Source organism: Pongo abelii, chromosome 11 (assembly GCF_028885655.2).
Source record: "Pongo abelii isolate AG06213 chromosome 11, NHGRI_mPonAbe1-v2.0_pri, whole genome shotgun sequence".
NCBI lineage: Eukaryota > Metazoa > Chordata > Mammalia > Primates > Hominidae > Pongo > Pongo abelii.
Window position 1 is genome coordinate 28,175,651 of NC_071996.2, and position 249,144 is coordinate 28,424,794.

The following is a 249,144-nucleotide window of genomic DNA, read 5'->3' on the forward strand; positions in this document are numbered from 1 at the left end:
CCTGATGCTGGAGAACACGGGGTTGAACAATTTTTATTTTTTTAAGCAGATAGAGTCTACTGGCAGAAAATAAAAACAGTTTAATGTAAACTGTTTCAGTCTCTTAAATCGTGCCCCTCAACATGTACATAAAGTGTCAGGACTTTTATTCCCTTAAACTTACTTGTGCAGCATCTACTTCTCCCTAGGTACTACACTGAAAACAAATGGATTTCCAAGTATTCATGTGATGCACAAAAAAATCCAAAGCAGAAATGATAATAAACCAAGCTTAGATGAAACTAGCTGTGAGAACTCAAGAGTCCAGTAACAGTCAACTGGGTATCCTTTATTGTGCTACATAAATTAAAGAAAACCCACAAAGCTAAGATCACACAAGTTGCCTCTTAAACATCAAATAAGCTATGAAGAGATCATTATATTTAAACTTGGGTCCAATCTAATGACCTCCAACACTAATTCAAATTTTCCCATATTTACAAAACTTCTAGGATAATTTTATTTTAAAATGTATAAATTAAATTGGTGGTCAGCATGAAATAAAGTGCTACTATTTAAAATTGAAATCAAATTTAGCATTGAAATTTGACCTACTCTAATCTTGCCAACTCATTGAAAGATTGGAAAAGACAGGTGCCAGAGAATCCCAGACTTGGGTTAAAATTTTCTTACCCAGGAAGGCAAATAACTTGAACACTACAATTCAGGAGTAGAAACTAAAAAGCTTCTTTGAATATATGTTAAAATGAGCTCAACCGTGACGATAGTGGGGAAGTACCCAACTGCCGATTTGTGGAGAAAGCATGAACCAGCACCTATTTGGGTCTAAGGGTGTGAGCAGGGCTATCTCCTCCTTGATGGATTCCTGGTAATAACTGTACTTAGCAATGTGGCATTTAAGCTTATCACAAGTAATATTTGCTAAATTCTGGAAACTCCCAGGGTTGAGAGAGTCTGACACCAATCCTTTCAACAGCTGTAGCAAAGTTCATGAAAGAGATCACTTTGTACTTGAGTACTTAACAAAGAGTTAAGTTAGTGATTTTTAAAAAGTTGGAGAGGTGGAAAGAGAAATAAAAATAATGAAGTCCTCACTGAGTCAAGTTTAATGAGTGATAAATAATAAATACTACCTTTTAAAGAAGCTGTTGCACGTATTAATCATACCTACAAAGGTGGTTTGAAATGTAGTTTTTGTTCAGCTGAATTAATATAAACTCTAAAGCATATAAGATACCACTGCTACAATTCAGAGTTGGGCCAAGTTGTCTCAACTGTCCAAGACATTGGGAATAAAAAGGCAAAAAGCATTTATTGGGTCAGGGGCCTCTGCACATACTCACTGTAATGAATCTTAGGCACAGTTTCCTGGCTTCACAAAAGTCACACCCTCACAACAATGTCCTCATTTGACAAAGCCTGGAAACGTTCTCCATGGTAAACACATGCAGCAACACATTTATTACCTTCACACACAAACACCCTTCCACACTCCAGAAGTCTAGAATTCAATTATTTTACACTTACAAACAGTATGTGCAAATTTTCTGAAGTTTCTATTCTAGAGGCAAAGCAAAATGAAAAAGAATGTATATTATATCTGAAATATGCTTCAATAATGATTGCTCTTGTTTATAATGAAAATTAGTTTTTCTTCTAAAATTACATTTTGTACAATGAAGTGTAATACTCTTCCTTTTCTTTTCAATCCCGTGTAGACTTTAAAACAAATAGAGTATCCTTAGAATCAAGCCATAATTCTAATGACATTTGAAAGATACATTCATTTTCTTTACAGCATGAAAGACATACAAATATCATTTTATCTCCTTTAAACAATGAAATTAAAGAAGTTAACAGTTTCAACCTTCTGTCCATAGAAAAATATTTTCTATATCCTTTACACAACAAAGGTAGGAAACTCTACAGTGTTTAACTGAAACTTTTATGAGCTTAACAAGGCTTTCAAACATTTTCATTCTTGCACTGAAAAGTTTAAAAGGTTTCAGGAAGTTAAACCTTTGAACTTTCCCCTAATATGGTAGTCTTTAACAAGCAATATTGCTACTACCTTTTGCTTAGTAAAATTTTTTTAAACTGGTTTACTTATGTATGCACTGAACCAATGCTGATGGATTGCACCCTAGCAGGTATTACTTCTGGTTGCCCATTTAGCTTGGATTACTAAAAATTATAACTTCAGAAATCAATAGCATACTACAGTAGAAAAACATACAAATAAATAGCAGCAAATTTATATGCAAACAGAAATAACTATGTGGTGTCTACTCACAACAAATTCATCAGGACTGTAAAAAAATGTCTAACTTCTGGCAGAAACAGAGATTGCTGTTTGTTTTTTATAACATTGTAAGACACACTGTAGTAATTGCTGAGAATCAATGAAGTCTATATAATGGTTGCAGACATGGTAAGTTGAACAAAAAGCATACAAATTAGGGATTAATTTACTGGGTTCTTAATAAAATTGCTGAAATTATCTATTATCAATTAGCCCTCAAAAATGTTTTAGGATTATGTAATTTCCATTTTATCTACATAATTCTCTAAGAGTTTTATAAAATGGTTGCTACAACTTGTATTGTGATCACACTGAGACACCAATAAATCTCTGCCAACAGATCAGTAAGTCTGATATTTGATAAAATTAATCCAGTAGGTTTTAATAACATAGTTATTTCACTTGGAGGAAGCACCACAAAAAGAATGATTCCAGCAATTGTAATCAGATAGGTGAAGCAAATGGGGGAAGTAAGCAATGTTAATACAAAGTATTAACTGTGGCAGCTTACATAATGCACCAGCTTTCATCAAAGCAGGCTGTTGCATAATTTATCTATGTCCTATTACATTATTGAGATTTTTATTCCAACAAATATTTACTATACTGTATTTACTATAAGTGACTGAAATGCAAATTCATCTGAACTATAAAGTAACTACCACAAAATAAAAGAGCCTGTAAACATATCCCACATTACTGTGGTATAAACAATTTTTATGAATTCAAAATTACTTTGGCAACCTTACCATCAGAGTATTTTAAATGTTCAAAATACAGATATTAAATAGCAGTTATAAACTAATGTTTCCTTCTCTCTTACTGATATTATAAAACAAGTAATGCTTTATTTACTTATCTTACATGTTCACATTATGAACATAAATTATTTCATTATAAATGGACATATATTCTAAATCTTAGTTCTATGTTTTGAGTGCTTTTAAAAAATTAGTCTTCTAACTGCAGTCTATAATGTTTTCATACTGCATGTGTATCAGTCTAAATACTTTACAAAAGCTTATGTTCTGTCAGGCAGGCATGACTAGCAAACTGAGTGGGGGTCCTAATTAGAATCACTTCTTAAGCCTGCTTATTTTCTAACTTAAGTGACATCTTTTAAGGTTGTCATAGTTATTAAGTGAAAACACTGGCTGAGTATGCTTCTCTACTGGAAACAGACAAAAATTCACAAGAATTTATGATATTCACATAGGTTATAATTTATTGAAGTTCCAGTATAATATAGGAATACTAGATAGATAATTAGAAAAATGATCATATAAGACCAGACTGCTAAATCAATAACCATTGCTGGAGCCTGTTTCCTAATGCTGATAAAAATGGGCTAAGTGAAGACTGGATAACATTTTTCAAGTTCCTTTCAGCTCTCAAGCTGCAGTACTTCTAGTGGAGATAGAAGACAGGAGACTTTTCCTTAAATACTCTAGACCTGATCAGACCCTGCCAGCAGATGATAACCCAGAAGTTAAAATAATCATTTTCCTCTGTGGGCATTAGCCTTTGTGAAATATACATATAAATAAACACACAAAAGTATCTCTATGTGTGTGTACACATATTTGAAACCTTCCAGCAATTGTCTTAATGTCTTAACATACCTTTGCACAACTGAAGTCAGATTCCACATAATGTTCCCTTTACTCTTGATTAAAATCATCAACCATTCCCCTATCACCTCTTTCTCCTAGCAGACTGTAGAAAGGAAATCATTTCTTAGGCTGTTTACTCTGCCTCTATTTTGAATGGATGCACTGGTGTAACAAATACTATCAATTTTCTGGTGAATGTAAAGTCTATTCCAAATACCCCTCATCGTATTTACATGGTGCTGACACAAATCAGATGCTCAATAAAACACCTGAAATGAACATGAAAAAACAATCCTAACTCAGAAAGGGAAGGTTTTCACAAACACTTCTTAGCATTTACAAAATCCACTTGATTAACCACTACTGATTTCCACTTGTCAGAATAAAAGTCAGCATTGCTTTCTTAAGGGTGTCAAGGTGGGAGGTAGGGGTGGCTGGAAGAGTGGGAGGGTAGCTTAGATACAAGACACTTGGCATTTTATCACACAATGTTACACTGATATGGACGGAGGCTACAACTACATGGTGTATGAAAGCTAGGATTATTTCTAGAAACCTATTTAGATTGATATACAGGTTAAAAAGTTCTTAGATGTAATGGATAAAGTCTTATCTATTAGCATATTCATTTTAAGAAGTTGTAAAGGATAATTTAAATTTAAATAAGATCCCAATAAATATGGTTTTCAAAAAGGATCTTTTCTGCACATAAAAATAATGACAGTGGGTAGTTCCCAGATGAAAAATTCATATATGAGAAATTTAAATGTAATTCTAAACTTCTAATGATTGGCATTTAAAGACAGGCATTGATGATTTAAAAAGGCAGCAGTACTCATTGCCAAGAAATTATTAAACTCACAAGTATAAACAAGGCCCTAAATTAAAGAACATGCCAACCATGACTTTTGTCTCTTTACATCTATACAATGGTATCTTTTGGTCTACGGTTGTCATATTCTGTCCATACAGATAGAACAGACAAATTTTATTTTTAAATTCAGGTGAAAAACTGCCAAAACACTTATTTAATGTGTAGACCCCGACATAATTTTACTTTCTCAGTTTTTAATTTATCATGTTATATAGCAGCCTACATTATATTTGTCTGTTTATAGAACAGAATGATCAAATAAGATTATAAGTTACTTTTACTATCTTATACTGTTTTGACTGTGAAGTCAGGAAACAGATTAAGAGAATTTCTCTTTGACATAAGTTTATGTTTACTTCTCTCTTTAAATAAACTTAAATATTTTAATATGATAACTTATTTGGTATCTTGGCTATTAATGTTTAGGAGCTTAATTTCCTGAAATTTATTATTATGAGTTTTGAATGTCTGAAATGACATCGTTTAGATTATACCAAAGATTTAAAATGTGTACTTTTCCCCTCATACTAAATGGCTTTCCAAAATATCTGCCATTTGACTCTAAACTTTATCAAGATCTTACAGAAATATTCAGAAACTGCTAGGAAATGAATCTTTTAAAACCGCAATCCACATAAAATAATTGTGTAAAATAACATTTGTATAGGTGAGCAAATTTTCACTTTTATCAAACTGGGCAATGTTAAAGTTCTATCTCTCTGTAGACTTAAAAACAAAAAAACCTGAAGAGGAAAATATGGGAATTCCCACATCCTTAATGGGAATCAGATCCTCCATTAGGCTGGACAGTCAAAAGTCTCCCTATTAACATGCTTATAACTTAATAAGTATATATAAAATGGAATAATTTAATTGTACACAAAAAAAACAAGAAAATTCTCAATTTAGTTACTGAGTTATTACACTTAGAAATAAGTCAATTATGTTTCATTCTTCGTTTGAAGAATCCTGATCAATATATCAATGTGAACAAAGTTTGATATTAACTGAAATGAGTGCTAAAGAATAATATTTTAGTTATGGATATGAATAAATCACAATTATTTGCTCTAACTTTAGCTTAGAATATCAATATGTTTAACATTAATTTGCATGTTAGATGTCTTCCTAAAGTTAGGCATGAAATAAATATGAAATTTGAAGCATAAAGCATCTTTTAAAGTTGAGCTGCTAAACTGTAACCCCTCAGTCCCTCAAGTAAAGGAATGTGCAGATTTTGAACAATTCCATAGCAGCAGTGTGCACTCAGTAGAACACAAATTATCTTTGCTTCTTATAGCAAATCACAAGTACTGAGTAAGAAACGATTTCCTTACCCTTCTTTGACTGTATAACACTCAATACAGCTGTTTTTTAAAATGTGAACTTATTCAAAATGCATAAAAATATACGAATGTACAATATACATATATACCTCCTAGTGGGGTCAAATGAGTGCCTTTTCGTTAGACATACAAGGACGTCTCAAGGCACTTAAGGGGTTAAGACACAATGCATGCATTCCTTTACATCAAGTATGTGAAATCACATGATTTGGAATAAGCCAACCTTATGATAAATATAAGTTACATTATTAAATCCAAGAGAATTTGTAGATTCATATTTATATTTTCTATAAGATGCTGGTAAATGGACAATGTGCAGCATTTCCTGGGAACAGCAAATTCCATCTTTCTTCTTCTGAGCAGCAGGCAGGTCTCTACAGGGGGTGTGCAGGGAAAAATGTGCTGCATCCATAGGCAGTGTATTGGCTAATATTAAGAATGATATTGCTAAAATTTTAAAAATAAAATCTGGTAATCAGTATAGTAAGTACGCAAACCACTGCAAAAGACCAGAGCTGACTCCTGATGTTTACTTCTTTTTGCTTTCATGATACAGGTTATAACAGAGATGATGAGAATTTTGAGCCTTGTTTGTGGCAATTCTACCAAAAGGGGATTGCATGGCACCACCACAAAATTTCATAAATTACCCTGAACATACTCAGTTATTTACTATTTGTTCGGAGCAAAGCATGAAACAGTCTTCAAATACATGAGTTATAGATTTTGAAAGAGTGACATTTTTTAAAACATAAAGTGCAACAGTGCTGAAGTTTTCAAAGTTTTTTTGAGTTCTTCATTTTTTTTTTGTAAAATGCCATTTCCTGCGAGCAGCATTATGGCACAGTGAACATAAGGGAAAGCAGTTTTCCAACACATATCCCAGATCTTTTTGCTTTCTTATTTATTTGATGATGTTGTTAAGGGTTTAACAAAACCTTCTTCATAAACTTTCAAAATAGCTTCACATACAAATCTGTATTGACTCTGAAAAATACAATATAAAAAACAGAACTGATCAGAAAAGTCAGAAAACCGTCCCCTCTCCCCCCAAAAAAGACAAACATCTCACTTGGCTTGCTTACTTAAAAAATGCAAAACAAAACTGCATAAAGATACCATTTTTCACTAACAGTCTAGACTGGTTAAAAAATACAGTTTGGCAATATATTTTGTTGGCAAAGCTCACTTATATGTTGCTGGTAGGGATGTTAAAATACTGCAGTCTCTATAAAGGGGAATTTGGCAGCATATAACAAAATTAACCTAATTTACCTCTTCACCCAGCAATCCCACTTCTAAGAATCTATCCAAAAAATAAACCAGAAAAAGAAACTGAAAACACATATTCACAAACGAGGCTATTCATTGCCTAATTATTTGTAACAGAAAAGGTGGAAATAATTTAATTGCCATTAATAGGGACCAGGTGACTACTGTACATTCTCAAAATGGAATACTAGCTAGTCGGGAAGAAAAGGGATAAACGTCTACAAACTACTAGAGAATGATTCCAGTTTATTTTATTAAGTAAAAAAAGCAAGGTAGGTAAAGTACATATAATATATTATATTACCTTTATAAAAGAAAGGAAAATACAAATATCTATCTCCGTGTATGTTAAGAAAAAAAAGCAATGGAAGAATAAATTATTTTAAAAATAGTTTCTTGGCCGGGCGCGGTGGCTCACGCCTGTAATCCCAGCACTTTGGGAGGCCAAGGCGGGTGGATCACGAGGTCAGGAGATCAAGAACATCCTGGCTAAAACGGTGAAACCCCGTCTCTACTAAAAATACAAAAAAAACTAGCTGGGCGTGGTAGTGGGTGCCTGTAGTCCCAGCTACTCAGGAGGCTGAGGCAGGAGAATGGCGTGAACCTGGGAGGCGGAGCTTGCAGTGAGCCGAGATAGCGCCACTGCACTCCAGCCTGGGCAACAGAGAGAGACTCCGTCTCAAAAAATAAATAAATAAATAAAAATAAAATAAAATGAATAAAAACAGTTTCTTATAAAGGGATGGAGGGAAAAGGGAGCAGGAGAGGGACACAGACTAGACTTCCTTAAATATACCTTCCTTTTTAGATTTATACTTTGGAATAACGTAAATATAGCATATAATTACAAAAATCTTAAAATCCCTAAGAATTGACAATATCATGAAACTAATCAATGTGTGTATCTAGTTGATGACAACCATATAGAGGAGAGCTATTTGAAGGGACATTTTTTTTGAGACGGAGTCTCACTCTGTCACTGAGGCTAGAGTTCAATGGCGCAATCTTGACTTATTGGAACCTCCGCCTCCCGGGTTCAAGAGATTCTCCTGCCTCAGCCTCCAGAGTTGCTGGGATTACAGGCACCTGCCATCATGCCCGGCTAATTTTTGTACTTTCGTAGAGACAGGGTTTCACCATGTTGGCCAGACTGGTCTTCAACTCCTGATCTCAGGTGATCCCCGCCTGCACTGGCCTCCTAAAGTGCTGAGATTACAGGCGTGAGCCACCGCACCCATCCCTGAAGGGACTTTAAAACAGCAATTTGGCTGGCCATGGTGGCTCGTGCCTGTAATACCAGCACTTTCATAGGCCAAGGTGGCAGTATCTCTTGTGGCCAGGAATTCAAGATCAGCATGGGCAACACAGCAAGACCCTGTATCTACAAAAAAAGAAAAAAAAATTAGGTGGGTGCTGTGGTGTGTGCCTGTAGTCCTAAGATACTTGGGAGGTGGAGATGGGAGGAACATTTGAGCCAAGGAGGTTAAGGCTGCGATGAGTGGTGATCACACTACTGCAAACCAGCCTGGCAACAGAGCAAGACTCTGTCTCAAAAATACTGCAGACGAACAAACAAACAAACAAACAAACAAACACCTCAGTAATTTGACTGCATATCTGTGGGAGAATATACTCAAAGGGCAAAAAGAACTGTGAAAAAAAGGAAAACTCTTTTCATTAGCCATACTGTTTATACTGGTAGTGTTGTTATTCTGAAACAGTTGTGTAATGTGGAGTATTTGTGATATTCTAAATCTTTCATTGCTAATATTGTAGAGAACCAGTATTCTTGTTAAAGATGTAAAAGAAGCTAAGTAAAAACACTGTGGTCCTGAGTTTGCATTGGAAGCATAAGTATTAACCTATGATAAATGTATTTTACTGGTTGTGCAATTTATCATTTTGAGAGACAAAAATTAACCCAAGCAAATACAGTCCTTAGTGCCCAGAGGCTGGTGCCTAAAATAGTTTCTCAATAAAAAGAACCGGGCTTCTTGGAGAAACTACTGATTCTAAATCATGGGCACAAGATGTACAAGATGGGCCTGGATATATTTTCTGATAGTAACAAAGCTATCAAAGTTACCAGGGTCTTGACAAAAGGACTCAGAAGCCAAGGTGAACAGGCTCCCACTGGCCAAAAATAGGACAATTTGGATATCATTAAGAAAAATAACTACAGGCTAGGCACAGTGGCTCACTCCTGTAATCCCAGCACTTTGGGAGGTCGAGGTGGGTGGATCACCTAAGGTCAGAAGTTCAAGAACAGCCTGACCAACATGGAGAAACCCCATTTCTACTAAAAACAAAATGAGCCAGGCCTGGTTGCGGGCGCCTGCAATCCCAGCTACTTGGGAGGCCAAGGCAGGAGAATTGCTTGAATCTGGGAGGCGGAGGTTGCAGTGAGCCAAGATTGCGCCACTGCACTCCAGCCTGGGCAACAAGAGCGAAACTCCGTCTCAAAAACAAAACAAAACAACAACAACAAAAAACTACAATGGGTTGAAATACATCAACTATGTTTAAATCCTTGATTTCAAAATAATACCCAAATAAATTTAAGTCATCACCCTTGGAGGAAGCTAGTAAATGATTCATTATATTGAAAGCTTGTAGATAAAGGGAAAGAATCAAATGTTTTTCTTGCCTTTCCTATACATGCTATACCACTTGCTAACCAAATAGTAGATATGAAGTTTCTCTTTAAAGAAGTAGTCCAACTAATAAAGACAGAATGATAGAATTAGAATATCATTATTTTGCAAATCCAATGAATTAATGAATGCAGGGATTGATTACTCAAGGGTGCTAACTTCACAAAAAAAAGACAATCAGACATTATGTGCATTTGAAGAAAGAATATGTGACCTAAGATGCTCAAGCCATACATGTAACCACTTTTAGGAAACACAGAGACCACCTTGAGGATGTAAACTGGCAAAATTCACGCCGTCGGAAATATGTTGCAAACAACCTGATTCGTTTATCAAGTAAATTACCAAAAAAAAAGATAAGAAATGAAGGAGGAAGCTTTCAATTAAAAGAGATTTAAGAGACATATAAACCAATCAAAATGTGTAGACTGTATCTGAATTCTGATTTTAAACAAATTATGAAAACAAAACCAAAAGCCCATGTGTGCTATGATCCAGGAATTCCTCTTCTAGGTATATACCTGAAAGAAATGAAAGCAAGGTCTCAAAGAGATCTTCATACACCCATATTCTTAGCAGCATTATTCACAATAGGCAAAAGGAAAAAGCAACCCTGTCCACTGATAGATAAATGAATAAAGAAAATGTGGTATGTTCACCCTTGGAAAGGAAGGAAATTCTGACTTATGCTACAACTTGGATGAATCTTAAGGTCATTAATCTAAGTGAAATAAGCCAGTCAGAAAAAGACAAATACATGAATTTACTTACGTAAAGTATCTAGAGTAGTCAAACTCACAGAAACAGAAAAGTAGAATGGTGGTTACCAAGGGCTGAGGAGAGGAGAAAATGGGGAGTTTTTTTTTTAATGGATATAGAGTTTTGGTTTTGCAAGAAATTGCAAATTGGTTGCAAAAAAATGTAAGTATACTTAACACTGCTAAACTGTATACTTAAAAATGGTTGAGCTGGTAAATTTTATGTTATGTGTATATTGCCATAATTAAAATCTTTTTAAAAATCTTATTATGTAAGAATATAGATACAGGACCTCAAGAAAATGCTAGCAAATCAAATCAGGCAACATATAAAAAGCATTACATACTATATCCAAGTGAGATTTATCTCAGGAATGCAAGGTCAATTTAACATCTAAAAATCAATGTCATATACCACCTTAATAGAATAAAAGACCGAAAACCACAAGATATCTCAGATGCAGGAAAAGCACTTAACAAAACTGAACACACTTTCAGGATGAAAACACTCAATGAACAAGTAACAAAGGGATCTTCTTCAACTTGATAAAGGGCATTTATAAACAATCCATGGCTAATATGATAATTAGTGAAAATATAAAACTTTCCCTCTAAGATTAGGAAGAAGACAAGTGTTCTGGTCTCATCACTTCTATTCAACATTGTACTGGAGGTTCTATCCAGGATACTTATACAAGAAAGACAAAGAAAAAGGAAAGAGGCATCTAGATTGGAAAGAAGTAATTTATATCTATTTGCAAATGACATGATGACATAATCTTGTCAACAGAAAATCCTAAGAAATTCACTCTCTCACACACAAAACTATTGGTTAATAAAGTAAACAATTCCATTTACAATAGCACCAAAACATACTAAAATACTGAGGAATAAATTTAAATAAGCGCAAGACTTGCATGCTGAAAACTACAATTAAAATTAAAGAATACCTAAATAAACAGAAAGACCATCCTGGGTTCATGCTTTGCAAGATGTAATATCACTATTATGACAATACTTCCCAATTTGATCTAGAGATTCAACCCAATCCCTATGAACATTCTGGTTGCTGGGTTTTTTTTTTTAATTTTTTCAGAAAGAATAAACTTATTCAAAATTCATATGAAAATGCAAGGGACACAGAATAGCTAAATCAAGCTGGAAAATGAAAAAGAGTTATGGATTTACATTTCCTGATTTTAAATTTTACAACAAAGCTACAGTAATGATGACAGTGTAGTACTAGCATAGGAACAGAGATACAGATCAATGGAATAGAATTAGAAGTCTAGAAATAAACCCTTACATTTGTACTCAACTGATTTTTGACAAGAGCCCTGAGACAATTCAATGGGAAAGAACAGTCATTTTAACAAATGGTGCTGGGACAAGTGGGTAACCACATGCAAAAGAGTTAAGTTGGAACCCTACCTCAAATCACACACAGTAATTAGCTCAAAATGGATCAGTCCTAAATGCGAGAGCTAAAACTATAAAACTTGTAGACTCACTTATGGGTTAGGTAATAATTTCTCATCTATGATACCAAAAGCATAAATGATAAAGGAAAAACAGATAAACTAGACTTCACCAAATTCAAAACTTCTGTGCATCAACTACTATAATCAAGAAAACAGAAAGAGGAAATGGAAGCAAATATTTGCAAACCACAGATCTGATCAGAAACTTTTATCCAGAAAATATAAAAAAAACTTACAACTCGACAATAAAATGACGACCAAATTCAAAAACATGCAAAAGATTTGAACAGTTCTCCAAAAAATATATGCAAATAAATAGCTCATTATCACATGTAAAGATGCTTAACATCATTAGTGATATGGTTTAGCTGTGTGTCCTCACCCAAATCTCATGTCAAATAGTAATTCCCAGTGTTGGAGGAGAGGCCTTGCGGGAGGTGACTGAATAGTGGGGGCAGACCTCCCCCTTTCTGTTCTCGTGATAGAGTTCTCTACAAGACATGGTTGTTTGAAAGTATGCAGCACCTCCTGCTTCTTTCTCTCTGTCTCTCTCCTGCTGGCCATGTGAAGACGTGCTTGCTTCCCCTTTGCCTTCCACCATGATTGTTTAAGTTTCCTGAGGCCTCCCAGCCATGCTTCCTGTACAGCCTGGGGAACTGTGAGTCAACTAAGCCTCTTTCCTTTATAAATTACCCAGTCTCAAGTGTTTATTTGTAGCAGTGTGAAAACAGACTAATACAATTAGTTATCAGGGAAATGCACAACAAATTCACAGTGAGATACTACTTCATACCCAGCAGGATGGCTAAAATAAAAAAGACAGACAGTAACATGTGTTGATGATGATGTGAAGAAAACAAAAGCCTCATACACTTCTAGAGGAACTGCAAAATGGTACAGAAATTTTGGAAACAACTGGCTGTTCCTCAAAAGGTTAAACAGAATGAAAACATGACCTGGCAATTCCACTCCTGGGTATGCCCAAGATAAATGAAAACGTATGTTCACATAAAAATTCATGGCAGCATTACTCATAATAACCAAAAAGTGGATACAAACCAAATAAATGTCCATCAACAGATTAACGATGAACACAATGTGGTAAAAATCTATACAATTAAATATTATTGAACAATAAAAAGGAATAAAGTAATAATACATACTGCAGTACAGATAAACCTTTAAATATGCTACTTAAAAGAAGCCAGTTAGAAAAGACCAAACTGTATGATCTCATTCATATAAAAGGTCCAGAATAGGCAACTCTGCGGAGAAAGAAAGTAGACTGGTGATTGCCCAGATTGGAGGTTGGAGGTTGGGGGTTGGGGGAGGTTAGAGAGGTTATGAGGGGAAATGGGAATAATTGTTAATGAGCTTGGGGTTTTTTTGGGCGGGAGGGGGGGGGGTGGGTGGCGGGGAATGAAGATGTTTTAAAAATTGTATAGCCAGGCCTGGTGGCTCATGCCTGTAATCCCAGCACTTTGGGAGGCCAAGGTGGGTGGATCACCTGAGGTCAGGAGTTCAAGACCAGCCTGGCCAACATGGAGAGACCCTGTGTCTACTAAAAATACAAAAATTAGCTGGGTGTGGTTGCGGGTGCCTGTAATCCCAGCTACTCGGGAGGCTGAGGCAGGAGAATTGCTTGAACCCGGAAGGCGGAGGTTGCGGTGAGCTAAGATCATGCCATTGCACTCCAGCCTGGGCAACAGAAGCGAAACTCTGTCTCAAAAAAAATAAAAAATAAAATAAAAATAAAAGTTATATAGTAGTGATAGCTGCAAGCCTCTGTAATACACAAAACCCACTGAATTGTATACTTTAAGCGGCTGAATTTTATGGTATGTGAATTGTAGTTTAATAAAGCTGTTATAAAATTTAAAAAGACGGTTTTTAGTAAACAACTAGAAATTTAAATACTGCCAATTTGATAATATTAACAAATTGATGGCCGGGCGTGGTGGCTCACACCTCTAATCCCAGTACTTGGAAGGCCAAGGCGGGTGGATCACAAAGTCAGGAGATCTAGACCATCCTGGCTAACACGGTGAAACCCCATCTCTACTAAAAATACAAAAAATTAGCAGGGCATGGTGGCGGGTGCCTGTAGTCCCAGCTACTCGGGAGGCTGAGGCAGGAGAATGGCGTGAACCCGGGAGGCAGAGCTTGCAGTGAGCTGAGATCGCGCCACTGCACTCCAGCCTGGGCGACAGAGCAAAGACTCTGTCTCAAAAAAAAAAAAAAAAAAAAAAAAAAATTGATTACATTTCTTGATAATTGTACTGTGGTTTTATTTAAAAGGGAAATCAATCCTTATCTTTTAGAGATACACACTAAAATATTATGAACAAAATGATATGATATCTAGGATTTGCTTCAAATACAGAGAAAGTGAACAGCTATACAGATGAAACAATATGGCAAATGTGGGATCTGAGTATAAACATGATATTCATTATATTGTCTATGTTTGAAACTTTCTGTAATTAAAAACCAGGCTGAGCATGGTGACTCATGCCTGTAATCCCAACACTTTGGGAGGCTGAAGTGGCAGGACAGTTTGAACCCAGGAGTTCAAGACCAGCCTAAGCAACATAGTGAGATCCTCTCTCTACAAAAAATAAAAAAATTAGCCCGATGTGGTGGCTCATGCCAGTAGTCCCAGCTGAGGTGGGAGGATTGCTTAAGCTTGGGAGGCTGAGGCTGCAGTGAGTTATGATCACACCACTGCATACCAGCCTGGGCAACAGAGTGAGACTCTTGTCTCACAAAACAAAAACAAAAAAATTATAGGCACTTACTGGATCACACAGGTCAATTTCCTTCAAGTAACCTATTCCACCAACACTGCTATTATTTCACAATGTCTTAATCAGTGCAAAAGATAATTTTAACACTAAAATTCCATGATTCTTCTTTTGGCTCCTGAAGCATAATTAATAGTGTAGAATACACTAAAAAGTACCTTAATTTCTGTAATTTTTGTTGTTGCAATGTAAGTTCTTTTTTTTTTTTTTTGAGACTGAGTCGCACTCTGTCGCCCAGGCTGGAGTATAGTGGCACAATCTCGGCTCACTGCAAGCTCCGCCTCCCGGGTTCATGCCATTCTCCTGCCTCAGCCTCCTGAGTAGCTGGGACTACAGGCGCCCACCACCATGCCCGGCTAATTTTTTTGTATTTTTAGTAGAGACGGGGTTTCACTGTGTTAGCCAGGATGGTCTCGATCTCCTCACCTCGTGATCCGCCCGCCTCAGCCTCCCAAAATGCTGGGATTACAGGCGTGAGCTACCTACTGCGCCCGGCCGCTGCAATGTAAGTTTTTATGTAAAAAGAAAAACAATTTCACCACAGCTATTTCACAGAAAGCAGGTCTATCAAGATTCTCCAGTTCAGGGATAATATCATTCTCAGCATTCAACTTGACTAAATAATACAAAGCAAGTTCCTCTGTGCCTGTTTAAGCACTCAATATTTAATACGCCAGGCAACTTGCATGTTAGCAAAACTTTTTCTGTAAAAGGCCAGATATTAAATATTTTAGAAATAGCAGGCCACATGGTACCGTTGCAACTTCCAAATTCTGCAGCTATAATATCAAAGCAGGCATAGATAAATGAGCATGGCTGTGTTCCACTAAAATTTTATTTACAAAAACAAGTGGCAGGCCAGATTTGACTAGCGGGCAGTAGTTTGCTTACCCCTGTGCTAGAGGTTATTTGACCATGGCAAGGAATTGAAAAGATAAAAAAGGATAAAAATATGATTTAGGATACGCAGTGGCAACAAAAATCATCATGTTAAGAATATACACTTGTATATGAAGTACAGTACTCACAGGTGTTTGGATCATCATGGCTCGCTGATCTCTCATTGTTCTTACAATATCTAGTGGATAAACTGGCTGATTGCATTCAATGAGACACATGGCTGTTTCCATAGTAATAAGAACCCCAGTTCTTCCGATTCCAGCACTAAAAAAGACAAATATAGGCAAGATCTTACTGATACTATTCTGTTAAACCACTTGTGGCTTTTGTGCATAAAACTGAATTATAACACAGAAGAACAATATCATTTTAATGTTTTATATTATAAAAGTAGTAAGCCAAATACAGAATATTTTGAAAACAGAAAAAAAATGCACTGACTTAATTACTTGTTCTGAATCTTCCATCTACCACGTTAGTTGGAAAAATACTATTTTAAAGCAGTTAAATTTAACTTTTTAAAATCTGAACAAGGAATAGAAGCTTACTGGAGCAACTCCTCTTAAAATGCAAAATGATAGAATGACAATAATAAACCATCGATGAATGCACAAAAGACAACAATATTTTAAACTCAAATATATCTTTTTTTTTTTTTTTTTTTGAGACAGAATCTCACTCACGCCGCCTGGAGTGCAGTGGTGCGATCTCGGCTCACTGCAACTTCTACTTCCTGGGCTCAAGCGATTCTCCTGCCTCAGCCTCTCGAGTAGCTGGGATTACAGACGTGCACCACCACACTTGGCTAATTTTTTTTGTATTTTTAGTAGACACAGGGTTTCACCATGTTTGTCAGGCTGGTCTCGAACTCCTGACCTCAGGTGATCTGCCCGCCTCGGCCTCCCAGAGTGCTGGGATTCCAGGCATGGGCCACCGCTCCCGGTCTGATTTTAAACTAAACTTTACCACTGAGACAGCCAAGAACAACTTTTTAACTTCTAATCTGTGAACACGAATGCAGTAGTTATCAGGGACTTGGGATATAAAATGGTGTTTCACCATTCTTGCTACTGTACCTCTCAAATTTTGGTCTATAATCTGTTTTGATGATTTGAAACTCTACTCTTAAAGTGTGTTGGAAAGTCTAAGTATAAAGAGATACCTCAAGATATCCTCTGAATAAACCACTTAACAAAGGTGGCCGTAACAGGGAGGGAACAACTGTCTCCTAATCTCTGGATCAGTAGCAGTAAAGACTGGAGGGCAGAAGGGGACTTGGGTCTCAAAGAAAGAAAGAGTAACCTGCTGTTTACTTCAAGCTTTTAGAAGTAGCATATCCTTTGGTAGGGTCATTTCAAGAGAGGTAGGAGTACTCAATGAATGTCCTAAGAGGAGCCACAGGCAAGGAAGAAGGAAGAGAATCTAAATATTAGGCTGTAACCTAATGCCTAAGCCATTGTCTGAATGTGTCCCATAAAATTCCTATGTTAAAACTTAATCACCAATGTGATAATATTAGGAGGTGGAACCGGTGAGGCACAGTGGCTCACGCCTGTAATCCCAGCACTTTGTGAGGCCAAAGTAGGTGGATCCCTTGAGCCCAGGAGTTCCAGACCAGCCTGGGCAACATGGCAAAAACCCATCTTTACAAAAAAATACAAAAATTAGCCAGGCTTGGTGGTGCACCTGTACCTCTAGCTACTCTGGGGGCTGAGGCAGGAGGATCACTTGAGCCTGGGAGGCAGAGGTTACAGTGAGCTGTGATCATGCCATTGCGCTCCAGCCTGTGTGACAGCATGAGACTCCGACTGAAAAAAAAAGAAAAGGTGGGACCTTTTGGAGGTGATTAAGTCATGAGGGCTGACGGGATTAGAGCCCTTATATAAAAGGACTTCAGAGAGTGGGTTCACTCCTTCTGTCCTTTCTAGCATGTGGGGAAACAGTATTCATCCCGTCCAGAGAATGACACAACAAAGTGCCATAATGGAAGCAGAGAGTAGTCCTCATTAGACCCTCATGAGAACCTGTGTGTACCCTGATCTTGAACTTCCCAGCCTCCAGAAGTAAAAGAAATGCATTTCTGTTCCTTTTCAATTACCCAGTCTCAAATATTTTGTTACATAGCACAAATGGACTAAGACAGCCCACAGTACTGTATTTCATCAAATCTATTGTAAATTGTTAAGACCAATTTCAGAGGTGTCAAAATATGAAAAGGAGGAGCATCTAAGAATCAGTGCAATCAGTATTATTTTTATATCTTATGATAAAGTTACTGCCAATCATATGTTAGAACATATCCTTTGCCTCCTACCTTCAGAGCATAGCTTTGAGTTCTAATTATTACAGTGATAATAACACCATAAGGACAAAATATGTACTCTCTTTTAAAAATGACATATCTGTTCAGCTATACATTCATAAAAGACGGAAAACAGAATACCTGCAATGGACAACAATGGGTTCTTCTTTCCCAGCCCTCTTGTTTCGTACATGACAAACAAAATCTAGAAAGTCACTCGAATCATCAGGGACTCCATGGTCAGGCCAGGCTATGTACTGGATCTGAGTGAGTGGACGACTTTCATTTTTCTAAGAACAAATGAAAAATTATGCACCTTGACTTATGTATTATTGAAATTGTCCCTATAAACCTCATAAAATTAATCAGGAAAGAAGGGAGGGGGAGATAGAAAACTAAACACAGCTTGCAGCACACTTAGCATTGATCACTAGGTCAGCTGCTCTCTGACCCGCGTCCTCATAGTTGGTTGGTGCCTGTTGCCTCAGAATCCCATAGACCCATTACAAGATTATAGTTCCCCTTAACTGCTCTACAGGTAACAACCTGGGACATTATGAAATGTTAGATTTCCCCTTTGAGACATTCTTTTGGGTCCTGCATACTGATGAAACTACTGACTCAGTTGGTCTAAAGGACCCTGAGATAAGCTAACTCACCAAAGAATGCACCTCCTGATGATTTCATCCACCTTATCCCAACCAATCAATGATCTTAATTTCCCAGCCCCTTGCTCTCCACCATCCCCTTAAAAACCCCATCCCAGATCCCATCTCCTCGGGGAGATGATTTGAGGGTCTCCTCCCATCTCCTTGCTCGGTACCCTGCGATCATTAAACTCTTTATCTGCTGCATCCCTGCTGTCTCAGTGTATTCGTCTGTTATTGCACAGCAGGAATATGAACGTGTTGGTACTATGACAGTATCTTTAAAATATATTCATGTCATTGGAATTTTAGAAGGAAAGCAAAACCAACCACTCCTCTTCTCCACCAAAAGTTATGTATAAACTCATTAGAATGCAAAATTTCAACAAAAAGGAAAGAAACTATTTTATAGAAATAGTTGTATCCATTTAAGTATGGCTAATTACATTACTACTCTTTTTATAACTCAATTTCTATATGTGTAAAGTATTTTAATGGTGATAATCAAGTATATAGGTAGAAACAAATTAAGACCCAGAGAAATGCTTAAAGAAAACTAATGAATTCTTGGGTGAGCAAAAATGGTAAAGTAAAAAACATTTTTTGTGAACAAAGCTGACCTAATCCTCACACAATGCAGATGAAATTATGGAAATCAGAAAAATAAAATCTCAAGATAAATGTATATTAAAAATTGGAGTTAATAAAAACACAAAGTCAAATCAGTGGGATTATTTCTTTTTGGAGAGCCAAGGTTGGTATAATGGAGACAGTAAGAGTAGTGGGTTTAGATACATCTTGGTTCAAATCTTGACTCTGCCAGTTATAGCATCCAATGTTTCAGAAAATAATTTCAACTGAAAAATGAAATAACATCTGTACTTTAAAGGATCAGTCTTATGCTAAAAAGACTCCATGAGGAGACCTGTACATCACCCAATCAGCTACTTGGCACCATATAATCAATAAATGGTTGCTATCGTCATTCAACACTATAATTATAACTATGGTTATTGCCATTTACACTAAAGAGAGCTTCCTGAAAAGTAAAAGTAAAAGGTATTCAAGACTTGAGGTAGTATCTGCTATCATTAATCCATCCAGGTATGTTTTTATTTATGGGAGCAAACTTATTTTCCCAATTATGTTTGGCTCAAACTTTAGAAACTAACTCATGTCTTCGTTCTAATGTACTCAGGGTGTGTAAAGAAAAGCCACTATGGTATATAAAACTGTCATGGATAATCTACAGGTGGAGTATAATAGAGACTATGCTAAAGATAGACATTATTGCTAAAGATAGACATTATTTTATATAAACATACGTAGCCTATCTTTCATTATCTATTTGAGAAAATGAAGAAATATCATATTGGCTTGACCTGTTACATTAGACCATGAGCTACACAGTATATGTCCCCAAACCCTAAATTCATTCTGATGGACTCTAGCCCATAAAATTTTGAAATTTTAAAATTCTTGTAATTTTAGCTTTATTCAATGCCAGATTTCTTTTCTATAAATTAGCACAACTTCTGGCTTCTTCCCTTTTAGTCAGTAAGGCTCTGTCTCTCTGGTTTCCTTTAATCATGCTCTTGGGGTTGGAGGGGAGTTCTCATTTCCAAAGCCTTGACCATTGATGGGATAGTCCTGGGCATTCATAGCTTGGGCTATTTACTCTTCTCTAGCAGTTACTTCCTTCTTTTAGTCCCTTTGAAAACCAAAGGTGGTGGCAGAGGGATAGCTAGCTGCAGGCAGAGAAAGTAGGGTGCACTGTCTCTAGCAGCCTGACAGAACTGGCAGCATGATGCTCTCTACATACATCTTCCAATTGGGATACTGAGCCATCATTTATTAATCAGTTTCATTTGAAGCCAAGGGGACTGACTCAGGCAGAATTAAGAGCTGGCAATTAGAAATCTACACCCCATCTGCTGTCAGAAGGTCCTGGTTACAACCTTTTCCTTCTTAATATGTGGGGGACTGTGAAGTTGCTCTCCTCTACTCTTTTAAAAAAGGAAAATAATTTAATAGCTTTCAATTGTTTTTTCCATTTCCACAGACACACCCAAATACTGTACTGATACTACTTGGAGTAAAAGTTTTTTTTATAATGAAACATATCTAAATAGCTGTGCTGAATAGGCGAAGTAGTAACAGTAGTATTATTTACCAGACTACTTTTTCACTGACCATTCATATTTAGTCATAGAAACTAAGAAAAACATTAATTTTATAATAGAATAGGATAATACTCTTAATAAAATTCCAAAGTACCCCATTAAAGCAGATAAACAATTCAATAATTCTTATAGTATTTCCTAGTAACCAATACTCAAACTAAAAACATTTTCAGCTTTCAGTCTTTACCTTGAACACAACAGTTCTAATGAACAGATATCCCGCCTTCTTACCTCTTGGTTAAATAGTGTCATCTTCCTGAAGATATAGGCAGTGTTTCCTTCTTCAGAGTGGCAGGTAACTTGGTAGCATCCATAAGATGAACTGCCTGTGGGTTCTGGCCAATACTGGTGACATTTAACCTGATATTGATATAAATAAATAATAAATAAATAAAATTATACACACATGGATTCATGTTCTCCAATTTTTAAAAATGTTTTAATTTTTAATAAATTTTAAACATAGAAAAGTTACAAGAAAAATTTAATAAATTTCATCTAGATCTGCTGACTAGTGTTTTTTTTTTGAGATGGAGTTTTGCTCTTGTTGCCCAGGCTAGAGTGCAATAGCACGATCTTGGCTCACTGCAACCTCTGCCTCCTGGGTTCAAGCGATTCTCCTGCCTCAGCCTCCCAAGTAGCTGGGATTACAGGCATGTGTCACCAAGCCTGGCTAATTTTGTATTTTTAGTAGAGACGGGGTTTCACCACATTGGTCAGGCTGGTCTTGAACTCCTGACCTCAGGTGATCCACCTGCCTCTGTCTCCCAAAGTGCTGGGATTACAGGTGTGAGCCACTGCACCCAGCCGACATTTTTTCTTTGTCACTTTTTTCCCTTTTTAATAGTAAGTAATCTGGCTATATTTTGAGACAGCAAAAATCCTCATTAAATCTTAAGATTTTTTAAAACAGCTGTAATGACAAGTAATTCATACACCATACCGTTCACTCGTTTAATGCATACAATAGTTTTCAGTATATTCACAGAACTGTGCAACCATCACCACAATCACTTTTAGAACATTCCCATTACACCCAAAATAAACCCTATACCAATTAGTAGTCATTGTTCATTCTTCCTCATCCGTTCCCCTATTCTTACCCCAGATCTAGACCACCACTGATCTACTTCATGTCCCTACAGAGTTGCCTATCCTGGACATTTCATATAAATGCAGTCATATAATATGTGGTCTTTTTGACCTCTTTCACTATGCTAAGTGTTTTCCAGGTTTACCCATGTTGTAGTATGTATCACTACTTCGTTCCTTTTTATTGCCAAATAATATCCAACCATAAGACTATACCACATTTTATTTGTATATTTGAGTTGTTTCTACATTTTGGCCATTACAAATAATGCTGTTATGAATGCTCATGTACAAATTTTTGTGTGGACAGACCTTTTCAACTCTTTTGGATTTAGGAATGAAAGTACTAAGTTATACCAACTCGACGTTTAACTTTTTGAGGAACTACAAGACTGTTTTCCAAAATGGCTGGATGATTTTACAAACCCACCATAGGAGGGTTCTGTTTTTTCCATATCATCCCTAGAACTTGTTTTTATACGTCCTTTTTATTTTAGCCATCCTCTTGGATATAAAGTCTCATTAAGGTTTTGATCTGCATCTCCCTGATAATGATGTTGAGCACCTTTTCTTGTGCTTCTTAGCCATTTGTATATCTTCTTTGGAGAACTGTCTATTCAGATCCATTGCCCATTTTTAAATTGCATTATTTATTTTACTGTAGAGTTGTAAAGAGTTCTGTAGATATGTTAGACACAAGACCCTTAATAAATGTATATTAATCCCTTTAAATAATAACAATGACAGTAATGGCTAACACTTATGTCACATTTATTTATGTGTTAGTCACAGTTTTATGCACTTAACCATGATGATTTAAAACAAGAAACCACAAGAAAAGAAGATTAAAGGTTACAAAGGCTTAAATAAACATGAATATTTTGACTACATATGTGCAGTATAACTTGAAAAAAGTCCAAGCAATGTGTAAGATTCAACTATGACTTACTCTGCCACGTTCAACTTGTGTGGTCAACATTACAACCATAGAGGAGCCTTGTTCCCACGTCATCTGCCAAAAATCTGTACAAGTGTGTGGTAATGGCCCTTGACAAGCAATGTACTGATTTATAATGCTGGAAGAAGGAATTTCCATCTAAAAAGAAAAGGACATGAAAATAAATGTTTTGCATTACTTTTTACAGTAATCAGGAATATGAAAATCATCCACTAACTGTTATAGTGAATACAACTAATCTCAATAAACTGCTGTCAGTAAAACAAATCTTTATTAACAATTTCTTATTTTATCTGTAGAAGAAATTTCATGGCAATGTTCAACAGTTATATGTATTTATCTTTTAATTAGTGGAAATAAGAATTTAAATATTTTCCAAATATTTTCCTGGGCTTAAGCAATCCTCCTGCTTTGGCCTCCCAAAGTGCTGAGATTACAGGTGTGAGCCACACCCGGCCTATTATGATTTTTAAAAGCAGCTTAACAGAATTTTGTTTCAGAGGCAGAGACTTGGTAAAGAAATAAAAAATACTTATCTGTAAATAGTTTATTGGTAAAATTTGTGAGGAACAAAAATTCTGCCATTGGTTTTAGCTTGAATTTTTACATATAAAATAACTTTAGAGGATACCAGAATAATATTTTAAATTCATAATTTTCAGAAAGAGGTAATTACGATAGTATTTGGGAAAGTTGAGACATCAGTCATTATCCTACTACATTTTGAGATTAAATTTTTTTAAAAAAGGTGATATATGCACATGACAATTCAAAGAATAACAAAGAGTGAATAAAGAAAGTCTCTTCTCCCATTTCAGCTTCTAGTTTGCACCCAGGAAGGTAATCTTTTTCTCTGTTTGTCATATAGCCTTCTCAGGGATATTCTATATACAACATACAAACATATATGCAACTTCCCACTTTTCTGTGTAACTGTTGTTTAAAAATGGTAGTATACTATATATATAATGTTGTTCTGCTTATTTCTCCTTTTTACTTCATCTTCAAGATCATGTTTGATTAGTAAATAAAATTTCATTCTTTTAAATGGCTCTACTGTATAAATATACAAGAAAATAAAATATTTAATGCAGACTTAAGGCCCTCATGTTTTTTATTTTTGTAAACTTGCCCCAACCTGTGCTCATTTGACAGCAAAATCTGACCTGAACTGACCTAAGACTATTTGCACTCTTTATTAGTCTTACTTAGGGAGAATATCTATAGTTTGCTGTTAACTATTCAGATATATTGATTATAGAGCGCTTGTCCCATAGCCTGCCAGCGATGCTACTTATTATAGTATATGGTATATGTACTAAATACCCTTTCAAAATTCCAAAAATTCGGAATCCCAAAGCATACTTTTCTACATCCTCCCACTCACTGCCCCTTTATGTGGAGAATGAGGTCTTCCTATGTTGCCTAGGCAGGTCTCAAACTCCTGGGCTGAAGCTATCCTCCAGCCTATGCCTCTCTTTAGTGCTACTGTGCTACTGCGCCTGGCCCCATAGTATATTTAACCTAAGGTTTCACATAAAGGATGTGGACCTACATGTAGTATTATGAAACTTTTGCTCTTTCAATCTCATAGGTGAAATAGTAATTCCTTGAAGTTTTCATTGCACTTTTCTTTTTGTAAATTGCATGTATTTTTCATTTAACTCTGATATTATTTTTCTAAGTGTTAAAATAGTATTGTGGTTTTGCTACCAAAAAAAAAAAAGGCCTTATCAGAGATATATTCTTAAGTAGCTAATCCTTCATCAAGAATTCTCTATTTGCAAATTTGACTACTTGCTAAAATTTATGCATAACCCTCAAAACAGTTGCAGGGATTTCTTGGTCATCTAGTAGACATACTTAGAGCAGTGAAAAATGTGAGTCATCTGAAGACATGCACATTTATTTCCAGGTGAGATCAAACAAACCAACTCTGACATTTTGTTTTAGCTCTCATACTGTAAACAAGTGGCCTTTTTGCATTCTATGTAGTGCCTTACTTTTCACCTTTTGGGTTTTTTTACTGGTGATTTTGCTGTTTAAAAATGGCCCCCAAGTGTAGTTTTAAAGTGCTGACTAGTGTTTCTAAGTGCAAGAAGGATGTGATATACCTCATGGAGAAAATATGTATGTTAGATAAGCTTCCTTGAGGTATGAGTTATAGTGCTGTTGACTATGAGTTAAATGTTAATGAATCAGCAATATATATTAAATAAAGTGTCTTTAAACAGAAACAACATTATGTATTGATCAGCTAATGAAAATGTTGTGACTTTTGGCCTGGGGGAACCTAACCCTGTATTTTCCCTAGAAGCAATGATTAAATAGTCTCTAATTTAGCATGTACAAAGACTTTCTAGAGCATGACAACATCGAATGGTGAGAATTAACTCAACTTAAATATACAGTGACATATTTGGGCTTAAAAATAATTTGGAGGTTAGTATTTAGCTGAAATAAGATTGGCCACTAGTTGATAGCTCTTGAAACTGGGTAAGAGGTATGGGGGGACTCTTTTATATTATTCTCTCTACTTTTGTATAGATTTAAAAATGACTATTAAAAATGTCATTTGCATAATTTCCTTTTCTATGAATTGTCTTTGCATGTCCTTCATCCATTATTTTCATTGAACTTTTTTTTTTTTTTAGACAGGGTCTTGTTCTGTCACCCAGTGACAGTCATGTGATCATGGCTCACTGCAGCCTCAACCTCTCAGGCTCAAGCGATTCTCCCACCTCAGTCTCCTGAGTAGCTGGGACAACAGGCATGCACCACCATGACTGCTAATTTTTATATTTTTATATTTTTATTTTTATTCGAGAAATGGGGTCTCAATATGTTGCCCAGGCTTACTTTTCTTATTCATTTATGAAGCTCTTTGTATATTAAATAAGCCTTTTCTAGTATTTAAAAAATTCCATTTGTCATTTGATTTTAGTAGTTTTTAAGCATACCAAAAATAACAAATTTTACCTTGTCAAATTCATCTTTAAGCTTAGACATGTATCTAAGCTTAAAAAACCTCCCCTTGAGATTTTAAACAATTTTCACATATTTCCTTCAAGTAATTTCATAATTCCACTTTAAAAATTACATTTTGATATATTTGAAATATATGTTGGCATCAAGAGTGAGTAGAGGTGAAGTATTTATAGAAGAATGATATGATATAAAGATCTGCTTCAAAAGAACCTGGAAAAGGTGAAACCAAGTTTGTCATGAGTTGACAAGTGCTGAAACTGAGTGATGTGTAGATGAAGGTTGATTTTACTGTTTGGTTTAATTTTGTACATTTGAAATTTTCTAATTACAGGGTTAAGAAAAAAATAGTAATTTTTTTTTCCAGGTAAGAAAAAAAAAAATGCCTCTTTACAATGACATATTCTAGACTAGTGGTCCCCAACCCTTCTGGCACCAGGGACTGGTTTCTTGGAAGACAATTTTTCCATCGAGTGGGGTTGGGAGGGTGGGAGGTGGGGATGGTTACAGGATGAAACTGTTCCACCACAGATCATCAGGCATTAGATTTTCATAATGAGCATGCAACCTAGATGATTACCAGTCCATGGCCCAGGGGTTGGGGGCTCCTGTTCTAGACAGTTGACCCAACCACCCATTCACTGGATAGTCTGTTTTATCTCCAATGATTTAAAAGGCCACCTCTACCATCAACAAAATTCTAGTATCTAAGTCTATTTATGAACTGGACTATTCCATTCCACTGCTCTACCTGTATATTAATACACAAGTACCAAAGTATTTTCTTTAATATTACTTCGATAATATTTTTCATAGCTGAAAGTTTTAATATTCTATCCAGGTTAGGATTTTAACAAAAAGAACCTCAAAGTTCATAGTGAATTGTATTTTTCCAAATGGCAAAGGCATAATAAAAATAAACTTACATTTATATAGTTCGCATTGATGTAGTCTTCATTACCTTTTAAAATGACCCGTGTGGCATCATCTAAAAAAATTTAAAAGAAATAATGTTTTAGTAAAGTTATGTTTAAAAGATTAAATTTAACAGAGACAATAAGATACTCACAAGGCGAAATATCTCTGTATCTATTTTTGGAAATATTCTGAGGTAATTTGGCACAGGACATTGTCATTCCAGGTTTTTTCCGATACAGTTGCTAAAAAAAAAAAAAGGGACAGTTCCAACAAAAGCCATAAACAATTTCTCTTTTGTTTACCAGATTTGTTTCTATACTAACAGGAAACAGGTCTTTTTGCCTTTGAATAGGTCATCTATACAATGATATACCATAGTCTAGTAGAGTACTGAACCAGATTTGCAAAGCTGAATTCTTCAGTTTCTAACATAAATTATGTGTCATATTTTGAAAAGTGGTAAAACTACTGAAACCAATTCTGCTTACAGCAGGAGCACCTGAAGTTGTGAGTAGCAAATCTGCAGAAAACATTTAACTTTCATTTAGTTTGGAGGTGTTTACAGTCTATGAACTAAGAACTTTTGAACAAAAACAAACATATCCTAAATGTTTTATAGTTAAACACTTACCTATAACATATATGTCAGAACAACAAATATTAATGATGGTCATTTCTAAAAACACATTAAAAACTATCCAGGGAGCCTGGCATGGCTGTGCATGCCTGTAATTCCAGCTACTTGAGAGGCTGAGGCCGGAGGATTGTTTGGATGTAGAAATTTGAGATCAGCCTAGGCAACATAGTGAGAGGCCGCTTCTCAAAAAAAAAAAAAAAAAAAAAAATTCAGGTTTACTAATTTAAACAAATTAGGTTGATACAGTCTGAATAAAACATTTCAAAATCCACTGGGTGATCGTGGGTCAAAATGCATATTATAAGCACTGAAGAAGCATTCTAGTTCATTGGATATAATGATCTGTCTGGAAGTTTTGGTTTTTCCAGTTTTCAAGATTGCACTAATGAAAAATAAACAAAGATTAAATATGACAAGGTATAAACTGCAAAAATAAAAGTTATTTTCCTTTAGCTCAGGATTTTATTTATTTATTTATTTATTTTTTGAGATGGAGTCTCGCTCTGTCGCCCAGGCTAGAGGGCAGTGGCGCGATCTCTGCTCACTGCAAGCTCTGCCTCCCAGGTTCACGCCATTCTCCTGCCTCAGCCTCCCGAGTAGCTGGGACTACAGGCACCCGCCACCATACCCGGCTAATTTTTTGTATTTTTAGTAGAGATGGGGTTTCACCATGTTGGCCAGGATTGTCTTGATCTCCTGACCTTGTGATCCGCCCACTTCAGCCTCCCAAAGTGCTGGGATTACATGCGTGAGCCACCACACCCGGCCAAGCTCAGGATTTTAAAGTATATAATAGCCTATCTTCATCTGCCACCTTTCAAAAAAATAGCTATTTAACTATAGAAAAAAATTTAGTTTGATGAATCTGTATAAAATTTCCTTATCCCTCTTTTTAAAACATATTCTATTTATATAATCATAGCTAGTATTTTGGGAGCAATTTTTAAAACTTGGCATTTTAGAACTCTTTATGTCAAACATTTCTCAGAATATCATTTTAGTTTAGAAATTATAATGCATAGATTAGGCACTTAAGAAACTATGAAACTAGTTAGAAAATATCAGCAAAATGCTTTTAATATATAATGATATTACTTACATCAAACTGTGTCAGGACTGTTCCAGTGATAAGCCCCTCAGCTAGCTGGATCATTGACTCCCGCAGGGAATGGTCATCCTGATGCACACTATCTAGTGGGGCTTTCTCAGGAATATACTGGAAATCTGGCTCATTTTCTAGCTTTTCTTCCACTACATCATATACAGCTTAAAAAAAAAAAATCAAACAAACCCCAAAATGTGGAAATATTAATGAATTCACATGATAGGAATTTACCAGATACACAGTATAATGTTTTGTTCAAAAAATAATTCATTTGTGAAGAATTACACCAGATCTGAGGCTGGTGTCACTATGGGGGACAGAAAGTAGTTGTGGAGTTGAGGGGCTTTGCTGTACCTTTGGAGGGAAGAAGTGTTCTTGGCTACATTGCTGAAAATGTCTACAACTTGAAGAGACAATAAGAAAGAAGAGCTGCTGAGAAGCAGCTGTGAATACACCCACTCTTAATTTGTAGGGGACCTAGGGCAAGAGTACAAATAGAGACCTATATACCATATGTTTAACTATGAGAAGTTACAAAAAACTTGAACACAGTGCTAAACAAAATATGCTTCATCCTCTTTCTGTGACATACCTACAAAACAACCTGGGAGGCCAGACTTCAAACGAGAATTCTAGGCCAGAATTCATGGTCATGGTAATGTGAGGAGATTCAGACCCTAGATCCTAGGCCTGTATTCCACCGTTACCCACTCTCAGTCCCATTTTTTAACATAGGGGCTTATAAACATACATGTGAAGATCCCAGCCCACATGCAAGATATATCTATACCTCTCCCTCCACAAACTGTAGCCTCTTAGCCACCTTCTAGGCTAGGATACACATACCATATGAACCCACCTTGAGAGAACGGATATGTGGAAAATAACCATGAAGATCTAGAGAGGCTCAGGGTTATCTGGACTCAGAACTGAGGTTTGAAAAAAAGTGGCATAGAAAGGGAATGGAGGTTATAGCTTGGCATGTCCTTTTGGTCCTACAAAATTATGACTCCACTGGGAGAAGAAAGAGAGCCAAAGCAGGGCCTTCTAAAACATGGAGCCAAGGTAGGGGCCTCTTTACCCTTGCCTAAGAGATCTGGTTCCTCCTTGAATATCTATACTTTTTTTAGAAAAATAAATTTCTGAAATGAAGAATGAAAAGACAAAAAGGTATGACAACATTTTGCCTAAGAAGAAATAAGAATTAAAGGGGAAAAGATCAGAAAAACAAAAATATATTCTTGGCAAACACAGTTTTAAATTTTAATTATATGAAACTTTACGAATGGAAAAGATAGACCCACACTGAAAACAGATGCAGGTTCTGCTCCGTATTTTGACTACGAAACAATTTAGAAAGATATTTTGCAAGAAGTAGACCCCGGTGGGTTCCTCTCATACTATAAAGCAAAGGATGAGATCTGGAATTGTAAAAAGGCTGGGTCTTTGCCATCATATGGATTTTTGTTCATATTCTGGCTCTGTACCGTCATGAATCTGTGAGCAGGTAACTGAATGTCTTGGTGTCAAAGTATCTTCAACTCTAGAATGGGGATAATTCATCTATCTCATTGGATGTCTATGAGGATTAAATGAAAATATACAAAAGAGCCTAGGTGCACAGAAAGCTTTTAATAACTATTAGCTAATATTATTGAGTTCTTTAGGATCTATTATCAAGAGAAAAAATAATACAATAAATACAGAAAAAAATGTTATTCCTGGTTTAAAATTTAAGTAGCTGTATGTGACAGAAAACACCTAATGACTCACCTAAGTATCAAGTCTAAATGAACAAGTTCCTTGAAAAGTCAAAATAGAATGTTCTGTTGAAGTCCTTTTAATCTTCCTAGAAAGCCAATTCTAGACCATGAATGGAAAAGAACACAAAGTGGAGAAGATAAAATGAAAACGCCTATTTGTGAACAAGAGGTACAAAGAGGATTTTTTATTTTTTGTTTATAAAAAAGAAATATCCTTGCAAAATTTTGCAGGGTTGGGTGTGATGGTGACAAGTAGAACTCGAATGATATTTCACTTTCCTATGGTACATATTCAAGTGGTAATATGGCATTAACAATAATTATTCTGTGGCTAAAATAATGATTAATAGTAAATTGTACAGAACAAAACCAGAAGAATATGTCTAATCCTGGGATATTAGACATACAAAACTTTTTTCTTAGAGCAGACTGATAAAGTGTTGAGGGAACTCTAAACAATGCCATATGAACACTGGCTGAAGACTCTAGGACTGTTAAACTGGAGAAAGGGGAGGTGGGTTTCTGGTAAAATTAGTTATTGTCAAAAAACTGAAGGAAAGGGGGTTAAACTTATAATGCATAGCACAGAGTGACAGAATTAGGAGCAGGACTGAAGAAAGATGGACTTTTAATTCAATTTATAGTTTGAGCTATCCAAAGATGGAATGACCTGTTTCAGGAGCCACAAAGTGCTCTATCTATATTGGTAGAATGTTCTTGAGGTTATTGTGGAGGAAATTCATGCAATTAGCCAAAGAGCTAGAGCTTATGGCGTTCAAGTTTTCTCCAAACCTGGAATTCTATGACTATGAATTAACAAGTCAGCTGTCCAGATTGGGAGATGACATGATTAGGCAAGTAGACATCATATACTGAAAACAAAGGCAGTATTTTAAAAACACTTTAACTATAGCTTGTTATGGCATTTTCTAAAAGTGGAACAGAGTTCAAATTTACTCATTCATTCAACTAGTATTTATTGAGTACTGGTACTACAACTACTATCATTTAGGGGAAATGGGAGACCATTTTAGCTATGGTAGTCAGGAGGGAAAGCCCTTCTGAAAATGATATCTGAGCAGAGACCTGAATGAAGTATAGGTATAAGTCATAACAAAATCAAAAAGAGTATGTCAGCACAGGGAACAGCAAGGATAAAAACCCTAATAAGTCGATTAGATTGGAAGATCTGAGGAACTGAAAGAAAGCTAGTGTAGAAGAGAGGAAAGTAAGCAAGGCTGAGTGGGAGCAAGGGGTGGGGGGCAAAGAACTTGAATTCTGCTCCACGTGTCAATGAAAGCCACTGTGCTTTGAGCAGGAAACTTAGGTGACTTATGTTTTATGTCAGAAATCTGGCTGCTGTGTTCAGTAATGAACAGTAATAAATTATTATAAATTATCTGGTACTACATAGAGTACTCACCATTAGGTCGAACTAGAAGCATGAGTTCCCCAGAATGTCTCTCACAACTAGCTTTAATAAACAGCACAACCTGATCATGAGTGTGTTCTGCAATGTCCCGACCATTGATCAGTACAACTTGGTCCCCTTCATTCAGTCTAGGGACACAGAGGTCAGCCTGTAATATAATACAGATAAGGTTTCAGATTGGCATGCAACTTTCTGAAAGTAGAGCACAGGAATTTATTTTAACAGACCCAATAGCAGGAGAACTAAACTACATATAGAAAAGTATCTTTCATTTATTCATCTATTTAAAAAATGCAGAAATCTAGCTTTGCCAGAGAGAGCATTTTTGTTCCTTCTTCATTCAACAATTTCTTTCCTGATGACCTATTATGTGCCTAGACATACAAATAAAACTGATGATTTCCAGGTACATACACACAAGTAGCTTTAGCTTTATACTGTCTAGATACATACAAACTTTCAGTTACCATGATTTAATGAAATAACACCAGTCCCCCAACAATACGATTCAAACTTTAGTTACCACAGTGTATTTACCGTGAATAACTGTAAAAAGTACAAACTTTGCTGCTAGCTTCAATACGAAAATCACTACATAAATAACAGACACACATCATAATCAGTGGCCAGTCCACATCAGTTCTTCCAAAGTCTGATGGTCATCTGTTTTCAGTTCAAGTGCAGACAGGAAAGCATGTAGTTGGGCTGCCTCCTAGTCTCCCAGTGATAAACCCATATTAAAATGAATAACCTAAATCTAAAGAGGAAATTGATCACAAAAGATGAAAGCGCAGCGAAGTGAATAATGCTGGAAGTGAAGTTTGAATTGACCATAAATAGAGTCAGAGAAGCAATAGATGACCATGGGAATGTTAACACTGTTGTTGGAGGGACTCTAGATATGCAGCCAAAGGAACTTTTGGAGATATTTCACAACATCAAAAGTTCAGAGGACAAAGTACTGAAAGCGTGTCAAGTAGACAGTATTATGACGATTTGCCGAGGCAAGAAATGAAGCTCATTTGGTATTCTAAGCTGTACCACGGGGAGAAGGCAAGCACCGTTTAAACTACTCATGATGAGTTTTCACAAGAAAATAAAACATTTAAACTCTCAGTGTTTCTAATGTTTTGAATTACAGGACACAAAATCCTATATTAGCTTTACTTTTTTTTTTTTTCATTTCCTTTTACCTTTATAAGAGACAGTAAAGGAAATTCTTAATGTTTTGACAATAAATTTAAAGGTCACGGGAACAACCATAATTTTTCCCATTAATCATCAAGATCCTGCATGATTTCATCTTGCATGGTCATTTTTATAGTCTTGCACTATAGTGCAAAGTGAGAAGACAAACAGCAATTAAGGTAAAAGGACAAAAGAAATAGAAATATGGACATGTTCTGGGAACATAGCAATGAAAATATATGAGAGTGAATTTTGAGGAATGATAGGCCAGGTTGAGAAGGAAATGATGGGGTTGGATCTTACAAAAAAGGGAACTGCTTGTGGTAAAGGCATGAAGAAATAAAAGCACAACTACTGAAATTCTTTATCAACACAAAGTCAATAAAATCCAATAAGGCACTATCATTAGCAGAAAAAACACTGGTCTAGAAGTTGCTCTGCTGCTTCTGAAATGTGTGATCTTAGACATCTGAAGTTCTGAAAAGACGTCTGAAAATGAAAAGTTCTGATTATTTCTTAGAGTTCTTGTGAAGATAAAGATGAGATAATTCAACCCAAAGCTTTAAAATCTGGAATGTTCAAATTTAGAGTTATGCTCATTCTCTCAAGTTGCTTTTTTGTCTACTTATGTAGTGAAGTAGATGACAGACATTCATATACTCCCTCTGTGCACTAGCAGTGTGATGCTTTTGTATACCAATTAGTTCCAAGTTTTTGTAAATGTCTTTGAGATACCTGAAGTATAGTGAATTGGGAGCCAATGGTACTGGGGAAAACGTAGTAACGGGCTATAGCAGACAGAGCTTTCCCTCACATTATTTTGTGCATAGTGTAGTTGGCAGAAAAAAAAGAGGTGGTCTATGTGTTAAAGAGGATAGCTATGAATCTCTTACTGTATCTATTATCACTAAAGGGAACTCTCTTATAGTTAATATGCCTTTTGTCAGATATGTTACAATTTTTAATTTCCATTTCATTCTGATCTGACAAGTCTAAATAAACTGTTTGTGTGTATATATACATACATACAGAGCAAGAACCTGCCTTGCTCAAATATATATGTTTGAGGGTCTTGCTGTGTGTGTGTGTGTGTGTGTGTGTGTGTGTTTCAGACAGGGTCTTGCTATATATTTGAGACAGGGTCTTGCTCTGTTGCTTAGGCTGGAGTGTAGTGGTGTGATCACAGCTCACTACAGCCTTGATCTCCTGGGCTCAAGTGATCCTCCCACTTCAGCCACTGGAGTAGCTGGCATCACAGGCGTGTGCCACCATATCTGGCCAATTTAAAAATTTTTTTTGTAGAAACAAGGTTTCACTATGTTGCCCAGGGTAGTCTTAAACTCCTGAGCTCAAGCAATCCTCCCACCTTAGCCTCCCAAAGTGCTAAGATTATAGGTACAAGCATCACACCTGGCCAATAAACTGTATGTTAAAATGAGTTTTGTTGGAGCAACAGCTTTTGGCTAAGATTATCAAACAGGAAGAGAATCATAACTTTAATTGGGAGTTATTTTATCCATTTCAGAAGATGTCCAATATAAAAAATGACAACAAAATATTTGAACCCCATAAACATGTGCAACTATTATGTATTCATAAAAAAATGGAAACCTTTTCCTTTTCTCCCAACTGCCTAAACTGTGGTTTCCAATTAGAAGGTTGTGGTGATCTCTAAATTAACAAAATAATACAAAAATAATAAATTCCTATGGTTTTAATTTTTTCCCCCAATAGAATGACTATGTTTTAATTTGTTCTAAATTCCAGCCAATATTTATGGAACATAGTTCTACATGGCAGAAGGGAAAAATTACCAACAATATGTACAGATTAAAAAGAGAACTTAAGAGTCTTAGAATTCTGTTTGGAAATGAATATATCTATAGAATATTCTTGGAATCCTTGACTTAATTGAAAACTATCCATATTCATTGCTCAGAAAAATGAATACTTTTTTTATGCGTGTGAGTCATTGACTATTACAACCGTCATGTAAATAATGTGTATTATCTTTTCTAATTATAAGAGCAATATATGCTCATTGTCATGATCCAGACAATTAAAAAAATACAGAATACCTGTAATTCCATTACCCACATTAAACACTGTTAACTTTTTTAGCATGTTTCCAGAATTTTTCTATGTATCTAATATTTTAATAAACTGGTTCAAACATATATGTAAAATTATAACATGTATTTTTCCATAATGCCATCTTATGGATATATTTCCATATTTATATAGTTACATTATCATCTCAATAGACACAAAGCAACATATAATTTGTTTCCCCAACTTTAACGATGAATATTTTGATTATTTTTCATTTTAAACTGTTAGAAACCATACTGTAATTAATATCCTTGTATAAGTATTCTTTGTTCCCTAGTCCACATTTGATTATTTTTCCACTTTAAACTGTTATAAACCATACAGTTAATATCCTTGTGTAAGTACTCTTTGTTCCCTAGTCGAATTATTTCATTAGGAGAAATTCCTAAATGTGAAACTGTCAGGCCAAAAGATATACAACTGCTTTTTTTTAAGTCTTAAATTTTTGTTTTTAGCAAAGTTATAAATCACACCATTAAAAGATTTGACTAGGTCTATAAGGTTGTTAAGAAACTATTTGTGTTCCTCCCTACCACCTCCCCATCTCTAGAGGCAACTTTTTTCAACACTTTAGATATATCCTTCTGTATTTGCCTCTGCATCTCTAACATCTATTGTTATTCTTTTCTGTTTTAGATATTATCTATTAACTTTCTACATGATAGATAATTCATCAATCCTTCATCCCTTCATCTGCAGTCCCAATCATATTCATATTTCCCACCAAATATATATAAAATAAATAATTTTGGATTATCTCTACCATCTTTGTCCCCATCTTTTACATACATATTAATAGTATGTCCCCAGGAGTCATTTTATACATAATATCCCCGGTCTCGTCCCCCAGTCACAACAGACTTTTTTCAAATAAGGAAATATGATCCACGCTGGGTCTATTAAGGGTTTACATCCCAGGAGTTTATAATTTAGACTGACAGGTCACTGTGGGCTACTGAGCTGGTAATATACAAACCTGGAAGTTATTAGCAGTCATATCCTACTACATGGATTGAGGATCACAATAGCAGTAGGTAGTTACACAATTTCTATTTAGTGGAGACTTAGGAGTCACAATCTGATATGTGTGTGTGTGGTAGTGGTGTTACAAAACTCTGCTTGAAGCTGCTACTAAGTACACTGCTTTTACTTAAACTGGAGTGTTTATCTGGAGTGGCTTGAGAGGAAGGCTGATTCAATGTACAAATTCATTCACACTGAGAGCAATCAATCACATAAAAAGAAACAGATGAAAAGCAGAAAAGTCCTGATGATTTTAAAAGTTTCTTGTAGAGGTATGATTGCATTCATGCTCTTTAGTTTTGTGTGACACCTCAATAGCTATCTGATGTATTTATATTTAAATAAACTATTCTGTGTTTATGCTCATGCCAGGGATATTCCATGAGTACCCTGTTATTTTTGCAAAAAACAAGGTCCTTAAAAACCAGAACCAAAACCACATAACATGATATCCTTGATCAATCTCAATTGTGATTTTCAAACCAACTCTGAGGTTGCTGCAAAGCACCAAAAAAAGCATAGCTGGCCTCCTCCTCTCAGGCTGCTGGTTCATACCTTTCCTAGGACAGAGAGATAGTTAAATGATAAAAGGTGCTTGAAGATCATTTAGGTAAGAAAAAGGAAAGTAAACAGAGTAGACAACATAAATGGGAATTTGAAAGCAATACTTGTTATATAAAACAGTAATAAAGATGATGTACCTACAATTAGTTAAGAATTGTCCTATGATGAACAGAAAGTTCATGATTGTGGAAACTGAACAATGAGTAATAGGAGATTCATCATAATGGATATATAAGTTTTCTCTACTTTTGTTTAGAATGTTCATAATAAAAAGTTTTAAAAATTGTCCTTGTAGTATCATTTCCATTTAAAGTAAAATTTTAAAGGAGTGCGTAGGCAAGTATAATGTACTTAAACTACTCTAATAAAAAATAAACAAGCAAACAAAAACCCCCACAAAACTATACCTCTGTCTATATTTTGTTTTTTAAGGGGGTTATTTTGATAGACTCTGTTAATGCTTTAGAAGCAATGAAAGTCATAAATAGCCTCTTTATAAAAACAGGGATTTTAAAAACTTACAGAGAACAAGTAAAAACTAACTTCCCAGCAACTTAAAGAGATTCAGCCAACATTTGACACTTGATAAATAAAAGAAATGATGAAATTCCTTGTTTTATTTAAACTAGCAAGAATTATAAAATAAGTAAATATTCTTGAAAACAGTATTTATTTGAAACATTTAGATAACTCACAGGTGTTCCTGGTGCTACTCGAGACACAATCACAGGCATCTTCTGATCATATCCTCCCTTAAAAAGAGAGTAAGTAAAATGTTAGTCAAATATTACCAAAATAAGAACATCTTAATTTAAAAACTGAGTATAAAATAAATTCCAGGTTACCTTTACATTGAATCCAAACCTCCCATTTTCATCAGGTTTCATTCTGATTAGGACAAGATTATCATGTGGAATACCACCATTAGGCTTAAAAAGACAAAATTAAATAACTTGAATTTTCTTCACTTAAAATCTATTCTTCAGATATATAGGAAACATACTTTTTGTATGCTTATATTATGTATAGTTCGTAAAAAATCATAATTCTAATAAAAATTTTAGTTCAGAAGAGTAAATTCTTTGACTAATAACTTGCAGTTAGCCCAACTAGATATATCCTCTCATGCATTCTTGCCAGCATATGCTAGACTATTAAGTGACAGGAGGAAGAGGGGCCATGTCTGTCTTTATTAATTGCTATATCCGTAGAATCTGGCTCATAGCAAGCCAGGTTCATATGTATGAGTACACAGAGGGTGCTCATAAGTGTTACATGAATTCAAATGATACTTCCTCTGCTTGATATACGTGATTTTAAAAAACAGCTTTATTGAGATATAATTCACGTATCATTCACCTATTTAAAGTGTATATTTCCATAATTTTTACTCTTGTCACAGAGGTGTACAAACATCACTATTATCTAATTTTAGAATATTTTCATCAACTCCAAAAGAAATCTTGTATCCATTAGCAGTCGTTCCCCATTTCCCCACCTGCCATCCTCCAAAGCCTAGTCAACCACAAATCTACTTACTGTCTCTTGATAGATCTGACTGTTTTGGATATTTCACATGTATGAATTCATACAACACATGGCTATTTGTCCTGGGCTTCTTTCATTCAGTATGTTCTTTATTTTTATTTTAATTTTTATTATTATTATACTTTAAGTTTTAGGGTACATGTGTACAACGTGCAGGTTTGTTCAGTATGTTCTATGCCTGCTCTTTGAAGGAAAAAATCTGATTAGTTCTTATCAGAGATGATCTCTTCTAGGAATCTTCCCTTAACCCCACAGCTTATTTAATTATATACTCTGTGTACTCCATGATCACTTCTAATTATAGAACTTATATTGAGTTTCATCATGGCACAATTCAGGACCAAATAATATGATGAAAAAGAGAATGTACTGTAATACAACTTACAACTAAAAAATGCCACAGTACAAAACAAATTTCATTTAGGATTTTAAAAATTCAAATAAAAATAAGAATATCTGAAGAAGCTACTTACAGTGGGTTTTTCAGGAGAAGATGGAATATCAAATGTTTCATTAATATGACTTTCTAGATCTTGTTGCGAATGTGAATAATGAATTTGGTTCCAACTGTTTTTCTTTGATTGTTTGGGTGGTAAAGCTGGAGGCTTCCCATCTCCAGGGGTCTCTTGTGATCTAGACAAGAAAACAAATTTGGAAGTTGTTTCATAACTTTTTTAAAAGTTAGGGTCAAGCAACCCACATATTTACAATGTTTGGTAGGAGGCAGGCTCTAAATACCACATTTATTTGGAAGTGCCACTTTTTAATGAAAATTTTCCTAACTTTGAAGTAATAAATCTAATTTCCTACTTTATCAAATTTATAAGCAGTTATATAATAAAATATATTTTCAAGGTATTCCTGTGAAGATACCTATTAATCTATTATAACAAAGTAAACATCTTTCCAAAAAAATTTTTTTAAGGCTTTCAGAGGAGTCATGGGTAGCCAGGAATAAGGTAGGCAAGAAAATCCAGAACTGATAATTGGGTAGTTCCACAGATAAAATAACTATTCCAGCCTAAACAGCTTAAGAGATTGGCCTAATCTATTTAGAAATAAAATACGATTCATGGAAGTAATGAATTCAATGATGCAGTGAGGACTGGAAATCTGAGTAAGAGTGCTGAGATCATCACCAGAGCCAAAACTGGTTGAGATATTGTCAGAACATATGATTTAAGGTGAGAAAACAAAATCCAATTAACATTAGAGAGCATAAGCCTCAATTTGTGGCAACAGGAATTGATAAAAAGAGCTAGATATGATAAAGGTAACTTCAGGGCAGAAACTCTAGCTTTTAACAAGCATAAAATGTATAAAAACATTACTTGTGAGCATTCCACAAAGGCCAAAAGTGGAAACTTGTGGTTCAACTTGTGTCTTAAGAAGTATGCATCCACAGAAGTTGTGGATTTGGGAGAAGTAAAAGATTAAATAGGTAAGGGGAAAATTGTTCTTGATAAGAACACTGACCACTATTGGCGTTATTATCTGATAAAAGAATTACTGTCTTATTGCCTAAGGACAGGTATAAGAGAGATGATAGCTACTGGGTCAAGCCACATGGCTGCTGATGTGGCACTCAAGCACACATTTTACACCTAGTATCTGCTCTTCTGTTGACTGACGGGACACCTAACATCCAAGCTATAAGGTCTGGAGATAGGGAAAATGTATTAGATGATATTATCATTAAAAAAAAAAGTTCTCCTTCCCCCCACTGACATTAGGCCTGGCCATGTGACTTGCTTTGGCCAATGACATGTGGGTAGAAGTGGAATGTGTAACTTTTGAAAGGAAGCTTTAAGAAACAGTTTATGGGCCAGGTGCAGTGGCTCACGCCTGTAATCCCAGCACTTTGGGAGGCCGGGGTGGGCGGGTCACGAGGTCAGGAGATTGAGACCACCCTGGCTAACATGGTGAAACCCCGTCTCTACTAAAAATACAAAAAAATTAGCCAGGCGTGGTGGCACGGTGGCGGGCGCCTGTAGTCCCAGCTACTCGGGGGGCTGAGGCAGGAGAATGGCGTGAACCCCGGAGGCGGAGCTTGCAGTGAGCCGAGATTGCGCCACTGCACTCCAACCTGGGCAACAGAGCAAGACTCCATCTCAAAAAAAAAAAAAAAAAGAAAAAGAAACAGCTTAGGATTTCATTATGCTTCTTTTTTCCCTTGGCCATGAGACTAGCCATGTCCCTAAACAGGGAATGCTACCAGTCTGGGACCCAGAATGAAGATAAGGTAGAGCACAGCCACAGATGACACATAATGTACATATAATGTAAGAAAGAAAGAACCTTTGTTATGTCACTTTAAGTTAGGCTCATTTGTGATCAAGCATAACAAGATAACTGATACAGAGATTTACTGCCAGAGTGACCCTTGGATACATCTGTTCTCCCTTGTAGAGGAGGTGTAAGCTTACTGAGAGGCTGGCTGCTAGACACCTAGTAAATAAGTGTTGTGAAACTGAAAGTATGATTAGTGCCAAGGAAGTCAGCTAGGATTAATAGTGAATGATGTGATTGTATGGTCCTCCAGAGAAGTTTCTCCTAGGAAAGATTAGAGTCTTTCTGAAATTTTATAACATGGTATAAAATATAACTGCAAAAGAAGCAAGTGAACAGTAATGTCCACTTAGCCTAGATGTCTGCATAGAAACACTTCAGGGCACAAATGCTCTAAATTCTGCCAAATCTACAAAGACTGCATCAGAGCATACAACCCTCTTTTTCAGCGAAAGCTTCATTGAGGTCTGCTTTAATGGCCAGGGCTTCCAGGTCCCAAATGTGGTATTTCTTATGTTACTTTCAACTGCCAAGAATACAAGTTTCTAAGGGCCCATACATTCAAGTATTGCTTGTCTAGGGAAACGTTTCCATGGATTAGAATAGAGATATGTAACTCAACCATGGCCTACTACATAGGATTAGAGCACACAGAGATGGACATCCCTTAGCAGAACTTAAGAGATGCAACATTTTAAAAAGCAGTTGATAAGAGTCTCTAAAACTTTACAAACACCAGAAGTAATTGGACTCGACATATATAACAGCTCTCACCCTTTACTTGGACCTAAGTGTAACCACTTAGGCAATATAATTAGAAACTTTTTCTGCTTTTGCATACAGTTGTCATAACCAGGAAACATTTAAAAGCTAAATTTAAAAGCTGAGAAAAAAACATTCAAAACTAAAAGCCTGTGGGAAAGGGTATAAGGTGGAGAACATATGAAAATGGAGTCAGGGCAACCTTCCTTATTCTTGGTCCAGCTATCAGTTTAAATACAGCGCCAAAATATACAGGAGAAACTCAAGCCTGATCAGCAGTGGCATATCTAAGTGAGCCAAACCTGGTGGGTATGGGCCTAACAGTTTCAATACTCAGTTACATGAGAGGGACAGCACTGATTCTATGGTACATTTTGCTAAAACTGTTGAATCTCTACTTCTGGGGTTACAAAAAACACCTCCAGAGGTGGTTTTTATTGTGCAATTCTGATTAGACATTATTGTCCTAAAAGAGCAGTTATAAATTCATGGATTATGGGCCAATTTTGGCCAACATACATTTGGACCATTCATTGTTTTTATAAAAATAATTGAGTTAAACAATTACATTTTTTAAATTGCATACAAATCTAGATTTTCAAGATGAAAAATCTGGAAGCTCCGGAAAGAATGGGCCTGCAGTACCAGTTGTCAAACACTGTATAAAAGCCAAGTGGCAGCTGCTGTCTTTAGATGCAGCATGAGCTCTATAATCTACACAAATCTCCATCCCGTGCTACTTGCAAGACTCCAGGTATTTGAGAATAACCTCTTTTAACCTCTTTTTAAACATTCAAAACAAGCAGGAAGATACAAATAGGAAAAGAGCCCAAGTATAAATGCTGGGGTTGGGATTTAAGCCAAATTATAAGGAAAAGGTGAGGAGAATGGAGTATAGATTAAGATGAAGACGAAAGGACAGTAAAACTTTGGATTTCAGGACAGGGCTACCTGCCTTCTCACTGTCTTATGTAACTTTCTTATTAAAGTAATTTTTCAGAGAGTGGCAGACAGGCTCTCCATATGCCTGACTGCTGCAGAGGGTTAGGTTAGTCTAGGGAGCTCTTATAATTTAATTATGTACTCTCACAGTAATCCCTGTAACTGTTTCCCTTTTCTATACTTCCAATTTCAATAACCAAACTGTATACATACATAACCAAACTCTACACACACACACACACACACACACACACACACACTAAAGTCTATAAAAGTAATCAAGGATGTCAACACAGACTCCTGAAATTCAAATATTGGGCAAAGTTATCAATCATATTTTTTAAAAGACATACTCCAAGAATATAAATTCAATTTACTTTAATGAATAACTTTCTTCTTCATTTCTGTTGTACAGCTATCACATATATTTATTACTTAAACAGTTATCTAGGAAGATGACTTTCATAGGTAAACCTTGCATTATAATTAGAAATGATACATTAAAAATAATGTCATGAAACAGTCCAATCCTTAAAAACAATACTATTTCTAAGTGCACACACACAAAAATCTGCCAAGTGTAAGAGAATGAAGAGACATAATGCAATATGGAGAATAACCAGGCAGCATAGTGAAACACAGCCCTGTCAGAAATTATAGCTGGTACCCTCAAGGAAGAGACTTTTAATTTTCAAAGAAGGCCAGCATTTACTACTAACAAGCAGTTTAAGCAAGAGTAGGGAAATAGAAACTAAAGAAAGAAGTAGGGATCAGGGTTGTAGCTGGAGACATACAAGTAGAGGGAATCATCTGGCTTTAAGGAAGGGAGCTGGAAAAGATCTGAGTTAGGGAAAGTGAGAAAAAAATGCAATCCTGAAGGGATTATTTTATTACTTCTAAAAAAGAAAAATGAACAACCCTTGAAAATCATGAATTTTTTAAAAAAAACGGTAAAGGCACAATTGTACATAGAAATCTGTCACAGAAGCATAAAATTTATTCCAATAGACTAGAAAACAAAAAGTATATTCTTGTTAGACACTAATACAAATGTTCCAGAAATGATGGCTCTTTTAAAAACTCTTATTTTCCAGCCTGGCCAACATAGCAAGACACCATCTCTACAAAAAATTTAAAAAAAAAAATTAGCTGGGGATGGTGGTGTACACCTGTAGTCCCAGCTACTCAGGATGCTGAAATGGGAAGATCATTCAAGAACAGCAGTTTGAGGCTGTGGTGAGCTATAATTGTGCCACTATGCCCCAGCCTGGGAGACAGAGAGACCCTGTCTCTTAAAGAAAAAAACAAACCTTTATTTTCTAAGATGTAGATCAAGAGATCATGTCTCATTTAACTATAATCACTACTGTTATTCTAGTCTTCAATTACGCATTTAACCCAACTCGTACTCTACTTATATTACATTAGATACAGAAAAAATTCTGATTCAAAATTCAGGCTTCTTAACACTATGGCTACTTTATTCTGATAATGAGTGTTTCAAAGTAAACGTCATTTCAGGTTGATTACTAATTAATGCACAAGGCACTTTAAAAAGCTCATGTAAACTATCAGGGATATGAGTAATATCTAAGAATAGAACTGACAATGTCATGTGATTTTATCAGTAGGAATCTATTCCAGAATAAGCCTCCCAGCGACCTGAGATTCTTGGTTTCAACCAGACTCAAGGTGTCTGCCCTTAGCTCCCAAGTGCAAGTGACAGAGCCTTTAGCTAGAGATGAATGGTAGGTAAGCATACCGCAGCTAGTGTCCAGGGACCTGTAATTAGTCTTGATGCCATGAATACAGCATCTGTTACATTCTCTAAGTCCCCATGGCTTGATATCTCCCTTCTATTCAAACCTTTGATTTTTTTATTTCCTTGTCCTAGAATAGCCTAGTATTTGAAGAGTTCACAATATATGGCTAGACTTGATCAAGACTGGAAGAGGAATTGGGGACAACTGAGTTGTAGATGGACATCATCAGTGCCAGTAGCTGAGAGGGGTGGAGGAAAGGCAAAGCTTTGAAGACCAAGCAAAAGGAACTGAAGAGGTATGGACAAAGCTGTGGGGATTCATTAGGTAAGACTAGAATGGAATAGTCCAGGAAAGAATGGCTCAGGGAAATGGATTTAACACTTGAGGATGGTCAGGCATGGTGGCTCACACCTGTAATCCTCCCAAACAACTTGGGAGGCTGAGGCAGGTGGATCACTTGAGCCCAGGAGTTCAAGACCAGCTTGGGCAACATGATGCAACCCTGTTTCCACAAGAAATACAAAAATTAGCTGGGCATGGTGTCATGCTCCTGCAGTCTCAGCTACTTGGGAGGCTGAGGTGGGAGGATTACTTGAGCCCAGGAGGCCGAGGCTACAGTGAGCGGTGATTATACCACTGCACTCCAGCCTAGGCAACAGAGCAAGACCCTGTCCCTAAATACACGAACAAAAAGCCATTTGTGGATTATGAAGTCTGCCTAGAATATCTTGTGATTAGGGATGTAAGAATAAAGTTGAGAATCTGGAGAATTCCTCACTGTCTTCAACCAGATGCTCATACTTCAAATATCCAGACAAACTGTTGATAATATAATAAAAGTTGTCGGAATATATCCCAAGAGCTTAACTGAAAAAAGCTATATAATTATTATATGCTTATAGCAACTCTTTGAGGTAGATATTATTATCACCCTGTTTTTAACAGTGAGGAAACAGGCTTACGGAGATAAAATAACTCACCAAAGGTCACCTAATTAGAAGTAGTAGAACCACGTTTTAAACCTAGTCTGAATCCAGAGCTTGTGCTCGTAACCACTATGATATATAGTTGCATCTAAAAGAAAGTAACTGCAAAAAGGAGGAAAGTTATTTTAAATCAGAGGTTTCCAAACTTTTTGTAGCAGTGGAATCTTTTCTTAAAAAAAAAAAAGTTTCTCAGAAGCCAATTTATAAAACAGATAAATGCTAATAAGCATCCCCCCACCGTCAGTATCTGAGGCCTCAACAGAACTCCCAAAACTTATCAGAACATATCCAGAATATGACTATTTTAAATCACTTCGTTTTGGTTATAAATGGTAATACTGCTACATTTTAAATTCTAACAGAAATTACTTATATTTTAATGAACAGAAAGCAAGATTAGTAAATATCAGGGCTTATATACATCCATATTTACTTTAATTGATAACATTTCTAACTCAATTGTTTTAATATATTTAAAACCAATAATTTGCCTAAAATGTACTAGAGGAGGGGGCACCAGGGCTCAAAACACATACTGTACACAGTTTACCCACATAAAAAATTTACCCACATTAGCCAGGCGTGGTGGCTCACGCCTGTAATCCCAGAACTTTGGGAGGCCAAGGCAGGTGGATCACAAGGTCAGGAGATCGAGACTATCCTGGCTAACATGGTGAAACCTTGTCTCTACTGAAAATACAAAAAATTAGCCGGGCGTGGTGACGGGCGCCTGTAGTCCCAGCTACTCGGGAGGCTGAGGCAGGAGAATGGCGTGAACCCGGGAAGTGGAGCTTGCAGTGAGCCGAGATTGCGCCACTGCACTCCAGCCTGGGCAACAGAGTGAGACTTTGTCTAAAAAAAAAAAAAAGTTTACCCACATAAAAAAAAAGTACTACTCATGTTAACTTTTGGTTGTTAGGAGAAAGAAGAGATGGCAATATAATTCTAAAAGTGTTCCAAATGCCCAACATTCATATTGGGGCTTTTTACCAAAAATAACTTGCTTATCTTTAACTCTGACTTTTTTTTTTTTGGTTTTGGTTTTTAAAAGATGGTGTCTTGCTGTATTGTCCAGGCTGAGGTGCACTGACTATCCACAGGCGCCATCATGGAGCAATACGTCCTCGAACTCCTGGGCTCTAGTGATCCTTCTGCCTCAGCCTCCTGAGTAAGCTTGGACAACAGGTGCACACCACCACACTTGGCAATCTGACATTTTGGAAACTGTTAAGTGGAGGGTAAATAATGAAAATATTATATTCGAGTGTACTATGCTGGTAGCAGAGCAATATATTGTCACATAGTAGCAAAAGGTTTGTTAGAAATGTCAATCAAGATGTGTGAAAAAATGTGCACAATTTATTTCAGTCCACTGAGCTTTAAATTTTCTTATAAATGCTTCAACAACAGCAGTGAAAAAAGCTTACTTTGCAGTTAATGCAGCTCTCTGTTGCCGCCTTTAGAAATTTGTATCCTAATAAATTTAACCATCCAATTCACATGCTGTGTTGTAGACTGTGGTCTCCTTTACTTTATCCTTAGCCTATAAATGGTAGCTTTATTCTAAACAGTATAAGCAACCTCCTGTACTCACTTAAATAAAGAATTGGTAGGATGATTTTATCTGACAATTACAAAAAGGAATATGTGAAAAACCTTAAAAAAATCTATTTCATTACATGTTGAAATGTTCTGTGCTTAATCCAATACATCATTTAAATTCTTTTCACATGTGGACAACAGAAAAACTAAAATCTATGGATTCCAAGTTGCAAAGTATTTTATTTAAATTGCAAATCAAAAAACATCTATAACATCTTGTTGGGGATACAAAGTTCTCCTGGCTGATTCTGCTACAGAAAGCCTGAGTTTCTGTTCTGTAAATTGGGACAAGTGTTCTTAAGTGTGGCTTTCTTATCTATAAAATGGATATTACATATCTTTCCTATTTCACTGAATTCTCCTGAATAGAACAGTGAGATAGTTTATGTAAAAGTGACTGTAAGCAACTAAGTAAGTTATTATTATTAAGCTTATCTTTTCAGAACTCTCTCATTATTCTTAAGGTTAAAAACTGGTTGAATGTCAAATGCAGTAATATAGATTCAAAATGGAATACAAACACATAAACCTTATAAAATATATGTCCAAGGAGAAGGCTCCAAGCATTTTATATTCTTGTGCACAAGAGAGAAGAAGCAAAAACTCTTCACAGTTCCAAGCTACCCTGAACTTGCTTCTCCACTCAAGTCAGGAAAGTAGAATAAAGGTGTTTTGAGATGGCAAATGTATTAGTCCATTCTCATGCTGCTATGAAGAAATACCTGAGACTGGGTAGTTTATAAACAAAAGAGGTTTAATTGACTCACAGTTACACATGGCTGGGGAGGCCTCAGGAAATTTACAATCATGGTGGAAGGCACCTCTTCACAGGGCAGCAGGAGAGAAAATGAGTGCACACAGGGGAAATGCCAGACACTTATAAAAACCATCAGATCTTGTGAGACTCATTCATTATTACAAGAACAGCATGGAAGAAATGACCCCCATGATTCAACTACCTTTACCTGGTCCTGTCCTTGACACCTGGAGATTACAATTCAAGGTGAGATCTGGGTGAGGACACAGAGCCAAACCATATCAGCAAGTGATTTGGGGGTTTGTGAATCTATAAAATTTACACGTGAGGCTGGGCGCAGTGGCTCACGCCTGTAATCCCAGCACTTTGGGAGGCCGAGGTGGGCGAATCACGAGGTCAGGAGATCGAGACCATCCTGGCTAACACGGTGAAACCCCATCTCTACTAAAAATACAAAAAATTAGCCAGGCACGGTGGCTGGCGCCTGTAGTCCCAGCTACTCGGGAGGCTGAGGCAGGAGAATGGCGTGAACCCGGGAGGCAGAGCTTGCAGTGAGTCAAGATCGCGCCACTGCACTACCGCCTGGGTGAAAGAGCGAGACTCCGTCTCAAAAAAAAAAAAAAAAAAAAAAATTTACATGTGGAAATATTCAATTGTGTTTATATGTCTTTCTTTGGAAAAGGCCCTTTAAAAATAGATAAAGATAATTTTGTTAGGCCTCAAGAATTATAGTGGTTTGGTTTGTAATAATTAGGCTTTTTGATTCCTGCATATGATTCATTTGCATGTCACAAAAGCATGTAATTTTAAAAATCAAATCAATATTTCAATCATGTCCTTAATTACTATACTTTTTAAAGTTTCCAAATTAGAACATATATAATTATTAAAAATCAACCGGAAAGTTTAGAATTATAACTTCTAAAGTAATAAAATATTAAATCTCCCATCAATCCTATTTGTTGCCAACTAATTCCCCACAGGTATCATTGTACAGTGTGTATCTGTCCTATTTCTCCATTTTTAATAATATATACACACAATCAAAATGTTTTACCAAGATATACATCACGCAGGCTGAACTCCTACTTGTTTTGATAGCTCGGCCAGTCTTCCTTGGTTTACCCTACCCAGGGACAAACATGACTCTACACCTGTACTCTCTTCCACCTACCACTCTTGGGCCCACACTTTACCCCGATCACATTCACTATATCTTATACCAATTTCTCCTTCTCAAGAAATAAATCTTCTTACCTATCTACATAGGTAAATTAAAAAATCTTCTTACCTATCTACATATCTTGTAAGTATTTTAATTTTCTCAACACTTTTTACTCATACTTATGGTTCTTTTCCTTTAAAAATATTAAGAAAACTCTGTTTTAACTACCCTCCTCCTTGACCAGAGTGCTACACTATCTGCAGAAATATTTGAATTTATACACTAAAAACTGAAGAACTGTCTAAGTCAACAAACTAACAACACAGTGACTGGGTGGGGGAGGGAGAGGCAACAAGAACTCTCAGGAACAAATGAGCATAATTGCAAATATATAAATTTTGAAAAGTTGCATAATTAAAATCTTGTATCGAATATCCTAATTTCCCAGATTATTTTAAGTAAAGCAATTTGGGGCATTTGAAAATGCAAAGGAAGCAAAATAAAAAAGCTCTTACGGTGATGATTCCAGAACAATGCTATTAGCTTGTGTTGATGACGGAGATCTCTGATTCACAAACACTTCGCTTGGGGAAGTATGAACCATATGGTCTACCAAATGACCAACTGAAGATGGTCGTAACCGGGTTCCTTCCTGCGTGAATGTAGAATTTCGACTAAATAAAGAGGGAGAAAAACTGAATAAAAATATGCTTTAATTCAAAATTTCCAAGTTTACATCAGAAAGTGGGTGTTTTTAAGTCAAGCCATGTTGACTAAGCAATCTCTGAAAAAGACAGTGTGATATAAACAGAGAGAACAGAGAAGGGGAAGTCAGTGATCTGAGTTACAATCAACAATCTGCCAAGGATTCTACCCATAAAGCTACCTACTATCTCTAAGTGCCTTAATGTTTCTAGGTATTAGTCACTATGATTTTGTCTTATTCAGCAATTATAAAATAAAGGGATTAGAATAAATGATTTAGAAATATATTCTAGTCTGAATTATTTTTTAATTGTTATAAATGTTTTTATTTATGGGACTTTCTTTGAATCCTTAGAATAGATACTGAATACTACACTGCCATCCTCTTGACAGTCACACAAAGAAGTGTTATTACAATTTTTAATTACAATATTTCAGTACTTATGTATGTGTCAGACATTTCTCTAAGCATTTCATTTAATCCTCATAACAGTACTATAAGAAAGACATTATTATAAATATAATTTTGTAGATGAGAAAAATGAGACAGAGATTAACTTGCCCAAGTTCAAGCATACAGTGATTCCAGGGCCCAAGCTCCTAACCACCACCTTGTACTATCTCTTCAGAATTGTAGAAAATCTTTTTAGATTATACCTAAAATTGTTTCATTAACCAGAAAACTTAATCAGAGCTACTGCTAATTAGTTACGTGAGTACTTTGGCTTAAATTGCTATTATTTTCTATAACTTGCTATTATTGTTCAGTGTTGCTGGTACAAATGGAGAAATGGCTGGCTTGTGCAAAAAGGGAAGAGAAAAACAAGGTCTGAATTTTCTTCAGATAAGCTAATGAGGCTTTGAATATATGCAATCATTTATAAGAAAAAATGATAAAGCAACCTGAAACTGGCAAGACAGAAATTACTAAGTCCATTTTTTTCTAGGAGTAACTTTAACACGTTAAGTATTAAAGCTCTGTGAACCAAACTGTTTATGTATAAACTGTTCCAATATGGTAGAAGTTTATTCTTCAGCTGATAATAGCCTTCAATGCTGTAGCTGTTAGATTTTTTTTTTTTTTTTTTTTTTGAGACAGGCTCTCACTCTGTGGTCCAGGCTGAAGTGCAGTGGTGTGATCTCAACTCTGCAACCTCTTCCTCCTGGGTTCAAGCAATCCCTGCCCCACCCCCCTGACAGGTGCACGCCACCATGCTCAGCTAATTTTTGTATGTTTTTGTAAAGATGGGGTTTCACTATGTTGACTAGGCTGGTCTCGAGCTCCTGAGCTTAAGGAATCCACACGCTTCAGCCTCCCAAAGTGCTGGGATTACAGGAATGAGCCACTGCACCCAGCCACGTTTAGAATTTTATACAAATTTATTAAACACTAATGTGCGTAAAACATTTATGAAAAAAGACATCTTCAAATATTATATTTCATACCAAAATTCAAGTATTTTATAAGTGAACCTTACGGGTTAACAAAGTATGTTAATATGGTGGCACACAGTTGTTTACCATTATCTTAATTACATACAACATTTGTAATACTATCAAATTAAGATAATCAACATCTTTGGCTAGTGCATTTGGCTAGTTTATGATCTTATAATCATTTACACCAAAACATACAACTTTTGTGAGCAATGTCAGACTGAAGTACATATATGGTAAGTGCTGAATCACACAGTGCTTTTCAGCTCAGGGAGAGCTAAGCTTATGGGGACTGGTGCTGGAAACCCCTTTTCCTAGGCCATAGAATGTGCTGAAGTCATGGTTGAGGTGGGGGTTTAAGAGAATCACAATCACTTGCAAAGCATTTTCAAACAAAATATGCTCCCCTAGAAATTCTGCTGGGAATCCACATGAAAAATGAGTATGTCAACAACAACCATACAAGATTTTAAGTCTAACAGATCTTCATTTATCAGGGACTCTTAACTGCGAAAGTTAACTGTTGAGGAAAGTGAGAGTGGAGGGTCCTTATTCAATGCGCTACTCTCATTCCACAAGTCTATACCATGTTACTTCTGCAATGAGCAGCAGGCGAAGAGAAAATAATGCTCTGGAGCAACAAAAATCATGTTTCACCAAAAGAATTCAATTTTTGCGTATCTTTATCTTCAGGCATAAAAATATACAGCCAATAATTAGAAATTAGCAAAATTCACACCTGATGTTGGTCACAAAATTCACACTTACTGATTAGGAGTTCCTGGTGGAGATCGTGATGGAAGGCTTTGTGTTTCTAACCTGTCATCAGATAATGAATTTCTGCTTACTACTTCCCAATCCATTAATTTCCGTGCCAAGGGCTTACTTGGGGATCTGCAGAAATAAATTAAATAATATGTTAAAAGTTTTATTTTTATACCCCAAACTATGAATCAAATCCTACAATTTGTTTTCATAGATTATGTTCTAGATGAGCAACATAAAGAGTTTACTTGTAAAAAATTAATGCATTTAGAGGCTATTTACCAAATAACTTCCTAAGAATGTACATTGGCTTTATATGAAGAATAAAGGAAAGATAGGCTAGGAAGAGTAAGATAGAGAATAAGAAGGATGAGAAAAACAGAAGAAACAAGAAAAGGAAAGAGAAAAGTAAAAAGGGAAGGGTTTGCTACCAAATGTTTTCTCAGATGTTACTGACAAGACAGATACTACCTACTTCTATTCCAGAGTATCTGGAACACTAGCTTATCTTGGGATGTATTAAATAACTCCTAGCACATTATCTCCTGAATGCTTCTATATCTAAAGCCCAATCCTCTGCCTCAATGCAGACAGAACAAAAATAATTATGCATATTACATTTTATCTACTTAAAAAATTGTTTACATATAGTAGGTTAGTGGATTTTTCCCTTTTTTCCAAAAACATTTTGGAGGGTTAATAATTCTGTCTATTGGTGGGGAGTAAAAGGATATGTTTTGTTACCAATCTATATATTATCAGCTATCCTAATGATAAAGATGAAAACTAAGTGATGTTTTAAAAAAAGATCTTGGCTGGGTGAGGTGGCTCAGTGCTGCAATCCCAGCACTTTGGGAGGCCCAGGTGGGAGGATCACTGGAACTTAGGAATTCAAGACCAGCTTGGGCAACATAAGGAGACTCTGTCTCTACAAAAAATAAATTAGCTGGGTATGATGGCAGGTGCCTGTAGTCCAAGCTACTTGGGAGGCTGAAGTCAGAGGACCACTTGAGTCCAGGAATTTGAGACTGCAGTGAGCTGTGATAGCACCACTGCATTCCAACCTGGGTGACAAGAGTAAAACCCTGTCTCAAAAAAAAAAAAAAACAAAAAAAAAACAAAAAAAGAAACAAAGATCTTCATATTGATTCATTCATTCAGATCAAAAGATACTGATCTATGCAGAGATCATAAACCCTTAGAATTTTAGGAATGTTAACAAATAAAGTATTTTATACGCAAATTCAGATAATAGACAAAATTAGCTGAAAATATACGTTATCTCTTTAAATGCCTGGCTTTATGAAGTGCAGAGTTAATGTGGAAGCGAATAATTTAAGCTACATATATAAAGTATATAATAAATCATCTTGTAAACAGTTTTATATTTCAGTAATTAACTGAAGCATATAAAAACTATATATATTTTCCATTCCAGCACAATTTACAAAAAATGAAACATCCTGTTGTCTTCCTACAAAAATCAGATCACAAAAATTTAGGCAGTAATGCCTATTTGAGTAAAATTTAAAAATGAAGACTATTTTTGGTTATAGTTAATAAGAATCATAGGCCTTTGTTGTGTGACTTTGGATTTATTTTCAGATTTTCCTATATTGATAAAGAATCGCAGGTAGTATTGGACTTGCTTTTTAGCTCATTGGGATATTTTCCTCTCATCATGTACTATGTATGCACTTCTGTATGGCTAAAAAAAAAACCAATTACCAAGGAAGGCACAAAGCAAATGCAATATTAACTCATCTGATTACATTAAAACTTAATAACATTAGAATTCTGATACATAATGATCTCATGAAGTTTGAAGTTTCACTATCTGCTAGAATTTCCTTTCCAATATGTTAAACGTGTAAAAAGAAAGGTTGGACTAACATGCACAATAACACTGACCAAAGAGAACTGAACAAATTGTTATTATGTGTACAGTAGGAAGCATTAAAATAATGATAAGGACTCTGAATTCTAGATGTGGCTTCCTATTAGACAGACCTCTTATGTTTTTATATCTAAATGTATAAATTTATTAGCAATAATATGACCCATAGGTCTCTCCCTACCTCCTGAATTTTATGATTTATGAATATCCAAATTTTCAGGGCAATATTTTAGCCTATTAATTTTACTAAACCACGAAAAATTTAAGTTACTTATGAATCTACACCACACAAGTGTCCTGTCATTTCAGCAATTCATAGCTAAAACTTTTTTAGTTTGGCCTAATGACATTTCCTTAATCAAAAAACTTGTAGGCATTTTCTAAGACATGGAATGTTACTAGTTTTAAAAAAGATACATTGACTCACATTTCATTTTCCATAAGTGAATTCAAAGTAACTTAGGTGTGAACTTTTCCCATTATCACAGGTTTAAATTATAGGATTTTTTGATTTGAAGACAACTCATGACACCGTTTAGTTCAACTCCCTCATATTGCAGTGCAAATTTTATCAGTCACAACAGAATGAAAATAAAGTATATTATCTCATGCATAAAACTTTAATTTTTAAAATAAAGACTAACATTTATGGCTCTATTAATGCTAATTCATAATGTAATAAACTATTATTTCCTCAAATTTTAAACTACGAAATGTAAGCTGTATGAAAGTTCACTAACTGTAATCAGTAGATCAACTACTTTCATTTTCTAAAAGCTGGAAAAAGTCATTTGAAGAAAAAAAATTCCAGCACACTCACCTAGTCTGAAGCGTCAGAACACTTTATTGCTGTTAATGGACTAAACATGGCTGGACACTTTGAACTTAAAACCAAACTTCATGTATTTTATTTTATTAACAGTGTTAACCTCAGGGACCCACCCACTCAAGTTTGCTGTCTATGTTTCCTGTTGAGTGTGGAAATTTCAGAGAAAAAAATACCACACAGCATCAGTGTGTTTGCAATGTGGTAAAGCTTCTTTTCTGTCTAGGGCACCTTATTTTTCTGTTGTATGAGAACATTGTTTTTCTCTTTTCTTAGATATAGTATATGACAATTGCAAAATGTGAAAGCAATTTGAAGAGGTGATAATCAGTATATGTGCTGCTGAGACGAACACGAAGAGGTGATAATCAGAAAAAAGAAAAAACATTTAATGATTTCTAAAAAATTATTATATGAAAAGTTTAAGCAGGAGCCTTTTCTATCTATTCATATTGCCAACTAAAACCCAAAGAAAAAAAAAGAACTCTAGAATTATCTGGTACTTTAATAAAATAACTTAATAATTACTAAAACCATTAGAGAATTTTGGTAGACATGTATCTGTTCATTACAGTTAGATCCTAACATATTAGAAAAACAATCCCAGAAAAGCTTATCTTTCAGAGAAAGAGAGATCACTCAACTGCCCAGTACTATTACAGCCTCATTGTAGCTGATACCTTATTATTTCAGAGGAACCACACAATTCCAGAAAAACAAAAGGAAGAGAGTTATCTGAGGCTTATAATATTGAAATTTTACCTCTACTATTCATGGAATAATGGCTGTTTTATAAAATAACCTATTAAACAACTATACATTTTAATAATGAATATACAAAATGAACAACTAAGATGCAGGTATAACTCTGCTTATTTCTAAAATCTGATATGATCAAAACATTAAAACATTAACACTTATAAAGAAACCATTTATATGTGATATTAACTTAATATATAAATACACCTATGATCTGGTACTCATATTAGGATATGCTACATACAACTAGTGGTCAAATCATATGTTCTATACTTTTTATAAAAGTCAAGCAAGAAAGAAGACACTTGTTAACAAAGGAATAAAAAAGTTTTAAGTATATTGTTACGGTGTTACAACACTAAGAATCAGAAAAATATTTTATGAAATGTTATTAGTTTTTAAAAAAATACATTGACTCATTTTATTTTCCATAAGTGAATTCAAAGTAATTTAGATGTGAAGATTTTCCACTATCACAGGTTTAAATTATAGGATTTTTTGATTTGAAGACAACTCATGACACCATTTGGTCTAACCCCCTCAAATTGCAGTGCAAATTTTCCTATCAGTCACAACAGAATGAAAATAAAGTATATTATCTCATGCATTTGATTTTTAAAATAAAGATTAACTTACCATTTATGGCTCTTCTATTAATGTTAATTCATAATGTAATAAACTATTATTTCCTCATATAGTAGACTACTAAATGTAAGCTGTATGTCACATATTACTGTGACATCCTTACAAAGTCTTAATTTAACAACAACTCCTACTCTGGAGGCAGGGACGTGGCTCAAGTAAAGGGAGGAATCCTAAAAGTTAAGTTTACAGTTTACAATCAAAGAATTTAACTGTTAAAAGATTTATTGCCATTATAAATGACTAGATTTTTGAACAGCAAAGAAAATGTGCATGATATGCTAGATGATAAAAACAAACAACAAATAGTATAAAACAATTTGGAAACAAATATACACACACATATAAAAATGTCTCTGTGAGTATATGCATAGAAAAATCCTGAATAATGAGTATCAAAATTTTTTTAAAAAGTTGTCTTGGGATGATAAATTTTCTTTATGCTCTTTGATACTGTTGGAGTTTTTAAACATAATGAGCTGTCACTTATATTACTAAGGGAAAAAAGGAATTTCCACTTTTGGAAGAAGGAAGAAAAAAACCAAGAACACAAAACTCCCTTTACTCCGGAAACACAAAGAAGGAAGGTCTCTTAGATAAAGACTTAAGAACAAAATTTAAACAAAGTGAAATCAAAAGCAAACTTTCTAGTTCTCTTTATTAAAACTCAAGCCTCTAATAGCAGTAGATGCCAAGCACATAACTAATTAAAAGACTTAGCCTCTCAAAGTAATTTTAACTGAAAACAAACTCTTGTCTCTAACACACCTGTATCCAGTTGGTCATCAGCTTCTGCTAGTTCTGCCCACAAAACGTTCCTTAAATTTGTTCCCTATTTTCCATTCCATTACCAATGTTTTTGTTCAGGCCTTTATTATTTTCACTTGGATTACCGCAATTACCTTATAGTTTCTGGGTACCGAGGCTTTCCTTACTAATCCATTCTCTACCGTTGCTCATACTACTATTTTCTAAAACATAGTTCTTATCATGTCATTTCACTTGTTAAAAAGCAAATTGGCTAGGTCGGGAGTGGTGGCTCATGCCTGTAATGCCAGCACTTTGGGAGGCCAAGGTCGGGGGGGGGAATCACCTGAGGTCAGAAGTTTGAGACCAGCCTGGCTGACATGGTGAAACCCCGTCTCTACTAAAAATACAAAAATATTAGCCAGGTGTGGTGGCATGAGTAATCCCAGCTACTAGGGAGGCTGAGGTAGGAGAATCACCTGAACCCAGAAGGCAGAGGTTGCAGTGAGCTAAGATTGCACCGCTGCACTCCAGCCTGGATGACAGAGTAAGACTCCGTCTCAAAAAAAAAAAAAGCAAATTGGCTATGATAGACCCTAAAGAAATAAAGACAATAAATGGTAAACAAAAATAAAAAATAAAACAACTTATCTCTTAACAATATAATTTAAATAAATATGGAAATGGCTTGATAACATGAAATAAGTCACTATATTTCTCAAAAATGTTTAAAAAGCGGAGCAACCTCGAACAAAATATTATATTAATAACATAATATTTGATCAGCCTATTCAGAACTACAATGCCTGGCACACTATTAATATAAAAAATGAATCAATAAACTAGATAAGCTAGTTTATCATTCCCTCAACATTATTTACTGTTAAAGAATTGTGATAATTCTGTAATCAAAAATTTGAAATATTTAGAAAAACTTTAGAAAAAATATTTAGAAAAACTTTTTAGTAAACTCAATCCATCTTTTTAAAAAAATTCAGACAATGAAACAGATTTGGCTTACCTTGCAAATACCCTGTCTTTATTTGCCTTTTCTTTGCCATACTGAACTGATTGGACTTCAGTTCTCCCACTGAAATATATAAATACGCACAACGATAAAGTCTTAAGAGAACTATAAGATAAAATGACAACACATAACATGATTATAGTGTAATTTCCTAAGAGACAAGACATTTCTAGCAGAGAAAAGGAAGCAGAGAATAAAAAGACTGGACAACATTCCAGTTCTACCTGGATGAATGAAGCTTAGTTACATTTCTCTCATTAATGAAGAAAGATGTGTTCAACTCCCTCCATGTCCAGACACAGAACAGCTCCAGATTTTTGTTCAGAGGAAGGAACTAAGGCAGAAAAATGGTGGGGGTTTGGCACTAGGAGATTTGTTTTCAAGCTGATTTGTCTAGAGGGAAATTGTTGATAGAGAGAAACTGATCTTCTTCTGAGGTACACCAATGTGTTCAGATGAAGTTTGTTAATAAAACTTCTCAGAGCATTTATTTGAGACATTCTCACTACTTAACTGTGAATGAACATAAATTTGTGGTATATCAAATGTAACCATATACAAATATAGATATCTAATGCATATAAAAACAGCCAAATGCCAGTTTTCATAGTTAAGCAAGCAATTTTAAGACCATTTTCCATGGATAAATATCAGTAAATATGAACTGAATGGCACTTCTACGAGATTTTAACGGAAAAATGAGAAACATTACCATGACTTTCAAACTTCAAGTTGAATTTTCCTAAGAAAATATTTCTTCTAAGAGGGAGGTAATAAATTAAAGTTCGTCACTGTTTTGTATTTCCACATTAGAATAATGATGTTAATCCTCTGGATACTTTGGAACAGAGATAAGGATATGTATATGAAGAGACTGGTGGAGAAAGTAATAGATCTGATAGACCCAGTACCATCTGTCAGTCAAAAGACTATTTCAACATTTTTTAAGCATGACAACAGTTCCAGTATTCTCCACCACTGCTTATTATGAAGGGAAAAAAAGTTTATTTAGTGCATACTCATTAGGGACAGGACTGTGTCCAGCTAACATTTTTTATGCTCCCATTCCTACTTCATTTACAAGATGTCTAACCACTTTGATGATTAAAAAGCGCTTTGGATATGTTTTAAAGTTCTTAAGGACTACAATCGCAAAGCTTAACTTTTTAAAACTATAAATACATACAATTATGTATATACAATTTAATGTGCGAGCTGTCACAGGCCCAGTCCTGTCCTGTGCCCTATGTTTTGCAGGGGCTATGATAAACAAATTCCATTTTCTAGATTATTTTGCCTTAGGTTCTGCTTTTAGAAGGTACTGGTAGAAGATCAGAAAGTGGAGAAAGGCAGAGCAGGAAACTGGTAGCTGCTGGCAGCTGCTTTAATAGTCATGGGGATAGGGTATAGTGAGAAAGAGTATCCTGTAGATGGTCCCATCCTTGATTAAAGCAGTACTTCTCTGCAAGATACAGACTGATTTTTCTTCACTGGAAAATTAATGTATCAGTCAGAGTTCAGTCAGGGAAACAGAGCTCTAACAGTGTAGTAGCAGGTGTAGTTTGTGGACTCCAGCCCAGGGATGACCCATGCATCTGAATTTTAAGCATTACCCCTTCTTCCTGTTTGTTTCTCCATAACCATGTTTCCTCCCTTTTATTTTCCCAGCATTTCCAACAACCATGTAACTAATTTCCTCAATTAAATTGCTTTTGTTTGAAATGCCAAAACGGCTTTCTGTTTCCCTGACTGAACTCTGACTGATAAATTAATTTTCCAGTGAAGAAGATTCAAATGGGACACTATTACTCAAAAGGCTGGGGTAACAAGTTAAATTTCATAATAAAGAAACAATTTTTTTTAAATTAACGAGAGAAAGGCTTATATTTCATATTGTCCATAATACAGACATTAGGGATTTAGTATTATCATTACAACAAAATGAAAAACTGTTCCAGTTTCAGAACACTAAACTTTCAGAGTAAGATACTTATCTTTTGAGCAATGAGAAAGTTCTCTCTCTCTCTCTCTATATATATATAGGCTTATTATAAGTTATTCAAGCAATATAGAAAAATACAAAAAGAACAAAAAAATTGTTTTTACCCACAGTCCTATCCATAAAGAAATCATCACCATTATGAGCAGGTAAAAACCATTCTGAAATTCATGTATATAAACATTAAAAAGGCTAGACATACAGACACAATAATTTTATTACAATGTAATTATGGTATATATGCCACTTTTAATGAAAAAAAATTAAACTGGTTTCCAGTGAAATAAAAGATAAACAAGACTGCCATTCATAAAAAAAAAAAAAAAGGAAAAAAGATGAAGAAAACCTTAAGAACTGCTGTGTTAATGTCTAAAATTGTTTCAAACTTTAAGGATTCAAATACTTCCTCCCAGTAGTACCCTGCTTTTTTTTTTTTTTTTTTTTGAGACGGAGTCTCACTCTGTCGCCCAGGCTGGAGTGAAGTGGCTCCATCTCGGCTCACTGAAAGCTCTGCCTCCCGGGTTCACACCATTCTTCTGCCTCAGCTGCCTGAGTAACTGCGACTACAGGTGCCCGCCACTATGCCCGGCTAATTTTTTGTATTTTTAGTAGAGATGGGGTTTCACCGCATTAGCCAGGATGGTCTTGATCTCCTGACCTCGTGATCCGCCTGCCTCGGCCTCCCAAAGTGCTGGGATTACAGGCGTGAGCCACCGCGCCCGGCCTCATTTTTTTTAAAGTTATATTATTTACTCTACTTTGGCAAAGTTTATACCATTTTAATTTTATTCTGCAGTTATAATTCTCACGGTTGTCAAGAATTGTTTCTACATAGAGAGGATTTAATCTTCACTCTCAGGGCTTTTTATATAAAAATAACTTTTTATACCTGATAAAAAGTTATTTTTTTAATCAGGATTATTCTGATTTATCTCCTGGTTTGCTGAATTTTACTACTTAATAAATGTTTTCAGGAAGGTCTTGGAGATGTTATATTCTCTGAGTTTTTGCATATTGGATAATGTCTATATGTTGGCTTTGGACTTGAATGGCAATGTGATCATGTTTAACATTTTTTGGTCACGTTTTTGTCTTTAGGACTTGGTTGACAAAGGATGGCCCACAAGTAACATAAGCCTGAAGATATAAGTTTTATTTGGAATACATACTGTTTGTTGTTGTTTAGAGACAGGGTCTTGCTCTGTCACCCAGGCTGAAGTGCAGTGGCCTGATCATAGTCCTGTAACTTTGAACTCCTGGCCTCAAGTGATCCTCCTCCCTGAGCCTCCTGAGTAGTTAGGACTACAGGTGTGTGCCAAAAGCCCAGCTAGTTTTTAAACTTTTGGTAGAGACAGGGGTCTGCCTATGTTGCCCAGGCTGGACTTGAACTCCTGGCCTCAAACAATCCTCCCACCTTGGTCTCCTAAAACACTGAGATTACAGACCCCCATGCCTGGCCTACATTATTTTAAAATATTTAATTCAAACTGATAAACCACTAGCAGACTAATCAAGGAAAAAAGAAGACACAAGTTACCAAGAATGAGAGAAGCAACATTATTACATATTCTAGAGAGATTAAAAAGAAATGGGGAATATTATAAACTCTGTGCCAATAAATTCAACAACCTAGATGAAATGGATAAATTTGCTGACAGACACAAACTACCATATCTTGCTCAGGAAGAAAGACAAAACCTTAATTGCCTTATCTATTAAAGAATTTGAATGTTCAAAACCTTCCTATAAATAAGACTCCTGCCCCAGATGAATTAATTTGCAAATTCTATGAAACATTTAAAAATGAGATAATATTACTACTATGCAGCCTCTTCCAGAAAATGGAACTTTCTCAACACTTTCATGATTCCAATTTGACCCTAACACAATAAAATCTGAAAATGGTATCGTAAGAAAGAAAACTACAGAGATATATCCCTCATATGCAAAAATCCTAAACAAAATTTAGCAAAGTGAATCAAACAATATATATAAAGGATATCATGGCCAAGTGGGGTTTATCCTAGGAATGTAGGGCTGGCTTAACACTTGAAATGCAATCAAAGTAATTCATCATACTAACATCAGATTTCAAAGTCTGAATATGATCATTTCTTATGTGTCAGTTATACTTCAATAAAGCTGTTAAAATAATTGTTCAACTTTCTAAAATGTACATATCTCATTTAATAGTCCTTAATCTCAGTTTTGTTGAAAAACATGTATAATTTGTCAATACTAGGCCAATCTTCCCCAAGGGCAGTACCAGCCTTCTGAATGGCAGGTGTTGCTCCCTTCCTGGCCGATTTTTTTTTTTTTTTAAATCAGATTGTCCCTGAACTTGCTTTTATTAATATTTATGGTACAAATTTCCTTCTGTTTCAGTGATGATTTCCTCCCGTTTCAGTGATGATTTCCTCCCAAATAGGTTTTTTCAACTGTCTTTTGTATTTGAAGTCACCATATGTAAATTTTATGTTTGCTTTGGTATGGTTTGGGTAACTTCCTTGACTTTTTTTTCTCATCTTGTCTGAGTCTTGCTTGAATTATAGTTGAAGACTGGTTATTGGTCCTACTCATTTCTTTGTACCTAAATTAAATGGTGTGTGTTTATGTCACATTTGCAAGGACAAAGAGGAGAAAAAAGAATTTGAACAGAGGGTAAGAGTAGTCCTTGTATAACTACCCTGGTAACCAATTAGAAATTAAATTCATTGAAAGAATACCTTTAGGGTTTGTACTGTTCTCATTTCACATAAAGCCACGGAGATTTCTTCTGTCCTTGCTGAGATTTATTAACAGTAAGTAAGGCTCTTTGCTTTTTCCTTGACTTTCATTATAGATCTGATACTCTCTCCTTCCATCTATTTACTTTTAAATTTGCAAGTACTGTCATCTTACTTTGCTCAAAATTGCTTTTCGGAAGGCAAAAAAAAAAAAAAAAGGAGTTAAACGTGACAGCAAACCACTTAGGAAATTACTGTGCCTTTTGTTTGGTTAAAAATATTCTAATTCTGTTTAATTGTTACTACTGAACTTTTTAGCCACTTTTACTAATTTTTCTGGGGTTGGAGTAATATATTTCAAGTGACATATCCTGTACTAAGCTTCATACTGTTATTTTTACTGAGATTACAAATTAGGCAATTATAAATGTTTAGGTTTACAATTTAAATCTTTTCTGGGAACATCTAAACATTTTTCTCATGAACATATAACATGAATTAATCTTAATACATAATGGTCAAGGGTTTTTAATTTTATTTTATTTTTATTTTTGAGATGGAGTCTTGCTCTGTCACCCAGGCTGGAGTGCAATGGCGAGATGTCGGCTAATGAAACCTCTGCCTCCTGGGTTCAAGCAATTCTCGTGCCTCAGCCTCCCACGTAGCTGGGATTACAAGCGCCCGCCACCATGGCCAGCTACTTTTTTGTTTTTTGTTTTTGGTAGAGACGGGGTTTCACCATGTTGGCCAGGCTGGTCTTGAACTCCTGACCTCTGGTGATCCGCCTGCCTCGGCCTCCCAAAGTGCTGGGATTACAGGTGTGAGCCATTGCAACTGGCCAAGGGTTTTATTTATCAAAGACGAAAAATCTTATTTTGTGAAGCATAAACAAACAAGAATGAATAACATTTGTTTTACTAAAAGATAATGAATAACTTTCTACATGATTCTTACCGGGTTCCACTTAAAAACTAGCTTGCATGGGCCTTTTAAGAATTCCATAGGTAAAACTAATCAGAGCTTCTTCAGATTTAGTTATTCCCCAAAGATTTGTTGCCTTCAGGAAAAAATAAAAGCTATCAAGAATAAAACAATTTTAGGAAATGGAACCTGGGGTTACTGTTCAATGACTAAATCTGATTTCGCCTTGTGACTGTTTTGAACACTTTACAATAAAGGGTTTGACAACCGAAAAATATGCTAAATTCTAAATTAAAAAACAATAATTATATAGTTTTAGGCATAAGATATCTTGGGTGTCTTAGAACAAAGAAAAGTTTTCAAGCAAATATCTAATAAAGACACAATAGAAATTATGTCATCTGTCTTTATTGTAAATAAGTAAATATAGTTAATTTACTCCAGAAAATAATGACCAGCAAATACAGAAAACAGAACTGGTTTCTCAAGCCTGTAGCATATCACAAGAACCTATAGAACTTTTTAATGATACTGATATAGAGGCTGCAATCCATAGGGATTTTTGACTCAGTTAAGTATGTGTAACAAAGGTTGTATGGTTCCATAAACTACATCTTTATTTTAAAGAAAGGAAAAAAAATCCAACAATAAAGCCTTAACACAGAAGCAATACTTACCAGTACCGGAATTTTGAACCTAATGTAAAATAATGTGCAAAAAAATTCTTTTGAGGTGGAAGTGGTCTGTCCAAACGGAAGAATGTGTGATGTTCTACACATGCTTTCCACAAATTTTTACATGCTCTGTAATTCACCATATTAAATCCCAATAATGTTTCTCTAGATTCATGCTGTAATAAATGACAAAACGCAGAGAATACCAGGAAAATGTCAGGATCTAATGCTCCATTTAATTTACTTTTGACAGATAAATTATTCTAGCCTTGTAAACATGAACTTGTTAATGCTATAGATAGAACCTATAGGATCTTTTATCTAGGATCTTTTTTGCTTATCCAATAAAAAGGCAATGAAGTATACGCAAAAGCCTGCAAAATCTGGACCTAACTCAGTCTTTTTTTTTTTTTTTTTTGAGACACAGTCTCACTCTGTCATCCAGGCTGGAGTGCAGTGGTGCCATCTTGGCTCACTGCAACCTCCACCTCATGGGTTCAAGTGATTCTTGTGCCTCAGCCTCCCGAGCAGCAGGAATTAAAGGCATGCACCACCACACCCAGCTAACTTTTTCTATGTTTAGTAGAGATGGGGTTTCACCGTGGTGGCCAGGCTGGTCTTGAACTCCTGACCTCAAGTGATCTACCTGCCTTGGCCTCACAAAGTGCTGGGATTACATCATGAGCCCCCGTGCTGGCCTTGTTCATTCATATTACAACTTTTAGGAACTTTAACCTTAGATCATAGTGAGAAATGAGTTCAAACTTTTAGTATGTATCTGTTTTCAACATTAGCTATGACTCTGTTTCAAAATATAATTCTAGGCCATAAATTAAATGTTAAAATATATCATCACAACTTTTAACAATATTCCTAATTTAAAATATGTCTAGATTGTAAATAAATAAGAACATTCAGCAGCTCTGAACACTATTACGTAATTCAAATTTTAAAATTAGCACTAAAATAATTTTCCATTTTCTTGAAAACTGGTACAAATTTCTAAATAAATAATTTCATTAAAGTAAACCACATATAGCAACATTCACATCCCATAATTGCACAGCTCTGATTTTCACACAATAAATACAACCATGTAACCTTTACCCAGTTCCAGAAATGGATCACTACTACCACCACAGAAGTATCCTTTGTCTCCCCTTTCTACCAGATTACCTTCCCAAAGTTAATCACTCTTCTGCCTTTATCACCATAGAATAGTCATGCTTGTTTTTGAACTTTATTGTACATACATGGAATCACACATATGTGTCTTTAAGTCTGGCTTTTGTTCAGCATTATGTTTCTGATATAAATTCAAAGTTTACGAAGCAGTAATTCACTAATTTCCACAGTACTCTATTATAATGAATTTAACAGTTAACTTATCTACTTTACTGTTCACAGACATTTGATATTTCTAGTTTGGGGATATAAGAAGAATGCAGCCATGCATATTCCTGTATGTTCTCTGGTGTACACATATGCACATTTCTGTTGCTGGGTCATATGATATACACATATGCTCAGCTTTGGTAGATAATGCCCAACAGTTTTCCAAAATGGGTAGATCAATATATAATCCCTCCCACCAGTAGCATATGTGTCATATATTCACCAACCACTGGTTTATCAATCTCTTTCCCCTTACTATTCTGTTGTGTATGTAGAGGTAGCACATTTTGGTTATAATCTGAACCTCCTTTATAATTATTGAGGTTCAATGTTAATGGCCACGTGGATATCCTCATTTGTGAAGTGTCTGTTCAATTCACTGGCATATATTTCTATCAGGATGCATATACAACCAAGGATTCTGTGTGTATTATATGATATTCTATACTATTTCACTCTCTTAGTGATATCTTTTGATGAACAGAGTTATTAATTTTAACATAGTCCAAATCATCAATCTTTTAAGGGTATGAAGGTTTCCTTCTATGTCCGGTTAAAGAAATCGTTGCCCATCAAAAGTTCATTAAGATATTTCCCGTGACTAATACACAAATAAATGCCCATGTATCAAGTATTAAACTATCATATTAGAAGGGAATATGCTTAAAACATCACTTCTTGATTAGCAGAAAATTAAGTCTTAATTATGGTTAATAGTTGTTTTGTTTGCACTAACATATATAGTTTATATGTTTTACCATATGCCATAAACATTACACAAAATAACAGAAAATGTCTCAGCTACTATAATGCACTAATGCTTCTCACTGTCAGCATCTAAGATGCATACATATTCACCCATTTTGACACTTCGTATACTTTTCAAAAAGTCTATAAGTAATTTCCATATTCTATCAATTATATTTGAAATGTAACAAAACTTTTTCTTGTCCAATTTCTAAACAACACAAAAAAAGTTGTACTGAGAGATAAGTATATTGTATGAAGTTTGGGTATTTAAAAACAAAGAGATGTTTTAGAGAGAAAACATTAACAAGGCCACCTTTTACAGAGTACGCCTGTATACTGTCTTTTTTTTTCTTTTCTTTTTTTTGAGACAGAGTCCCGCTCTGTTGTCCAGGCTGGAGTACAGTGGTGCGATATCGGTTCACTGCAACCTCCACCTCCTAGTTCAAGAGATTCTTGTGCCTTAGCCTCCCAAGCAACAGGAAATACAGGTGCGTGCCACCACAACCAACTATTTTTTTGTATTTTAGTAGAGATGGGGTTTCGCCATGCGGGCCAGGCTGGTCTTGAACTCCAGGCCTAAAGCAATCCACCCACCTCAGCCTCCCACAGCGCTGGGATTACAGGCGTGAGCCACCGCGCCTGGCCTGTATACCATCTTTACTTTCTTTCTCCTATCAGACAGGTTGTAATGTGCCTATGCTGTAACAAAGTCTGAGGAAGGCATATCTCACCCAATAGCATGAAAATCTAATTATCATACTTATGAACCACAAAAGGATCCCTGTATACTGTCTTTAATCAACTGTCAGTTAGCTATTATTGCTGTTATCACTTATTGGTAAATACATTTTTAACTGGTACACTACTTCAGAAAATGAGAGTGAGGATTCAGTGATATGAAAATGACTGCATAGTAAGTTCTCAATAAAGGCTGGATATTATAACTATTATTAATAACACTAGTATTATGATGGGATATTATTATAAGTCAAATTAGAAAAGTTGACTTCTACAGTGCCATCTATGATTACTTAAAGTAAAATATTTGTCCTCTAGCTTCCAGATAACAATATTACATTTTAATCACCTAAATTTTAAAACATGTAAAATAATTTCCATTAGCAGCATTAGTCATAATATCCCCAACCTGGAAATGGCAAAGCTGTCCATTAGCAGCAGAATGAATTAATAATTTGTGGCATAGTCATTCAGAGGACTACCATACATAAATGGAACGAACTAATGTTATATGCAACAACATGGATGAATCTCACAAAAAATATTAAGGGGAAGAAGGCAGACAGTAAAGACAACAACTGTATAATTTCAATTTTTAAAGTTCAAATATAAGCAAACTAATCCATGGTCATACAAATGAGAGTAATGTTTACCTTCCAGGAGGCTTAATGACTGGAAGTGGGCATCAGCTCCAACAGCAACATTTCAAGCATCTGGGGTGCTGGTAAAGTTCTACATATTAGAAGGCAGTACATATACTACATATCTTGGAGGTGCTGATATGGATATGTTCACTTCATCAAGTTGTGTACTTAAAATACGCACATTTTTGGTACTATGTTTTATTTCAATAAAAATTCTCTTGAAAAAAATCCCTCTATATTTTATGAACATAAACGATAAACCATAGTTTATAATCACGTAGTAGATCAACACAACAGAGCTGATTCAAAGACTTTCTTTATTTTTCAAGAGGCAGTGGTGTCCTGCTCTGTTGCCCATGCTGGAGTACAGTGGCACAATCAGCTCATTGCAGCCTTGAACTCTTGGGCTCAACCTATCCACCCACCTCAGCCTTCCAAGTAGCTGAGATAACAGGCAGAAGCCATGACTGTACCCAAAGGCCTTTTTTTTTTTTTTTTTTTGGAGACAGAGCCTCCCTATGTCATCCAGGCTGGAGTGCAATGGTGTGATGATAGCTCATTGCAGCCTTGAATTCCTGGGCTCCAGAGATCCTCCCACCTCAGCCTCCTGAGTAGCTGGGACTAGAGGCACACATCATCACACCTGGCCAATTTTTTTTTCCATTTTTTTTTTTTGTAGAGACAGTGTCTCACTATGTGGCCAAGGCTGGTCTGGAACTCCTGGCATCAAGGGATCCTCCCACCTCAGCCTCTCAACGTGCTGGGATTACAGGATTGAGCCACTGAGGACAGCCCCAAAGACATTTTTATGGTTTCAAATACATTTTACACACATACACAACCATCTTGAAATCTGCACTAATTTGCCAAGACTTCTCAGATTTCTAAGAAATAATGTACATCAAAGGATAAGGTTAGTTTGATTTAATGAAACAGATAAAATCATTTACAAGATGAAATTATTTCCAACACTGTACTTTCCATGACAACTCAATTTGTTATTTTTAATATATAAAGCCATTACCACTCCAACAAAGGGAGGCAATGTGTTATAAGTTCATGAACTTGTAACACTCAGTTCCCCTAAAATAAAATGAACTTATATACAAAAGTAAGTACTATAGATTTAGTAGGGAAAAAGGGATATATGAAATGCTCATTTGCTGCCCTTCATAAATGGACCCTGAGGTTTTCAATGAACATTATGTGTGAGAAATCAGTTTCTAAGCTCGAGAAACAGCAAGAGGAATATCTAGAAGAACTTTAAATTAGAACCACATACACATTGGAAAAACAAGTACATTTTGTTATAATAAGTGAATTCATCACCTCAGCAGGCAGTTATCCACAGTATTAATTGCACTTTCACTTGTACTAATAATAGAAAAGTTCTGTCATGAATGGGTATTTCTTAAAAGGCTTCATTTATATCAATAATTATTAAATCAGTACTCACCAATTCTTTTCTAAGCTGAATAAAAAACTGTTTGCATTTAAAAGAAATTTTTACAATCTTCAACCTGGACAAAAGACAATAAATTATTCAAAGTATTAAATAGTGATAAAAATATTAACAAATTATGAAAAAATGTTTTAAGTGTATATTTAGTAATACCTAAACATTTTATCATATATACATACACATAGTACATAAAGATTTGAAAGTTTGTGGTGCTTCATGGAAAAAATAGTTAGTATTTGTGTTCAACTGAGGAAAATTTTGTATCTACAGAAATACTTAAAAACAGATGTCACAAATTAAAATTTCAGAAACTATCACTAACTTAGTTGTTTACTCTCTAAAACTATAAGCAAGCCTTGGAAAAATGTAAGATTTCATTACTTTATGGAACAACCCTAAAAACACTTTTAATTTTAAAAAGCATTAAATTTTAAAAATTTACCTTTGTACACCACACTTCTTCTTAAACGCAACCCACATAATGCCATAAGCGTTCTCAAAGCCTTATTAGTACAATCAATATGAGCTAAGTCATTTTGTCTCATTCAAACTATATAATAAGTAACACAGTAAACACAGTCTTTGTAAACTTTAAGATATAAGGGTAATAAGGCTAAAGAGATTTGATCTTTCTTACTGAGAAAAATGTCCTTCAGGATCCTGTCTCAATCTTCTAAGTAAATATTTTCATGATAATTCTAAGTCTTAATCTTTATGGCTTATGGCCCTATCTATCCAAGAAGCTCTTAGCATTCTCAAAAAATAAACTTCTCACACTTTAATCACTTGAAGAGGCAAATGCATGAGTCCAAGCATGCATGTTTGGAGTAGGGAAGAAGAGGTATGTTTAGGTTTCTGATTTGAAAACTTTGTATTTTACTTTTGGATACTGAGCTTTCACTCGACAGGGATATAACAACATGGGAAAAATATTCTGTCATAGAGAGAGGGCATTATTTCCAGAAGAAAAAAAAAATTGAGTAACTATTGACTGTATTTATGGAAAAAAAGCCAGGTGCCTCAATTCAAAAAGTCCTATGAAGACATACTGATATTTCAGAAGTTAAACAACAAAAAACACTGTTCATTTCTAAATGATCAAGAGAAAGGAAATCTAGGCCAGTTTCAAATCACCTTAATTTCAAAAATTCCCAGGAAGGTATCAATCAGTGAATAAAAATCTTTTCACTGAATGCTCTGTGTGGCACAATATATATTTTGTATAACTTTTATTTTCTTATAAATGTATTTTGTGTGACTTGTATTTTCCACAAAGTTTTTTCAGAAAAATACCAATGTATAAATTAAAAATCTTTCAAACAGTATCTATTTTATATAGCAGTAATATAGCTATAATCATTTTCTTTTGGCTTCTATATGCCTGGTTTATCTTTTTCAATGTTTCTGTCATTTTGTATAACATTTTAGGTATGTCTCTTGTAAACAGTATAAAGACTGATTTTTTTTTTTAACTGGAACAATCCCTTCCTGTAGTTAATAAATCATTAGACATACTACGCATTTTTCACTTGACATCAGAGGTTTTACAATGACTTTACATTTCAGTTTAAGGTTCGCCTTTGCCATCTTAAAATGTATCCTATTACAGGCATGGTTTTGCTATGTTGCCCAGCCTGGCCTCAAACTCCTAGGCTCAAGTGATCCTCCTGCCTCAGCCTCCTGAGTAGCTGGGACTATAGGTGTGTGCCACTGCATCTGGCTCAGATTGATTTTTAAAAATCCAGTTTGAATAATCCAAAATATATGAAACAATAATAAGTACTTGAAAAAACACTCATTATCATTAGCCAGCAGGGGAATGCAAATAAAAACTACAATGAGATACTACTTTACACTCACTAGAATGGTTATAATAAAAATGCAGATAACAAGTGCTGGTGAGAATCTGGAGAAATTAAACCCACATGCAATGCTGGTGGGAACATAAAATGATGCAGCCATGTTTGAAAACAGTTTAGCAAACCCAGGTATTCCACTCCTAGATATATACACTCAAGAAAAATGAAAACACATGTCCACACAAAAACTTGTACAAATGTTCAGAGCAACATAATTCTTACTAGCTAAAAAGGGGAAAAAATCGGTGAACTGGTTATCAAAACATGGTATAACCATAAAATGGAAAATTATTCAGCAATAAAGGGGAAAGCAAAACTGATACATACTACAATGTGGATGAACCTCAAAAATGAATGAAAAAAATCAATCACAAAAGACCACATAGTACATGATCTCATTCAGTATTAATAGAATATATAGAATAGGCATATCTATAGCGATATATGATAGTGATTAGTGATTGCCTAAGACTTCTGGCAAATAAAAAGCACAGAAAAGAACAGGGAATTACTCCTAATAATTACAAGGTTATCTTTTAGGGGTAATATAAATGATTCAAAATTAGATTATGGTGATGCTGCCCCTGAAACTATACCACAAACCACTAAACTGTATACTTTAATAAGCAAATTTATGGTACGTAGATTATATCAATAGTTATTTAAAAATTCAGTTTGATGTTTTCAATATGAATATTCAACACATTTACAGTTTTGATAATAATTAACATACTTGGATTTATCTCTACCATAATATTTTTTTGCTACTTGTCCAAAGTTTTCTGTTTCTACCGGAATGCCAATTATGTAATCATATAACTATTTTATACTGTTTTACTGATTAACTTTCACATGGTTTTGGAAGGCAGCTAGGCTCACCATTATACCACCAATGCATCTTTTCATTTTCCCTTTTAAGCATTTTATTATGTATAACTGACATGCAAAATGCACATATTTAAAGTACATACTTTGGTAAGTGTGACATACATACGTACTTATCAAACCATCATCACAGTCAAGATAGTGAACATATCTATCACTTCCAAAAGATTCCTTCTGCCACACAGTAATCCTCCTCCAGAACTCCAACACAGCAACCCATCCCACCTATGTAACCACTGACCAACTTTTTGTCCCTACAGATTGAATTTTCTAGAATTTATATAAATGGAAGCATACAGTATGTATTTTTCTTCATCTGTCTTCTGTCACTCCGCTTAATCATTTAGAGATTCATCTGCATTGTGTTTTTCACTAAATCTTTTCTCCACTTTGCTGAGGAGCATTCCATTCTATGGATATACCACAACATGGATGGAAATAGCCATCACTTCATGATGAATATTTAAGTTGTTTCTAGTTTTCGGCTATTACAAATAAAGTCACTTTGAACACATGTGTGCAAGTCTTTGTACGAACATTTGCTTTAATTTCTGGTGGTCAAATACCAGGTAGGAGTGAAACAGCTAGGTCATATGGTAGATATATTTCTAACTTTTTAAGAAACTACAGAATAGTTTTCTAGACTGGTTGGACCACTGTATATATTATAATAATATAGTCATTCTAGTCTCCTTAATGCTTACTACTTGCATGGTACACCTTTTTTATCTCTTTATTTTCAGCCAATCTATATATATATTTTTATCTATAAGGAAAGCCATTATATTTTTTTCTTCCCCATTTGTTTGCCTTTTATTCCTTTTTCCTTTTTCTTTTTTTAAAACACTAGTAAGGACCTGGTGTACAAAGCTGAAGAGAAGTAGTGAGATGAAGCATTTATTTTCCTCATCTTATATAAAAAGCATTGAGACTTTCACCACTTTGTATAATATTAGCAGATTTTTGGTAGATGCCCTTAATCAAAATAGAAAGTGCCTTGTATTTACAGTCAGCTATGTCTTTATTTTTTTTTTTTTATCATGAATGGTCAATTTTGTCAAACTCTTTTTCTGCATCTATTGAAATGCTCAAATCGTTTTTCTATGTTATTATAATAGTATGGTTAATTATACTGACTGACTTTCAGATGTTAAAGCAATCTTATATTCTTAAAATAACCCCCATTTGAACATGATGAATTGTCATTTTTATATATTACTGAATAGAATTTGCTAAACTTTTATTAGGTATTTTTGCATCTATGTTCATGAGTAACTGCAGTTTTCTTTCCTTGTAAGGTCTTAGTCTGGTTTTAACATCAAGGTAATAATCACATAAACCACGTTCCTTCTTTATTGTCTAGAAGAGCTTATGTAAAATTGGCCTTACTTCTACTTTAAATGTTCAACAGAATTCACAACAAGGGGCCTGGAGTTCTAATGTTCAAAAGGTTTCTAATTACAATTTAAACTTCTTTAATAGATACAGATCTATTCAAGTTTCTTTTCTTCTCAGGTCATTTTTTAATTTGTGTCTTTCAAGGAATTTGCACATTTAATCTATGTTGTGAAATTTATTAATGGTATTTGTATTAGTCTATTCTCACACTGCTAATAAAAACATGCCCGAGACTGGGTAATTCATTGGGGAAAGAGGTTTAATTGACTCACAGTTCAGCCTGGCTGGGGAGACCTCAGGAAATTTACACTCATAGCAGAAGGCAAAGGGCAAGCAAGGTACTTTATTCACAAGGCAGCAGGAAGGAGAAGTGCAAGCAGGGGAAATGCCAGATGATTATAAAACCCAGCAGGAAGGAGAACTGCAAGCAGGGGAAATGCCAGATGATTATAAAACCATCAGATCTCATGAGACTCACTCATTGTCATGAGAACACAATGGGGGAAACTGCCCCCATGATTCAACTACCTCCACCTGGTCCCACCCTTGACACATGGGGATTATGGAGATTAAAGTCAAGGTGAGATTAGTGGAGGAGTGGAGAAGGGGGCAGGACACAGAGCCAAACCATATCAATATTCAAACATTCAAATCTGCTCACAACATTATTTTATTATGTTTTTAATGTATGTAGGGTCTGTAATGATATCCCCTTTCACTCTGGATATTGGTACAGCCAAATTTTAGAGATACTGAGGGCTTAGTTCCAGACTACCACAATAAAGCGAATACTGTGATAAAGTGAGTCACACAATTTTTCGGTTTCTCAGTGGATATAAAAGTTATGGTTACACTATACTGTAGTCTATTAAGAGTTCAATATACTATGATGAAAACAATCTGTATAATAAAAAAATCAGAGTAATATATAAAAAATTCTAATGATCATCTGAGCCCTCAGGAGTTGTAATCTTTTTGTTGGTGGAGGGTCTTGCCACATTGTGGCAAGACCACATTGCCAAATACTATTTGATAGCATTTACCTACACTAGAACTTCTTTCAAAACAGTCAATCCTCTTGACCCAGCTGCTGCTTTATCATGAAATAGTCTATATTCTTTGTTGTCATTTAAACAATGCTCACAGCATCTTCACCAATAGTAGATTCCATCTCAAAAAATCACTTTCTTTGCTCATCCATAAGAAGCAAATCCTCATCTATTCAAGTTTTATCATGAGATTGCAGCAATTCATCCCCTACCCCATCTTCAAACTCCACTTCTAATAATAGTTCTCTTGCTATTTCCCCCCCACCTGTAGTTACTTCCTCCACCGAAGTCTTAACCCCCTCAAAGTCATCTATGAGGGTTGGAATCAATTTCTTCAAAATTCCGGTTAACATTGCTACTTTGACCTTCTACCATGAATCATGAATGTTCTCAATGGCATCTAGAATGGTAAATCCTTTCCAAAAGGTTTTCAACTTACTTTTCCCAGATCCATCAGAGAAATCATCCTCAATGGCCACTACAGCCTTACAAAATATGTTTCTTAAAAAAGATTTGAAAGTCAAAATTACTCCTTGATCTATCAGCTACAGAATTCATATTGTGACAGCAAGCATGAACTTCCTTGCCATCTCTAACAGAGCTCATGGGTGGCAAGGTGCATTCATTGTCAATGGGCGGTAATATTCAGAAAGGAATCTTTTTCTAAGCAGTAGGACTTAACAATGGACTTAAAATATTCAGTAAGCTATGCTGTAAACAGATGTGTGGTCATCCAGGCTTTGACGTTCCATTTCTAGAACACAACTAAGGTAGATTTAGGACCCAGCATTTACAGAATGGTAAATGAGCATTGGCTTCAACTTTATTCCGTAACAAGAGAGTCAGTCAGTCCTTTGAAACATTGAAGCCAGGTATTAACTTCATCTATGATGGTATTAACTTCATCTATGATAGTCCTAGATGGCATCTTCTTCCAATAGAAGGCTGTTTCATCTACATTGAAAACCTGTTGTTTAGTGTAGCCATTCATCACTTAGCTAGACAGCTAGATATTCTGTATAACTTGCTGCTTCACTTTGAACTTTTATGGATGGAGACGGCTTCTTTTCTTAAGCCTCATGAACCAATCTGCACTAGCTTCAAACTTTTCTTCTGCAGCTTTCTCACCTCTCTTCTCAGTCTTCACATAATTAAAGTTAGGGCCTTGTTCCGGATTAAGCTTAAGGGAATGCTGTGGCTGGTTTCATGTATCCACACCACTAAGATACTCTCCATATCAACAATAAGGCTGTTTCACTTTTGTATCATTTGGGTGTTCAATGGAGTAGTACTTTCAATTCCTTCAAAAATTTATCCTTTGCATTCACAATTTGGCTAATTGGTGCAAGAGGCCTAGCTGTTGGTCTATCTTGACTTTTGACATGCCTTCCTCACTAAACTTAATCATTTCTAATTTTTGATTGAAAGTGACAGAAGTGCATCTCTTCCTTGCACTTGATCACTTATAGACCACTGAAGGGTTATTAATTGGTCTAATTTCTATACTGTTGTGTCTCAGTGAACAGGGAGTTCCGAGGAGAGGAAGAGAGACAGAAACGGCCAGTCAGTGGGGCAGAAAGAACAAATATTAATACAATATCTATCACTTAAGTTTGCTGTCTTATATGGGTGTGGTTTGTGGCATGCCAAAACAATTATAATACTAAGATCAAAGATCACTGATACCATAACATACATAATAAAAAACTTTGAATTATTGTGAGAACTACCAAAATATGACACAAAGACACAATGTGAGCACATGCTGGCGGAAAAATGGCAACAACAGAGTTGCTTGATGCAGGGTTGCCACAAACCTTCAATTTGACCATTTGCATGTCTTTTTTCTGAGAAATGTCTATTTTAAAAAATGAATTATTAGGCTGGCTTTTGCTGTTCAGTTCCTTGTTATTCTGGATACCAGGCCCTTGTTGGATATACGATTTGAAAATATTTTCTCCAATTCTATAGGTTGTCTCTATACTCTGTCGACTGTTTCCTTTGCTATATAAAAGCGTTTTAGTCTGATAGTCCCATTTGACTATTTTTCTTTTTGTTGCCTGTACTTTTAAAGACCTACCCATAAAATCTTTGCCTAGATCAGTATTCTGAAGCATTTCCTCTATGTTCATTTAGCAGTTTTATAGTTTCAGGTCTTACGTGTAACTCTCTAATCCATTTGGAGCTGATTTTTTATATACTGAGATAAGGGTCTGGTTCCATTCTTCTGCAATAGATATCCAGTTTTCTCAGTACCATTTACGGAAAAGGGTGTCTGTTCCCTACTGTATGTGCTAGGTGCCTTTCTCAAAATTCAGTTGGCTGTAAATACGTGGATTTATTTCTGTGTTCTCTATTCTGTTCTGTTGGGTCTATGTGTCTATTTTAATACCAGTACAATGCGGTTGTGAATACTGTAGCTTCACAGGATAATTTGATGTCTTCCATCTTTGTTCTCTTGACTCAGTGTTGTTTTGGCTATTCAGGATCTTTTAGGGTTCCAAACGATTTTTTTTTTTCTTAATAGAGAAAGGGTCTCATTCTGCCATCCAGGCTGAAGTGCAGTGGTATGATCATAGCTCACTGTAACCTTAAAGTGCTGGGCTCAAGTGATCCTCCCACCTCAGCTTCCGGAGTAGCTAGGACTACAAATACATGCCATTATGCCCAGTTAATTTTTAAAAATATTTTTTATAGAGACGAGGTCTTGCTATGTTGTGTAGGCTGGTATTAAATGCCTGGCCTCAAGCAATCCTCCTGCCTTGGCCTCCAAAAGCGCTAGGATTACAGGTGTGAGCCACTTGGCTCCCCACCCATATGAATTTTGGAATTGCTTTTTCTATGCCTGTGAAGAATGTCATTGATATTTTGACAGATGTTGCATTGAATCTGTAGAATGCTTTGGGTAGTGTGGTCATTTTCACAATATTAATTTTTCTAATTCATGAGTATGAGATGTTTTTTACTTTTTTTCTGTTCTCTTCAATTTTTTTCCCATCAGTGTTTTGTAGTTTTTGTTGTAGAGATCTTTCACCTCCTTGGTTTATTCCTAAGTGTAACATTTGGTAGGTACTGTAAATGAGATTGTGTTCTTGATTTCTTTTCCAGCTATTATTGGTGTATAGAAACGTAACAGATTTTCGTACATTAATTTTGTTCTCTGCAACTTAACAGAATTCACTTAATAGTTCTAACAGACTTTCAGTGGAGTCTTTAGACTTTTCTTTATGATCAGGTTTTCTGCAAAGAGGAACAATTTGACGTCCTGTTTTCTTATATGGATGGCCTTTATTTCATTCTCTTTCCTGACTGCTCTGGCTAGGACTTCTAGTACTATGTTGAATAAGAGTGGCCAGCGTGGGCATCCTTGTCTTCTTTTAGTTCTTAGAAGAAAAGTTTTCAGCTTTGACCTGTTCTGATTGATGTTAGCTGTGGAATTGTCATTTATGGCCTGGATTGTGTCAAGATGTTTCTCCTATACCTAATTTGTTGAGAGTTTTTATCATGAAGGGGTGTTGAATTTTATCAAATGCTTTTTATGTGTCTACTGAGATGACTGCATGGTTTTTGGTTTTCAATCTGTTGATATAATGAAGCATTTCACTTACTGATATTTGTATGTTAAACTATCCTTGCATCCTGGAAATAAACTCCACTTGATCACGTGTAGATACGTGAAAAATGTTTCTTTTTCACGTATTATTGAATTTGCTTTGCTAGTATTCTGTTGAGGAATTTTGCATCTATATTCATTAGGAATACTGGCCGGTAGTTTTTTTCTGTCTTTTCTTTTTTTTTCAGACAGGTCTCACACTGTCGCCCAGGATGAACTCCTGAGCACAAGTGATCCTCCTGCCTCAGTCTCCCGAGTACCCAGGACTACAGGCATGTGCCACCACACCTGGATAATTTTTTCTTGTTGTTAGTTGATTTTTATCACTTCAAAAAATACAAATTTCAATTTGTTGATCCTTTGTATTATTTTTACAGTCTCTACTTGATTTAGTTCTGCTCTGATCTTTACTGCTTTTTCTTTGACTAAATTTGGGGCTTGGTTTGTTCTGGCTTTTCTAGTTCCTTGAGATGCATCATTAAACTGTTTATTTGAGCTCTTTCTACTTTTCTGATGTAAGCATTTATTGCTATAAACAGCCCTCTTCTCATAGGTTCTAGTATGTTATGTTGCTGTTTTTATTTGAATAAATTTTTTTATTTCTGTCTTAATTTCTTCATTGACCCAATAGTCTTTCAGGAGAATGTTGTTTAATTTCCATGTATTTGTATAGTTTCCAAAGTTCCTTGTTATTGATTTCTAGTTTTATTCCATTGTGGTCTGAGAAAATACTGGATATAATTACTATTTAAAAATTTTTTTGAGACTTGTTTTGTAGCCTAACATATGGTCTTTTCTGAAGAGTGTTTCACGTGCTGAGGTGAAGAATGCATATTCTGCAGCTGTTGGATAAAATGTTGCTTAAATGTTTATTAGGTTCCTTTGGTTTACAGTGCAGATTAAGTCCAATGTTTGTTTTCTGTCTAGATGATCTGTCCAGTGGTGAATCTGGTGTGCTGAAGTCCCCAACTACCATTGTATTGGAGTCTGTTTCTCTATCTTTAACAATATTTACTTCATATATCTGGGTGCTTCAGTGTTAGGTACATATTTACAATTGTTATACCCTTTTGCTGAATTGATCCCTTTCTCATTTGATATTGACCTTGTCTCCTTTTATGGCTTTTTACAAAGTATATTTTGTCTAAAATAACTGCTTCTGTACGCTTTTGGTTTCCATTTACATGGGATTTTTCCTTCCCTTTACATTTAGTCTATTGTGCTTTTTACAGGTGAAGTTGAGTTTCTTGTAGGTAGCATAGAATTCGGTCTTGTTTTTTTACATTCATTCAGCCAGTGCCTAAGTTTTAACAGGAATTTAAACCATATACATTCAATGTTGTTAAGTGTTAAGTAAAGATCTATTCTTGTTATTTTGCTAATTGTTTTCTGATTGTTTTGTACATCCTTTATTCCTTTCATCCTCTTATTGTTTCCCTTGATTATTTGGTGTTTTTTTTTTTTTTTTTTTTTTTTTGTAGTAATAACCTTTGACTCCTTTATTTTTCTCATCTACTCTAGATATATCTTATCTGCTCTGTCAGGGAATTTTATACTTTTGTGTGTTTTCATGATAGTTCATAGTATCCTTTCACTTCCAGATGTAGGACTCCCTTAAGCATTTCTTGTGAGATCCATCTAGTGGTGATGAATTCTCTCAGTTTTTTCCTATCTCAGAAAGACTTTATTTCTACTTCATTTCTGAAGGGTAGATTTGCTTGGGTGATGTATCCTCAGTCAGCATTTTTACTGGTTTATCTGCACTTTGAATATACCACCATATTCGCTCCTGGCCTGTAAGGTTTTTGATTAGGAATCTGCCATTGGTCTGATGGGGATTCCCTTATGTGTGACTTGATCCTTTCCTCTTGCTCTTTTTAGACTTCTGTCTTTGATTTTCAACAATTTGACTACGAAGAGCCTTGGAGGAGACCTTTTCGGGTTGAATGTCTGTGGGGTTCTTCGAGCTTCTGGTATCTTAATGTCTCTACTTCTTGCAAGAGGTGGGAAGCTTTCAGCTAGTATTTTCTTAAATAGGTTTTTTTTTTTTTTTTAATGCCTTTGCCCAACTCTTCTGAAATTTTCAAAATTCAAATATTTGGCTGCTTTACAGTGTTCCATTTGTCATTCAGGCTTTTTTAGCCTTTTAAAAAAATTACTAGGTTATTTCCAAAGACCTGTCTTCAAGTTCAGAAATTATTGTTACTGCTTAATCTAGTCTATTGTTGATGCTTTCTATTGTATTTTTTATTTCATTCACTGAACTCAGTTCCAAAATTTGTTGGCTTTTTTTTTAAAAAATATCTTTCAGTTGAATTTCTCATTCAGATTATGAATGGTTTTCTTGATATCTCTGTATTGTCAAGCTGTCTTATATCTCATTGCATTTCTTTAATATCATTATTTTTTCAGGCATTTCATTATTTCTTCTGTCCTTATACTTTGATATCTGCACATCTAGTGTAACAGGTGCTTCTTCCAATTTTATGAATTGGCTGTCATAGGAACAAACTTTTTCTTGTGATGTACCTATAGTGTTGGCTGGATAGGGTGCTTTGGCTTTGGTTCTGGATGGGTGCAGTAGCACAGTCTTCACATTATTTGGCTCTAATCAGTGTCAGAGGTGTCTGTGAGTTCCTCAGTGGCTTAGGGTGTAGAGGTTGTGGTGAAGCTGTATTGGGTGTGGAAATGCCAGGTAGGCTGGTTCATGGGCACCAGCTATGGTGATGGCAGGCTGGGCATGCCAGTCCTTGGGTCTCCAGGTGGTATGCATGGTGTCAGTAGTATCAGTGGGCTATCCCTCGGGGTCCTGAGCTATGCATGTGGGGGACAATAGTGGTAGAGGCAGGGTGGAGGCAGGGTGGATGAGCCAGTCCCTGGGCCCCTGGGAAGTGCCCACAGGTGTCAGTGGCAGGCAAGGTGGGTCCATTATTGAGCCCCTGAAAGGTGTGTGTGTGTGTGTGTCAGCAGGTGTGTGTGTGTGTGTGTCAGCAGCTGCAGGTATGGCCAGCCAATGCCTAGACCCCAACAGTGCCTGGAGGTGGTGGCTGAGGGCGAGGCACATCTATCGTCAGGCCCTTGGATGTCATGTGAGGGCCCTCACAGTTCTAAGTGGGGTAGGTCAGTCTCTAGGTTCGTGAATAACATATACAGGTGCCAGCAGCTGGGATGGTCCTCTGTTCAGGCCCTTGATGTTATCACTGGTGACGGTGTACAGGGCATGTAAATGTCCCTAGAAGGTGTGCTCAGATAGGCCAGTCCTTAGCCCCCCAAAGGCACGTGCAGCTGTACAGTGGTCTTGCTGCTGGAGGATGTGAGTTGCTGTCAATGGTAATGTCCCTGTGCAGGCAACTCTGAGGCTGTGGTGAGCACATGCTTCATCTCCCTTTATGACGGGTACAGCCTCCTTGGCACACTGCACTGCCCATTCCCCAGGGTGAATGACACTGCACGAGATACAGTCTCGAGGACCTAGCTGCATCCTGGGTGCAGTTAGTCTTGCAACTTTGCAGCCCTCTGTGTGGACATGGAGGGTTGTCAGTGGGGAAATGCAGGAGCTACTGGGCCTCACTGCAGGATGTATTCTGACGGGGGCTGAGCTCTCAAAATGGCATTGTGTTGCAACTGCCTGGGTCTTAGGGGGTGTGCAGAGGGAGTGCAAACTCCCTCTCTGAAACAATGCCATGGTGTGGACTTCAGGCAGCTCCCTATGCTAGTCTCACAGCCCATGAGGGCCAAGGGGCTCTCTCATATAAGTAGGACTGCAGTAATCTTTGATGCAAATGTGAACTATTGAGGATCTCTTGCTTACCTTTTCCTTGCAATGGGCAATTCCTCCTGGCTCTCAGGTGATCCTGGCTAGGCTGGCTACTTTGCTTCCCTCTCCTGCTGTGTCTCAGAGGTTCCCTGTCACTTCCTTGTTGAATTCTTCTGTTCTCTTTTAAATGTCCTATTCATTGTGTGTTTATCTACTTGCTGATTTGGTCCTTCTTTGTGAAAGACACAAGTGCTTCCGTGACTCTAGTCAGCCATCTTGAAGTCCCCTCTCTGCTTTCTTTTCTTTCTGTAGATCCAGATTCCTATCTTGTATTATTTTCCTTTTCTGTGAAGAACTTCAACATTTCTCACAAGGCAGGTCTACTGGTAACAAATTCCATCAATTTTTGTTTGTGTGTGTGAAAGTCTTTATTTCTCTTTCACTTCTGAAGGATAACTTTGCTACAGACTTCTAGGTTGGTGGGTTTTTTCTTTCAACACTTTAACCAAAATGTTTCACTCCAGTTTCTTCTCGCTTACATGGTTTCTGAAGAGAAACACAACATATTTTTTACCTTGTTCCTCTGGGTTAAATGTGCTTTTTATGCTTTGGTTTTTAAAAGATTTTCTGATTATCTGCAGCATGACTATGATATGTGTAAGTGTGGATTTTTGGGTTATTTAACCTGCTAGGTGTTCTCTGAACTTTCTGCATCTGTGATTCGGTGGCTGTCATGAATTTTGGAAAACTATCAGCCACTATTTTTTCAGATATTTATTTCTTCTGTTCTTCTCTCTCTTTATTCCCATCACATGTCTTAAATACTGTTCTTTCATTCTTTTTTCCCATCACTTTTCAGTTTTTGAAGTTTCTATTGACATATCTTCAAGCTCACTCATTTTTTTCTCGTGTATAATCTACTGATAAGACCAAAGGCATTCTTCATTTCTGTTACAATGCATTTTATTTCTAGCATTCCTGTTTAATTCTTTCTCATAAGGTTTCTGTCTCTGTGCTTACATTTCCATCTGTTCTTGTACGTTACGGACTTTTTCCATATGCTTTTCCCTTAGTATATTAATTACAGTTATTTTAAATTTCTGGTATAATACTTCCAAAATTTCTTCTATATCTGGGTCTGGTTCTCATCCTTGCTTTGTTTCTTCAAATTGCGTTTACTGCCTTTCGACACGTCTTGTAATTTTTTGCTAAATGCTGGATATGATATACTGGGTAAAAGAAAGAAAGAAATATGCCTTTGGTGTGAAGTTTTATGTAGACCTGGCAAGGCATAAGGCTATGTTTAATGTTTGTGTACAAACTGTAGGTGTCAGAGGTTATAATTTTCTCTATCTTTGTTTTTCACATCCCTGCTGTCTTCGGGTTTCCCTAAGGGACTCCTAAACAATCTGAGCCTTACAGTTATTTTAGTTGTGATTCCCTGTTATTATTTATGAGCCATGCTGATGTGGCAGTAAGGTGTGGGATAGGGAGGAATCATTCCTTCATCCTGTAATTAGGTCTTAGTGGTTTAGTGGTCTGTGCCTCTTGGCTGCGATCTTTGGTGCTTCTCAGGTCAACCCCTCCTTAGGTGAGATAAGAAAGCAGGAGGGGTCTAAATTGGGTATTTCCATTCTCCCACTTTGGTTAAACTCTGATAAAACCCATACTGGTTAGATGCTGGTAAAACAGTTTGCCCTGGGGGCAAATCTCTGCTAAAAAGACTGGAAAGCTCTGATCATCTTTCAAAAATTCCATAAAAGAAAAATTCATAAGTAATAATTTTTAATAAGTAATTTTCAAATAAACTATTCTGGTGTCTTCTGGTAGGTGCTAAGTGGGATAAAGTATAAAGTTTATCTCACAAGTAAAATGACAACATTAAAATAGTTCAACAGCCACTGTCTTTAATATAAATTATTATATTTAGTAATACAGTGGTAAACATAAAAGTATCAATAGATGTTCTTACCATGGAAAGGTATTCATTCGTACCCTGTTCTTATAAATCAGAATTCCTCCTGACATCACTCCAATCATAATTTCATTGTTACTCTGATCCTTCAAAAAAAATGAATAAAAACATGATAAATCTAAATTAATGGGCTTTGTTAGAGATATATTTTAAAAATAGGATTCTTTTTTGAAAACTAAACATGGCATTTTTAAAGGTTGCAAAGAACTGAATACTAATTAGAAACCCAAAGGGTAATTATTACCAAATAAAAATAAAGAACAAATTTTAAACCAAACTGAAATGTCTTATTAAAATTCTTTAATCTAAAGCAAAATGGATCTCAGGATTTCCCGCAATTTATGACTAGAACTGACTCTTTGGAATAGGAACCAAGGATTCAGAAATCAGAGACCTTTTCCTTAGTATTCATTTTACCATTCCTAAAACTATTACAATCCATTTACTAAGTAACTGTGATGCTAACATCACAAACATGAATAAAACATGGAGGAATTCAGAGTTTGGTGAAAAGGAACCCAATAAAGCGATATTTACAACATAATGAGACGTCCTATAACTAATGTAATACATTAGAAACATCATGAGAGTATACAATAGAGAACAATTCTTAGAGAGTTTAGAAGACCCCAGAGAAGAACATTTGAATTGTGCCTTGAAGAATGAGTGAGAGTTTTCAAACTAAATGACCCAATTTGAATAGCTAACCTACACTAATGAGAATGGGTAGAATAAAAATACATTTCTTAGATGCTAATTTATCTTGAAACCATTTTGCTTCTTTATTTAAAAGATTCTACAAGTAACCTAATACAGAAGGCACGCTTTTACCACCTACCATTCATTTAATCAGAAGATAGAACTTACTAATAAAATATAAACTAGATTTTATCATTGTCTTCCTAGAACAAATACTTTATAGTATCAATAACTTCTAATGAAATAAAATCTTATTAATCTGTTAGGTAAGATAATACATAAATGGTCAAATGCAACAGTGTATATTAATTTGCATGGCTGCCTTTGACTAGCAATAATCAACATTATTTTAGTACACTATTATCAGAGTATTAAAAAGCATGTTTTAAAGGACATCAATTAGAAGTCTGGATCAAGATGTGAAGATTGAGCCTAAATGATGCAAGGGTAAATATATACTCCTATTAGCCTATCTGCTCCCAACCTCATAAAACATTAGAGAAGATATACATTAGGGAAGATATACATAAAGCAAAAGAATCTGTAATACTTAAAAACAATCTATAACAAATGAACATATGTTATCAATGGACCAGACATCTTGAGGAATCCTTAAAGATATAAAGTGGTAAGACTAGATTTACTAAGAGGAAAAAAAAAATTCATAAAACCACAGCCCAAACTATGTAGGAAAGAGACTGCTCTATGTGGAGGTAAAAAACAGAAATGAAATTTTCAGGTACAAGTTCAGTTACCATAGATAAAAGAATTAAGAGAGGCCTGCAAATTACTGTCAGGATAATCAGGTAGGGAGCAGCTGTGGTAATTAACTCCAAACAGTCCCATAATCCCACTCCAGCTGGATTCAACTATAGGAAATGAAAGTGTGAAGCCCGTCTAAAACAGCAATTGTGGACAGTAGGTCCAAAAATTTAGAATTAAGGGTAATCCTCAGAAGGAATGAATGGAGAACCCCAAACTGAAAGAGGCAAACTATAGGCACATTGTAGCTGGCTTTGTATTCCTTCCCACCTTAACCATCACGTAAGGCAGGCTACAGTAAAGAGAAATAGCATTCGCAACCAAGTGAACCAGAAATCACAAATACAAAAGGGAGTACATAACCAAAAATCACCAAGTATTTGTGGAAAGCTAATACCATTAGAGAGATATACCAAACTCAATAAACAGAGAAGCCAATCAAGATACAATGTTAGTAGAAAAACAAGTTTAAAAAATAACATATTCAGAAATACGTAGGAACTCAAGTTTTAAATTATAAATATCTAGACTGAAGGGGCAGTTCCCAAGGCATTCCTAGAGTTAGGTAAGATAAAACGAGAGAACAAGTATTATAGCCTTCAGGGACACAAATGTTATTAATTCCAATGTCTAGAAAAAATACACTTTGACCACCTTAATTTAAAATACCTTATTTTGCTTTTCTTCATATCACTTATTAATACTGTATTATAAATCTAATAAACAAATTATTCACTAGAACCCAAGTAACAAGGAGTAGAGCTATTTATTGGATTCTTAGGCATAGAAAAAAGTACCTCGTAGGCATCGAAAAAAGTACCTTGTGCTCTTTTGCAGCATGAATGGCTCCCCATTATTGTCTGTATGAAAATGTCTTAGCTGTTTAGCTTGGGATCCAAGGCCTTTATACAACTATTTCCATTTAATCTCTCTTCCCTAACTGGTAAAAATCTTCTACTCTAGCCAGGCCATTTTTATGATACATTTTGTGTGCCCACAATTCCACGTTAAAAGTGTTCTCATATCTCTGATCTTATCTCCCTGCCAAATCAAGCCAAACCAAACCAAAGTCTAGCTTACATCTCAGTAAAATTTTATTAGCCCACATCTACATGTTTCTCTCATATTTATCTGTTTCTTAAACCACTTATCTGAAAGACCTAATTATTGTAGAGATAAGGGCTGAGATTGTGGGCAACAGTGTCTTTCAAACTACATGTGGAAAAGGACCAGTTAGGTTTTGTTGTTTTTGTTGTTTAAGTTTCCAATCTGTCAGCTACTGATGCTTTTGCAAAACACACTAACATGCTTTATGTAAGACTGCTATAAAAGTAGCTAAATCTTACACTTAATTTCTGCATGTGTCTCTTCATGGACCAACTACAGTTTACAGACTGGCAACAGTCTGTGGATCGTACTTGGAACATCAATGAACAATTACATCATTTCACACTCCTTCAAAGAGCCTACTTATCAAATACGTTATTTGATTTCCGATGGTAATTTTATGCTTACACTTAGCCAGTCATATTACTAGAAAATGTTTAATATAAAATCAGATTATAAAGATTTGTGATGAGCTTTAACTATGTAGTTATCTTTGGAACTATGATTAAATGATAATTAAAGGGGAGAATTTATAATATGCAGTGGCTATATGGTTTGAAAATGTAAATTCATAAAGTTAAAAATTTTCATTGTTCTAGTAATAACTGATATGGTAATTATAAGTACTATCTTTAATTACAGGATAGCATGAAGCAAGTAAATAATTATAGGATATGTGAATTGTAGAATTCTTTGAGCCCTAAGAACCAAAATATTCTGTGTATCTCAATATAGATATAGAAACTAGTAAATTCCCAACTCTGTTCACTTAAAAAGCCTAGAAACAATGACCAACCCAGTAGGAATAAGCATCCTTAGCACTCACACTGAGATTTTTGAAATATCATTTTCCATTAAAAGGGCTTCTTGGAGAAATGGATAATTTCATGTCTGTGGCAAAACATCTTAAAAATACTAGATAGCATAAAAGCTATCAAAGACTAGACCAAGATCATGTCAAAAGGACTTAGGAGGCTGCGTGTGGTGGCTCATGCCTGTAATCCCAGCACTTTGGGAGGCTGAGGCAGGTGGATCACTTGAAGTCAGGAGGTTGAGACCCTGTCTCTATCAAAAACAAACAAACAAACAAAATTAGCTGGGTGTGGTGGTGTGCACCTTCAGTCCAGCTACTTAAGAGGCTGAGGTGGGAGAATCACTTGAACCCAGGAGGCGAAGGTTGCAGTGAGCCGAGACTGCACCACTATACTTCAGCCTGGGTGACAGAGTGAGACCCTGTTTCAAAAAAAAAAAAAAGTCTTACGAGCCAAAAGAAGACCACTCCCCACTGGTGACCAAAGATGGGCTAATTTGAGCTTTAATAAGGAGAATAATTATACTGTATTAAATCTTACCAGTAATATCTAATCCACCACTTCATATTCATTACCTTGAAAACCAGGTAAATAAAAGGAAAAGAATCAAACATTCTTTTCCATGTGTTTTCTATATGAACTATACCACTGGGTAACTGAATAGTAAAAGAAAGAAAACGACCCCTTATAAAATCATTCTAGCAAATAAATAAAAACAAAAATATATCAGGATATCTCCATTTTGCTGCTTCCAATAAATTAATGGATCTAGGCATCCAGCATAAATGGCTGCTAGCACAGAATAAGAGCAAAACCCAGGCATTATGCACCACCTGAAAAAAGAACATAACAGTCATCAATCTTGAATCTGAACATGCTGCTAGATTAAGCTGCCAATCTGCAGGAAATAGAGAGGACAGCAAATTATGTTGAATTACATTATGAATATGTGATCAAGTAAAATCCAGACTGTTAGAAACTACAGGTAAAATAATCCAGTGCTTTACAGGTAAATTCTAAGCACAAGAGAAGAAGCAACAACCTGTAGATTAAAAAGAGAGATCTCAGTTACTGTGAGTCAAATAAAACACACTAAACAACAGCAAGACCAAGCCACAGTTTCTAGCAAGGCACACGTGGGTAATAAAAATTATTAAAAAAAAAAAAATACTATGTAGGAAGGAGCCGTTATTGGGAAAAGGTTTCTGGAGTAACTGGCAACATTCTACCACTTGAACTAGGTGGTAGTTACAAGGATGTTTGCCTTACTGTAATTCAGTAAGATATACATACCTGTCTGTGTTTTATTTTACAACAGTATGTTTAAAAAGAGCAGGAAAAAAATGATATTTACACTGAATATTAATAGATGTTCTAACATTTTCTGCACATACCCTAATTGTTCATTTCACTTTCTCTTGTGGTGTATAGACCGCCATCCCCTCCTTTTTTTTTTTTTTTTTTTTTTTGAGACAGAGCCTGGCTCTGTCACCCAGGCTGGAGTGCAGTGGCGCCATCTCGGCTCACTGGAAGCTCCGCCTCCCGGGTTCACGTCATTCTCCTTCCTCAGCCTCCAGAGTAGCTGGGACTACAGGCGCCCGCCACCACGCCCGGCTAATTTTTTGTATTTTCAGTAGAGAGGGGGTTTCACCGTGTTAGCCAGGATGGTCTCAATCTCCTAACCTCGTGATCTGCCCGCCTCGGCCTCCCAAAGTGCTGGGATTACAGGCGTGAACCACTGCACCTGGCCTTTTTTTTTTTGAGATGGAGTCTCGCTCTTGTCACCCAGGCTGGAGTGCAGTGGCGCAATCTCGGCTCACTGCAACCTCCGCTCCCAGGTTCAAGCAATTCTCCTGCCTCAGCCTCCTGAGTAGCTGGGATTACAGGCGCCCACCACCACCACGCCCAGCTAATTTTTGTACTTTTAGTAGAGACGGGGTTTCGCCATGTTGGCCAGGCTGGTCTCAAACTCCTGACCTCAGGTGATCCACCCACCTCGGCCTCCCAACATCCCCTCCTTTCTTTGGAGACTACTACACTATACACAAACTAATTACCTAGGGTACTTAAATGTTCTGACCTCTCTACTATCACATGTTAACAGTACAATAACCCAAACCCACTCAATGTTATGATGTACATAAGAACAACATTAATTTTACGTGGTGGAGACAGCTGTTAATTTTCTTAATTACTTTTAATTATAAAACAATTTCAAAACAATATACAACAATTTCAAATATCAAATAAGAAGTCAAAGACTCCCCTCATCACCTTCCCTGCCTCCTTCCCTAATTCCCAGAGATAACCGCTATTAACACTTTGGTGTATATTTTCCTCTATCTTTATACAACTTTTTCTAACACATCTATAAATATTTTAAAGAATGGAGTTTCAGTAATGGAAGTGAGCAAAGATTATATTCATATTAATATTTGTCCCCCAAAAGATTGGTACAAATTTATATTTCAACAATGTATTAGAGTGTCCACTTTCCCATACTCAGGCAAAAAATAGTTATTTTTAATCCTTTGAAGTTTTGCTAATCTGATAAAATTGATATCACCTTGTTTTCATTATTAGTGACAAGTGCATAATACTGGTCACCTATATTTCTCCTGTGAAATGTTTATTATATCTGTATGCCATATGTTTCTACTTACAAGTTTAAAAAAAATTATTCCTTTGGGGAACTCTTTATAAAACATGAATATTAAAAAATTTTCTGTAACATATGTTGAAATTATTTTCTTTTATCCTGTAGCAGTATGTTCTTTTCCAATATATCAATTGTTTAAAATTTTCATGTCTATTTTTAATGTAGTTAGGCATAAAGGCTTATACATTCATTAATGATGAAAAAAATGTTTGTATGCTTTATATAGGCCTAATGGAGTATGAGAATGCAAACAAGTTATTCAGTGAAAATGAAAACAATTAGTGACCTATTTATGCTTTCATAAAGATGCTTGATATAGAAAGATGGTTGACTAAAAATAAAATAATGCTATGTCACAATGAGTGAAAGCACACATCAGAATTATGGAAAACCATTATGTGATCTGAGTACAGTAGAGTAACATGGATAAAGTCATATGTATAGCTCCAATTTTGAGAAAAGAGTTCCTTTCTCTGTTCCAAGAGATTACATTTGTAAATTGTTTCATTATTTTAATGGATCTGTCAAAAAGTCTTCAAATACATGCAGGTTAAAAATGAGGTTTTGGAAAGAAGCTATAAATTGGCTCTTAATACAGAAATAGGGATTACATGGTCACATTACTTAACTTTTCCGTGTCTCATGTTCCTCATCTGTAAAGTGGAGATAATAATACTCCTGCCTCACAAGGCTGTTGTAAGGATTAAATGGGATTAACATACATAAAGCCCTAAGAATGATGGCTGGCACGTAGTAAATGCTATATAGGCGTTTCCTGTTATTATTATCTGTGTCCTGTAGAGCAAAAGCCCTCAAAATTACTGTTCTCAGTTTTTTTTTTTTTTTTCATATTCTCTCATCACTCTTTGGCCATCACTGCACCTCCAAACTGCTCTTGAAAAGTCACCAGTGACCTCCACTTTTCTAATCCAGTTCTCTGTCCTCATTTTATTTGACCTAACAGCATCATCTGACAAAGCTGACTGCTCCTGATTTACTTGGCTTCAGAGACACACATTTGTGTCTTTGATAGAAAGAAAGGCTCTCCTTTCTGAATGGCTGCTCCTTCTTGGTCTCCTTTCCTGGTTCTTCTTCATCTCTTCAAATTCTAAACATTGAAGTGTTCCAACTTTGAGGACCTATTCTCTTCAACATCTACGAAATTTACTCCCTCAGTGCTCTCATCTCATGATTTTAACTACTAACTATACGCTAACAATTCCCAAATGTATTATTTCTAGTCCAGACTTTTCCTCTCAACTCCAGGTCCATAAATTGAATTGCCTACCCCTTTTTCATGAGGATTTACTTCTCTTCAAATTTCACATGTCCCAAGATAAATTCTTGACTTATGCTCCTACTAAATGTGCTTCTCCCAGGTCTTCCCCAGTTTAGTAAAAGTTCAGGCCAAAAGCTTTGGAAAAATTACCAAATCCTTTTTCTCTCACACCCATAGCCAGTACACATGAGTAAAAGCTGTCACTTCCATATTCAAAATATATTCAAAATCTGATTACTGTCCACCACCCCAATACTACAAGAACCATTACCTTTCACCTGGATCACTCCAACAGTCTCTTCCCTTAGTATCTTATAGTATACTCTCAAAACAAAAGTCATTGTTATATTTTAAAAATGTAACTTCACAACATGTCTTTTATTGCCTCAAAACTCTCTAATGGTTTTGATTATAATTAAAAGCCAAAGTCCTTAAAATGTTTTATAAAGATTTGGTGGCTCATGTCTGCAGTCCCAGCACTTTGGGAGGCCAAGGCAGGTAGGATTGCTTGAGCTGAGAAGTTTGAGATCAGCCTGAGCAACATAGCAAGACTCCATCTCCACTTAAAAAAAAAAAAAAAAATTCAACCGGCATGGTGACACATGCCTGTGGTCCCAGCTACGTGGAAGGCTGAGGTGGGAGGATCACTTGGGCCCAAGAGACCAAGGCTGCAGTAAGCTGAGATTGCACCAATGCACTCCAGCCTGGAAGACAGAGCAAGACTCTGCCTCAAAAGAGAGAAAGATAGGCAAAAAAAAAAAAAAAAAAAAAGTCTTAGAAGTTCTTGTCTGCTTTGGTCTCATTTCCTAATACTCTCCTCTCCTTGTTCACACTACACAAGCCATACTAAACTCTTAGCTATTATTTGAACTGCTATATACACTATTTCATTGCTCTTTCCTCTGCTTAGAATAATCTCCTCCCAGATGTTTGCATGGCTCTTTCAGATCTGTTTACTTTCTCAGTGAGACCTTCCCTGATCCCTCATTTGTTTGTCTTAATTCCCCTTTCTCAGCTTAACTTTTCTTCATAGCATCTATCAATATCTGACATATGACCTAGTTAATTTTTTAAAAGAACTGAAGTACTATATAGTAAAATGCACATTTCTTAAATGTACAACTCAAAATTTTACACACATACATACACGTACCTATTTACACTCCAACATAACCATCACAAACCAATATATAGAACATTTTGAAAAACCCAGAAAGCTCCCTCATGAGTCTCCCAGTTAATAAACACTCCTCCAGAACTGACTGCTATTCTGACTTCTAGCAATATAGATTGGTATTTTGCTAGTTACTGAACTTCAATGGAGTCAAATAGTACATACTCTGATATACCCATAATTGTTTGTTTATAGTTTTGTTTCTTGTCCCACAGAATGCAAGCTTGGGGGGGGTTCAGTTTTATCTACTTTACTCACTGCTGTATCTACGATATCTATAAATGAGACCATATTACTGCATGCAGCCAGAATCGAAGTCTACGTACCCTACTCAACCCAAACCATAGATAAATCTTCAGGAAAAAGTCCTCTCCTACAAAAGCAAATTCAAATATAAGCAGCAGCAACTATTGCACCAGATGCACAGATACAATGCAAGCACACAGGAAACATGAAATAGCAAGAAAATATGGTATCGCCAAAGGAATATAATAATTCTCCAGCAATAGATCTTAATCAAAAAGAAAATTTCAAAATCCCAGCATGAAATAAAGAATTCAAATTATTGACTTGAAAGCTCAGTGAGACACAAGAGAATTCTGAAAAACAATACAAATAAGTCAGGAAAACTATTCAGGGTATGAATGAGAAATTTACCAAAGAGATATTTTTTTAAAGAACCTAATAAAAATTCTGAAGCTGTTTCATGCCTGTAATCCCACACTTTGGGAGGCCAAGGTGGGTGGATCAACTGAGGTCAGGAGTTTGAGACCAGCCTGTCCAACGTGGTGAAACCCCGTCTCTACTAAAAATACAAAAATTAGCCAGGCATGGTGGCATGCGCCAGTAATCCCAGCTACTGGGGAGGCTGAGGCACGAGAATCACTTGAATCTGGGAGGTGGAGGTTGCAGTGAGCTGAGATCACACCACTGCACTCCAATCTGGGCAACAGAGCAAGACTCCGTCTCAAAAACAAACAAACAAACAAAAAACTGAAACTGTAGAATTCACTGAAAAAAATTCAAAATACATTTGAAAACTCAACAATAGCCTACATCAGTCTGAAGAATGAATCTTGGAACTTGAAGACAAGTCTTTCAGAATAATCCAGTCAAAAAAAAATAAAGAAAAGAGATGAAAAGAGATGAAAAAAGAATGAGCAAAGCCTTCCTGAAATTTGAGGCAAGATAAGGTGACCAAATTTACATGTTATTTGTATCCCCAAGCAGATAATAATGTAAAGAGGTGTTCTCCATGGAACATTATAATCAGACTGTCTAAAGTCAAACTTCAGGAACAAATCCTAAAAATAGCAGAAGTGTCTCATCACCTATAAAGAAAACCCCACCAGTCTAACAGTGAATTTCTCAGCAGAAATTTTATAGGCCAGAAGACAATGGAATGATATATTGAAAGTGCTGAAAGAAAAAACCTGCCACTCAAGAATACTATATCCATCAAAATTATCACTTATAAATGAAAGGAAAATGAAATCATTCACAGACAAATAAATCCTATGGGAATTCTATACCACTAGATCAGTTCTACAAGATATGCTCAAGAGAGTCCTAAACTTGGAAGTGAAATGATGACATTTACCATCATGAAAACACACAAAAGTATAAACTTAATGGGTAAAGAAATATAAAGGAGGAAGAGAAAGGACTCAAACAGTATCACTACAGAAACCCATCAAAACAACAACCTATAAGAGAAAAAGAAACACAGAATACATATAATAACCAGAAAACAATTAACAATATGAAAAAAACAAAACCTCACATACCAATAACTTTGAATGTAAATAGGTCAAATTCTCCTCTTAAAAGATACAAAATGGCTGAATGGACTAAAATACATAATTCAACTATATGTTGCTTAAAAGACACTCACTTTTTCATTAAAAACACATATAGACTGAAAATAAAGGGATGGAAAAAAATACTCCACACAAATGAAAATGAAAAGTTAGGAGTACCCCAACTTTTATCAGATAGAACAGATTTTAATTATTTCAAGAACAGTTAAAAAAAAAAAAAAAAGACAAAGAAGGTCATTATATAATGATAAAGAGATCAACCCAGTAAGAGGACATAACTATTCTAAATATATAGGCACCAAACACTGGAGTACCCAGATTCATAAAACAAATATTACTAGATCTAAAGAGAGACACAGACTGCAATACAATAATAGTAGGGGACTAACACCTCACTCTCAGCATTAGACAGATCTAGAAAAAAATAAAGAAACACTGGACTTAAACTAACATTAGATCAAATGGACCAAACAGACACTTACAGAACATTCTACTGAACAATGCAGAATATGCATTATTTTCATAAGCACATGGAACATCTTCCAAGATAGGCCATATGTTTTTGCCACAAAACAAGTCTCAACAAATTAGTTAAACAACATGCTTCTAAATGACCATTGGGTCCATTAAGAAATTAAGATGGAAATAAAAAAATTCTTTGAAACAAATGAAAATGGAATACAACATAGTAAAACCTGTGGGATACGACAAAGGCACTGATAAGAGGGATGTTTACAGCAATAAATGCCTACACAAAAAAAGGAGAAAGATTACAAGTTAACATAACAACGCATCTCAAAAACCTGGAATAGCAAGAAGAAAACAAACCTAAAATTAGTAGAACAGAAATAACAAAGATCAGAGCAGAAACAAATGAAATAGTGACCATAAAAAATATGATGGATAAATGAAACAAAAAGTTGGTTCTTCAAAAAGATAAACAAAATTAATAAACTGCTAGACTAACCAAGAAGACAGAATATCCAAATAAGTAAAATCAGAAATGAAAAGGAGACATTGCAACTGATACTACAGAAACACAAAAGATCATTGAGACTTTTTTTTTTTTTTTGAGACGGAGTCTTGCTCTGTCACCCAGGCTGGAGTGCAGTGGCACGTCTTGGCTCACTGCAAGCTCCGCCTCCGGGGTTCACACCATTCTCCTACCTCAGCCTCTCGAGTAGCGGGGACTACAAGCGCCCACCACCACGCCCGGCTAATTTTTTTGTATTTTTAGTAGAGACAGGGTTTCACCGCGTTAGCCAGGATGGTCTCAATCTCCTGACCTCGTGATCCACCCGTCTCGGCCTACCAAAGTGCTGGGATTACAGGCATGAGCCACCGCGCCCGGCCCATCAGAGTCTATTACGAACAACTACAAGCTGACAAACTGGGAAACACAGAAGAAATGAATTCCTGGAAACATATAACCTACCAAGACTGAATCAAGAAGAAATAGAAAACCTGAAGAGACCAATAATGTGTAGTGATATTGAAATCAGTAGAGAAAGTCTCCCAACACAGAAATGCCCAGGACCAGATGGATTCAAAGCTGAATGTTACCAAACACACAAAGAAGTAATAACATTCCTGAAACTATTCCAAAAAAAACTGAAGAGGAGGGAATTCTCCTAACTCATTCTATAAGGTCAGCATTAGCATCATACCAAAACCAGACAAAGATGCAAAAACTAGAAAAAAGAAAACTACAGGCCAGTATCCCTGATGAACACAGACACCAACATCTTGAACAAAGTACTAGCAAACCAAATCCAACAGCATGTTAGAAAGATAATACACCACAATCAGATACAATACATTATATCAGGAATGTAAGGATAGTTCAACACACACAAATCAATAAACATGATATATCACAAGAACAGAACGAAGAATAAAAACCATATGCCCATCTCAAAAGACATTGTAAAAGCATTTGAAAAACTTCAACATCCCAACAAATGCACAGAAGGAACATACCTCAAAATAATAAAAGCCATATATGACAAACCCAAAGTCAACATCATACTGAATACAGAAAAGTTGAAATTGTTCCCCCTAAGAACTGGAAAAAGACAAGGATGCCCACTTTCACACTCTTATTCAACATAGTAGTGGAAGTCCTAGCCAGAGCACTCAGGCAAGAGAAAGAAGGAAAAGGTATCCAAATTGGGAAAGAGGAAGTCAAATGGCCTCTTTTTGCTGATGATATGATCTTATATCTAAAAAAACCTAAAGACTCCACCAAAAATGCTTAGATTTCATAAATAAATTCAGTAAAAATCAACACATTAAAAACCAGCAGCACTTCTATACATCAATAATGATCTAGCTGAGAAAGAAATCAAGAAGGCAATCCCATTTACAATAGCTACAAAAAATACCTAGGACTAAATTTAACCAAGAAGGTGAATGATCTCTACAAGGAAAACTACAAAACACTGATGAAAAATTTAAGATGACACAAACAAATAGAAAAAATCCCATGTCTTTGCATCTGAAGAACTAATATTGTTAAAATGACCATATTGCCAAAGCACTCTACAGATCCAGTGCAATCCCTATCAAAATACCAACAATGTTCTTTATAGAATTAGAAAAAACAATCCTAAAATTAATATAGAAACAAAAAAGAGCTCAAATAGTCAAAGCAATCCGGAGCAAAAAGAACAAAGCATCAAATTACCTGATGTCAAAATATATTACTAGGCTACAGTAACCAAAACAGCATGGTACTGATAGAAAAACATACACACAGACCAATAGGACAGACTAGAGAACCCAGAAACAAAGCCAAATATTTACAGCCAACTGATCTTCAACAAAGTCAACAAGAACTTACACTGGGGAAAGGACATTCTCTTCAATAAATGGTTCTGAGAAAATCAGATAGCCACATACAGAGGAAGAAAACTGGACATCTAGCTCTTACCATATACAAAAATCAACTCAAGACAATGAAAGACTTAAGTGTAATACCCAAAACTATAAAAATACTAGAAGAAAGGACAGGATCTTGCTGTCACCCAGGCTGGAGTGAAGTAGCATGATCACAGCTTACAGAAGCCTTAGACTCCTGGGCTCAGCTGATCCTCCTGCCTCAGCCTCCTGAGTAGCTGGGACTACAGGCATGCACCACCATGCCCAGGTCATTTTTTAAATTTGTAGAGATGAGATCTCATTATGTTTCCCAGGCTGGTCTTGAACACCTGGGCTCACACAATCCTCCTGCCTCGCCGTCCCAAAGTGTTGGGATTATAGGCATGACACATTATGCCCGGCCCCTTTTTATTTTTAACCATAGTTTAATTCATATATTTAAATTTCCATCTGTTTTAAACTTTATTATAATAAAAAACAAACTAGTTACACAAATACTGACCAGTACATTACATTTTTAAGAATCATGTTCAAAAGATATAGGCCCTAAATAAGGAAGGAAAATAAAAGGGCATATTTTAAAGAAAGCAGAAAGTTGAACTTAAAATAAAAGTTGAAGGAAAAAAAAAAAGAAAGCTGAAGGTTTCTAAGAGACACGTTTTAAATGGAATTAGACAAAAAGATTTCCAAGTAACACTCAGAATTACAAGATAAAATCATCTGAGGAAAGCAACTCATCTGGTCTTTTAAAGGAAAGATTGACATAAGCTTTGTGAAACATAAGAACTAATGTTCTTCTCCCAGAACATGGTCAGGTAAGGTCCTAAAGGATAAAACCATTACATGAAGTAGAACTTTGAGTACTTCAACAACTATCTGTGTACCTGTGAGTCTCTGAGTATTAAAATGATTGAAAATAATTATCTAAGAAAAATATTGGCTCTGAATTCTCTTTCAGGTTGATATCCTTTTTAGGCTCAACTATTCATTCCCAAGAGAAGATAAATGCTATCACCAACTCAACTGATGATTATAATTCCACTTTTCACTGGGTATAGAATAGCTGTACTCCAAGTACTTTTGATAAAGAACTCAAGAAAAACATGAGGAAACACACAAATACAGGATAAACACTCACAAATATGCTTATGCCAGGAGGTTACCAGTTTTTCAAAGGGAGCAATGTTTGACACAAGGGAAAAGAAGTTACACGGTATAATACAGAAAAAGTCAGTGACTATAAATTCCACTTCAATACGGGGATGGGAGAGAGATAAAAATATGTTAATACGCTCCATGTTGTGCTTTATAAATAAAAACTCATAATAGTGCTATTAAATGATGAAAACAAAGTAAGTGCACTAATACAGGCCTCAGTGATGTGAGAACATTTTTAATGATCATTATTATAAAAGTATACAAAAGCCACTTTTCCTATAGCTTAACAATTACATTTTAAAATAAATATTCTAAAGGTACTATATCTTATGGTCTATAAAAATTATCTTTACATATAAAACACTACCTTGAAGAATCCACATTAACCATCCTTAACATTCAGGAATTGAATCTTAAGTTATTGTGAAAATACTTAAATTCAGAGGAAATTTTCAGTGCAGCTATGTCAGCAGCAATCATAACTTATTCCATTTGTTATCTAATCTTAAAAAATGTTATACTGAGTAACGGAGCCTAACTCAACAACATCGAAGTAAGTTTTCTTCACTTACCCTTGCATAGTGGAATTCAACTCCATAGAGTTCTAAGGTACGTGCTGTGTTTAGGTAATTAAATTCTGCTTCTGCAGGAGATAAGCCTCTATAAAGACATTATTAAGTTAAAAATTAGATCAAGCAATCAATCAATCAATCAATCAAATATGGCTAAATTAGAAAAAGGCTATTTATCTGAAAAAAACTGAGCAGTCTAATTAAATCTACAAAACACCATGCAGGACTACTCCTCTAACTTACCTGGAGGGCACATTTTCAGTAACCCAAATTATTATTTTCCAGAATACTGTCTTATTTTCTAGAAATACAAGAATACAACAAGTTTTTAAAGCTCCTCACTATTTATATGGATGACTATAACAAAACCCCTCACTTTTAGATATAACTTAAAAGCAGTATTTCTCAAAATTTGGTTCATATAAGATATCTGCATTTAAATCACACAGGATATCTCTGAAACTTGCAGATTCTAAGCCAGCCTCCAGGGCAGTGCTTCTCAGAGTGTGGTGCACAGACAGAGGTTGATTCACAGTATGGAACCTGAGTGTTGGAGGCTTGTATAGCAATCTGCCTGGATAATATCTGTTAAATCTAACAGTAAAAAACAAAACAAAAAAACAAACAAATGAGGACTTGTATTTTTTACGTCTTTGTTTTTTCTCCACTTTATTTTTCTAGTAATTAATTTTTATTATATTCTACAAAATATAAGTAACAATAATAACAGCTGGGGGGAAGAAATCATCTTTCATCACAGGCGGTTTAAGAAGACTATCTGTAGAGTCTGATTTAGAAAGGATGAGGTCAAAACTGTTTATATTTAACAAGAATACCAAGTGATTCTTATAAACACAAGTTGAAGAACCATTGCTCTAAATGTAAGGCCTTTAAAAATAGATTTACTCCTATTTCACATATAGTTTTAACAACCTTAGTTATCTGTTACTATCAGACAGATAATATCAGCAGAGCAAAAGCAGCAAATTACAAAAACAAAGATACAAACTTTCTATTCACTAATGCTACTAGAAAAGGGAGCCAACAGCCCACTAACGCATGATCATAACACGACTCCTCAAAAGCAGCAGTACACTTCCAATTTCTATAAAGTTAAATTAAATATATACTCCCTCCAGTTAAAGTGGATACTTCTATTTTTCTTCATTTAAAGATCTGATGAATCATTTACTTAAACCAAATAGAAACATATAATCAATAGAAATATATAATCAATAAGCTTTTCCTCAAGAGTCTTTTCATTATCGGTAAATTTTAAAAATCTGGCTTATCTTCAAACTCTTGATTCTGATATGCTGTATGTATAACTTTCACTATGAATGGAATTTACTTAGACTAAAATAGCCCCCTCACCACATTAGGCAGTCCATTAAAATCTCTTAGTCATTAGTCTATTTTAGATCAGGAATCAGCAAACCTTTTCTTGCAAAGGGCTGGACAGTAAATATTGTAGGCTTTTAGGACATACAGTCTCTGTGGCAACTATTTAGCTTGGCCATTGTGCGAAAACAGCCATAGACAACATATAAATGAATGACGGTATTTGTGTTCCAGTGTTTTATTCACGAACACTGAATTTTATAAAATTTCACATGCCACAAAATGCTATTCTTCTTTTGATTTTCTGTAACCACTTATATAACAATCTTAGCCTGTGGGCCATATAAAAATAGGCAATGGAGGCTGGGCGTGGTGGCTCACGCCTGTAATCCCAGCACTTTGGGAGGCCAAGGCGGGCGGATCATGAGGTCAGGAGATCAAGACCATCCTGGCTAACATGGTGAAAACCTATCTCTACTAAAAATACAAAAAATTAGCCGGGCATGGTGGCGGGCACCTGTAGTCCCAGCTACCGGGAGGCTGAGGCAGGAGAATAGCATGAACCCAGGAGGCGGAGCTTGCAGTGAGCCGAGATCGCACTCCAGCCTGGGCGACAGAGCGAGACTCCGTTTCAGTGGGCCATGGTTTGTTATGCTGTTTTAGACACATGAGTTATTAGTAAAAGAAAGTAAGTTTTCTTAATAATAACAACAGCTAACATTTCTTCAGTGCCTACAATGTGCTATGTATGGTTCTGAGAACCTTATGTATATAAACTCATTTAAGACCTACAATAACTCCAGAGATAGACAGATACTTTCATTATCCCCAGTTTACATAAGGAAACAGAGAAGAAGAGGCATAATGCAGTTTGGCCAAGGTTATAAGACAGTAAGTAATCTTACAGAATTTCAAACCAGGCAGTCTGGCTCTTTAGTTCAGACTCTTAGCCAATATGCAACACTGCCTTAGTTTTTCCCTGAGTATTCTGAATTGTATATTGAAGCACAACTGAATTCTGAACCAATAAACAATATTACTTTCTATTCAAGGCAACAAATCTCTTTTGAAAAAATAATATAGAAAATTATACTCACACAAAAAAATCAAAGTTGAATGAATATTGTTAATGAACGAATATTGATAAGGTTAAGTATCTCTTATCTGAAATGCTTGGGATCCTAAGTGTTTCAGATTTCAGATTTTTTCAAGTTTTGAAATATTTGCATACACTTAATGCAATATCTTTGTACAGAAACCAAGTCTAAACATGAAATTTATGTTTCATATACACTTTATACACATAGCCTGAAGGTAATATTATATAATATTTAAAATAATTCTGTGTATGAAACAAAGTTTTCACCGAATTTTGACTGAAACCCATTACATGAGATCAGGTGCAGAATTTTCCACTGTGATGTAATGTCAGTGCTCAAAAAGTTTCAAATTTTAGAGCTCTCTGAATTTCAAACTCTTGGGTTAAGGATGTTCAACCTGTACTATTTTTAAAGAAATATTTTTAAAAAATTAATTTAGTATTATATAGAGTTCCTGTTCTCCTCTTGGCTCACTACCAAGGAGAATCAAGTCCTTTATACCTAAAAACTGAGAAAGAATTATTAAGCAGACTGATCTCTATATTGTGACTATACTATTTATATTCTAAAATTACTTAAGACTATCACACAATAGCAAATAAATATCTGTTTACACATAGCTTAATGGCTCTTAATAGAAATGAAAATGAGCTTCTTATATTCTATGAAATCATTTTTTAGCACAGATCACCTATATTTCTTTACAATAATATTATTTTAGGTAACAGTAATTGTTCTATATTAAATACAGCCATCATATTAGAATTTCAAACATTTCTCTAGAAAGAATGCCATTAAGAAGTTTATCAAATATAAAACTAAAAAACTCTTACATGTGTTGCTGATGTAATTTTGCAATTTCTTTTTCAAAATCTTGAGGTTGATTAGGAATGAAAGAATAATCTGAGAGGTAGCCCGGCAAGTTCTCTGACTGATCGTAGTCTCCAAGTTCAGCTAATAATGAAAGGAAAACATTCATATTTTAATAAACAAATTTTTAAATTATTATAGTCAAATCAATGATGCCATTAATTCTATTTCTGGATGTAAAATACTTATGTTTCTAATATAACCATTTAAGCAAGCCACAGCAATCCATTTAACATTCTTCTTGGTCTCAATTTCAGAGGAAATTTTTTTCAAAAATCATAGTAATTTCTAACTAACTGGAGATTTCATTACATTTCCACTGCAGTCACTATTTTCTATATAGCAACATGTCTAAAGAACTCCCACATTAAAGCCAATGTACTAGCAACACAAACCACAGTTAGATGCTATTTGACCTAAAAATGGGCTGATACTTACACTGAACAGCAAATGAAGCTAAAAGGGCAGCAGTATTAGAAGGACAGGGTAATCTAATAAAACAAAACAAAAATACATAACCGAAGGTTAAACATAGTAATTTCAAAAGTGCTATAATTTGTTAAACAATCACACTTGAAGTTTCATGTGATTTGATTTTAACTATTAAGAAATAAACTTATCTGATGAAAGGAATTCACACTACATGTAACCTTCTTAAATAATTTGTTTGCAATGACCATGAATTACTTAACACAGATTTTAGAAGTATTTTTAAAGTCCATTACAAAAAATTTTTAAGAAATTTAAAGAGCCCACCTTCCAGTAAGAATGTCTTGTTTAATTTGCAAAAAATACTGGTACCTTAAAAACAAACAAACAAAAAGGATAGCATTTACTAGAATTGTAACAATTTCAATTTTAAGAAACTGTATACTTACATTAACAAATAAAAATATTTAAATATTTGCTTTTATAATTTACATATTAAAACACGTAGTTTAAAAATAAGATTTCATAAGCTTATGAATCTAAATCTTTAAAACTCTTTGATGTATGAAATTTGTATTTCGAATGTCTTGTTTCCACTAGCTTCCATTATAGAAGCCCTCAAGATTTCAAACAGTTACATGACAGAGGGAGAAATACTCTTGAGGGTTGGTATATGCAGAAAGTAGAAGTGGGAAGCATAGAAAACCTGAGTATCACAAACATGGAAGAGCACTGTAAGCAATGCACTAGAGACCAGCAATGATTTTCGCTGGTCTGAGATAGAAAGCCAGCTACAAGGACAGGCCGGCGTTTTGATCATTTTATCATCAGATGGCAGGAAGCTGCCTGTTACAGAAAAGCACCTATACACTTCCATGTGAATTAAGGAAGTCTCTCTTTGATTGGGGCGGGGGAAGAGCTCTTTTGTCTACTGTTGTTAGAATTGTCAAGTATTCAATTTCCTGTGAAACCAACAAAAACTTAAGTTTTCTTTAACAAGCCTGCTGTCATTGCTTACAAGATAGCATTGTCCTTTAGTCTCTGCTAGTGTGTAACCCACTCAAAGATTTGTCATACTTGGGCAAAGTCACCTGTGTTGTATAGGGATGGCAGAAGACCAAACTTTGTGGTTTTAAATGTTTAACCAGGAAATCTTAAGATTTTTTATTTCACTAAACTAAAAAAAGTACATATTCCAAGAGTCAAAAGTCATTAGAAATTCTAGTTTGGCTGATTAAGTCATTGAAGAGCTCCATGAAAATATTCAAATTACCAAAGAGGTTTTCAGAGAGAATCAGATATTCATTACAAAAAAAAAAAAAAATAAGAATACAAACATCCTGGCTTCATATATAACTTCTTGTGAGGCTTAGTGCATAATATTATAAATATAATCTATTTACTCAATCCAAGACAGTATATTTCTATCAGGCCTGTTTTGGTTTAATAATTCAAGGTTATCTGGGAGGCCGAGGCGGGCAGATCACAAGGTCAGGAGATCGAGACCATCCTTCCTGGCTAACATGGTGAAATCCCATCTCTACTAAAAATACAAAAAAAAAAAAAAAAAAAAATTAGCCGGGCGTGATGGCAGGCACCTGTAGTCCCAGCTACTCGGGAGGCCAAGGCAGGAGAATGGCGTGAACCCGGGAGGCGGAGCTTGCAATGAGCTGAGATCGCGCCACTGCACTCCAGCCTGGGCGACAGAGTGAGACTCTATCTCAAAAAAAGAAAAAAAAAAGAAAATTCAAAGTTAAAGGTTCCCGGTGAGAAATAATCTTATAGTCAGGATTTAAAGGTCATGTATATCCTTGACATAATATTGTAAATCTGACATAAATAATGCCTATACTTGCCAAATTTTACTTACATACTCATTTAACCAAGAGGCAAGAACTTAACTGTTAAAAGTAGAAACCAGAATTTAAGTCCTAGGCAAAACTGGCCTGTGATCTTGGGCAAATTAGTTAAAATGTGGCTGAGCCTTAGTTTCTACATTTGTAAAAAGAAAGTAGTATCAACTTGCCTAGTATACGTATCTCAGGAATTGGAAAAATTCAATTCTAATGATGCTAGCACCTGCTAAAAGTAAACGGTGTTTAACCTGGTGGAACCTGTTTGACTCCATTCTTTCCCGCACCCCCCCCCCCCACTATTTCAAAATTAAAGGAATATTTTTCACTAATTAAACTAAACTAATTCACTAATTAAAGGGTTATTTAAAAAATTAATTTAGCATTACACAGAGTTTATTTTCTCCTCTTGGCTCACTACCAAACAGAATCAACTTTCATATAGCTAAAAACTGAGAAAGAATTACTAAGCAGATTCATCTGCATATTGGGAATATACTATTTACATTCTTGAAATCTCAAGGTAAGGAGGTGTAGCAGATTTTCTGTTTCCTGGGGTCTAAACTAGTTCTGAAAACTTAGCAGCTGTGGCAGAAGGTGCACTGTTACTAATCATAACCATCACATTAAGGCTACTCAAGCATTAAAACTTTGTCTAATATGCAGCCTTGGCTACATATTAGAATCATTTGGGAGAACTTGTACATGCCTATGCTCAGGTCCCATCTAAGACCTGTTCAATCAGAATTATCTAGGGATGTGGCCAAGACATCATTATGGTTTAAAGCTCCCCCAAATGATTCTAATTTCTAATCAGAGTAGAAAAATCACTGATATACACTATGGTAGTAAAATTTACAAAAAACTAGACATTTACCCCATTTTACCAAATAATACCCGTTATAAGATTCCATAACATTCCATTATAAAAGGGTCTGAGAACAAATTAATTCCTTGACTACCATCAAACTTGATTTTACTTTCTTCTGCTTCAGGCAGTTATTTCAACTTATTAGTGAAGCATATTTATTTCCTTATTATGTTTTCAATGCAGGCTATAAAAGAATCAACACATTCTACTTCCATTCAGAAATTCAAAGACAGTTTTTCAAGTGAAGTACATTATAAACATAGTTATAACTGACAATATTTTAAGGGCTACAATATTACGCTAACGTGTATACATATAACACAAAGACGGAGTCTCACTCTGTCGCCCAGGCTGGAGTGCAGTGGCATGATCTCGGCTCACTGCCAGCTCGCCTCCCGGGTTCACGCCATTCTCCTGCCTCAGCCTCCCCAGTAGCTGGGACTACAGGCGCCTGCCACCACGCCCAGCTAATTTTTTGTATTTTTAGTAGAGATGGGGTTTCACCGTGTTAGCCAGGATGGTCTTGATCTCCTGACCTCGTGGTAACGCCCGCCTTGGCCTCCCAAAGTGCTGGGATTACAGGCGTGAGCCACAGCACCCAGCCACAACTAGTTTTTCAAGAGGAATTAGCTTGGATTCTACTAATAGTTGCAAGCATTAGGATTACACAATCCTGAGACTACATTACTGAGTTCTCCGATTTGTTAAAAAAAAAAAAAAAAAAAAAAGGAACACCTGCGCACCCACCCCAAAACACACTGAAAAGAAATCTCTAGAATTTCAATCTAATTTTTCTCACTTGGTTTACTACCAAACACTCTGCAAACACCTTAGAACTGGCAGCTGCAGCTAATTAAATATCTTTAATTTATCCTTTTGTTTCTCCAAGACAGTATCCTAAATGATAACCAATACATTAAAATTTAACATCCCATCTATAGGTAATTTTAGGTATGGATTTTTTAATTTGACACCTATCTTTTAGAGTAATTCTGAATGTAGTCACTGGCCTATATTCTTATAACTGAGAATTTTACAGAGAGTATAACATGCTAATTTTTAACTGTCTTTTTAAAATAACTAATTACTAATTACTAATTCTGTCTTTCAGGCAACACACAAAGTTGTCATTCAGGTTAATACCGACAGCTACTACACTGTTGGTATTTCTCCATTTCTACCTTCAATATTTCACCTTACATTCAAGAACATTATCAAAATGTTCATCTAGATCATTCATGTGTATATACTCTGTCAAGTCGAAATGACCACAGAATTAGATAGTAACATAAGCTGAGACTTAAAATGGAGAGTCAAGTGGGCATGTAAAGGCCTCAACATGCTAGTGCACTCTCTGCAACATCCTTTATAAACTCCATTACATTTTTTTGGAACCAAAGATTAAAAACACATAGGGGACAAAAGGTACCTACTGACCCGCAAATAATGGTTATATATTTTATAAATTCTATGTTCTCCCCAATAAAAAAAGATACTAGAATATGCTTTCACATGGGGAAAAAAAACCCAAATTTCTCATCACACAGCATCCTTTGGATACAATTTCAGCAACATCTGATGACCTCAATTAATTATAGCCACACTTAAGCAGTGTTCACAAGTAGAAATTTTTAATATTTATATGGTTCAGGAGGCTGGGGCTGGACTGGGCAGCCCTGAGGTTTTAAATCCCCCTACGCTCTCCCAGCCAACCAAAAAAGGAGGAAAACGTTATCTTGGAATAGCCATAACTTATTCTGTGTACTGACTGGAAAGCTCAGAATTACACCACAGTAATTTCTTTTTGCCTAATTAATTTCAAAATTTCATATTAGAGTTTTGACAATATTTTCAAGAAAAATATATCCATAAACCCACCTTGTATATTCTTCTTGTAACTTGTTGGGGTCACTTACAAAAAATTTGACTCTAAAGTTCAAACTGTAAGGAGATCCTCCTAGAATTAATAAAAGTAGTTCTAATTAATCAGACTATATTAATCCTTTATCTTTATAAAGTAAACTTGCAAAACGCTAAGTAAATATGTATGCTCACTCTTTAGCTGCTTCCTTATTGGTTTGTTTGGATCCAGCCACCTCTGAAAAATAAATAAATAAAACTGATTTCTTTTTTCCTTGAGGAACTACTATATTGATTCTTGCAAATCTGTTCCATGTGGAGATTAATGCTAAAAGCTGCATTTCAGAAAAGGCCTAGGTAGGAAAAAAATCATTACATTACAGACAATATTTTTCATACCAAATGTAATAAAATTATGCTAGAAATTAGTGAATGTGTTAAGATTTTGATTTGACTTTTCCATCAAACTGTACAATGTGCAACAACCTCTATTTCAAAAGTAAAGATAGTTAATAATTGCAACAACCTGAAGTGAATGTGAAGTGATTCACATTAATCTATTTCTTAATAGTCTGGCAAGTTTTCAAAATTCTCTTCACCCTTCTCTCACACACACACACACACACACACACACACACACACACACACACAGGCTCTTGGGCTTTATACTCATTCAGGCAAAATTCTACTACAGAACTTGAAAATCCACTGAGGAGAAATTTTATAACATTTACCTCATCCCTTTAAAAATAAAATATCTCCCATCTGAAAAAAACCCACCAATTTTTTAAGATATAATGTTTAGTTTTGAGAATGACTGATTTTTATGTGTGAGAAATTTTAAGCAGTTTCAATACTTCTGAAGGCCAGTTTAGCTCTATTTCTGGATAATTAGGACTGAATTCAGAAAAATTTCAACTGCTAACATGTTTCAATTAAAAAAAAATCAAAGAACCCAAAATGAGGTACTAGATGTGGTAGTATTTTCCAAGTAAGTTTATGTATCATTATTTATAAACCTAACTTCTACCACCCATAATTAAATCCAGGCAGAACACATAGATTTTTAATAATAAATAAATGGCTGGGAGTAATTAATAATGATTTCCTCTCCACTGTCCATAACATCCAACACATCAAATCCAACTGAGTCTATCTTCAAACTGTATCTAGAATTTATCAATTTATCATCCTTATCTCTCTAGTCTAAGCTCTGCCTATCGCCTCTTAATTGCTCTCCCAGTTGATTTTCTCATCACCATGTCCCTCTTCATGCTCCATAAAGAAGCAAGAATAGTCCTAAAACATAAATTTGAATATGTCACTCATTTGATTAACACTTCTTGATAATTTCTCAGTACCAGATCCAAAGTCCTTACACTACAGCTTGTATGGTCTCTTCTTACCTCTTCCACCTCAGCTTACTAAATTCCAGCCATAATGGCCTCCTTTCTGTTTCTGAAAGATGCCATCCTAAGGCCCTCAATTTCAAGCTTCCCTTTCACAGAATGCCCTCTAGATTTCCTACAGTACTCTTCATTATCCGTAAGTCTCAGCTTAAAGCCTGCCACCTCAGAAAGGCCTTCAACTGACCACCCTACCAAAAGTATGTCGTACAGCCCCCATTTAACAAGTAAGGAACATTATATCCCTTCATTACATTACCTCAATTAAGTTTGTTTCACCTTTTTTTTTTTTTGTCTGACTCCTTCATTAGATTATAATGAAACCAGGGATAAAAGCTGTTTCAGTCAATACTGTAGAGTCAGCACCTAGCACAGCGCTTGACATAATATGAATTAAAAATAGTGTCAAAAGCAGTGGCACACACCTGTAATCCCCTGTCTCAAAATAAGAAAGTAAGCAAAGTACATAAGTAAATAAATAAATAAATAATTTACTGAAGGACTAAACCTGTTGAATAACTCAATAGCTGGGGGTAGGGTTTTCAGCCCTGTTTAATATACTTCTTTCCTCAATCTATCTACCCATTCATCCACCTTCCCATCCATCTATCTATTAATCTAGTGATTTTTGTTCTTCATATCTTCCAGGAAAAGTCATAAATTATATCCACTTTAATGACTGTCTACAATCAAAATTTCATATCAATTAATCTATTGAAAGCCTGTCTTCCTCATTCAGTTCTCCTTCAAAATATTCTGGTAAAAGAAATACAAACACATTTACATACACAGATGTGTCAAGCTGACATAGCTTAGAAGTACAAAGATAAGCACTGAGAAATTTAATTGCTCTCATCAATGATATCAGTGAGATAAGGTTAAGGTTCTTGGTTTAAACCAGGAAGATGGAACAGTGCTATAACAAGCACTACTGAATGGTAAAAATAGCATTCATTTTAAAAATCCATCAAGTTGCGAAACAAACTAGGAAAAAACATAATATATAAAGAAGTTCTACACATCAATAAGAAAAAACTGATACTAATAGAAAAACAGGCAATGAATAAGAATGGAGGTTCACAATCAGGAAATACAAATGGCATTTAAGTATATGACAAGATAGTCAATATTGATCATAATTAGAGAAATACAAAAGTAATCTACATTGGGTTATTATTTTTCAACAGTAATATTGGGCAAAGACTAAAACGTTTGATGACATACATGTGAGAAGAACAGGCACTCTCATACATAGCTTCTGAAAGTATAAATTGTATCATCTCAATGGAGGATAACTTGGCAAAATTTATCAAATTATAAAATGAATATGCCAAGACTCAGCATTATTTTTATTATTTTTAGTGAGATACATTTCACACACCACAAAATTTACCATTTTAACATGTATGTGTCATTATACTTTAGTATATTCCCTATGGTGTGCAACCATCATCACTATCTAATTCCAGAATATTTCCATCACCCTCAAAGGAAATCTTGTACCTACTAGCAGTCAGTCTCAATGTACCCTTCCCTGTTGCCCCTAACAGTCACTAACCTACATTCTGTCTCTACGAATTTACCTGTTTTGAACATTTCATAAGAATGGAATCATACAACAGGTTGCCTTTTGTGTTTGTGTGCTTTCACAGACAAGGTTTTCTTGGTTCATCAATATTGTAGCACGTAACAATAATTCATTCCTTATTATGGCTGATACTGGGTTGTGTCTACTTTTTGACTATTATGAATAATACTGCTATGAACATTTGTGTACACATTTTTGTGTGAACATATGTTTTCAATTCTCTTGGGTATATGCCTAGCAGTAGTATTGTTGGGTCACAGGATAATTGTATATTTAACTTTTTGAGAAACTGCCAAACTTGTTTCCACAATGGCTGTACCTTTTTACAGCTCCAATATCAATGTATAAAGATTTCCATTTCTTCACTTCCTCATCAACACTACCTTTAAAAAATTATAGCCATCCCAATAAGTGTGCTGTGGTATGCCATTCCTTTTTATTGCTGAATATTTCATTGTATAGCTATACCACATTTGGTTTATCTAGTCATCACTTGATGGACATTTGGATTGTTACCATATTTTAGTTATTATGAATAATGTTGCTATGAACATCTGCGTATAAATTTTTGTGTGGACATACATTTTCAAGTCTCTTCAATATATATCTGGGAGTGGAACTGCTTAAAGTAACTGTTTTAATACATCTTGAAGTCACATATTATAAACCCTTAATTTTGTTCTTATATAAATGGGCATTGGAGTTATATCACTACCTATATTTAGTTACAGACTGCATTTTCTGTGCCAAGAACTGCTGTACTAACTGGATTACTGTGCTACATCTGAGAAAAGCTGAACTGTCTGCAATGCAATATATATGAATTTTAAATGTCATAATATTTTATTAGAAACTATAACTATCTAGTTCATAGTGATAGCTAATAAGAGATGGTACTACATCATCAACTCCATTCACGAAGGAGTGTCTACTTAGGGATGGAGCTCTGTTTCTAATCTTTTCAAACCTTTCAAAGCGATTAGACATTGCTAATCGGTTACCTGATGGCTCATGGTTTCTAATCTTTTCAAAGCCAATTTCCCACTCTTTTCCCTGGGAAGAATCTCTTGTTTACTCTATATACTGCTTCATATGACAAAGTTAATTTTTGTATCTGCCAAAACGTAGTAATAAAATTTCTACATTTGAGATCTGCACGGTTTCTACTAAGAAATCCACTGATTATTTTGAGGCGCACTTCTATGTGACAAGTCACTTTTCTCTTTCTCTTGCTGCTTTCAAAACTCTTTCGACCATTTTCATTGTACTTGGAGTTCAGTGAGCTTCTTCTATTTGTACATCTGTATCTTTCTGCAAATTAGGGGAAAGATACATGGCAAGACCATGTCTCTACAAAAACAAAACAAAACAAAACAAAAAAACAGAAAAAATTAGCCAGGTGTGGTAGTGCATGCCTATAGTCCTGGTTACTCGGAAGGCTAGGAGGTTGAGGTTCAGTCTGAGAGGTTGAGGCTGCCGTAAGCCATGATCGCACCACTGCACACTGCACTCCAGTCTGGGTGACAGAGCAAGACCTTGTTTCAATCAATCCATCAAGTAATTTAACTCCAAACTGTTCAGGGTTCCTATTGTAAACAGCCTTGGTCTTAAAGAAAATATAATTTGGACAAATTACAGCCATATATTTATTTCCTTCGTCTGTTTCAGTATCACTTTGGAGATTAAATTCTAGCTTATATTCTTTTCCATAGTATCAAGTTTTAGATGTATATTTTTTTCCCTTAACTCGTTCATTATTTGAAGCCTATTTTCTATAAGGCACTGTGCCAGGTACTAGGGTGATATAAGATCAAAACATGGTTCCTATCCTCAAAAACTGGTAAGTCATGAAGCATATCACCTCAAGAAAGTATCATCACTGCTACAGATAAAAAAGAAAGAGGTAAATTGTACCTGGGGAGTAGTGGTAGTCAGGAAAGGCTTGAGAGGGTGACTTTGAGTCTTAAAAAATGTGAAGGTAAGAGGGGTAGGGTAAAGGATGTGATGGGAGTGAAGGATGTGAGTTAAAGTAAAGGTAAGATATTTCAGGAAGAGAATGTATTTATGCCCAAGATAGCAAAGATCAAGTACTGCATATTTCATCTCTAAAATGTTCCATTTTCTATCCATTTTTAGAAATCTTTAGCTGTAATATCTGCCATTACTCATCTTAATGGCAGCTGTATACATTGTGATATTAACCTTTTGTTTCTCTTATAAATCAATCCTATTTCTTACTAGAAATTAAGTTAGAAACTTGGGAGGAAGAGCATCTCCCAAATAAAGTAATTCTGGAGAGTCACTAGATCCAGTAAAAAACCCAGGGCTTAGTAAAACAGTAGAAATAAAAGGTGTGGAAAACTTGGATTTGATCCCAACTTTACCTTTCACTATGCTAAATAAAATAAATAACAAAAACAATGGCTACATAAAATTAAAACAAAATTTAATTTAATAAAATTAAAACAATGCTGGAGAACTAGTGGGGTTCAATAAATCCTCGTCTGAATATTTTCCCACTACAGCTCCCCTTTCACCTCTCAAGTCTTTCATCATTTTATTATAAAATCAGGTGACTTAACCAAATGGGTGACTATGAATGAGTCAATGAGTATCAGACTCACAAAGGGACTTTCTTCAGATATTTAAGTGAATAGACCAACTAACCATGAATCTCTAGGCATAGGGTGTCAGCAATTTTTTTTATGTTTCTCAAGGGACTTGGAAGCATAGCCAAGTTTAGATGAATGATCGTTTATCCTTTTGTTTTCTATAATAAAATTATTACTAAAGTAACAGTATCAATATAAAACATTCAAGTTTTTTTCTCTCTCTTTCTCACACACACACAGAGAAAAAAAAAAAAAAAAAGTCCTTTATTATGGCTCTTCCAATTCTACTCTTCCATCCAAAGAGGTAGCCTCTGTTCACATATCAGTAAGTATACCTTATAATGCTGTGGTACACCTGCATACAAGCATTTAATAATGATAGATGCTGAACTTAGTGCCAACACCCAATCAGCATAGTGCACTGTAGTCCAGAACTCCTGAGCTCAAGTGGTTCTCCTGCCTCAGCCTCCCCAGTAGCTGGGACTACAGGCAGGCATCACCATGCCCAGCAGATGTCACATACTTTATTCAACTATTCTCTTATGAGGGTTTCAGGTTTTTCCATTACTATTTCCTATTAAAAATAGTGTTGCAAGAGAAATTCTTCCATACAATAATTTTTTAATTTTGATATATGCTGCCATCTGCCTTCCAAAAAGACTTTTTCACTTTACACTCTCACCAACTGTCTTGAGAATGCACATTTCCCCTGAGCCTTTGCCGGAAGCAGGTAGTGTGAATCTGTATTTTTGCTAATCTAGTATGCAAAGAGTGTTATCATTGTAATTGGCATCTCTCTGATTAACCAGTGAAGCTGAATATCTTGTCACATTTATTATTAATAGTTACTCTTCTTCTGTTCATGCTATCTTCCCATTTTTCTATTGGGTTATCTGACTTTTATTTACTATTTGTAGAAGCTCTTCTAGATTTTAATATTATGTTACATACGTTGCAAGTATTTCCCTCCAGTTGGTATTTTGTCCTCAGTGTATACTCTATATGTTATGCAGTGAAATCTATCAACATTTCCTTTACAAATGCATGAACTGTTGTTGCCTAGGATGATCATAACAAATATTATTAAAAATGTTTCCAACTCTTACCCAACATTTTTATACTATTGTTTTACATTTAAATTTACAATGGAATTTATTTTTATATATGGTATCTGTTAGGAATCTAAATACATATTTTCCCATCTTTAACCAATTGTTCCAATACCTATCTTGAATATCATCATTATAATAAATTATGTTCTCATATAGACAAAAATTGATACTTGGGCTGTTTCTTCTACCCCACTGACTTATATCCATACTAAGAACACACTATTTTAAGTACTATGTCATCATATTACATTTTTATACCTGTTAGGACAAGTTGATTATATTTTATATATCTGGCTAAGTTTATCCAGATTCTCTTCCAGAGGAAGTTGAGGATCCTATTGTCAAATCTTCTCCCCAAAAATTCCATTCAGATACTAACCAGCAATACCACTGGTTTTACCAATGAAACTGAAATAGTGCTGAGATCTTTTACAACACTGAGCATTCCTCATTATGAGCATGGTATGTCTCCATTTATTCATAATTTCTATTATATCTTCCTGCAAAGTTCTATATTTTCTTCATATGGCTCTTGACACTCCTGCTTAAGTTCATTCCTAGATGTTTAATGAATCTGGGTTTTTAAAAAAATGTGATTTGCTATTTTTTGGAGTATGTCTCCTAAATGGTATATAAAAAGGTACTGATATTTGTTTGTTGAGCTCTAAGTCTTACCAGTTATAATAGTTTTCCAAATGATTCATTTGAGCTTTCAAGGTGGATAATCATATTGCTAAAGAAAAATGAGTTCTTCCCCCAACAACCATACCCTAACACACAGCTTTATTCCACAGGGAACTGTATCTGCCGCCCTCTGTTCAATTAGAAAAGGGGAAAAGAGGAGGCCAAGTGGCCTCAAACAGTTTCTCAGTTAATCACTTTGATACCCGTACTACATTACCCAGAAATCTCTCCTCTTCAACACCTTTTTGGTAAGTTTTCCTCTGGTTTGACTCTTCCACCAATCCTGTCAACACCGAATGTCAACATTTAATCTTTTAAAAAATCTTGAAAATTTCTTGTCTGCTGATGGCATTCATTTTTATTCTCTGTGTGTTCATGAGTGTACTATTTGACACTGGAAAGCAACCAAAAGTAGGCAGAAAGAGGAGGAAAGTCTACTCTTGAAAAACAGAAAAACTGCAAGGGCTGAGATATATATCAGCAATCTCTGCCTAAGGGCAAGTTCAAATCCTACACAGGCAGAGGACATCCTTACTAACTTGAGGTGTCAGAGGACAGAGTTTAGGAATGGCGGGGGTGGGGGGGTGGGGTGGGGGACAGAAAATTGAGGAGGAGATTCTGAAAAGGAGAACTCAGAAAGAGGATTAGCTCCAAACTCTGGCTGACAGCTGAACTATACATGTATAGTTAGACTCCAGAGTCCCAAGAAAGAGAAGGAGTTTGAACCTTTAAGAAATTAAGTAGAGATACTGCTCCCAAATTGGACACAGAATACAGACTGTGGGTCCAGCCAGGTTAACTGTACCCGTTTGCAATATGCAGTTTAAATTGTGACAAATGTATACAGCCAGGTAACCACCACCATCCAAAATCAAGATATTTCTATCACCCTAAAGTGTTTCCTGTGCTTCTTTGCAATCAGTCCGCCAAATCCTAGGCAACCACTGATCTGCTTTTGGTCACTATGTGTCAGTTTAGCTTGTTCTGTAAGTTAATATAAATGGAACCATATAGTGTTCTACTCTATAGATATACAGCAGTTACTTTTCATCCCTTTGTTTATTGACGAACATTAAAGTTAATTCACATTTGGGCTATTATGAATAAAACTACTGTGAACATTTGTATACAAGGCTTTATGTGACATGTTTTCATTTCTCTTGGATAAATAGCTAAAAGTGGGATTTCTCAGTGGTATATGCCAAGACCAGCTCAGTCGGGGAGACCCTAACCCAGCGGCGCTAGAGGAATTAAAGACACACACACAGAAATATAGAGGTGTGAAGTGGGAAATCAGGGGTCTCACAGCTTTCAGAGCTGAGAGCCTCGAACACAGATTTACCCATGTATTTATTAACAGCAAGCCAGTCATTAGCATTGTTTCTATAGATATTAAATTAACTAAAAGTATCTCTTATGGGAAACGAAGGGATGGGCCGAATTAAAGGAATAGGTTGGGCTAGTTAACTGCAGCAGGAGCATGTCCTTAAGGCACAGATCGCTCATGCTCTTGTTTGTGGCTTAAGAATGCCTTTAAGCGGGTTTCCGCCCTGGGCGGGCCAGGTGTTCCTTGCCCTCATTCCGGTAAACCCACAACCTTCCAGAGTCGGCGTTATGGCCATCATGAACATGTCACAGTGCTGCAGAGGTTTTGTTTATGGCCAGTTTTGGGGCCAGTTTATGGCCAGATTTTGGGGGGGTCCTGTTCCCAGCAGTATATATTAAATCTGTGTTTAATTTTACAAGAAAATTTCGTTTTTCAAAAAGTGGTTGTATCATTTTAAATTACCACAAGCAATTTTATCAGTTGTTCCACATCCTTGTCAACATTTGGTATTGAAATAATTTTTCATTTTAATTATTCTAGTGGATATACTACTTCACTGGATATACTACTAGTGGGTATACTACTTCTAGAGGAAGTACTACTTCATTGTGGTTTTACTTTGCATTTCCTGGATGCATCTTTAAATATTTATTAAATGTCCTTTGTCACAGTAAAAAGGTTCCTTTCTTTTCCAAGTTTTGTTGGGTTTTCATTATGAATGGCTGCTGAATTTTATTCTCTGTAATTTATGCCTCAGTTACATTGATTTAGGGAAAAAACTCAAAAGTATACTTGATGGGAAACAGTATCTTCAGTATTTTCCTCTAAGATCGGGAACAAGACAAGATAGTCTGCGCCTATCACTTCTATTCATCTTTGCCCTGCTGGCCTCGGCCAGTGCAATAATGAATTAAAAAAAAGAGAAAAACAAAAAGGATAAAGACTTGTAAGGAGGAAGTAAAACTGTCCCTATTTACAAAAGACATGATTATTTACACAGAAAATCCTAAGGAATCAATGAAAACAACTACTAATAGTAATGTGTATTAGCAAGGTCTCAAGATACAAGGTTAATACACAATCAGTTAGTTATCTTGGGGTTTATCCCAGAAACACAAAGTTGGTTTAAAAATTGAAAAATCAATGTAATTTACCATATATCTACATGATAATCTATGTACAAAATTCTATAGAATTTACAAAAAGCTACTAGAATTAAGTGAGTTCAGGAAGGGTAGAGAATACAAAATCAATAAACAAACTTAACTGTATTTCTATATGCTAGAAATAAACATTTTGAAATGAAAAAGAAAACCAACAATACTATTTGCATGTTTTTTCTATTTACCAAGTTGCCAAAAGCAGAATTTGAAGTAGTAACCTTGATTTATCCCTTTTCCTCATGAACTCACTGTATCTGAATCAAATCAACCACTCCTGTTGTCTTTATCTCCTAACTGAATTATCTTTAGCACTCATCTTCTTTTCTTCATTCCGCACAGCCAACCACTACTTTCTTAGCAATTTCTTTATTCCAACAATCTCCCAACTGTCTATTAGTTGCTGGCTACACTATAACCACAGGGATATGTGAAAATTCAAGTCTTGTGTGTAGTCATATAAATAAATTCATAGGTAAGTTTGATTTTATCATGGATTAAAAGGCATTTCATGATATCATGTACTGCTCAAACCTCATCTTTTACCCCTTCTCCTTTTATTAAATAAAAGTTTAATACTAAAACTTTTTTCCAGTTCTTCAAATTCAGCATTCCTGTTTCTTCACTCTTGATCTCTGCATATGCTCCTGCTTCTTTCTTAAACACTTCTGTGCACCCCAGGTCTCTTTGCCATTCCCTCTCAAAATACAACAGAGTTAAACGAGACAAGAGCAAAAAATTGCATTTAGCAGGCTATCAAAGAGGTTTACACAACAGGCAAATAAGAGCTTGAATTAAGATATTACAGTGGAAACATATGAACAGATAAGAGAGAAATAGTGAAATATATAAAATAAATTTAAGCATTTTAGCAACCACGTATTCAAACATGGCTTGTTGAAATAACGGTCAGCCTCTATGTGACTTTTCCCATATTTACTCAAACCTAATGAAATAAATAATGTAAGAATTGAGTTATATTAAAAAAATCTTCAAAGGGTAAATAAACTTATCCCAAGTAAAATATGTCATAATTTAGTAGTGTTAATTAACAGCGTACTGGGTTAGAGCAGTGATTTTCATAATATAGTTCCTTGGACTAACAGCATTAGTGATACAAGGAAACTTATTTGAAAGGCAATTTCTTGAGTTCCAAAGTAGACCTTCTGATTCAGAAATCTCTAGGCATAGGTCCCAGAAATCTGTATTTTAAGAAGCCTTCCAGTTGTTTCTCATGCAAGCTCCAGTTTGAAAACCACAGGGTTAGGAGCTATGCAAAGATGAGTAAACCAGTCAAATATCATAATCCAACAAAAACTACCAGAAGAATAAACCTGCAGAAAGATCAGGCCAACAATAATTAATAATCTACCCTCTATCCTACTTAAGAGCAGTATAATTCAATTTAATAGGGAAAGAAACAGTAAATGCACAGGAATAATATAATCTCAAGGCTCTGTTAAATAGCATACTGATAAAGACCACTAAGAAAAAGCCACCTTTAACTACTCATAAAATTAAAGAAATAATGAGTAATGAATTATAACCACAATATTATTTTCCTCATTCATTCAACACACATTTACTGACTATTACTACTACAACAAGATATTATGCTAAAAGCTAAAACTGTGATAAACAGGTCTTAAATTAAAGCAGGAGAAATTGTGAAAAGTCAAAGCTTTAAGTAATTTTCTTTGTTGCACTGGAACTCATTACCAAGGAAGATTCTAAAGGAAAAGACAGTCAGCTATTATTCTGTATTTGTTATTTAATACTTATGAGAAAAAAACAAAATGCTAGGTGCCTTTTAAGTTTATCAATTATAAACTCAATTACATTAATTTCAATGTCTAAGGCAACAGTTCTAATTCTCTAAAACTAATACATAAAAATATGCATAAAAACACATAATATATACATACATGTGCATATGTATATGTAACATACATAAGTTTTAAGATTTAAAAACTATGAGCTAAAGATAGGTGAGAATTAATTCTTGTAGAATCTTATCAAATTCCTTTTGATCACTGATAGTAATTTTATTATATGGTTACTTCCTCTCCTTAATATGTTCATTTACTCTAATATGTAAATCCTATGCATCCATATCATCATCACTTGGGAAGCAACATCATATGGTAGAGAGTACAGGCTTTGAAGTTAGATCTGAGTTCAAGTCCTTTCTCAGCTACTTCACTAATTTGCGTGACATTAAACAAATTAGTTGACTTCTATAAGCATTAGTTTTTCATCTTTAAAATGATTTTAATGACACTTTCATCATAAATGAGGAAAGTATTGTGAGAATAAAATGGAATATTATAAGCAAAACATTTAGTTGATTAACAAATTCACAGTAGATGTTTTATAAATGATAGTCCCCTACTTCTTCCTCTTGAAGCATAGCATCTTTTTCCTTCAGTCCGTTAATTATCCTCAAAGCCTTAATTTCACATTGACAACGAGAATTGGAATGCTACTTATAAGATTTGTGCTCTTGACAACTAGAAATGGGACACTACTTATAAGATCTGTGCTCTAAAGATCCTTCTGTGGACACATTTTGGCATCTCAGAAATTCTTCCAAATATTTAAATAATGAAACTGCAGTGCAGTCGACAAGACTAGCATGGGGAGTTAGGAGATCCAGGTCCTAGTTTCACTAATGCCAGGAAGTAGCTTTGGATTGTGATAATGTCTTATGAAAAACTAGAGTGTGAGGCTAGATAATCTCTAAAGCCTCTTTTGGACCTTTAAAATTCTATGATTCTAACTTTTCTGGAAGAATTACTTTGAATCATAAACAACTGGACTCTTGGAACTTGGAGTGTATCTTATTTGAGAAGGAATACTCAGGATAGAAGGACAAAGAAAAAGTAGGAGACAGCAAAAAGATCAATCTAGCGCCAAATACCTTTTTCCCTACATTCATTCTGGTGTAATTAGCTCTACATCTTTTTGTATATGATATGTCTTTTTGCATACAAATTTATGTGATAGAATTTTTATCTCTTGTGGTATACATGATCTCAATATTAATCCTTCTGGAGCACTTCCTGAAAAGGATGGTTTTCATACTTACGGTAGTGACTACAGTGGTGAGTCACTGGTCTCTTCCTCTTTCGTCATCTTGTCACTTACCCCATCAATCTAATGCCAGCCTATAGCTTGAGGGCCTAACTTATGAGGGTCAGCAAGATCTAAGAATTATCTACTTTTTCTCTTCATGAGGTATACTTAATGAGGTATAACAGTCACCTTTCAGGCATTTGCTTGGCTCACAATTTGCCTTTCTGGTAAGAAAGGAAAAAAACCTTATATCTGAGGAATATGAGCACCTTTAAATGATCAGGACAAGAAAGGCATTTAAAAAGCAACAGCAGTCACATCTCACTCTCCCTTCAGCTACATAGTTACCTCTTGAAGCTACTTGCTATGTGGGCTGTAGACTGAAGCCAAGTAGCCATAAAATGTTATACACCCTATAGTTCAACCATGTATAGCCAATCGCTAACCAATGTTATTTCTGTAAATCAATGAGAATTCCTGAAGAACAACTTTTGCACTTACTCGCTCTCCTGAGTGATCCTCTTTATTCTTTAAAAACTTGAACCTTTCTTATGTTCTCCAGAGCACTCTCCAAGGCAACTTGCAAGTGTATCCTGGGCTGAGGTCCTCAACCTTTGCACTTGAATAAACTCTCTTTAAACTAAATTCTGGCCCTTTTGATTATTTTATGTTCAACCTGGGAAAGGTTGCATTACTGACATTTCTACTCACTTCCATTTTCACATGGGTTTATTTATCAGGAAACAACAGTATAACTCTAGGCCCCTGAAGAAGCTCAAGTGGTCTAGTGAAGGCATCAAAGTATAAGGAAAGTTTATTTTAATTTTAGTTCAGTATAAAAGCATTTATTTTCACTGAGACTAGCCAGCCCTTGGTTTGTTTTTCTTTGTGTCATCCTCATATTTTTCCATGGCTGGTTTGTAATACAAAATCAGTAAATGATGTCAAAAAAATAAGTGGTAGTATTTAACGTTTGATATATAATTCCCACTAGCTATTCATTCAGAGAATGAAGATCCCAACCATGAGAGAGAGGAAGAAAAAAACAAACCAACTTTTCTTATAAACATTATTTGTATTTTCTATAGCCCTTCTATTAATATAGCCTTATAAACAGATTTCTAAAACATTAATCCAGAACCATTTCTTCAGCCTCCTAATTTTTCTAAAAGTATACAAAATATTCCCTTCAAAATGGAGATCCTCTTACACTAATCAAAAGAATATACTTTATTGTAGAAGTCCCTCACTATATAAGCATATAAATTTACAAAGAATTCAATCAGAATTTGTTTGTATACCCTTTATCTCAGTTCAGAGTAAGGTACATCCTTTAGTGCATTTTATAACACTTAATTGTCAAAGTAAACATTTCTATTATTCATCACATGCTATCTTCTATTTCTATGATGTGATCTATCTAATTAAAAGAACCACAATTGCAATTACTGAAGAATAAGTAAAAATGCAAGCAATTTAATGCCAAATAATTGTACAGCTCTGAAATTTAATCTCTATCTTATTTGTGAGGGTCTCTGATGAAATTTGGAAATTTGACATTGAATAAATTAAGAATTTTTATTAGAAATAGCTCTCTATAAATACAATAAAAAACTAATTTTACTTTAGTGCAGACTAATTTATATACATCTGAAGGTATTTTAACCTTTATGCCCAATTTCCTCTCTTTCAGTCAACAGGCATAAATTGGATTTACTTTTTAGTTGTCTGAGACACATAATTAATGAAAGTGACATTACCTGACATAATTATGAAAACCTTAAAGTTAATAACTTCTGAAAGATTAAAACGTCAAGAAAAGAGGAACAAAAGCAAAAGAATTACCTCTATTTAAGTCAAGTAAAAAAAAACTCATCAAATCAGTGAACATTGTAAATCAGAAAGGACTTTCTATACTAAACTGAGAGGAAAAACTAAATAAAAATGAGAGACAAAACTTAAACTTACTGGGTTATCTGTGGAATCATCAGCCAACTGTAAACCAAAATAGTCCTGCTCAGTCAAATCTAGATGCTTGAAGACTATATCCAACAAGACTTGCCCCTGATCATGTTTCTGTAAAAAAAAAAAATGGAATGAAATCAACTTTGATAGGTTACAATCTTCACATTTTTTAACCTGGTTGACTTTTGTCCTCATCTATTAACCCATTTATGCCAGAGGTAGCAAACGTTTTTTGTGTGAAAAATCAGGCCTTGGCAATGACCTTGAGCAGTAGGATATAAATAACTCCCACAAGCTTAGCATGCCAATAATGGAGCACCAGGCATAAATGGGTTAACTTGGTAACTGTTTCCATACCAATGACTTGGTTGAGAAAAAAGACTTCACATGTGACATAGCACTTTTAGAAAACAACCTGACCTTAGGCAAACTGGTTTAAAGAGCATATAATAAATATGAAAATATAAAGAAACATTTGATTGAAAATACTTTCACTTTCAGGCTATCACGATATTTTTGTTAGTTTATATTATTGTCACATTAACTCATGCATATATCTATATCATTTTGTTATGCTTTTATTCTTATATTTAAATTGTGACTGGAAAGTGACATATTTGGCTAAATATTACTTAAAATATAATTTTGTATTAAATAAATAACGTCATAAAAGGGGAAATGAAGATGGTAACAATTATTTATAGCAAATTGATAAAGGATTGCTAATATTTTCATTGCCAAAGTACTCAGAGAACTTTAGAAAACTATCTCATTTTAACCTCATACTAATTCTATCATGTAGGCATTAAAGAGTAAATACAACTTCCCTAAGTTCCAAAGCTGTTAAACTGTGGTACAAAAGGCATGATTAGATAATCCCCCCCAAACGGAAAATATAACTTATGAGTAAAAACAGACAAATGATCAACATGTTCAGTTAAAATAAAAAAAGAAAATGGGAAATTATAATGACATGCCATGGGCAAACAACAACCCCCAAAATAAAATCCAATGATAAAAAATAAAGACAAGAAATACTTATTGCTGCTAACATGGTAGAAAGATATCTGTTGGGAAAGCAATTTGACAAAACAAGCAATAACAATATCAACTACTCCGGCATCTTAACATAAGTAGCAAACAAAATCTAATACTGGAGGAAACTTCTATACCTATCAATAAATTCACTAGAGAAGTTTATTCTCGTTACATTTATATACAACATATATTAGAAAAACATGTGCAATGGTTTGAGTTTGTCCCCTAGAATTCATGTGTTGAAAATTTGGTCCCTGGTATGGTGATTTTGAGAGACGGGACTTTTAAGAGGTGATTAGGTCATTTAGAAGGACTAATGTCGCTTTCCAGGGACAAGGTTAATCCTCAAGGGAGTGAGTGAGTTCTCACTATCACAGTACTAGATTAATTACCACAAATGGGTTGGTATAAAGTGAGGCTGCCCCTGGAGTTCTACCCCTTTTACATGCACCCACTTCCCCTTCTGCTTCTCTGTCATGTTATGACACAGCATGCAACCCTCAGAACAGACCAGATGTGGCCATCTGATCCCGGACCTCCCAGCCAAAATAAACATTTTTTTTTTTTTTTTTTTTGAGATAGAGTTTTGCTCTTGTTGCCCAGGCTAGAGTGCAATGGCACGATCTGATCTTGGCTCACTGCAACCTCCACCTCCCACGTTCAAGCGATTCTCCTGTTTCAGCCTCCTGAGTAGCCAGGATTATAGGTGCATGCCACCATGCCCAGCTAATTTTTGTATTTTTAGTAGAGCCAGGGTTTTATCATATTGGTCAGGCTAGTCTCGAACTCCTGACCTCAGGTGATCTGCCTGCCTCAGCCTCCCAAAGTGCTGGGATTACAGACGTGAGCCACCATGCCTAGCCAATAAACCTCTTCTTAAAACAAATTACCCAGTCTCAGGTATTCTGTTATAGCAACACAAAATGGATATGGTAGAGAACAGCAATATATTTTACCACTAGTTTTTCTTCTCATTGGCTATAGCAGTTTAGAAGCTTCCAGTTACCAGTCAGAATTCAAACTTATGGCTGAAACAGTAAGGACATTTTTTTTTCATATAATGGAAAGTACAGAGGCACAAAGACTCCAGCGCAAGCTAATTTGGCAGATGAGGGACATCAAGACTAGGTTTCTTTCCATCTTTCTCATCTGCATTCCAAGTGGCGGCTATATTCGTGAGCCTTTAGCAAGATGCTCACAGCAATTCCAAGATTCATATCCACAGGTGACAACGTTTAAAAGAACAAGCTTCCTTGTAAAAGTTACCGTACAAAGACTCTTATTGGCCAGAATTGGGTCAAATGGATATCTGAAAAAAACTCATCAATGATGGGAAGTATGTGCTTCAAACAGAGCTTCTCAATGTTGGCCCCCATTTAAATCACCTGCAAATGTTTTATATACTGATACAGTCTACCTCCCTGACCTGTGTCTCATTATGATTATATTTGTCTGGGGAAGAGACCAAGCATTAATCTTTTTAAAGAGCTACTAAGGTGAATCCAATGTACCTTTGGTTGAAGAAACTATTCTTTCTTCCACTAAATGTATGGATTTATTTCTGGACTCTATACCTTGCATTTTCTTTTCACTTCCTATATATCACAGACTGGGTACTGTAGAATTCTGTTACCCAGAAATGCCAATAGGTGCTGATGAAAGAGCCCAAGAAAAGCCTGCTTTCTCTAGGAAAAGGACCAGATAAGGGTACATGGTAGGACAGAAACCTGACAATGCCAAACTCAATGGGAAAAAAACTGAGCCCTTCTCTACTAGTGTCCACGGAAATCAAATAAGAAGCCTAGTTTCATTTGCCACCTGGTTTGAGCAGGCAGCAAGTGAAAAGCCTGAACGTCTACCCACTTCCAAACTGTACCGAGTAGTACTTCATAATATCTCCTCTAGGGTGGTGTTCAGCAGAAGCAGAAAACATATCCTGAACTTTCACTTAGGCTTATTGGTAGCAGGAGGTGTTCGGCTTCCCCTATTGAGTTGGTATTAGGAGAAGCTGAAGAGGAAGCCTGGACTTCCACTGCTATCATCACATAGCTGTAGCAAGTGGTGTCTCCCAAACAGACAGGAGGAAGAAGATTCGGGAGAAAAGGTAGATGGAAAAAGGGATAGTTAAATCTTGAAATGTAATCCTGGATAGGACACTTAACAATGAACTAACTACATGTAAAACTGACCAAAATTTAAAAAGTAAGCCAAGACCCGTATGCTACCAAGGTGACTCCCTACTACAAAGACAATTAAATGTGATCCAAAGTCTCATAACAAAATGTCTCAAATGTCTGAGATACTACCTAAAATCATTTATTATAGCAAGAGCTAGGAAAATCTCAACTAGAATAAGAAAACACAATCAACAGATGTCAACACTGAAATGAATCAGATGTTGGAATTATCTGACAAAGATTTGGAAGCAGTCATCAGAAAAAATGTTTCAATGGAAGCAACCATTATGAATGCTGTTAAAAAGAAATTAGAAAAAAACAAAGATTATTTCAGCAAAGAAATAGACGATATAAAAGAACTAAATGCAAATTATATAACTGAAAAATACAGTAACAAATAAAAACTGATTAGATGGGCTCCACAGAAGAATAAAGAAAGAAAAAAAATAATCAATGAACCTGAAGAAAAAGCAATAGAAATTAGTCAATAAGAACAACACAGAAAAGGGCCAGATGCGGTGGCTCACACCTGTAATCCCAGCACTTTGGGAGGCTGAGGCGGACAGATGACGAGGTCAGGAGATCAAGATCATCCTGGCTAATATGGTGAAACCTTGTCTCTACTAAAAAAATACAAAAAATTAGCCGGGCGTGGTGGCATGCGCCTGTAGTCCCAGCTACCTGGGAGGCTGAGGCAGGAGAATCGCTTGAACCTGGGAGGCGGAGATGGCACCACTGCACTCCAGCCTGGGCAACAGAGCGAGACTCCATCTCAAAAAAAAAAAAAAAAAAGAAAAAGAAAAAGAACAACAGAAAAAACAGACTGAAAAAATAAAAAGATGACAACAACCAGACTGTCAGCAACCTGTGGGACAAGAAAAAATGAGGTAACATTCATTTCACTCCAGTATTTAAGAGATAAGAAAGAGTTTCTAGGATGATAAAATAATAAAACATTTGGGTATTTTGTTTGTAAAATACAATTTTTACAAATTTGGCAAAAACAAAAATGCAGATTCAAGAATCTAAGTGAACCCCAAACAAAATGAATCAAAATAAATCTACCTTATAACACATCATAATCAAAATACTAAAAACTAAACACAAAGTAAACATCTTGAAAGCAACTAAAAAAAAGAGAGAAATTACCAATAGGCAATGACAATTCAAATTACAATGAATTTCTCATCTGCAACCAAGAAGGCCAAAAGGAAATGTGTTAGGCTGTTCTTGCATCACTGTAAATAAATATCTGACACTGGGTAATTTATAAAGAAAAGGAGTTTAATTGGCTCATGGTTCTGCAGCCTGTATACACAGCACAAACATCTGTTCAGCTTCTGTTGAGGGCCTCAGGAAGCTTACAATCATGGCAGAAGGCAAAGTGGAAGCAGGCACATCACATGGCAAGAGCAGGAGTAAAAGAGCCAGGGTGGGAGGTCCCAGAATCAACCAGATCTCAGGTTAACTAACTGAGCAAGAACTCGTGTATCACCAAGGGCATTGTCATAAGCCATTTATGAGGGATCTGCTCCCATGATCTAATTGACTTCTACTGGGCTCTACCTCCAACACTGGGAATCACATTTCAGCATGAGATTTGGAGGGGACAAACATCCAAACCATATCAGGAAATGTACAAAAAAACTTCAAGTGCTAAACAAACAAACAAAACCCAAGCCTGTCAATCCAGAATTCTATGTCAACAGAAAATACTCAATAGGAATGAAGAGTAAATGATAATATTCTCAGAAAATTTTAAGGAAATTATCACCAACAGATCATCTTCCTAAAATAATGCTCTAGGAAATATTACAGGAGTTATTAAGAAATTATTTTAGGCAGTTAGGGTAACGAGTCCTCGGTAAGGTTTTTTTTTTCTTTTAGTAAAAGCAGCTCCTGAAACATTTCTTTTTTATTTTTTTTGAGACGGAGTCTCACTCTGTCACCCAGGCTGGAGTGCAGTGGTGTCATTTCGGCTCACTGCAACCTCGACCTCACTGGTTCAAGCAATTCCCGTCTCAGCCTCCCCAGTAGCTGGGATTACAGGCACACGCGACCAAGCCTGGCTAACTTTTTTTGTATTTTTAGTATAGACGGGGTTTTACCATGTTGGCCAGACTGGTCTGGAACTCCTGACCTCAGGCAATCCGCCCGCCTTGGCCTCCCAAAGTGCTGGGATTACAGGCAAGAGCCACCGTGCCCTGCACTTTTCTTTTCTAATAGAAAAGCAGCTTGAAAAGCAGCTACCTGGGAGGCTGAGAGAGAATTCCCTGAATCTGGGAGGCAGAGGTTGCAGTGAGCCAAGATCACACCACTGAACTCCAGCCAGGGTGACAGAGCGAGATTCCATCTCAAAAAAAAAAAAAAAAAAAAAAAAGAAAGAAAGAAAGAAAAAAGAAAAGAAACTCAGGGAGCTAAAACTCATCTTTTAATCTGGGAATCTGAAGCTCTAAAGGCCTCTGACCAGCTAAAACAAGCCTTGCTTAAGTTAAGGCATCAGCTCTCAGCCTTCCTGTAGGGAAGGCCTTCAATCTGTATCAGAAAGAAAGGGAATGGCTGTAGGAGTTCTAACACAGGCCTGACGACCAGTTCAACAGCCAGTGGGTTACCTAAGCAATGAACTTGATTTGATGGCTAAAGGATGGCCAGCATGTCTCCAAGCCATTGCCTCAGTGGCTCTGCTGGTTCCAGAAGCCTCCAAATTAACCCTGAGAAATGATTTAACTGTTTACACCCCATATAACGTGGTGGGACTACAGTACTCTAGGGGGAGCCTTTGGCTAACAGATAGCCAGCCCCTTAAATATGATGCCCTGCTATTGGAGGGTTCCAACATCCAATTAAAGACCTGTTCTCGCCTAAACACAGCTGCCTTCCTCCCCAAGGAAACGAGGGAACCTGAGCATAACTGTGAACAAGTCAAGTACAGACCTATGCAGCCAGGGAAGACCTCAGGGAAACTCCCCTAGAGAACCAGGACTGGACCCTCTTCACAAATGGGAGCTCTTTTATAGAAAAAGGGATCAGTCAGGCAGGATACCAGTAGTCACTCTAAATGACATCATTGAAAGTGCGTCTTTCCCTCCAGGCACAAGCACTCAATTAGCTGAGCTAACAGCTCTTACAAGAGCAACTGAATTAAACAAAGGAAAGGTAGTTAACATTTACACTGACTCCAAGTATGCTTTCCTGGTTCTCCATGCTCATGCTGTCATTTGAAAGGAAAGGCATTTTCTTATTACCAATGGATCTCCTATAAAATATCACCAGAAAATTAACAGGCTATTACCTCAGTTTTCCTTCCATGAGAAATAGCAGTGATGCATTGTAGGGGACATCAAAAGGGAACAGATGAGGTAGCCAAGGAAATAGATTAGCTGATTAGGCAGCTACATCAGCGGCAAGGAAGCCTCAAGACATCAACACACTTCAAACCCCTCTAATCTGGGAAGGCTCCATAAAAGAAATTAAACCTCAGTGCTCCCCTACAGAAATAGAATGGGCCACTTCTCGAGGATACTTTTCAGCCCTCAGGATGGCTACATTTAGAGGGTGGCAAACTCCACTTGCCAGCCTCCAGCCAAAAGAAAGTCCTTAAAATCTTTCACCAAACTTTTCACTTGGGAAAGGATAAAACTTATCAATGTGCCAGAGATTGTTTTCACGAGAGAACTTACTAAAAACAATCAAGCAAGTTGTTAATGTTTGTGAAGTCTGTCTTAAAAATAATCCCCTGAACAGGCAACTCCTTCCTCCTCAAACCCAAAGAATAGGAAGCTATCCAGAGGAAGACTGGCAGGTAGACTTCACCCATATGCCAAAAACAAAAGGCATTCAACACCTGCTGGTATGGGTAGATAACTTCACTAATTGGGTAGAAGCATTTCCATGCCATACAGAAAAAGCCTCTGAGGTAATAAAAGTGTTAGTTAATGAAATAACTCCCCGTTTTGGTCTATGTAGGTACCTTCAAAGTGACAATGGGCTCTCATTTAAGGCAGCTGTCACACAGGGGTCTCAAAAGCCTTAGGCATAGAATATCATCTCCGCTGTGCTTGGAGACCCAATCCTCAGGAAAAGTAGATAAAACGAACGATATTATCAAGAGACACCTCAGAAAATTATCCCCAGAAACTCACCTTCCTTAGGTCACTCTTCTTTCTATGGCCTTGATACAAATAAGAAACACCCCTTCAAAATTAGGCCTTAGCCCTTTTGAGATGCTGTACAGACGGCCTTGCCTTACCAATGATTTTCTATTAGATCAAGAAACCTCTGAGCTAGTTAAGCATATAACCTCTCTGGCTCACTTCCAACAGGAATTAGCACAATTAGCAAAAGCCCAACCCCAGGAAATAGGGCCACCTCTATTTAACCCAGGCGATTTGGTACTGGTAAAGGCTCTCCCTTCTCTCTCTCCCTCCCTCCCTAAACCCAAGCTGGGAAGGGCCTAACACTGTTCTTCTTTTAACCCCCTAGGCAATAAAAGTTACAGGAATAAAAGTTACTCCTGGATACATCAGACTTGAGTCAAAATCTGAAGAACTGAGGCAGCAACCCCTGACAGCCCAGAAGAATGTCCTGAATATCGATGTGAAGAAATAGGAGATCTTGGCCGGGCGTGGTGGCTCACGCCTGTAATCCCAGCACTTTGGGAGGCTGAGGTGGGCAGATAACGAGGTCAGGAGTATCGAGACCAGCCTGGCCAATATTGTGAAACCCCATCTCTACTAAAAAAATACAACAAAATTAGCTGGGCATGGTGGCATGCACCTGTAGTCCCAGCTACTCAGGAGACTGAGGCAGGGGAATTGCTTGAACCCAGGAGGCAGAGGTTGCAGTGAGCCAAGATCACGCCACTGTACTCCAGCCTGGGTGACAGAGTAAGACTCTGTCTCAAAATAAAAAAAATTAAAAAAATATAAATAAAAAAGAAATAGGAGATCTTAAGCTGAAAGTCACAAAAGATAAGTAACTGAGTAAGAACTATTCATTTTACTCAGTCTCACCCCTACCTCACCAAATACTTTTTGCCGTGTCTACCTCTCCTTTCAAGATTCATTGCCAAATATTAGAATTTCTTTTTGATGGAAGTTATTTACCATGCCACACCTGCAGGAATTGCTACACTCTACTATTTGCAGTAGGATTATAGACTGTAGCACCCTCAGGGTACAATATTGGACAGAGAATCTCAATTACTGTAGCATTTTGCTTAATTATTATCCTCCTAGTAGGAATAACAGTTACTAACAGGAAGTAAACATGAGCGTTTTACTACCAATAAGTCTGTTAGGACTTCTTATCAGACTTAGTAATACGTCACATCCTTTAGCTCCTGCAGTATCAGCCATGGCCCATTTGGACAACAAGACTAATTGTTGGGTCTGTCCTAAGTGGTTTGCTCAGTTTAATGACACTAAGGAACCCTTCAATGACCCACAACTCACCATCGTAGGATTCCCTTTGTTAGCTTTACCTTTAACCCTTAAAGATTTACGAGGCATAAATGGGACATAGTATGGGGGCACTTTTAACTGGGTAACTAACTCCTCTCAGGAGAACGCTCTTCCCCCAGTGCCAAAGAACACTCTCCCCAAAGATAAATTTCACACCCTCAGGCTGGTAAAAGTTGATTGGGTAATAGCAAATGGCTCCCTCTGCTTTAAAAGCAGTAGGGAAGGAACATACTTGGGAGATCTCAGATACTGTAACATCACACTTGTAACTGCTGATAGTTCAAAGATGTGGGGAGGAAAACGCAACAGGAGCGATCTAAAAGGATGAGAAGCCCTAATGGGGGGCTTTCAGAATCTAGCCTCTCCTTCTGGTTGAAAGTCCCGATGGGAGTGATATGCTCTAAGTCACCACGTTGACTATAATGTAAAGAATAACACGGGCCGGGCGCGGTGGCTCACGCCTGTAATCTCAGCACTTTGGGAGGCCGAGGTGGGCAGATCACAAGGTCAGGAGATCGAGACCATCCTGGCTAACACAGTAAAACCCCGTCTCCACTAAAAATACAAAAAATTAGCTGGGTGCGGTGGCAGGAGCCTGTAGTCCTAGCTACTTGGGAGGCTGAGGCAGGAGAATGGTGTGAACCCGGGAGGTGGAGCTTTGCAGTAAGCTGAGATCGCGCCACTGCACTCCAGCCTGGGCGACAAAGAGAGACTCCGTCTCAAAAAATAAATAAATAAAATAACACAGGAGCCTTTCCAAACATTCCCCCATGGAATTTCAGACCCTTGTATGATGCTTGCTCATAGTAGCAGCTTACAAATCTGTGGGGGAACTGGAGACATCTGGACTGACAGCCCTTGCCACAGGATCATCTGAGATATTGGCCAGGGCATATTACGTCTCTAATTTTTCCAAACTCCATTTGTCAGGTGGATCCTTCTCACTTGGCATGTCAAATTCCAAACGGCATCGTAAATGACTATCCTAAATATGGATATCCTTATCCCAAGGATGCCCCTATTATATGTAAAGAAGGGAAACTTCTAAGATATGAGAAAAATCTGCCAGTGTCTCTCACAAGCCACAACTTAGAACCGTCCCTTCAAGGAACAGGGCTATATTTTCTTTGCGGCTCCTGGATAAACTTAACCCTCCCAAGGCCTTGTAAGGGAACTTGTACTATAGTAGCAATAGTTCCCAACTTGTTATTTTTAAAGTCTACCGAGACAGCAGCATCATCTGGGGACATCCCTAACTTAGGGTCTTTTCTGGAAACTGCATTATCTTGTATATGCTGGACAAAGAGATCTATCACTTCTATGCCCTTGTATGGAGATTTAACTGAAAGGGTAGACTGGGGAGGACATGCACATGATAACATCATCTTAGAAAAATCATGGATGAGAAATTCTACAGACAGAGGTCTATTCTGGTTTATGGGCACCTCTCTCCTTGAAAGATCAGTACTTAGTATTTCCATTATGATACAACAAGGATGGAAAGCAACTCTAAGTGCCATAGAGGCACAACAGCAATCTACAGACTTTTTAGCCTCAGTAGTAGCATAAAATAGACAGGCCTTAGATGTCCTTATAGCTGAAGTAGGAGGTACCTGTGCACTTTTAAATGAAACATGCTGTTTCTGGATTAACACCTCTAGTCAAGTAGAAGAAAACATACAGGTACTTAAAGATCAAATCAAAATAACTGACAGGCTAAGAAAAAAAAAAAAAAAAAAAAAAAAAATGCAGGCTTCAGCCCAGGTGGCTACAATCCTTCTTTAATGAATTCCAATCATCTTTACGGAATTGGTTAGCTCTTTTATTAAGCCCCCTCTTGCTTACACATCTTGTATTCATATTTGCACCTTGTATACTCAATACTATAACTCAAATTGTTTTCTCTTGCCTAGAAGCAATCAAACTCCAAATGGTGCTGCAAAGCGAACCATGCATGGGCAGGCCATTCTTCCGACGACCCTTAGATTGACTCCAGGAGGAACCCTAGCTGCTCTTCCCCACTTGATGCCCCTTTTCAGCAGGAAGTGGCCAGAAAGAGTCGTCGCCCAAAACCCTCTAACAGCAGTTAAGGTGACATCTCCTCAGGGGGGAATATTATAGGAGTTATTAAAAAATTATTTTAGGCAGATAGGGTAAGGAGTCCTCAGTAAGGTTTTTTTTCTTTTAATAAAGGTAGCTCCTGAAACATTTCTTTTCTAATAGAAAAGCAGCTTGAAAAGCCAGGCCAGCAAGCTTTGATATGCAAATGCTGGTGATTAGAAACTGGGTCCATTCAGCATGGTAATTCCTCCATCTCCTCCTCATCACCATGTGTGTCAAGTGTTATGGCTGCCTCCAGATGACTCCGCATGTGCAGGACATCATGGAGACCTGCATTTGCATATTAAAAGGCCAGGGTGGGAGAGCCAGGTTTTTCGCGGACTATGTGAATGACACACTTGGTCAAACCAATGCCCTGAGCCCTAGGCAAATCAGACACCGCCTCCTCCAGCCTCCTAATATAACGGACTGTTTTCTGGTGCACTCAGGGTTTTCCTCTTCTTTCAGAGCCCCCTCCCTCTGGCTCTCTACGGGGGAGCCTTTTCCTTCTTTCTTATTAAACTTTCCGCTCACTGAAACCTTGAAACCACACCACATGTGTCCGCGTTGTTTATCTAATCGGTCTGAGACAAAGGACCCTGGTGTTCCTCTAGTCATCAGAGCCCTATCAGAAGTTCTCCAACCAGAAAGTAAATAACACGAAGAAACTTGGAACAACAAAAAAGAAGAAAGAGTAATGAAATAGGAGAAATGGAAGTAAATAAAAAAGCCTACTCTTCTCTTTAAGAATGAATGTTTAAAGGCTAAAGCAAAAATTATACCTATTTGATGTGCTCCTAATGTATATAGAAAAATACTTAACACAGTTATATTGGGGAAAACACAATAATATTGTATTATAAAGGGGGAAGGTAAAGGTCTCTAAAAGTAGATAAGGTTTTTATATGTACTCAAAGTGGTAAAATGTTGTTAATGATATAACATAAAAAATTTTAATGTATATTATAATAGCAAGAATCACCTAAAAAAGCTATCCAAAGAGATACTCTCAGACACTATAAAAACAAAAATGAAATTCTAGAAAATGCCACAAATCTAAGAAAAGCAGAAAAAGTAAAACAGAAATGAAAAGCAGAACAAACAGACAATAAGGAAACAAATAATAAATAAAACTAGTAATAAAAGGGCAGAAAACAACTTAAGCCATAGAAAAGGGACAAATATAACTAGGGATGTCAACATCCCTCTCTCAGCAATTGCTAGATTAATCAGCAAAGATGTAAAAAAGAAAATCAGCATGGATATAAAAGAACCCAACAACATATTAACTAATAGGATTGATTGACATTTCTAGGGCACTCTACTCAACAACAGCAGAATATATGTTCTCTTCAAGCATCCATCAACTTTCACAAGACAGGCTATATCCTGGGTCATAAAACAAACCTTACTAAATTCAGAATAACTGAAATCACATAGTGTGTTCTGTGACTATAATGAAATCAAAATAGAACACAGTGAGAGAAAGATAGGAAAAATTTGGAAATTAAACAACTTCTAAATAACCCACAGGACAAAGAGGACTCTGGAGAAAAACAAAACAAAACAAAACAAAACAAAACAAAACAAACACTGAACTGAAAGAAAACTCAACATATCAAAACTTGTGGAATATGGCCAAAGCAGAGCTGAGAGGAAAATTTATAAACCTAAATGTTACATTAAAAAAAGGGAAGGTCTCAAATCAAGTCTAAGCTCCTACCTAAAGAAAATTAGAAAAAGAGAAAATAAACAAAATTAGGGAATACAGGAAAGAGCAGAAATCTAACTATTTGAAAACAAAAAATAGACAAAATTGGTAAAACAAAAATCTGGTCATTTGAAAAGATCAATGAAATTAACAAACCTCAAACGAAGACTAAAATAAAAAGGGGAAAAAAAGACACAAATCAACCTTTACAGAATTGAAGCTGTTGGAAACAAGTGCTTGGTGTAGCCAAAAGAAACCCGCACTTAAACAGAAAATTTCTCAGCAAGGCAGTTTTACTTCGGTGGAAGGGTGTTGCCTGCACCTGTTACAATTGCAAGAGCACACTGAATAAAGGAAGGAAGGGGTTTTTAACCCTAACACAGCTCCTATTTCTGTGTCCTTCCCCTGTTGGCTGGGGTCGGACCGCACAATCTAAGCTGATCCCTGTTGGCTTAGACCTAAATTTTTTTCCCAAATAGGGTAAATGCGCAATTTGCAAGAAAAGGAGAAGCGGGAAAAAGGAGGAGGTAGGGTTGATTAACAACTTATGACCAGGAAATTGAGTCTTTGAAGAGGAATTTAGTTGTCCCAACAAAGCTGAGGATGTAACTACACACTCCAAAAACATTTACAAAGTAACAAAATAGGAGAAAGGAATCTATTAAGCATAAATTTGAGAACTTGGATGAAGCAGACAAATTCCTCACAGACCAAAACCTACTAAAATTCACCTAATATGAAATAGATCATTTTAAAAGACACACAATAATTTTAAAACTTGAAATCATAGTGTTACAGGTAGTTAGGCAGGCATAAGCCAGGCAGGAGAGGGCTCTCCCCAATCCACCAGGAATGTCAGGTGATCAGGTGATGGTTCCACAATTATCGCATTGCCTCTCTAAAGATAATTCAGCAGCCGGAGGCAGGGACAGACAATCTCCTGATAATCTACAGCTGTTAACATTATACAGTGTTAATTGAATGCAGGCGCCAGGGAGAAGCAAAAAGGGTTTCCAATAAAATCTCAGGTGTTGGGTGAGGGAACCCAGGCATATGCATTAAGAGACAAAATAGCAGAGCCTGGCTTTCCGAGGGCACACCACTGGAAAAGGGAAGAAAGCCTCAGATGGGCATGTGTAAAACTTCCTAAATACATTGCATGTGCTCACTTCCAAAGGGTAAGAAGGGCACTGTGCATGTGGACAGCCCACCCTAAGGAAAGAATCATGGGGAAGGGTTCCAAGATGCCAGAAGTCCTATAAAGTCCTAGGATCACAGTTAAACGTGGCACTTGACCTTCTTGGTGCCCACTTGGGTCTCTTCCAAGTGCACTTTCCTTTCTTTCCTGCTCTAAAGCTTTTTAATAAACTTCCACTCCTGCTGAAACTTGCCTCAGTCTCTTTTTCTACCATATGACCCTCAGTGGAATTCTTTCTTAAAAGGAGACAAGAGTTAAGGTTGCTGCAGACCTGTAAGGATTCACTGCCAGTAACTCGGGACACCTTCCACCGGTAACAACAGTTTCAAAGCAAACCTCCCCAAAAAACAAATCTCCTGGGCCTGATTTCACTGGAGAAGTCTACAAAATACAAATCATTTAGATGAGAATTAAGAATAATTCTACACAATCTTCCTCCAGAAAATAGTAGAGGATGGAACTTCCCAAATCGCTCTATGAAACCAGCATTGGTCTGATACTTAAACAGAAAAAGACAGTATAAAAGGGAAAACTACAGACTAATGTTTCTCATGAACACAGATGCAAAAATCCTCAAAAAATATTAATAGTAGCAAGGGAACTGAGCAATATCTCAAAAGGATTATACACATGACCAAATGGGGTTTTACCACACATGCAAGGCTGGTTCAGTGCTTAAAAATCAATCAAGTGATAATGTACAGAAAGGAACTCTATGGATCTGCTCCTGAGCATAACAACTACTATTAGGGAAAATTATAAAACAGAAACAAAAAGCAAGAATTTAGTCTTGGAGAATTCACCTAAAAGAAAGCAACAAAGAAAACAGCATTTATTTCACAAAGTCTACTAAATCTCAATAAGATCAGCAAGACCCTGTGGCACTTGAGCCACAACCCACTCCCTCCTTCTTCCGCCCCGGCCAATGTTCCACTCTGGGAAAATGTGGCCAGGAAGATGCAAATCCCTTTTCCCCCAGATCCTAGTCAAGGGATATAGGAGAAGCAGACCACCAGCATTTCTCATGCTTCCCAGCAACATTATCACAATTTAAATTCCAGAATGGTGTGTCAAAGAATCAAAAGCAACCTTTCTCCACCCAAAGCTTACAGGGCAAGACTCTACCTCAGACACAGACGGCCCAGAATACTGAGCCCTAATCACCCTTGCCTCAGCTCATAGGGCAGAAATTCCATGTAGGGAGAGGCAAATCAAGTAAAGGACACTGCCCCTACAAGAGCCCTGCTTGTAAGGCAGGAGTTTCACTCCAAGAGAAGCCGAACACTGTCCCCACCCCAGCTCCAGAGCAGTGGAGAAGCTGTGTTAAAGGGAGACAGGCCACAAGAACAGAATACTTTAAAGCTCTACCCAAAGAAACTGACTTTATTTGGTAGCGAGTACAGAGAAGTTCCAGCCTAAGAGTGCTCTTGAAAACAACATACGTCAGCTAGTTTACCAGAGAGAACCAGGGAAATACGATAAGCAGGTAAGACAAATAAGGTAAGAATCCTCCTAGAGTCAGAACAAACATCAAAGATTGGCCTCAAAAACTATCCCTGCAAAGGGGCTTAGATTTAACTGGATCAAGACTGTGGAACAATTTATGCTCTATTTATACATTGATGAAAAAAATGTAGAAATTAGACAATAATTATTGGAGCTTAACAGCTGCATATGAAACTGACAGAGGCAGTTAACCTAACAGAAATCAGAGGAGTCAAACAGAGCCCTGATAAACCACTGTCATCCCAGGGTGACTGTGAGAATGCCTAATGCTGTGCACTGTGAGAAGATATCAGAGGCTCAAATAGTTCAATCAAATCACTGAAAAACAAGCAAACAATAACGACAAGCCTTGGAAGGGAGGGGTCAATATATTATCAATAGTTACAATACACAATCTAAAATGTCCGGTTTGCTTGGACGCGGTGGCTCACACCTCTAATCCCAACACTTTGGGATGGCTGAGGTGGGTGGATTGCTTGAGCCCAGGAGTTCGAGATCAGCCTGGGCAACAAGGCGAAACCCCACCTCTGCAAAAAACAGTACAAAAATTAGCCAGATGTGTTTCTGTAATCCCAGCTACTTGGGAGGCCGAGAGGGAAGATTAACTGAGTCTGGGAGGTTGAGGCTGCAGTGAACCATGATCACAACCACTGCACTTCAGCCTGGGTGACAAAGCAACACCCTATCTCAAAAACATATAAAATAAAGTAAAACGTCAAGTTTAAACAAAAACATAATACAGGAGAAGAAACAGAAACATATAAGAGAAACAGGAGAAAAATAGCAGGTAACAGGAACTGCTCGTGAGAGGGCCTACATGTCAGACTGAACAATACTTCAAAGCAGTCATTATAAATATATCCACAGAACTAAAGGAGACCATGCTTAAAGAGGTAATGAAAGGTATGATGACAATATCTCAGATACAAAATATAAAGAGATAGAAATCATAAAACAAAATCAAATGGTTTTTCATAAAAATACCTGTCATGAAAAATATATTTAAGGGGTTCACCAGTAGATCTGAACTGAAAAAAAGATAATCAGCAAACTTGAAAGCAGATCAACAGCTTATATAATCCAAATAATACAGAGAAAAAAGAATGAAGAGGCCAGGTGTGGTGGCTCACGCCTGTAATCCCAGGACTTTGGGAGGCCGAGGTGGGTGGATCACGAGGTCAGAAGTTTGAGACCAGCCAGACCAACATGGTGAAACCCCGTCTCTATTAAAAATACAAAAACTAGCTAGGCGTGGTGGCATGTGCCTGTAATCCCAGCTACTCAGGAGGCTGAGACAGGAGAATCACTTGAACCCAGGAGGCAGAGGTGGCAGTGAGCCGAGATTGTATCACTGCAACCCAGCCTGGGTGACAGAGTGATATTCTGTCTCAAAAAAAATAAATAAAAAGAAGAAGATAAATTAAGAGCCTCAGAGAAATGCAAGCACCATTAAAAGCCCACCAATGTATGTATAATGACAGTACCAGAAGGAGAGGAGAGAAGGAAACAGAAGAAATTATTTAAAGAAATGTGGATGTGGGCTGGCCGTGGTGGCTCACGCCTGTAATCCCAGCACCCTGGGAGGCCGAGGCAGGTGGATCATGAGGTCAGGAGATTGAGACCATCCTGGCTACCACGGTGAAACCCTGTCTCTATTAAAAATACAAAAAATTAGCCGGGCCTGGTGGTGGGCGCCTGTAGTCCCAGCTACTCGGGAGGCTAAGGCGGGAGAATGGCGTGAACCCGGGAGGCGGAGCTTGCAGTGAGCCGAGATCGAGCCACTGCACTCCAGCCTGGGCGACAGAGCGAGACTCCATCTCAAAAAAAAGAAAAAAGAAAAGAGAAAAAAAAAAAATAGAAATGTGGATGTGAACTTCCCAAATTTGATGAAAAACACGAATCTACTCATGTAAAAAGCTCAATGAACTGTAAGTACAATAAATGCAAAACGATCCACACCAAGAAGCATTAGAGTAAAAATGCCCAAAAAAACAAAGAATATCTTGAAAGCAGCAAAAGAAAAAATGACAACTCCTCACGTACGAGGAAACTCCAAAAACATGAATAGCTGACTTGCCATAAGAAACAACAGAAGGCAGAAGACACTTGGATATATTCAAAGCACTGAAAGAGGCAAAAACGCTAACCAAGAATCTCGTACTCAGCACATCTTTAAAAGATGAAGGCAAAATAAAGACATTCATTTCCACATAAACGAATACTGAGAGTATTTGTTGCCAGCAGATCCACCTTACAAGAAATACCAAAGGAAGTTCTTCAGGCTGAAAAAAAGTGACCCCAGACAGTGATACGAATTTACATGAAAAACCAAAGAGCACTGCTACAGGTAAATGAGTAACTATAAAATAGAGTATCTCTGGCCAGGCACGGTGGCTCACACCTGTAATCCTAGCACTTTGGGAGGCCGAGGCGGCAGATCACCTGAGGTCAGGAGTTCGAGACCAGCCTGACCAATGTGGAGAAATCCCGTTTCTACTAACAATACAAAATTAGCTGGGCGTGGTAGCGCATGCCTGTAATCCCAGCTACTCAGGAGGCTGAGGCAGGAAAATCACTTGAACCTGGGAGGTGGAGGTTGCAGGGAGCTGAGATCACGCCATTGCACTCCAGCCTGGGCAACAAGAGCAAAACTCTGTCTCAAAAAAAAAAAAAAAAAAAAAAAAAAATATATATATATATATATATATATATCTCCTTTTTTCTTAACTGATTTATTATAGTATAAATAGTATAAAACCATATGTGTGTATATATATACTCCATATATATTGTTTTTTATATGTATACATATATATGTATATGTATATAATTATAGTGGAATCAAAGCTGTTTTGGCCTATGGAAATGATACCAGATGGTGACTTGAATCTATAGAAAGAAATGAAAACCACCAGAAATGACCAATAGAAGGCTAATATACAATTTCTATATATACATACTTGCTCTCCTCTCTTCTCTCAGACTAGACATAAAATTACATAAATTATATAAAGTAATAATTACAGAATATATTTTGGGGTTTGTAATATATGTATATATAAGAATAATAGCACAAGAAGGGGAAAGAGGAAATTGAGCTATATAAAGTAACATTTCTATATCTCACTGTAATGAAGTTATTATAAGCCTGAAGTATTCTGATAAAGATGTATCTGGTTAAGTCCTAAAGCAACTAGTTAAAAAAAAAAAAAATTGAAAAACCATTAAAGGAATTCAAATGTTACATAAGAAAATATGCACTGAATGCAAAAGAAAGCAATAAAGGAGGAAAAGAGAAACAAAAAAAACAAAAAATAAAATAGTACAAATATAAATCCAACCATATCAATAATAACATTAACTGACATAACAAAAATCAATCAAAAGGCAGGGATGTCAGACTGGTAAAAAAAAATAATAATAAGACACAAGTATATGCTGCTAAAGAAAGACACTTTTCTTTCAGAAATACAAATATATAATAAGCAAAGGATTTAAAAAGTTATACCCTAAGGAAGGTGGAACAGCTATACTAATATCACACAAAGTTTTAAAATAAAAATGTTACTAGAGACAAAGAGGGAAATTTTATAATGCTAAAGGTCATTCCATCAGAAGATACAAACATAAAAATATATGTACCTATAAAACAGACAATTCAAAAATGGTTGGAGACTCCCATACTCAACTTTCAATAACATATTAAAGAACAAGGCAGAGATCAGTAAGGAAATAAAAGACTTGGAACAATGCCATAAACTAACGAGACCAGACTGACAGGTCAGACAGAACACTCCATCCAACAACAGCAGAATGGGCATTCTTCTCAAGTGCACATGAAATATTCTCCACAATAAACCATATGGTAGGCCATGAAATAAACCTCAGTAAATTTAAAGGAACTGAAAAAATACACAATATATTCTCCAACAACAAATGGAATCAAACTAGAAATCAGTAACAGAAAGAAATTTGGAAAATTCACAAATATGTCGGTATTAAATAGCACACTCATAAATAACCAATGGGTCAAAGAAGAAATCACAAGAGAAATTAGAAAATACTTCGATATAAATGAAAATGAAGATAACAACATATCACATTTGACGGGATGCAGGCAAATTAGAGAAAAATTTATAGCTACAAATGACTGCATAACAAAAGAAAAGATCTCATATAAAGAATCTTTTACCTGAAGACACTATACAAATCTAAACTCAAAGCACAAAGAAAGGAAAGATTAGTACAGAAACGTATAAAATAGAGAATTAAAAAACAATAAAGAAAATCAACAGAACCGAAAGTTAGTTTTTTGAGATCAGGAAAACTAATAAACCTTTAGGTAGACTGAGAAAGAACAAAAAGAGAGTAAAAAGTTATTAAAACCAGGAATAAAAGAAGGTACATTAATACTGAAGTTATAAGGGGAAAAAAGAGATGTTAAGGAACATTATGAACAAATGTATGCCGATAGATAATGTAGATGAAATGGACAAATTGCTAGAAAGACTCAAACTACAGGTATTAACTCAAGAAGAAATACAAATTTTAAATATACCTATCATAAGTAAAGAAACTGAATTAGAAACAACTTTTCATAAAGAAAAAATCAGATCCAGATGGTTTCCCTGGTGAATTTAAAGAAAAAAATTACATTTAAAGAAAAATTCATACCAATTCTTGGCAGACTATTATAAAAAAACTCAATATAATCCACCATATTTAGTTTATTTGTTTAAAATGTATTTGTTTGTGGTAATCCACTATATTAACAGGCTAATGAAAAGTCACATGATCATATCAGTAGACAGACAAGAATCATTTTTAAAAATGCAACATTCGTCCGTGATAACTTTTAGCAAGTTAGTAATAGAGAACTTTCCTCAATGTGATAAAGAACATCTATGAAGTCTCACAGCTAACATCATATATAATACTTAATGCTGTATTTTGATAATTGTTACATGAATCTAGACATGTAAAAGTAACACATCCATGCAAATACACACACACACACACACACACACACACACACAAACAAATGAGAGCATGTAAAAACTGGTGATACCTATAAAAGATCTGTAGATGGTACCAATGTCAACTAATGGGACTTTAGTATTGCACCACAGTTAGAGATGTTACCATTGGGTCTCTGGGAGAAGCTGGGTAAACAGTAAATGAGACCTCTCTGTACTATATTTGTAACATCCTGTGAACCTACAATTACTTCAAAAGAAAAAAAAAAAGAAACGAAACAACCAAAACCCTACTCTACACATGTCTATCAATAGTAGGCATTCAATAACTATTTTATTATATCATGAGTCCACCTGAATTTTTCTATTTTCTATAGCTTTTTTTTGAGTTGTCATCTTGTGTTGAGTGGGTTTCCACCATGAAAACGGTTGGCCATGAGTTAATAACTGTTATAAAGCTGGATATACAGAAGTTCATTTTTACAATTCTTCTACTTTTATATGCTTACAACTTTCCCTAGTAAAAATCAAAGTAATAAGGCCATGTGGTCTCTTTCTTAGTCTTGAACCCTACTAATGCCTTTAAAGACTTCAAAATATTTCCTCTCAAAAGAGAATTCATTAATTTGAAGACTTTTATTGAGCCTCTGTTATTTAGTAGACCTTATACTAGGACCTGATGCACACGTGCTTCCTTAGATTAGAAATGCAATATAATTCATCAAAAACAAAACAAAAGTTCCACTATTTATAAACTGTGACCTTAGGGAACCTTCCTTATCTTTCTGAGTTTCACTCTACTCCTCTGCAGAACAGATTAAAATCTACATGAGGAATAAATGAAATCATGTGTTGTAAATTGTAACAAATTATAATTCATTCTTAGTTTGCTTAAATGTTGAGAGAAGATATTTCCATGAACTAACCTGATATGAATATGGATTCATTCTTCTCAAGTTCCCAGGATCTTTTCTTACAGATAGTGTCACCCTGAATCTAGTTAAAATTAGTTACCTCAAACACCAGCAAATTTTAACACCAAAACTATGAAAGAAACAACAGCAAGCTTATGTCTTCTTAACCAACTTTTCAATCAATAATGTTATTTTTCCACCATTTACTGTGCTAATCTGATTAAGTAGTAAAAGCCCATGATTATTTACTTTAGAAGGCTGCTGAGTAATGAGCATGGAAAAGGAGAAGAAACAGATACATTCATAAACTGGTAGAACATAAATTGTGTAAATCTACACAAGCCTTTTAGATGGGAGTGTGTGACTAAGATAATTAAAAATGTAAATCCCTTTGAGCTAGCAACTATACTATTAGTACTACAGCTGGAGAAATAGATATATATGCATAAATACATCTCTGCTTCATTGTAATAGAAAAACACATGCATTCAATGGAATATCTGCAATCATTAAAAAGAACCAAAAAGATTCTTTGTATGTAGAAAGCATACAAAAAGAGGAAAAGTAGCAGGTAACAGAAAGCAGGAAGTATTCCATGACTCCAACTCTAAGAATATATAATATATACATATACACACATACACACACATACACACATACATATATGTGTATATATGCTTGCATATGCAGAGAAAATGTGGGAATACACAAGTTTATTACAGTAATGTGTAAGCACAAGGGTTTTTAACTTTGTATTTTACACTTTCAAACCCTCTAGGGTTTTATTAATGAGAAAAAAATATTTTCCAAAATAATTTTTAAAATTATGATCTGGTGGGCGGTTAAAATATAAGAAAATATCCAAAAGCAATCACAACAAAAGCAAAAATTGACAAGTGGGATCTAATTAAAGAGCTCTGCACAGCATTAAAAAAAAAAAAAAAAAGCCTATCAGAGTAAACAACCTACAGAATGGGAGAATATTTCTGCAATCTATCCATCTGACAAAGGTCTAATATCCAGCAGCTACAAAGAACTTAAAACAAATTAACAAGAAAAAAACAAACAACTCCATTAAGAAGTGGGCAAAGGAAATGAACAGACACTTCTCAAAAGAAGACATATATGCGGCCAACCAAAAAGCTTAACATCACTGATCATTAGAAAAATGCAAATCAAAACCACAATGAGATACCATCTCACACCAGTCAGAACGGCTATTAAAAAGTCAAAAAGCAACAGATGCTGGTGAGGTTGTGGAGAAAAAGGAAGGTTTTACACTGTTGGTGGGAGTGTAAATTAGTTCAACCACTGTGGAAGACAGTCTGGAAATGCCTCAAAGACCTAGAGGCAGAAATACCATTTGACCCAGCAATCCCATTACTGGGTACATACCCAAAGGAATATAAATCATTCTATTGTAGAGATATATGCATGCCTATGTTCATCGCAGCACTATTCACAATAGCAAAGACATGGAATCAACCTAAATGCCCATCAATGATAGACTGGATTAGGAAAATGGGGTACATAACGCACCATGGAATACTATGCAGTCCTTTGCAAGGACATGAATGGAGCTGGAAGCCATTATCCTCAGCAAACTAACACAGGAACAGAAAACCAAATACCATATGTTCTCACTTGTAAGTGGGAGCTGAATGATGAGAACACAGGGACACAAGGGAGGGAACAACACCTGTGAGACCTGTGAGAGGGTGGGAAGTGGGAGGAAGGAGAGCATCAAGAATACCTAATGGATGCCAGGCTTAATACCTAGGTGATGGGATGATCTGTACAGCAAACCACCATGGCACACATTTACCTGTGTAACAAACCTGCACATGTATCCCTGAATTTAAAACAAAAGTTGGAAATAAAAAGCAAGCAAACTATAAAACCAGAAATCACCTGCTGAAGAAAAATGCAAGAAGATTTAAAAAGGAAAGAAAAGTATTTAAAAAAAAAAAGTGTTCACATTTTCTCTTTGAAGTCTCCACTGAAACCTACTTCTTCTATTAGTCTGAATTAAATGGCCTTCCTGTTTTCCCCTCATACTTTCCACTGGAAGGAAGCCTGTCAATAAGTCACAAATCTAAGGTATAATTTCTCAAATTCAATACAACTTACTCTCTAAGAAAGCTACATACTGATGACAAAATTTTAAATACAGTCAATTAACTAGATGGCTTAGCAAATATATGTATTTGCAACATATAGCAAAATGTATATGTCCTGTAATGTATTTTGTATAATAATTTCACATTTGTTGATATTTACTTAAGCACTGAAGTATCTTCAAATACTGTTCATAATAAGGAACCTCTAATTATAAGAAACACTTGAACACTTTGGTCTACAGTCTCATATCAGTGTTTGGTTGCCTGCTTGCAGTTTTATTTTTATTGCGATTTTTAAAATGTAAACTAACCAAAAAAAGTATTTTTAAAATTGTTGCTACTTCTGATATGCTTAACAAGTGAACTAAATGATTTTTAAGTGTTTCTTGGACAAAGGCAACATTTAGTAATCATATTTATGTGGTTGAAAGTTTTGCCCTCTCATCATTCACTTCAGAAGATTCTGGAAACAATGTCTTGGAAGAGAAATACTATACATGCATTATTAGCACTATAAATCTTCTGCGAGTATAAGAAATGCAATAAATATATATTGAGCATCTGCTATGTGTCAGAAACATTGCTAGGACCAAAAATACAAGACTAAAAAAACCTTATGATAGCAAATTCTCCTAAAATTAATATTGTTATGGGTATCATATTGGAGAAGGGGACTTGAGGTGAGGGTGTGGGAATGAAAACTAATTAAAATAATTAATTTAATTATGATAAGAAAGCCATAGGGGAAAAAACCCTTAATTCACTCGAGTGCTAGAAAAACCTTCCTGAAATAAGGGAGTTTTAAGTTACAATTAAAGGATGAATAAAAGTTCACCAGGTTTGGAGGCGGGTATTTCAGGCAGACAGAATAAGTACATAAGAAAACTCACAGGCAAAAGGCAACACTTAACTGTAAGAAAGAGAGATAAATGTAATGGTAAACTGTGGCCAGAATTCTAACATATACCAAAATCCCCAGTAGGCTGTTAAATAAAACAATCAATACATATTTGGTTAGCTGAATAAGTGAATGAATGAATGATAAAATAGCAAATAGAAGCAATTTTAAAGTTTATGTGCTTTTAGTTCCTTTGCCAGTGTTGCAGATTCTTGTCTTTCTTATTTCACAAGAGGATCAGCTAGAGAACAAGGCACTTGAAAGAATCTCTAAAGCTCAAGGGATAATACATCTACAGAGAAACTAATTTACTGGTTATTGTTTCTCTAAAGATGAAGAGACTGGTCCCGACAGATCTTATTTAGCTTCATCATTAGAATTTTAAGTCAATAACAACTGCCAGGCAAAACGAGCTTCTTGTTGGCAGACCAAGTACAAGGAGAGAGATGTTAAGACAAGTTTGCAGGAAAGACAAAGCAGCAGCTCTGCAGACCTGCAGCAGGGGAAAATACTTTGGAAGGTAGTATGTTTCCAAGCCAAAATGGAAACAGTAAATATTAATGTCACAGGATCCATGGGGTGTCACTTCCACAGCCAGAAACCTCTGTTTCTGCCTGAGTATTGCTCATACCCGCTGGGCTTGTTCTGCCCACTTGGCCTGGCAGGCTACACCTGGTACATGTGCAGGAGTACATCCTGCACATGTACCCCTGAACTTACAATAAAAGTTGGAAATAAAAAAGCAAACAAACAATAAAACCAGTAATCAACCATTGAAGAAAAATACAAGATGATATAAAAAGGAAAAAAAAGGTATTTAAAAAAAAGTGTTCACATTTTCTCTTTGAAGTCTCCATTGAAACCTACTTCTTCTATTAGTCTGAATTAAACGGCCTTCCTGTTTTCCCATCATACCTCCTACTAGAAGGAAGCTTGGCTCGCGCTACCGGCCTGGATTCCACACCTGCCAAGGGCGAGTCAGGCGCGGAACAGCGAGGGGTGTGTGGGCAAGTGAGCACAGGGTCCAGCCACTGCGCACAGCCAGGGCAGGCAGCCCCAGGCACTGGCATAGGTGCTAGCTTCATGCAAGGCTGTGGCTGGATCAGATGTAACACACGAGACTTCCAATGCGGGCATCTGAATCTAGATGAGGGGAACACGGTGGTGCCTGGAAGCTTGGAGATGCCAGGAACACAAGAACCCCAAAGAGGGTGTCACAGGTCTGGGTTTCTTTTCAGCTTAGCTACGTAATTAAAAGGGTACCCTAGGTATGGGTTCCCCGAAGGGCTGCAGCTCTTCTCTCCTTCTCGTTGCCCACAACATGGCGAGCAGGGGGCGTGTTTTAGCCCTGTTTGTGTTACAGTTCTCAGTACTGCCATTCAGCGGGTCCAGAGTTCTTGTCCTCCGACCAGGAAGAATGAGGTATGTCAACAACTGGAGGTGAGCAAGGCAGAGAGGAGTTCACGGAGCGACAGAATAGCTCTCAGGAGACCCACAGTGGATGGCTCCTTTCCACAGGCAGGTCGTCCAGACAAGTGTCCAGCTCTCAGTGGAGAGGAGACCTATGGCGGGTGGCTCCTTCACAGGCAGGTCGACCCGACAAGTGTCCAGCTCTCAGTGGAGAGGAGACTCCTGATGGGTAGCCCCTTTCCACAGACAGATTGTCTCGAAGAGTCGAGGAGACCTAACCCAAAGTGGGTAGCTCCTTCCCACAGCTGGTAAATCCCAACATCTGTGTGAATCGGGCTGTTTTTAGGGACTTCAGAAGGGAGGAAGTGCATGCTAACCGGTCCACGGGTGGCCATGGGTGGGCCCAGAAAAAGCACTTTAAGTTATCCCCCTCCAGGCTGTGGACTCAACTTGGAACTGACAGCCCAGCCCCCATGCTTCCGGTCATCCCTGGCTTGAAGGTGGGGCTTCACCGGGAACCTGCCCCTTTACGCCCAGGAGCCTGTCAGCTTCCTGCCGCCATCAATCATTTCGTCCACGGTGCCCAGGCTGCCGGAGCTGAGGGTTGCCTGGAGGCCCGTGCCGAGCCATCCTCAGCCCCCTACAGGCTTCCCTCCTGTGCTCATCAGCGCCCAAAGTCCAGAGTGGGTCGAGGCAGAAGGGGGCTGGTGTGTTAGCACCACCTGCGCACACACACACCCAGCCAGGTCGCCACAGCGCCTGGGCTTGGCCTCAACTTTGGAAATTGGAGCAGGCGCTGGGAGCGAGGAGAGGCCAGGCAGTAAGAGCAGGTACTTCCAAGCCTGCAGGGGCTGAGGGGCTTCCTGGACCCCCCGAGAGCACAAGGATGCCCAGGTCTGCAGCCGTGGCTGGGCAGCTGCAGTTGCCCCCAGAAGGGCAGGTTTCCCACTCTGCCAACTTGGAAAGGGGGCAGGGCTCCCACCTGTTCCCAGCTCCCGCAGGCTCCGTGGAGTGCACAGCCCCAGCTGCGCGTCCCCCACTGCAGTTGGTGTCTTTGCAGCGGCCGCTCCAGACAGGCTGCCGCTGCCATCACTAAGGCTGAGTTCTTATTTAGCTAGTTAGTAGTCTTCGGTGAAGTTTTCTTGCTACACAGGCCAGTTTCATCAACCCTAAACTACAAGAAAGACCTGATTAGCAGTTCCAGAGTTCTGCTGTGTAATGTCTAAGGCTCCTTGAGTGTCTCGGGCTGAGTTACTGAGGAAGAAAAGTCTAAGAAGGCCAAATCTGGGCTCCTAGCTTTAACTATAATAATGAACTTGATTCGTCATACACATATAAAGTCTCCATGTGTGTAGTGGTGTATGCATGTATGCGTATCTTCACTGGAAAGACACTTATTTTTAAGTGTCTAAAAACAACTAGTATAGTGATCTCTGAGGTTCCTTCCATATTTCTTTCTTTTTTTTTTTTTGAGACAGAGACTCACTCTGTCGCCCAGGCTGGAGTGCAGTGGCGTGATCTCGGCTCACTGCAACCTCCGCCTCCCAGGTTCACTCCATTCTCCTACCTCAGCCTCCCAAGTAGCTGGGATTACAGGCACCCGCCACCATGCCTGGCTAATTTTTTGTATTTTTAGTAGAGACAGAGTTTCACTGTGTTAGCCAGGATGGTCTCGATCTCCTGACCTCGTGATCCACCCGCCTTGGCCTCCCAAAGTGCTGGGATTACAGGCGTGAGCCACCATGCCCGGCCGGTTCCTTCCACATTTCTAAAGATGCTCTCCTGAAGATGGACAGAAGGACTATTTTCCATATAAGAAAAAACATAATTATTTAATAGGTTGGGCAGGTCAGTAAGAAAGTCTGTAAGAACCAGTTCGTTCCATAATGTTTAGTCCAAAGGCATACAGACTTAACAGTGACTGAAATCCTTCAGATCCTTATAGAGAATACAGACTGATCACCTCAGTGAATGAAGAATCTATCATAGGAATACATCTTCACATGGGGGAGTGATTAATAAGAGAAGACAGAAACTTCAAGAGATAACATAAACGGCCAGGCGCGGTGGCTCATGCCTGTAATCCCAGCACTTCGGGAGGCCGAGGCGGGTGGGTCACGAGGTCAGAAGTTCAAGACCACCCTGGCCAAGATGGTAAAACCCCATCTCTAGTAAAAATACAAAAATTAGCTGGGCGCAGTGGCAGACGCCTGTAATCCCAGCTACTCAGGAGGCTGAGGCAGGAGAATTGCCTGAACCCAGCGGACGAAGGTTGCAGTGAGCTAAGACTGTGCCACTGCACTCCAGCCTAAGTGACAGAGTGAGACCCTGTCTCAAAAAAAGAGATAACATAAACATACTGATTTTGATAAGAAAAAGATTACTTACTGATGGATAACTTAAAATTTAGTAGTGGCTGAAGGAAGTGACAATAGACTCCATTTTCCGCCCTGAGCTCCTTTATAAAGCAGGAAGAAGGGAAACCAAACAATACAGTACTCCAAATACAAAGTATGGACTCTATCATTGAAAATGAAAAATGCTGTCTATATGTAAGTCAGTGGAAAATTTTTCACATACAGGATAAGAGCTCTAAGTAAGAGTTATATCTAATGAAGTTAATAACAATAGTAATAGCTAAACTTATTCACTGCTTACTATTGCCAGACACTGTTGTTCAGTGTATATGGATTGACTCATTTAATCATGAAAACAACCCTATGAAATAGGTACTATTAAGACTCTAAAGATGAAAAACTGAGGCACAGGGAGATTACACAGACTTGTAAAGATCATTCAGGTCATGAGTGGCAGGACTTATACTCTACCCCAGATTATCAAGCTCCAGAATCCATGCTTAGAGCCACTATGCAATACTTTGCTTTAAAGACAGTTTTTAACTGTGTCAACAATGGAAGGGTATTATATTTAGTACTCCCATCTGAAGGGGGAAATTCTTTCAGCCAACAATATACAATTACTTTGTATAGCTTATTTTAAAATACCAACTTCCTTTTCCAGCAATATGGCAGACTAGATAATCTAGAAATCTCAGCAACAAAATACTTAAAACATGCTGGATAATATTAACAAATACCCTTTTAATTACATAGCTAAGCTGAAAAGAAATCTCCAGTGTGCAGAAAGGAAAAATAGAAGTTGGGTGTAACTGTGCTAGGGTTGTCATGGACAGGTTTCTTAAAAAGTAAGCCATGGGAAAGGTGTGTGAATTTTGGGGAGAGGTGATGAGGTTGTCTGATGGAAGAAATACTAATGTTCCTCAGTAGAGTAGGGTGACTATAGTTAAAAACAAGTATTATATATTTCAAAATACCTAGAAAAGAGAATTTGAAATGTTCCCAGCACATAGAAATGATAAATACTCAAGGTGATGGATACATTAAACACTGATTTAATCATTACACATTCTATGCATGTAACATGCACTCCGTATCACATGTACCCATAAATATGTACAAGTATCATACATCAATCAGAAAACAGGTGGGCACTGGAAAAAAGAGAGGGGAAAAATAACCGAGCAATTTGGGTTTATCACAAACGGGTGGAAAAATGTGCAGGCCCTGGGCCTAAATAAGGTGAGATACAGAACTAAGTCTTTCCCAGTGAAAGCCCAGAGTCTGGATAGCAACATTTCTCAATGAAAGGTAGACTAGGAGGGGGAAAAATCCTCCCATAAGCCCAAGATGAGAACAAGTTAAGTTTTTCTGCCTCCACATGGGATCTGGAATGAAGAAGGAAAGTCTCACATGGGTGTGAAGTTTGATTTTACATTATATACTGTTTACAGAACCCCAAAGGTAAAACACTGTGATTAAAAAAAAAAAAAATTAGTCCGAGGTAAAAATAAAACATCTTCAGGAACACATCCTTAACTCCAACTGAAGGTGATTCACAGAGTTAACACTTACCTGATGACCAGGTCACAATACAGAATTATAAGACACAAGAGTAGTCAATTTATTAACAAGAGTTAGCAGGACTCAATTATATCTCTTTAAAACGTCAAATAATTATAACTATAGAGATTATAAACTTAAATGATTAAAAGTATTAAAGATACAAAAGGATTTGCTCTATCCAATATAAAAACTTATTTATTAAGCTAAAATAATTAAGACAATATGGATTGGCATGAAGATACACCAAGAGACCATTAGAATAGGAAAAAGGGCCCAGAAAATTGACCTGCACAAATGTTATTTACAACAAAGTAGTACTGAAAAGCACGGGAAAGGAAGGTCTTTTTCAATGAGATAACAATAAGCCAACTAGATAGCCACATGAAAAGAATAAAACAATCAAAATCCAAACTGCACCATACCACAAAATTACTTAAAGATGGATTAAAAAGATTAACAACAAACTTCTGACAAGACTAGATAAGAACAATGAAGGAAGTGAAAGAAGCAAATTAAACAAACAGATCAGAATAAAAAAGGGAACAGAATGATAGAGCACTTAGACCTATAAGCATTAAAGAAAAACCAGTAAGTGGTTAAAAATCTCACACATAAAAATCATCTGACATTGAAAGCTTTTATCAAACGTGTGAAGTTCTAACAACCTTCAAAGAGCAAATAATCTCCAGTTTACTTCAACTATTCCAAAGAATGGGAAGGCAGGGAATGTTACCCAGTTAGTCTTATGATTCTAATTCAAGAGGGAGTGTGAGTAAAAGAATGTATAAAGGCAAATCACATGCAGGAAGAGATGCAAAAACCTCAAATAAAATATTAGGAAACCGATTTTGCATCACAGTAAAAAAAAGGTACAAGAATTTCAGGAAAATTCAGTATTGCAAATGCAGTACACGTAATTACTAACATTAACAGAATAAGGAGAAAAAGATATACAAGTATCTCCTTAAAAATAGGGGAGAAATCAAATTGAAAAATCAGTAAGAAAAAAAGTTGATTCTTCACATCATACAGAAAAATTCAATATAAATTTAAAACACAATTATAAAATTTCTAGAAGAAATTATGTGAGAATATCCTTATATTTTCAAAATAGGAGAAACTTTCTCAGAAAAAGATCCCAAAGTATGAACAATAAAGAAAACAAGTAAATAAATCTGACTATATTAAAATGAAAACTTTCTGTGCAAATAAAGACACCAAAAAAAATGACTACTCTTTTTGACAGTACAGGAGATTATGTATTATAGAAAACTCCTCTCAAATACAATAAAATTGCCAGATAAATTATTTTCAAAACTTTTTGTTTTAGTCTGTTACTGAGCTAGCATGGAAAAAAAGTAGAAACGAAGATTCAAAGCAAAGTGAAACCAGGGAGCCTATCTAGTAAGACCTGTTAAGGTCAGTTTCTAGTCCTTAAGTTTTCTACCTCCGATTTTGATCACAGAATATATATGGGAATCAAAAGTGATATTAAGGTCTATTCAGGATGGATATACAATAAGACACCCACAAGCTTTCTATGAGCTATTCTCACAGAGTAAAAGTAAGCAACAAAAAAAATCATACCACATAGAATGGCAAAGAAAAACAAAACAATAACTTAAAAAATAAAATCAAAATTGTCTGTCTGTTGAGAACTTACTATGATGGAGTCAGAAAACCCAAGTGAAAAAAGAAACTTCAAGTGGTTCTGGTATGATGATGCCAACAGGTTACTTGCAGAAGTAAATAAAAGTCCTCTCTGTAGGAATTCAAATTTCAACCAGGACTCAAATATTGGCAGAGTATATATAAAAACATGACCCAGATATATGTTGTCTCAAAGAAACTCAAAATATAATGATATAGGTAGATTCAAAGTAAATGATGAAAATGATTCACCATGCAAACATTAATCAAAAGAAAGATGTGCCTATAATATCAAATAAAATAGATTTCAGAGCTAAAGAGTTTAACAGGGACAAAGAATTATTATACAATGACCAAAGGGCCAATCCACCAATAAGACATAGCAATCCTAAATGTGTATGCACCAAAATAATATTTAAAAAGAATGTTGGAGAACTCACACTTCCTGATTTCAAAAGCTTCTACGAACCTATAAGACAATGTGGTGCTTCTATAAGGGTAGACATTGGAACAAAAAATAATAGAGAGTCCAAAAATAAACTATTCCATTTATTGTTGATTTGTAACAAGAATACAAAGACCACTCAAGTGAAAATGAATTATTGTAGGTGTCCCCAACCCCTAAGCCATAACCAGTATCAGTCCATGGCCTGCTAGGAACCAGGCCACAAAGCAGGAGGTGAGCGATGGGCGGGTGAGTGTTGAGCTAGCAAGCATTACTGTCTAAGCTCCACCTCTTCAAATCAGTGATAGCATTAGATTTTCATAGGAGCATGAACCCTATTGTGAACTGTGCATGAAAGGGATCTGGGTTGCAAACTCCTTATAAGAATCTAATGCCAGATCTCAGGTAGAACTGTTTCATCCCCAAACCACACCCTACTGCCACCTCCCATCCATGGAAAAATTGTCTTCCTTGAAACCAGTCCCTGGTGCCAAAAAGTTTGGGTACTGCTTAATTATTGTATTAGTCTGTTCTCATATTGCTACAAAGAAATACCCGAGACTGGGTAATCTATAAAGAAAAGAAGTTTAATTGGCTCACAGTTCCACAGGTTGTACAGGAAGCATGATGCTGGCATCTGCTTGGCTTCTGGGGAGGCCTCAGGAATCTTACAATCATAGTGGAAGGCAAAGAGAGAGCAAGGTGTCTCGTGTGGCAGAAGCAGGTGCAGGAGACAGAGGGTGAGCCAGGCACGGTGGCTCATGCCTGTAATCCCAGCACTTTGGGAGGCCAAGGCAGGTGGCTCACTTGAGGTCAGGAGCTCGAGACCAGCTTGGCCAACATGGTGAAACTCCGTCTCTACTAAAAATAAAAAATTAGTGGGGCGTGGTGACGGGCGCCTATAATCCCAGCTACTCTGGAGGCTGAGGCAGGAAATTTGCTTGAACCTGGGAGGCCGAGGTTGCAGTGAGCCAAGACCGCGCCACTGCACTCCAGCCTGGGTGACAGAGTGAGACTCATCTCAAAAAATAAATAAAGAGAGAGAGAGGGCAGAGGTGTTATACCAGTTATCATAAGAACTCACTATTGCGAGGACAATACCAAGAGAAATGGTGCTAAGCCATTCATGAGAAACCACCTTTATGATCCAATCACCTCCCACCAGGCCCCACCTCCAACACAGGGGATTACAATCTGACATGAGATTTGGGCGGGTACACAGATTCAAACCATATCAATTGTCATTTCAACAAATGGTGCTGAGACAAAAAGATATCCACATACAAAAGAATGAATTGGACCCCTACCTCATACCATATAGAAAATGAACTCCAAATGAAGTTTGGACCTAAAATTAATAGCTAGAACTACAAAAGTTTTGGAGGAAAATATAGGAATACACCTTTGTGACTATGGCCCATGAAACATTATTATGCAGTACATGACTGCAGTCTCAAAAATAGTGTAACCTACAATGGTTACAATGTAACCACTTGACACCTACTAAGATAGCTATTAAAAAAAAAAAACCTGGAAAATAACAGTGCTGGTAATGATATGTATAAATAGGTACCCTGGTACATTGCTGGTGGGAATTTAAAATGGTGCAGACACCACGTAAAATAGCTTGGCAGTTTCTCAAAGGTTAAACACGGAATTATCATGTGATCCAGAAATGCTCCTCCTAGGTATAGACTCCGAAGAATTGAAAACAAAGACTTGAACAGATATGTTTGCAACATTAATCACATAAGTAAAAGGCAGAAACAACCCAAGTGCCTGTCAGCAGATGAATGAGTAAACAAAATGTGGTATACCCATACAATAAAACATTATTCTGGAATGAAAAAAAGTGAAAGTTCTGATACATGCTACATGCTACCTTGAAAACATTAAGCTAAGTGAAATAAGCCAAACACAATAAGACATATATTGTATGATTCTACTTATAACCAATATCTAGACTAGGTAAATTCATAGAGAAACAAAGATTAGAGGTTAACAGGAGCTGAGGGGAGAGAATCATGGGAACTACTGCCACATGGCTAGAGTTTCTGTTTGGCAAAATAAAAAAGTTGGAAATAGACAGACACGAAAGGTTATACAACATTATGAACTTAATTGATACCACTGAATTGTATACATAAAAATGGCTAAAGTGGTAAATTTTGTTATATGTATTTTACAACAATTTTTAAAAATTAACTGTGATACATAAAAACATTGAACCATACACTTTTAAAGGGTGAATCATCCACTTTAATGTGAATCACATCTAAATTAAACCGTTCAAAAAAAAAAAACACAAAGTAAAAAGCTGACAGTCCTAAAAGAAGAAATGGACAAATCCCTCATAGTAGGAGATTTTAGCATGAGAAACAAAAATCACTGACAAACCACAGAAAGAGTGAGATAAGAATTGGAAACCTAAATGGTCAACAAATATATGGGAAGAAAAACCCAAAAAACACCATAAATAAAGGGTGGTGGATAGTGGACATTCTTACCTTGTTTCCAGTTTCAGGGGAAAGCTTTCAGTACAGTCATGTGCCTCATTAACTGCTTTTCAGTCAATGATAAACTGCACATACTATGGTGGTCCCAAAAGATTATAATGGAGATAAAAAACTCCTATCACCTAGCATTTACTATCCTATACCTCTTATTGTAGAGCCTTCTACTTATGTAAAAAAGAAAGTGAAAAGATGTTGGGAAAAGAAAGTGAAAAGATGTTGGGAAAATTCACTAACAGAAGGTAAAACCACAATGAAATACTACAACATAAGCAACAGAATGGCTAAAATTTTAAAATATAAGGTATTTTTGAAGATGTGGGACAAATGCAGTCTCATAAACTGCTGGAGCATACATGCCTATAGACACTTTGGAAAACTGTTTCACAGTGTCTCCTAAAGCTGACCCAGCATTTCCACTCTTAGATAATTGCCCAACAGAAGTGTATGAATATATTCACCAAATATATATTGTAAGACTGTTTAGAGCTACAGTATTCATAGTAGCCCCAAAGTGTACAAATCAAGGGTCCACCAACAGTAAACTGCATAAATTTTGGTATATTCATGCAATGATGCCTCATTTTACGTTGCTATGCAGCAAATACACCACAATGCTAAGACAAATACACAAACATAAACCAAACAAATATTAGTATTACTCATGGTTCTGTGGGTTGACTGGGCCCACATGGCGGTTCTCACTTGTTGCTACATTTAGACAGCAGATAGTAAAGTCATCAAAAGTTTGATTGAATCTGACGTACAAGATGCCTTGCTCATATGGCTGGCAACTGACGCTGACTGTTGGCTGGGAGGTCAGCTGGAGCTAATGACCACAGCACTGACACATGGCTTCTCCATATGGTGAGAACATCTCACAGCATGACAGCTGAAGTCTAAAATGGACTGTCCCCAAGAGTGTGTGTTCTAAGGAGACCCAATTGGAAGCTGCAAGGCTTCTTATGACTAGGAGCCACAAAGGGTAACTTTACTGTCAGGGTTAAAAGTGAGTCACTTAGAAGCCAGCCAAGATTCAAGGGGTGAGGGACTTTACAACAGTGTGAGTATCAAGTGTATGTGTAGGGGGCCATCTATTGACACTAGCTACCACAAATGCAGTATTATACAGCAATGGGGAAAAAATACTTAGGTTGAACTATATATATGAAATTGCTTATAATTACAACCTATAAAAACACAATCTCATGTAGTTTACCTCAATAACATTCAAAAACAAAAACAAAACTAGACTATAATGACAGACCTCAGAATGGTGACTACTTTAGGCAAGAGACAAATAATAACAGTAAGGAAGCACAACGGATGCATCTGAAGTACTGGTAATATTCTATTATCTTGATCCAGTGATAGTTTCACAGGAGATTTCACCTTATAAATTCTTGCCTTACATTTAAGATTTGTTCTTTATTGTATATATGCTATACTTGTAATAAAAAGTTATTTCTGGCCCACTTGCACTGCCAAAATCCTCAATAAAATACTAGTTCACATTCATTCGGAATGGGAAGTTTTTGTTTGACTAAGGAAAATTAGCAAGTAAACAGCTCAATGGAGACTCTCATGTAATGCTGATGCACACAAAACTTGCAAATTTTACTTTATATTTTAAATGCTCCCTACTTCAAAATTAGTACTTTGAAACATTCTACTTTCCCTCTTTGCCTTCCTTTAAAGGTTAAACTCAAATAGATTTTCCCCCCCAACAGGGTGATAAAAGATTCGTGAATCGGTTTGTTGATGCAGTTATACCTATTTATCCATTGTGTGATTAGTATCTTCAAGCAACCTTCAAGTATTCTCACAACACACACTATCAGCTTAGGAAGCAAATGTGTATGTATGGGGTATGGCTGCAGACAAAACAGAATCACTTGACTCAACTTTCTGAAGAAGAAACGCCTAGTTAGATCAAAACTGCAGCTAAAAAACTATTATATTTTTAGAGATGGAGTCTCACTCTGTTGTCCAGGTTGGAGTACAGGGACACAATCACAGTTCACTGTAACCTCGAACTCCTGGCCCAAGCAATCCTTCTGCTTCAGCCTCCCAAGCAGTTAGGACTACAGGTGCATGCCACCATGCCTGGCTAATTTTATTTTTTATTTTTGTAGAGAAGGGGTTTGCTATGTTGCCCTAACTAGTCTTGAACTCCTAGCCTCAAGCAATCCTTCTGTCTCGGCCTCCCAAAGCACTGGGATTACAAGTGTGAGCAACCACACTCACCTAAGATTATTTTAAAACTTTACTCATCAAAAATATGTTATTGAATATTAACCTTAGAGCACAGTTTTCCAACTTTGACACTGTCAATATTTTGTATTAAGATCATTCTCTATTGTGGGGGACAGGGGAGGGATTGTACTGTGTATTGTAAGGAAGTTTAGCAGCATCCTTGGCTTCTAGCCACTAGAGGCCAGTAGCACCCACCATCCAACTGTGACAACAAAAAATGTCTACAGACATTGCCAAACGTCCCTTTGGGATTGGGTTGGGGCGGTGCAAAGTCTGCCCCATTTAGGAATCATTGCTTTAGAGTTTACAGTTCCCTTAGAGTTTATAGTTTCCGGTAAGGGCTCAAAAGCTCTGCTAAACACTACCCTTGTACAGATTATTTTCTCATTCAGCTTTAGAAAAACACTAAACAGAAAATCCTACTCCATGAGTGAGGAGAAAAATAAGTATAGTGCAGCTAGGTTTTAACATGGATTTTGATTCTGTCCCACTTGATATATGCAATGAACAAACAGGAAAATGTGTTCTATAAATATATGGCTAATTATAGAATGTTAATGAGGCCAAGGCAGTCTCCATCTCTCCCAACTGTGTTTCTCTGTAAGGCCAGAGAACATGTGCATCACAACTATCTTGTGTACTCATTTAATATATACACACCTGGGTCCCAACACAGACCTATAAAATTGAGGTGGAAAAGCAGCAATCTGAACTTCTAACAAACCTTCCTTAATAGCTTACTATTACATTCTTATGTTCAACGAAAGATAAGAAAAACAGCATCACGGACTATTTATCTTTAGTCTTTCATGGCCATAACTTTTAATTTTTAAATTTGTGTCACTGTTCACAATGACATATACAGATGAAACAGAAGACCATCCAATTGATAGCAGATGTTGTGGGAAATAAAAACACCAGTTTGAAGGGTCAAAGGGCTTGGACTGGCAGAGCGTGGTGGCTCACACCTGTAATCCCAGCACTCTGGGAGGCCAAGGTGGGTGGATCTCTTGAGGTCAGGAGTTCAAGACCAACCTGCCCAACATGGTGAAACCCTGTCTCTACTAAAAATACAAAAATTAGCCAGGCGTGGTGGCGGGCATCTGTAATCCTAGCTACTCGGGAGGCTGAGGCAGGAGAATTGCTTGAACCTGGGAGGTGAAGGTTGCAGTGAGCAGAGATGACACCAGTGCACTCCAGCCTGGGCTACAGAGCAAGACTCCCTCTCAAAAAAAAAAAAAAAAAAAGGCTTGGATTCTAGTCTTGGCTCTACTACTCAGCATGTGGCTATGGGCAAGCCACAAAATTCCTGGATTTGATTTCTCTATCTGTAAAAAAGAGATAACTGCCCCACCACATTGTTACTGACAAGAATAAAACAAATGTGAAAAGTGAAAACTCTGTGGAAATAATAAACACACATTACTATTACTTGATAGATATTAATACCTATGACTAAACTGAAGGCCATATCCCAGTAAAATTATGGTAATATTAATCTGGATATATAAAAAAAGCTGTTTCTACAGAAACATACTCTAAATATTATTCAAAACTATTAAAACTAAAGCATATCTCAGTTAAGCAAGTTGACAGATGGACAACACATTGAAAAACAAGATAATTTCCACAAGTTGAGAAGCTGGGAGAAGTTATTCAGTTTATAGAAATAAGTATATGCGTAGGAAAGATCCTATACAACTACCAAATAAAAACTTGCTTTGTTTTAATATGGCTTAAAAATGTTTATATTTGGCCAGGCACAGTAGCTCATACCTGTAATCCCAGCACTTTGGGAGGCTAAGGCGGGCGGACCACTTGAGGTCAGGAAATCGAGACCCAGCCTGGCCAATATGGTGAAACTCCGTCTCTACTAAAAATGCAAAAATTAGCTGGGCGTGGTTGCACATGCCTGTAATCCCAGCTACTCAGGAGGCTGAGGCAGGAGAAGTGCTTGAACCTGGGAGGCAGAGGCTGCAGTGAGCCGAGATCGCACCACTGCACTCCAGCCTGGCAGACATAGCGAGACTCCATCTCAAAGAAAAAAATGTTTATATTCAACTCCTTACATAATAATAAAGGAGTCATGTCACCAAAAAGAAAATCACAGTCCCAAATGGGTATCTAACAACAGGGCTCCAAAATACAAAAGATAAAAATTATATAACTGAAAGAAATAGATAAATGCACAATTATACTTGAAGACTTCAATGCTACTCTCTCGATAATTGATCGAACAAAGTTAAAAGAAAAGCAGCAAAGATATAAAAACCCTGCTGTGTGCCTATAATCTTCACTACTTGGGAGCCTGAGGTGGGAGGGCTGCTTAAGCCCAGGAGTTGGAGACCAACCTGGGCAACACAGAATGTCTCAATTTTTTTAAAACATAAAAACAAAAATACTACTAACCAAGTTAACCTAACTGATATTTCCAGCCCTTTCCACCGCTCCGCTCCCCCCACCGCAAAGAGTAGAACAGACATCCTTTTTAAGTGCACATGGATTATTCACCAAGATATGTCATATTCTGGCCCTTAAAACAAACCTTATCAAATTTAAAATAATTGAAATCATACAAAGTATGTTCTCTAGCCATAACAGAATTGAAATAGAAATCATTAAGCAAAAGATATATGGAAAATCCTCACCTATTTGAAAACTAAACAACACACATATAAATAATGCCTGGGGGAAACAGGAAGTCTAGAGGGAATTTGGAAAATATTCTGAACTAAATGAATATGAAAAGACAACATATCAAAAAGATATAGTTATACCATGTTGTCTTTCCACAGGGTCTCCACATGGTGGCCTCAGGGGAGCCAGACTTCTTACAGGGCAGCTAAAAGTTCTTCAAGAGTGAGTTTACCATAAAACAATAGCAGAAGCTGAAGGGTCTTTTCTAAGCTAGCAAGGGAAGTCATGCAACATCTCTTTCAACAGATTCTATTGGAAGAAAATGGCACTCACAAAGGCTCACCAAGGTTCAAGTAAAGGGAATACAGCCTCTCTCTCTCAGTAAGAAATATTTCGAAGATTTTAAAACCACCACTGAAATCTTCAGCAGACACAAAGTTTGAGTTGTGGAAAGATATCCAGACTAGAGATAACAGATACCACAATCTTCAGCAACCAGGAAATAATTGAAAGTGAAAAGATACAAAAGACAATAGTAAATCCTCAAGGAATACTGATATGTAAGAAACAGATGGGCCGGGCACCGTGGCTCACGGCTGTAATCCCAGCACTTTGGGAGGCCGAGGCGGGTGGATCACGAGGTCAGGAGATGGGGACCATCCTGGCTAACATGGTGAAACCCCATCTCTACTAAAAATACAAAAAATTAGCCGGGCGTGGTGGCGGGCGCCTGGAGTCCCAGCTACTCGGGAGGCTGAGACAGGAGAATGGCGTGAACCCGGGAGGCGGAGCTTGGGGTGAGCGGAGATCGAGCCACCGCACTCCAGACTGGGTGACAGAGCGAGACTCCGTCTCCAAAAAAAAAAAAAAAAAACAGAAACAGATGAAGTATATCCAGAATGTGATCACAGAGAAGAGAGCTTTCCTTGAAATAAGGAGCAGTACCAATTTTTAAAGCTCCTAGAGGTCAAACAAAATAAGCCTTGATAAACTGATGAATTTCTTAACTAGATAATAATCACTGAGGAAGCAGTTACAGTAAAAGAATAAAGGTTGAGATAAGATTGCAATATTTAGGTGCTTGATTACAAACTGGTTAAGGTGACTCTTGTTATAGTCCCCAAAACACATATAAAATAGAAATGTGGGGAGAGGCAAACTTCAAAAATAAAAACTTGATTTTAATTAAAATACAAGAATGTGATTTCAAATGTCATGGCAAACCACCATCCACTGTTGTTATTCTTCTAAAGGAAAAAGAATTAATAACTTACTGTTCAAAAATGCTTAAACCTACGGTTAAATGTGATGGACTGAAAATGTGTTTACCTTTACTCATTCCTGAAAGCCCATTAATTTGAGGGGAAAAAAAAAGAAGGAATCTACTAAAAACATAAAAACCACAAGAACAACAAAAGGAGAGAAGACATCGGCTAAAGAGATACTAACACACAGGCCGGGTGCGGTGGCTCACGCCTGAAATCCCAGAACTTTGGGAGGCCGAGGCAGGCGGATCACGAGGTGAGGAGATCGAGACCAACCTGGCCAACATAGTGAAACGCCGTCTCTACTAAAAACATAAAAATTAGCTGGGCATGGTCGCACATGCCTGTAGTCCCAGCTACTCGGGAGGCTGAGGCAGGAGAATCACTTGAACCCGCGAGGTGGAGGTTACAGAGAGCTGAGATCACGCCACTGCACTCCAGCCTGGGCAACAGAACGAGACTCAATCTTAAAAAAAAAAAAAAAAAAAGTGGGGGATACTAATACACTTTGGAAGATAAAAAGCATGTGGAAGAGACAGCAGAGCTAAACACCAAATACCTGCAGAGAAAGATACCAACAGGAAGCAAATCAAATATACAGAAAGGCTCAAACATTGGAGGATAAGTGTGAGAAACAGCAAGATAAAGCATGAGGCTAAAAATGGGAAAGGAAGGTTGAAGATCCCTGTAGGGAACAGTTGTGTCCCTCAGTTCTCAATCCCATACCTCCCCTGAATTATTCTAAGATAAACTGAAGTGGCTTCAAATCTAGGGACATCAAGCATAGTGGAAAGCAAAAGAGTGGCATATTGCAAGCTGGTGGATTTCATGCACAATCTACATGAAATTTAAGCAAAAAGAAAAGTGAAAAGGAAAACATGTTTTAAATGTCTACAAACAATACATCATACATAAACAATCAGGAATTGAAATAGTATCAGACTCCTCATCAGCAATATTAATAGAAGGCAATATTTTCAAAACTCTGAGAAATTATTTCCAATCTAAAATTCTCTACCCAAACTATCAATTAAGTCTAGGGTAAAACTTAGACATTTTCAAAAACGAAGGATATAAAGAACTAGCACACATCCCACACAAGATATTCTTGATGAAGAAAAATGAAAGTCATCTCACAGTGATTCAAAGTAAGTGATGTCAAAAAATACAGTGAATCCAAAGTTGTAAATTAACCTAGTGCTAAAATTAAGTACCTATTTAATGTATCAAGTGCCTATCAACATCCAGATTTTACATGAAAAAATTAAATAATTGCAAAAGAAAGCCAAAACCACGAGCTCTGAAGTTTATCCTAAACAAATCAAATGAATCATCAAAAGGAAATGTCTGCACATTCAAAAAAATGTGTCATAATACTAATACTAATTCCTCACATAGTACAGCTGTCACTTTTCTTTGCGGAAACCAAACTGATACATTAAAAATTACAGAGGCCAGGAGCGGTGGCTCACGCCTATAATCTCAGCACTTTGGGAGGCCCAGCCGGGCGGTCAAGAGATTCAAACCATCCTGGCCAACATGGTGAAACCCCGTCTCTACTAAAAATATAAAAATAGCTGGGCGTGGTGGCAGACGCCTGTAGTCCCAGCTACTTGGGAGGCTGAGGCAGTAAAATCACTTGAACCCGGGAGGTGGAGGTTGCAGTGAACCGAGATCGCGCTACTGCTCCAGCCTGGTGACAGAGTGAGACTTTGTCTCAAAAAAAAAAAAAAAAGAAAAAATTATGGATAGAATTCAAAAGATAAATGGAAAAATAGAGTCATAAAATGTCACTAGGAATAATATTTAAGAGGAAGAGCTACAATACTGAATTACCAAGAGGATAAAAGAGTTTCAGGATAAATATTTTCAAAAGTAAATCTTGCTACATGTGTGCATACATGTATATGTGTATACATATACATATGCAAGTATGGCTGTACATACACACACGTGTGTATATAAAGCTGTGTATATATATATGTAAAGTATACATATATATGCAAGTCCAGCTTTATTTTAAACAATTGGAAGCATAATTATTAAGTCTAATTATTGAAAAGAATGTTAAATAATAAGGGCAAAGACTCAAATAAATGGATATTACCTTTAATATGAAACCAAATTCCTGATATACAGATACTGAACTATCCAATTTGAGTTAGGAATAAACATTATGAATGGTGGGTTCAAAGATAAGACGCAATTTCTTCTCTAGAGTATTATGATCAGCAGAGCACATCCATCAACATCAACACCAACACCAGCATCTGGGCAAAGAGCCAGACTGGGCACCAGGGCTTCCTTGGGGGATTCTTGAATCCACATGGGAATCAGGACAGACAATTACCCAGGGGAAGCAGTGAGGCAGCAGAGAGTGAGTCATGTAGCTTCCTTATGTGATAACTATAACTCTTTCTATGCTCACCAACTCCATTCCAATGAATACCGAAAGCTTCTTTTTGCAAGTACTAGGAAGAAAACAGAGCTATGTCACACATCCTTTCCCAAAGAACAGATCACATCTATCACAGATGGACATGCTATTAAATAAGCTTCAGGAGAGACATACAAAGCACTATGATGGCAAAAATATTTAAATGATTATTCCCTTCAAGAATATGAAATAAGTCAAAAGGCAGCACATTTAAGAGCCAAATAGGCCAGGCACCATGGCTCATGCCTATAATTCCAGCAGTGTGGGAGGTCGAGGTGGGAGGATCACTTGAGGCCAGGAGTTTGAGACCAGCCTGAACAACATAGTGAGACGTCGTCTCTAAAAAATTTTTTAAATTAGGTGGTCATGGTGGCACATGCCAGTAGTCCCAGCTACTTGGGAAGCTGAGGTGGGAGGATTCCCTTGAGCCCAGGAGTTCAAGGCTGCATTAAACTATGGTGGTACTACCACATTCCATCCTGGAAGATAGAGCAAGACACTATTTCTAAACAAAACAAAAAAACAACAGCCAAGTATTCCTTACACACTGTGAATACAGTAGAGAAAAAAAGGGTATAGGCTAAAATATTTATTAAATATTTTTAAGATGCTAGATATGTAAACAACAAACAAAAAAAGTTAAATAATTAAGCATTAATAATTTATCAGCCAAGGATAGAAGCTTCTCTGACAACGGCTATGCCCAGATCAACTTGTGTGAAGGTGCATCTCAAATGTGGCAGATGAAATCTTCTAAAATATCAAATCCATTAGCCCAGCTGTTTAGGGTTCCATCTTTGGAAAGCAAGGGCCATTTCGATTTTATAAGATGAATATATTTACTATTATTAACTAAGATCTAAGTCCTATTTGGCTCAACTATTTGGGTCAAGTAAACAATGAATCAGAAAATACAGCAAGTAACATGTTAAATGTTTCAAATCAAAATTCACTGATTATATAATGAGATACATTTTCATACTTTAAAATAATGAGGATTTGGGGTTCTGATCATATACAGTAGCTGGTATTGGAATATTCTCCTGTTACAAGCATCTATAAAAACCGGACCAAATATAGACCAAATAAAACATGTATGTAACATTTACAAGCAACGGATACCAACCAGCACAGGGCTATGATCTTTGGGAGAAAAGGGCAGATGAATCAAGTCTCACGCTGGCTTTCTCCTTGGGGGCACCTGCCAAACCATACTGTGGAGAAACAAAGCCCAAGCAGACAGTGGCAGTCCTGCTAGGATAAGAAAACTAAAATTAATGTTTAGGGTTGCTACGGTGCCAGGGTTTTGGGGATAGGTTATTAGAACGGAGAAAGTCAAAGGAAAAAAGCTATAAAAATACACATGAAATTGCCCTATGGTCCTTACTTGCTTCATAGGATGTGCATACACAGGGTTAGAATTTCTAGGAGAAAACAGCTGTTAACTAAACAGAGATTTCAGAGGTTCTGCAGTTCTGAGAAGATGTGGTCCAGGCTCAGAGGAGAGATATCTTGATGAACACCTTAGTCACCTAGTTGAGACCTTAGACAAACTGTGTCCTAGGATTAAGAACAAAGGTGAAACAGATCTACCTTAAAAAGCTTAAAACTAACCTCCATAAGATCAAAGTGATCTGCTGGCTATTTAACTGCCTGCCATAATATAATTCACTATTATTTAGAGGGACATAATAATCCAGAGCTCCAACAAAAAAGGGTCCAAACCTTTCCTATAAAGGGCCAGAAAGTAAATATTCTTAGGCTTTGAGGACACATAGTCTCTGTTGTACATTCTCTTTGAAAACAGAGGCTGGGCATGGTGGCTCATAGCTGTAATCTCAGCACTCTGGAAGACTGAGGTAGGAGGATTGCTTGAGGCCAGGAGTTCAAGACCAGCCTGGGCAACATAGCAAAAACAATAACCTTTAAAAATGTAAAAAAACATTCTTAGCTATAGGCCATGCAATAACAGCCAGCAGGTTGGATTTGGCCCATGGCCATAGTATGTTGTCCATTACTCTACATTTCACTCACTATGTTCAACATACAACGACAAATTAGCAGATGTTTTACGTAAAGCAGGGGAAAGTGACTGACAATCAAGAGACAAGGCAGTCAATAAAAACAGACTTGGGGTGATGTAAATATATGTGTAGACAAGGAGGCTCTCGCTTACCACTCCTATTCAACATAGTATTGGAAGTTCTAACCAGGGCAATCAGGCAAGGGAAAGAAAAAAAGGTATCCAAATAGGAAGAGAGGAAGTCAAACTAACCCTGTTTGCAGTAGACATGATCCTATATCTAGAACCCCATAGTCTCAGCCCGCAAGCTTCTTAAGCTGATTAACAACTTCAGCAAAGTCTCAGGAAACAAAATCAATGTGCAGAAATCACAAGCATTCCTATACACCAACAAGAGTCAAGCCAAGAGCCAAATCGGGAATGAACTCCCATTCACAACCACCACAAAAAGAATAAAATGTCTAGGAACACAACTAGGGAAGTTAAAGATCTCTACGAGGAGAACTACAAACAATGGCTCAAAGACATCAGAGAGGACACTAACAAATGGAAAAACATTCCATGCTCATGGATAGGAAGAATCAATATCGTTAACATGGTCATACTACCCAGAGCAATTTATAGATTCAATGCTATTTCTATTAAACTACCATTGACATTCTTCAAAGAACTAGAGAAAACTATTTTAAGATTCATATGAAGCCGAAGAAGAGCGCAAATAGCCAAGGCAACCCTAAGCAAAAAGAACAAATCTGGAGGCATCACACTACCTGACTTCAAACTATACTACAGGGCTACATTAACCAAAAACAGTATGGCACTAGTACAAAAACAGACATATAAACCAATGGAACAGAATAGAAAGCCCAGAAATAATGCCACACACCTACAACTGTCAAGAAGAGCAACCCCAAGACACATAATGGTCAGATTCACCAAGGCTGAAATGAAGGGAAATATGTTAAGGGCAGCCAGAGAGAAAAGTTGGACACATGTATCCCAGAAATTAAAGTATTTAAAAAAAAAAAAAAAAAAAAAAGCAATGGGGAAAGGACTCTGTATTCGATAAATGGTGCTGGCATAACTGGCTAGCCATATGCATAAGGCTGAAACTGGACCCCTTCCTTAAGCCATATACAAAAATTAACTCAAGATGAATTAAAGACTTAAATGTAAAAGCTAAAAGTATAAAAACCCTGGAAGACAACCTAGGCAATACCATTCAGGACGCAGGCACGGGCAAAGATTTCATGACGAAGATACCAAAAGCAATTGCAACAAAAGCAAAAGTTGACAAATGCATTCCCTTAACTCAGGTCTGTTCACACAGCTCTATGGCAACTTCTGAGATAGGTCTCAGCTTTCAAAAGAATTTGAGCATTACATGGATCTGTGACCCATTTGTGAATAAACCAGGTGAATCGACTTTGTCCGTGCTAGAAGAGAATCAACTGCTTGAGATTGCAAATGATGGTAGCCTTATAAAAGTATGTTTGAGACAACTTCACATCTCTGTAAATTCCAGATTAAAGTCAAGGTGGAATATCCTGAGATTGCTACAACAGCACTGAAAAGCTTGCTTCCATTTCCAACATCCTATCTTTATGAAGCAGCGTTTTCTGCAGTGACAGCAACCAAAATGAGATTATGGAGTAGACTGGACATAAGCAACACACTTTGGGTGTCACTGTCTACCATCACCCCCAGATGGGACCATATAGTTGCAGGAAAACAAGCTCAGGGCTCCCACTGACTCTACATTATGGTGAGTTGTATAACTATTTCACGATATATTACAATGTAGTAATAACAGAAATTAAATACACAATAAATGTAATGTGCTTGAATCACCCTGAAACCATTGCCCCACACCCAAGTCCAACGAAAAATTGTCTTCCATGAAACCGGTTCCTGGTGCCAAAAAGGTTGGGGACCACTGCCATAGATTATAGATTTTTAATTTTTGATTTTTTATTTATTTTTCAGAGACAAGGTCTTGCTATGCTGTCCAGGCTGAACTCAAACTCCTGGGTTCAAACAACCCTTCCACCACAGCCTCCTAAGTAACTGGGACTATAAGTGCCTACCACTGTGCCTAGCTAAGATTTTAATACTGTATTTTTACCATACCTTTTCTATGTTTAGATACATTTAGATATACAAATACCATCATGTTATAATAGCCAGTTCACTAACACGCTATTCAGGTTTGTAGCCTAGGAGCAACAGGCCATACCATATATCCTAGGTGTAATAGGTTATACCACCTACATGTGAGTACACTCTATGATGCTCAACACAATGATGAAATCACCTAATGACACATTTCTCAGAATGTATGCCCGTTGTTAAGTGATGCATGACTATACTTAGAGGAGCACAAGGGAATCCTTTTTATTGAGAGAAATATTCAATGCCTTAATGTGGTGGTACTGCACAGGTGTATACATAAAATAATTCATTGAGTTATATAATGAAGATCTGTGTACTGCACTGTTTTGTGCATTATACCTATTACAAAAAACAATAAAATCTACATGTCATTTCCAGAGAAGGAAAACCAAGCTGAAAATCTTTCTAAATAGAATCCAACATCTCTCTCATAATTTAATGGCTGCCAACTATTTTTGAATTATACTCCATAATGTATGTTAGGTATTCAATAATTATTAAATAATGTACATGAATAACTACAATTTTCTGTAGGATAAAAAAACCTAATTCTCAAAAAAGTAACACTTGACAATTGTTTTCTCTTTACTTTTTACAAATAACTGGCATTTTAAAAATTTGTGTATATATATTTTTAATGAATACTGCCAGGAAACAAATTGGGTTTTGCAAGCAGTATATGTACACCAATACATGGATGAAAACGTTATATATGCACATCAAACAATTAGTAGATGGCTATTTTGTGGAATTTCAAAAATAACATGCTTCCAAGAAAACATTTCTGGAACAAGAGAATGGATCAATTGGATTACAAGCAAGAGAGGAAAGTCAACCTTTCTAAATGCATAATACTAGTCAGATACATAAACAGGCACTTCACCAACATTCTTGTTTAATGCTAAGCATCCTAATGTCAGGTAGATATTATTCTCTCTTAACAAAGAAAGTATATGAAACACAGACAAGAACAACTTGTGTATAGTCACAGAGTAAGTCTTCAAAATAAAGATGTATAAAATCATCATTGAATAACTGCCCAAGAATCTTTCAATAGAAGTAAATATCATTTTCAGTAATAGACTTATGCATGGCAAATATAATATGAGACCCAAGAACTATATGCCTGATGAAACCACAGCAAGGTGAAATAATAAAACAAGAAATATGGTCACCTTAATTGTGCTCAACTCTAAATTTGATCGATAAAATAATTTTCTAGTGTTTAATATGATTATAGCCTAGAAAAAAAGGATTTCAAAATAGATAAAAGCTTTAAAAATCTATCATACACTATAATGTTGGACTTTTCATATACTATAAAAGCTGACAAAATTATCATGTCTTTTTGTACTAAAGATAACAAATTCCATTTTAACATTTGATTTTATTTTTTAAAGTTTGGTATTTAATAAATTCTCCTTCAAGGCAGGCACTGTTGACAATCAACTTGAGAGATGTCAAGGTTAAAAATGAGGAAGGCTGAACATAAACATTTGCTCAAGGCACACTAAAATAACAGCATAGGTATAATAGTAATGAAAGAAAAGACTACCCCTAAGAAAATTTTGGAAAATGAAAAGCAACTTAAGTGGTCACCTTAAGTGACAGAAAAAAAGCTAAATGAAAGTTAACAGTGTGAGAAAGGCCTAGGAGCAAGTTCATTTACCCCACAAACTCTAGAAATAGGAGTACAAATTATCTTTCAAAAAGAGAAGGCAGGGGTCAGGACTGAAAAAATGTTGAGAGTCTACATAAGTAACAGCCCCTACATGACTTCTCTCACTTCCCCTCCCCTACAGCCAATCACCATGAGAACTGGAGACTTACTCTCTGAAGAAAATGAACCAGAAGGACTCTGGAATCAGGAGCATCATGTGCAGCTGATTAATTTGTACTGTACTAATTGTACAGGCAGATTATACTGCCTGTATTGTACAGACAGAGCCTGCATAATAAAAAATCTACACAGTGAATAGGTAAGTCCTCTCCAATCCCTTCCTCTCACTCAACTCTAAAAAGACTGGCAGTGAGGCTCTACAAACTCAAGACCTATAAAACTATATGGTTTTGAAAATTGTGTAAATGAATATGCCAATTACATGTACATACATACACTTATAAAATAAAACATATAAATCAAATTTAAAAGATAGATGTGTGTGTGTCACACACATATACATTTTTTTTTAAGTACAGCACACCTGGATAAATAATTTAAATAACAAACACAAAGAGCAAATAATAAAAATTAAACCTGTCTTTCATCATCTCTGACTCCTTAAATATATGGTAGCTATCCCTTGAGAAGCAAAGGAGACAGTTCTGGGATGAAATTTCTGGGTATCTATGAAAGTAGGAAGATGGGTACAGCAAGTGATGAGGAAGAGGCAAAATGGACACCTCCACAGGATGCCATATTGGCAGACTGTATTTTCCCAGTAAGTCCACGGCAACATTTCTGATCCCACATGATGATCCTCCACTTTTTATCAAGATGCAGTCTATTTCCTTTCACTTAACTCTGTGACAACCTTGACAAATAGAACATGGAAAAAGTAACATTACATGGCTTCCCAGGCCAGATTGGAAAGGCAATATGGCTACAGTCTGGCTCTCTCTCTAAAGATGCTCACCCTTAGAAACCAGCCACTGTGGCCGGGCACAGTGGCTCATGCCTGTAATCCTAGCACTTTGGGAGGCCGAGGCAGGTGGATCACCTGAGGTCGGGAGTTCAAGACCAGCCTGACCAACATGGAGAAACCCTGTCTCTACTAAAAATACAAAATTAGCCGGGCATGGTGGCACATGCCTGTAATCCCAGCTACTAGGGAGGCTGAGGCAGGAGAATTGCTCGAACCTGGGAGGCAGAGGTTGCAGTGAGCCGAGATCGTGCCATTGTACTCTAGCCTGGGCAACAACAGCGAAACTCCGTCTCAAAAAAAAAAAAGAAAGAAAGAAACCAGCCACTGTGCTATGAAGAAGTCCAGGATATCAAGAGGTCATATATAGGTGCCTCAGCCTCAGCTACGGTTTCAGGTAACAGCCATGTGAGTGAATAAGCCTTCGAATGATTCCAGCCTCCAGCCTTTGAGTCTTCCAGCCAAGGACTGACACACAATGGAGCAAAATTAAGCCTTTTTTGTGTGTGTGTGAATCTCTGACTCACGGAATCCCTGAGGACAATACATGGTTATTTTATGCCACTAAGTTTTAGGGTAATTTCTTATGCAGTCACAGTAACTAAAATAGGCTGGTCTTCCCAGCCCTTCCTTGTTCATCACACAGGCTAACGTTAATCCGCTGCACCAAAGTAAAAGTCAAGTCAAAAATTAGGGGTAAAAATCCTCATAGATTGAAGACATCAAACCATGTAGTACCGACACTAGGCATTTTAAAGTATTTAATGCAAACATATTTAGTGAGATGAATTCTCATATCATGAATTCATTTAGTGACAATGAATTTATGGCATGAGAGGGACAATACACTCCATAGGTTGGCTACAGTAAATAAATAGTTATACCAAAGCCACAGTGAAAATAGGACTTGACATTGAAACAACACAAGCCAACACAAACCCAATGATAATAGGCTTATCATTCCTATGTCCACAGCAGAGAAAAAGCAAGATCTAGTGAAGTTACATCAACTCCTTCATTACAAAAATTTGCCTCAGAAAATACAGAAACAGCTTTGATGAGATAACTACCAGATGAAACAAAGCAGGCTTTGGCAACATGAATATTTTACCTGTGGTGCAAAAATCTTTCATGAAAATCAATGGCTCCAATGGTTGACTTTACAAATCATTGCCTGGTAGTCTCCAAAGGAAACTGAGTAGTTCTCCTTCTTGGTGAACAGAGAAATGCTGGTGAACCTGGCAGCTGCCCACAAAGGATTTCTGAGACTTAATGGTACTAAGTGGACACAAGAAAACAAACACCACAACTCTCAAACCCCCAATTAGTTTGCAGGCTGCCACATACCACTCCACAGGTTGTAAAGTACATAACTGGAGATTTATTCACATAGATTAAAAGATAAATAATCTACCTAAAAGTACAAAGCAACTCTTTTGGTTTGAACGGCTTGGGTTCAAATACCCAGAGGAATAAATATACTACATAACCAACAATTTTTCATAAATATTGTTCCTCAAGTTTTTTGATGACCTGAGATAACGGTAGAGAAAGTTTCTAGCACCACAGAATGGTAAGCTTACTTACCATTCTAGGTAATATATCCAGGTCTATTGAAACTGCCAGCTAAATATATGTAATATATATTTTTAAAATATAAACATATGAAAGTACATTAATATATATGTCTTTCTAAAAGAGTAACTAGACAGCACATTGATTACTACATTGAAAAACACAGCATACTACTGTTAACTAAAGTGCTCAACAGAAAATTATGCTAGCTGAGAAACATACCAAACCTTTTTACAATATTTTGAAATACATTCAAAACTACAGTTAAAATGAAAACTAAATATTAACTAAATTTAAGCTAAGACAAAAGTTATTAAGTTTATGCCTTTTCCAAAAAAGAATTCTAACACATGAATAATAGGAAAAAAAGCTTATTTTCTTATATCAACTGTCTAATACATGAGAGTTTCTATTAAACAGAAATTTGTACGAAGTAGAATTCTCTTCATTTTATATTATCTCTGTTTGGCAACCTATATTGCAACTATATATTAACAGATGATAGAATACAAAAGAAATCAAAAGTTTAGCTTTTTAGAAAAGCACACTAAATCTGTTGGGTATTTTAGATAATGTTGAAGGTATTTTTAATGATAATGATGTAATATTCACCACTCTGCAGCCCCTTTTTCAATGTGAAATAGCTTGGAATTTGAGATAAATTCATAATCCTGCTATATAGTAGTACACAGAACATTTTAAGCTTAAACTGGTAAATAAGAAAGATTCATTTTTTAAAATTATTATACTTTAAGTTCTAGGGTACATGTGCACAACGTGCAGGTTTGATACATAGGTATACATGTGCCATGCTGGTTGGCTGCACCCATCAACTCATCATTTACATTGGGTATTTCTCCTAATGCTATCCCTCCCCCAGCCCCTCACCCCCCAACTGGCCCCGGTGTAAGATTCATATTTTATATTACTTAAAGATTTCAAAGTATAGAAATACCCAAGTAATACAGCAGAAAACATCCTGAAAAATTTGGAAATACCAAAACATCCTGAAGAATAAGAACTCAGTTTGAATACAGACTGCATATATTATTATTTTCATAAAGTTAAATTTAGGGATGTGGTAATTATGAGACTCTCGGAATACTAAAGTACTTACTTTCAAAAGGTTCAGGAAAAAAAAATCATGTAGAGAGAAGGAAACATAAAGCAAATGTGCAAAATGTTAACAGTGGGTCAATTTAGGTAAAGGGTATAAGGGTATTCATTATAATATTATTTCACCTTTTCTATATAGGTTGAAAAGTTTTTAAATAAAAAGGGAAAATACATTTTTATATGTATCAAGATATGTACAAGAATGTTCACAGCAGTATTATTTGTAAGAGCTCAAAGTGGAAACAAATCCAAATATATACCAACAATAAACTGGACAAATAAATGGTAAGTGAAGGGATAAGTAAACTATAGTATATTCATACAAAAGGGTACTACAGAGCAATAACAATGAATTAACTACTGTTAACACACCACATGGGTAAAACTCACAAATAACAATGAGCAAACAAAGCTAGACACAAATAGGATGAACAAATATTTGTTAAATAAATATTTCAGACGATAGATAAGATCAGGGCTGTCATTTATTTTTGCTTGGCAAAAATTATACTCACAGACAGTACAAGTAAAATTACCATGAATATGTATAAATTATTTAGAAAAACAAATTCTTTTCAGGCACCCTCAAGCACACTTATGAAAACCACACACATACTATGGATCTGCTCTACTAATCATAATGCACACTGTTGGTTTCTCAACGTCCAGTGAACAACACTTTTTAAAAAGACCCAGTTTGAATGAGAGCATGCACCTAATACAATCTGCACCAAAAAGACTTTTTTACTTGAATAAGACTTTTCAAACTGTACTATAATTTAATAATCCTAGCTTACATATATGTCTAAATTCAGACTTATAGCCAGAGATTATTTTTTAAAAGATACAAAATACTTACATTGACTTTGAAAGCTTGTACAGTGTTATCCAGAAGAAGGATGTTGCAAACCACTTCAGTATGCTGTCTGTCTCGGGCCAACTCTGATGCTCGTACATTGTAGGTTCTGCCAGCAGGCAATCGGAAACGTGAGGTCATTACTGTCCACACAAAGTCTAAGTAAAAAAAAAAAAAAAAAAAAAGAAAAATATTCACTAAATAAAAGGTTGGTAAAATATAAGCTGTAGTTTAAAAGGCAAAGTTATTATATATTTCTCAATTAAAACTCAGGTGGAAAACAGTTATAAATTTTGAAACACCAGAATAAGAATTGTAGGTATAAGTTAGATATATATAGTTCATCATCAAACTAAAGTTATCACTGCTTTGAAGAAGAGGTTTTTTTTTTAACTGCTCCATCCAGAAGATTCAATACATAAATTTTTTAGGAAGTCATATTCCAATTCAAAATATGTAAACTTTGGAGTAGCCAAAAGGGGCGGGAAGATTATGCTGCCTCAGGAAGTTGGATATTACTCATTGATGCAAGTATTTTAAAACACTGTAGAATGACAACAGAAGGAAAAATTATTTAACTTTGGCAGGCCCTTCCCTTTTTTAAAAAACTTAAGGTGTTGGAGAAACCAAGAAGTTTAAAAAAAAATACCCTTCATTTTAACCATCCTCAAAATTAAACCTAATAGTATTATTGTTATTATTCCTAAGAAAACAAAATAGAAAAGGCGACCAATCTTTGCTTCTGAATTTTTAACCTAAGAGATAAAAACTAGATGGCCTATAAAACAGAAATCACAGTGATATCAGCAATACTAGATGTTTAAAGACAACGAAGCTGTAGCTTCAAAGTTGTGAAAGAAAATTCTTTGAAACACTGACTTATATACCTAGAAAATTAACATTCATGGAGGAGAAAAAAAAACTCTTAAAACACTCAGGCATTTAAGGATTCAAACTTTAAAACACGTAATACTTCTGTCTTAAAGACAATTAGGTAAAGGAAACACACTAAACTAGAAGAAAGACTAGTATTTGGGATGTTTGAATATGAGTAAGCAATAAGTAGTAAGCAGTATGAACAATGAGTAAGCAAAATATAATAAAAATAGTATTTCTAATCAGTGATAATAACTGGAGCTGATCTCTCATAGATTATTCATTTCAAAAGATTAAAGCTCAAAGTAAAAGTCAATGTTATATAAATATAAAAATAATGTAGGGGAAAAAAGTCTTACTATGTTGACAAGGAGACGCTTGGCAAGTAAAATTCCACAATTAAAAGACAGTGATTGGGCTGGGTGAAGTGGCTCATGACTGTAATCCCAACAATTTGGGAGGTGGCAGGATTGCTTCAGGACAAGAGTTTGAGACCAGTCTGGAAAACACAGGGAGGCCCTGCTTCTACAAAAAAGAATGTTTTAAAAATTAGCTAGGCCTCTTTTACATCATTGAGCAGTGGTTTGTAGTTCTCCTTGAAGAGGTCCTTCACATCCCTTGTAAGTTGGATTCCTAGGTATTTTATTCTCTTTGAAGAAATTGTGAATGGGAGTTCACTCATGATTTGCCTCTCTGTCTGTTATTGGTGTATAGGAATGCCTGTGATTTTTGCACATTTATTTTGTATCCTGGGACTTTGCTGAAGTTGCTTATCAGCTTAAGGAGATTTTGGGCTGAGATGATGGGGTTTTCTACATATACAATCATGTGACTTCCTCTTTTCCTAATTGAATACCCTTTATTTCTTTCTCTTGCCTGATTGCCCTGGCCAGAACTTCCAACACTATGTTGAATAGGAGTGGTGAGTGAGGGCATCCCTGTCTTGTGCCAGTTTTCAAAGGATATGCTTCCAGTTTTTGCCCATTCAGTATGATATTGGCTGTGGGTTTGTCATAAATAGTTCTTGTTATTTTGAGATACGTTCCATCAATACCTAGTTTATTGAGAGTTTTTAGCATGAAAGGCTGTTGAATTTTGTCACAGGCCTTTTCTGCATCTATTGAGATAATCATGTAGTTTTTGTCATTGGTTCTGTTTAGCTGATGGATTACGTTTATTGATTTGCATATGCTGAACCAGCCTTGCATCCCAGGGATGAAGCCAACTTAATCTTGGGGGATAAACTTTTTGATATGCTCCTAGATTCGGTTTGCCAGTATTTTATTGAGGATTTTTGCATCAATGTTCATCAGGGATATTGGTCTAAAATTCTCTTTATTTGTTGTGTCTCTGCCAGGCTTTGGTATCAGGATGATGCTGGCCTCATAAAATGAGTTAGGGAGGATTCTCTCTTTTTCTATTGATTGGAATAGTTTCAGAAGGAATGGTACCAGCTCCTCTTTGTAACTCTTGTAGAATTTGGCTATGAATCCATCTGGTCCTGGACTTTTTTTCGTCGGTAGGCTATTAACTATTGCCTCAATTTCAGAGCCTGTTATTGGTCTATTCAGAGATTCAAGTTATTCCTGGTTTAGTCTTGGGAGGGTGTATGTGTCCAGGAATTTATCATTTCTTCTAGATTTTCTAGTTTATTTGCATAGAGGTGTTTATAATACTCTGATGGTAGTTTGTATTTCTGTGGGATCGGTGATGATATCCCCTTTATCATTTTTTATTGTGTCTATTCGATTCTTCCCTCTTTTCTTCTTTATTAGTCTGGCTAGCGGTCTATCAATTTGTTGATCTTTTCAAAAAACCAGCTCCTGGATTCATTGATTTTTTGAAGGGTTTTTTGTGTATCTATCTCCTTCAGTTCTGCTCTGATCTTAGCTATTTCTTGCGTTCTGCTAGCTTTTGAATGTGTTTGCTCTTGCTTCTCTAGTTCTTTTCATTGTAATGTTAGGGTGTCGATTTTACATCTTTCCTGCTTTCTCGTGGGCATTTAGTGCTATAAATTTCCCTCTACGCACTGCTTTAAGTGTGTCCCAGAGATTCTGGTATGTTGTGTCTTTGTTCTCATTGGTTTCAAATAACATCTTTATTTCTACCTTAATTTTGTTATTTACCCAGTAGTCATTCAGAAGCAGGTTGTTCAGTTTCCATGCAGTTGTGTGATTTCGTGTGAGTTTCTTAATCCCGAGTTCTAATTTGATTGCATTGTGGTCTGAGAGACAGTTTGTTGTGATTTCTGTTCTTTTACATTTGCTGAGGAGTGCTTTACTTCCAACTATGTGGTCAATTTTGGAATAAGTGCAATGTGGTGCTGAGAAGAATGTATATTCTGTTGATTTGGGGTGGAGAGTTCTGTAGATGTCTATTAGGTCCGCTTGGTGCAGAGCTGAGTTCAATTCCTGGATATCCTTGCTAACCTTCTGTCTCACTGATCTGTCTAATGTTGACAGTGGGGTGTTAAAGTCTCCCATTATTATTCTGTGGGAGTCTAAGTCTCTTTGCAGGTCTCTAAGGACTTGCTTTATGAATCTGGGTGCTCCTATATTGGGTGCATATATATTTAGGATAGTTAGCTCTTCTTGTTGAATTGATCCCTTTACCATTATGTAATGGCTGTCTTTGTCTCTTTTGATCTTTGTTGGTTTAAAGTCTGTTTTGTCAGAGACCGGGATTGCAACCCCTGCTTTTTTTTGCTTTCCATTTGCTTGTTAGATATTCCTCCATTCCTTCATTTTGAGCCTATGTGTGTCTCTGCACGTGAGATGGGTCTCCTGAATACAGCACACTGATGGGTCTTGACTCTTTATCCAATTTGCCAGTCTGTCTTTTAATTGGGGCATTTAGCCAATTTACATTTAAGGTTAATATTGTTATATGTGAATTTGATCCTGTCGTTATGATGTTAGCTGGTTATTTTGCCCATTAGTTGATGCAGTTTCTTCCTAGCACTGATGGTCTTTACAATTTGGAATGTTTTTACAGTGGCAGGTACCAGTTGTTCCTTTCCATGTTTAGTGCTTCCTTCGGGAGCTCTTGTAAGCCAGGACTGGTGGTGACAAAATCTCTCAGCATTTGCTTATCTGTAAAGGATTTTATTTCTCCTTCACTTATGAAGCTTAGTTTGGCTGAATATGAAATTCTGGGGTAAAAGAGGACACAAACAAATGGAAGAACATTCCATGCTCATGGATAGGAAGAAGCAGTATCATGAAAATGGCCATACTGCCCAAGGTAATTTATAGATTCAATGCCATCCCCATCAAGCTAACAATGATTTTCTTCACAGAATTAGAAAAAACTACTTTAAAGTTCATATGGAATCAAAAAAGAGCCCATGTTGCCATGACAATCCTAAGCAAAAAGAACAAAGCTGGAGGCATCACGCTATCTGACTTCAAACTATACTACAAGGCTACAGTAACCAAAACAGCATGGTACTGGTACCAAAACAGAGAGACAGACCAATGGAACAGAACAGAGGCCTCAGAAATATCACCACACATCTACAACCATCTGATCTTTGACAAACCTGACAAAAACAAGAAATGGCCCTATTTAATAAACGGTGCTGGGAAAACTGGCTAGCCATATGTAGAAAGCTGAAACTGGATCTCTTCCTTACACCTTATACAAAAATTAATTCAAGATGGATTAAAGACTTAAATGTTAGACCTAAAACCATAAAAACCCTAGAAGAAAACCTACTAGGCAATACCATTCAGGACATAGGCATGGGCAAGGACTTCATAACTAAAACATCAAAAGCAATGGCAAAAACAAACAACACAAAATAGACAAATAAGATCTAATTAAACTAAAGAGCTTCTGCACAGCAAAAGAAACTACCATCAGAGTGAACAGGCAACCTACAGAATGGGAGAAAATTTTTGCAATCTATCCATCTACGAAGGGCTAATATCCAGAATCTACAAAGAACTTAAACAAATTTTTAAGAAAAAAACAAACAACCCCATCAAAAAGTGGGCAAAGGATATGAACAGACACTTCTCAAAAGAAGACATTTATGCAGCCAAAAGACACATGAAAAAATGCTCATCATCACTGGTCATCAGAGAAATGCAAATCAAAACCACAATGACATACCATCTCACACCAGTTAGAATGGCAATCATTAAAAAGTCAGGAAACAACAGATGCTGGAGAGGATGTGGAGAAATAGAACACTTTACACTGTTGGTGGGAGTGTAAACTAGTTCAACCATTGTGGAAGACAGTATGATGATTCCTCAAGGATCTAGAACTAGAAATACCATTTGACCCAAAGATCCCATTACGAGGTATATGCCCAAAGGATTATAAATTATGCTACTATAAAGACACATACACGTGTATGTTTGTTGCAGCACTATTCACAATAGCAAAAACTTGGAACCAACCCAAATGTCCATCTATGATAGACTGGATTAAGAAAATGTGGCACATATACACCATGAAATACTATGCAGCCATAAAAAAGGATGAGTTCACGTCCTTGCAGGGACATGGATGAAACTGGAAACCATCATTCTGAGCAAACTATTGCCAAGGACAGAAAACGAAACACCGCATGTTCTCATTCACAGGTGGGAAATGAACAATGAGAACACTGGACACAGGAAGGGGAACATCACACATGGGGTCCTGTCGTGGAGTGGAGGGCAGGGGGAGGGATAGTATTAGGAGAAATACCTAATGTAAATGACGAGTTAATGGGTGCAGCAAACCAACATGGCACATGTACACCTACGTAACAAACTTGCACGTTGTGCACATGTACCCTAGAATTTAAAGTATAATTATAGAAAAAAAATTAGCTGGGCATGGCGGCATGCACCTGTAGTCCTAGCTACTCAGGAGGCTGAGGTAGGAGGATCCCTTGAGCCCAGGAGTTCAAGGTAACAGTGAGCTATGATCATGCCACTGTACTCCAGTGTCAGAGACAGAGAGAAACCCTGTCTCTAAGAAACTAAAATGACAGTGATTGGCGGGGTGGGGGTGGGGATGGGGTACATGGCCCAGCTATAATGCTGTCTTCCAGAAACTCTCCTCACATATAACAATACAGGCAGGTAGAAAGTACAAGGATGGAAAGAGATGTATCATGGAAACATTAATCAATAGGAAGAAGAGTACCTATATTAGTATCAGATAAAGTAGACTTGGGAACAAATAAAATTCATAAGAACAGATTAGGCATTACATAATGATAAAATGGTCAAGCCACCGAGACATTACCAATCCTAAATGTGGATGTGCCAACCAACAGAGCTGCAAAAATATATGAAGCAAAACTGTCAAACTGAAATAAAAAAAGATAAATCTCACAATTATAGGAGAGCTCAACTCCCCTTTCTCAATAATTGATACAACTAGGTAAATTAGCAAGAATATAAGAGAACTTAACAACCAATAGGATCTAATCATGAATATTTATAGAACACTCTAGCAAAGACAACAGAATACTAATTATTTTTAAACATCCATTGAACATTTCAAGAGAGACCATATCCTGGGCTAAGAAACAAATCTAAATATTTAAATAATTGAAATTATGCAAAATGTATTCTGAGAACAATGGAATCAAACCAGAAATCAACAACAGAAAGACAACAGAAAAATCTCCAAACACGTAGAAACTAAACAAGTCTACGTAATCCACTGGACAAAGAGGAAATCTTAAGGAAAATCAAGATACACTGATTGAATAAAAATGAAAACACAACATATCAAAATTTGTGAGATCCGACTTAAGCAGTGCTGACAGAAATCTACAGCAATATATGCATACAACAGAAAACAGGAAATGTCTCAAATCAGTAATCTAACCTCCCTCCTCAAGAACCTAGACAACGAGCTAAATGAACTCATAGCAAACAGAAGGAAGGAACTAACAAAGGACATAAATCAATGAAGTTAAAGAAAATAAAAATAGAGAAAATCAATAGGGGAAAAAAGCTAGTTCTTTAAAGGGTCAATAAACATAATAAACCTCTAGCAAGGCTAACAAAGAAACAGAAAACACAAATTGCTAACATTAGGAATGAAACAGAGGATACCACATAGACTTTGCAACCATTGAAATGGTAATACTACAAACAACTTACACATTAATTTGACATAAAAAGAACCAATTCCATGAAAGGCACAGACTGCCAAAATTCAGCCAATATGAAACAGAAAATTTAAACAGCCCTATAAATATTTTAAAAATTGAATTCATAATTCTAAAACTCCCCCAACAGAATATTCAAACACAGAGGGTTTCCTGGGAAAATCTACCTAACATTTAAAGAAAAATTAACTCAATTTCTAGATGATCTCTTCCAGAAAGCAGAATAGAAAAGGATACTTCTCAAATCATTCTATGTAGCCAATTTCATCCTGATGGAAAAAGCAGCAAAAACATAAAGAAAGAAAACTACAAACCAATATTCCTCATGAACACAGACACAAAAACCCTTAATAAAATACAAGAAACCAGAATTCAGCAATATGTAAAAAGAATTACATACCATGTACCAAGGGGGTTTTATTTCAAAGGTGCAACAAGGTTCACCCAATATTTTAATAATCAATCAATATAATCCACCTTATTAACAGACTAAGGGAGAAAAATCACATGACCTTTTCAATCAATGCGGAAAAGCATTTGACAAAATTCACCACCCATTCATAATAAATTCTTAGAAAACTAGAAATAAAGGAATCTTCTTCAACATAATAAAAAGCATCTACAAAAAAATCCACAGCTAACATCATACTTAATGGTTAAAGCCTGAATGCTTTCCCCTATAACCAGGAATAAGGCAAGGAAGGACATCTGCTCTCACCACTCATATGCAACATAATGCTGGAAGTCCTAGCCTATGCTGTGAGGTTAAAAAAAGGAGGAGCCCTGGGCGTGGTGGCCGGTAATCCCAGCACTTTGGGAGGCTAAGGCAGGCGGATTACAAGGTTAGGAGATCGAGACCATCCTGGCTAACACGGTGAAACCCCGTCTCTCCTAAAAACACAAAAAATTAGCTGGGTGTGGTGGCGGGCGCCTGTTATAGTCCCAGCTACTTGGGAGACTGAGGAAGGAGAATCGCTTGAACCCAGGAGGTGGAGGTTGCAGTGAGCCAAGATTGCGCCACTGCACTCCAGCCTCAGTGACAGAGTAAGACTGTCTCAAAAAAAAAAAAAACGGAAAGAAAGAAATAGCATACAGGAATAAATTAAACATTTGCAGATGAAATAATGTTTACAAAGAAAATCCCAAGGAATCTACAAAAGCACTCCTAGAACTAATAAGTAAGTTCAGCAAGGTCACCCAATACATCAACATACAAAAATCAATTTTATTTGTATATGCTAGGAATAAAAATGAGGAGTCAAACTTAAAATACAGTATCATTTGCAACTGCTAAACAAAAAACAAAATACTTAGGTGTAAATCTAACAAAACACATAGAGGACTTCTATGCTAAAAACTACAAAATGCTGATTAAAAAATTAAAGAAAATCTAAATAAATGGAGAGACATAACTATGTTCACGGATTGGAACATTCAAACTAGTAAACATGTCAATTCTCTCCAAATAGGCATACAGGTTTAATGTAATTTCTATCAAAATCCCAGTACTTTTTTGTAGATAATTTTATTTTAGATAATTTTATTCTAAAATTAATATGGAAGGCCAGGTGCAGTGACTCACGCCTGTAATCCCAGAATTTTGGGAGGCCTAGGCAGGCAGATCACTTGAGGTCAGGAGTTCAAGACCAGCCTGGCCAACTTGGCGAAACCCCATCTCTACTAAAAACAGAAAAATTAGCCAGGCGTGGTGGTGCACATTTGTAATCCCAGCTACTCAGGAGGCTAAGGCAGGAGAATCACTTGAACCCAGGAGGCGGAGCTTCAGTGAACCAAGATCGTGCCACTGCACTCCAGCTTGGGTGATAGAGCGAGACTCTGCCTCAAATTTAAAAAAAAAATAAAAAATTAATATGGAAAGGCAAAGGAATCATTAGAGCAAAAACAATTTTGAAAAAGACTAAAGTGGGAGTAACTATACTCCCACTCCCAAAGAAAAATAAACTGGGAATCCCTCTCCCAGATTTTATGATTATGTACCTACATTTATCAAGACTGTTGGTAACGACAGAAGAAGAGACACCGAGATCACTGGAACAAAACAGAATTACCACACAAGTACAGCCAACTGATTTTTAACAAAGGTACAAAAACAATTCAACAGAGAAAGGATGGCCTTTTCAACAAACAGTGCTGAACCAGTCAGAAATCCATACACAAAATGAAAAATGAACCTCAACCTAAACCTCACACCTTATGCAAAAAATTACTCACTGACTCAGATTTAAATGTAAAACCTAAAACTGTAACTTTTAGAAGAAAACATATTAGAAAATCTTAGGGACCCAGGTATGGTGAAGTGTTCTTAGATGTGACATCAAAAGCATGATTCATAAAAACAAGAACAAAAAAGACAGATATGTCATCAAAATTTAAAACTTACAGGCTGTAAAAAAAAAAAAAGTCTGCAAAACATTTATCTGACAATGGACTAGTACTCAGAATATGTAATAAACTCTCAAAACTCAACAGTAAAAAAAAAAAAATCAAATAATCCAATTAGAAAATGGGCAAAAAAACATAAAAAGACATTTTACCGAACAGGATATTCAGATGGCCATTAAGCACATGAAAGGATGCTCAATCTGAGCCATGTGGGAAATGTAAATTAAGACCATTATGAGATACCACCATATACCTATTTAACGACCAAAATAAAAAATAGTGGCATTTTGGTAAAGATGCTGAGAAACTAGATCTCTGACAAAATCCTGGAACAAATACAATTCAAATATCTTACTATAAGTGGGAGGTAGAGGAATGTTAAAAATAATGATTGCATCCTCTTAGAATTAAAAGAACGTATGAGAACAAAAGGCTCTTTAAAGCAATCTGGAGGAATGAAGTCATTACGCATTTTTCCTTTAATAAGGTATTATCTCCCTTTTTCCCAAAAAGAATATATCGACTCACAATTTTTTTCTATTGTATCTTCTATACATAACTTAAGAAAATGAAGAAAATTCTGTATAAAATTACTTTCATAATGGTCAAAGAACACATTTTTATTTTGCAAACTAGATCACTGGCGGAGTCTAAAGTTTTCTATATGGTATTTTTCTTGACCAGAAAATGATTACATTAAAAGCATGATCAACTCCTGATTTTATGAAGTGAAGACACAGGAAAAGAGAACCAGCACTTGAAGCTAACCCACCTAGTCAGCTTTAACGTCTTTTCCTTCTTTTCCGTTTCCTGTGTTTCTGGGGGAAATGTTTTGGAATTATAAACCCCACCATATTCTTTCAGTTCCAAGAAGAGTGAATTCTGGGGTGAAAAAAGTGCCTAAATTAGGCAAACTTCTTAGAAAGGTGAGAATCTGTAAGCTCAATTATTTCAAATTTGCTGAGAGGGGTGGCAGACTTATAGCCAGATACAAAGGTAATTCTTCATACTCCCAACCTAAAGTATAATAACCAAATTACCGTGTCTAGTACTTCCCTTTTAAATGGCCAACTTTAAAACGAAACATTTGCCATTACTCACATGTCTTATTTCTATGGATTCTTAACAAGGGTTATCATTAACTGAAGTGTTTTTTTATTTTTCAAATGTTCTACTAATTTGTTTGATAACTTTGGATTGGACAGTTTGTCAATAAAATATTTCCAATACTAAGAAGCAGTCATCATTGAAATAATCACTGTTCCTGTTTTATAACTTTTCCGCATTTCACTTATGGAGGTTAAAAATAGCTGTGACAAAAATTAGTATCAGTAGTTTGAACTTTGCTACTACAATCTCTACAGACCAATAGAGGAACATTAATTCATCCCAGTTTCCAATTATCTGAAGCCGAAAAATAACATTCAAATGTTCCTAACAACTTCACCTGCCATAGCAAGTATGAAAGATGATTGTATAGAGCTACATTTTGGTTATCTCCTGGGTTTTATAAGGTTTATTACTGGATCAGAGAGAAGCCGAGGAGGAGCCATCAAACAATACATCCAATAAAGCAATCATAACTATCAACAGTATATTTTCCACCCTTCAGGCCCTGACAATCAGCACTCCTCCCAGCCTGCTTTTCTGCCTCATACTCCACTAGTTATGGCTGTGAATAAATTAGTCTGACACTATAAGCTGAGTCTTTGAAAATGAATAAACAATAGTTAATAAAACAGTATATTTGGAGAACCTACCTGAATATGGTATTAATCTATCCAAATAAATATAGACCTAAAGCTTAAGTGAATTGTCTAATCAGCTCTTGATTTTTCCATAAACTAACACAATATTTTTAGTTACCAAGGTATCAAATATATTCCCACTTTCTGCCACATTTACTTTTCATTTCACAATCCAATAATTCTTAATTTCTGGAGAATTCACTACTTGAAAACTCTCTCTTTGGGAAAAAATATGCTAAATCTTCATGTTTTAAAAGGGGAAAGAAGATCAAATAAAATTATCTATGACATCTTTACTTTTCCATTTGAAAGGTGTTGCAGCTGGCCGGGCATGGTGGCTCATGCCTGTAATCCCAACACTTTGGGAGGCCAAGGTGGGCGGATCACCTGAGGTCCAGAGTTCAAGACCAGCCTGGCCAACATGGTGAAACCCTGTCTCTACTAAAAATACAAAAATTAGCCAGGCATGGTGGCGGGTGCCTGTCATCCCAGCTACCCGGTAGGCTGAGGCAGGAAAATCGCTCGAACCTGGAAGGCGGAGGTTGCAGTAAGCTGAGATTGCACTCCAGCCTGGGTGACAAGCGCAAAACTCCGTCTCAAAAAAAAAAAAAAGATGTTGCAGTAAAATTGGTATGTATGTATAAACAGCTGCTGACAGTAGGTAAGAGCCCATTTCTTTTAAAAAAGGATTATAAATAATAATCTATAAAAATGTTCATTCCTTTAAACATATTTAATGTGCCTATAAAATTGTAAATATTCTAAAAGTTTGAAAACCAAGATAAATCTACTTTTTATGTTCAAAAAATATGTAAAAAGTTATATACATTATGTTAAGTGAAAAGAGTTGAACATAAATGATGTTCGAACTATAAAAGATATGAAAAAATACAGAAAAAGAAGAAGCGCTTAGGCAAACGCACACCTTGATTGGGGAATTAAAATTCTGGGATACAATTTTTTCATATTTAAAATTCTGTTAACGTTAATATAATCTAGTTTGTTTAATAAAAATATGCATGCTGTTTCCGACCTTGTTTTAACTTCAAAGGTCAAATGGCAAAAACTTAGTTTATTTTTTCCATTACCATAAATAGAGATTAAAGGGTTTAGGCCATAGAAGATAAATGACATGACCATATGCAGCCGCAGCAAGAAAGCACAAGAAAGATGGACTGAAGGTGGCAGAGAATGGAGGAAAGATCAGCTGGATCTTCTTGACCTGATAAAGGACATCTACAGAAAACATATTTAACATCGCACTTAATGGCAAAAAATTCAACACTTTTCATCTAATATCAGGAACAAAACAAAGATATCCATCTACTTTTACCACTTCTAAAGCAACTCTGAAAAAGATGGACACCATAGGGGAGTATATCTACCTGATTTCAAGACTTACTATAAAGCTAGCAAAATCAAGACACTGTCACACAGGCATCAAGATAAGACAACAGATCAATGGAACAAAACAGTCCAGAATAATACCCCCATATATATGGACAATGTAACTTTGCCAAAGGTAAAAAGGGAATTCAGTGGAGAGTGGCTAATCTTTTCTTCATCACTCTTTCGACATCATCAAAATTAAATTATCTGTTGTTCAAAAGGCTCTGTTAAGAAGAATGAAAAGACAACCCAGAGGTTGGGAAAAAATTTGCAAAAGCACATAGGATTTGTATCCAAAATATAAAGAACTCTCAAAACTAAATAAAAAGAAAAAAAAAACGATTAAAAAAACAAGGCAAAAGATGTGAACAAATACTTCACCAAAGAAGATATACCGATGGCAAATAACCATACAAAAAGATGCTCAACATCATGAGAGACATTAGGCTCAGGCAAATTAAAACCATGCGATATCACTACCTACGTATCAGAATGGCAAAACACACACACACACACACACACACACACACACACACACACACACACACACACACAGTGACAGTGCCAAATGCTGGAAATGATCTAGAGAAAATACGTCTCTCATTCATCACTGGTGGGAATATAAAATGTTACAATGTTGGAAAACAGTTTGGCACTTTCTTACAAAATTGAACATATTCCTACTTTATGAGCTATCCATTGCGTTCCTAGGTAACAAATACATAGATCCATATAAAGATCTGTACATGAATGTTTTATTATATCCCCAAACTGGAAACAAGCATCTAATAGGTGAATTGGTTTATTCATATGTGATATTTATTAATTGACCTGTAGTATATCAATAAAATGGAATACAAGTAATAAAACAGAACTATTCATACATGCAACAACATAGACAAGTCTAAAAATAATTACAATGAGAAACAAATTAGACCAAAAAAAAGAGTATATACTATATGACTCCATTTATATAAAATTCTACAAAATGCAAACAAAGCTATGGTGATAGACAGCAAGCAAACCAGCAGTTCCCTGGGGATGAGAGTCCAGGGGGGGAGCTGTGGGAGAAGGGATTACATCAAGGCACAAAAAAACTTTCAGGAGTAATAGATATATTATTTTTATTGTAGTGGTGGTTTAATGGATGTATACATATGTCAAAATAATGGTGGCAGCAGAGGGCCATACGGAGCAGCCACTGCCATCATGCCAGCTGCAGTGGGGAGGCCAGAGCAGTGGCAGCAGGAGCAGCTGTGGGAGCAGTAGTGGCGGCAGTGGGTCCCTTGTGTCCTGTGTCCCTGAGGCAGCCTCTGGGCCACCCCCATCCTCACATGGCAGGGTAGGACCCATTTCCAGGCCCGAAGCCTCGGCAATCATGCCCCCCATTGCATCTCAGGGGCCCGCAGGCACCCCAAAGAAGGTGCAGTCAGGACTCGCAAGGCTGGCCCCAAGTGTAGGGTTCATTTGTGCAGGGTTTGCCTGGCTGCAGTGCCACTTGCACCTTGCCCCCACGCCTCCCCCTGCCCCCGAGCCATTGCGATGGGGCTGGGCAAGTCACCCACCAGTGAGGGAGCAGTGATGTTGGGCACAAAGGGGTGGGGATAGAGGACACCAAGACAGAACTGGACCCAGGGTGGTGCCTTGCTCCACAGAGCTGGTGGAAGCCAGGAGCAGGCAGAAGTCCCGCCCTCCCAGGCTTGGATGTTGCTGCTAAAGTTACAGTTGTGGACCCAGGCATCTCTGCACTCTTGGGGGACCCAGGAAGGCCCCCCCTTGCCCTCACAGGCTCAGAGGTGTCTGCTCCCACTGCCTGGCCTCTCCCTGTTGTCAATGCCAGCTCCGACTGTGGAGCCAAGTTGAGGCCAAGCCCAGGTGCTGTCACAACTCAGCCAGGTATGCACACACCAGAAGCAGTACTGACATGCCAGCCCCCTGCCACTTTGGCCCCCTCTGGACTTTGGGTGCCAACGAGCACAGGAGAAAGGCCGAGGAGAGGGTGAGGGCCACTTAGCACTGGTCTGCAGGTGCCCCTTGGCACAAATAGGCTGGGCACCATGAACGATGGCAGGAATCAGGCTCCTGGGTGGAAGAGGACAGCCAGGTCCCCGGTAAAACCCCACCTTCAAGCCACAGAGAGCCTGAAGCCTGGGGGCTGGGCTGCTGGTCCCATGGACCAGAGTGGGAACTTGTGGTGCCTTTTCCAGTCCGCCCATGGCCACCCATGGACCAAGCAGCAAGCACTTCCCTCTGAGGCCCATAAATCCCCAGACTCAGCCAGACACCAGGAGATGATGGGACAACCAACTGCAGAGAGGAGCTGCCCACCTCAGGGTCTCCTCTCTGCTCAGAGCTGAGGAGACGACAGGACAACCAGCAGCCAAGAGGAACTACCCTCTCCGCTGACAGCTGAAGAAACAATGGGATAGCCAGCTGCAGAGTGGAGCTACCCTGTCTGCTGAGAGCTGAACACTCATCTGGACACTCTGACTACAGAGAGGAGCTGCCCACTGCAGGTCTCCTCTGAGCTGTTCTGTCGCTCAATAAAGCTCCTCTTTGTCTTGCTTACTCTCCATTTGTCTGCATACCTCATTCTTCCTGGACACAAGACAAGAACTCAGGACCCGCTGAATGGCAGGCTTAAAAGAGCTGTAACACAAACAGGGCTGAAACACACCTCTTGCCCACCACATTGCTGCGGGTGACAAGAAGGACAGAAGAGAGGAGGAGAGAAATGCTACAGCCCTTCAGGGAGCCCAGACCTAGAAACTCACCAAGCCAGGGCTCTGACACCCTCTTTAAGGCTCCATGATTCCTGGCACCTCCAAGCTTCCGGGCGCCCCACCACATTCCCCAGTGTCAGCCGTGGAAGCTGCTTATGGTATGCTTGATCCAGCAACAGCCTTGCACGGAGCCAGCACCCATGCCGACACCTGGAGCTGCACACCCTGCAACAGCCAGCATGCCTGGCTGTGCACAGTGGCTGGACTCCAGCTCCACACACGCCTTGCTGCTCCACATCTGGCTCACCCTTGGCAGGTGTGGGATCCAGGCTGGTAGTGGGAGCCAAGTACAGCCTGCCATGCCAAGTGGATGGAACAAGCCCAGCAGGCCAGAACAAAACTCAGGCAAAGGCGCCACTGGCCACAGAGGTTTCCAGCTGGCTAAGCAATACCCCATGGATCCTATAACAAAAACATCAAGTACTATACTCTAAACATATGTCACTTATTACATGCTACTTTACCTCAATAAAGCTGTTAAAAAAAAATCTGGTCAGGCGCGGTGACTCAAACCTATAATACCAGCACTTTGGGAGGCTGAGGTGGGCAGACAGCTTGAGCCCAGGAGTTCAAGACCAGCCTGGACAACATGGCAAAACCCCATCTCTACAAAAACAAAAAACAAAAATTAGCTAGGCATGGTGGCACGCACCTGTAATCCCAGTTGAGATAGGAGGATCACTTGAACCCAGGAGTTCGAGGCTGCCGTGAGCTATGATTAAGCTACTGCACTCCAACCTGGGTGAAGACTGAGACTATCACCAAGAAAAAAAAAAAAAAAAAAAAACTAAAAATGAAACAAATAAACAAACTATATGGTCAAACCACCTAAGAAGCAAAATACACATGGATTTTTGACATTTGTTGCAGGAAGTCAGGGACTCCGAACGGAGGGACCTACTGAAGCCATGACAGAAGAACACAAATTGTGAAGATTTCATGGACGTTTATTAGTTCCCCAAATTAATACTTTTATAATTTCTTACACCCGTCTTTAATGCAATCTCCAAACATAAACTGTGAAGATTTCATGGACATTTATCACTTCCCCAATCAATACTATTATAATTTCCTATGCCTGTCTTTACTTTAATCTCTTAATCCCATCATCTTCGTAAGCTGAGGATGTATGTCACCTCAGGAGCCTGTGATGATTGCGTTAACTACACAAATTGTTCATAAAGCATGTGTGTTTGAACAATATGAAATCTCAGCACCTTGAAAAAAGAACAGGATAACAGCGATGTTCAGGGGACAAGGGAGATAACCATTAGGTCTGACTGCCTGGGAGCCGGGCAGGACAGAGTCATATTTCTCTTATTGCTGAAAACGGGTAAGAGAAATATCACTGAATTCTTTCCCCAGTAAGGAATATTAATAATTGACAGCCCTGGGGAAAGAATGCATTCCCAGGGGGAGGCCTCTAAAATGGCCGCTCTGGGAGTGTCTGCCTTATGCAGTTGTAGGTAAGGATGAAACACGCCCTGGTCTCCTGCAGCGTCCCCAGGCTTGCTAGGATTAGGAAATTCCAGCCTGGTGAATTCTAGTCAGACCACTTCTCCACTCTTGAACCCTGTTTCCTGTTAAAATATTTATCAATGACAATGCGTGCACAGTGGGACATGAAACTTCATCAGCAATCCTAGTTTTGCCCTGGCCTTTTGCCTTGTGATATTTTATTGCCTTTGAAGCATGTGATCTCTGTGACCCACACCCTATTCGTAAACTCCCTCCCCTTTGAAAATCACTAATAAAAACTTGCTGGTTTTGCAGCTCAGGGGGGCATTACAGAACCTACTGACATGTGATGTCTCCCCCAGACACCCAGCTTTAAAATTTCTCTCTTTTGTACTCTTTCCCTTTATTTCTCAGACCGGCTGACACTTAGGGAAAATAGAAAAGAACCTACGTTGAAATACTGGGGGCTGGTTCCCCGACAGACATTCTGGTTCACAATCTCCTGGTTATCATCAAGATTAGTTTAATTTGGCAAAATTCATACTTTGGTAATTTTTCTTCATTATGTTAATAAAATGTTGCTTATTTCTTTCAGTGATGATAAATGTAAGTGCAAATTAAAAATTTTAACATTGGCTTTTAACCTCAGACGTTGTAGCGGTTCAGCTATGCATTGTTCTATAGATTACAGCCATAAAACCTGTTAATAAGAAAAGAACAGTGATAACCAGTTGTGTGTTTATTCTAGTTAGCCTCTCTCTGCCTCACTTGCTTCACTGAAATGGACAAATAATAACAGCACCCAACTCAAAGGGCTATTGTAGGTACCAGGAAATATAGGTACTGCACTAAGCTAAAACACAAAATGACTCATCTTTAAGTGATCAATTTACCCTAAAGAATAATTTATATAAGTGGTTCTATACATTCTAGCTCAAATATAAAAGAAACCACTTTATAATGTTTTCAATTTAAAAATCCTTTTGAAATAAAAGGACAGTTTAAAAATGACATCTCAATTTCCATAATCATAAATCGAACCTTCTACCACTGTCAATAGAAGAGCGCAACAGCAGATTCAAACAGTCGAAGAATCAGTCAACTTGAAAACAAGTTAACTGAGAATATCGTCTCAAGAACAGAAAGAATAGACTGAAAAAAAAAAAAAAAAAAAAAAACATGAACAGAGCCTGAGACCTCAAAGACACTAACAAGCATACCAATACAGTCACGATAAAAGTCCGAGAAAGATAGGAGACAGAAAAGGGGGCTGACAGAATACTTGAAGAAATAATGGCACCTACCTCCTCAAATTTGACTTAGAAAAATTAATCTACACATCCAAGAAACTTAATGACCTCCAATTAGGATAAACTCAAAGAGATTTATACCTAAACATACCATAGTCAAGTGGTCAAAAATCAAAGAGAAAGAAAATCTCCAGAGCAAAAAGAAAGTAACTCATCACTTACAAATGATCCTCAATTACAGGACAAGGCAATATCTAGTCCGGAAACATGAAGGTTAGAAGGTAGTAGGATGATACATTCAAAGTACTAATAGGAAATGGCTATCAAAAAGAATACCATATGTAGCAAAACAAAGCTTTAGAAAATGAGGAATAATTTTAAATATTCCCAGAGAAACAAAACCTAAAAGAATTTGTCACTAGCAATCTGTCTTAGAATAAAAAGTACCAGTTAAGAGTAATTAGATAGCCTAGGCGAGGTGGCTTAGGCCTGTAATCCCAGCACTTTGGGAGGCCAAGACGGGTAGATCACAAGGTCAAGAGATCGAGACCACCCTGGCCAACCAACATGGTGAAACCCCATCTCTACTAAAAATACAAAAAGTGGCTGGGCATAGTGGCACATGCCTGTAGTCCCAGCTACTCGGGAGGCTGAGGCAGGAGAATCGCTTGAACTCGGGAGGCAGAAGTTGCAATGAGCTGAGATTGCGCCACTGCACTCCAACCAGACGACAGAGTGAGACTCCATCTCAAAAAAAAAAAAAGAGTAATTAGATAGCTAAATGTAAACAACGGTAGAAATATATTTTGTGTTTGTAACTCTTTTTTCCTCCTATCTGATTTAAAATATAACTGCATAAAGCAATACAATGTTGATGGGCTTACAATGTATAAAGATGCAATTTGTGTGACAGTAATACAAAGGAAGGGGAAAGGAGGATGTGCTATATAGGAGCAAAATTTCTGAATACTACTGAATTAAGCTGCAGTTCCCCCAACGAGATAGTTATATGTAAATACCCAGGGCAATCACAAAAACATACAGTGAAATAAACAATAGAAATAAAATGACAAATTTAAAAATATCAACATACAACAACAAACAAACAATAATAGATGCATAGAGAAACAAAAGGGACCAAAGACATATAAAACATTTGCAAAATGGTGCTAGTTCGTCAGTAATTTCATTAAGTATAAATGGACTAAACACTCAAATCAAAAGGCAGAGATGAGCAGAATGGATTTTTAAAAACCTGCTCCAATTATATGCTCTCTACAAAAGTCATATTTCAGATTCTAAAACATAAACAATATAAAAATATATATAAATATATACCCCAAAAAAAGTAACAACAGAGCTACCATACCTATACTAATACTAATTTCAGTCAAAATGAGATATTTATCCAAAAGTGCTACTAGATAATAAGTTTTATTCTTATTGTATAAGAACAAAAGGGCAGACAATTATAAACATATATGCAGCTAAAAACAATGTCCCAAAATATATCTAGCAAGAACTGACAGAATTGAAGGGAGAAATAGACAATTTGACAATAGTAGGAGACTTCAATACTTCATTCTCAATAATGAATAAAATATGCAGAAAAATAAACAGAACATTTGAACAACATTATAAACCAACTAGATCTAACAGACATTTATAGAACACTATGACCAACAAAAAAATATATAGAATCTATTCAAGTGCACATGGTACATTCTCCAAAGTAGAATAATATATATTAGGGCCATAAAAAATCATCAGTAAATTTAAAAGGACTGAAATCATGCAAAGTATGTTATTCAACCACAATGGAATAAAATTAGAAATGAGTAACAGGTGGCCAGGTGTAGTGGCTCACACCTGTAATCCCAGCACTTTGAAAGGCCGAGGCAGGAGGATCACTTGAGGTCAGGAGTTCGAGACTAGCCTGGCCAACATAATGAAACCCCAGTCTCTACTAAAAATACAAAAAAAAAATTAGCTGGGCATGGTGGTGCGCGCCTGTAATCCCAGCTACTCAGGAGGCTGAGGCAGGAGAATCACTTGAACCTGGGAGGCAGAGGTTGCAGTGAGCCGAGATCACACCACTGCACTCCAGCCTGGGTGACAGAGTGAGATTCTGCCTCAAAAAATAATAAAAAAGAAATTATCAATTATTAACAGGAAATTAGGAAAATTTACAAGAAAGTGAAAATTAACGCATTCATAAGTAATCAATGGTCAAAGTAAAACACAAGAGAAATCAGAAAATCCTCTGAGATGAATAAATGAAAACAAAAATAACAACACATCCAAATAGACGGGATGTAGAAATAAAACCCTGCATACACAACTCTTAGAAGAAAACACAGGAATAGAGCTTCATGGCACTGGATTTGGCAATAATTTCTTTATATGACACCAATAGCATGGGCAATAAAAGAAAAAAACAAATAAATTGGACTTCATCAAAATTAAAACCATTTGTGTGTCAAAGGACACCATCAAGAAAGCGATTTTAAAAAACACAATAGAGAAGAAAATATTTGCCAATCACATATCAGATGAACCTAATGTCTGGAATATATAAATAACTCCTATAACTCAACCAAAAACCAAACAATCCAATTTAAAAAGGACAAAGAACTTCAATAGGCATTTCTCCAAAGAAATGGCCAATATACACATGAAAAGATGCTCACTATCACTAATCATTAGGAAAATGCATATTAAAACCACAATGAGATACCCACCTCAGACTTATTTGGATGGTTACTACTTTAAAAAGAAAAAAGAAAAATAACAAGTGTTGGCAAGGATAAGGAGAAACTGGAAGTACACTGTTGGTGGGAGTGTAAATGGTGCACCCACTGTGGAAAACAGTAGAGTTGTTCCTCAAAAAAATGAAAAATAGAATTATCCTATGATTCAGCAATTTCACTTCTGGGTATATACCCAAAATAACTGAAAGCTGGGTCCCAAAGAGATATTTGTACACGCATGTTCACAACAGCATTATTCACAATAACCAAAAGATGAAAACAAACCAAGTGTCCATTGAGGAGATAAGCAAAATATGGTATATCCACACAATGAAATGTTATTCAGCCTTTAAATAGGTAGGCAATTCTGACACATGCTACAATGCAGATGAACCTTGAGACATTATGCTAAGTCAAATACGCCAGTCAACAAAATGACATATATTATATATAATTCCATTATATGAGGAATCTGGTACATTCAAAATCACAGACGAAAAGCAGAATGGGGAATGGAGAGCTGTCTATTGAGTACAGAATTTCATACTCTGAAGATGAAAAGCATTCTGAAGATGGATGGTGGTGATGGCTCCACAGGAATGTGAATGTACCTACTACTACTGAACTGTACACTTAAAAATGGTTAAGATGGTAAATTTTAGTAAATTTTATGCTATTCATATTTTACCTTGATTAAAAACAATTTTTTAAAACATAACATTTTATGAAGTGATCTAAGTTTCTGTAATCAACAAATGTTCAGAGGTGTGTCAGGCAGTTAATTAGTGAAAATATTGTATTTTTGAATTTTGTGAAATTTGTGGTATTAGCATCTCTTAATTTGTGATCTCTCTTATTCTAAATAAATACACTCAATTGGATTTCTTCCTCCATCATCTTTTTAAAAATACATTACCTATTTTCAAAAGCCTTGTCAAAATTTGCAAACAAGTTAATCTGGGGAGAAAAAGAAAACCCTAAGTTTTCTTACGAACACATCAATAAAACTACTGTAACACAAGGGTAAATTTTTAAATAAACCAAAATAAACTTTAATTTTGTTTAATATGTCATATTTATTCCAAATAAAACTTATGTTGCATGAAAAGGCATAAAGATTTCAACACTTAATTTAATAATGCACTGCCCTACTCCTAGGGGCAACATTCTATTTTTAAACTTCAGTGCCTAAAATGTCTAATACTAGTCTTTAATACCAGCAATTTCTTCTACTCACCACACATACTGGGCTTTAAAACTAGAAGTGGAAAACACATACACCAACTTAGGGACTCATACCTGATGCTTTCAACCGATTTTTATATATAGTGTGTAAAGAGAGATTAACTTTATTTCTATAGATGAAGAAATAGAACTACATAGGTTCCACAATCCCCTCATTGTCACACTGCTAGAAAGTACAAGACCTAACGAGCCAGACACCAGAGGCTGCAATCATTCTACCATACCTTAAAGATTCATTTATTTATTTAATAAAATATGTATTAAGCAGCCACTCTGTTCCAGGTACTACACTAAGTACTGACAACTTACTAGAACTAATGTATTAGCTAAGGCAGTAGAAAATATTTGAAAACCAGTTTGGAATCTTTGAAGTATTACATACATAAAGTGTTAGACAATACTACTTCTAATAGCAGTATCACTATTAGTAGTAATCATAATGTATAGATCTTGAATATTAATAAGAATACTACTTAAACATTAAAGTGTCAAATAAAAGGAGCTTTACCTTTGTATTTCTCTTAGCACCTAGTACTGAGCTCTGTACTCAGCAGTATTCAAAAAGTATGTATTATATAGAAACATCAGTATCACTTTGGCCTCTGTTTCCCTCAATGTCCTTCCCCAGCTGGGTTCCTGGAACACTAGCAGTCAGGTTTATTGCCCAGGCAGGATACTGGTAATCCCTTTGAGAAAACTAGCCACCAGCCCAGGAGATTTGTAAACGCTAAAACCTATACACCAAAAACAGAACCACCATGCACCCACATGTACACGTGTGCACCTACACACACCTACACACCCATTCACGAGTTTCCTATTAGCCTTTTGTTATATCTCCCACCATTGTCCCATATTACGTCTACTGCATAAAGGTATAATAAGGTGTCTTCCAAATGTATAGTAGTTAAATTAGAACTGTATTATAGTAAGTGCCCAACCTAAAGCTATGTAGGACCAGGTCAGTGGTGCCTCTCAGGTTGTATCTGTGGGGAAGGGCCAGTTTCTTCCATTTTTAATCTATCACAGGCTATGGCAGATTGTATTTTAACAAAAATGACAGCAACAATTTTCTACAATTTTGCCACTACACCAAGAGGTGGAGTCTATGTCCCTTCCACCATTAATGTGGGTAGACCTTTGTAGCTGCCTCAGTGAATAAGAGGATAGCAGAAATCACGCAGTGACTTCTGAGGCTTGGTCACAAAAGGAGATACAATTTTTACTGGGTTTGTCTGGGGATACTTATCCCCAGAATCCAGCCACCCACCTCCAAGGAAGCCCAGATCACATGTGGAAAGGAACTGAGATCCTCAGCCCTCAGCACTGACAGAATCTCTGCTCAGAGCCAGCACCAATCTGCCAGATATGTGAGTGGAGCAACTTCAGTTGAGCCACTACAGCTGACTGCAATGAAAAGAGAAAAGTCTTCCTTGCCAAGTCCTGCCCAAATTACAGACTCATGAACAAAATTAATTACTGTTATTGTTTTAAATCATTACATTCTGGGATGGTTACACAGCAGTAGGTAACTAGAACACAGACCAATACAATATGTTTGCAAATACAATAAAAGTGACTAGAAAATAAATTTTTTTAAGACACAAAAAATACAAGTCATAATTTTTTATTATTAAGCAGAAGGTGAAGTATCTCTCAACTGTTATAAAATACTAATACTAAATACTCACTCTCATTTACTGTACTTATTTCCTCATAGGCCAGGGACTGGTACCCAGTCCATCGACGATCTGTTGAGTAGCACTGTCCTAGGCTATATGAAAGGAGGAGAAGTGTAATTTGACTGGAGTGGCATTAAAACCACTAAATAGTAAGGAAAGAAAGGTGTTCAACTAAGCACGCATTTTTAAAACTTTGCAATCCATTACACTAAATCAACTCTGCTTGAGAGTAAAGGTATCCTGATTAAATACCATGAAGATGAATGGATCAGTCTATCCACATGGGAGCACTTATACTGCAGAATCCTACACCTCTCTTTCCTTTACTTGGATTTCATACATACTATGAAAACTTCTGATTGCTCTCTCCCTCTGTCTCTCTCTCTCATACACACCAGGAAAGCTCTGATTGCTCGCACGCGTGCACCCACACTCTCACACACGTAGACACACACACAAAGCAAACATGGCAAAATTTTAACAGCTTTTGATTCTCAGTGGTAAAGTATATAAGTGTTTATTATATGCATCATTCTTTTAATTTTTCTGTGTTTGAAAGTTTTCATAATAAAGCTGAGAAAAATAATTAAAAAACAAAAATTTCATGAAACAGGAATGGATATACTATATACACTAATAATCTATGGAAATGGAACCCAAAATAATATACAATATATAACAGTATATTTAACAACTCTACTATGCCATTAATCTGACCTGAAACCAGTATATTACCAGTGAGTGAAGCATTTATATACCTCTTAGTCATTCAGCTTTTAAGGATAACCTATATCAGCATTTCTCTCACTTAAGTGTGTATCAGAATCATTTGAGGAGTTTCTGAAAAATACAGATTTTTGGGACCCAATTCCAGATTCTGAAAAAATAACACTTCAATAAGTCCCACAAGTGATATTAATGTGGCTGGTCCATATCAATATCTTTGAGAAACATGAATGTAGAGCAGTGGTTCTCAAACAGGGGCAAGTTTGTCCTCCAGGGAACACTTGGCAATGTATGCAGACATTTTTTGGTTCTCACAACTGAAGGGTAAAGTGCTACTGGCTCCAGTGCAGAGACACCAGGGATGCCATTACACATCACGGATTGCACGTGACAATCACAAATAATGATCTGGCCCAAAATGTCAATAGTGCTAAAGTTGAGAAACTCTAATCTACTGTTAACAAACAGTATAAGAGGAAGTTTAGAGGTATTTCTTTTCCTCAATATCAAAAAATGAGTAGAAGAAAAATGGAAAGGATGAGGAACCCAGACTGATACAACTAGAAACTTTGACTTATGCTGCTTTTAATGCCAGACACTCCTCCCTTCAAGAGTTAGAAGACTGACCAGGCATGGTGGCTCACACCTGTAATCTCAGCACTTTGGGAGGCTGAGGCTGGCAGACTGCTTGAGCTCAGGAGTTCGAGACCACCCTGGGCAATATAGCAAAACCCCATCTCTACAAAAAAAAAAAAAAAAATTAGCTGGGCAGCTGGGCGCAGTAGCTCACGCCTGTAATCCCAGCACTTTTGGGAGGCCAAGGCAGGCAGATCACAAGGTCAGGAGATTGAGACCATCCTGGCTAACACAGTGAAACTCCGTCTCTACTAAAAAATACAAAAAATTAGCCAGGCATGGTGGCAGGCGCCTGTAGTCCCAGCTACTCGGGAGGCTGAGGCAGGAGAATGACGTGAACCCGGGAGGCGGAGCTTGCAGTGAGCCAAGATTGCGCCACTGCACTCCAGCCTGGGCGACAGAGCAAGACTCTGTCTCAAAAAAAAAAAAAAAAAAAAAAATTAGCTGGGCATGGTGGTGTGCACCTGTAGTCCCAGCTACTTGGTGGTAGGCTGAGGCATGAAGACTGCTTGAGCCCAGGAGACTCTGTCTCAAAAAAAAAAAAAAAAAAAAATAGGGAGTCTACATCACCTCTCTTGATTCTGGGGAAGGAGGGGTGGGGGAAGAAGCTTGAGACTTGTAATTGCTTTGACCAACAGAGTATAGTAGATGTGATGCTATATGACTTCTAAGACTACATCAGAAAAGGCCTTTAGCTTCTATCTAGCTCCCTTGGAACACTCACTCTCAGGATGCTTCCCTTCAGAACCCAGCTTCTAACATGCTGTTAAGAAGCCCAAGCCATATGGAGAAACCACACATAAGTGCTCTGCTCAACAGTCCCAGCTGAGCCCATCCTTCAGTCATTAGACATATGAATAAGCAATCTGGGAAGTGGATCCTCCAGCTCCAAGTGTTCCAACCCCCAGCCATTGCCAATGAGCAAGCAGACACTGTGGAACATAAAAGAACTATCACTCTTGTACCCTGTTTGAATTCCTCACTGAGAGATCCTGTAAATAATAAAATGGTGTTTAACTTATGCTACTAAATGTTGGCATGGTTATGCAGCAACAATAACTTAAACATCTCACATTCTGTCATTTATTCTTAAAACAATGACAGTTCCTTATGTTAATCCCCTCAGAAGGACTAAGTGGCTTGCCTATGGTTACGCAGGCAAAAGTATAGAGCAGTACTTGAATCCAGATCTGTCTAATCTCAAAGATTTCCACCATATCATAATGATTTCTATTTCTTCATGCTGAAATTATTCTGATTGTTATTTTCAAAGTCAACCACAGAAGCACCTAAACTAATTGAAGGTATCACTGAAAAAGACACATTACTATTTGTAAGGTTTGCTAATCTTCAATCTGATCCACTGCACTCAATATATTATTTCCTCAATCTCCACCTCAACACTTGCCCCAGAAAATTAAGGGGAAAAGAAGTCACAATCACATATACTGAGACCTTTGTTACAGTAAGGGCTCACAAATGAGAGAATAACCCTGCTCATGTATGTTGGTGACATTAATAGAAAAAGGATTACAGCTGGACAGAGAATCAATAGTTTTGTTGTTGTTTTACTTAGCATACCCTAGTTTTTCTAACCTCTCCCAATAGCTTCCTATGTTCCTAAATCAATGTACAAATGGAAAAATGTCCTTACTGCAAAAATGAATGAATACAAATGAGTGAAAACTGAACTCAAATGAATGAATGCAAATGAGTGCAAAGCAGCAAAAACAGGGCACCCACTTCAGCCAATCATTAAGCTCTCAAAATACAAATATTTCGATGTTACTATGCTGCACTCATCTGGAATTTAGCAAAAAAAAAAAAAAAAAAAGTGTTTTCAGCCAGGTGTGGTGGCTCACACCTGTAATACCAAGGCAGGAGGATCACTTGAGCCCAGGAGTTGAAGATCAGCCTGGGGAACATAGGGAGATCCTGTCTCTACACATTTTTTTTTTTTTTAATTAGCCGGGAGTAGTGGTACATGCCTGTGGTCTCAGCTACTCAGTAGGCTGAGGTGAGAGGGTAACTTGAGCCTGGGGGGTTGAGGCTGTAGTGAGCCATCATCATACCACTGATCTCCAGCCTGGGTGACAGAGTGAGATCGTCTCAAAAAAAAAAGGGGGGTGGGGGGGTTTCATAGCCTAACACAGGGGTCTTTCTTTTCTATTACAAATGTCACAATTGTAATATCTAGTAAGCCACTGATTCACTCTAAACCTGTTACTGTCTATCTATTACCTTGGAGCAGTCACTTCATTTTTCTGAACCTCAACTTCCTGATCTGTAAAATGATAGAACTTTTTGTGATCTATAATCTGTACTGTCCTATACAGGAACCATGCCACATAGGATGACTAAGCATTTGAAATGTGACTCATATAACTTAAGAATTTTTTTTTCTTTTCGTTTTTTAGACGGAGTCTCGCTCTGTCGCCCAGGCTAGAGTGCAGTGGCGTGACCTCAGCTCGTTGCAACCTCCGCCTCCCAGGTTCAAGCGATTCTCCTGCCTCAGCCTCCTGAGTAGCTGGGATTACAGGCGCCTGCCTCCACACCCGGCTAATTTTTTTGTATTTTTAGTAGAGACAGGGTTTCACCATGTTGGCCAGGCTGGTTTTGAACTCCTGACCTCAAGTGATCTGCCCGCTTCGGCCTCCCAAAGTGCTAGGATTACAGGCGTGAGCCACCGTGCCCAGCCAATAATTTTTTATATTTAATTTAAATGGCTACATTTGGCTAGTGGTTATCCTACTGGACAGTGTGGGACTACAGGAACACTAAATATCCTTCTAATTCTAAAATTCAATCATTTCCAATTTCCAACATTTAAAAAAAATTCCTTTCTCCCTAAAATTGAGTAAATAAATGAATCTAATAATATATAACACAATCACGCAGAAAAAAAAAGGATTCCAGTAATTGTTAAATATAATAGTATCAAAATTGACAAACATTTTCAGTAAGGAGCCAGGCAGAAAATATTTTATGCTTTACAGGCCATAAGATCTCTGGTATAACTACTTAATTCTACCTATGTAGCATGAAAGCAGCCATAAACAATATGTAAACGAATGAGCATAGCTGTATTCTAAATTCAGATATTGAAGTCTGAATTTCACGTAATTTTCATGGGTCATGAAATATTTTTTATTTTTTAAAAGAACTTAAAAACTTAAAAAGCATTCTTAGTTCAAAGGCCATACTGAAAAGGTGGTGGTCAGATTTGACCCACAGGCCCCAGTTTGCTAACCACAGCAGAATACACTGAAGATAAATCAAAAGAAACATAAAAAACTCCAAACTTTATAAAGTTTGTTGACAGTGGTCTTGATGCAACATTCTGAAACTATTTTGTGTGTATTATAGGATTGAACAAATGAATAAATATTGATATTGTTGAGAACCAGGAGTCTGGCTACAGGAGACAAGAGGTCAGATATGGCATCAGAGATGGTTGCAGTACTGGGTGAGAATTAGAGGTACTGGTTAATCTCATTTTTAAAAAATTATCCACTAGAACCTAGAAGTCAAAATACTCCAATAACACTGAATATACTTAATCTACTATATACTATTCCCCACTAAAAGAAATTAGGACTCTGGAGAAAAAAGGCTGATTTCAGAGCTGGGGCAAGGAAAATACAAGGTGAGGCTAAATGTCTTGTACTGGTAAGTAAGGAAGTAAGCCCTCAAAATCTAAATGAGGACGAGTCAAAGAACAAGAGAGGCAGTTTAAAGAAACTCCTACCAGGAAATATGAAACAACTTAAGTTCCAAAAGAAATACTAGATTATAATACTCTGAATAAAAATCCCTAAGTCCAAAGTGATGCTAATGTTTTTAAGTGAGGGAGAGGAATAACTCTTTTTTAAAAATAATATCGAATGATAAATATAGAAGGAATAACAGAAATAGCAAAATGCCATTTTACAGTTACTATAACTGATTCAGGCAAGACTTAACAAATGCTAAAATCACTGGGTGAGAGTTGTTGGGTAACAAAATACATAGTCCAAAAGTATCACCCCATAAATTACTTATTAATTACAAAGGGGAAACGATATCTTTACAATGGAGAAATCTGTCATATCCCACCTTAACCAAATAATCAAATTTAACATCACCAAAACTGATATCATAGACACCCTGATGTCATATACTGAGAACATAACACCTTATATAGTATTCTTGCCAAAAATGTTTAACTTGAATCTAGTGATGAAATAAATAAAATTAAAACAATGAGACAAATCCAAATTGAGGAACATTCTAAAAAATAATTTGCCTGGAGTCTTCGAAAATGTGAGGAGTAGATGTAAAAGGATGGGGGAGCATTGTAGATTTAAAAAGATAAAACAACCTACTGCAATGTGTAGCTCTTGATCCAATCATGGATTTGGCGGCGGGGGGCGGGTAGGGTAGAAAGTATAAGGGACTTGCTTGAACAACTGGAGAAATTTGGAATATAGACTGCATTTTAGATAATAGTATTGTGTCAATGCTAAATTTCCTGAGTGTGACCATGTTACATAGAAGAACGTGTTTGTTACCAAAAGATGCATGATTACATGCTGAAACATTTAGGTAAAGTGTTATGATCATGATATCTGCAATCCTCAAATAGTTCAGAAATTTTCAAAGTACATACAAAGAGAGAGCAAGAAAGCAAAGTATCAATTAATGAATCTATGCAAGAGTATATAGATGTTCAATATACCATTCTTACTATTTTTCCATAGGCATGACATTATTCAAAATAAAAAGTTGTGAGGAAAGAGTTAAAAAAAAAAATTATTTCAGCCAGGTGTGGTGGCTCATGCTTGTAATCCCAGCACTTTAAGAGGCCAAGGAGGGCAGAGTTCTTGAGTCCAGGAGTTTCAAACCAGCCTAGGCAACATGGCGAAGTCCCGTCTCTACAAAAAATAGAAAAAATTAGCTAGGAGTGGTGGTGAGTGTCTGTGGTCCCAACTACCCAGAAGGCTGAGGTGGGAGGATCACTTGAGCCTGGGAAATCGAGGCTGCAGCAAGCCAAGATCACACCACTGCACTCCTCCTGGGAGACAAAGAGAGACCGTGTCTCAAAAATAAAAAATAAAAAAATTATTTCAAATTCTGCTTTTATACTTAACAAATGCATACACAATAAAACCACAGTTATCAAAAATCACCAAGCAATTACCCACCTAAAAAGTATCCTTGATAGCTGACCTTTTTTTTTTTTTTTTTTTTTTTTGAGACGGAGTCTCACTCTGTTGCCCAGGCTGGAGTGCAGTGGCGCAGTCTGCTCACTGCAAGCTCCGCCTCCCGGGTTCACGCCATTCTCCTGCCTCAGCCTCCCGAGTAGCTGGGACTACAGGTGCCTGCAACTATGCCCAGCTAATTTTTTGTATTTTTAGTAGACATGGGGTTTCATCGTGTTAGCCAGGACAGTCTCAATCTCCTGACCTCGTGATCCGCCCGCCTCGGGCTCCCAAAGTGCTGGGATTACAGGCGTGAGCCACCACGCCCAGCCGACAATTCTTTACACTTATTTGAAATGGAATATTCCCAACTGGACCATCTGCTTTGCTACAAACTTGGTTTATTACACAATGTTTTGTATGTAACTATAAATTCAAATGCTGGTAGTATAAGATAATGGACTAACTTAGCTTATTGTTATAATGCTGTATACAAAGAAGGTTCCCTCAAGCCATGTGAACTGAACTTGGCAACAGAACGGGCCAGATTCCCTTAGGATAGTGCTACCAAAACTATGAACTATAAAACTGATACCCTGTAGAAGAGAAAAACAATTCAAATGTAGCAACAGGTTTTGCTCTAAAATTTATCTCTCTGTACTTACACATAGCAAACACATTTATATAGAAGTCATTATGCAACAACTTAAATAAGAAGCTTCTTATTTAAGAAATGGTATACGACAACAAAAAAGTATTCCTGGTAATCATGTGCAAAATCAATCATCTGAAACATGAATGCGTAACACTGGACCTACACAGGGATTCACTGATGTACAGACAGCATTTTCAAAATGTCCTTTGTATGTCCTCTACTCAATTGTTACCGACCTGATAAGAATAAAGAATTACAATGTCGAAATAGGTTTGATATTAATTAACTATACGTTAAATACAGGAATCTAATTTGTGCCATTTCTTGCATCAAATTGATTTACCTAAGGCTTTTCCTTTTTAACTTATTTTAATCTTTTGCAACTCACTATATCCTATTTATACATTTCAGCATTTAAAGTACTGTGTGTGCAAGAAACACACTCCCAGACCCACTAAGGCCCTACAGAGTTCTCTAAACCTATGCCTTCAGTATACCTGTTTATTCACGTAACACTAAGGCCCTACAGAGTTCTCTAAACCTATGCCTTCAGTATACCTGTTTATTCACGTAAGTATGTGAATAGCTCCTAGTTGCTAGACACAGTGCTAGATGCTAGAGATACACATATGCACACATCTAGATCTCTGCCCTCAAGAAGCTCAGTCTAGTTAGGGATGGAAACTAAATAATTCAGTGAAATTATTTACTAAAAAAGATGTAAACAAATTAATTTAGTGAGTAAAAGGACTACTCTTTCTCCTATCTACAGTTCATTATCTAAGTACTAGAAACATGAGAAGCAGCCAGCTAGTTCTTTCCCTCTCTCCCTCTCCACTTTCTAAATTTCTGTCCTTTGGTCTCCTCCTGATGAGATTCCAACAATAAAGCCAATCTTTCATAAGTGCTACCAGTCAATGAGAATATTTTTATTCTTGTCTAAAAGGAGGCAGTCTTATAGTGTATGTGGTATTATATTTAAAGCTTTATTGTTCCTCTCTTCCCCAGCAAAAATTATTTTATTAGTTAGGGGTTTAATGCAATTTTTTAGAGGGAAAAAAAAAAAAAGAATGCTGGTCTCTATAGAGTTTTTATCCTTCCTCCAGAAAGCAACTGTTTCCAGTGGTCACAGTAGCTCACGTCTATAATCCCAGCACTTTGAGAGGCTGAGACCAGAGGATCCTTTGAGCCCAGGAGTCCAAGATCAGCCTGGGCGGTATGCCAAGACCTCAGCTCTTAGGGAAAAAAAAAAATTAGCTGGGCATGATGGAACACATCTATGGTCCCAGCTACTAGGGAGGCTGAGGTGGGAGGATCGCTTGAGGCTGGGAGGTTGAGGCCGTAGCGAGCTGTGAGCATGCCACTGCATTCTAGCTAAGGAGACAGAGCAAGACCCTATCTCTAAAATAAATATATATAAAATACTCTAGTTACACCAGAATTAGCAGAATATTTATAACTAAAGGCTTGAATCAAGTGTCCATGTGTTAGGCAATTAGATAAATGTTCCTCTTTACTTTTCCCTAACCCCTCCCATGTTCAACATATCTATTAAGTACCTCACACTGTGCCAGACAGGAAGAAGCAACATGAATATATCGACAAAGAAAACAAGATAAAGGTCCTTGCCCTCATGGAGCTTCCATTATAATGAGGAAAGAAAAAATATATATTGTATAATGTGAGGTGGTAAGCAAAGGAGAACAGCCATGTAGGCGTAGGAAAGCAATTTTAAATAGGGTGCTCAGGAAAGCCATGGCTGAGAAATTTGCTTTTGAGCAGAGACTTAAAAAGTAAAAGAGTGAGCCATGTGCATACTCCATCTGCCTGGAACACTTGGGAGAAAGGTGGGTGTTCAAGGCAGAAGGAAGAACAAACATGAAGACCTGAAGTAGGAACAAGTCTGCCAGTGCCAGGAACAAAAAGGAGGCCAGTGTGCCTTGAGAAAAATGAAAAAGAAGAGTGGTCAAAGATAAGGTCAGAGAGACAGCCAGGTCCACAGACCATGTAGGGCTTTTTTGGCCACAGTAAAACCTTTGGCTTTTACTCTAAGAAAGAATGGAAGCCATTAAAGGATTTTGAGCAAAAGAGCAAGATCATCTCCTTTACCATATAAATACAGTTGACCTTTGAACAATGCAGGGTTTAGGGGCACTGACCCCTGCACTGTCTAAAATCTCCATGTAACTCTTGACTTTCCCAAAACTTCACTACTAACAGCCTACTGTTGACTGGAAATCTTACCAATAACAAAGTCAATTAACACATATTTTGTATGTTACATGCATTATATATACTGAATTCTTCCATAAAGCTACAGAAAATGTTAAGAATCCTAATGAAGAGAAAATATATTTACTATTCATTAAGTGCAAGTGGATCATCACAAAGGTCTTCATCCTCACTGTCTTCACATTAAGTAGGCTGAGGAGGAGGAAGAGGAAAGATTGGTCTTGCTGTTTCGGGGTGGCAGAGATAGAAGAGGTAGAGGAAGTGGAAGGGGAAGCAGGAGAGGCAGGCACACTCCACGTAACTTTACAGAAATACATAGTAATTTCTGTTGGACTTTTTAAAACTTTCACTTAAAATGTTTACATTATGGGCTGGGTGTGGCGGCTCACGCCTGTAATCCCAGCACTTGGGGAGGCCGAGGAGGGTGGATCACGAGGTCAGGAGATTGAGACCATCCTGGCTAACTTGGTGAAACCCGTCTCTATTAAAAACACAAAAAAATTAGCCAGGCGTGGTGGCAGGCGCCTGTAGTCCCAGCTACTCTGGAGGCTGAGGCAGGAGAATGGCGTGAACCCGGGAGGCGGAGCTTGCAGTGAGCCAAGATCGCGCCACTGCACTCCAGCCTGGGCAACGGAGTGAGGCTCTGTCTCAAAAAAATTAATAAATAAATAAATCTTTATATTATGGTACCAATCCTTCTTCTACCATTTGCTTTAGTTTCAGTGCCCATATTTTAGAAGGGTCCATGTTGTAAAAGAAGTTAAAGGCAGTCTTGAATAACTGGAACCCTTCTGCCAGACTGTCTATAGTTAATTTATTTTGTGGCACTGTTTCATCTACATCTTCTTGCTTATCATCTAGTACTGGTTTGGAAGCACTCATCTCCATCAAGTTATTTTCCGTTTATTCCTCTGGTGTGGTGTCTCATTAGCTCTTGAATTTCTTCAAGATGTATACCTGAAACCCTTCATCCTCAACCTTTAAAAAGAATATAGATATAGATATAGATATTCACAATCTCTTTTATGAGTTCCCTGACTGACTCTGTTGTAAATCCTGTGAAGTCATGCACAACATCTGGACAAAGTCTTCCGTAGCAGGTATTTACAGTTTCAGGCCTGATGGCTTTCACAGCTTTTTCTATAACAACAATGGCATCTTCAATACTGTAATCCTCCAGACTTCCATGATGTTCTATCAGGGTTCTCTTCCATAATGCTGACAATCCTTTCCATAGAGTATCATGTGTAATGAGCCCTAAAGGTCCTTAGGACTAATCAATCTGGAGTCTGAATTAGAAATGTTGTGTTTGGAAGAGCGAGCAGACCACTTCAACATAAGGTTAAACTCACAGGGTTCCAGGTGGCCAGGGGCATTGTCCAACATCAAAAGAACTTTAAAAGGCAGTCCCTTACTGGCAAGGTAGTTCCTGACTTCAGGGACAAAGCACAAATGAAACCAATACAGAAAGAGTTATTGTCCAGGCCTTCTTGTTATACGACCAATACACTGGCAGCTGGTATTTATCTTATCCCATCAAGGCTCGGGGGTTAGCAGCTTTATAGATAAGGGCAGTCCTGATCATAAACCTGACTGCATTTGCACAAAACCGTGGAGTTAGCCTATCTTTTCCTGCCTTAAATCTTGATGCTCACTTCTCTCTTACTAATAAATGTCCTTTGTGGCTTCTTTCTTTTTTTTTTTTTTTTTTTTCAGAATAGGGCACCTTCATCTGCATTAAAAACCTGTTAGGCAGATATCTTTTCTCCTCAATGATTTTCTTTTTTTTTTTAGCAGTCTCGCTCTGTTGCTCAGGCTGGAGTGCAGTGGCGCGATGTCGGCTCACTGCAACCACCACCTCCCAGGTTCATGCGACTCCTGACTCAGCCTCCTGAGTAGCTGGGATTAAAGGTGCATGCCACCATGCCTAATTTTTGTATTTTTTAGTAGACGGGGTTTCACCTTGTTGGTCAGACTGGTCTCGAACTCCTGACCTCGTGATCCACCCGCCTCAGCCTCCCAAAGTGCTGGGATTATAGGCATAAGCCACCATGCCTGGCCCTCAGTGATTTTCTTAAGGGTGCCTAGGAACTCATCTGTTGCCTCTTGGTTGGCAGAAGCTGCTGTTATCCTGACATTTTTTAAGCTAAACTCTAAAACTATCAAACCATCCTTGGATTGTGTTAAATTCTCCAGCTTTAGATCCTTCACCTTTCTTTTGCTTTAAGTCATCGTATAATGACTTTGCTTTTACTCAAATCACATTAGAGTCTATAAGTGTGCCTTTCTAATAGCAATCCTGCACCCATAAAAAGCTGCATTTTCAATGTGAGATAAAAAAGTATTTCACAAAAAGTGCAAGATTTTTGCACCTGCTGGTGTAGCTGTAGCAACAGCTTCACAGATTTCTTTTAAAAACAAAACAAAACAAAACAAAAACCAAAAAAAAAAAAAAAAAATGGTCTTTATCCTGGATTCATTTCTCTTGAAATGGCAAGCAACCAAAGCTGCAGACCTCAATCTATGGTACATATCAAGCCATTCAACTTTTTCTTGTAATGTTGGGACATTTCTTTCCTTGGGAGCACTTCCAGCATCACTAGTTGCATTTCATATGGGTTCCATGGTGTTATTCAAGGTTTATGATTTGCACTAAACATGATGAAACATAGCTGAAAAATACTCAAGAACCACAAAAGATCACTTTTTATTGTGACAGGCAATTAACTGGAGAGACAAACTACTCATGTGGAGATCATTAGCATCACATGGCATTTTAAATGGATACTTCCAACACTTGAACTCACTAGAAATAGAGGTGGTTATTAAATTATTACAGTAATACTTTATGTAAGATAGTTAATTTTATGCAGTTGATTTAATACTGCATCATTATGTTTATTCACATTTCTCTCAACTACAAATGATGCCATGTATGGTCTGTGTAAGTTTTGTTAAATTTTAACATTTTATAATAGATTTGTGTATATTTTATAGTAGTAAATGATAAAGTAAACTAGTATCTATATATATTTTATGTATTCATGACATCTAATTTTTCCTTTTTAGTTTTCTTTTTTTTTTTTTGAGACAGAGTCTTGCTCTGTCACCCAGGCTGGAATGCAGTGGCGCAATCTCGGCTCACCGCAACCTCTGCCTCCTGGGTTCAAGTGATTCTCCTGCTTCAGCCTCCTGAGTAGCTGGGATTACAGGCGTGCACCACCACGCCCAGCAAATTTTTGTATTTTTAGTAGATGCAGGGTTTCACCATGTAGGTCAGGCTAGTCTTGAACTTCTGACCTCGTGATCCACCTGCCTTGACCTCCCAAAGAGGTGGGATTACAGGCATGAACCACCGCGCCCAGCCAGTTTTTTTCTTAATTGAAAAAAAGTCTTGATATTTTTAGGCTATATAGTTCATCTGTGTTTTTTTCAGATTGTCCCAAACCTCCAAAAATTTTTCCGATATATTTATTGAAAAAAAAATCCACGTATAAGTGGACCCACACAGTTCAAATCCATGTTGTTCAAACATCAGCTGTATATGCATTTTCAACTTGTAGCATTTTCCACTAATATGCTAGATACAAGAACTTAGAATGAACAGAAAACCAATTAGTATCTATGATATTATAAATTAGTAAGAAAAACTATTCACCCTAGCAGATAAACGAACAAAAAATTTGAAGAATATAAGAAATGAAATTAATAAACATGAAAAAATGTTCAACTACATTATCACTAAAAAGAAATACAAAAGAAAACAAAGTACCACTTCTTTCCATTGCTAGGAAGTTGGTGGTTCAGCTCTACAATCCCATATCTGAGATCTCTAGCTTCAAAACACTTTCAGAAGTGTTTTGAATTTCAGAGTATCTGGGACACAGACAGGTGATACGGCACAGATACCTTACATTAAGTAACGTTCTTGGTTCTAGGGCAGCACCCTGTATTCAACCATATTGTTATTTAAAATTTCTTTAAGGGCCAGGCACGGTGGCTCACGCCTGTAATCCCAGCTCTTTGGGAGGCCGAGGCAGGTGGATCACTTGAGGTCAGGAGTTCAAGACCAGCCTGGCCAACACAGTGAAACCCCGTCTCTACTAAAAATATTAAAAAATTAGCTGAGTGTGGTGGCATGAGCCTGTAATCCCAGCTACTTGGAAGGCTGAGGCAGGGGAATCTCTGGAACCCGGAAGGTGAAGGTTGCAGTGAGCCAAAATCATGGCACTGCACTCCAGCCTGGGCAACAGAGCAAAAGTCTGCCTCAAAAAATAAAAATAAAATAAAATTTCTTTAGAGAATCTGAAGAATGTACACTGTAAGTGGAATAAATGAGACTAAGTAGCCTCATCTCAGTATAGGTCAAGTTTGGTTGCCAAATTAGTTAACAAAACTTTTGGGTTTTTTAGGGATATGGGAATTTCAGAATTGCATATAACAAACTGCTGGTTATGAAATTCTTCTCGTAAACAATTGTGATAACACAGATCAAAAGCCATAAAAATAGCCAGATACAAAGTGAGTCACAGTATCAGAATCACCTAAGAGAACTTTTTCAAATCACGATCCCTTCCCAATGAAGACATTCCATTTTCCCTAGTAGCTTCTTGTAGTAAGCCACTATAACTAACTGGATTTTGTGCTAGGCTGGAAACAGTAAGATAAATTAGAAAGATTTCCCTTATTTCAATGCAAATGAAACAATTTGGAAGTCCTTGGCATTTGTAATGATATTTTGCTTTCATGAACAAGTATCTAAAAAAGGAATAGACAAAAATAATATTATCTTAAAAACTGGTATTTCCCAAATAACTCTAATCCTCTTGGAAAACTCCTTCATTTTATTTTATAGAGAGATGGAGAGATAACAAAAGAATTCTGATCAGATATGAATGTCAGATCACTCTGGCTACAGTGTAAAGGAGATTATAAAGGGCAAAACTATAGCAAACTGCACTTAAGAAGACTACTACAAGAGTCCAGACAAGGCATAATGGACTTATAACAACTAACATCAAGAAAATTTTAAATCATCCCAAATAATTTCAGAAGTTTTGCCAAGTTTCACACTGACAAACTAAAACTCAAGGGCTGATAGGGCTACAATACAGAAAATTAGGGGAGAAGAGGGAAACTCGCTAATGATGATGAGAGGCAATACAGACAGGCAGTTAGAAAATAGTATCCAGAGCTTATAGTACCAGACAAGAAGCAGTGATCCAGGCAAGCAGGTCCTTAGCATCGTAGAGGTCAGATAAGCAGGTGGTATCCCAGCGATCATGGAAAAACACAGTAAGGAAACATGGCAGCAGGCAATGCTTACAGCAGACAGCAGAGAGCTCCAGCTACAAGATTGGAGTACAGGAATTTAAAAATAGGACATTGTTAACACAGAAAACCAGGACAGAGCAGAACAGATACAGATCTGCACTCAAATAAACCTACTTTTATTTATTTATTTATTTTCAGACAATAAGGATTTATATGTCTCACAATTCCCTGGCCAGGAATTGTGTAAAAGCTAGATTAGGCAGCTCTTCTGCTGCACTGGAAGTCATCTGGCATCATTTGGGATCATTCACTCATCTACATTCAGTTGATGGCTGGGCTGGGATGAAAAGTCCAAGAAGGCATCACTTTCATGTGTCCTCACTGAAGTACTCATTCACATGGCCTTCTGGTCTCTCCTGTGAGAGTCTGGGCTTCTTCACAGCATGGGAGTCTCAAGGTAATCAGACTTGTTACATGGTAACTGGTTTCTACTGAGTAAAAGCAGAAGCTGACAAGATTTTTAAAAGCCTGTAGTTACAGCCACTTGGGAGGCTGAGGCAGGAGAATCGCTTGAACCCAGGAGCCAGCGGTTGCAGTGAGCAGAGATCACGCCACTGCACTCCAGCCTGAGCGACACAGTGAGACTCCGTCTCAAAAAAAAAAAAAAAAAATTAGGCCCTTTAGATGCAGAAAAGTCAGGCAGGTCATTAATGTAAAATGCTTCAGGGAGCACTAGTTCATACAGAAAGAGGTGAAAGGAAATGGGTTACACAAGTAAAAGGGTCTAAAACTTAAAGTTTAAATAATTAGAATTAGTTAGCTTAACAGTATATCTATACAATAGAACATACTACTATATTTTTTAAAAAGAAGAAGAAAAAAGGGACAGCTCTTTATATCTGAAGTCAAATGATCTCCAAGGTATATTTTAAATTTAAAAATTATGGTACAAAGCATTAATATAGTAAATACCTTCTACATAAAAAAGGTAGGGGGAAAACAGTAATCTTTATATGTGTTTCTATTTGCATAAATACCATAGAATATACAAAAAATAAAAGTAGTTACCTATACAGAACAGGAAAGAGAAGGAGTGGTATCAAGACTTCTCATTATATGCCTTTTTATATTATTTTGAAACTTGAACCATGTAGCCATATTGCCAATTCAAATACGAAAATACAATTTAAATACAATTTTAAAATGACAAGTCTGAGAATTATGGTAATATACACTGCTGTATTAATTAAACATTGACTTATCTGTACTTATTTTGCTGTAGACTAACATAGTTACCTATGACTTATCTGTACCACTTCTAGCTATATACTAGATTTCAAGTTCCTCTGAAGAAAGAACAATAATCTTGATGATAAAGAGCATGTCTTATTCAATTCTGTATCCCCACAGCCAAGCACAGTGCCTAGTACCTAGCTGGTGCTCAAAGAATACATTAAATTAGCCCTGGATTGGATTTCCCTCTAAAGTCACCTCCAATTTTGGACACAATTTTTAATTGTATTGCTAGTGACTCGTCTATATACACGAATATACTTAGAATTCGTGTTTGTATAAAAATGAGCAAAGAGAAGCTCTTTATACAACTGTATAACAAAAACACAAGATACAAATTTAACTAAAAACAAAATAAACAATGACCCTTGGATTACTCCAAAGACCTATCAAAAGATGGCATTTAAAATGGGAGCAGGCAGCTATCCCAGATACATATCAAAGTTCACTCAGGGCATTTTTTTGATAGTAGGTGCTGCTATATAGTTTTGCTTACCCAACTTTAAAATAACCACTACAGTTTCCTTCTCTTAATCCCAACAAATGTTAAGACGTATGTAACCCTTGAAACACAATGGTATTTTTCTTGATGCTGTCCCCTATTCTTCCATGACCTGAGGTCTCTTACCTCTATGGCAAACTTCTCGAAGAGCTGTCTCACCTATATTCATTGTACACTTGGTTTCCTCAATTTAGTTTATTACACCCTTCTACTATAACTCTTCTGCTAAAGCAACAAACCTCAAACTAGTACACCTCAGAAGAACCTTAGCATTTCAACAGATTTTTCCAGGCTACCACTTCCTGGCTCCCCACTCCCCCTTTTAAGAATCTACAAGGTCTGAGATGAGACCTGGGGAGTTCATATTTTTCATTAGTATCTCCATAATTCTGATACAGGCAGCTTGCCTGAACACACTGGAAAACCAACTAGCTGAGATTATCAATAACTTTCCAACAGTCAAATGCAAAGCCTCTTGGTCTTCTCTTTTTCTCTCAGCAGCATGACAGCTTCATGAAATTCCTTACCTCATCATCATCTAACACACAACCACACTGCTCTCTCACAACCTTTCTTTCAGTCTTCTTCACTGGCTTCTTGATTTCCAAGAGCCCTTAATCTTTCAGTGATGGTAGTTAGGAGCTCTGTCAGTGTGCCTCTTCCTAACTTTATATATACTTCATAAGCAGTCACAGTCACACCCATTGCTTCACCTACCATCTATACAACCTTAAATCCTGCCACTTTGGATTCCACAGATAGTCAGAGGCTATGCAGCACAGGAGAAAAAAGATGTTTCAGTATCAGACGAATCTGAATGCAAAATATTGACTCAGCTATTTACACCGTAACATGCCTAAAGACACACACCTTTTTGAATTTCAGCTCTGTTCTCCTTTTAAAACTGGGAATAGCACCTTTCTAACAAATTTCTGTCCTGATTAAATGAAGGGGGAAAAAAGATTAAATGAGAAGTTCTCTTTACTACATGGACCTGACAGCATGCCCTGAGGATCCCATGCCACAGGCCTCAGAGGTGGCAAGCAAGGAGAAAGGAGACAACTAATGTGGGGTCAGAAGACTGGCACATACAAAGGGATTGAGCAAATAAGTAAATACACTGAGGAGATAATAGGAACCAATTTCTCACTGCTGGAGAAGAGATTTACAAATACAGAAAGGGAAAAGGCTAGATGAATCCTGAGATGTTAGATTGGAATTGGTTGTATCAGTGTTAACTTTTAAAATACCTGTACATAGGCATAGAAACAGATTCAGATGTGTGTATACATATATGTATTTACTAGCTCTATCCCCCTAAAAGTGATGACATGCCAGCAGAAACGAACACACTCAACACTCGGATCTCAGTTCCTAAATAGCATCTCTACTTAAAAAAGTAAAATAAAATCAGGATTCCTTGGAAAAATAAATGATTTCAGAGCTGGGATAGGAGAGTACTAACATCATCTGGAACATCTTGTTAGGCCAGAAAGGAAGGAAATAGACCAAGGAGGGGGACAGGTCAAGGAGACAGAGGAGCCAACTTAAAGGCCAAATTTGGGACAATTTGACCAACAAAATGAAATTTTAAAATGACAGTAACTAATAAAAACCACTAAACAAAAACAAATCCAGGAGCATATATTGATATAAATGAATGAATAAATAAATGTATGGAGAAGAAGGAGAAAATCTTCTTTCAATAGAATATGAACTAATAAATGTAGGTGACAACTTTCACAGTTGTGGCTGATTCAGGTAGCAATCATCAGACCTGAAGGCTGGTGCTTAGAGCCTTCAGCTCTATTGAAACACTCCTAGATATCTTCTCACATAAGAATTCCCTGTTACAGAAGGAAAAAACGATAACTTCACAGTAGAGAAACCCAGCAGACTTGAATTTAACAAGTGTTCAAAGTTAAACATCGCTAGTAGCAGGACTATACAGCACATCTCTTAGTGATGTACTAAGAATATCACAACATTATTTCTACGGCATTCCTGCCAACAATGCACTCGGTCTGCCCATGAGGAACCACTGGTTGAACTTAAGTTGAGGAAAACATGTTACAGAAAAAAAGGACTCTGCTCGTTAAAACTGTCAAGGTCATAAAGGACAGGGAAATATTGAGAAATCATTCCTAACTGATGGAAACTAAAAGATGTGACAATTAAATGCAATGTGTGAACCTGAATTCGATGCTGGACCAAAAAGAAAAGAGAGATACTACTGGGATAGTTGGAAAAATTTGAATGGCATCTAGGGACCTGAAGGTAGTGTTGTATCAACGTTGTTTTCCTGATTTGGCGGTTATGTAGGAGACTGTCCTGTTTTGCTATATACACACTAAAATATTTAGGAGTGATAGGGATCATGTCTGCAACTTGCTCTCAAATAATTCAGGAAAAAAGTCAAATGAAATTAGAAATGGTGCATTCCCCTGAAATAGAGAAATAAGGATTAAAATGGACGACCAGAAATGAGAAATGATGAGGTTGTTTCACTGAAATTTGAGGATCCAATTAGATACAGTAGAAAAAGGGAAAGGGTTGAACACAATTCCAAGGTTACCACTTGGGATATCTGGAAAAGGCCTTACTGAGCCAAGCACGAGATGTTCCAGGCTCATCTTGTGTTGTGTATACACATGGTACATAGCTAGCACAATGCTAAAAATTAGTTTAAGGCGATTCGGGAACTCTTTGTTGTAATTTTCTTGAGATTTCTCATTAGGTTTAAAATTATTTCAAAATGTTAAATGAGAACTCGTGACAACTTCGCTGTCTAGCAAAATACCTGGCTCACTGGAAGTGCTCAATAAAAATAATCTGGCCTTCCCTTGCTAAAGAAGGGAAGCTGCCAAAGAAGAAATCCTAGCATCATCTTCAACTCTTTCCCCCCGTCCAAATGGACTCTCAGGTCTAGTGAAACTACTCAGTTTTCAGTTCTAATCTCATATTCTTATCTATATTGCCCTATTTCTGGTTCCTATCATCCCTTCCCTGGACCACTGCAACAGCATCTGGTCTCTCTGTTCCATTTCTAACCTCATCCTTGCATTATCCTAGTATCTTTGCATCATTATCTAGAAGTCAGGAGTTACCTTTCAAAACCTGCATCTAATCTTATCATCCCTTATTTAAATACCTCTAAATTGTTCCTGAATGTTAATGCTGATTTCCCAAGAGGCAGACAAAATGCATGTTTAGGGCACCAGTAACGCAAGGGCACCAAAGAGATATTACACACACACACGCACACACACGCACGTGCACACACACCAGTGAAGTGGGGGAGGCAGTAGGTAAAGGGAGAGAAAAAGAGAGAGAAAGAGGAGGGACTCTGACTTAAGAATTCTTAAGTTTACCTTAAGCTTACTTTAGGATTTGATATTTATTTCTGATTACATAGTGGATGCCAAGGGTGACTGGGAACCATAAACTTTCTAATACTTACAGTCTCTAAAAAAGTGGTTTTCCCAATCCTTTTCCCAACTTGGCAACAAAGAAAATAATAATTTCTTAGCATGTTGGGATAAGCCACAAACGCTATTCAAAGCCAAAAGAAACCATCCTGGGGCGGGGGTAGGGAGGGGGATCTGATATGCCCAGGTCCCATAAACAAGGGTATCTTGCTCTCCGAAACACTGGTAAACCATTCATGGCACACCAGTTGGGAAGCTCTATTTTAAAGGTCTTAAAATGATCCCACTCATTGCCCAAACACAAGGACCCTCAGAAGGCTTCATTTCCCACTGCAATCAACGCGCGCACGTGTGCACGCACACACGCGTGCACGCGCGCACACACACACACACAGATTCACACACAGGAACAGACAACCACACCCACCCAGAGACAGACATATCCAACAAGACAACTTACATTTCTCCAAACACACCACACATCCTTTCATACTTCGACTTTTTGTACATGCTGTTCTCTCTACCCAGATCAATTCCAAATGATCCTCCAAGACCACATTCAAATGCCACTTCTTTTCCCCAGATCTTATTACACTGTCACTATGAATTGTTAATTGTTTGCTGACATGTGTTACCACCCTAGAATTTGAGCTCAAGGACAAGAATCATGTCTTATTTACCTTTATACCATTGCTCCCACTACAATGGGCATTTCAAATGTTTGCTTAACTAACATATAAAATAATGTTCATTACATCATCACCAAATAAATTTTCAAATTACATTAATTAAAACAATGAAATACAATTATAAAATTAGCATTTTTTCTTCCCATAACAAGAACACCCACTGTAGGTACTTTTGTAAGAGAGAGATCTGGCATAGAAATATTCATGACACTTCACCATTATCCCAGTCCTAGGGTTTTAAACTGAGGAAATAAAAAACCGGTTAACAAAATGTAAATGTCTAAATCAGTTATGGTATATCACCTGAATGTTTAACTAATCACTTAAATTATATTCATTGACCTTGGTGGCTTTGGGTAGCTAAAATAAATAAGTAATATTCATGAAGATGGGAATAGAAAAATGAAAAAATAATACCAACTATCACTTATTGATCATCTCTTCTATTTAAAGCACAGCGCTAGATGCCTTACATATATTATCTTAATCCTCACAATTCAAGGCCACCTGACTCAGAAATTAGATAATCTGCCCAAGGTTTTTGAGGCTAGATTCCACACCAGATTTGACTCCAAAGTCTATGATCTTTTCCCTACGTTGCACAGCCTCTACTATACAATGTTCCCATTATATTCCTCTCAAAATTCTCTCTACCACACAACTTTATTTTTTAAATATGAACAATTACCTGGAAAGAAACAAAAAATAGCTATTATGGTGGTGATCAAGGGTAAATGTTGTTACAGTATTTATCTTTTTTAAAAATTAGCAACTTTTAAAAGCAGCATTGTTGAAAAATGAACTAAATTCATAAGACAATACAAAAGACGCAATTCCTATTTTAATTTTTTTAACCTAAGAAAATTAAGGAAACAGAGTAGGTAACATAAAAACTTAAGGAAAAAAAAGCTTAAGAAGATACTAAACTATATCTAAACAAGCATACATTAACCTTAGCGTACTTATTACCAGGATTCATTAACCGATCCTTGTGAGTGGATTAAGCAGCATTCTTCCAGAAACAGGTGAATTTTGAAAAAGGTTTAAAGAAGAGGCACGTGAATTGGAGATGTTTAAATTACGGAAACGAGGACAAAGGAAAAAACAAGACTATTTTCTTTTTAAGCAAGAATGAGAAACAAGGTTAATGAGACGAAGTTGGTAGAAAGTCTTCAAGGTCAAGCAGGTAAATTTGGAATTAATTTGATAAGCACCGGGGAACTCCTATATATTTTTAAACGGGAAGGTGGCATGTTGAAATATGGCCTTTAAAGATTCAAACTTTGTTCCATCATAAAGTACTGCCTTGAGTTACACAATGTTTTTGCCAAACAGTTGGGGAGGTGGGGAATAATCCACTATCCTCTGTGTGCTTTATACATACGCTTCTCAAAAAAAGAAACTGACTAAACAAAAATCTTTAGGTAATGGGTGAGCATATTGGGGAGGGGGATCCTTTCAGATATAATGCTTGTGAATATTAAATGCTACTGTACGTTTTAATAAGAATCACAGAACTTTAAGCAAGAAGGAACCTTGGAGATAATCTTTTAGTGGCAACCCCTTCATTTGCACACCAGATTAAATTGAAGCCCAGAACTAAATAACTTGCCTAATGCCATGCATAAACTAGTGGAAGATTAAATACTATAACTCAGATTTTCTAAGCAGTAAGACCTAAAGCTATGCTGTCCAATACTATAGCTACTAGCCACATCTGGCTATAAATTTAAATTGATTTAAATTAAATACAATTTTAAATTGAGTTTCTCAGACACACTCGTCACATTTTAAGTGCTCCATAGCCACACATGATTAATGGCTACCATAACTAACAGTGCAAAAAATATTTCTATGATATTTGTCAATTATACTTCAATAAAGTTGAAGGAAAAAAGAATATTTCCATCATTGCAGAAAGTTTAATTGGACAGAACCGATCTAAAGAATAAGTTTTAGAGAATTCCACTTACTAGAAGTATGAACCTAGACAAGTTATTTCATTTCCCTTAGCTTCTATTTGGCAGGGAGGGGACAGGGGATTAATAATACCTACCTCATAAAGCGTACTTGGTGAGTGGGACAACATGAAAAGCCCCTTATACAATATCTGACACTTTACAGACAATAAATACTAACACTCTTCCCCTCTGGGTCCTTTTTTCTTTCTACTACTCTATATAAACTCCTTGTTAAAAAATACAAACACAATAACCCAAATTGATATTTTCCTCATGATAGTCTATACGATGTAATTTTCATTTTGTTCTTACTAATTAATTCAAATACTTGCATCTCTCTTCCAAAGTTTCTACTTAAGAATAATGAAACGAAGAATGAATGTGAGGGAAGATATCTCTAATGAAATGAAAGAGTCTAATAAATTTCCCCTCCTCTTTTTCCCCATTCATGCAAAAGATAAGAAATTATGCTGTTCCTAGACAATGGTACTTTCATATCAATAAAGAAGATTCTACGGTATTTCTACATTATATCCTATCTCATCATCTATACTACTAATTAAATATTAAATGAAGAGATAACAACACCTTCCTACAGTGCTTTCCTGGCAAACAATAAAAAGGATTTTCAGAATGCTAAGCCAAACTTCAAGGCTTCACAGCTTATTCTAGTAAACTGGCAAATTTAACAAATCTGGACTATAGTACATAAAAAACTTCATAACATGCAATAACCCAGGAAAACAACAAAATTCAACTCAGTTAGTAAACTTCTACCAATAACTAAATTTTACATAGGAGCAACAATTCATATTTAGCCACAATAACCATTCCTAGCCACAACTAACCATTCCTAGTGAGTTGATCAATTTTGCATTCTAACTAAGAATTTACGCAAAACTTTAAAACATTTGCCCTTAAACATACACCAAACAAGATTTCCACATATTTTTGGAAAAGTTTTCTTGTTTAAAAGTGGCCATATTAACTCTCAAGCGGGGGGCAGAAGTACTCTCAATAACAAACCTCCTTGCAATTCTCTGCTAGTCTCTTACTTGGCTCCTTAAAGACAACTTACTAAAAACCATGATCACTGATACCGCTTTTAGAGTTTGTAAGTCATAAATAAATACTAAACAGATAACAATGGATACTGTACTGTACACCTCAATTATGTTTAACAGAAAAAACTATTTTAAAAATACAAATCACAGTTTAATAACAACCTAACGAAGTCATATAAGTTAAAAAAAAAAAGCTGTGAAGTTTTTATTACCATCTCACGTAAATTGTATTACTATCTCACTTTATTATACTTTTTTAAAAGTTAGGCATCTATGCCCAAACTGATTAAATCGAGTATGAGAGATCTATACTTTTTTTAAAAGTCCTTCAACAAAAAAAATAAAATAAAATAAAAGTCCTTCAACAATAATGAAGTGTATACTGGTCACAGAATAGTTCAAATGAAATTTCCTGAGGCTGCATTCTAAGTACATCCGACCCAGAAAGTATTTTTAGCAAGTATGTTCAATCAATGCTGGTTTTATGCCTAGCCTAAATTAGAAATTGGGTGTTAGAAATTTAAAGTAACAATGTTACTGGGACATTTTAAAAGATATTTAATTAAAACATAAGAAAAAAACACAAGTTTGACTCAATTCAATACCTACAGCTCTGAAGCTAAGATGTTAGAAAATGGGCAGTAAGAAAAATCACATCCTCATCTATTACTACTTTTGAGGAACCCGTGATTTTCTAACTTAATAAACGTGGACCTACTCAATTAATATTTTTAAAAACTACAAAATAGTGGTGCCTCCTTGGATTTTAAAAACCTCTTGTCAAATTTTTAAAACAGACTGGCAAAATCACAAACATTCCCATGTACAAAATAGACTGTTTCTCTAATAAATCACTGAAGATCATGATATTATGGGACCGTGCGTGTTTCAATGCAAAATGTAACAAAGATATGTGTACCATAAAAAATGCGAAGAGACATAAAAATTGCTTTTGTGGTAACTGGAGCATAAATTTATTCTGACAGAAAAATGGTGATGTCCACAAAATGATCACACTTACGAGCTAGTGAAGAGGTTCTGTAGAATACACAAACTTTTGCTTACGAGTTTTTTCTTTAAAAGAAAGCTGAATTTATATTAATCAAATTCAAGATTTAGATGATATACCTAGCTCTATTCCATTAAGCACACTTCAGGCTCTGGACAATATTTTAAGGCCATCTCCTTCCCCCTTAAAACTGAAAAAAAAATTTTTTTCCTCTGGCACGTTAAAGTTCAGAAAACCAAGATTTAAAAATGTCCTGGCTTTTACTGTTCCAGTCTTCTTTCTACTCTAATTGTCTTTTGCAAGTCGGACACATTGGCCTTTTGTTTTTATCTTTCTCCATAAATATGTTTTAAATGTGACCAATCAGCTGTACTGTTTCAACTGGGCCCAAGATCTGGACACAGAAACTTAATATTACTGAAACCCCTTATTCGAAAAGCAGCTGGCATATTGCAGATGTATAACAAGTTATCCTAGAACAAGGGTTCTGAAAAATCCTACAAATCGTCCTTGTACATACTGATGTCACTACATGATGCAAGCCCAGACATAAAATCTTCCACCCTAAGTTTTGCAGAAACATCCACACATCACCTGTGCAACTGTAAGCTGTTCTATTTTATGGAAACCCTGCGAAATGCATCACTATTTACCCACATCTCTACTTTATTATTTTTTTTTTTGGGTCAACTACAGATTCCCAAATACAGGTATATACTGGTAAAATCATAACAGGCTTAAAACTTCAATGGTAGGAATAGTTGGCTCATGCAGCGTGCAAGAAGCGCTCAAATGAGCCAATCAAAAAAAAAAAAAAAAAAAAAAAAAGGAATTCTACCAGCAATGGAAAACTCAAGATTCCAAAGCTTTACCTAGAGTTTAGGTACTGGGAACATTCCATCTCCGCACCTATTCCATCCCTTGTCCCTTCGCTGACCCGTAACAGAGATTCCAACTATAACCCCCGCAAAAGCAGAGGTCCCGGGAAGAAAGGAAAGAAAGCGTTTTTGGGTTTTTTTTGTCTTTCTTTCCTTCCTTTTAAATCATCCTCGTACCTCCGGCTTGCCCCACCTGGCTCACCTCCCAGGAGCCACACACGCAGGTAAGAGCCTCGCGTTCAACGTGCAGGGCCGAGAGGCCGGCGGGGACCGGAGAACCTCTTACCTTCGTATATCACAGCCGCGTCCTCTCGGCTGGAGAAAAAAAGCCTCGAGGCCCCGGCGCGCAGAGGAGAAGCGCGTCCGCTGTGCCGCGCCGGGGGGCTACCTCAGCGCCCCCCGAGCAGCCGCCGCCGCAGCGGTCGCGCCACGACCCGGAGCCGCCAGCACCACCTCATGCTGCTGGGCAGCCGCGGGCCGGCGCCGCCGGGGAGGTGGCAGGGAGGCGGGCAGCCGGCGACCTCTCCTACCTCCCTGCAGGGATGAGCTAATCCACACCCCCAAAAGTGCGTGGGGGAGGGGGCCTGGCCCCAATCCTCCGACCCCTCGGCCAAAGCCAAGTCTTTTTCCTCTCCGGCTGAGGCCCAATTCCGGCCCCTGGGACCCAGGAGTCCTGAGAGAACAATGTTGGTGGTGGGGCGCGAGGAGCGGAAAAGCGCACTGCGCGGCGTGAGCTGGCGGGTAATCCTGGGCAGCGTTTGTGTGTGAGAGTGCAAGAGGAGCTCAGTCACCCCCCTCCTTCTCCACCTCCTCTTCCTCCCCCTCCGCCTCCTCTATCTCTTCCTCCTCCCTCAAGCACACCCCCTCTCCTAGGCCGCAGCATAGCAACCGAACATGGCGGCTGCGCAGGCGCTGCCAGTCAGTGGCCAGGAGCGGCGGCGGCAGCAACAGGAGACGATCTCGCGAGAGGCGAGGCCAAAACCTTGCCTCGCTAGCGCAGGGAGAAGTCGCACCAGGCGGAGCGCGGAGGGACACGCAGGTGCGAGAGAGAGCCGCCTAGGAGGATTGGGAGGGCGGATTGGAGGGGGAGGCGGAGCGCTGTGGCCCCCGCCCCGCAGCCGCGTCGCGATTGGTTGTTTGGACTGCGACCCCTGCTGCACCCACTGACCTGAGGGACCGGTTAGTGCGACAAGAAGCGTGTGTTAAAAGGGAAAACCAGACCGCTTGGCAGCAGGTCGTCCCAACCTCAGTGCTCCTGGAGGATATAGGTTTTGGGGGGCAGTTTTGAATCATTTCCTCTCCTAAACATAGGCTCCAAAACAAAGCCTCAGCAACCAACCTGCGTTTATAAAACAAACGTTCGGGGGTGCCTTCTGTGTGCCTGGAACGGTGTGCTTTTTAAAATTTAATTCATTCTAATAACGTGAATTTGGTGTTATCACGCCAGGGTTTTTAGCCAGGTGCATTATAATATTTTATTGGTGATACAAACTTATTGGTAATAGGACAGTTGCCTACTGGCGAATGATCTCAGCTGAAATGGGGGAAGAAGGGATTTGGGGACCGCCACACTTCCTTTTTGCCCAGTTTTTGTTAGTGCCCTTTTCTGTCGCCAGGCGCCTTCTTTGTCCTTCCTTGCTCTTAGCTTGAGCATCCTATCAGAGCCTACCTTTATAAAGACGATCTTTCAAAAACCACTTTCCCAAGCCGACAAAATGACTACAAATCAGGGGAATGTGAACAAATCTGGAAAAGACAGAAATTTCTATTGACTGTCTTCTCCCTCACACCTGTTAGTTTTTCCATTTGAAAAAGACAACTTGTCAATCCATGTTTCCAGCTTTACTTCCTTCACTTGCTTTTCTTCCCAGATCTCTGTTGTAGCCAGTGCTCATTGATTCCTCCCTAAATATGCATTCCTGCCTCTGACTCTCCATTTTCTGTCTTCGATCATGCCATTCCCTCTGCTAAAATGCTCTTCGCCTCATTGTCATCTGTCAACATCCAGTCATCCTCCAACCAAAGATCATATGAGACTTCCACCAGAAATTGAATGTTTCATATAAATAAATAGAATCATACAATATGTAATTTTTGTTTAGAGGCAAGGTCTCTCTATGTTGTCAGGCTGATCTCCAACTCCTGGGCTCAAGAGATCATCTTACCTTAACCTTCGGAGTAGCTGGGATTACACATGTGAGCCACCTGGCTTACATGTAGTCTTGTGTCTGGTGTTAAGCAAGACACAAAAGTTCCTGAGTGGAACTTCCCCTGCGAGTCACCAGGATGGACCCTTTGAAGTTACCAATACTCACCATTATTCCTTGAAAAATCTGAGTTCACCTTAAATCTACCTGCCTGCAACCCTGGAAAGAGAAGAATCAATAATTGTCCTTAAAAAAAAGAGAGACAGCTTTAGACTGTGCCCCAGGCTCACATGGGCCCACTGAAAATTGAATTGGGAAATAATAAATTAGTATATCTCACACTTTAATGTACATGCTGATCACCTACAGTTCTTATTAAACTGCATGTTCTAATCCATTAGGTCTAGAGTGGGCCCTGAGACTCTGCATTTCTTTTTTTTTTTTTTTTTCAACAGAGACAGGCTCTCACTGTGTTGCCCGGGCTGATCTTGAACCCTCCTGACCTCAAGCAATCTTCCTGCCTTGGCCTCCCAAAGTGCTAGGATCACAGGAGTGAGCCACTGCACCTGGCCTAGAGACTCTTTCTAACAAGCTCCCTGGCTTTTGGACCACCCTGGAGTAGCAAGGGTGTAGACTACTGTTCCTTAAACTGGAATCTAAGAAAAAATATATGCAAATTATCTACAAAATATGTAAATATTTTGCTCTTACTTAAATTATGTTCTTTTAAAAGTTAATATATTCTAGTCACTATGCTGGATCATTTGATGACCACCTTGTAACGAAACCCTGCACTTGATTTTGTATTTGGCACTAACCACAAATTTAATTTTCTGGGGCTAATGGGAAAAGAATAGAATACTTCTTGTGGAAAGGACAGCATTCTGGCTAAGTGAACGTCATACGTCCTTTACGGCACACTGCACAAAAGTTTAACAGAAATTCAAATAGAGAAGAATGTTGAGATAATTAAGTCAATTATAAGCATGCCAAACAAAAAAGTGCATACCATAGCAGTGAGTTCCACATTCTCATATCAAAGGACAATTTAATTTCAGCAAAACAACAAATATCATTCACCACACATTACATACATCATATTAATTGAATTTTTTAAATTTGTGAATTTAATTTCTAAAATTGTTTTAGTTTTATAGACGTGAGCTATAAGAATAAGAAATTATTACCTAAAGTTTACGTATAATTAAGAGACATAATTAAAATGACTTAACAGTTGGAAGTTAGCAAGAATTTTTTTTTTCATTCAAAAGTGGCCTCAAACATTACTGGATATTGGCAGACACTGCTATTGACTGTTTTTTTTCCTTGTCTGCAGTCTGCCCTTGACTGTGCTTTGGGAGAGTAAGAGCAAAGGTTGTATCCACACTTGGAGGATGTTGGCAGGCGAGGACTGGCCGTTTTGCACTGTGTGGTCAATGGTAGGACCTCTCTTAACCCTGGGTAGCTACAGCCAGAAGGGAACAAGCATTTGTTCTTGCCTGTATGGGCCTTGGCAGTGACCCCAGGCAGCAGCAGTGGAGAAGAAACTTTGACTAGGCACTGTGGCTGACTCACCAGCCGCCCACTATCAGTAACTGGAGAGGACTCCTTTGGAAGAAATGAGTAACCGTGGGATCACTGGGGATACTTAGGGAGCAGAACCTCAAGGGAAGGTTGTACTCTACTCGCTAGGTAGAGCTCAGAGTGGTATGAATTTTAACTTCAAAAGGCACATGACTTAAACTGACTTGACTTTGTTGCCTACGCTGGTGAGGTGGGACATACAAAGGTATACAGGCTTTCAGTCAAATGTGAGTCCTATCTAACCTGGTCCCCAACAGGAGACCTTGGTTAGGTACCTGTCTGCCTTAGCTGGTCAATTAAGGGAGAATTTCATCTTTTTACCTGCCTGGAATCTTCATGCATAAATTAAAAGCAAAAACAAGCAAATTTAAATAATTTAAACCTTTAAAGAGGTGTCACACATGTTTCCAATAATTCAGGATTCTGTGGCTTGGGCTTCCTTTAATCACAGAGCTGTGTTAAATATCCTTAAAAAAATTCAAAATCCTATACCATATACCTCTGAGGCAGTTGGCCCAGATTTGTCACCATGTCAGCATGGCTCTCTCCCTCTTCATTTTCAGCAATTCTTTCCTTTTTTTCCTTTCTTGCTGAATAGCAGCAAAAGACCCATTAGCAATCCTGATATCAGGAACTCTACAAAAAAGTGTAAAATTTTAAAAATCTAAGACTTCTTCCTACTGTCAGTCCCACTCCCAAAAGGTAGGCACTATTGACAGTTCTTGTGTACACTTCCAGAATTTTCTCTGAATATATAAGCTAAACCTACATCTCTTTTCTCCACACACAAGGGATTATACCATATTTCACTTGCAAATGCGTGTGGAAATCATTCCTTAACAAAACATGTAGATACATGTCATTCTAAGGGCTGAGCCATAATGTATTTAACTTTCTCTAATTAATGGGCATCGGGCTGTTTCTAGTACTTTGCTGTTACAAATAATGCTCTAAAGAACATTTTCATCATAAAGCTTTGTACACATAATGAAGCATTTCTTTAAGACAAATTCCTGGAAATGCAATTGCTGGGTTGAAGTGTATGGCCATGTTTAACTTTGATAAATGCTGCCAAATTGACTATTGATTGCCTCACTGTTTGAGAGTTATTACTGCTATAATCCACCTCTTCCTTATCATTCTGGGTTTTGTATTGTTCACATTAAAAAAAAATCCCACATTTTCTTCTAGTACTTTTAGTTGCGTTTTTAAAACACTTAAAAATCCATGACCCTGATCTCAGGATTGCTAATGGGTCTTCTGCTGCTATCTGGGAAATAATTTTGGTGTAAGGGGATAGAGATGTAGCTTTTTTTTTTTTTTTTAAATAACTATCCAGTTGTCCTAATACCACCTTATGGAATAAACACACACACACACACAAACCAAATTGCTTCCATCAGATACGAAATTCTCAAAGTTTTTGTTGGATCTAGACTGTTTTTTTACTTCATGCCATTGAACTATTTACTCCATCTCTATTTTCATTTCTTGTTGCTGCTGTAACAAATTACCATAAATTTGGCTGCACGTGGTGGCTCATGCCTGTAATCCCAGCATTTTAGGAGGCCGAGGCAGGTGGATCACTTGAGGTCAGGAGTTCGAGACCAGCCTGGCCAACATGGTGGCGAGGTATGGTATAGATGGGGTTCCATCTATACTAAAAAAATACAAAAAATTAGCCAGACATGGTGACACACACCTGCAGTCCCAGCTACTCGGGATGCTGAGACAGGAGAATCACTTAAACCTGGGAGGCAGATGTTGCTGTGAGCTGAGATCACACCACTGCACTCCGCCTGGGTGACAGAGTGAGACTCTGTCTCAAAAAAAAAAAAAAACTCCCAAAAAACAAACAAGAAAATTACCATAACTTTAGTGGCTTAAAAGAGCACAAATTTATTATCTTATAGTTCTGGACATCAAAAGCCCAAAATAGGTTGCCAAGCTGTGTTCTTTGAGGAGGCAGGCTCTAGGGGAGAATCTGTTTCCATGCCTTTTCCAGCTCCTGGAAGCCACCTGCATTCTTTGGCTCATGGCTCCTTCCACCATCTTCACACCTAGTAGCATGGCATGAAGTCTCTCTCTCATCATCTTTTCTGCCTTTTTTTCTCCCTCTTGCCACCCTTTTATAAGGATCTTTCTGATTGCATTATGTCTACCCATATAATCCAGGATAATATCCACATCTCAAAATCTTTAACTTAACCACATCTGCAAAATCCCTTTTACCGTGCAAGCTAACATTCACAGGTTCTATGGATTAGGGATCTTTGGAGGCCATTATTCTGTTGCTATGGTCTCTAATCCCAGGCTGTTTTACTATTGGAATTTATAATGAGTTTTAATATCTGAAAGAGTTCATTGCTGCTTATGACTTCTTTTTCCAAGATGAACATATTTTTAATTATGTGAATTTAAAATATGTGAGTCCTTGATTGTGACTGAAATAATAAATTACATTGACAGCATATATAATGTACCTAGTATAGCTGGTATAGATTATCTGAAAAAAATTATCCATTATAATTTTGTATATAGAATGTAATGTGTCTATAGAAATGTGTTCTTAGGACACTGATTATACATATTATAAACCACTTAATCTGTATCTATTTCTTCTTAATGCAAACATTAATGCAAATTAGTCCTCATAATTTTCATTCGCTTAAAAAAAATATTGCTCACTTACTATTTGCTAGGCACAAGAGGTTACCATTGCCCTCAAGTCAAGTATTTTTTATTCTTAGGATTGTGACTTATTAGTGGATTGTGAAATCAATTTGGTGGATCATGACTAGCATTTTGAAAAAAAAAGGAACTGGAATAGTCTAGAAAATATCAGAGTGTATTGCACAACATGAAGATAAGCATTGTACTATGAAACTTTAACTTTGGTTGTATGTTTGAGTGTTTGTGTGAATATAGGTTGCAATATAAAATCTCTTTCTTTCTTACTTGGATATGGTGGCCAAAAAAGTTTGAGAGCTTCTGGTCTGAAGGGAGAACTAATAAATAAATAGACAACACAAATTAGAATGAAGAGTGCTTTCATAGATTAAACTGTAAACTCCGTGAGGACAGAACCAAGGCTATTTCGCTCATCATGATTCCACCACAGCTTAAACTAATGTGTCATAGAACATCAGTCCTCAGTTACTGTTCTTGAATAGATGCATGACTGGTGTGGCCCTAGAGTGCTAGGGAAAGCCATGGAAGGAGATCAAACAACCAGGATGTTCAGTGCCTTACATTTTGCATGATTTCCATTAGGAGTCTTGGACTGTGGGGACAAAGTTTGGTGAGGAAAATGATCTGATGTAAAATTAAAGACCACACAAAGTCTGTGAAAGGGAACCTTGAGGGACCTTGAGTGACATCTAGTGGATTCTTTGACCAACGGGGAGACACCAGCCTAAGGAAATCTCTTTCCCATTAGGTGACATGTTATTGAATATGCTGTTTGCTTTTGAGAGACAGAGGGAGAGAGTTGGGCTTCATCCATCCATAGTGTATCAATGTTACTTTATTTGTGGGTGAATATTGTAGGTTTATTAATCTGTGCCCTTTGTTTTGTATTGGTTTTGTCAATAGGAGCTTTATCATCAGATTGGAAAATCTTGATTAAGCTTCATGACTTTATAATGTGTTACTCAGCACCTGGTACAGCACTGTCAGGTGTGTAATAAACGCCTGTTGTTGGCTGGCTGACATGTTTTAGTTATTCATTCAACCTGTGGTCACTGATTGGATACCACCCACATTAAGGATTTCATTCCTGGCTGGAAGTTAGAAGCACCAAGGAAGTTTTTAGTAAATGCAGATGCCCTTGCCACACCCTAATCCCACCTCACGTCTCATTTAGTTGGTGACGGTGGAGCTGAAGCTTCTCTCTATAGAGGGATATAAAGATTTATTTTTTTCAGCTCTCAAGGTGATTCTGCTGTGCAGCCAGGTTAACATTTGGACAGGCACTGAATGTCATACACCATCAATGTAAAACAGGGATCCCTATCCTCTATACTGGTACTTCTCAAACTATCTGGGGTGAAAGACCAATTCACCATGGACCAATATTTTTGTAGAAATAAATTACTATAAAATGAAATGAAAAAAACCAAAGACATACAGCATAATAAAAAACTCCAATATTTTATCAGATTCAACAGAAATTAATTACTCTGTCAAATTTCTCTAAAATGTTCTAACTCTTACTCTCAATTTCTGGATTTATCTTGTTTTGGACCAGTGACAAACCATTTACAGCATGGCACTTTGAGTCACACTGCTCCATGTTACATTCTAGATGGAGATGGGGGCAAGGAGAAGACAGAGGAGATGCAAAACACACAAGTAACCATAGTAGCAGGACACACAAATCGTTCTTATTGCATTTAAAGAGGAGGCCTGCTGACCTCTTAGTTAGTGCCTTACATGTGGCAGAGCCCCATGGAGCCACCAGGGCCCAGAGCCTAGTCCTTGGCTTTACAGAGCCCAAATTTTGATCTTCTCAGAACACATACATTAATCAGGTACTTGGCACTGTCCATATGCTAAACTGTTTTTAAGAAACTGGTTATAAAGAAAATCACTCTCTTTTTTAAAGCAAATATAACTTTGGAAGGGACCAGATACTGATGTTTGCTATAATGACAGCCACTTTCCAATATGAAGGTCTCCAGGCATGAGAAGGTTATTTAGGGAACATAGAATAGAGATCTCTCCCAGCCCTACCATGGAGCATCCCCCTCTAGTGATGACAATACTCATGCCCAACTGATGCATGTGTCTGTCCCTTGGACAGTGCTTAATAAGCACAGACAGACTTTGACAGCCTGTCACACTTCTAGGATGTTCCCTTCTGTCCATTGCCACCAAGCAGGCATATTCAATGAACTGGTTTGAGTCAACAATTTCTCTGGTTTTAGCACTTCTAAGTATATCCCACATTACTGCGATTGGACTTCAGTGATCCCCAGATTATTATCAGCAATAGATATGTCAACTATCTCCCGCACAGATTTGGTCCACAGATGACTCATCCATCCTGAGCTGGTCACTCCTTCTCACCTTTTTATATGCAGTCTTTTCCTTATGCCTTTAATGCCCTGCCTTCCCTTTCTTTGCCAAACTCCTTCTCACCTTTTGGATTTCAGCTCTCAGATTGGCTCCTCCCAGAAGCCACCTTGACCTCCCATCACTCAAGGCTCAATTCTCTGTGCCCAAGCAAAGCACACAGCCTGTGAGGCTACAATGGCCAGTTTCCTCTCTTCTCTCCAGTTGACTTTTGTGCTCCTTAGAACAGTGATCCTGGCTTTTGTTTACTCTTGGGTCCCCCAAAGCCATACATGTTAGAGCCTAAAATTAAAAAAAAAAATTGTTGAAATAAACTGATTTTTCCAGCACCATTCTCAAAGGGTAATGTAATGGCAAGGGGTAGTACAGGAGATATAGCCAACTTCTAATCTTATGAAGCTTTGTGATGATGGTAGGAGGGAGAGGTACAGTGTTTCTTGAAAGTCAAGCTGAAGAGTATGAACATTAACTGGTAGATGATGAACGTATGTAAGAAAGGGAGTATGATGATAAAGTGAATGATTTAAGAAAAATTAATGTCATGGTATTGAGGAAGGAGAGATTACATTTGGGCAAGGATTGAACCTGCACACTGGTTAAAACAGTGGTAGTATCTCCCCATGAGGGGCATCTCAGAATCACCTGAGATGCTACATCAACACCCTTCCTTTCCCCACCCAGTTTCGATGTGTCACCCACACCCTTCTAGGTCCCATCCCTGGTTAGTAATCACTGCCGTGGGAACCTTTGCACTGAGGGGAGTCTGTTCTATGCCTGAGGTGTAGGGGAAGGAAATTCAGAAGTCTGTTGTAATCTTGTAGGTGTGAGGTACTAGAGATTTGATGTGTTATCATTATATATTTAAACAGTTTAAATAATGTTTCCAATTTTATATGAGAACTTTTGCTGGAGGTAAAGCAAAACTTATAATAGATTATAACAAATGGTGATCTTAAAAGCTTATTGCTAGTCACTTGACTAAAATTTGTATTAATTTTCAGTAAAGGCTGTTGGCCCCCCTATTTGTTATAGTTCCTGAATTTTCTACTGAATGTTGACAGGTTAACCCAGCATTTTACTGTGGCCTAATAATTTTCACTGGAAAAACCAACTAAGTTATCTAAACTATATTGTAGGCATTCAGCAAGTTACATACATTTTTATTCTTCAATCTGAATGTCCGGGAACACATTAAAACAAAAATTAAGGTTGTGCTTCACTCTTTTTAGGTTAACTTTCTCAGAATTAAAAGACAAACTGCCCATTATGAGTGAGACAAATGTGTCTTTCATCAAAATCAGTGACTTACAAAGTCTTGCAATTGCTGGTTCAAGTTTGCAACTTCTAGTTTCTAACTACTTTAGGTTCTTCTCCTGTCAATACTAGCACTAAGGATTATCGAAGTCACACAGTTTAGAACCCAACTTTCTTTTTTTCTTTTTTTTTTTGAGACAGAGTCATACTCTGTCGCCTGGCTGGAGTGCAGCGGCGCGATCTTGGCTCACTGCAAGCTCTGCCTCCCAGGTTCAAGCGATTCTCCTGCCTCAGCCTCCCGAGTAGCTGGGACTACAGGCACCTGCTACCACGCCTGGCCAATTTTTTGTATTTTTAGTAGAGACGGGGTTTCACCGTGTTAGCCAGGATGGTCTCGATCTCCTGACCTCATGATCTGCGCATCTTGGCCTCCCAAAGTGCTGGGATTACAGGCGTGAGCCACTGCGCCTGTCCTAGAACCCAACTTTCTATCTGAGCATCAGGTTTCAGAGAGAGAGAGAGAGAGAGAGAGAGAGAGTTGTAGGTGGAGGGCAGGGCAAGGCTTAAACCTGAGGCTTAAATTTTGTGTGCCTCATTCCTTCTTATTGATGACAATCTGACTATCAGGCCAGTCCAAACAGGTCTATATACCTTCCTGAAATACAGACCCAGGTGTCCTCTGGTGTGCAAAAAAAGATGCTATAATAATAAGAAAATCACATATAAATGGAATTTTCAATTACAGGAACTCGAAAGTACAGATGAGTCATAAAGATTTAATCCAATATGAATTTGTAGGCTGTTAAAATCAAATTTAGAATTAAGTGAAGGAATCTGGGAATGGGCAAAAGATATACATAATATTTGACAAATCAATCTCAGAGAACATCAGTTTCCTTTATTGCCCCTACTTCTATACTGCTTGTTCTCAGATCCTTGTTAATCCTGAAAGGGCATCAAGGGGGTCAGCCTGTCTGTCGTGGGGTGTAGGGTCCAAAGAAATGCTCTTAGTCATTTTGTATTCACAATGATTCATTTCTTGGGAACTGATGAAAACTTATTCTAAAAGCCAAGTTGGGGTCGGAGGAGAGAGGATAAGTACAAGTGCTCTGGCAGGCTAGAAATAACTTACAGAATCAATAGTTTCCAAGTTTCTGACAGAGCCAGGTTAAGGATGTTGGAATTGCAGCAGTTGTACCTACTTGCTAAAGCTGACACACACATCCTTAGACAAATGCGCACTTACATTAAGGATGCTGAGTTGAATTGTCAAGGGTCCTCCATCCCAGGACTTAAAAAAAAAATCCTGGGAGAACAATTTTGATGCCCAAGAAAAGGGAATCAATAAATTGAGTTATGGTTTAGCCATGCACACATAGAATGGTATTCAAGTATTAAAAATAATGTTTATAAGATTTACTGACATGAAAAAATACTTATGCAATATTAATTTAAAAACTGCAAAATTAGTATATGTAGCATTAGCTCTGCTTAAGAATGGCATGCATAGGGAGGGATGAACAGGTGCAGCACGGGATTTTGAAGGCAGGAAATTATTCTGTATGATACAATAATAGTGGATACACATCAGTATGCATTTGTTAAAACCCATTGAATGTACAACACAAACAGTGAAACCTAATGTCAGCTCAAACTTAATGCATCAATATCAGCTCCTCAGTTGTAACAAACACACCACACTAATGCCTGATGTTAACAATAGGGGAAACTAGGTGAAAGGGGAGGGGAGAGGGAATGTATGGGAACTCTTTGTACTTTTTGCTCAATTTTTCTGTAAACCTAAAAGTGCTCTAGAAAATAAAGTCTATTAATTTTTTTTAAACTGTATTTTTAAAAGACTGAAGGGAAATACAACAAAATGTCAGCCAGAGTGTGCCATCCTATAAGATAGTGATAAGCTCAGATTTCCTGAGATCAAATTCTGTCTCCTCTACTTATTGCTTAGATTAAGTACTTGAACTGTCTGTGTTTCAGTTTCCCTGTCAATTAAAATGGGAATCATGATAGTATTTATCTCATAAATTTCTCCAGTAAATCCACATTATTTTGCTAATTATGAAAAACTATATATGCATTGTATTATAAATTATATATATGGAAAATTATGTGTGTATATAGTTTGTATTAGTTGTCTATTGCTGCTTAGCAAGTTACCTTGGCATAAAACCCCAGTAAACTGTTACCTCACAGTTTCTGTGGGTTGGGAAAGCGAGAGTAGCTTAGCTGGGTGGTTCTGGCTTAAGGTCTGCTGTAAAGTTGTGGCCAGGGCTGCTATCATCTGGAGCTGAAGGCCAGAATGGGGCTGGAAGATCTGTTTCTGAGATGGCTCACCGCATGGCTGGCCAGTTGGTATGGGCTTTTGGCAGAAGGTGAAATTCTCCATAGTGCTGTTTGAGTGTCCTCACAACATGAGGGCTGGCTTCCTGCAGAGAAAGTGATCCCAGAGAGGGCAAGGTGGAAGCCTCCGTAATTTTTTACGCCCTAGCCTTGGAACTCACCATCATGCCTACAATATTCTATTTGTTACACAAGTCAGACATATACATTGTAGGAGAGAATGACATAAGGGTGTAAATACCAGGAGGCAAGGATTAGGACCATCGTGGAAGCTGGCTACCATACATATACATATGTATATATCTGTATAAGTCAATGTGTCTGTATATGCCTGTGTCCGTGTGTGTGTGTGTATTTGTCACCCTGCTAAAGCATTATCCCAGTGCACCTGCATGTACATTCTTGTCTTGTGTATTCTATTGAAGCAACCCTCAATGCTTTTTTGGCTGCCTAGCACTTGGTCCTAGCAACGACTTTCTTTATTTCCTTCCTTCTTTCCCTCTCATCCTCCTCCCTTTCTTTCTTCAAGAGATGCTCATTATATACCTATTAAGTGGCAGTGAGTCATCTCTGTCCACCCCTCTGACTCTACCTCTCCTGCAGTTGCCCTCTATGCCTGCCTGTTCTCAGATGCCCCTCCACCCTCCCCACCAGCTCTGGTCCCTGCCCACCGTCCATCCCATCTGTGCATGGAGTACTCAGAGCACCTAGGCTAGCTGCAGATCCCTTGTTATGCTAATGCATCAGTCCTCCTGTTGCCGTTAACAGGCAGCTGAGACTTAGTGTGACGCTTAGCATGATAGCTGGGAAATCACAGAAAAACACACCCAGAACAGCTCAAGAGGGACTATTCACGCAGATCAAAGAGCCTAATATTTTATTCTGAGGTTTTCATTCTCTTATAACCATAAAACTCCAAAGCTCAATAAAAAGTCAGCTTGGATAGCTTACTATGATTATTAACAATAGACCACTAATAAATACATGGTCTGTAAGGCACTTAGGGGCTCACAAAGGGGAACAGCTGAGACACACGGGTCAGCCTCAGCCTCCTCAGTTCAGCAGGGGGGCTCCTAAGAGACCTGCACATAGGCAGAGAAGAAGCAAAAATTAACAAAAGAATCCAAGAGACTGAGATAGTCCCTTCCGCATTTGGCAGAAAACCTAAAATACAGTGGCTCATACAAGGAGAGGTTCGTGTCCCTGTCCTGTGAATAATTGAGGGAGGCGCTCCTGGGCTGGCATAGTGGCCCTGCTCTGTGATGTCCTCAGGGACCCAGGCTCTTTCCAGCTCCTGCTCTGCGATCCCTAGGGTGTGGCTCCCATCTTCATGGTCTAAGTTGGTGATTAGGTCTCCAATACATCCATATTCTAGGTGGCCACTGGAGGAAGAGATAAAGAAATGGGGGCAAAGGCAGGTGCCTGCAGCTCAAAGGAGAGTTTCCTGAAGCTGGCACATGTCACTTCATCACTGGCCAGCGCTCAGTCATGTGGCCACACCTTGATGCAAGGGAGCTTGAGAAGCGCGGCCTCCACTGCAGGGCTGCAGTGTTCCCAGCTGAAATGTGAGGCTTCTGCACTTCTAATACTGAGGGAGAGGGGAGACTGGGAACTGGAAGATCCGTAGCAGCATCTGCCACAGTGAAGGATGAATCGCCGGCAATCCAGACCTCAGGCCCCTCCCCGTTCCAGCACATCTCCATCTCCCTCTCACACATAGCATTTCCACTGTGTGTCACAGTTGACAAAGAGCTGTCATGTATGGGACCCATTTTAAATGTACTGCATTTTGATTTTACTAATATATTAAAAATTTATTACATACAAGGCAAGCATGTCCATTGGCGACTGCTCCCAAGCTTGGGCCCTCCCCATCAGCCATGAGTTGACTGCTGTGGTCAGGCTGGCATGTGTTCTTCCCAGGCTCTTTCTATCAGGCACGTGTTGAAGAGCTGCTGCTAGCGTTGGGGAGAGGTCTGAGGTCTCCACAGAAGGGGCTCTACACCCTGTGCCTAGCGTCCAAAGACAGTTACTTAAACTACCAGACAACATCCCCCTACCTGTTCCTTGCTGCCTTCCCTCAACCCTCCTGGTCTTCATTGAATCCTCACGTGGCCCCACGAGCTTGGAGGTCTGGGCCAGTTGCTCTGGTTGAAGCAGGCTCTCCCCTTAATTTTCATTTCTTCTTCTTGGATCAGGTCTTTTACCAGGCAACTGTCAGGATAACACATGCCCTGGCCCCATCTTAACCTGTGCTCTGAGCCTCCCTTTTGACCTGGACAAACTGGGTTGCCCTCCTCAGCAAGGACAGCATCTGCACACTGGCAACCGTTATTGAGTGCTTGTCCCCTGCCAGGCACTGCTGTCTGCACTTTGAAGGTCTTAACTCCTTTGCTTCTCTCACCCACACAGCTAATAAGCACAGCTTTGCTAACAATGCCAGGCTCTGGTCCTGTCTTGGAAATACTGGTTCTGTGGAAGGAAGTTGGGCTGTGGAGTACAACAGATTTATTTGTTGTATGTTCTTAGGCAAATTACTCAACCTCTAAAAATGGATTATTGACACCTGCAAAGTGTGAGGAACATTAAAAGAGATGGCATACAAAGCACTTAGCCTAGTGCCTGGTACATAGTGTAATTAATTAATGGCAGTAGTTGTTTATGAAGATAAAAAGTAATTCAGTAGTGTCTGATGGGAGAGTAGATTATTTTAAGATCCTGCCCAGTGCTCCATCAAGTCACTGCAGAGTGCCTGGGGTGGGGAGGAAATACCCTTCCATGTACTCTCTCTTCAACCACTGGTTTTCCTTGCTACTACAATTGGGTCTTTGCCCTAAAATTTTTCCCTTTTTCTTTTAGTGCTTTAAGACATTTCTGATTTAAGTATGCTTTGGTAGGAAATCGAGAATTTTTCCAAGTCTGTCTGGGCTTGCAGCATTTGGAATTATCGTGCATATCAGAATCTTTCCACATATGAATGTTTTATATGCTTAGGTAATAAGAAAGGGAAGGAAAGATTTTACAGAATCACAGATGTAGTCTTAATGGGAAAAGAGCAGGAGAAACATCAACCAAAAGAGGAGAGAATTGGAACTATATCTTCATTTGGTTTATAGGGAAGAGGAAGCATGTGCCACTATAAAGTGTGATCACTATGGTGTGCCTTTTTTGTTGTTATTGTTATAAGAATTCCAGAATCTACACATTCAAACTAGTACAGTCTTCCAACTTAGTTATTTGGAGAAGTTATATGTGTTTCCAACAACTTGACAATTTCTCAAATATTATCAACTGATATCTTATTTTATCACTACCATCCAGGTTCCTGTATGAGAGGGTACCAATATCTGTCCCTTGTAGGTACTCTGTCATCCCAACCCGTATTCTTAACCAATTCTAGTTGAAGAGGAAGATAAACTAGGACTTCTAAACCCACCAGCACTTGGCTTAGTTAAGTGCCTTCTCTGTGCCAGGCATCATGCCAAGATCTGGGTTTGCAGAGGTAAATATAACACAGTCCCTGCCCTAAAGGATTTTGGAGACCAGAGAAGGGATGATCTAAAAGCCTATACACTTATTCTCCCTCTCTTTGCAAGGGGTAAAATTTCCAAGTGTTCATGGTGTTGAGACCAAGCAGTGAGAGAACTGTCTGTATTGATATAAAGCACACACTCCAGTCCCTGAGTCATCCTGGAGCACCACTACAGTCATCCTGGGGCACCTATGGTTGTTGCCAGATTGGCAAAAATCCAAACCAAGAAGAACTAGGTAAATGCTGTGACTGTGGAGCACTTTGCTCCAGCTAAAAGTCAAGTTTACCTAAAGGGCAGCCACAAATGCCTCTGGCTTGAAGCTCCTCCAAAATGAAGGCATTGTGAAATGGCAATTTTGAAAAAGGCAAAAATATCAATCTCTTTGAAGTAATTTCTAAACTCCTTAATTTACAGCACGATAGATTTAATTTTGGTCTGAATTATTTTGGTATCAATGATGTCAAAGCAATTTGTCCCTGGATCAATTCAGTGAAGAAAAAGCATCTTCAATGTATCAAGAGGTTGTTTTTTTTGTGTGTGGTAGAGGACATTCTATTGCTTTTATACTAACATTCTAGAAATTAGTCCTTATATTTTATGTTCCCTCCAAATCATTTGTAACGTATTTATTAAAAACTCCAAGTGTACTTTCTGGTACATACAGTTAAAATAAATGCATTAATTTAAATGATCAGCAGTCATGAAGAGGCAGGGTCCCTTAGTGGGTAAGAGTATAGTTTCTGGGCCAGGCGTGGTAGCTCACGCCTATAATCCCAGCACTTTCGAAGCCCCAGGCAGGTGGATCATTTGAGGTCAGGAGTTCAAGACCAGCCTGGCCAACATGGTGAATCTCTGTCTCTACTAAAAATACAAAAATTATCCAGGCATGGTGGCACGCTCCTGTAATCCCAGATACTTGGGAAGCTGAGGCAGGAGAATTGCTTGAACTTGGGAGGCGGAGGTTGCAGTGAGCCGAGACCGTGCCACTGCACTCCAGCCTGGGTGACAGAGCAAGACTCTGTCTCAAAATACAAAACAAAACAAAAAGAGTACAGTTTCTGGCACTACTCTGCAAGGATTGAAATCTCCCTTTGCCACTTACTATCTGTGCGATTTTGGATGGGCTATGCGAACCCCCTGTGCTTGTTTCTCCATCCATAGAATAAGAATAATGGTATCTACCTCATAAGATTTTTATGAAGATCAAAGGAACTAACGACATAAAGCACCTAGAACCATCCTGGCACAGAGTAAGATCTGCTCTATAAGTAGTAGCTGTTATCATTGATTGGACACTTACCATATGCCATGCCTGTTATATATATCACTGAATTTACACCTCCCAACTCCCCTCTGAGCAAGTATTAGTATCCCCATTTAGCATATAAGGAAACTTGAATTTAGAGGTTTCAGCAATTCAAATCAGACACACAGTGTTTCAGACTGAAGCTTAGTCACATCATTACATAATGGTCTCCCAAAATGGAGCTGGACAAATCAAAGAGTGTAATAAAAATGCAAGCAACCCAAGTTATTAAAGGTAAAACATTTTACCTATTAAAATGCAATGTCATGTGTTTCTGTCTCCAGCTAGAGTAGAGAGAGCCTAAGCCAATAAGGCTGAAAAGATGGGCTGCCTTTGCATTTCTATGTCATGAATTATGTGTTGGCATCAGAGAAGAGCCATAGAAGGCTTCTAAAGAGTGGAGAAATGTTCACTCCGTATTTTATAAAGACCACCATCATGATGGTGACACATAGGCTGGGGGGTAGGGTGACCATAAAGGTGGGGATCAGTTTCAGACCCTTGTAATAACCCAGAGGGTTATGATATATGTTTGATCCTGGGTGGAAGTTGTGGATATACAAGAGAACAGAGATACCTCAGATACTAAGTAAATAGAAACAATATGACTTGATCTATCTATTACATGGTGGAACCCAGGTTTCTGGCTTGGCCAAGTGGCTGGATAGCTGGTAGTGCCAGTCACCAAGATCAGGAGGCACAAGAGAAAAGGCAAGTAAGAGAGTATGGTTAGTCCATTTAGCAGAAGTTGAGCCGGGAGTAGTGACTAACACCAGCAAGCCCAGCATTTTGGGAGTCCGAGACAGGAGGATCAGGAATATGAAACCAGTCTGGGAAACATATAAAAACCATCTCTCTAAAAAAAAAAAAAAAGCCAGGCATGGTAGTGTGTGCTTCCAGTCCTAGCTACTTGGGAGGCAGAAGTTAGAGGACTGCCTGAGGATTTGAGGCTGCAGTGGGCTATGATGGTGCCACTACACTCCAGCCTGGCAACAGAGCAAGACCCTGTTTCTAAATAAATAAATACAAGTAATTGAACTTGAGGAGCCTGTGAAATTCTATCCAAAAGTCAATTAAACATACAGATCTGCAGCTCAGGTCTCCAGCCTGCGGTGGAATTAGAGATCTGAGATGGTAGTGCACGTCATAAGGATAGTGTCTGGAGAGAGAAGAAAGGAAGTAAAGGGAAGAACCCTGGGAATAAGCCCCAACATTTGGGAATAGGCCCCTGTGGTAAACCAGCCTGGAGACTGAGCAGCCAGAGAGCTCAGAAGAAGGTGAGGAGAGAGTAAGGCCCCAGGCACCAAGGGAGGAGAGAGCCTTGGAAGACTGTGGAGGGGTTGACAGTGCCATGTGCCACAAAGCTGAGTAAGCTGTGAGTGGAAAAGTGTGCAAGGGAGTGGGGAACTTAATATTCATTCATGACCTTTGCCAGACAGTTTCAAGGGAGAAACTGGGGTGGAAGCCAGATGTCAGGGAGTCGAGGAGGGAGTGGGAAGTGGGGACTTTAAATGAATACAGGTGACAAGGCACTTAGCTGATTAAAGAAGGTGAGAGAAATAGAAAGAGGGGACAGAATTGGGGGGAAGCTTTGGTTAGAACATACGTAGTTCTAATAATACTGTGTCTGGCCAGGTGCAGTGGCTCATGCCTGTAATCCCAGCACGTTGGGAGGCTGAGGCGGGCAGACTGCTTCAGCCGAGGAGTTCAAGACCAGCCTGGGCAACATGGCAAAACCAATGTGTGTTCGCTAAAAATACAAAAAATTATCCAGGCATAGTGGCACATGCCTGTAGTCCCAGCTACTTAGGAGGCTGAGGTGGATCACCTGAGCCTGGGAGGTCGAGGCTGCAGTGAGCCATGATCACGCCACTGCACTCCAGCCTGGGTGACAGGAGTGAGACCCTACCTCAAAATAATAATAATAATAATAATAATAATAATAATACTGTGTCATGGGATTCAAGTCTCCATAAGGGTCAATTGATATTCTCTTCTTGAAAACCTGTAGTAAATAAAACCCAAACCCAAGGTAACCATTTGGTAAATGAACCGTCTGTGCTTTCCTAGCTCCTCTGGGATTTGGGAGCACCCTGAAGGGTTGCGATAGCTCCATCCATAGCCTACTCAACCACCATTGTGTTGGCCCTTTCTTCTTGCTAACAGAACCCAGTGTTGTTGATGTGGCCATTTGCCCAGCACCACAGTATACATTGTGGTTGTTGTAAGACAATCAACACAATGTGTTTCTCTTTGCCAGTGACTGGTCTAGGGGTGTATGCGACCCAGTCCTAGCCAATGGGATGTTGGAGGACATTTTCTGAGGACTTCTAGAAAAGATTCCTCCCTCTTCCTCCCAATCACCTCATTCCCTCACTATAAGAAGAGAGAAAAGTGAGGAGAAAGCCTTTTTTCCACCTATCCCTTTCCATTCTGTTTAGGGCATAAAAATAATTGTAAGGAAATTCAACAAAGTTCTTTTTCCAACAATGATTCCCTTGATGCAGTCTTAGAAAAATCAATTTTAAAATTATTTCAGAAGCAAATTTTTAGGTGCTCTATGCGGGTATCCTAAGCAGACATTTATTTAGCTTATTAGACAATCTAACGCTGACCTTGAGCAAATTTCTTAACTTGTATGAGCCTCAGTTTCCTCCTTGATAACCTGGGGAATGAGAATAGCTACTACATGGGCCTGTTGTGGGAACTGAGATGGGACGTGCAAAGTGCCTAGCATAGCAATGATAGTGCTCGACTCCTATTTTCCTGTGAGTTCTTTTTTTTCCTTTGAGCTGGAGTCTCGCTCTGTTGCCAGGCTAGAGTGCAGTGGCGCAATCTCAGCTCACTGCAACCTCTGCCTCCTGGGTTCAAGTAATTCTCCTGCCTCAGCCTCCTGAGTAGCTGGGATTACAGGCATTGCACTACCACGCCTGGCTAATTTTTTTGTATTTTTAGTAGAGACAGGGTTTCACCATATTGGCCAGGCTAGTCTTGAACTCTTGACCTCAGGTGATCCGCCCATGTCGGCCTCCCAAAGTGCCAGGCTTACAGGCATGAGCCACCGCGCCCGGCCTTCCTGTGGGTTCTTTACACACACCCTCACTAGGAAAGACTAGGAATGGCCAGGGCTACCAGTAAATTACTGATAGCCAGTGACCTCCCCAAGGGACCCTAGAACCTGGGATCCCACTTTCCACACCTGCAGGTCACCCATTGGCTGCCAGATCCATGTCAGGTTCCTTCGAGTTCAGCTGCAGCCTGCTGACTTGGGCACTTCCCCCCACAGCCTGCTTGGCTGACCACGTCCCCCAGATGGTTCCAAACTGTCAGCCTTTTGAGCCCACAGACACGGTGCCCAGACCTTGTGTCCCCTCCCTGCACCAGTGCCTGTGGTGCCCAGTTTCTCCAGCCCTTGCCAGCCTGTTCCCAGCTTCTGGCCCTGCCCGCTGCATGGTCATCAGAATTCTCCTGGGCCTCATCCTAGACCTGTGTTACAGCAGGTGACAGACAGTCAGTCCCACTCTGTGACAAATAAGCCACACAATAAACCTTGTGTCCAGAAGGCAACATCTACCTAATCTATACCCTTAGCTATTTTGCTGTCCCTTGAGGGAAGAGGACACGTGCCTCTGTCTGACGTCTGTGTCTCTGTCTTTCATCCTCAGCTTAGAGACACAGTGCTGAGTAATGAGAGTTTGTGCTGGGGCTAAGACAACAACAAAAATCCCAGCTTCTGCACTTTATTACAGTGCTGAATTACTTAATTCAAGTGAGCTATTTAACCCTTTAAATCATTACAACATCAATAACAATAGCACCTAATGTTTATTGGTTGCATATTTGTCTGCTAAATGCTTTGAGAGGCATTCTCTCAATCCTCTCTGTTACTATGAGAGAGGTTTAATCTTCTCTCCACTTTAAAGAGGAGGAACCCGAGACACAGAGAGTTAAGTAACTTGCCTGAAGTCACTACTGCTGAGTAGAGGAGCTAGATTTGCCTGATTCTGGAGCCCAGACTCCCTGGGACTCAACTTCCTCATCTGTGAAATGTGGACAGTAAAAATGACTTCACAGGACTGAGCAAGAATAAGAGACATCACTTCTACAGGGTCCCTACTAGATGCTCAGCAATGCTAGGGGAGCAATTCTCAGCTCCCCTAGCTGTCCTAAAGGAATCAACATGAGCCATTGAGATGTTGGCTCTCAGTAAAGATTTGTTCCTATGGCAGAGATTTCCTAAGATGAACTGATTTGCAATGGGAATTGCAGGTGATGAGCTGGAAGGCCTTCATCAGCCCTTCTGGAAGAGATCTTGCAGATGCCAGCTCCTTTTCAACTCAGGACATGGAACATGCAGACACCAGCCCTGCTGCTGAGAACAATGTCTGTCAGAAACATGCTTTCCCTGAGAGGACAACCATTATTAGTGGGGCAGGACTCAGACTCTTTTTTGAGACAGAGTCTTGCTCTATTGCCCAGGCTGGAGTGCAGTGGCGTGATCTCGGCTCACTGCAAGCTCCACCTCCTGGGTTCACGCCATTCTCCTGCCTTAGCCTCCTGAGTAGCTGGGACTACAGGTGCCTGCCACCATGCCCGGCTAATTTTTTGTATTTTTTAGTAGAGATGGGGTTTCAACGTGTTAGCCAGGATGGTATGGTCTTGATCTCCTGACCTCGTGATCCCCCTGCCTTGGCCTCCCAAAGTGCTGGGATTACAGGTGTGAGCCACCGCGCTCCGCCAGGACACTGACTCTTTAGCCAGGTCTATGGGGATGAGGGGAATGTAGATACCAGTTGTGTGTGAAGCTCCTCAGAGTTGACTCAAGTGTATCATTTAGAACTGCACAGAAAAATTACTTTTTTGAGAAAGACTCAAAATTACTGAAATGGAACTTCTTTCTTTCCAAAATGTGAGAGCAAAGTACTGTCAGACCGACCTCCACTCTGGTTTTCCCCACCCTCTCTTAACATCATTTAGAGGTTTGTTTTTTGCTCTTCCTTCCCCCATTCATGTCTTTCCTGTCTCTTTTGGGAATAACGTAATTTGGAGCGGGATGTTTTTTTCTTTCCCTTTTGGTCTGTGCAAGTGGTCTGCGGGTTTATTTTATTCCAGATGTTTCTCCCCAACCTGCCTTTTGAAAGAAGCCCAGAATTATTTTTAAACAGAATTTGGAGGCTTCCAAATACAACAAATATTCGAACTGCCTGTGGGTTCCTACATTACAAGTCCTTGCTTTGTGGTGGGGAGAACAGAGGCTATGGAGCCAACGGCTCTGGGGACATAGGAGGCCTCGGAGGCTTGCTGCGTGGGCCTGAACTGCCTTCTCTTGCTTTCTCTTCTCCGCTTCCTGGGCATCAACCCAAGTGCCCTCTGGCTGCCCCCTGAGATGCCTACCTGAGGAACCCACTTCTATCCCAGGAAACACACTGCTTAGCTCTTCTGCTGAATTTTGCCAGCACCTCTTTCTCCCCAGAAGCTAACCTGACAGAGAGATTCATATTAAGATAACACCGTAACACTTCATACATTACCTCCTTTCCCACTTCCTCCATTACCAGGGACCCTTAATGCCTTGACCCAGTGGTTTTCAACTCTGGCTGCACATTAGAATCATCAGAAGAACTTACTGAGATACGGATGTTTGAGCCCCACCCACCCAGGTCTGAGGGTAAACTGGAAACTGGATTAAAAAAAATAGTTTCTACTTTTAATTATAAAGATAACCTGTACTCATAGTTCTTGTTATTGCCGTTAAGGTAAACATTACAGAAATGTTTTAAGCAAAAAGTAAAAATATCCCCTCCCTCCTTGATATTCCAATCCTACTCTTCAGGAGCAAACACTGTTAATGGTTTCATGTGTCTCCTTTTGGAAGTTGTCTGTGTATTCTGCTAAATCATATATATATATTTTTACACCCATGTGATCAAATTATCACACTCACTTTTGCATCCTCAATGAACCTTGGAGAACTTTCCACATCACTACAAACTGAGCGATCTCATTGTCCCTGAGGCTTACATCACTTTGCTGCTGTGGGGGGCCACAGCTCTCTGGTTGACTATGAAGCTCAGGCCGCTGGGGAGGATCGGCTGGAGAGGAGGCCCCTTCACAGGGGAAGGTGGTCAGTGCTCTCTAACATCTCCCCTAACTTCCAGAGCCTCTTAAGAAAATGCATTTTGGAGAAGGAAAGCTTTTCCCTAAATTGTACTCAGAGTGTAGGCTGATTGTGCGAAAATGCCTCGATAGAGACTTTAGGTCTTCTGTTGAATTTCTTCAGCATCCCTTTTCCCTAGGGGCTAATGGGAATGATTGTCTATAAGCTAAAACCATAGCACTAAGATAACGCCACAGCCTGTCACTCCTCCCAGGTGATACATGTACGACAGCCTGTGTAAATTGCAGAAAAACACATACTTTGAAGAAGAACTTCAAGTACATCCTGGCCCTCAAATGCTTTATTTATTTAAATATGGGTCTCAGGAACACTCTAGAGGACCTTGGGAGGAGAGGTTTACCTGGATAGTTCCCCAATAGAAACATAGGAAAGAGTGGGCACATCTCAGGGCGATGGTTTTGAGAATGAATCAGTGACTTCACAGAGATGACAAGACTGGCATAACATGCAATTTGATTTCTTACTTAAACTAATGTCTAGTTTCCCACTGTGTAAGAGCGGTTCCCCTCTGACTTCTTGGACTGTGTTCACCACCCTTTTCCGTAGGGTGAAGGTAGAGAGAAAGCTTCCCTCTAGTCTGGCTCTGTCATGGCCTTGGCATGTGATGTTTCCTAAGTCTTGTAACCTAACTGGGAACCAGTCTCCTTATCTAAGAAATGAGGCCAGTACAATAGATGATTTTCTTTTATAAAACCCAGGCGGGTCTGAAGGTCAGATGGTTTTTAAGGTCCTTCCTGGCTTTAAAATTCTAGGTTTCATGACTATGACCACCCACAAACCATACAGGAATTTTTTTTTTTTTAAGCCACAGCTGAATTTAGTTCTTTGGAAAAGAGGCGGTGGAATCGCATTACCCAGCTGGGTGCTTCCTATTTAATCTGCTGTTTTCCTGACTCGTGTAGCTCTTTTCCTCCCAAAGCTTTCTGTGAGCCTGTAGCTTGACAGCATCTAGCCTTGATGGTTTGAGCTTTCTTTTTTCCATGATTACCACCACCCTGCCACTTATCTCACTAGGATATCGTCCAATTTAATGCATTGTAATAATAATTATGTCTTATATGTATATAAGCTTTAACAGCGCACCAATAATGGTATTTTAGAAAGCACATGGGTTTTTTAGCAAGACATTGTCAGAGTTTGAATTCCGCCTTGTAGCAGCTGCAAATTTAGTTGCAAACACAAACTGTTTCTGGTTAACTTTAGCAGAGAAGGAATTTACGTGAGGAGCAGTGGGAAGCGCATAGAATCATGGGGCCGCTGGGAGGCCTTGGCGGGGGCAAGATGTAGAGGAGGACTGGCACAGTCCAGAGGCCACCTCGAGAGCCACTGACTTGGGAGGGGCACTTGTCACTACTGTTCACGGCCACCTCATCTAATCCCTAAATGACCATGTGCTTTGGCTTGTCTCCCTAAAGGGTGAAAGCTTTAAGCAACTAGAGAGTGGGAAGCTTCCCCTTCAGCTTGGTTTCTGTAGTGGGCAATGGAATCTTCTGTAGCGGGCAAATGGAACACTTACCCTGATGTTCCTCCCAAATAAGAAGTACTGTATATCCACAAGTGGACATCCAATACAAAGAAAAAGAACCCTGATGCTTACCTGACACCGTATACAAAGATTAACTCAGGTTGGACCACAGACCTAAATATAAGATTGAAAACTGCACAACTTCTACAAGAAAGCATAGAATATCTAGATGCTAAGCAGCCAGAATGACCAATGTCCACCACAGGGTTCCACCACCTACTACTACTAGCTGTGTGACTTGGTCAAATGAGGACAATCCCTGTCTCCAGGCAGCTGGGTGGATCCAGTGGGAACCTGAATAAACCCCTCAGCCTGGGCCCTGCCCTCATGTAGGGATTTTCTCCTGAACTAACCTGCAGCGTGGACATTCCCGAGC

The 249,144-nt window shown here is 37.3% G+C and overlaps 1 protein-coding gene, 1 long non-coding RNA gene and 1 other non-coding gene across 13 annotated transcripts; 1 reads left to right on the top strand and 2 right to left on the bottom strand.

The window, feature by feature from the left end:
• Positions 1-3,500: 3,500 nt before the first annotated feature.
• PTPN4 (protein tyrosine phosphatase non-receptor type 4) lies at positions 3,501-224,746 on the bottom strand. Of its 10 annotated transcripts, XM_054549229.2 has the most exons (28): positions 224,094-224,627; positions 212,914-213,057; positions 174,576-174,730; positions 121,556-121,663; positions 106,819-106,882; positions 106,642-106,741; positions 102,367-102,411; positions 102,049-102,101; positions 101,574-101,694; positions 98,300-98,387; positions 83,375-83,463; positions 68,836-68,899; positions 63,856-64,028; positions 57,527-57,595; positions 51,638-51,763; positions 49,243-49,401; positions 38,935-39,094; positions 37,759-37,842; positions 37,609-37,665; positions 32,018-32,174; positions 28,826-28,992; positions 27,241-27,331; positions 27,098-27,159; positions 23,178-23,324; positions 21,368-21,496; positions 18,448-18,596; positions 16,133-16,268; positions 3,501-7,122 (listed from the first exon to the last, which is right to left on the bottom strand). In XM_054549229.2, the coding sequence occupies exons 3-28, from the start codon at positions 174,711-174,713 to the stop codon at positions 7,036-7,038; spliced, it is 2,823 nt and encodes a 940-aa protein (XP_054405204.1). In that variant the 5' UTR covers positions 174,714-174,730; positions 212,914-213,057; positions 224,094-224,627; the 3' UTR covers positions 3,501-7,035. The 10 variants fall into 10 exon arrangements, with proteins under 10 accessions (XP_054405204.1, XP_002812457.2, XP_024099386.1 ...); XM_002812411.6 differs by lacking the exon at positions 212,914-213,057 and having other exon boundaries at positions 106,642-106,720; positions 106,819-106,861; positions 224,094-224,746; XM_024243618.3 differs by lacking the exon at positions 212,914-213,057 and having other exon boundaries at positions 106,819-106,861; positions 224,094-224,746.
• LOC112132512 (small nucleolar RNA U13) lies at positions 66,670-66,776 on the bottom strand. The gene has a single exon (XR_002914276.1). It is a non-coding gene; the product is annotated as a small nucleolar RNA U13 (small nucleolar RNA).
• On the top strand, positions 223,825-228,135 carry LOC129057957 (uncharacterized). 2 transcript variants are annotated; one of them, XR_010135964.1, is made up of 3 exons: positions 223,825-224,031; positions 224,681-224,986; positions 226,410-228,135. It is a non-coding gene; the product is annotated as an uncharacterized LOC129057957 (long non-coding RNA). The 2 variants fall into 2 exon arrangements; XR_008522728.2 differs by having other exon boundaries at positions 224,681-224,846.
• The last annotated feature ends 21,009 nt before the right edge of the window (positions 228,136-249,144 follow it).

Excerpts from the sequence above, each read along its gene's own strand:
- PTPN4 (XM_054549228.2), bottom strand. The coding sequence starts at position 174,713 with ATGACCTCACGTTTCCGATTGCCTGCTGGCAGAACCTACAATGTACGA. Across the intron at positions 98,388-101,573 it reads AAATTACATCAGCAACACAT|AGGCTTATCTCCTGCAGAAG; the intron begins GTAAGAGTTTTT and ends ATGTCTTTATAG. Across the intron at positions 27,160-27,240 it reads ATACAGAGATATTTCGCCTT|ATGATGCCACACGGGTCATT; the intron begins GTGAGTATCTTA and ends AAATTTTTTTAG.